Genomic DNA, 288,358 nt, shown 5'->3' with positions numbered 1-288,358 from the left:
CGAAAACAAACAAAGAAAATTCGGGCTATGGACTTAAACAAGAAGCAGGGTCACTCGAAAACAAACGAAGAAAATTCAGCAAGAAAATAAATGGAAAGAAAGATCGAAAACGAAAGCAACGTTATCTCAACCACCCAGAAATAAGTGAAAGAATGTTAATTGCTCTTTAGTGCTGTTCCTTAGTCGCACGATGTAAACACAGATCAGACCACAACAATCGTGTGATGATCAGGAGTCTTCCCACCCACCCAGCCAAGTAAAAACAAAACCGAAAGTTCTAAATAAAGACAAGATTTATGAGCCCATGTGCCGGGATCTGACTGGGGCTGTTAAGCCCTGGAGAAAAACAAGCCCGGCGAAGCGTGGCGCGCGCGCGCTTGGGGGCGGGGGAGCGGACCCTTTGAAGTGCTCCCAAAAGGCGGATTGCATGGCGGCACGATGCGCGTGATTGTGCGCGTGCCCAGCAATGCAATCCGCTTTTTGGGAGCACTTTTCAAACCCGCTTTCTATAGTCTCGCTTTGCGATCGCTTACGCGATAGCAAGGTCGAGACCTAAAAAGGGAGGTTAGCATCATTTCCTGCTCATTATGAAAGGATGACGCTACTTTAGGAATGAAACTAGGTCCTAAATATAGAACATTTCTGTCTGGAAAAACAGGCAAATAAGGGGCTTTCATTGACTAAGTCAGTTCTCCAAGCCTGTGAGGTGATGTAATGCCTACTAAAAAGGTCTTTAAAGTCAGAAGTATAAGGTCCACTTGCCCTAAAGGTTTAAACGATGGAAGTTGAAGGGCTTTAAGCACTAAGGGCAAGTCCCGGGATGATACCACCTATTTAAAAGAAGACTCCTAAAAGATGGGAGCCAAACTCAGTCATATCAAAACACGTCTCCTAGGGGCGCAAACAGCTTTAACTGCTGCTCGCTGAACTCTAAAGGGTAGACACTGCTAGGCCTAAAGGAAACCCACCCACGAGGAACTGCAATGCTCAATGGGACTCACAAGTACATCGATTTAAAGAGCAAGCCTAGCGTAGAGAATGTCAAAAATATCCAGTGTTCATTATAAAACCTACAAGTAGGACGCCAGCAAGATTTCTAAGCTGAGTGTGCCAAAAAATGGAAACGCTTCTGTTTTGGCGATCCTCTTTTCAGCCTCCAAACAGTAAGATTAGGCCTGTGACATGACAGAAGAGACAGGAGCAGACTCAGTAATAAACAATAATCCACTCTGGGGACTGAGGTACAAGTCTCAGAAGGGTAAACTAAACAACCATGGCCAAAAGAGAATCACTTTTAAAAAAAAATTCTCAGACATTTTAGGAATATGGCTATCATAGAAAAAGAAATATACGGGATAAAGTAGCCACGCTCTGCGACAACCCTGCCTGATAATTACTGTGCTGTGAAGACCTGTGGGTGCCCCATGGTGAATTGACCCCCGGTGCACACGAAGAGTGCACGAAGAATCACAGGGCCTGGTGCAGTTGAAGATCTTGCTGTTCCACACCTGACCATCGCTTTCCCCCCGAGGCTGCTCTGGACTAATAAAACTACCCTCGTTGAGCTCAACCTGCCGTATAAATTAGCCAACACCCTGAAGACTGGTGGAGAGTGTCTCTTGCTTCCCCACCCCTTACCCCCTCTCCGTCAGCAGTACTCCGAGAAGGTACGGCCTGAATCCAGTGGTAGCACTATCATTCGCGTAGTCGGAACTGAGCGCCTGTACGGACCTCACTATGTCTGGCACGAAGGGCGTAAAGTCAACCCAGCAGAGTAGGCTGGACCGCTACACTTGCCCGAAAGTGGACTTACCCGAGCGTAAGGTGGCAGGGGACAAACAGCAAGGAGGGGCGGAACATTACTCTTCAGACGTCACACTCAAAGACGTAATGAAGGCCATAAATGGGGTGCGCACCTCCATGGAGCAGCAGATGGATACTCTTTCTTCGGAAATGATGCTTATCAGAGCTGACCTTACCAAACACAGGGAAAAAGTTAAACAACTGGAACTTACCACGACCAGCCTTGTGGAAGATACATCGCAGTTGCAGACTGAAATTCGTGAACTACAAGTGTTCCGTAAGTTCACGGAAGACAAGCTGGATGACTATGAGGGGCACACAAGGTGCAATAATGTACGCATCCTTGGGGTGCCGGAGAAAACGGAAGGACCCGCCACAGACTTATTTGTGGAAACCATAATCACTACACATCTGCAACCAAAGGGCCTGTCCAACCTGTTTGTGATTGAAAGAGCTCACAGGGTGCCCGGGAGTCTCCCCAGACCTGGCCCCCCCCACCTGATACTGGCCAGATTGCTAAATTACAGGGACAGGGACGTAATCCTACAAGCCGCCAGAGTCGCCCCTCCAATCAAACTAGACAACTCGGAAATCACTTTCTTTCCTGACTTTACTCAAGTTGTGCAAAGACAACGACGCTCATTTCTAGACGTCAAAAGAAGACTACGCGACAAGGGCCTCAAATACGCCATGCTTTTCCTGGCTCATCTTCGAGTTGAGGCTGAGGGAAAGACTTGATTCTTTGATCTACCAGAGGCTGCATTCAACTGGCTGGACGGGTGAAGGACATCGGCAGAGGGGGGCTCCAGTGACCTTTGAGGCTGACAGCCAGACTCATCAGTAAGACTCCAAGTGGCTCCTAACGACCTGCGTACCCTGTGGTTTGATTGTCACTGGCAGGTTAATGGTGCATGTAAAATTAGTCTACAGTATTGCGCACTAGCGTACTTTGAAGTAAAATGCATAATGTAATTTTGGCCCATATGGGCCCGGAGCACCTGGAATTTGAAACGGTAGGGAGGTGAGATGATGAAGCGCTTAAGCCTCCCCCCAGTATCTTCGTTTAGTAAGTTGTTGGGCAACAGGCACTCTGCATTTGGTAAATATGGGCAGTTCCGAGCCCAGAGTGCAGGGGAGCAGGGAGGGGGGTTGTTGGGAGGGGATGTTTTCATTTGTTTGCTGTTATTTGGTTGGTTTCAACAGTACAGTCAGTAATTATTGTAGACGATATTACACCCTATTTTGCCGTCAATATGTGCACAGTGGAACAAGGATATTCAAATCTTAAGTTGGAAGGTCAACAGGCTTGGGGACAAAATTAAGCAATGTGTCATTTTGCAATATATCAAGAGACTGGCACCAGACATTGTGCTACTCCAAGAAACTCATCTGGTCGGTAACACATGCAGGGCAATGCGTAGGTGGGGTTACTCGATGGTCGCACACACAGGTTTCACGACTAACTCTAGGTGTGTGGCATCATGCAAAAAAGATAATTTCCCCTGTCGCTCATGTCCACGTGGACTGATGACCGGGGCAGGTATGTCGGGAACAAAGGCACATGTGAAGGTCGAACCATCACATTCTTGTCCATATATGCACCGCCAGGCCTACAATCCACAACGTTTACCGATCTAAGCGCCATACTACTAGCATTGCCAGCTGGTGCTTGGTGGAGCTGGCTCATTGGACAGGCACCCCCTTCGTGCACTGCCTCACTCTTCACACTCTTTCTCCAGCTTCCTGGAGGCCATGGGGCTTGTGGATGGGTGGAGAACATACAACCCGGACAAAATCCAACACACCTTTCATTCCGGGGCACATAATAGCCTCTCCCGCCTGGATTACATAATAGTTCCCGCCCCACAGGTCACGAATATTCACGAGATCAGACATCTAGCCAGGGGCATTTCTGGCCACTCACCACTATGGGTTCACATAGTTCTGGATTGAACACAAGTGGGAAGAGTTGCCCCCATCAACCCGTGGTACCTAAGAAACCCAAAAATACGCAAAGACCTAGTCAAGTCCATACACAACTACTTTTTGGAAAACATAGATTCCGTGAACTCTCCATAAACTCTGTGGGAGGCCTTTAAAACGGTTCTCCGAGGTCAGGCCCTCTCCTTGATAGTGGGATTCAAAAAGACAAACTCAAAGACATCTCTGACGCAGACCAAGAGGTGTATCGTCTTGAACAGGACATGGGTTCAGATATCACACCTGAAACCCTTCACACACTCCGTCTCTGCCAAGACAAGTACAGGGCATTAGTGAGTGACCAAGCCAAGACACTGGGGCAGGACAGGATGGGTCGGAATTATGACTGGGGGGACAAGACTGGTAAGCTGATCGCTTGGCTTGATAAAAAGGAGTATGCTAGCAGACTTGTCCCAGAGGTTAAAGACGCTGACATGTCCCCCATACCAGACCCCCAAGACATAGTCAATCATTTTTCAGATCATTTCCGCACTGTATACGCTTCAGTGGCACCGCACACCGAAGGCGAATCCTCAGACATCCTCCGGGACATCTCCCTCCCCACACTCTCAGGCGAGGACCGAGCATTCATGGACAGCGACCTCTCCATTGACGAAATAGCGCTCGCGATACGAGCGCTACATCCTGGCAAGGCCCTTGGACCAAACGGCATCCCTATAGAACTCTACAAGCTCCGACCAGATAAACTGGCCCCGCATTTAAAGGTTTTGTACGAAGAAAGCCTTGAAATAGGGTTGCTGCCTAAGAACCAGAGAATCTCAACTATTGTCACAATCCATAAGGAAGGGAAAACCAAGACAGACTGTGGCTCCTATCGCCCTATTTCACTGTTGAATGCACAACCCAAAATCCTTGCTAAATTACTCGCTAATAGATTGATCAAAGTCATAGGGGATCTAGTACACCCTGACCAATCAGGATTCATGCCACGTAGGAATACTGTGTTAAACCTGCGCAGGGTCCACGGGGTTCTGGGTAGGGCACCTACCATACGAGAACAGGTGATCATAGTTTCCCTGGATGCCACAATGGCTTTCGATACATTGAGTGGCCTTACCTAATTGCCGTACTCACAAAGTTGGGATTTGGGCCAGGATTTATTCGATGGGTGCGTTTGCTATATTGCGAACCTATGGATCAAGTAGTCGTAAAAAATCGGAGGCCTTCACACTCAGCCGAGGGACCAGACAGGGATGTCCCCTGTCCCCCTTACTGTTCGCACTGGCCCTGGAACCCCTTGCAGCATGGATCCAGAGAGACCCAGTCATTCGTGGAATGCGATGGTCACCGGACTGGGGGGACAGTATTTCTTTATATGCTGACGATGTCCTACTCTATCTCACATCCCCCAAGAAATCCCTTATCACTGTTTTCGACATCCTAGCCATTTTTGGCAGATATTCCGGGTTTGGTATCAAGTGGCAGAAATCTCTCCTGTGGGGGTCCTCCTCCGCTATCGCCAAATTGCCTGATACAAATAGTCACGGAGAGGTTTCATATACCTGAGAATATTTGTCTCTCTCGATCACTCACTCCGATATGCCCATAACCTCGTCCCCCCATTGCAAAGGCTTAGACGACACATCACGAACTGGAAGTCACTCCCACTTTCCCTGTTGGGCAAGGCGGCCCTTTTTAAAATTATGTCCTTACCCCATTTCTTGTATGCATTACAAAACTCGGCTGACCCTGTCCCAAACCTGTAATTCAAAGAAATAGAAGGGCTCCAACGGGAACTTCTATGGGATGGGAAATCACGTATCACCCTACACAAACTCACGCTTAACTGGTATGATGGAGGGATCGGATTGCCGGATATTAAAAAATACTACTGGGCTGCACACCTTGCAGCCATAAATCATGGTACCTACGGCCGCTTTGACGACCCGGGGTTCATCGCATATCAAAGATCTCTGGGATGCAGGTGACGTGAAACCCTTTGACGCTCTCCAGCACCAATATGAGTTGGCAGATTCAGAACAATTCCAATATCTGCAGGTCCGACATGCGATGCGATCAGTCTTGCCCTGAGACTCCTCCCTTCCCGACTCATCCCCACTAGAGGACAGAATACTAGATGGACATTTGCCTGAGAAAACCATTTCCCTCATATATAGAAACCTCATAAACAATATGGAGGATCCTTTGCACCCACTGTGGGGAAAATGGGTAAGAGATGGTATCGAAATTGATAACGAAGATTGGCAGTTGGCGGTCTCCTCCCCCAAAACTGTCACAATCCCAGCACGTCGCCGTTTAGTTCAACTGAAGATACTGCACAGAATCTACATTACGGGTCTCCAATTGCTACACATGGGAGGGCCAACTGATGGGTCTTGCAGGCGGGGATGTAACCAACTGGCCACATTCATGCACATAATATGGCACTGTGAACCTATCCAAGAACATTGGCAGAAGATACACAAGGTGATGGGTGAAGCTTTGGGGGTTCTTCTTCGCCCGGAGGCACATAGATGCCTCCTTAATATCTGGGAGCCTACTGACCTCACCACTCACACTACACAATGGGTCACACATGGTCTCATGGTTGCCAAAAGGAACATTGCTCAGCTCTGTGGAGCCTCACATGCACCTAAAGTCACAGACTGGAAGAAAGATCTCGACTGGTGTATGTTTAGGGAAAAGACGGTGTACATGGCCCGTGGCTGCTCCCGGAAATGGTCCAAGATCTGGGACCCCTGGAATGTCTATCGTGGTAATATTTGTGTTCCACCCCATAATATTGATTGCGAGGATGCCCCTTCTCGGTGATCTCCAATGAATTATCCTACTGTATCTCTATAGGTAATTATCTCCACTGTAACTTCAATTGTCACGTTTGCTGTACTGTACTTTTATGTCGATTTTTGTTAATAAAAAGATATTTTTAAAAAAAAGACTGATATCCTGAAACTGGTCATTTTGCCCAAGGTCTGTAACCTTAGGCTGAACAAGAGTCAGGGGTTAGTTCTTCCTCCCCCTTGCCTCTCCATCTGCATTTATGTACAATCCATTTGGGAGTGGTACCTCCAGAAAACTGAACTGTCAGGGCACCTGTAGTGGGCACCCCTCCCAGTTCTACAGACACTGGGCCAACTCATTTCCCAGGATGGAGTTTATGGGCATCGGGGGACTAATTATTTGCCTCCTTTGCACCCCCACCACACTTTAGGGATACCAGGGCCATAGAGCAGTGGGTCATTTCTTTGGACAGACAGAGTCCCCCTGCTTGTGTTCTAGTTGAAAACAATCAAAGCAGCAGGGTTGAAGATGGGGCGCCCTGGGCTACTGCCCACCAGAACCTCCCTCTTTCTTCTATGAAGGGACATGGGAACCCTTTTCTTCCCCCTTACTTTGAGACTTTTCTGGGTCTCCCTGGACCACCCCTTCACTCCGTTGGGGATAACCTGAGCCACCCTTCTTGGAGTCACCCCCAGGTTCCTTCTTGGACACTCTGGTGCAGACCTGTATGTCCACTCCTCAGCAAGCTTCCTCAGGTCACTCAACTTGCCATCAACCAGGTGTTGGTGCAGCACTATAAAACAAATATCCAGCATTTGCTCCCTCAAAATGAGGTTGCATAGCCCAGTAAAATTGCCTACCTTGCTGCCCCTCACCCAGCCCTTCCGTGCCTTGCTGGAATAGTCAAGGAAGTCTACCCATGTCTGTGAGCGATCTTGTGGCTGTCCCTAAACCTCTGCCTATATTGCTCAGGAGTCAGACCAAATTTACTGATTAAATGGCTTCATTGCAGTGTAGTGTGTCTGTTCCTCTACCCCCAGTCTTAACAGTGTGTCCCACTCCACTGATGCATGTACTTCCACAAGCTACCCCCCAGGACTCCTCCGTGACCTTGGGTATCCTTAAGGCCACTTCATATGCTGCAAACCACCTATCTATGTCATCTCCCACCACATAACTTGGCCACAAGTCCTTTGGTATGCGGACCCTTAACAGTGTTAGGTACGCTACAACAATTACTGCTGGACTCCACTTGCTTGGCTGTAATGTACAGCTCTCTGAGGGTTAGCTCATGGGCCATCTTCCTCTCCTTAGTGGCGAGCCTTCCTGTCTCTAGAGCTTGCTCCTTCTTCAATTTTGCAAGCTCCAGTTTAAATTTCCCCTCCTTTTTCCTATCCTCCAGCTCCTCTGGGGACAAGATCCTGCACGATACACTGCTCCAAGCACTGGCTGTAACCACTGCTACCGGTAGGATGTTGGTCACCTGTCCCACAGGCAGTCCCAGACTCTCAAGTGAGCCCTGGTCCTGCTCCTCATCATCCAATTCCTCATCATTCTCCTCTAGCATTACAATTACTCCATCATGAGCTTCTGCCCAGGACCTCAGCACCTATTGCAGCTCCATCTTTTTGGTGAAGACCTTAGTAGAAAGCTCAAGCCCTTTGCAGAAATCCTTGAGCTGGGCCACAGTGTAAGCTGATCAGCTCAAAATCAATTTTTGCAGGTGCAGGTATCACCCCTCCAGTCAGAGACATGATTTTGGGGAAAAATTAAAAATTACAATCAGGAAGAATTGAAAAGGGGTACAGTTACATACACCTCCATAAGCAGCTTTTACGCAATAGAACCCCTACCATACTATCTAGCGCCACCAAATGAAATGCAAGTAAACCGAATTACCCTACAGGGGAAGACAAGTAAAGAACACATAATACTTGTAAACCTCTATCTGCACCCACGCGATAAAAACAAAGGGAGTCAACAACTAAAGGAGGAGTTGGTGAAAATAATAACAGAAGAGAAGACAAATAATTGGATAATCACAGGAGATTTCAACTTAAACATGCTGAGGAGACGAGCTAATGATATCAACTTAGAGGAGGATCCATTTGCTTGGGGGGAAATGCCCCAAGACATTAGTACAGACGGAAGACTCACAAACATCACGAAAAAACTATTTTCGTTCTTAGAGCAACTGGGCGTACGTGCATTAAACGGCAGATTCCCGGGAGATCGCCCGCAAACAGCAACATTTAATAACACTGTAACAAGGTCAACAATTGACTACACATTCTGCTCTCGCTGCATGTTCACAAAAGTAAAAAACTATTGCATTGGGAGCGAAGATTTTAGTGACCATTTACCCCAGGAAATCACGGTAGAAGAGCCATCATTATATAAACTGCCCCCAGCAAATACATTCTGCTCAGAATATACCAACGAGAGAAGAGTAAAATGCAGCACCAACGATCCTGAAGGACTACTCTCTCGAGCAAAACAACTCTTGGAAGAAGGGAAAGCAGCTATCCTCGTCACAATTGGAGGCTGGGAGGCATTCACAAACGCCCTACGTAACAGCTATGGAGATATAAAGGGCAACTCTCTAAACGGGAGAATAAAGTATCAGCAAAATCCACGGCCAGGCTCCAATATACGGAATAACACCAAATTAAAAAAGCTAAAAACACGGATAAACCTCACACTGCGGAGACTGAAGAAAGATCCCTCGGCATTGCAAGAGCTGAGGCAGTTAAAAGCTACTCACAAAAAACGTATCTGGTAAAACAAAAAGGAAGCCAAAGAAACTCTTTGGGCCAGACTCCTGTACGATTTCAAGAACAACAATAGCGCGCAATTTTGGAAGAAAATTAATGCCCTATCTAACCCTCAAGGTCAGCGCATCAGCTCCAATGTCATAGAAGAAGCATGGATAACTTACCTTGAACCTCTCTTTAACAAAGATCAGACCCCCCAATTTGGCCTAAATACTCCTGCGCCCAGTATGGAAATTCAACCGCTCCAGCTGAATTTGAATGCAGAAAATGGACAGAATTTTACAATTACAATCACAAATACACAAGTTCACAAAAGAATCTTGAAAGGTAGACGCGAAGGAGCTCCTGGCCCAAATGGGATTCCGCCCATATTATTCAAACAAGACCCTGAATTTTGGGCTACAGCCCTAAAACCAGCCTTTGACAATATCCTGCAGACGTCAATATTACCATCATCGTGGAGAGGCTCAATAATCTCTCCCATTTACAAAAAAGGCAACAGGAACGATCCAAAGAGCTATCGATTGGTAGCTCTTTTGGACAACGACGCCAAATATTATGCCGGGGTACTCCTTCAAGAATTAACAACATGGGCTACAGAAATCAAAGCAAAACCCTATAATCAAACCGGCTTCTGTAGAGACATGGGTACTGCCACTAACATCTCCGCCCTCTCACTAATGATAGATGCTGCACTCTTAATCAAACAGCCTTTGTACATCTGCTTTATCGACTACAGTTCAGCATTTGACCACATAAACAGAAATATTCTGTGGCAAAAACTAAAAAAGCTAGGTATTCCACCACTGCTCTTAAGACAACTAATCCTTCTGCACAGTAACACCTGGGTACAAGTAAAGTTGGGGGCAGGAGACCATCTATCGAAAAAGATGAATACAACCTCAGGATTAAAACAAGGGTGTGTATTAGCCCCGACACTATTCAATTTATTTATGGCCGAGCTCTCAGTCCAACTTAATGGAAGCAATGCGCATGCCCCGAAGCTGGGAGGTCGCCAGCTATCTAACCTCCTATACGCAGACGATTTAGTACTCATCAGTCGGACATCCATAGGATTACAACGCCTGCTGGACATCACATCTCAATACTCAGAAAGCAACAAACTAAGTATCAACCAAGACAAAACAAAAGTCATGTGTGTAAATTACCGGAAAATAAAAACAAAATACAACTGGCACCTGGCAAAATACAAGCTTGAAGTCGTACAAGACTACAAATATCTGGGGGTTATGATCGACAGCAAAGGCAGTTACAAAGCACAGTTTGAGGCAATAAAAAAGAGGGGGTTAACAACAGAAGTAGCTTTTAAGAAACCTGAAGAATATAACCACTGGCCCAAGCTATCTCCCTCTGACCAAGGTGATTCAGGCCAAACTGATACCATCAATCACCTATGGAAGTGAAGCCATGAGAGGGAGGGATGCGGAAATATTAAATGGCACCATCACAAGAGCGCTGAGAATAATTTATGGGTTGCCTGGATATACATCTCCGGCGCAAATGAGGCTGGAATTTGGGATACAAGGACAGGAGCTAGCCAGAAAAGGAGCCTTTGTTAAAACCTGGTTCAAGATAAAAAAAGGGCAGCCAGAAACGTTGAACTTCTACTTGTGGAGAGAAGTAGAAACAATAGACACATGCCCAGCCAGATATATCTTGGACACTGCACTGGACCAGTTGGGGTTACGGCAACTCTGGGCAATGTCAGGGACCATGGCAAGCTTCAAGATAATCGTAAACAACATTGTCTAAAAAGAGTCTATTTTACAAGACAAAGCAGCCTTGATAAAACGTTCACATGGCTGGCTCACGATACAAACCTACAGAAAAGCGACTCCTCAAGGTTACCTCCTTTCTAACTTCTCCAGAACCATTAAAGAAAAGTTCTTGAAATTTCGATTAGGTCTATTACCGACGGTATGCCATCTGCCCCCTTGGCTGCGCCCTCCAAAGCCAGCAATGTGCCGTCTTTGCGGGGAAGGAGAGGAGGACATAGTCCACATCATAACTATGTGCCGTGAGCTGACGCAAGAGCGCCGGTTACTACTTAGACCTACTTTTAACAAAAAACAAATATGGTCGTGTAGACAAGCGGTGCTTGCAAGCTTCTGTGGCGAAGACACTCAACTAAGCTGTTGTCTAGTAAAGGTTTTATCTGCAGCTGACCTTCGTTTTAAAAATAAGTGCACATAACTTCAACAGTGTTTTAAGCACATAACTTCAAGCGTTTTTTGCACATGTAAATGCCCCAAGGAAATCATTAATAGGCTAACTATATGGCCATCTTTGTTTTTTTGAGGTGGCACTATGCACTTTAAATCTGCACCCCTCGGCCTGATATCACTCTGCAGTCAAGCCTCTGATCGGGGGGTAATTCTACCTCACGAACTGCCGCTAATATTTGCCAACAGAAATGAAGAAACAAGATTATGGGTCACCAAGGCCGGGGGAGTGGATATTCTCCGCAATTTTAAACGTGTGCTTTTAACTATGGCTATCAGTATTATTATTTTTTTAAAATTGAGTTTTTATTGCTAATAAGAGATGGTCAATTTTTGTAATGGTTTTAATTAACTGCACAATCAACATATTTACTTACTTAGTCAGGGTAAGTCAGATCCACACCACAAATTAACCTGTGCTTACCCTCTGGTAGCTTGACACATAGTAGGCAGGGTTAACTTAAGGGGCAATGTGTTAAGTATTTTACAATACAACAAATAGTAAAACAGTAAAGACACTGCAGAAAGACTCCACACCATTTTTGAAAAATTGATTATGATTTTAGAAATAAAACAAGACCAAAATGACAAAAATACAATACGTAGATGTTGAGATATACATTTTTAAAGATTGAATGCAAAAATAGTGCTCAGAAGCAAATAGCGCTTAAACAGTTATTTGGTCATGCTGGACCAGGACAAAGTCAAAAGCTCAGGCTGACCGCGATGGGGTGTGGGCCGGATACAGGACCCATGCAGGGCATGCTGAGCAAAGTTCCTTAATCCTGGTTGCAACACAAGGTGCGTTGATTTTCCTAACACAAGGATGGAGATGTCTTGGTTCAGAAGACGAATTGCCAGGTCAGAGATGCATTGGTTTTATATCTGATGCATCAGGTTTCCCGACACAGACTAAGGAATGCATTGATCGTTCTACAGCAGTGGTGGCAGTTCCAATGGCGATGAGCTGGTTTCAAGCGTGATGCACTGGTTCTGTTACTGTAACAGCCACAATGATCTGGTTCTGCTCATTGCAGCAGAAGATGCATCGTTTCGACTGGAGCAAGCACCTAGGTTCACTTCAAATGAACTGGGCTCAGGAGCAGGGTTAAGGACTTTGAAGTTTCTCAGTCTTTGAAGAACAGGAGGCTAGTCAATTATCCCTGGAGTCACTCAGGGTCAGGTGATATGGGTCCAGTCAGAGGGAGCAGCAGGCAGCAGAGAGTACAGCAAGGCAGCAGTCTTAAAGAGCAGCAGTCCAGCAGTGTAGCAGTCTTCAGCAAAGTCATCCATCTTCTTGGCAACCTGGTTTCAGATCCAGAAGTGCACTGAGTTGGTAGGGTCAGAGGTCCAGTACTTATACCCTGTTTTGCCTTTGAAGTGGGGGTGATTTCAAAGAGGGGCTTTGAAGTGCACAGAGGTTCCCCCTTCCCAGACTTGGCTCCAGACTCACCACTGGGGTGTAATTGACCCTTTGTGTGGAGAATGGACGCAGCCTTTTCAGGTGTAAGTCTCAGCTCTTCCCTCTCATCCTACCCAGAATGACCCATCAGGATGCAGATGGCCACTCCTAACCTTCCTTTGTGTGTGGCTGTCTAGATGGAACGCACAAAGCCCAGCTGTCACCCACATCTGACCTGTAATGGAGACAGGCTGCAGGCACAAAGAGCTTAAAGCGCAGAGAAAAGTGATCTTTCCAAAAGTGAAATTTCTAAAATAGTAATGTTAAATCCAACATTGCCAGCAAAGAAGATTTATCATTACCATTCCAATGATATAAAACATGACAGAACTACTACTTCTCAATCAGGAATTACAGCTTAAGGGTGAAGTAAGGAATTCCTAATGACCTTATGACAGGGGAATACCTCACAGTAGTAAAAACAAATTTAGGTGCTTTTCACAACTAGGATAAGCACAACTTAAAAGTACATGTCCTACCTTTAATTTACACAGCACATTGCCCTTTGGGCTACCCAAGGCCTACCTTAGGGGTGACTTATTTGTCATGAAAGGGGAGTTTAACGCTTGGCAACTGTTTTTAAATGGCAAGTTGACATGGCAGTGTAAACTGCATGCACAGGTTCTGCACTAGCTGGCGTGAGACATGGTTAAAGGGATACTTAAGGGGGTGGCACAGTCAGTGCTGCGGGATCATTAGTAGCATTTAATTTAGAGGCCCTAGCAATTCACTAGGCACTTAGTACATAAGTTATGCCAATTGGGTGTGAAACAATGTTACCTTGTTTAGAGGAGACAGCACATGCACTTTAGCACTGGATAGCAGTGGTAACGTGCTTAGAGTCTTAAAGCCAACAAAAATGAGGTCAGAAAAAAAAAGAAAGAGTAGGAGGCAGGCAAAAGGTTTGGGGTGACCTTTCAGAGAAGGCTATTTTACAACAGTATGGAACGCAGATTCTGGTTATGGAAAGAATCCCTTACAAGCACATATGAGGGTAGAGTCTAGTAGGATTGTAAGGGAGGAGGAGAAACTTTGCTTTCTTGATTCATGTAGTAACTGTGTGGAGGAGTAACATATGTCCAATTCAAAGCTTTGGGACAAGATAAAATTACGAAGTTAATGAGAGATATGCAGATCTAGTATATTAGCTATTGTGTTTGCCAATGTTACTCTGTTATATGTGAGAGCAAAGAAACATATTTCTTAGCATCCTGAAGTCCCACCTATATTGTAAGGATACATTGTTGCAGAGTCAGGGCGGGTGAAGCAAAATGTTGCCTTAGCAAAGTTGGGATTCTGTAACCTTTCTTGTGAACGGTCAAATGACCCACCTTGACCTAGCTAATTGGGAGAAGGTCTTCACTTTGCTTATTATTTGTACATTTCAATTGATTTTAGATATGTATGTCCTTATTACCAAACCAGACACATGATCCCTTCCTCTTCAATTGTACACCTTCATTAGTAGCATCAGAAACCAGCAAGACCATGCATCAAATAATATAAAAATGCACTCTCTTCAGGACAGGCACAATGTATTTTGTGACAGTTAAACTACCTGCACTTTGAGGAGCTTATGAGTACCTACTGTTGGAAGTTGCTTCTACTTTCCTGAATCCTCAGTGTCACTTCTGATTGGATGCCCTCTGTGGGCTTACTAACTGTGCACAACTCCCTATGGCACACTACGTGCCTCTGATGAGCATACTTGCACAGGCACATTAGCAAAATGGTTGTGATACATATTCAAAGGCCTTCTTCATTAACATTGGATAGTAATCCAAGACATTGAGGCAATGCCCTCTTGACATGTCTACCCACACATTTTTACAGAAGGGGCAGCACAAACATTGATCACCCTTTCTGTAATTCATAAGTGGAGGAAGATGGCTCTCTATATGATATATAAAAATGGGGTATATTGTGCATAGAGTCCAGATTTTCCTCACGAGTGAACAAGGCTTGTTCTAGCAATCCCAAAGTGCTCTTTTAGGGGGTAGTGTGGTCGAGCAGCCTTAGGCTTATTAGAGAGGAGTGTTATACATCTGCAAAATACACACACCACAAATAAATGATGCACATGACTCAATAAGGAGATCCACACCACTTTATATCTTTATATAAATATATTTAGGCACCAGAATCAATGCAAAAAGGTAAGTACGTTTTGCAAGAGAAATACTTTTGGTTTTAAAAAGTCAACACAGGGCAATTTTCAGCGGCTTCAATGTTATCCTATGGGAGGAAAAACAAGTACAGAACACTGGTAGAGTACAGTGACTTACAAGATCAATCTCCTGGACTTAAGGTGAGTTGGGGCAAGGTCCAAGGCAGCATCAGCAGGTTACCTCTAGCAGCACTAGGGCAGCTTTGTGTCGTGGTGGAATACAGCGTCGGGTGTCCAATGTAAGTCTGTGGGGATCGGTCAGAGGGAAAGGAGGCTGCAGGTTTGGGCTGAGAGGCCAATCAGGCTGAACCAGCAGGAGGGTTCAGGCCACACTACACTATGCTCAGGGACATGGAGACACCTTTTGTCACCTTTTCCACAGTCCAGGGGCGATGGGTGCCGAGGTGTTCTTAGGCATCAGGTTTTTGTCACCCGGAGCGGTCAATGTAGAGAGGGTCTGCAAACAGAGGCTGATAGTGGTGGCATGACGTCCTCAGCAGGGAAACCCAAGATGAGCTTCAGGTCTGGGGGTCTCTGGACCATGTTGGCACCACTGGCGAATTTCATCTCAGGTTAGGCAGCAGTTGCGCTTTCTGGCATCAAGTTTTCATGGTCTTGGATCCCCTCAGTTCTTTCTTGGTACCTATAAGGTGCAGGGAAGCAGCTCCGCTCCTCCATGGGAGTTGTTGGTTTCTGCGAGAAATGCTGGCACATCTCCCAGGCTTTGGAGACACAGCAGCTGCAGGAGACGTTGTCTTTTGGTGCAATTTTCAAAGTCAGCAGACAGTCCGGCAGGGCTGGCACTAAGTCAGTTGCTGGTTCTTCTGCTCTTTTTTTTTTTATATAAAACAATTTTTATTGAACATTTTGCATAGTATTCAGTTGACAGTGTATTTTGCATGGCATACAGACACAAATCCAGTGTCATTCTTACGTGTCTCAAAGACAAGGCCCCGCATTTCCATTCCCTGTGCCCATGTGCATCTCAAAAATACGTGTTATATTAAGGAACTATTCATCATAGATTGTTCATGTACTAGTATCAGATTCAGATTTCTCCAGTTGGGGGGTTCACATATATTGCCCCGATAGGTGTTCCAGCCTCCCCAGACCTTCCCCAACTTTTTCAGACACCCTCGATGTATATATACTGACTTTTCTGCCATCATCGCCATGTCCATGTCTTTGCACCATTGATTGAGAGTGGGGCTAACCCTGGATCCCCAGCATTGTGCAATGTTTCTTTTTGCTACCGTCATGCCGAAAGTACCCCAGTCCTGAGCAATCGTATTTAAATCTGTTGGTTCCCATATATTGAGTAGGCAGCACCTCGGGTCTGGCAGTATGGTAACATGTGTGACCTGGGAGAGTGTTCGCATCACCGCCATAGTAGTGTACTATCTTGGGGAATAGCCAAATTGTATGGTAGAAAGTGCCTGTCCCTCCGCATTGTCTGAGACAGAGCGGTGTGTCTGCACGATGTATTTTATGCAGGAGTGACCTAGTGTAGTACGTGCGGTCTAAAATTTTTAATTGCACTTATCTAAGTCTTGATGGAATTGAGGCCTCCCTGGGGGACGCGAGCACCTCCTGCCAGTCAGCCTCGTCAATGTCTCCCAACTCACGCTCCCACGTGGCCTTCAGTGTCACTGTGGGGTCTGAGCAATTATTAACTATTTTCCGGTAGGTCAGTGAGATTGCCTTTTTGTGTAGGTGGTCCGTTAAAAGCCTATCTTCCAACGGGGAGGATTCTTCGGGTCTTGTATCTGGTGGTAGTAGGGACTGAAGTGCATGTCTGACCTGCATGTACCGAAACAGCTGTCTGGGCTAGGCCATAAGTGGCCTGTAGATGGGCAAAGGTAACCACTCCTCCCTTCTGCCACAAATCCCCAACTTTTGATATACCTATTAAGTCCCAACTGTGAAAGCCCTTGGTATTGCGCAGCATCCCAAGTTGCTTTGCATCCCATAGAGGCATTGCTTGTGTGACCACCCCTTCCCAGCCTAGTGTTCATTGTGCCTCAAACCAGATGCGTATCGCGTGCAGCGTTGGACCTGTAATATTGTGTCGTTTCTTTTTGTTGTATAGGGCACCTATGATCCCTGATGGGGCTAGGAGGTGCCTATCTAACCGGAATGCTGGGTCCTCTTGGGGAACATGAAGCCATTGGTTAATAGCCACTAGCTGGGAAGCCCAATAGTATACTTTGATGTCGGGAAGAGCGATCCCTCCATCATACCAGCTTCTGGCGAGTTTGTGCAGTGCTATACGGGGTGTTTTCCCATCCCAAAGCAATGTCGTCACTTCTGCATTGACCACTGTGAAGTATGTAGAGGGGACAGGGAATGGTGTGTTCTGTAACGCGTTTAGAAACCTGGGGAGTGCCATCATTTTAAAGAGGGCAGCTTCCCAGGAGCGTCAAAGGTAGCGTGTACCAATGTTTGACGTCTTTTTTTAATCTTGTCAGGGGTTGGGTCATGTTTTTGTCGGTGAATTGTGCATGATCATGTGTTACGAATATCCCAAGGTACTTAAATCTGTCCGTGACTATTTGAAGTGTGCACCCACGTGGAAGCCGCGGTGGGGGGCCATGTAGGACATAGAGTAGAGATTTTCCCAATTGATGGTGTATCCTGACATCCGCCTATAGGCTGCACAGATATCTAAGAGACAATTGATGGATCGTGCTGGTGACGTTAAATATAATAAAATATCATCCGCATAAAGTGAAATACGATCCTCCAAGCCACCGGCCCATCTCAGCCCCTGTATCGTAAGGTCTTGCCTAATCCATGCCGCCAGAGGCTCAAGCACTATTGCAAATAGAAGTGGCGATAACGGATAGCCTTTCTTGTCCCTCTACCCAGCGGGAATTCAACCAATAAATGGCCGTTTACTACTACCTATGCCATTGGTCGTGTATACAGTAGTTGGATCCATATTCAGAATTTTGGTCCAAATCCCATATGTTTAAGGACTGCGAAAAGGAAAGGCCACTCCACTAAGTCGAACGTCATTCGCGCATCTAGCGAGAGTATGACTGCGTCATCTGCTATAGTCGATCTACGCTTCATTACGCCATGCAGTCTTCTAAGATTAAGTGCTGTGTTGCGGTGTGGCATAAATCCGGACTAATCCGGATGGATTACCGCTGATAGGTGTGGTTGCAGCCTAGTTGCCAACGTCTTGGCAAGTATTTTTGCCTCTGCATTGAGGAGGGAGATCGGTCTGTAGGATGTACACTCTTGTGCCAGCTTACCGGGCTTATGTATTGCAACTATGATGGCAAGACGTTGGTCTCTGGGTAGGATCCCTTTGTCTAGACTCTCAGCGTACATGGCCAAGAGGTGTGGTACTAGTTGAGGGGCTGCTTGTTTAAAAAATTCAACAAGAATCCCATTTGGCCCTAACGCCTTTTCCGTGTGCAGCGCCCTAATTGCTTGTGTAAGTTCCTCTGGTGTGATGTCCTCATCTAGGGCTGTTATGGCATCTTTACCAAGAGTAGGTATGTGTATATCGTGTATGAATGCGAGGTTCTCTTCCACCGCTGCAGTGGCAACTGGTGTATATATTGTCATGTAATGTTGCGCTAGCGCTTCAGTGATTTGCTGCGGCGTAGTGACTAAGTCTCCGTCGTTTGACCTTATCTGAGTTATCCAGTTATTCGCTCTTTCTTTCTTTCCCAACCAGGCCAACAATCGGCCTGCTTTATCTCCCTGTTCATAGATCATGTGTTGTGTCTTGGTCAGTCTACTGGAGGTCTCTTCACGCGTGAATGCTCTATATTCCTGTTGTGTCAAGTGTGTCTGTGTGTCATCTCTTCAGTAGCATCTGCTGCCTGGGTTGCCTCCGCTAATGCGATTGCAAATTCTAGTCAACCAATGTGTTTTTGGCGTTCTCTCTTGTGCCCCGCAATTAGGGAGATGGCGTGCCCACGGAGTACTGTCTTATATGCCTCCCAGAGGGTTGTAGGAGAGGGAACTGAGTGCTGATTTTCTTCCAAATAGCATTTTGTCACCTTAATGAGGTCTTTTCTTATTTCACGATTGGTAAGATACCCTGGTCGGATTGGGAACAGTCTTCGGTTTTGTGGGGTAAATTGTGAATAAGCAACAAGGACTGGAGAGTGGTCCGATATACCTCTGGGTAGTTGTCTAATCTCTGTCATGCCTAGCATTCCTGTGGCTAAGGTAAAGATGTAGTCAAGCCTGGAGAGGCTTTTATGTACCCCAGAATAGAATGTGTATTGTCTTCCCTCCGGATATCTGCTCCTCCACACATCTAGCAGTCCAAGCACGTCTACAAATTCATGCAACCTATGGGTAGGTCCACATGGGTCTCTAGGGGGCTGTCGGTCTACAGTTGCATTCATGGTGGCATTGAAGTCTCCACCAATAATTAGCTCTCCACAGGGAAGTGTGAGCAGGAATTTCCCAAGGTCTGAAAAGGCGATCTGGTGTAACGCCGGAGGTATGTACACTGACACAATATTGTATAGTCTGCCATCCCATTGGCCTGTGATTGACGCAAATCTCCTCCGATCGTCTTGGTGTGTCCTGGTTACTATCAAAGGAAAGCGCTTGTTTATGAGGATCCCAACCCCTCTGGACCCAGAGGTAAATTCTGAGTAGACTTCCATTCGAAAGCCCCACCGGTCCAGGGCTTTAACAGTCGTCCCCTGTAGGTGTGACTCCTGGAGGAGCGCTACCACCGGATTCTTCAGTCTAAGGTAGTGCAACACCAACCCACATTTAATTTTGTCCCCTAACCCATTCACGTTCCACGAGATCACAGTCAGTGGGAGGCCTTGCCGCTGGGTGTCTTGTGTTGTAGTGAAGACTGCTATTTATATACGTACAATGCTAAGGTAGCACAACAGCGTTAGATGTTAGAATGCCATCTTGCCACTTTTGCTGCTTTTGCACGCGACACTGTAGTTACATGTTATTAATTGAGAAATGCTTGCTCGCCTTTGCTTCACATGAGAACTGTCTGTTGTTCACATCTGTAACAGTGAGCAGCGACCTTGGTCTGAACATTGTGTAAAGAAACAGTCTGGGTCGCTAGACAGTGCATGTTGTTGGGTTTAGGTTGATCGGCCCACTATTTAGCCATAACACGCACGCAGCTGCAAATACCTGAAAATCGAGTGCTTTTAATATTGCAGGCTGCATGCTTTAGACACATTCGGAAGAAGAGCTTTCCCAGGAGCAGAGTCTAGCTGATCCTGTGATGTGATTCCACTAAGCTGATCTTTACGGTATGGGGTTCCCCATTCAAGCCTAGAGACCTTTTAGTAGTCTAATAATAATAATATTAGTTTACTAGCGAAAGGAAGGTGGTTGTCATCCACTGTCATTTTATTATGATTACTCCTTTCACTTTCTATGGTAACTATGATGATGGTTTTGATCTTAATCATTTGTCTGCTTATGTTAGCCAAAGTACTGCATCTTAGGACACAAGGTTTATAAAATAAACTCTTTAAACTTTATCGTGTCTCTGTTTATTCTGTTGTGGACTGATATGAGAATAATTACGAACAGGTATTTCTGATTCCCACCATTCCTGAGAATACCCTAAGTCGCTTGTTCTGGGTTGTCTATACATTGGGACCGCCGAGATAAAACTCGGATAACGAATGGGACACTGATGCTGGTCGGATAAGGGGTTCTGGGTTCTGAGGTGAGTTTTTGGTACACCACGATTCACTGAGGTCCTGGTTTCCTGTGCATAGTTCTGTGCATAAGTAGAATCCATGCAACATGGCGCACCTAACGTTTGGTCGATTGATTTGAAACGCCTTAGTAGTGCTTATATTAGTCCACAACACCCTCACTCTTGTTTCCGGTTAACGGGAGTGACGGGTTTAACCTACCTGCGTTTCGACTAATAGGTTCTTTCAAGCTTGATCATTAAAAATGTTATTTTTACTGAACCCTTGTGCTACAGTTGATATCGTTGATACTCTTTAGTGTGTCCTTATGGTTGACATAGCCGCACATAGTCGTGCACCTATGCACCGTCATTTGATGACGTATGGGGTGCCGGATGATGGGATGGCTGTTATTTTTGTGGTGAGCGCTGATGCTTCTTACCCATGTGAGTTGTTTTACTCTTGGGTGACTTTTCCGGCGGTGGATGCAGACGATGATACGTTTCATTCCTATACTCCCACGCAGCTACCTGCGATCTATACGCCGTAAAGGACACAAGAAATTCCTATTTTTGCCTGGCAGCATACCATTTGGTTTAATGGCGCCCTTCCTCATGCGGTTGCACCAGCTAGAATGGGCCCGTTTTCTATTGCAGGGGCTACATGGTCGGTGCCAGACGGATTTATGCCTCATCCCCGCTATCTCACGGTGGCGGTGGCTGAGTTGCGGGTACTACACACAGCCCTGATTACAGTTCATAGGGCTTTAGTGCAGTACGCGTCACGCAACGTGCAGGTGGGGGCACCTGCTGTTGCGGGACAACCAACGGACCACCACGCGGTGGTTATTAGTCCTGTTATGGTTAATTCGGTAATGGGCAAGCGCCCCCAAAATAAGGATGATTTACCTTATTGGCGTGCTGAGAAATTTGACCAACCGGAGGCGTTTTTTCCGCATACCTCTCCTGTGGAGAAACACAGGATTCTCACCATTAGTTTGCCGAAAGACTTGGTCCCAGATATGGCCGATTGTACAAACTGGGGCAAGGTCTTTGCCGCGACCTACTCGAAGTGCTTCGGCACTCCGTCTATGTCTGTACTACCCTCCTTCATTAAACGTGTTCAAGAGAATCACGGGGTGGAGGCTGCTGTTGAATTGGGAATGAGGCTTGTCGGAGTGTTCGATGTGGTTGCTTCCATGGTAATGGGCAACCTCAAAGGCGATGCCATGCAGTTCCAAGTAGCTAATAAGCTGGCCCACTTGGACGAACTCGACAGGCCTAAGGAGTTCGCTAAAATAATTGCGGAAGTCTATAGGACCATAGGCCGCAGTACCTTAGCTGTTAAACCTACTGTGATAATTCCTGATATAGTACAGCAAACTAAGGTGAGCTCCTCTACTAAAGACGAACGCCCTAATTTTCCTAAACAAAATTGGCGAGCAAAGAAACAGGGGAAGCAGAAACAGGGGTCTCGTCCTGCCTCACCCGTACAGTCGTCTAGTGAACGCACATATGATCTGCGCGATCGATCTAGTATTAAGTCACCTGATAGGTTTCAGGTTTCTGAACAACGCTCTCCTCGTTCTTCACAGGAAACATCGGCTTCACAATCCGGTGGCGGAGACCGTGGGAAAGGACGGGGTGCCCAAAGTAGTGAGCAACCCAGTCAGACTGACGGCAAAGGCAAGCAGGATGAGTCTGCATGTCAATGACCCCTGTTTCAGAAGAAGAAAGTTGATGCGCTAACAGCGAGGTATGCCACAGATAGTGCGGACGCAGCTTCAGAACCTGACATGGGCACTAACGCTGCTCGAGAGCGCGGCGGAAGTTACAGTAGTGCGACAAGCACTGCGTCCATATCTGGTGGCGACAGCAACTGATACGTTCATAACTGTAGAAACTGCTGACACTAGAGTGGCTCCCCCTGACAGACTGTATAATATTAATATTGTCCTCTTGATTGAAGGGGACACACAACGCATGATTCAAGGGATAGTTTGGCATAATCTAACCTCTTCGTATGATATTCTATTGGCAGAGGCAGATTGGCCCCCGGCTTTCATTTTAAATGCTCCTAGAGGGGAGGAGATGATCCTCTCGTCCTTTGCGCACACAGTGCCAAAGGACCAAGCTAAGAAGTTCGCAGAGGAGTGGGCTCTGGTGCTTGCACCTGCTTTGTATCGTAATCAGGTAGGCTGGGATAAATTGTCCCCCAGCCATGAGAATCCGTTACGGTCCACGCCCCAGCCACAACCCCAATATCCCATGCGTCGCGAAGCAAGACCTCACGTCGCGGCTATCCTTGAACAATTGGAATATCAAGGTGTAATTGAAACATGTGTGTCACCTATGAATAATCCTTTATTCACTGTGACGAAGCCTGATGGGTCGTACCGCCCGGTTTTGGATTACCGGCATTTAAACTCTCATTGCCGGACATGCGCAGTACAGAATACCCACAGTTCGGCTCTCGTCGATAGTCTCGTGAGAAAACGGTTTAAAACCACACTTGACATTTCCAACGGCTTTTACGGCCATAACCTGTGCTCTCTTAGTAGTGAATGGACAGCATTTACCTCGGGCGGCAAACAAAAACATTTCAAAAGATTACCGATGGGCTATAAGAACAGCCCTGGTGTCTTTGCCGCTCGTGTAGTCTCTCTGTTAGAGAGCATAGACCCTGATGCGTACTCGTATGTGGATGATATTTATCTCACAGATGACGAGTTGTGGCCGCATCTGTGTCACTTTGTTTTGTTTGCAGACTTCGGTTACAAATTCAACTTTGCGAAGTCTCACATTGCGGAATATACAGTGTTGTTTTTGGGATACGAACTCAACAATGAAGGTCGAGGTTTGGCTCCGCACTTCCTAGAGAAATGCGCATGCCTGCGTGCTCCTACGACACTGAAGAAATTACAATCTTTGCTGGGCTTTCTGAATTTCGGTCGAACGTACATTCCTGATTATACCCAGCGTATCAAGTCGCTTTATGCCTTGGTACAACCTACTTTTTCCAAATCATGCTGGCTGCCGTAGCATTCAGCTATATTGTAATCTTTGCAAGCTGACCTTCTTGCTTCAAAATACTTACTGACGCGTGATAACCACACTAACCTGGTCATAAGAATAGTGCCGGGCGCAGTGGATTTCACGTACTTAACGTTCAATGAGGACGACACCGTCCCCATTGCCTATAAATCACACCTGTACACTTCAGCTGAATTGCGATTTTTCGCTGTCAAGAAAGTTCTGACGGCAGTATAGATGGCGATTCTGAAAGAACGAGCGCTATCGCAAGGTAAACGCATGTTGGTGTTAACACCATATACTGCCCGTGAGGCGGTGACGAAAGCAAGTGTACCAAATTCTAAGGCTTTGGATCCACGGTGGATACTATGGGCCACTTCCTTGACATCGCCCGACGTCACATATATCTTTGACGCGGCTCTACAGACCCAGGAGTTCTTACAGTATGAATTCATTCATCCAGCTTCTCTGTCCTTGCGCCCGCTCGAGGATTACCATTGTGTCATTTACACTTACGGTTCTGCGCAACCGGCTACTGGATCGAAGCATGCCTATTCAGCGACCTGCGCAATTGTGGTCGGTACTTTCGTGAATGGTGAATTCCAATCCGATGTCGTGCATACGCAGTCATTGGGTGATTTACCGCACAGTTGGCGGAGCTTCGTGCTCTGGTGCTTGCACTGGAGTTTGCTGATCCTCGAGTCACTACACTTATAGTGAGTGACTCGTTCTATTGTGTTCAATCTTACAATGACAATCTACATTTTTGGTCTCAAAATGACAACCGTGATTCCAAAGGTAGCACAATTAAGCATAAAACGCTTTGGGTTCGAGTGGCAGAACTTAAAGAACATCTGCCTCTCGTGAATGTTATTCACACTCTTGGTCACCAACGAGTTGGTGTCCATGCTGTCGGCAACAGCCTAGCTGACGAGGCAGCAAACACAGCAGTGGCGACCTACTTAGTAGCAGCAGTTACAAGATCACAAAGTAAGATCGATGATGACATTTTGGCAGCTATTGCTGCTACGGAGAAGGGAACAAAATATCCGAGAGGTTTCCCTTCTCGTTACCATTATCGCTTAAGTCCTGATAACGTCCCGTTAGTGAGGATTAACGACGTTGGTGACAGATTGATTTCCAACACAGACTGCAGACCATCTTTAATATTAGCGGCTCACGAGGGCATGGTGTCTGCTCATGCCGGCGTTGCAGCTACTGTATCTCTGTTACAACAACGTTACTGGTGGTGCGGTTTATATAAACAAGCTCGTGCTTATGTTCTTAATTGTGACATTTGCCAGCAGATAAAAACTTCAACTGCGGCGCACCCACCACAAACTCAGTTGTACATATCTAATAAACCACTGGGTTGTGTTTATTTAGATCATTGCGGTCCATTCACCTCTGATACTGCGTACAAATACATCTTGGTTGCAGTGGATTCGTGCACACGTTTTCTGTGGGTGTGGCACAAAGGAGTGCTGATGCCCATACTGTCATCAAGGATTTGCGTGTCTTTGTTGGAAGTTTTGCATGTGGTACCTTTCATTCTGATCAGGGCCCTGCGTTCACCTCTAAGGCGTACAAAGAAGCCATGAGAAATTTGGGGATCCAAGTAAAAATTTCGTCTCCATACCGACCTGAGGGTAATAGTGTGGTGGAGCAAATGAACCGTGACTTAAAGCAATCTTTGACAGCCAGGGTTTTAGGTACTGGACGGAACTGGCTAGCCCACTTGTATGACGTAGAACGTGCACTTAATAATCTCCCTAGAAGGTCTCTGGGTGGGCGGACCCCATACATGATGCTCTTTGGCATACAAATGTTTGTCCCGGACCTTGATGGTCTAGATATGGCGGCGTCGGCCGCACTCTTTGACGTAGATGATCACTGTGCTGTATTGCAGAATCTACAAGAAGCCAGAGACAGTCTAGCGAAGGAACATGTGCGCTCCACATCTGATGCTGCGCTTCAGATTCCGGTAGTCGGCTGGCTACCTCGAGTTGGTGACCTGGTCCGTGAGAAGGTGGAGAACAAGAAGGAGTTCGGCCCCTCTTATCGTGCACCAGTTCCGGTGCTTGGAGTACAGGGTACACGTACAGTCATTTTACCTCCACTTCCTGGTCGCAAGGATAACAGGTACATCTCTATTGACAATGTCAAGCTACAGCGAGTGGCCGATTCTTCTTAGTATGACTCCAGCGGTTTCTTGCCCTGTGATGCTGAAAAATTCTGTTGCGGCCCCTGCTTCTAACACCTTGCCTGATGTTGCCGTCGAGATGCATACAGTTACTGGTCCTTTATTGCCACCGACACCTGGTGGTCTACCTGAAGATATTGAATATGCTTATCCTGCGGATGTCCCGTTGCCTGTTTTACAATCCACCACAGTTACCCAGTTGCGCTACTCCTTTGACACTAATTCAATGACTTCCATTGCTCCATCAAAAGTTTCAATTTTTGTTGCCTGGTTTAAAAGACATTTTTTAATTCCCCCTTGGACTTACATTTGGCTGGTGCTCATATGTATTTTTCTGTTTATGTCCATTGGATTTGTGGTAGTGTTTTTTAGACTTATAAATGGACACTACCTGAAATAGAGATCTACAATTAGACTAATTGATGGAACTTTGGCCCCCCACTCCTCATCACATATCATGAAAAAGGACCAGACTTTTGTGAACATTACTGCCTGGCCTGTACTGGATGGGATCGCGTGGGATGCTGTTAAATTTCAAATTCATGGTCCCACTGAAGTAATCAATGTGCCAAATGTATTTCGTGTTTCTATGGGTGATGTAGTTAAGCAAAACATCCACTCGGATGATTGGGATGTACAAGCAATAGAAGCACTGTTTTCTGATTTGAAATATTATGCTGCATTTGATGATAAGGATTTGTATTTAGATACTGCTAATTATGATGAGCAATTCTGCTATCAACATTATGGCACGCATTTCCTACACAAAGCAAATACGTTTAGAAATTTAGTAAATTATACGCAATGGGAACACTGTCCAGCCCCTAGGCTGGGCAGCTCCACCACGTTAGTGGACAAATTCGCATATTTTTCTGATTTCAGTGTGTCGAATCCGGCCTCCTTTTATTTTAAGGTTGCGGCTGAGTCTGCTTCTAAAGTTAGACTGACACACACCAAATTGTTGTATTCCAAGTCCTTTATGGACGAGTTGGCAATCGGAGGCTATGATCTGTGGAAAGCTACTATCGATCTTAAATCGGTTTGGGGTTCTAAACCGTGGCAGGTACAGGGAACAGAAGCTTTGCATCGTGCCTGCCTCATCCCGAACCACATGTTATTTTTGAATTCGTCAATTTTTCAGACCACCTGTTTTGGATTGGCTACTTCTAAAAAATTAAATTCGCCCTCCACTCCGGGTCTGGGTGCTTATCCTAATTGGGATAATCATACGGATCTGTCCCTTGCTATGCTGCAGTCATACGTTTCCAACACATCCTTCAATATTTCTGAATTTAATCCGGAAGGGTGGTTAATATGGCAAACGAGCTCAGATTCCTGTCAACATCGGTTTCTGGATTTGGCACCGGGGTATACACAAGTTCGTGTAGACCCCCGTTTTGAATCTTCTCACACTGTAACTACCTACTCAGTAGGGAAGTTATGCCAGTCTTGGCTGCAACATTCCACCTTAGCATCCGTTAAACTTCATTTATCACGATTAAACGACAAAATAGATTTGAATGATTTTGTTAAGGGTCCTGCGGTTGGCAGGTCCAAACGATGGGTATATGCTGTTTACAACGAAGTTTGGAAGCTATCACAGATGGAAGCTGCATCCAGATTACGAGCTATTGATCAAGCCAATATGGAGAAAGTATTGGCTGTAATAGATAATAGCATTAACACCCTGTCTTCCAGAATGTATAACTTAGATAATATTGTGTCATCTGTGGTAGATATTGTGCAGGATGATTTGTCTGTTTTGTATCATGGTCAAAATCAATTGCGTTCCATTATGCAGTTTGCATGGACGTTGCAAACGTTAAAGGCTGGGAAAGTCCCTTGGGATTACATGAATACTTCATCTTTGTTCCTCCCTTTTTAATTTAACTGCGAAACAACAGTTCATGTCCATGAAAGATGCAACATACTCATTGCTGCACATTGAAAAGTTAGAACCTTTACCTTTCTCTGTTGCTGAATTAAACTCCGCTGTGTGGCTTATCCACGGTTTGATCACATTACCATTCCCCCTGTTTAAGTTCAGTTCGTGCATGAAGCATTATGCCCTTGGCAGATATGAAAAACTGGGTACTGCCTTCCTGCACGAAGTTTGGTCACTCCCATTCACGTACAGATGCGTGAGGGATGGAAAAGAGGTTTACTTAAAAGTTGAAGAGTGCACTTCCACTCCAGATCATTCTGTAGTGTGTAGGCACATTCAATTGCATGGTGCATGTAATGTGCACGCTCCTAATTTAGCTTGTGTCCTGAAAGGGATCCCGGTGCCAGTTATAACACCGTCTTTTATGCTGCTTGCTAACGGTAGTTATTTGCTATTAAATAATGAAGCTTGCTGTGGGATGTTAGTGGGAATTCCCTACATAGTGACTGTATCACAGAGAGTAGTCTGCTGTAATAATGTCCTTTTCCCACCCCCGCATGGACTGCTCGATGTATCCATCTGGCCTTCCATTCTAACCTTGAAAGCAGAGTTCAACAAGATGAGCAGAATAAGGGCTCTATTGTCTCAAAAAGAAGTCGCGTTGACTTCATCCCGGGAAACATTTGTCCTTCACGTAGCAAACACGCGCACAGAGGTGCAAGTGCTTTTGAATACTGATCTCCCACTTCATTTTGGGGCCCTGATTCAGACTATCTTTAATGCCTCGTCAACAAGTGGCCTGGCACATTTTTTCAAAATTGTGGGCTCCGGCCTCGTGACCTCCTTTCAAACTATTTTTGGTGTGATCCCGGCATTTCTTCATTCTATTTTTTCCAGCGTCTTCGGAGGTCTCCCTTTGATTCTCGCCCTCGTAGCTGGGGTACTTTTGTTGATCTGCGTACTACGCTATGGATGCACAACTTGCGTCACACGACAGCATGTCCCGGCTGCTCCGTCTTCGTAACCGGATGCTTGAATACTATGGAACTTTACCACTGGCAACTCTAAGCATAGCCTATGGATTGTCCTTCCGGTTTCCCTACTTTACTTGCGTGCAGCCTGTCTTTCATTGCCTAGAGTGTCCATTCCAATGGGCTCTGGATTTGTGCTTGTCGACCTCGGTGTCTCCTGCCCCGGATTATGATCGGCTAATGAGCCCCTTAGTGGCTCATGAGTTGGACTGTTCTGGCGTCAGGATTATGGCCTGTGGAGCAGCACATGGAGTCCTAGGGAATTGGGACATTGGAACGGCTGCAGCTGAACTCTTAGAGAGAAGTTATCTTGAAGAACACACCAGTTGTCCTCTGATGGTACTAGAGGCTCCGGTTGTCGAGGAACATGTGTGTTCCTTCCCCTGCTGAATTGGATGGCAGATAATTTTGCAGAACGTTCCAATGATTTCCTCTTGGAAGCTGTTGCAACTTATTGTGCTTATACCTTGATGGATTAACTTGGAGGTCATCCAGAATTCCTGTGGAATGCCTTTTTTTTTCTATCTCTTTCTTCCCCCTTCATTTCGTTGAACTTCCATCGATGATATTTTTTTTCCCCTTTAAATGGTTTTTTTTCTCTCTTTTTTCTCCTTCGAACTTTTCACTTACCTTATATGGACTCACAATTTATGCCCTTGGTTCCGTTATATCGAACTTGAACTCTGCGTTCTTGAAAATGCGCCCCTACTGGTTAGTGGTCCAATCAAGGGGGGGTGTAATGAAGACTGCTATTTATATACATACAATGCTAAGTTAGCACAACCGCGTTAGATGTTAGAATGCCATCTTGCCACTTTTGCTGCTTTTGCACGCAACACTGTAGCTACATGTTATAAATTGAGAAATGCTTGCTCGCCTTTGCTTCACGTGAGAACTGTCTGTTGTTCACATCTCTAACAGTGAGCAGCGACCTTGGTCTGAACATTGTGTAAAGAAACAGTCTGGGTCGCTAGACGGTGCATGTTGTTGGGTTTAGGTTGAACGGCCCACTATTTAGCCATAACACGCACGCAGCTGCAAATACCTGAAAATCGAGTGCTTTTAATATTGCAGGCTGCATGCTTTAGACACATTCGGAAGAGCTTTCCCAGGAGAAGAGTCTATCTGATCCTGTGATGTGATTCCACTAAGCTGATCTTTACGGTATGGGGTTCCCCATTCAAGCCTAGAGACCTTTTATTAGTCTAATAATAATTATATTAGTTTACTAGCGAAAGGAAGGTGGCTGTCATCCACTGTCATTTTATTATGATTACTTCTTTCATTCTCTATGGAATTGTAACTATGCTGATGGTTTTGATCTTAATCATTTGTCTGCTTATGTTAGCCAAAGTACTGCATCTTAGGACACGAGGTTTATAAAATAAACTCTTTAAACTTTACCGTGTCTCTGTTTATTCTGTTGTGGACTGATATGAGAATAATTACGAACAGGTATTTCTGATTCCCACCATTCCTGAGAATACCCTAAGTCGCTTGTTCTGGGTTGTCTATACATTGGGACCGCCGAGATAAAACTCAGATAACGAATGGGACACTGATGCTGGTCGGATAAGGGGTTCTAGGTTCTGAGGTGAGTTTTTGGTACACCACAATTCATTGAGGTCCTGGTTTCCGGTGCATAGTTCTGTGCATAAGCAGAATCCCTGCAACAGTGTCTGTGAGACACTAACCTTATCGTCTTGGTTTGTGTGTGTCATAGTTATTTTTAATAGTCAATCTGCCCTGGCCTGCTCCAAATCTGTCTGCCATGTAGTGTTCTATGATGTTCTTTGCTGTAACTTTACAAAAAAAGGCTTCAGTCAGAACTGAGAAACCTAACATTAACTGATCCCATCCCTTCACCCCCCTTCCTGCCTCCCTGCCTATCGGATTTAAAACTACCCGCTTCCCCAACTCAGCAGAGTGCTTAAGTCCCATAACTGTGTACTTGCGTGTGGGGGGGAGAGTCGCTCCATGACCCCCGCGCACCCCGAAAGCGTCTTTGCAGTCTGAGATGTGCGATCCACACCTAGGTTCCTTCCCATCTGGGATGCAGTGTTTATACGTCGCCACACAAAATCTATTGCAATCTTCGTCTTGCAACCTGTAGGTGCAGCGATCCTTCCACCGCTTAGCTGTCTGCCTGTAGGTCGGTAGTTGGGCCCTGACAAGATGCAGGGGTGTATCCGAGTGTAGCAGCATTGCTCAGGTCACGTCTCATGTCCTTGAAGTAGTTCTTTCACATTGTCATTCTATGTCACTCTCGTTCACTGCACCCGCATTCAGACCTGGCGTTCCTTCCATCCCGGCATGCCTGGCAGTTTGCGAGGGTTGTCGCCGTCCTCTCGCTGCCTGCCTGTTGCTTCCTTTAGCTGGTCGCAAGCCCTCCAGCCAGTCTTGCGTCTCTTCCGGCAACGCTAAGAACCAGCTTCTGCCTGCTGCTTTGACTCTTAGCTTTGCTGAATAGAGCATTGTATAATTAAGTTTTCTGTTACGGAGCTCTCATTTAAAATCTGTAAAATTCTGCCGTTGTTTAGTGACTGCAGCTGTGTAGTCCGGGTAGAGGGTTACCTCGCTGTTGTCAATCCAGAGGGGTGGTCCTACTTGAGCCACTTGCAGGATCGCATCTCTATCTCTGAAGTTAAATATTCGTGCTAAGGTAGGACGCGGGGGGGCTCCCGGTGTGGGTCGTCCGCCCGGTACTCGGTGGGCTCTTTCCACCAAAAAGAATTTGGAGAGTCCACGAGGTTGTAATTGTGTTTGGACCAACTCCTCCACAAAGAGATCCAGCGCTGGCCCCTTGACACTTTCCGGCACACCTACCAAGCGGACTTTATTGCGCCATGAGTGCCCTTCCTGATCGTCCAGTTTCTCCGCCATCTGCTTGGTCATGAGTTCTAGGTGGCGTTCCTGCTGCTGCAGGGTTGCTGTGTCTGTTGAGAGGGCTGTCGTGGTGGCTTCGACCTCCGCCATTTTCATGCTCATTTTGGGAATGTCCGCTCTGAGCAGCGTTATGTCACAAGAGATAGTACCAATGGAAGTTTGCATTTGCTGAAGAGTAGTCATCACGTCATGTAGGGTAATCTCTTTTAGTTGTTCTGCCTGTTGACTGTTTGTAGCTCTTGGCGTCGTGGTGGGCGCTTCTTGTTGTTCTTTAGCGATTACATATTTGTCTATGCAATTGCTCTGCACCGATCTTGGTCCCCTGACACTCATGGTGCTTCAAGTTTGAGGCGAGTGATCCTGTTCAGACGTGTAGGACAGGCGGCGCCAGTCAATTACAGTTAGTACTGGACCAGTATTGGGGGTAGGTGCCTGTAGCTTCTCGTCAGTGGTACCTGGCTGTGGTCCTGGATAGATGGGATTTGGCGTTGCGGTTATATAGCGTGGTGTTCCATAGTCCAGAGTTTGCTTCTGTCTTGCTGGGGAGCAATCCGCATGGGCTAAAGGGGAGTTATTCGTTTTAGGCGGGCTGGTGCTGAGTGGTATCGCAGCGTCTAATTTCTCCCCAACCAGGTGGTTGTCACTCACCGCCAGTGATTATCTTTTGTGGCAACTGATGGCCCCACCGCTGCTTCCTCTGGCGATTGTTGTGTAGCCGGGGCGTCTACGCCGCACCTCTGTCTTATATCGCTGCCACTTCTGCTCCACTTCACCGCCTATGCGGCGCCTCAACTACACCATGCATTAGTTTTTCCTGGTCAGCGTGATTCCCATCAGTCGTCTTTCCTGTGTGGAGTGTCGGTCATATGGGGCTGCTTCCCTCCGCTATTCTCCGCTAATGCCCCGCTTTGTCCGAGTAAGGTAGGCCCTCACAGGGCACTCCTGCTATTTTGCTGCACCACAGTTCTTGTCACGGGCCTGTCCTGACGTGGGCCCTTGCCTACGTCTCACCTTTGCTCTGTTGGTGGTCCGGTCGGTCCCGCTTTTAATCTAGCTGCCGTCTGGATTGTGTGTGCATAGTCCGCCCTGGACCGGCTCGCGAGCTGCTGATTGCATTCTTGCTGTGGGTGGCTCCAGTGATCACTTTAGTCCCCGGCTTCACCGCAGGGTCTAGGCCGCAGCTCTGCCCCTCGATCTCCGGTGGCTTCGGTAGCGCGTTTTCTTCCCAAACTTCGGCAGTGGCTGCCGGAGGTGCTACGGAGTCTCCGTCTACTATTTTGATGGTACAGATAGCAGGATAAATGCCAGGATTGTCGGGGCACACTCAGTGGTCTCTGGAGCTCTCTTAGGCTGCGGCTATCTTCATCGGTCGCAAGCCACGCCCCCGGTTCTTCTGTTCTTGCAACTCTGCACATCTGTCTTCTTCTTTCAGGTTGGCAGGATCTGAATTCATGGTGCCAGGGGCTCCCCTAAATACTGAGTTTATTGGCGTTAGGGTAGGGTAGGGTAGTAGCCAACGGGCTACCTACCCCTGAGGTCACTACTCTCCCTATATGACCCCTTCCTGTGGGAAGTAGACATTACCCTATCTTGGAGTTTCTAAATTTGCCGTCACAAATGTGACAGACTCTGAAATTTCATCTACACTTTAGGTAGCCCATCTTAGGGGTGGAACTAGCTTGAATGTGAACATGTCTATCTGACTACTAATTTTCCCACCTTGTCCAGGCACCAGATGGGCCCTGGTCAAGGGGGGATCGGCATCCATTCCTGTGATGGAAGCCAGAATCGCATACTAAAAGCGGTGTTTTTTTTTAAGCACCCTGCCTTAGTATGTTAATTTGCTGGTCATCCTATGAGAGGAAGTGCCCAAGCAGGCTTTGTTCCTGGCCTCCTGAGAGCAAAGGCCCTCACCCTTGTGGGTATGAAATGCAGGAGACCAGTTAAAGAACACACTAGTAGCTGGTAGGTTTTCAGGGGACACATCTAAGATGCCCTCTGAGTGCACCATGCAATGTGGTACATGCGTGACATAAACCTCTAAGTCAGGTTTATGAAGCCATACAAAGCCACTCTGCTCGGCTTAAAATGGCTTCATAAATCTGGAGTAAGGCAATGCAGTGCAGATCGCTGTGTTGCTTTGCTCTGTGCCACGGTAGCATTCCATGTGTGCTGCGTTGATGTTCCCACGCAACTCTCATGGCTTTTGACACATTTCCAGACTTAACAAACTTTGCAAACCTAGGAATGCACCAAAAAGATATGCCTCCCCAGCAGACACGCAACGAGGTGAAATATGTTTATGTCTCCTCATTATTTCCTCCTTTTATGAGTGCTGCATTCTGCAGCACACAGGTGTAAAGCACTCCAATATATTAGGGTAAAGTTTACACTATATAAAACTGCAAAAGTGGTCATTACAAGTTAGGAACAATAACCGCATTTTGAATGTCACCATTATACCAATTAAATCAATAATATTATTTAAATGCAATTATTATCATTAGTAAAAACATTGCAATTTTTGTCAATAGTCACTGTTAACCCCTTCGCCGCGGCACGAATTTTGCCGCGGCGCTGGGGGGGTTCGGTGTGAGCGCGGCGCCGCCATGCTCGTGACGGAACCACTCCGTCGTGAGCCACGGGCGCGCTGTGCTCATGACGGATGGGTTCCGTCATGACTCCGCCCACTTGCATTGTTTGCCCGCACCGGCGGGGAAACAGCGCCGCGTGGGGGCGGAGCGGCCGCAATGGCCGCAGCATGACGGAACCACTCCGTCATGAGCACACGGCGCCCGTGGCTCATGACGGAGTGGTTCCGTCATGAGTAGGCAAGGGGTTAAGGAAACATTTCGAAAACGTTCACTAACGTGTAAAAGATTTTCTTCATCACTTCAGATCACATAAGGTAGCCACAGGACTAACCTCTAGGGGTCCCAGCACGTCAAAGCTAAATCTCCAGCCATAGACTGCTTCAAAATGATGTAAACACCTCCTAGGGTCAGGCTTTCTAAGCCCCAGGAGTGTTAGGATTATAAGACATTAAATGATCCAGAGGGGCTGTTTCGATTAGAGCAGCCACTCACAAGAGGTTGCTTTAACATTGTTGTTGCCCCTGTCTATGTTGTGGCCCCACATATACAAGAATAATATTCAAATGAGCACGAGCAGGTCATTTGGGGCACTCCTCAACCCGACTTTATGAAAATATTATGAGCGGGCAAGCTACTTCGATCTCCGGGTTATCGTGGCCTCGTGATGAGGACTCTTTTGGTTTTGGGCTCCCCAGTCCCACCAGGGGCACCCACAGTCTTTGCTTTCACTAGGTTCCTTTTTATGTTATGGGTTTTGTTTGGTTAGATCAGCATGGGGGCCCATACCTACATTGCCTGGCCAGTCTCTTTCCTACACATACTCCTCCTCAGCTGGCAAGGTCAACCTGGATCTCTCTAACCTGCCCAGGTGGAGCATCAGTGGGGCACGGTTTGCTCCTGACCCTCCACACCCCCAGAAATAGGAAAAGGGAGGTCGAAGAGGTCTACACATCACTGCCAGGCTCTGGCAACCCCAGGAGCAGAATGGCGTGACTGCACTCCAATTGAGAGCCTTCTTTATCCTAGGGAATGAGGTCTCCAGGGCAAAAATACTTGTGCTGGGCCAGGGTGATTGGGTTCCTTGGACAAAAGTGAGTCTGGGGAGAGGTCCACATGCACGCCCCCTCCCTGGGAAAATAAAATTACAGGATTATGGTGTATTGCTGACCCCCAGATCCTGCCCCACCCTGGGAGTATTTTTGAAATTAGTGGCTGAGCCCTGACTGTTTTGCGTGCCATGGCAGGGGTCAAAGTTCAAATCTTTACCCTAGCATAACTCAAGCCCCCTTGGGCTGATTTTTGTGGTCATTAGCTCACTTTGCTCCTGGTGGCAAGGTCTAGCCAACAGAAGCTTTTTCTATGGGCCTCCTGGCTTCTAGTTGAGCACACTTTGCAGGGTTTTACTGGCTCCCTCCTTCAGCCTTCTGCTCGTCTGGCTTCTGGTGCTCCTCACCACATGGTTGGGGCCTTTTGCCCCTCTGCTACCAGCCAGTGAAGCCCGCTCTTGGCCGCACTCCAAACTCCAGAGCCTCGTGGCTGTCTGGCAGTGCACTTGGGGTGGCAGTGGAGACCAGATATTCCCTCAAATGGTCCTCAGAGGGCATAATGGGGACAGAGTCACTGGTCCTAGGGAAACCAATCTGGTCCCAGGGGTTAGCTGGAGAAGAGTCCTTAGCAGGGCACCAGGTGGCTTCTCCTTCCAGCTCTCCATGATTCGGATGTTGTCCATGGTCTTGCTCACAGTCTCTCCCTTCTGCAGGGTTGTTTAGGTGTGTGTGGAAAATTCTAGATGCCAGGCGCCCAGTGGCGGCTGGTGAAGTTGAAAAGTGGAGAGGTGTAAGACCAATAAATGGAATTCGGTGAGTGAGCATAGCAAACGAGCTGGGCTTGTCCACTGGGGTTTTGGGAGGTTCTCTTCTTGAGAAAGTTTTATACATTTGTGTGCAATGGTGCATTTTCCAGCGCAATGTTTAAAAATATCTATCTAGTAGCTGAATAAGATAGCATTAAAGGAAAAATTCTGTCATCAATCCTGTCCTTCCCTGACCAAATTTGTGTGATCCTAGGCAATTGCCATATTTCACTATGACTATGTGTCCTTTATCATAACACTGTGTGATCCTAGGCAATTAACTTACTTACCAAATGTGATGAAAAAGGACAAAGAGGCAAAGTGAAATAAAGGAAATTGCCTAGAATCACACAATTTGGTAAAGTGGGAAGCCAGGACTGATAGAGCATCTTAAAACACTTCAGGATGGGTTCGATGCTGAAACCTAATAGACTTGTTCCATCTAGCATCGCAACCTAGGCCACATGTAGCTTGCACATGATAACTAACTTGTCTTTACATATTTATTGGCAGGTTCATCAGGTTGGTGGGGTTAGGGGCAAAAATGGTTCATGTTTGGTGTCTACCAGTTCTAATAAATGCCCCTTAAAGTATACAATCTAATGCACTAAACTGAAATGCTTTTCATAATTAAGAAATGCAGTATATCTTTATCATGAAGACATGTTTCATTTTAGTGCAATATCTTGTTACTTGGAAGCGGCAGCATCCACACATCTTTGGTATGATAAAGAAATACTGCATTCCTTTAAAATGCAAACGTGTTCCGAGTTCATGCATTAAATTGTTAAGCTGGCAGGGGCATCAGTGTAATAATTTAATGAACTAAAATGAAACAATACCACATGTTAAAGAAGGAAGGGCTTACCTTTGGACAGGGTGCACACATAAGCCCGGTGCTCACATCCATGCTGTATCATGTGCAGTGAGGCAAAGTTAACTGCACGTGACTACGACGTCAGAGGCAGCGATGATTGGCATGCAGCCCCGGCAGGGTCAGGGCTTTAGCCCATAGCGACTGGGGCTGCCTTTTAAAACCACACTTCTGTGCGTCATAACGGGGAGGCTCTGAAGATCCTCCAAGACGGCAGGCCTGGGCCGGAAGAATGTAAGCCCTTATACCACTGTAAATGCTGCACTTGTAAACAAGCATATGCTCACTTGCATATGTGCTTCATAAACAGTGCCTGGCTACCTGGCCCTCGCTTAAGCGAGGGTCAGAGAATGATAGCCAGGAAATATTCAATTGCTTCATTGTATTGCCAACTTTAATATTAATTTTACAAATAATAATTTTACACAATTAGAGATTGAAATGGCCATACAATACATTGTGCGATAATTCAGAAAAAAACAAGGGTGGAGCCCCAACACTTAAAGAAGTAGCTGCTAATGCAGGCACCTGCGCCCAATCCTACGATGCCACTTGCTCCCTCTACCCATTTCCCAACCAACCTGCACAGCATTCTGGACAATACAAAATGGCGCCATCACTTTTCCTCTGTGAAGACCTTTTCTGAACGCCTTAGCACTACCCATAACTGACATAACTACCAGATAGTTTCCCACCAAAACTTCAAAGGGCAACCCCTCCTGTGTTGGCTTCAGATGTCTGGGCCTCCTCCTTTGTTCAGTGGGCATGGGCTGGCCCAGCCCAGGTGCAGTTAAATAACAGTGTGGGGAGGCCTTTGTTCGCTCTACTGGGAAGAGTAGTAAATAACTTGGCCCAGCAGGGGAACGGAAGGCCTGAAATCTGATTATAAGCTAAGCCAAAGAAATATGACAATTCTTGGCTACCCATTATATGTGCACATATGTTATTGAGACCGGCATATTCAAACTCAGCATGCATGTTTTATCCCAGTTTAATACCTCACTGGACTGGTAGGCCTATGTGGAGCAGAACTGCATGCTAAGGCAGATTTCATTCATGTGTTTAATTTAGTGAAGCATTACCCTGCTGACCTATCTTTAAATCCCTTCTAATATTATAAGGCCTACCCCAGAACAGCGCCAATCTTGGCAGAGTTTCTGCTGCTCCAGGCTACCTGTGAGCTATTACCGGGCTGTGCTCATCAGTAGTCTCACTGGCGCAGCCCACTCATGTGTGCATATACATGTGCACATGTGTTCACATGTAACCAGCTTTGGGCTCCTTACCTTAGGTGTGCCACAGCAGCGCTATCTTATACGGCGGACACTGGTGGTAAACACGTTCAGTCCAATTATTGTGAAATTAGTATGAGTGAGACTCATATAGTGACACTTACCCACAGAAAGGGTCCACAAACTGGGTGATCAAAAGCAAAAAAAAATCAGTGTGAGCTAAAATTGGGAGAACCCATTTTGCTACAGCAAAATTGAAAAGTTGTGAAATAAAAAAAATTAAAAAGCAGTTTCTGTTGCCCTTGCTGTAGTGGGAGACTGTTCCCCTAGCCGCAAAGTGTTCTGCAGTGTAGCTGGTAAACTATCCAGCCCCGTGTTCTAGATGCCTTCTTTCAGGAAAAGGCATGGGTTCTTATATCTTGAACTGTCTCTTTGTGATAGCATATGCTTACCTTCCGACCAAGTAAGAAACCTTCACACGCCATCACGAGTAAAAGGATCCCAACGTTGCCTTACTTCAATGATGCAGATAAAATCCAACTTCATTCTTGGCATCCATGTGTTCTCTTAAACAGTACCAGTCTGGCCCTTGGGATGAGACCTGGTTACTTAGCAGCCCGTCTTTCTTACTAAAGTGAGAGCAGCAGGTTCTCATTGCTAAAATATACTATTGCTGTAAACGTTTTAAACCCAACCATTAATGTTTTAAAAATTACCATATTATCAATTTACTTGAAGGTGTGCATTATAACCCTGGGGCGGAGGCCCGCTTCACAATTAGGGAGCCTTTTAAAGCCCCCTGCTGTGCTCTAATGTTTCTGCTGAGTTTTCAAACAACTATTTAAAGTGTACTTCCTGCAAATTAGCACTAGCAAAGACAATTTTGATTTTAAGGCCCCACCCATTAGGTTTGTTGATGTTTGTGTGCTCCTAAGGAAGCCTCAGGGTGTTCCTAACAGTAACAGTAGCTTGGCAGTGGGGTAGGAGAGATGCTGAGTGTGCTTAAAGAATCAGCCACAACCCGATGCAGGTGAGAAAAACTACCAGGGACAATCATGGTATGAGCATCATTTAGTGAAATAGAAAAAATAAATACCCGCAGGGATTAAAGCCAAGCCACTTGTGTACATAAAGAGAAGAGCAGACTGGTGTCAGAGGAAAGGACCATTAAATATTGGCTGTGTGAACAGCAACAGTATTTTTTAGAGAAATTATTGAAGGTGATGATTGGCCACACCTTTCAGATGGAAAATAGTCCCTCGTGTGTTCACATTGGGGTTGAAGAATACTGCTAAACAGCTATTATAAAGAGGGTGAGACAAAAATAGTCCTGTAGGCTGATGCAATATGTGATTGACAATGACTGACTAGCACTTAAGAAAATAAACCTTTGGCTGAAGGAGCCTGACCCAAAGCACAGTACATGAGGCTATTATGTATATGTCACATAAACATAATGTCTTGGCTTAAGCCAGACCTAATAAATAAGAAAGATGTATCTATTCCAAGTTAAGTCCTGTTGGAGAAGATGCTTTCAGAAGCACAAAAACATTTGTGCATGAGAGCAAAAACACAGGACCCGAGATGTTTCATAGACAGGCAATTCAGAATATAGTAGCTAATTTATATGACAAGTATAAAAATGCAGTTGTTTCTTTTGATTTGCAAGCAACAGTGTATTACCACAATACAACACATGAATGCATCACACTATTTACAGTGTCTGTTGTTGACAACCATCCCAGGAATCACAGGGTAACAGCTTGACAATACATATTTGATGGCATAAAGACTTGTATATTTTATATTTTATTTTATTCCTGACCAGTTCTCTCTAAAGTGTGTCATGTGTTCCAGATTGGTGTAAATCACAATAAATCTCAATTTTTAGAGGTATAGTGCCTCCTCCATTTTCAGTTTGGCCATCTTCAGCCTGAACTCCCTTTCTGCTTTCCTCTCATCTAGCTCCTCTGGTGACAGGTTGTGGAAAGATATTCTGCTGCTTGCTCTGTTCTGACAGGGGATCTCTCAACTGTAGGCCTTCCTTTCTCCTCTTTGGCCACAATCGAGGGGTTATCTTCCACCTATTCCATTTGCACCTCCTGCTCCTCCTGAAGGCCCATCTCCTCATCCTCCTGCGCAGTAAACTGTAACTGTAGGTCCTTGTCCCAGGCCAGCCAACTGAGCCATGGAGCCACTCTGGCTGTCCTGGGTTCAAGGAGATGGCCTCCCTCTCCTTCAATCAGCAAAGCAGGCCTCATGCGGCATGGCAGTCCTCTGACAAACAAGACAGGCCTCAAGCAGCAGGACAGTTCTCTGAGAAACAAGGTAGTCCCCTGAAGTAAAAGGCAGTGCTTCTAAAGACTTCCACAGTTCTGTAAGTGTACTGGTGAGTGGCTCAGAAGTTCAATATTTATACATGGCGACATCCTTGAGACAAACGTCTTTTCCACCACTAAATCAGGTTCTGGAAACTTCCTTTCTTACCCTTGCTTCCCCTGTCCATGCTACAAAGTGCCTGTGGTGACAAAAGATTGGTATCAAGTTTATTTGTGAGTATGCTGGAGGCAGCCCTTTGAAAGGTAAGTGGAGCAGGGATCAACTCCACCCCTCCCATCCTGGCCGGATGCCCCTATCCCAAGTATACCCGGATCCAATTGTTTACTGTCTGGGCCTAATAGGCATTCCTGATGTGGACGCAATTAACAGTCCCTTGGTAGGTGGAAGTTCCTGGAAGTCCTAAGACTACTACTGTCTAAAATTGGCATTTTCAAATATGTAATCTAAAATCCACCTTTACCATTAAAGAGGATTTTAAATTACAATTTGTTAAAGTCCAAACATGGCATTCCTACCTGCTCCCAATCAAAAGTTAGCTGAGGCTTATTTTGCAGATATATGGTTGTATTGCACTCTTTCACTCAGTATTTAAACAATATAAAGACTTTACTAAATATTTAACATATTCAAAAACTGTGCGTGCATGCCATAAGTGGTCTCAGCTCCAGCCCTGTGACAAATGATATGAGAATAGCTAGAACAAATGATGTCAACATTTGTGAACTATTTTTGGAAACTCATCTGGACTTTTATTTAAGACTGAGTACCTTTGAATAGTGGAAACCTGTGGGCACAGCAGTGCATGCCAGCTGTAGGACATTTGTTCTAGCCATTATAGTATCATAAGGTTTCTTTTGCCAGGTCAAATTGGCAGTTTAAGGCTGCTCTATGGACTGCAATGGAATGCCTGAGACATGTTTTAAAGTGCTAATTTAGTGGGTGGCACAATGAGTACTGCAGGCCTACCAGTAGCATTTCATATACAAGCCCTTGCTACATGTAGTACCACTTTACTATGAACTTTTAAGTAAATGAAATGTGATAATTGGATATGTCATTTTTACCTTATTTAAAATAGAGAGTACAAGCACTTAAGCGCTGGTTAGCAGTGGTAAAGGGACAAAGTCCTAAAAGCCAACCAAATTGGGTTCAGAAAACAGGAGGGGTTAAGGCAGAAAGTTTGGTGGTGCCACTGCAGAGAGGGCCAAGTCCAGCACATGGTGAGCAAAATATCGATGGACTGGCATTCTTCCCAAGTAATTACCAGTCTCTTGGATTACTTCAAGCATTCCATCCATCACTTTATTATATAGCTTAGTATGTCACCTTAAGTGGGACGGGTATGTCTAGACGTGAGTCCTATGCACACTATGTCATTGGCGCCAAGCCATACTTGTCTCAAGAGCCCTAATTAGGTTAAAACGGTCCTGAATTGCTTATGTTCTGGTTTGGAGAAGTCCTGGCCTGGCAGTTGAGGCTGGACTGCTCCCAATGGAGCAAGGTCAAGACAAATTTGCATATGGCTGAGTCCAAACTGAGGTGACTTGGTGTGCAAACTAATGATGGACTGGAATGTGTCCTGAGAAATTTCCAGTGCCTGAGATTAATTTAACCATTCAATAATCACTTTTTTGAATACCTTAGTGTGTCTTTCTAATAGGGACAGGCATGCTCATCCTGTGTACACTGTATCACCGACGCCAAGGTACACCTGGCTGATGAGCCCTAACAAAAGTGAAACATGTACTGGATTGCTTGAGTTCTGGTTCAGAGAGAACCTGGCCTGGCAGTTCACTCTGCACTGTTCCCGTTGAAGCAGGGTCATGATTGATTTGCATATGTCTTGGTCCAAAGTGGGGTGACATGGTGTGCAAAATAACTATCGCCAGGAATGCAGCCCAGAGTAATTACCAGTGACTGAGATTAATTCAAGTATTTCATCCATCTCTTTTCTTTTTTTCATACCACTGAGGGTTCAGAGTCACGTTAAAAGCAATGAACGTGGATGCCATTGCGAAACAGGTAAAGCCAAATGTCAAAAGAAACAGCGTGTGAGGAATTAGATACATGCTGTTAGCCTGATCGCATGTGTGCATTGGAGGAGGACTTGTTATTTGTGCTTTTTTGTCTATTTTTTCTTGTCTTATTTGGCAATGCAGTGATGGCATATTATTATTGCATTGTTTCTTTTGACAGCTATTATGCCTGACAAGAGGTCAGAGAGACCAAAAATGTATTGGGGACAAAACATAATCCTTATACTGAAATGAATTGCTCTGCTTTAAATGAAATATATTGGATTTGCAATGTTGACTTTTCTTGGCTCTTCACATATTATTGTGTATACATGAATTTCCTCTATCATGTTATTTGAACATGTTCTAGCCTCATAAAGAATGAATTATAAATCATTTATGTTGGAATAAAGTTTTGAGTGCTATGATTGAAATATTTCAAGCCTTGTGTAGCTCTCATAATTCACTGTGTGCATCAGGACTATTTTTACGGGTGTGGGAGTAGCAATACAGTTCTTCAAACATTGTGTTGCACAACTGAGAACACCATGGCAGCATTTACATATTTGCATCAAAACCTTTGTTATTTCAGATTAAGATTGGAGTGCAAATAAGGAACCATTTATAATGTTTTGACAAATCTATTTTTCTAGAACAATATAGAAGTTTGTGGAAAACATTGTGAAGACCATAATTGTACCTTGGAATTGGTTCTGGGGAGGTTGATGGATGCTAGTCTCACGTTAAGGAAAGAAAAATAAAAAATTTGTATGAATGCTGTGACCTATTTAGGTCATACCATCTCTGTGGAGTGCATAAATTGAAAATTAGAATTGTTTAGGTCTATAATGAACGCTCCAGTACCTTGTGATAAGAATTAAGTGAGATTGTTCCTTAGACTACTGGAGCTTTACTCAAAGTTCATGTGTTTAAGAAAGGAGTGAAGTTTGAGAGGAATGATGAGTGTGATGTTGATTTTTTGTCTTTTAAAACAAGTATAAATAACATGTCAACTCTTTATCATGTCATCCTTCTTAAGAAGACTTACTGGAAGTAGATGCCAGTCTTAGAGGAATGGGTGCTGTCTTGTCATAGTTCGTTAATGGACAAGAGAAAGTTGATGCATGTGCTTCCCACTCCCTCAAAGGGCCTTAAAGAACTGTATTCAATCATAGAGAAAGGGAGGTCTTAGCATGTGACTGGGTTATGTAAAATTTCAATTTTTATTTGTGGGATGGCTCTTGTTGCAAGAATAGGCCATAGACCTCTGATCCAAATCTTTTCCACTAGAAGTAATGAATACATTGTTTCAAGATTGGGGAGAGGAGGCAGCCTTACGGCTAGAGCGGTTGGCCTCGAAGTTGGGGAACCGGGTTTTAATCTCGGCAACGACGCTCAAAAACCTGTGATTCTGGGCAGATCACTTTATCACCCCGCGCCTAACAAAAAAAAATGAATGTATCCATCTGTAACAAAACTGGTGCTCATGTAATATGCTCTGATACCCGATGTCTTGGGTCTAGTTCGCGTTATATAAAACAAAAAATCAAAAACAGGATAAAAAGGTGAATAGGAGGATTAAGTGAATTCAATTTACAAGTGTAAAACTTTCAAGTGCTAGCAATAAAGTAACTGACATCGCCATATTTGTCAGTTGATTGCAGTTCTGATGTGCTTGAATCATGTTAAATAAATTGGATGTGACAATTGCATTGATATATGATGGAGACAAGCAAAAAATAATGCTGGGACTGCACAGTATCGGAGATTTTGTAATCAAGAGATGGCCAGATTTCAAGGACATTCCTGAGACAATGAAGGGCTTGTGGAATGTACGTGAGAAATTGATCTGGTCAAGAAGTGAATATTTGACGGGCTCAAAGATTGCGCCTCTAGCTGGCCAAAAGGAGAAGGTAATCAGCTTGGCTTATCAAGGACTGTAGAAGGGAATCTCGCCACAACCTGAAAGAGATTACATCGTTTGTGCTAGAAATAATACGATCAAAGTGGCAAAAAATGCTTTATTATCTCCTATAGACATTCCCAAGGAACCATGGAAGAATTTGGGTCTTGATTTTATGGGTTCTTTTGGATTATTCACTCCAAGTGAACACTATGTGATGTTATTAATGAATTATTGTTCAACGTTAGTGATGAAGTAGTGGAGTAGTGTGGCTCACTGGTTAGAGGCGGCAGACCCAGAAGCAGAGGACGGCCTGGGACCAGGGTTCAATTCCCGACGCGGCAGGGTTGTGGACCAGGGCCAGCGGACTCGATAATTCTCACCTTGGTGCCCACTCTAACCAGGGATCACACTCGGCAGCTCTGGGCATTAGCTTGCCTCATCTCCACAACAGCCCCCCACATTTGCCGGGGATGCCTGGTTTCACCTTGGAGATACCCTGGAGGGACCATCTCACAGGGATAGCCAGGACGGGTTCCCCAGCGGTCTACAGCACCACGATGCCTTGGCAGCAGTGCGCTTTACAAAAACACATACATTTACATGAATTCAATTAACACTAAAGTATTGATAGAGGTCTTATTGAATGAATTTGCTCCAGAAGGTATTCCCAGTTATTTAGTTACAGACAAGAGAGTTACATTGATTTCCTTAGAAATGCAAGAGTTCCTGAAGAATTTGTTTGTAATCCATCTGAAACCTTTTCTTTATATCCTCAAGCTGATGGCCTTTGTGAATGAATTCATGGAGATGTAAAGACATGTTAATAGAGATGTTAATGAACATCATAACACAGTGTGACTCTGAAATCCCCATTCCTTTACTTAAGGGGAATGATTGGTAATGCAAAAAAATGAATCCTGCTTGTTTGGATGCATATGTGTGTGAAGAGAGAAGTTGTGCTGGAGGAAAATGAACTTAAAGAGGGAGAATTACCAGAGAAAATATGAGCTATGTTATCTTAACAATTGTGTTAAATACATGCACTGGAACATACAGGGTGTTGTGCTGGTGCATAGATCTGATTTAGTGAGTAAAGGAAAATCAAGATTCTCTAGGCCTAATATTATTCATGAGGTAAGGAAGAATATGGGTGTACTTGACACCAGTGCAGTGTGGAGTATGTCCAGACTTATGAAGTGGGACTATAGCATGAATTCTGATGAGACCACTGTCTTGCAGGGATCCTATGTTTGATTGCATGCAGTGGAGGTCAAAAATAGGTTAAGATCCTGACTGTATGGGAATTTTTCTGGCTTATTATTCTGGTGTGATATTAAATAGCCCCCACCACGGGTTGTATGATCCTTTGTTTGTTCATGAAGAGAGTCTAAAAGGAGCAATCATTTACATCAATCCTTCATTTTCAACAATTTCTTCAACATTTGTAAAGTCAATAAAGAGAATTTGTGTAAGTTAAAGGGTTTTATTAATAATTCTAATAAATGTAAAATATTTTATTCAGAAAGTAATACTCTTCAGTCATTGTTATTACAAATTCAAATAGTCTATTAGTCGGTATTTGAAAACAAGGTAAAACACAATAGTAGTATAAATTATAGTCAAAATAGAGGCAATGCAACAAGCATGTGCCATAAAGGAATTTCCCTAATCGAAATTAAATTAAGAATGGAATAAGTTGTCTGTTCAGAAACCTAATAAAGAGTTCTACTTCACAGCAAACTACACATAGTTAGGTTGCCCTTAACCCGGACGACATATGCCCCCAGCATAACAGTCAACAGCAACCTACTACTGCCGCTGTTCATAAAGCAACTGTTCTATTGCACATTTACCTCTCCACTGAGAACTGTGTATCTGTTTTATCAAATTTTAATCTTCTAGATTTTTACTTTCCTCCTAAAAATGCTCAGGAACTGAAAAAGGACAGTATTAACAAATCACTTGGCAATCCGTCAACATACTGAGAAGTTAAACCACTTATCAATGTACTGTATTAGACAACAATTATTGATAACTGCATCATTGATGTTAGTATAATGAACGGATATTTTATGAAATGTTATTTATTAATTAGTCCTAAACCATAAACTTTGCTGCTGTAACTTTTGTTCCTTCTTTTTTAATGAGAAATTGTAAAGGTTTTAATTGACCGGACAATAAACTATTACTTACCATTACTTAATAAAGAGTTCTGGTGAAAGCAGAAACATAAATTCACAGCACTTCACATGATAGAGAAATTATTAAGTTGGAAAGTATTCTCAGCTGTAAATCTGCAGGCATTTGTTGCAAAATCTTAGAGTTCAAAGGAAAGTCTCTAATGAAGAGAGATATGGTATCAAGAAACCCAGGTAAGGATCTCCAGAATGCGTCGACCTACTCTAGAAACACATGCTAATATAAATATACAAAAATACACAATGAAACATCTGTTACATTCACCATTCTTGATGTCCAAAAGAATTTCAGAAAACCTTGAGAGCAGGTAAACTCCCTAGTTTCTCAAGGTTCCCCAATAGACAACAGAAATAAGTCTTTAAAAAGCCACTTAGTCTACATATTGCAGTTCAGACAGTGCTTCCCATGAGTTATGCTTCCTGTCATCTCCACTCCTCCTGGTAAGAACAACACTATCAGTTAACTAATATAAAACAAATGCCTTTTTACTAGCCAACAGATGGCTTCTGTAACATTATAGCATCTGCAGTGAATGAGAAAAAACATCTTTACAAAACAACAGTTCAACACAACAAACAGTCCTTTCAATGCAAATGTACACATTTCTGTTACTATGGCAAAAGAAGTCAAGCTGACTTAAATAAATCTTTGCGTTATTCCACTTATGTGTTTACAATGAAAGTACGACTACCAACTTCAAATTTGCATAATTTTATTTGTGCATTACTTTGCATGAACATTTGTACTTTTCAGTGAAATTCATTTTTATTTTCAGAATGAGGAAATTTACTTCAGCAATACCCATGTGATGGAAAAACTATGTAATGTCTTAATTTGTATATACATATGTTCACCCATAGCTTAGACTGTTGTGTATCTTGTTTTATCCTTTTTTATAAAGTACTTTGTTCTTCTCCTGTTTTTCTACTTTTGTTGTCTATGTTCCTGTTGTGAATAGTTTAGCCACTTTAATTCCAGAGACAGGAGGGTGTGATGTGGTTATCCCTTCTCTCTTTAAGTGGAACTTGGAGAATCAGTGCTTCCAGAAGCAGCTTTAAAATGTTTGGGATCTCATCTAGAAATGCTGTGGGGTGGAGATTTCACTGAGTCCCATCTGGACTTGGGAGCTTCCCGGTGCTTGTTCATGGTTGTAGTTGTCTTAATAAGCATTAATGGTACCTATCTGAAATTGCTGCATCAGCTTTCAAGAGTAGATGTAACAGTGCTCTTCCTTTCTATGTTCTTCTATCCTATATGAGGTGCTGTTCTCATCTCCTCAGGAGCTTTATAGATCAGGGCAACTGACTTGCTGCAGATTTCTCTCATGCTCCACAGCATGACTGCCTCAAATTGTATGGGCTCAAACCAGGGAGGGCTCTGATCAGAGACTTTGATTTGAAATACCTGCCCTTGCATCACCAAAATCCTACTTTGTACAGAGGAGACCCCCTTCAAAGGTCTATGATGTTTTCCCTTATACGCATCATAATTGTGCTGAGCTCTTCCTGGAAGATATGCAACTAACTCCACATGCCTCAATTCAATTGGTCTTGATTCTTTATCCCCGAAGCATGTACTGGAGGATATATATTTAAAATAATTACTTTGGTGCAAGTTTTTCTAGCCCATGCCAGCCGCATTGACTCTTGAAATGTGCCTTCGACTGGCAGTGGAAGCCATGACCTCTTATTATTCTGTTAGGTCTCTGGGTGTTTGTGCTGAACTCCCATTGGGCAACAGCAGAACCTGCTTCTGCAGCAGAAGATTACTGACAGAGAATGCCATTCAGCATAATTTGCTTTGAAGCTTTGCAACACGTGGTTGTTGGGCTTCAGAGCAGAATTTCCAGTCCTGGCGCTTCATTTGGCTTTCTGGATAATTGTTCACTTTTTAACTGTGTCCTTTGTAAAGAAGAGGCATTTTGTCATTCCTCTAATGAGTCTTATTGCCAGATGCTGCCTGTCTGGATCTTACAGCCCCTGTAGGCTTTGTGGCCAGGTGCATTTGAAAGTAGGAGGCAGTGTTGGTGGCGCTGGGCAGCCAACTGCGGTTGTACAGATCTCCTGAAGGTATATGATTTCTCATAGTAACTGTTTGAGATGTTTATACACTGGTTGTTAGAAAGTTGCTCTGTATTTGCCTTAAGTGTGCAGATATGATTGATGCTTCTCTTTTTAGCAGGTGCCTCCATATTTGAGATTGCCTGTCTTTAGATAGATGTTGTGGTTGCAGGAATATTCCCTTCTTGTGTGGTTTACTTTTATGATTTGGTTATGAGATGCAACTGTTTATGCAGGAGGGGACCTCAAGATTGTGTTCACATGAATTGCAATGAATGTGCAGTGGACCTCCCACATAGGTGTTGTCTTCTGCATCATGCTGGAGGTGACATCGAGATTGTGTTCACATGAATTGCAATGAATGCGCAGTGGAAATTCCACCTAGGTGCTGCCTGATGCATTGGGAGAGAAAACGCATAGAGTGGATGATTCTGCACTTCAGTTGTGGCAGTTAGAATATTTTCTTATCATAGTACTTTGTCCTGATAGTAGGTCTGGATTCTGCAGTGGTCAGGGTGTTTTTTTTTTTCATAGAGCTTATGTTGCACTTCAGGGCATCATTGATGATTCACAGGAGAGTGACAATTGTTATTAATAACACCTTGCAGTGGGACTGTAAGGTATATACCTGAAGTGTGTATTGATTTGTCTAGATGGTGGTGGTAAATGTGTGCTTCTTACTTCCCCACCAATATGTTTGCATGTATCTTCTTGGTGGTTGTGTTTCCTTTGCCATGTAAGTTTCTGTACCTTGTCAGTCAGTTCTGTTCAATTTGTAAACTTTATTTGGTTGCAGAAAGGATACAACCATAAAATTACATAGCTAAAACGCATATAAATACAAAAGATAAAATCCACAGTACTTCATCCAAACCTCCTGGTTATTAGTATATAAAACACAGTGAATACAATAAAATATCCAGCCCAGATTCTAATATAGCGATATTGTATAAAAGAGTACGGTTAAAACACGTCTAAAAATAATATGTATATTTAATCTTACAGTTCGATACTACAGTCAGTAATGTAAATATATCAACGTCTGGTAGTTTGAAAAATGATCAAATATATGGTACTTAATCTATTAACTGTTCTGATATGCTTCCCTTATTTTGATAGCATTCATTATAAATAATGCATCATTGTAGCACACATAGGGACTACCTAGTGACACCAAAAAGTGCAGTGCGCTTTATGGGTTCGGATATTCTGGATAACAAACGTAGGTTTCAAATAAAGAAGCCTCAGATTCTAGTACAGTTTACAGAAGAATAGAAAGTGCAGGGTGCTTGATTTGCTATGACCATCACAGAAACACAGAATTGCATCAGAGGGGCAGGACCTCATATGAGACAAAGCAACTAGGTGGTGCACAATACCACATCTCAGCTTTGTCAGAACAAAACAGTGTTGCATAATGTTTACATATGTCTCATAATGGTTATCCCCCTCTTCCTTATCCAAGGACTTATAGAATATTACTAACAATCTTTTCCCCTCATCCAACTCGCGTTTGTACAACTTGGCTTGGAATTTCTTTATTATCCTATTCTTGGTGAGTGATGTCAACTGGGTGATATCAGACCAGACAGTCAGATTGAACAATTTACCAAGAAGAGAGTTGATGTATAATAGCCAAGGTATATTTAAGGCTTTATCCAAGGTTAAACAGTCAAGAATTATTTTTCTAGTAAAGCTGGTTTCTTCCTTGGCCCAAAGTGATGTCCATAATAACAAGGGTCTCACCAGAAGGAGATCTTCTAAAAATTGCATATCAACATCATTGTGAACTATCATGTTTGCTGCACACGGTGGCAAACATAGAAGCCATTTTAGAAAAGTATCCATGAGCCATTGCCCGCAAACAGTATCCCCAGATAGCAGAAATTGAGACAATTGAGGTACTATCAATAAAAAAGCTTCTGCAGGGATTCCGTGTTTGGCCGCAGACCATGGTGAATGTTTTGGTTTTGTTAATAGCCATTTTGTTGGAAGCCATATATTCACCAAATGCATTCATAAGTCTCTGCAGACCCCCCGGTGTTCTATCTAGGAGTACAGCGTCATCTGCATAAAGCAGAACTGGTATTGGATATCCTGCAGCCTTTTGGGCAGCGGTCTGCAAGGACCTAAGATGGCTTTCCACCCCATCAATAGAAAGTTTAAAAAGTAATGGTGCCAATGCACACCCTTGACGAATACCACACCCTACTTTAAATGTTGGCGAGCATTCTGCTTGAGGGCCGAACAATACTTTATCAGATAGCTTCTCATAGAGACATGAGAGGAACCCCACAATTGGTCTGGGTGCGCCTAGGGAGATCAGCAATACCCATAATAGGTTATGGTCGACTAAATCAAAAGCGTTGCTCAGATCTGCATTTGGCCCTGGTATATTTTCTGATTAAGAGCTCCAGGTTAATGCTTTGTTCAAAACCATACTGCTTCCTAAAATCATACTGAACCAGGGACAGGATCAATTGTTCATGTGCCCATTGTTCCAACCTAACCATTAGTACTCTACTTATGACTTTCATTGAGGAGTCTAGAAGTGAAATCGGCAATAGTTTTTGGTGTCTGCTTTATCCCCCTTCTTGTAAATAGGTTTGATGATCGATGTCTCCCAGGAGGATGGAATGCTATTCGTCGATGCTGCATTAAAGACCTTGATCAAAATAGGCCCCCAAAGGTCAGGAGCAGATATAAATACACCCCATCTGGACCAGGAGCTCGTCCCCTGCACTAGTTTTAATGGCCAGCTTGACTTCTTCAAGGGAAATTTCTAAGTTTGCTGATCCCCATTCCCATCCAGACCTCCATGTAGGCCTTACTACATCCTCGGTGTTCTCTTTAGAGACATCGAAAGAATGTTCCACCCAACTATCACAGGACACAAAGTAGCTGAACTTGGGAGTGTCATCATTTTCTGAGAATGGTGCATTCACGGTGTCCCAGAATAACATACTCTTTTTATTCTCTGCCGCAAGGGTAAGAATATCCCATGCTTCATTCTGAAGTGTTTTTATCCTTATATCCTGTGCCTCTTTGTATTGGATGCACAGGACCTTAATAGTCAAATTATCCTGCGGTGATTTACTCAAGGCACGTTTCAGTGACCGAAGTGCTTTAGTGCAGGCGGTGTCAAACCATCCTCTATTGTTATTCCCTGCTCTGGTGGGATAGCGTGTAAGTGGTAGCTATATGGAGCTAATGATTTGTCTAAAATGTTTAACTATTAAATTTGGTACAATATCCTCCTGAAGACAGTAATCAATTTCCATGATATTTTCCTCAACCATTATTTGCAGCATTATGGTAGGGTCGACGCCTTCCCATTTAATTCATACACCTTTTGGACTACTTACAGTGATGTTATTTGTTACAGGGAATTTGTGATGCCTCTAACCCCAAAAATAAAATGGCAATGAAATCTGATTGTGGCCGCTTAGGGCTGCCATTACTGTGGTGGGTGTGCCACACAAAACATTTGCTGATGCTGATATGGAATGGTCAATGATAGAGATTGAATTCCTACCGGTAAATGTTGGGACTTGCTCACCATTGATATCACAGTCACACCTCAAGAGCTCAAGATCGTATTTGGCAATAATGAGACTCAAAACTTCACCATAATTGTCATAGCAGAAATGGCAATTTCCCATCACATCCTAGTTAGTACAGCCACATCACCTAAAGCAGAGGCTTGTATGTTAAAATCTCCAGCCCATAATAAAATATAGTGTATAACACTTAGGAAGGATTCCAAATAATGATATAATGCTGTTGCTACCTTACTGCGTTTTAGATCAAAAACATTATTATAATAGCTTATTATAACAAAGTCTTTCTCTCCATTTTCTTCAGCCACAGTAGTTGAAAGTGTGGGTCTGGGGTTAGGATTTTCTTGACATTAAATAGATTTTATTAGAAATAAGGGGCAAAAGCCCCCCTTTTGCCCTCCCTGCATATGATGCTATTGCATCTAGGGAGTATGAAGATTACCCATCCACATATGTAGTTAACACCTTGTTTCTTGCAAACAGATTATTTCATATTTAGATATAAAATGATGCCAGTTAGGGTTCCCTATTTTATTTATGAGCCTGTTCACATTCCATGTAGCAAAACGATATTTTCAACCCACCGATCCTAAATTGGATTCATGGTTGTAGTTGTAGTTGCAGTTGCTGCTATACTGGGGTGAAACTATTGGCATGGTTAATTTTTTCAGGTGTAGTCAGCTCCCTTCTCTGATTAATGGCCATATCATGGCCACAATTATTAACATTGAGGGACAAATTACACTCCTGTACCTTAAAAACCTCCTCACTATGATACGTACTTTGTCATCTACCCCATATTCATTGCAACTTAGTCAATCATTGCCTTCCATGGTACTTGGGAACAGGGATAAGCCGACCTTGGTGCTTGTACACTTTGAAGGTAAGCATGGGGTGGTTATGGTTTATTAGGTGACAATAGAAAAACCCTAGTGGTAAAACGGCCATGCTGCGACCGGCCGGAGATGATAATGCTGCCTTCGAATAGATATCACCAGCTATGCTGGGATTTTGAAAATTAATGATAATGCAATCCCTCTCAAAGCTTTTCGTTTGTGGGCTAATCCATCTTCCCCTTTGTGTGAATAGAATCTGTCCTCTGTTCGTTGGTGAAAACAGGCATTTAGTAGTAAGCCAGTGAACCACTTTGTTCTTTAGGCCTTCTGCAGTTTCTCTGGTACCATTTTTTAATGAGGGAACATTTACCAAAATTGCCACATATGGGTAGCATGCTAGGGGGAGGTTGATGGGTACTTGCTCTTTGGAGTTTTTATGGGGGTAATTACAGTTATTGGGTGTATAATTTACAATCTAGGTTACATGACCTTGGTTTTCTATAGATGTCTGACTATGAATTGTTTTAATGGGCCCTATCCCTAGGTTGGCAATAGGGTATGGCCGGGAATGACTAGGGGTTGAACTCGTGCCAGGTTGATCACCAGTCCCCGCCATTGTATCGGCATTGCTTATTTTAGGGTTTTTAGCTCGCACCTCCTTGTCCCCAGAGACTGTATACTCGAAATACAGGGCAAGTTATTACAGCAGGTGATACCAGTTTCCAATCCTCCCTATAGTTTATCCATTTTCTTTTTAAGTGGTAACTCATTCACAGTAGCTGTTATTTTATCCCAGAGCGGTTTCCAGATGGGATTATCAATATCATTAAAGGGATCAATAAGATCCTGAACCTTTATCGGGTCCATTTGTAGGTAGAATGTTCTTTGACTTTCTTTTGCATTTTGCTGCAGGCATAGTGGTTGGTTTCAGCGGTGTTGAATGTATTGCTGGCAGAAGCTCCATTCCCCCGTGATTGGACTGTGGCTGAATAGCAGGCAAGACCCCTCGGCCCTCTACAGGTTTATCACTCTGACACTCCTTGTCTTTTGGTGACCCCAGAGCTTGGTCCACAATAGGTACCATCACTTCACCTTCCCCCATTGATCCAGGTGCACACAGTGATAAGCACCATTCAGCCTGGTCTATCTCCTTAGTTAGATCACCCACCGCTCCAAAAAGGAGTCTATGGTAGTCCCCCTGGTCCACTTGGTCTCAACCCTTGGCTCAGCAGAAGCCTTAGTACCACCAGCCTTGTGTTTAACCATTTTCACCCCAGATCCACCAGCACCTGGGACTAGGTCAGTAGCAATGTCAATTAATTAAATGCAGAGAAGCTACTCCGTGATCAGCGACGCTCAGCTCCTCAGTTAAATTTAAAACCAAGAGGGTAGGCCCAGCCCAGCCTCTTTCTGCCGCTGACAGTCGCAGACAGGCCCACTCTTTGCCCACTCTTCACTTAGGCACATGTCCCGCACTGCCAGAGCCCTGCTCTGGTTTTAAGAGAGCCTCTGGGGGTGAGAATGGCCACGTTGCAGGGTGGGGATTGTGGTCTGCCCCACTGTTGTCTGTGATGGACCCTGCACTGTAGGAGCCCTGCTCTGGTCTTAAAAGCATCTCTGGGTGTGAGAATGGCAGTGTTGCATTGTGGGGCTTGTGGTCTACCCGCTTGTCTGTGATGGAATCCCATGCTGCGGGAGCCCTGCTCCTGTTTTAAGAGTGTCTCTGGGTGTGATAAATGCCGCGTTGCAGGGTGGGGCTTGTGGTCTGCCCCCATGTTGTCTGTGATGTACTCCCACGCTGAAGCTGCGTCGCGCTGGCGAGCGACTCCAGCAATGCGTCACCTTTACGGCAGCAGATGCATCACGCATCTGTCTATTCTTGCCCCATGGTGCGCCGCATTGTGAATGCTGCGCATCCATGGTGGCGCAAGAGGTGTCTGCCGTGATGCAAAATAACTGGCGCATCCCTGCTGATATGCAGGGATGCAGCAGGTATTGTAAATCTGCCCCACAATATTTTCGAGGGACTATAATTATGCCACAATATTCTGATTCCATTACTTCTCAGGAGAAAAACTCCTACCATTTCCAAGGTGGAAAGGGGTTGAAGAGGATTTGGAGATTATCCAGAGTTGTAAACTTTTCTAAGGAAACCCCTTCTTCGAAAACCCATTCCCCACTCCTTAAGTGTAATTTACTACTGAACAATATTACTCCATTGTATGGTACTACTGTGAGTGAGAAAAAAAGAGTTCCAAAAAAACTAATATTTTGCGTGCTCTGCGCCCTTAAATTTAAATATTTGGTCGCATAAGCCTGACACACATAAGGTTTTGTAAACTAGACCTATTGTTTTCTTTACATTATGTTATGTTATGTTATGTTAACGGGTCTTGTAAAGCGCCTGGTTACACTAGAACAGTGTGTCCCCGCGCTGCGGTGGGGCTGCAAGGGCAGAACCCGGTAGATTAGTGGGGGAACAGGAGAGTCTTGAGCTTCTTCCTGAAAATACCTTCAGCTGGGTCAAGTCGGAGACACACAGGTAGTTTGTTCCAGGACTGAGCTGCCAAGAGACGGAAAGAGCGGCCCCCCATCCTGGCTCTTTTTATCATAGGGACACAAAGTAGGCCCAGTCCCTCAGACCTGAGGCTACGGGTGGGAGTGTAGGGAGTGATGAGGTTACGCAGGTAGGTGGGAGCGGTCCCCTGCATAATGCGGTGACACACACATAGTGCCTTAAAACGGGCTCGTTCCCGGATAGGGAGCCAATGTAAAGAGGCTAGAGCCGGTTTAGAAGGAGCTCTCCTAGGGTGCTTTAGGATGAGACGAGCCGCTGCGTTCTGGACGCATTGGAGTCTCTGAGTACACCTATCAGTAGCCCCTAGAAGGAGGACGTTCCCATAATCAAGGCGGGAAGTTACAAGTGCGTGGACCATAGTCTTTCTGGCCGCAGTGGGCAAAATGTCAAGGGTTTTCCTAAGTCTTTTTAGAACCCCGTAGCATGTGCCAGCAACCCGCCTGGTATGATAATCATACGAGAGGTGGGTGTCGATCCAGATTCCGAGGTTCTTCGCTTGGTCACAGGGTATAGGGGTAGGGCCCAAATCTTACGGCCACCACGCAGATGACCATACAGAAGGGGCTTTCCCCACTATAAGTACCTCAGTCTTATTACCGTTGAGTTTTAGGCAGTTTACATCCATCCAGGCTGCAAGTTCTCGGAGGCATGCCACCAGGTTCGGTGCTGCTGAGAATTGGTCTTGAGACAGGGACACCACCAACTGGGTGTCATCGGCATAGGACACCACACCGATCCCAAAGCCTTCAGCAATCTCGGCCAAGGGAGCCACGTAAAGATTAAACAAGGTGGGGCTCAAGATTGAGCCCTGGGGTACTCCCTGCTGCAGTGCCATCACTTTGGAGTAGAATTTCCCCTGCCTCACCTGGAAGCTACGGTTGTTCAAAAAAGAGATGAGATTATAGTTCATTTTTAGGTCTGCTTCCAGCCAGCCTTGTTTGTCTGGATTACATCATGTTACCAAGTCTTACAAACAGTCCAATTAGAAGACACAAATGAGACAGGGTGTGGGTGTGTGTTCTACTTCCTTCAGACACTGGCTTTCATGTGTTTTTCATGGTTTGCTGTGGCCCAGTTGGGCTGTCCACCAAGACCATGGCTTTTCGATTATGGTTAGAGTGGTCTGTTAGTTTTACGTTTTGGTAGTCTGTAGTCACTCAAAATGTTGGGACTTTCTCAAGTAAGTGACAAAGACTGTCATTGGCAGTTTGCTCAATTTCGATTGGAGGATTCCTTTGCCACACTCAAAGCAGAAAACTGCGGAAAAATGTATACAAATACAAATTTGCAATACCTAATCGTTTTTCGCATGATTTATTTCCTGAAGTTTATGAAGTGTTTTATAAGGTTTTTTGTGTGAGAATAAGAGCGGTGTATCTATGTAGGGATTCGAATTTTGAATAGGATCTCCACAGGACCAGCCACGTATGTCAAGTAAAATGAGAACAGCTACACAACCACATTTCCTCTGAAATTATTTTGTCAGCTGGGAATACACAGATTCTTTTCCTTCCATATGACATTTTGTCCTGCTATGGGCGCTTTTATTTTACTTTATCTCCTCTTCCTTTAACACAGATACCTGAACACAGATACTTACATGGGGCGTTGAGAACAGTGAACTATAAACATGTAAATACAAATCCGTACACTTCAGTAAAAACAGCAATATCTATTTTTGATGTATTACTTTGGGCATTTTCATTTAATTCTAAATACATTTAAGCACACAATGTACTGTGATTTCCAAGAATTCAAACGTTTCAAGCTTTGGCAAGGGAAGCAAAATGCCATCTGTGCTGAAGTGCATGTAGGAATTAAAAAATCAGCAATACACGGAGAACAGCTGCTGATAATGTACGTGATATTCATGACATGCAAAATGCGACATTTCAAAAGTTGTGAAGGGTGTAGTGATGATATAAGACAAATGAGACTTGGCTCGGTAATTTAGTAAATTACTTTTGTTAATTTTAGCTTTCAAGGCTTACCTTTACAATTCTGATGATATGATGTAATTGGAAAATACGGGTGTGTATTGATTGAATTCGAGTAAGTTTATTGTGAATACACTTGGTTGTCTCTGCCCTGGTTAAATCTGATGGCCTCATTTACAGGGCAGTGGTAGTGTTTAAAGGGACAGACAACACAGTAGGTTCGGGCAAAGGGGGGCGGGAGAGACGGATGACCGAATGACTCTACCTAAGCTAAGTTTGAGGCCCAGTTATAGAAGGGGGGTTACTCCAACAGTCTCAGCGGGGACTGAAACATAAAGAAACTTTGTGGGATATTCTCAAGAACGTGTGATAATCATTGCAAAATTAGCTTAACGCAACTTTGCATATCGCACTCTATCGCAGGAAAACAACGCCGTGTTAACGTAGTATTCTCAACCTGGCAGCACCATGCAATAGTCCCATGATAATGCGGAAAATGACAGCATTAAAATCGACGCGATGCCGCAAAAATGCGAAACACAAATGCGAAAAAAGTTGCAATGAGGCCAATCGTGATACAAAAATCAGTGATAACCAGCAACAGGCCTGCAATTCCCACGCATCATGCAGGAAAATGGACTATAAAAGCAGAATAAGAAAAACACACCAAAAACAAAATAAACAGCGTAGCAACATGGATGCACCCGGACCAAGTGCCCAGGTCAACGCGAACCCCACAAGCCCCACAGACCACCAGCAAGGAACCTCGGGGTCGGGGAAGGCCAAGGAGAAGAGGAAGAAGCGGTTGAGTCCGCAAGACAACCGGATAGTCGTCACGGAGGTGACAGAACACCATCTACAACTGTCAGTCACTTCCACCGTGTCATTGGCAACACAGACGAAAAAATGGCATTCCATCGTGAATGCATACGGAGTGTCGAGGAGACCAAGATGCACTGGCATGATTTGAAAAGCCAAACTAAGCAGAAACCCGCTGCCAACAGGAAGGCAGCAATGGCGAATGGAGGTGGGAGTCCTGCGCCACAGGAGGAGCTGGAGCAAATGGTGGCCACAGTCATCAGTGGGTAGACGGTGCAAGGAGTCGGGAGTCCAGACACTGCTTGACATGACCTGACACAACATCAACAGGGTGAGTAGGGGGAGCCCTTGTTTTTGAAACCTAAACTGCTACTTTCGCCCAGGTCCCTGACAGCCGACCCTGTGGGAGGAGCCACGAGCGCAGGAGCGGTTCAAAAGACGCGGGTGTTCCCGCTGTGCGGGACACGCGTGGGGATGCCGAGCGGGTGAAGACCGGGCCAAGACGGGCCCGTCTGAGCCCGTCCAAGGCCGTTGGAGGACGGGCCGGGCCCACCCTCTATGAATGTTAAGCTTCCTCAGGATTGTATTCCCTTGAGTCCGCTAGTCGCTGCTCATTGCTGCTCATTGCGGGCTTGTTGAGGGCGGGCTTTATCTTGAGCCCCACACAGAGCCCTCCGTGGTGTCTTGCGGCTGTTTTCCGCCTTGGAGAGGCATGCGGAGCCGTATAGGCTAAGCAGCGGGAGTGAGAGCGGGAGGAGGAGCATGAGCAAGTCGGAGCGAGTTGGAGGTGAGAGGTGAGAGGGGTGTTCGGCATTGGAGGATCGATCTCAGCTGCCTTCTGGCGGCTCCGTACTTTGGCTTTTGCCGACTTTTGCGACGCAGTCTGAGCTGCAGTGTGGGAGACCTTTGTCAGCTTTGAGGAGGTAGCTTGAATAGACAGATCAGGTGGAGTCTATGATCTCGTGTGCCCGCCTCTCTTGCCTTCTCTGCTGCATTGCCTTGCCTGTCACTTCCTCCTACCATCAGTTGCTGCCAGCAATTTGTCTGTAACTCTCCGGCGATTTTCTGGCCGGACAAGTCACTCATCTTTGAGGGGAGTCCTTCTATTGTATTCTATTCTGAGTGCTGAGCCTTACCTGCCTTACCTGCCCACTGCCATCAGAGTTGGTGGGGGAAATTTGTTGTGCTGGTTCCGACGGTTCCGGGCTTGAGCAGGATTACAGCTCCTAGCACCCTAGCGGCGAGGCAGGAGGCCCTCCCAGCGTGAGGCGCTTTAAAAAGAAAAAACACCGCAGGGTTCCCGCAGCGCAGCCTGACGCAGATTGCAGAAGGCCGGGCCCACCCCCTGAATATTGGTGCTCGGTGTTCTGGACATCTTAGTAATATTTATTAACAGTTTGGGTTATCTCATCTTAAGTGTATATACTTGTTATACCTGCTATACCTGTTATTGTTTTGGATACATGTTTACATAGTGTAAGATTGGGGCACTTTAAGTACATGTAGTTAGAGAAGATGACGTCACGTGCTGGGAAAGGGAGGAAAATAGCCAAAATAGCGAAAGGTGGGGGGGTTACTGGGACTTTGGACCAGTTCATAACTAGGGCCGCAACTGTATTGGAACATGAAATAGCCATTGCTGAACGCCGCCTGTCATTAGAACCTCTTTTCGATAAACGCTCTTCCCTGGGCCCCACAGCGACAGCTATTAGTCCAGTAATACTTGGAAAAGAAATATCTCATGCTGACGCAAATAGGGGGAATAGTAATGACCGATCATTAGAGGTGTTGTCCAATATAAACGTAATAAGGGAGGTCAGTAGTATTATTGACACAAGTATTGAATCAGTCTTAGATCCTACATCTAACAAGCCTACACCGCATCCTCCTACAAGGTCTATAGCTAAAAATAATTTGTCAAAAACAGATTATGGGCAAGGTCCCGTACTAAAAAGAAAATGCAGAGGGAGTAAACAGAGGGGAACATGTCCTAAGACCGTCAAAATAGCAAAAACATCTAAAACAGTTGTTACAGAGATGCAACCTGTACCAACCATAACATCTGCATTGACCAATACACCCTCACCAGCTGCAACAGCGTTAAGTCAGGCAGAGTCCCCATCTTTTTCACCCCAATTTATGGAAGGATTTATGGAAAAAGTAGTACATCTAATGAAATCTATGATGACCCCACTTTCGGAAAGGGTTAAACGGATCAGTGAAAAATTAGAGGCTTTAGAACAAGTAACAACATCTAGTTCTGATACATTAAGGCAACTAGTAGACAGTATACAAAACCTGACCATAGTAATACAAAATCTAGAGACCCAACTAGGGATCATAACGCTACGATCGCATTATCCTTACCCTCCAAGATCCCAACTGTCCCATTATTAAATGGCCAGGCTGATACATTTTCTAGGTATGGGACTATGATGGCTGAAAAGGGGGGTATGTATGCTGGGGAGAGTGAGGTGGATAAGGTGGATAAGGTTCCGGGACATGTGGGACAGATCAACAAGGCTGTTTACCCAGTTAAGGAATAATTTACATCTGTAAAACCTAAGAGAATGTTCACACATATTGACTTACCCCCAGAATCATCCCATATACAGTAGTGTTCTCTGGTGTCCGGGAGTTAAATCTCGCAAAAACAGAATCTTATTCTGAATTAAAAAATAAGGCTACATACTGGCTGAATAGGAATAGACCCCTCCCGTTAAACATGTACGGAGAAATCTTATTTGTCAAAAGATTAAGCTGGGTGGGGTCTAGAGTAAGGGATATACAGGGGGACTGTATTATTGTTAACTTCAGTGATAGAAGGGTGGTTAGTCACATCTGTGATTGGTTTCACCAGAATGGTGAAGGTGGTATATATACCCGTGATCTAAGTTATTTTTATCCCCCATCTCCCTCTCTGCTATTAAACAAGCATCAAGCGGGGTCCCTGCACAAAGGTATGATGGAGGGGCATAGAACCAGATTTAATTTTCCTACGTTTAATCAATTTGATAGGCTTTCAGAGTTAGAGGGGGTGGATTGACTCGGTACTGAGGGCACAATTGATAGTGTGATCCCTAATCTGGTGATTGTGATTTCTTCCCCTAAACGGCCTAAAACTGTCACCACCAATACTCCTGAAACTTACACTTCGATTGAGAATTCTCAAAATCTATTAGTTATTTCGGGTTCAGCCGACAGAAACAACCGAGTAATTCCGGTCAGTAAAATCCAGCGTAATCTTTTAGAGGAGAATCCAAGTACAGGCCAAGTTCATGCTAGCTCTTGGGGCAACTCTAACATGAGTATACTTTACTGGAACACTGCAGGTCTGCGTTCAAAAGTGGCAAATGATATTTGGCTTAGTTTTGTCCACAAGTTTAGTATACAAGAAACAGGGGCTAAATCTGAGATACATTTAGAGGGCTATAAAACATATTTTTCCCCAGCATTACCATCACCCTCTGGTAGAGCAAAAGGTGGTCTGATTATATTTGTTTCTAATCTTGTGCAGATGAAGAAAATAGTCCCAATTAAATTGGAATCGAATTTCCAAATATTAATCGTGTACTTGAATAAAATTGACATTTTTATATTGGTCAATTTTTATAACAATCTTCACCCAGGAGAGTTAATAAGAGTGATAAAAGAAATTTTTCTTTCTCTCCAGGATATAATTAACAAGGCCACCAAAGATGTGGTAATTATTTGGGGCGGCGATTTTAACCAAACGTTGTGTAGGATTAGTGATTATTCACTTTGCGGTATTAAGGATGAGAACGAAAACCCGATAACTCACTTTCCCCATACTACAATAGGGGATTGCCTGAATGAAATCTTATGTGGCTTAGATATAGCATTGGCAAATGACATGGTGAATCCCTCAATTCCGCTTACTCCTACTTTTAACGGTAGAGGAAGGTTAAGCATAATAGATTTTATTGTTATTTCCTCCAAATCTGGATTTCGAGTCCTGAATTTTAAGACCATGATATCACTATTAGTGATCATTATCCAAACAGCATTACCCTAAATCTTCTGCAGAAGCTAGATAGGCACAACACTATGAGGACCCTTGGGCAAAACACCTTGATTCTAGATAGGCTTAACGGCTATTCACTTAAGTGGGAAAAAGTGGACCCATTGGACATCACCACGAGTGTGGTTAAAAATTCATGAAAAGCGATCGAAAAATGTCTTGATCTTGCCACCTCTAATGAGGATGTTATGACCAACTTCGCGATCGTAACAAAATCAATAAAAGAAGCCCTTCAAGTTTAATTGAAAAACAGCAAGCCTAAAACCACAGGATGGTTTGATAGCAGTTGTACCAATGCATATAGAAAATTAAAAGCAGCATTACATAAAACAAAAAGGGATACTCAGGAAATTGTCACTCTTAGAAGGGAATACAATCAGGTTATAAAACTTAGGAAAATAGAACTGAAAAAGGGTCTATGGGCTCAACTCCATAAATCTTGAACCTTAAGAGATAGTGCAGCTTTTTGGGCAGTTATAAAGTCACGGTTTTTGTCAGATTCTAGAGACAAGCCCAAAATTGATATCGCAATAGATGAACAACTATGGGTTGAGCATTTTCAGCTGACTTTTGGCACCCCCCATAATGGTCAAGAAACACATAACGTACAGGTCCCAACCATTACTGAGTTTAAAATAACTCCATTTCCGATTGCTCTTGATATAACGCATGAAGAAGTGGAGCTTGCAGTGATGGCTAGCAAAAATGGAAAGGCCCCAGGTCCCGATGGGGTCCCAATAGATCTTTTTAAATTCAACATGGACTTTGAACTCATCGAGATATTTAAAGCTAAATGCGTAGCCATTGCAACATACGGGGCCGGCGTGTGGGGGTACAGGAAGGTTGAAGCCCTAAAAAAGGTTGAAAACAGTTTTTTAAGGTTTCTTCTCGCTGTCCTACAGGGTACTGCGATCTATTCGTCCCATTTGGAACTGGGTCTCTCCTATTTGACAGACCTAGTTAAAATCCTTACCTCTTCTCTTATGGCACCGTATTTGGTCATCAGATAAAACTATCTTCTGCCAAGGGTTTATTCAGGACTGTATTTCCCTAGAGAATGCTCATAAGATTGGATGGATAGCCTACATTAAAAACTTTTTGTTTGATTTGGATATGGCGCATTATTATCATACTCCTAGCCTAATCTCAGAACTCTCTAGAAAAGCCTTCAAAAAACACTGCTTGACGCACTTAGAAAACTGCGGCTGACCAATGAGGCCAGCAAAATAACAGTCCAACATATGTTATTAATTCAAAGAACCTTGTCCATCCAACCTTATTTAAATTTTAATCTTTCCAGCTATGAAAGATTTTTGTTAACTCGGTTTAGGTTGGATATTTTCCACCATCTGGTCACTTTTCCAATGACTAACGACTGGGGAAAGAATTTACAAACATGTCCCTGTGACGATGTCTCTGCCCAATCTACAATCCACACAATCTTAATTTGTAAATCTTACTGTGAATCAAGGAAACGTTGGCTTATACCAATCTTAAAAACTATGGGTCTTCGAAGGTGTCGCATCGCATTTCTCTTCCTCCAATATTTGGATAAAGAATGTTCTGCTAAAGCCATAGCTAAATTTTTGAAGTCTGTCATCAGACAAAGGCCAAATTTAGACTAAGCTGAGAAATTTATTCGTCAGTATTATACTTACTTTTACAAGCTGTATAGCTTAAGATGTTTTTTAATCGGTTTTATTTTTGTACTCTATTAATTGTGAAAATCGTGATAGCTGTAGATGAATTTTTTCATGTGTGTTTTACTAGAACATATTTTTACATTTCAAATTATTTCATTTGTGTAAATTCTTTCTTTTAAATGTACTTTTATGTTTTTTTTTTCAGATATATAAAAACCGAATAAAGGACAAATTGAATTGAATTGAGTAACGAACAGGGACTGGGGGGACGGGGGTTGATGGGCACAATGGCACACATGCACAACGACGTGTAGCACACCGCACACCCACAATGACCCAGGGTCATGTCCCTGATCCCTGTGGCACACTGCAGCACACATACAAACATCAAGTAGGCCCCTGTCCACCATGTGCCCAAAGGGGTTCGACCCCACACATCGCTAATTCCACAACACACACATGCACCACTGCGAAACACAGCAAAGATGCGTATTTGTGAGCCACACTGACAATGCAAGTGACATTACATGACGAGCAGCATGGCTGGAGTACAATCACCATGACATTGTGCATGCCACGACACTGAGGTGGCTGAGTGTGGACCACATCCGTAAAGGAGCAGGTCACACTCTGACACATCCACGTGCACAATGAACTACTGATGTCAACAATACATCTGCAGACAAACAATGCACAAGAGTACAAAGACCGTCCAAAAGCACTAATGATCCAAGTCGCCAACATCACAGCACCTTGAAAGCGGAAAAGTCAAAGGCACACCGCCTCCAAGGGATAAAGGGCAGAAAATCATAGCTGCAGGAGCGACTTTCCCACAATGCAACACACACACATAGCAATCATAGCACATCCACATGGACGACAATGATGTACACAGTGCAACACTTACACTGCATAACAGAGGACACAACTGGGTCTGCTTGTGTGTTTAAAATGGCCAATCACATCTGACATAGCAGGAAACTGTGAGATGAAAATGTACGTGTACAACCTCACCTGTGACATGTAGACCAAATGTCCACTGTCCCACATCAAATAGTCCGCTCCTCCTAAACAGTCACAATGTACATTGTCATGCAGTCTATATGTAAACTTGAACAATGCGTCAGCATACATGCCAACACAATGTCAACAAGCATCTCCCCATCACAATGCAGAGGGACAAACAACACCTCCAGCAGAGCAGACCAGACAACTCTACAGTGATGCTGACGAGGTCCTCCATGCTTTCGACACAGACGCCCCACAACAGTTCATGGACATCTTAGGCAATCGACCTCCAGGAACAGGGCAGCCCAGCTGCATCGAGGATACCCCACCCCCTGCACAGACCACACAGGTGGATGCACCCATCACCACGGCTGGCTCCCAGCAGCCCACCGGAGCACACATCGCATTTCAAGGCCAGGTGTCAGACAGCCTGAAGGGGGTGGCCAAACAGGTGCGGGTGGGGTTCTACCTCATGGAAGCCAAACTAGATCACATAAATAGATGTCTAAGTACCATCAGGGACCACCTACACTCCCCAACGGGGGCCACATTGCGACAGAGACACATGCCTTTGCACATTTCCAGCACTGAACCACACCCAGAGCCATGGGATAATCATCCACACCCCCACGCTGGACTGGTGTACGCCGGCCCAGTTTACTCCTCTGACGTATTGAGTGTGGGACGACAAAGCTACATGTGCAAGGTCTCACCTGCTGCCTGCGGTGACATAGCTGTGTCCGCTGTACACGGCACAAGGTAATGTTGTAGGCTCAGGGCCCTAATGCATACATCATGAGCACACGGACACACTCAGATAGTTCATTGAACTGGCTACGGGCACCTGCGCTTGACACCATTAGTGCCAGGGTCACATGTACAGTGATGCCTCTGCTGGATGTGTGTGGGGTGAGTGTAAGCCAGCCCTCATGGAGTCGTTGGCGCTGGCATCAACTTGAACAGTGATCACAATTAAAGAGGAAACAGAAAACACAAGAGAAACATCAACAACTGTGAAACATCATGGTGGTAGCCGGAGAAAGTACAGTGTTTACCCAATATGCAACCAGAATGGTCCATGAGTTAAGGTGCACTGAGTTAGTGATGATGGCGCCCACGACAGATGTGAGCAACGCTGATAGACTGGCAGTAAGACACCTCCGACTCTGGCACCTGTTGTTTGGAGTTGATCCTGGCGGTGGTGGCGTGTGCATTCTGTGGTGACGCGACGTCCGGGCAGGTCAGGACTCGATTTGATGTGTGAGCCCAGGTGGACTGCTGTTGAGGGCGGAGGCAGCAGACAGCGCAGGGCCACAGACACATGGCGTTGATGACCCCCAGTCCATCAAGCCAGAGCCCATCCAATATTCTATCAGACAGGGTCCATGACTTGAACTGCACAGAGTTAGTGGCCCCAGATGCACTGCGGCCGGCACAGGTACACCGCCACGGGACTGTGACTTGCGGTGCAGTGAGATAGGGCCACGCGAGCTGAGCGGTTCCTCGTCGATGTCGAAGGTGAATGTAGCGGAGGGTTGCGGGGGACAGTGGAAAGTGTCCTCCAGGGCATGATGCAGAGGGAAGAAGCCGTACGGAAGCGGCAAATGGAGGAGTGGAATGCTACAGCCTTGTTTTTGCCACAAATTCAGTATCAGCGACATGATGATGAAGACAATCCCCAGTCCATAGACTCAGTGGCCACCAAAGTTCAAACAGAAAGTGTCCATAGATGTCGGGGAACAGACTTAGTGGCACCGGAGCTGAAAGGGGATGCAGTCTGTGATGAGGCCTGTACAATGATATAAAATATGTCATAAATAAATCAAGACTGAGTTCCCAATGTGTGATCTACTCAACCGCCGTGTAGGCCCGAGGCAGCGGTCAGCAGGGGCCCACAGCCATGTGTCATTGGCTTGCGATGCACAGAGTTAGTGACACGAGAGCAGTTGTTGGCAGTGTTCGATCACCTCCGTAATGATGATCCTTTTTTCCTCCAGACCCAAACTCGTCTTCCACTTACACTTCTCCTTGCGTGCAATAATATGAACTCTGCCACACACAAATCAAGACTCAGTTCCACATGTGTGACATACTTGACCGCTGTGTAGGCCGGAGGCAGCAGTCAGCGCGGGCCAACTGCTGTTCAGCAAGCTCCTCCTGGAACTCTAACACACGACGTTGAAATGCCATGTGTGGTTGACGGAGGTAGAAGCACCAGACCTGAGCGGGTGTTCAACCAGCGACGATGACGTGTCCTGCCTGGTACGGACTGGATTGGATTGGTGTGAGGCCTGCTGGACCGCAGTGTAGGCTGAAGGCATAGTCATCAAGGGCCCACAGACACGTGTGGTTGGGATTCTATGCACAGACTTGGTGTCACCACATCAATGGGAGTATAGTGATTTAAGCTCTGCATTGATATGTGTACTCGACCATTGTATAATCAAGACTCAGTTCCAAATGTGTGACCTACTTGACCGTAGTGGAGGCCGGAGGCAGCGGTAGAGTACGTCAACTAGAAAGGAGTACAGCGGGCCTGTGTCGCGGAGGCCGGGATGGTCTGAGGAAGCTGCCAAGGTCATGGGCCTCAGGCTTGGAGCTTGCGCCGGCACGTGGTGGGCCCTCTTTGACACTCGCCAGTGTCGGCAGGTGAGCAGTGAGGCCTGGCTGCGCAGGGGCGGGCAAGACGGGTTCGGGGACCAGTGGCCCGGGGTGTAGCAGGCACACAGGATCACAGGCAACACTGCTCATGGCATCGGCCTCGTGGTGGGGTGGGAGGTTCCACCCTGGGAGACACGTTGGGCATTCTGGAAGAGAACCATGCCCAGAGCTACGTGCTTTTCATTCACACCCCTATGCTGGCCTGGCGTACGCCGGGCCAGCCCACTCCACACACACTTACACTCACAAGCTATATTTCCACGATCTTCCCCACTGGCTGGGGTGACATGGTTGATTCCACTGTCCACAACACTACCACCACCAGCAGTATATGTCGCCATGGATATGTCTGTGGTCTGCATACTGCAGTCTGTCCAGCACATCTCCGCCACACTTGGCATTGTGTACATTCTCATTCATGTGTCACTTGTCTCCTTCGCACATGCCTGCTTCCCACCTCTCCCCACATTCCGCTATTGTGTGGCTGAGGTGCCATGCTGTTGAAGGCTCATGTGCATGGCTAGCCCAGGTTGCGACAGTAAGTTGTGCTGTCGTGTCTGTTGGGTGGGCATGTTGTTTGGCATGTTGTATGTGATTTTGTAACATGTGCATTGCCAGAGTTGTGAGTTGCAGGATTGTGGAGTTGAGGTGTGTGGTGTGTTCAGTTGGTACTTACCAAGGCGCAGTGCATTCCCATAGGTGCCATCCTGGAAGCGCTGGTTGTTGATGGACTGTCAGAAGATGAAGGAATCATGCACACTGCCTGGGTAGTTGGCGACGATATGGGTGAAGAGTCCCCGGTGGTCCACTATTGTCTACACATTGATGGAATGCGTGTGCTTTCTGTTGTGGTGACTGTGTGCAGTGTCTCTCCAGGGGGCACAAGACGAACATGTGTGCTGTTGATTGCCCCCAACACGTGCAGGAATCCAGCTATGGCGTATAGTCCTTGCATGGTCTCCAGCTGTTCCTGCGCATTGTGGGGGACGTATAGGTACTGGGGTACCAAGCTGATCATGGAATCCAGGACAGGTGTGAGGAACTTGGATGGGACTGGCTGTGAGACTTATCCGACTCTGGCGGTTGTTGATTGGGAGGTACCTGAGGCCAACAGGTGCATCACAGCCAGCAGCTTTATCTAAGGTGGGATGTTGGTTGTCCACTGTGTTGGTACCGTCAGCCTGTGGGCAATGATGGTCAGGATGCGTAGGATGGTTGTCCTTTTGAGCCTGTAGTGGGCAATGACATTGTCTGGTGTTAGGTCTGCGATGCTGGTGCGTTTCCTGAAGGTCCACTGTCTTTGTCCGCGATGCCTCTGTGCTGGTCCGGGGGGGTGTCGGTGGGGTCCGGGGGGGGCGGTCCTGGAGGTGGTGGTGGTGAGTGTGTTGTGGCCCTGTTGGGGCTCCGAGCTGCATGATCGTTGGCTCCATGGCATATGTTGTTCTTCAGGTGTGGCTCTTGGCTGGGCTCCCTTTTCTGGTGCCGGTTGTCGTCCGACTTTGCACCAGGTCAGAGCAGGTGTTAATTTCCTGCTGCTAATGCACCTTATCAGAAGTTTTGTGGTCTTATCGCCGATCTGGCTGGTCGTTGAGAATGCTGAGGTGTGGTGTTGTCACGGCTTTTTGCTCAGGAACACCTACTCTGCATCTCATTAGCGATAGTTGCCGGGGTCATCTGTGGCGATGTTTTGTGCAGATGCTATAGCAGGTAAACTGGTGATATGGGCTGTTAGCACCAGCTTGTGAATGGGGAGATACATTTATTGCGAATTTGGCTGTGATAAAGTGCCGATAACTCGGTGATGGATCCTTGAGAATATGCCTCTTTATGTATAGGCTCTGTGCGCGTGCATGCACATGCCGTCACTAAAAACACAATAGTCATTCTAGCACCTACCCCATGGCATGGTCAAACATGCCTCTCAAGGATAACATTAAGCACTTCCTGCAACACCTCCAGTCTTTCACCTTGCACTACTAACACTATGTCCATCTCCAGCCAAGTGTTTTTCACCCCCTTCTACAGTTCCGTACTTCCGCGCTGATTTCTCTCTCTGGTCCCTTTTTATCACTAGCTTTGATTAATAGTACAGAGAATTTGTTATTTATTTTTTTAATGAATCGGTTTTTATTGATTTTATATTAAACATCGAAGCATACAGTGCAATAACAGGTATCATAGAAATCATTAGCTGAGTACATCTCAGTAGAACAGGATTGCACAATTAAAAGGAAACAGGAGTTGTCCTCGTAATTTAAATAAAGGAGGAGAGAAGCCCCAAACAGAGTATGTCATGTGGTGTGTATGCGCATGTATACCCACATGTAAACCCATCTAACAACAAGCAAACAAGTGGCAAACTGGGCAAAAGAGGGACAGGCAGGGCCTGGAGGCACCCCGGGGGACACATCAGAGCTCGTGAAGCGCTCTAATAGTGCTTAATGTGGTAAATAATCAGCACAAAAATATAAGTATCAGCTATGTCCCTTTTTTGCTGGAAAATGAAATACTAGTTCGAAAATCTCAGCAAAATGTTGTGTAAATGTTATTTGCACCCATTAGTACAAGGCAAACGGGCTTCTGTTCCCCAATAGACAGTAAAAAGAGCCATAATTCGGCTACGGGGTCACACAATGATCCTGTGTCCTGGTGCCAATGCATTTATTTAACCAGACAAGAACCCTAGCACAAAAATAAAAAAAATCATGCGAGGACTGTGCAATTCAGGTGGCTAATGCAGCTGATTTTTGCCCAAAGATCTTGCAGTTAGATGATCTTATTGGTCACTAAAATGATTATTATATTGGTTCTTACTCAGGGCCAAAATGCAGTCCCTGTTAAAGCTGTTGTGGGCTGCAGTTTTGAATGAAGTGCGTTACAGTACATTGGAAAGTCATACATCCTTGCCATCAATAGCTTGAAATTCGAAAGGATCAAGGACCGAAATGTGTATTTAATGAGTCTACATTGTACACAAAGTGAAAGATCTATCAAGGTAGATATGAATTGATTGATTTACATAGGTGTAACTCTCCACTGTTTTGCTGTTTTGCAACCCCTCCAATGACAGGGTGAAGCCCCATAAAACAGAATTTATGAGTGAGCAGTTACTCTGAGTAACTTTTCACTTGTAGGGAGAACAGGTCCGCTATCGAGGTGAAGAGTAGTGTAGTAGTAGAGAGGTGTGGCTCACTGGTTAGAGGCGGCAGACCCGTAAGCAGAGAATTGGCCAGGGACCAGGGTTCAATTCCCGACGCGGCTCGATAATTCTCGCCTCGGTACCTGCTCTAACCAGGAACACACTCAGCAACTCTGGGCATTAAGCTTGCCTCATCTCTACAACGGCCCCCCACAGACGCTGGGGATGCCTGGTTTCACCTTGGAGATACCCAGTAAGGGACCATCTCACAGGGATAGCCAGGACGGGTTCCCCAGCGGTCTATAGCGCTGGGACACCTCCTCGTGAGGTAGCTGTTCGCGCTTTACAAATATCAGTATTATTATTATTATTATAAGATCGCACTATGGGAAATCATAGGGAAATGTACTGTTTTTTTTTTTTTTTAAAGCCAATTAAGAAAGTATTTTAAAGTCAAATATAAATGTAAAATATTACAAATTCAACTCGTCAAATAAATGTATCAAATAAAGAAATATTTAAATATATTATTTTAATATATAAACACTATTTTCGAAACTATTATTTATAAATAGAGCAACCCTCCAAACATTTGTATTTTTATTCATTTTTAATAACCTTGTTGAAATCATCAGATACATAATTTATTTTAAAGTCTTGGATTCAAAAATGCAAATAACGTTTTTTTAAATATTATTTAATGTTTTAATGAATGAAAAACGAAATACTCATTCAGAAGGATTTAGCATTGAAATATAGGTAGATAGATAGATAGATAGATAGATAGATAGATAGATAGATAGACAGACAGACAGATAGATAGATAGATAGATAGATAGATAGATAGATAGATAGATAGATAGATAGATAGATAGATAGATAGATAGATAGATAGATAGATAGATAGATAGATAGATAGATAGATAGATAGATAGATAGATAGATAGATAGATATTACACTGTGGTGGTTACAGTTAGGACCGAGCTAGGATTGACGGGAGGTTAGGAGCTTGCAGGGGTTGGCTACAGGGTCTGGCCACAACCCAGGATTTCGTTTTGGTCGGGCTGAAACCCATGGCAAAATACTTTGTGAAATTGGCTTTAAGGCCCAAACTGTACATAAATGAGATACACATGCCTAGCAAGTGCTGCAGACCATTGGCCATGCATTCAATGAGGACAGTATCATCAGCATGGCTGATATATTTCTGTCCACCACCCTCAGGACTTCCTTACATAAATCTGCAAGGAATGAGTCAAGCTGATAAGTATAAAAAAAAAAAGCATGGGAGCTAAACTGCAACCCTGACATACCCCCCTGGCTTGCTAAAAGTGCATTCTCTGTTGTGGCCGAATCGTACAGACACATCAAGGCTGGGGCTTGTCATGTTTGGGCCCACTAGACCACCAGGGATTTGTTTGTGGGGAGTGGCCCCTTGGGCAAGGGTCGCTCCCCTTTATGGGAGGATGATTGTGGCCATTTCTGTCCTCTTTGGGTGACAGATCAGCATTATGTTTTTAGGCCCATCTGACCACAAGGGGGGCAGAAGCCACTAGACAACAGGGTTTTATTAAATTTTTGAATTGGGGAGTGGCCTCAAGGACAAGGGTTGCTCCCCTTTTACAATATTTTATTTATACTCTTAGGCCCACCTACCCCTTAGCTTAGCTGGTGGATTGTGTGTGGACTGGTGCATTATTTGAATATGTGATTGTAATGGTTTAGTTGCTCCTTTTTATTCTAGTGTAAAGCTTTTGATTCCTGTTTGCGGTTTCGGCAGTGGTTGTTCTGCAGTTTTGCGTAATTGCATTTATTTGGTAAGAAAAACATTTTTGTTGTGTTTACTCCAAATGAGTATTATTGTCATGCCTGAATGAATTTTTTTGTAAGTGGTGTCATAATGCTAGCATATTTGTTAGTGTTCAGAGCATGACATTCTTTGTGATGTGTTTTGCATTGTCTTATATGTAATTTTTCTTTTTCTTTTTTAGTGGAATATTGTTGATCCTTACTGTGTCTGTGCAGAGTAGGTGGTGGTGAGTCTAGCTGCTTCTGTCAAGTGAGTGGTATAGTGTTGGAGTATATAGGTCTTTGTGATAAAGCTACATTTTGTTTATTTCTTTTTTTACAAAGGGTTTGTTGTTGTTGACTTGTTTGACAACTTACCTTTATTAGGAAGTATTATGGCTAGCCGTAGAATGACTGCTCAGCAGGTGGTTGGTATGCTTCTTGAATCTTCCTCTGAGCAGGATTATGAGACAGTGCGTCTGATGGAGAGGAGGGAGGGGAAGATTCAGGCAGTGAGTTTTCTCTCCACATGGAATCATCGGATGATGAAGGTACTCTCGGTGTGGATGAAGCTACTCTCAGTGCAGATGAAGTGCCTGTCTTAGAGGAGGACACTGCTGTGCCGATGTTGGAAGAGGCATCTGGATTGCAGCCCGAGGCTGCTAGGCTTCCTACTGGAAGTGCTGGACTCTGGGTTGATCCAAACACGGTGCAGCCTGTGTTGCCTGCCTTTAGTGGTGATGCAGGGTGTAGAGTGGATTGTGAAATTTTTTTGCCTATACAGTTTTTTCAGTTGTTTATGGATGATGTATTTTTGGGTGAGATTGTTGAGCAGACTAATTTGTACGCTGAACAGTTTTTGAGGGACACCAATGCCAGACTTACGCCCCACTCTAGAGCTACCCAGTAGACTCCCAAAAATCTGGAAAAGTTGAAGAAGTTTTTGGGTTTGACTTTATTGATGGATTTGATAAGGAAGCCATCCATGGCTTCATATTGGTATACCAGTCCCTTGATGGCAATGGCCATATTTCCTGCAATTATGACTCGTGATTTGTATTTACTTTTGCTTCGGATGCTGCATTTTGTTGATAATGCTTTGGCGTTGCCACAAGATCACCCTGACTGTGACCGTCTTTTAAAGATTTGGCCTGTTCTTGATCACTTTGTAGATCAATTTTCAGAGATCTATACTCCAGGGAAAGAAATATCTATTGATGAGTCTTTGGTCCTGTTCAAGTTTTTAGGCAGTACATTCCTAGCAAGAGGGCAAGTTATGGAAATAAGCTGTATATGTTGTCTGAGAGTAGGACAGGATATGTTTTTAATTTCCGTGTGTACACTGGTAGGGATTCCGCTATTGACCCCCCTGGTTGTCCGTCCACTTTTGGAGTTTCAGAGAAAATTGTGTGGGATCTTGCTAGAGGACTGTTTAACAGAGGCCACCATTTGTACCTTGATAACATCTACACTGCTGTGCAATTGTTTAAGGAATTGTTCAAAGTGGACACTTTTGCTTGTGGCACAATCTGCTCTAACCGTAAAGGTTATCCAAAAGAGATTGTTTGCAAAAAACTTCAGAGGGGACAGTGCAGTGCCTTGCGTGCCTTGCGTAGTGAGGAATGGCAAGCTGTGAAATACGTGGACAGGAGGGATGTGTACATACTGACTACCATTCATGATGAGAGTACTTCAGATGTGGCTGTTTGGGGTCAGATTGCTGAAGTGCACAAACCTGTGTGCATTTTAGACTACAATAAGCACATGGGTGGTGTTGATAGAGTAGATCAGAGGTTGGAACCTTACACTGCTATTCGTAAGGCTTACATTTGGTATAAGAAGTTGGCCATCCATCTCTTCAATTTAGCAACTTTCAATGCTTTTGTTGTGTTCAAGGAGTGTTCTCCCGCATCAAATTTGACTTTTGTTCAGTTTCAGGAGTCTGTGATAGGCAGCCTTGTTGTTGTGGAACAGGCAAGTGTTCCTAAAGTTGGAGTGGTGGAGGATGTGGCTAGATTGAAAGATCGCCACTTTCCTGATTTAATTCCTCCCACGCCCCAAAAAAACAATCCCTGTAAGAGATGTAGAGTCTTCTTGCGAAGATGTGTGCGAAAGGAGAGTCGTACGCACTGTGCCGATTGTCCTTCTAATCCTGGGCTGTGTGTGCCCACATGCTTCAGATTGTATCACACTCAAAAGAGTTTTTGGGAGCAACCATGAGTCTAATAGTGTACTGCCTGGTCTGTATGGTTTTATATAGTTGTTCAGTTTAACGTTTGGCAATAGAATGATGTCTTTAGTTACTGCTGTTGTTTTTGTAGTTATAGTTTTGTATTTAGTTGCAATTTGTTTGTGTTTTCTTTCTTGTTTTAAAAAAAATTTATGACGGAGTGCGTGGACTGGTGCTTGGCTGGCACTGTGCGTGGACTGGAGCTTGGCTGGTGGTATGAGTGGACCATCAGTTGACTGGTGGTGAGTGGACTGGAGCTTGGCTGGTGGTGAGTGGACTGGCGCTTGGCTGGCGGTGTGCGTGGATTGGCGCTTGGCGGGCGGTGTGCGTGGATTGGCTCTTGACTGGTGGTGCGCTTGGCTGGCAGTGTGCGTGGATTGGCGCTTGGCGGGCAGTGTGCGTGGATTGGCTCTTGACTGGTGGTGTGCATGGATTGGCGCTTGGCTGGTGGTGTGCATGGACTGGTGCTTGGCTAGCGGTGAGTGGACTGGTGCTTGGCTGGCGGTGTGCGTGGATTGGCGCTTGGCTGGTGTTGTGTGTGGATTGGTGGTGTGCATGGACGGGCGCTTAGCTGGCGGTGTGTGTGGACGGGCGCTTGGCTGGTGGTGTGCGTGGACTGGCACTTGGCTGGCGGTGTGTGAGTAGTAACTTGTCGCTGGTCCCTACAACACTGTTAGCTAAACACCACTCCACGCAATCTTTGATCTGGTGTGGTTGCTGTGTCAGGAATGTGGGCGTGTGAAAGTGATGGGCCCTTGAATGGCGCTGTCTGCTAGTGTGAGTGTTGTAATGTGCTTGGCACGCGGCTGGCGGTGTGAATAGTTTTGTATGTGTCATACGTATGAAAGGTGTATGAATGGCCTGTAAAGCGGTTGGTGCATGGTCATGGCTTTACAGCTCACAAGCTGTGAGTCAATGGATCCGTTTCTCGTCCTTTCAATTATTAACAGTGCATTTCATTTTTGTGAATTCTCTGGTTAATACAACTGTAGATACTGAACCATCACTCACCCTCGTGCCAAATCCAACCAGTATGTCTGCGCGCTTGAAGAATAGGTGGTTGTGCAGAAGTATTTGTCTTTTCTGTCTTTCTCAAGCAGGGTGTACCTTGTCCCTTTTTGTGAGTGTTGTAATGTGTTGGTTTCGTGCCTGGAGGTGTGAATGGTCTTGTGTGTATCACATATTAAAGGTGTGTGAATGGCCTGTAAAGCGGTTGGTGCCTTGCAGTGGCTTTACATGTCACGTGCTGCGAGTATCTGGTTCAGTTTTTTGTCCTTTTAATTATTGACAGTGCATTTCATTTTTGTGAACTCTCTTGTTAATAAAATTTTATATACTGAACCATCACTATATACTGGCCCTCGTGCCAAATCCAACCAGTATGTGTGTGTGCTTGAGGAATAGATGGCTTTGCAGTAATCTTTGTCTTTTTAGTCTCTCTGCCAAGGTGTACATTCCATCTAAGAATAACCTGCCAACTGTAGATATTGACGTAAATTAAACACCCATGGAAGTACATCGTGCTGTCTCTCTTGTGGATACCAACTCGTTATCTTACTCACAATGTCTGCAAACCTCAAAATGTCTGTCACATTTTCCTTGAATTATTGTGCCAAAATGTTCACGCTGCAGAAAGAAACAAAAAATGTCCTACCCCCGCCTTTCTCCAAGTATCCCAATAGAAATGGTACCTCACTCGCATGGGAGGCCCAAGTACCCGCAATATGCAAGGGCCCAAAACGTAGGCGACATCAAAATTGCCCATCACAAAACAACCTGGTTTTGCAAGGGGCGGGGTCACCTGGGTTTTGGCCCCGTGCTCGGCAGCCAGCTAGGGAAACCTACCAAACCCACACATTTCTGAAACCTAGACACCCCGGGAATTTCAGGGAGGTGTGGCTTTGTGGATCCCCCAACATTTTCTTACACAGAATCCCCTGCAAATCTCAAATTTAGCAGAAAAAAATCACTTTTTCCACACATTTTTGTGACATCACCAGGCTGACACAAATTTCCTACCACCCAGCGTTCCCCCAGATCTCCCAATAAAAATGGTGCCTCATTGGTGTGGGAGGCCCAAGTACCCGTGATAGGCAAGGGCCCAAAACGAATAGAGGCAACATCAAAGTTGCTTATCACAAAATGTTTTGGGGCCTCCCACACTAGTAAGGCACCATTTTTATCGGGAGACCCGGGGGAATGCTGGGTGGTAGGAAATTTGTGTCAGACCAGTGATGCCACAACTTTCCCACACAAAAGTGTGTGAAAAAAAGTGATTTTTTCAGCTAAAATTGAGGTTTGCATGGTATCCTGGGTAAGGAAACGTTGGGGATCCACGCAAGCCATACCTCCCTAGAATCCTCCAGGTGTCTAGTTTTCAGAAATGTGTGGGTTTGGTAGGTTTCCCTAGATGGCCGCCGAGCAGGAGGCCAAAAACCCAGGTGACCCCCCTTGCGAAACCAGGTTGTTTTGTGATAGGCAATTTTGATGTCGCCTCAATACGTTTTGGGCCCTTGCCTGTCGCGGGTACTTTGGCCTCCCACACAAGTGAGGCACCATTTTTATCAGAAGATCCGGGGGAACACTGGGTGGTAGGAAATTTGTGTCAGCCCAGTGATGCCATAACATTCCCACACAAAACATGTGTGAAAAAAAGTGATTTTTTCAGCTAAAGTTGAGGTTTGCAGGGGATTCTGGGTAAGGAAATGTTGGGGGATCCACGCAAGTCATACCTCCCTGGAGTCCCCCGGGTGTCGGGATTTAAAAAATGTATAGGTTTGCTAGGTTTGCCTAGGTGCCTGCAGAGCTAGGGATAAAAAAAATGACAGCTAGGCACTTTGCCAAAAAAGGGTCATTTTTCACTGTGAAATTGTGGTTGTGCCCTGAATCGAACAAAGACACAGATAGTTGTTAATAAAATGATAACCTGGGTAGATGAAAGAATTACTAAGAAAGCAAAAAATCTTGGGGTTGATATTGTTTCAGACCTGGACACTTTAGTGAATGAAAACTTGACCCCTCTGGCCACTAATATGAGAAAATCACTCAGGAAAATTGACAATTTACATTTAACTATACTTGGAAGATGCAACGTTTTAAAAAGGACTTATTTTCCAAAATTACTTTATTTTTTTCGTACAACTCCGCTTATTTTTAATAGACGTATACTTCTAGTTTTTGAACAAATTTTCTCTCAATTTATCTGGTCATACACGAGACCGAGAAGGGCTTTTAACCTTCTCTCTTTATCTAGCGAGAGGGGAGGCTTGGCTCTTCCTAATTTAAAATTATATTACTGGGCTGCTTCTTTACAACAATGCTGTGAATTGATGCATGAGGAATATATTTTTTCTCCTTCAGGCCTGCCCTCTCCCTATGTTTTGCTGATGGGGGAAAATGTAAAGGGGTGTCTCTGGCGCCAGTTGGAATATAGCTACTACAAGCGAGTGAAATTTAAGACAATGATCTGTGCCTACCAGATCTTTCGTAACATCCGTAAAATATTTGGAATTAACAGGCTAAGCTACTACACTCCGATTAGAAATAATGATAACCTCCCACTAATATTTAAAAATACATATCTCCGGCAATGGCACCGCGCTGGTGATTGTAGATTAGGAGATTTATATAGGGCTGGTCGCTTTCTGTCATTTGAGGAATTGGAAAATAGTTTCAATTTAAGCAATGACCAGATATTTCAGTATCACGCAATTATAAATTACCTAGTAAAGAATATTGAGGGGTCTGTTAGGCTTGTAGCTCTAGATTTTATAGACAAATTACTTGGCTTTAAAATACCCAGGATTGGAGATATCTATCGCACTTTGAATGAACAAAGACCAGATGATTTGAGTAAAATAGAGGCTAAATGGCAGTTGAAGCTGAATATCTCTTCTAATGTTTTTTGCTCTGCATTCAGCCTAGCACGAACATACCTCTTATCCCCTAAACTGCAAGTACAATTCTATAATACCGGATACTTTATGTATATAACTCCTAATAAGGTTGCGAAATGGGCAATTGGTTCTGGAACTACCTGTCCTCGTTGTACAGAGTATGGTGCGGATTCTGTGCATATGTTCGCTACATGCCCAAAACTCGCGCCACTTTTGAAAGAGGTACAATTGTTTTTTAACAGAATCCTTTCTCTAGATATTCAACTTATGCCAATTACCATTATGCTAGGGTTATAAGATTTGCTTAATGTTAAAGAAGGTGGTGCTTTGTTGTTCGTTGCTATGACTATTTTGCGGATATGTATTGCTATGCAGTGGAAAGATCTGAACCCCCCTTCTTTTGGCCAATGGCAAGCTAGATTTCTTGCTACGTATAGGCTGGCAAGAGCTGTCTATGCTAAGAAGGGAAGAAGAGCAAGAGAAAAGGGTCTAGTGGTTTGGGACCCTTTGACTAGATGGCTTGATACTCTGAGCCCCCATAATGCATAATATATATGTAGAATATTTTTCTGTATATTTGTGATTCATTTTTCCCTCCCTGTCTCTCTTTACCGATCCCCTGCTCTTATTCGGACCTATTTTTCTTTTTCAAGCTTGCTCTCTTTTCTGTTTTTCTGGCGTAGACAGCTACTTTTTGTTTTTGCATATATTTCCAATGACTGTGTCTTAGTTTCGATAAGTATATATTGTCCCTTTTTTTTGTTCCTTCTCTGTTTTTTCTGTATTTTTTTATTTTTATTGCTTTCATCCTTGGTTACTTCTTGGACCCGGGGTGGGGGGGTGGGAAGGCACGATGTCGTTAAAGATGATTTAACTTGATTTGTATATGTTGGTAAGGAACAATAAAAAAAATTATTAAAAAAAAAAAAAAGAAATTGTGGTGTGTCCGCGTTGCGTTTCGCACTGTTTCCTGTTGCGGGCACTAGGCCTACCCACACAAGTGAGGTACCATTTTTCTCAGAAGACTTTGGCGAACGTGGGGTGGGTGGAAATTTGTGGATCCATGCAAATTCCAGAACTTTCCACCACAGAAATGTGAGGAAAATTTATTTTTTTGGACAATTTTTAAGGTTTCAAGGGATTCTGGGTAACAGAACCTTGTGAGAGGCAGTCGAGTCACCCCGTCCTGGATTCCCCTGGGTGTCTAGTTTTCCATAATGTGTAGGTTTGCTAGGTTTCCCTAGGTGCCGGCAGAGCTAGGTGTAAAAAGCTACAGCTTGGCACTTTGCCAAAAAAGGGTCATTTTTCACTGTGAAATTGTGGTGTGTCCACGTTGCGTTTCGCACTGTTTTCTGCTGCGGGCACTAGGCCTACTCACACAAGTGAGGTACCATTTTTCTCGGAAGACTTTGGGGAACGCGGGGTGGGTGGAAATTTGTGGATCCACGCAGATTCCAGAACTTTCCCCCACAGAAATGTGAGGAAAATGTGGGTTTTTTTACAACTATTTAGGTTTGCATGGGATTCTGGGTAACAGAACCTGGTGAGAGGCCATCAAGTCACCCCATCCTGGATTCCCTTGGGTGTCTAGTTTTCAAAAATGTATAGGTTTGCTAGGTTTTCCTAGGTGCCGGCAGAGCTAGGGTTCAAAACTACAGCTAGGCAGTTTGCCAAAAAAGGGTAATTTTTCACTGTGAAATTGTGGTGTGTCCACGTTGCGTTTCGCACTGTTTTCTGCTGCGGGCACTAGGCCTACTCACACAAGTGAGGTACCATTTTTCTCGGAAGACTTTGGGGAATGCGGGGTTGGTGGAAATTTGTGGATCCACGCAGATTCCAGAACTTTGCACCACAGAAATGTGAGGAAAATGTGTTTTTTGACAATTATTTGGGTTTGCAAGGGATTCTGGGTAACAGAACCTGGTGAGAGGCAGTCGAGTCACCCCATCCTGGATCCCCCTGGGTGTCTAGTTTTCCAAAATGTATAGGTTTGCTAGGTTTCCCTAGGTGCCGACAGAGTTAGGGGGTGGGGGCTGGGGCATGGGCATGCCTGTTTTGGGCAGCCCCCACCCTAATTCAAATATGCACCAAAAAAATCCCTGGCGACTAGTAGGCTTTCTGCCCCCCGGGGGTGCAAAAAGGCTGTAATGGGGGTGGGGGTGGGGGTGGGGGCATTGGCGTGCCCATTTCGGGGAGTCCCCACTCTAATTCTAATTTGCCCCAAAAAATCCCTGGTGTAAAGTGGGTTTTCTGCCCCCTGAAGGGGCAGATTAGGGGCCGATGCCCCCATCTGCCCCCCAGTGTTGGCAAAAAGGCTGTAATGGGGGTGGGGGCATTGGCGTGCCCATTTCGGGCAGCCCCCACCCTAAAAATAATTGCACAAAAAAAAAATCCTGGCGTCAAGTCGGCTTTCTGCCCCCCAGGGGGGCGGAAAGGCTGTAATGGTGGTGGGGGTGGGGGCATTGGCGTGGCCATTTTGGGCAGCCCCCACCCTAAAGAAAATTGTGCAAAAAAATCCCTGGCGTTTAGTGGGCTTTTTTCACCTCCGGGGGGCAGATTGGGGGCTACTGCCCCCATCTGCCCCCAGGGGGGGCAGAAAGGCTTTAAGGGTGGAAGGGGGGTGGGGGCATTGATGTGCCCATTTCGGGCAGCCCCACCCTAAAACAATGCACCAAAAAAAATCCCTGGTGTTTAGTGGGCTTTCTGCCCCCCGGGGGGGCAGACAAACTGAACTGTGCCCATTAATTTATGGGGGGAGTGAATGCCCTTGCCCAAGGGGCCGCTCCGCCCGCCCTGGTATCTAGGGGGTGGATCCCTGCTTGGGAATCGCCCTCCTGGGGCGATCCCCAAGCAGGGATCCAGTGGGGATTCAATGTCATGAATGAAGTAATATGTGACATCATCAGCAGTGCATTGCGGGGGCGCAAATTATAGTTAGCTGAACTAACTATAACGGGGGAATTTCTATGGTTTTGTACAAGTGAAATGTCCAACTAACTATAACGTGCCTGAAGCCCATGTTTTTTTCAGTGAATTTCTAAGGTTTTTTAAATGCTATTTTGTAACTATAATGTGCCTGAAACCTATGTTTTTTTCTGTGAATTTCAATAGTTTTTTAGAATACAGTGAAAACACCTACATACACTAGGGAATACTATGTGTTGGGCTACCCCTGTGATTAGCATGACCTCCTCTGTATTTGGCATGAGTTAGTGCCTGGGTCATTGCATGAGTACATGGGTACTGAGTGGATGATTAGAGTACTGCAAGGAGAGTGCATGGGGAATTTATAAGTGCTTGTGTTTTGGCAGAGTGATTGGATAAGTACATGGTGTGCGCAGGGTGACTGAAGGAGTGCATGGGTAGTGACAGGGCCATGGCTGGACTGCATGGGCACTGATCAGGTTATTGTAGCAGTGCATGAGTTAGTGCATGGGTCATTGCATGATTGCATGGGTAGTGACTGGATGATTAGAGTGCTACAAGGAGAATGCATGGTGAATGTATAGGTTCTTGAGTTTTGGCAGAGTGATTGCATAAGTACACACATGTCACATCAGGCCCCTCCCTTCACCACTGTTCAAACATGCCCCCTGGCAGGTTTTAAGTTGGGGATTAATTCCCCTTGAATCGTGAGGGTCCCTGGGGCCAACTAGCCCACCATGTACCTCCAGCAAGCGCCACAGAGCTGCGTTGCAGAGAGGTGGTCCGAGGCCATGCCTCTTTTTTACACCTCTCTGCAACGCAACTCTATAGCGTTTACTGGAGGTAGCTGGTGGGCTAGTTGGCCCTCAGGGACCCTCAGGATTCAAGGGGACTTAATTCCCCAACTTAAAATGCCCCACAGGGCGCGTTTGCACACTTGTCACATCAGGCCACGCCCCCTCCCTGCACCACTGTGCAAATACACCCCCTGAAGCATTGTAAATTGGGGGATTAAATCTCCTTCAATCAATCAATCAATCAGAGTACTTGTAAAGCGTGCTACATACCTGTGAGGGTCTCAAGGTGCTGAGGGGGTGTGCCGCTACTGCTCATAGAGCCAGGACTTGAGGAGTCTTCTGAAGGCGAGTAGGTCTTGGTTCTGCCGTAGGTGGGTAGGGAGGGTGTTCCAGGTTTTGGCGGCGAGGCAGGAGAAGGATCTGCTGCTAGAGGTTGTTCGTTGGATGCGGGGTACAGCGGCGAGGGCGAGGCTGGCAGAGCGGAGCTGGCGGGTGGGGGTGTAGAAGCTGAGTCTGGTGTTCAGGTAGGCTGGTCCGGTATTGTTGTTCAGGTAGGCTGGTCCGGTACAGTGGAGTCTGGTTTGGTTGGGGCGGTCGTGGTGTTGAAGCTGTTGTGGATGTCAGCGATCTTGCGGTGGAAGAAGATTGCGAGTGAGTCACACAGTTCTTGTGAGGACGGGATGCTGTTGGCGTTGGCGCTGGGGTTGGAGAGTTCCTTTACAATGCTGAAGAGCTCTTTGCTGTCATGTGCGTTGAAAGAGGATCTCTTGGCTAATCTGATGAGGTGGTGATGTCTGCGGGTGGCGTCCTTGTGGGCTGCGTGGTTTTCCGGTGTGCGTTCGTGGAGCCGTATCTTCTCCAGTTTCCGGCATGTGCGTATGGAGGTCTGGAGCTCATCGGTGAACCAGGTGGCTCTCTTGCTGGCGTGGCTGTTGGAGGGCTTCTTGAACAGGGCGAGGGTGTTGGCGCAGTCGTCGATCCACTGTCTGAGGTTGCAGGCTGCGGGGTCTGGGTTGGTGGGGTCGGTGGGTGGGTTCTGGGTGAGGGTGGCGATCAGCTGGTCTTCGGTGACTTTGCTCCAGCAGCGGCGAGCCAGATGTTGGGTGCGGTGGTGTGCGGTTGGTTTCTTGAAGGTGAAATGGATGCAGCGGTGGTCGGTCCAGTGGAGTTTGGTGGTGTGGTCGAGGTGACGTGGGTGCCTGTGGAGAAGACGGGGTCCAGCGTGTGGCCGGCGGAATGGGTGGGTGCGGTGACGAGATGTCTGAGGCTGGCGAGGTTGTCGATCAGGGTGGCGGAGTTGGCGTCGTTGTTGTTCTCGAGGTGGAAGTTCAGGTCCCCGAGGAGGATATAGTCCATGGAGGTGAGTGCGTGGGAGCTGGTGAGGTCGGCGATGGAGTCGCTGAAATGAGCCTAGGGTCCGGGGGGTCTGTAGATGAGTGTTCCTCTGAGGGTGGTGTTGGGGTCGGTGTGGATCTGGAAGTGCAGGTGTTCAGCGGTGTTGAGGGTGTCGTCTGCATGGGGGGCGACCTTGAGGGTGGACTTGTGGACGATGGCTATTCCTCCTCCGATTCCGTTGGTGCGATCCCTGTGGGTGATCTTGTAGCCGTCCAGAATGGCTATGGCGATGTCGGGTGCCGAGGAGTTGTTCCACCAGGTCTCGGTCAAGAAGGCCATGTCTGGGGCAGAGGTGTCGAGCAGGTCCCAGAGCACGACGGCATGTTTGTGTGTGGAGCAGGTGTTGAGAAGTATGCAGCGGAGGTGGTTGTGTCCAGTCCTTGGAGGTTTGGTGGCTCTGTCGCAGGTGAAGCTGCAGGTGCGGCAGGAGAAGGGTCCATGGGTCCGTTTCGGTGCGGCCTGGAAGCAGGTGTGGTTTCGGCCGGCATTGAGTGCGTGGAGAGTGCTGGCATCGTAGCGGAGTCTGGTGTTGTGGCGTTTGCGGGGTCCAGGGGTTCTGGCGCTGGGTGTGCTCCAGGTGCGGACGGGCGCAGCCGGGCGCAGACAGGCTTGCCTTAGGCGTGCCTGTGGTGCGGCCGCGCAGTATCTGGCATATATGGGGAGGCGGGAGGGAGGAGCAGCTGGGAGGCGGGATCAGCGAGAGGGAAACGGTGGTACAGAAGGCAAAAGTGGGCGGAGAGAAAAGGGGGAAACGAGAGGTACAGAAGCGAAATGGGGCACACAAAAAAGGGGGAGAACGAGTGGCACAGAGCAGGAGCGGGGCCCAAGGAGGGGGAACAGAGCACAGAGGCAACGGAGGGCACTTATCAGCGGCAGTGGCTGCGGCAGCAGGGGCACACAGTCGGCGCTGCGTAGAGGGGGAGCGACCTACCAGGAGGGTCAGGGGTCACTCACCTCACCGAACAGCGTCCAGCAGATATGGGGAGGTGGGAGGGAGGAGCAGCTGGGAGGCGGGATCAGCGAGTGGGCAGCAGGGTGCGGGCCGCGGGGGCACATCGGCGGGGAAATGGTGGTACAGAAGGCAAAGTGGGTGGAGAGAAAAGGGGGGAAACGAGTGGTACAGAAGCGAAATGGGGCACAAAAAAGGGGGGAGAACGAGTGGCACAGAGCAGGAGCGGGGCCCAGCATCTGGCATATATGGGGAGGCGGGAGGGAGGAGCAGCTGGGAGGCGGGATCAGCGAGAAGGGGAGCGACCTACCAGGAGGGTCAGGGGTCGCTCCTTGTGTCCTGAGGGTCTCTAGGGGCCAACTAGCCCACCAGCTACCTCCAGTAAGCGCCACAGAGCTGCGTTGGGATCCAATAAACTGACCATGAGGGCATAGACATTCTATAATTGGAGCCAATTTCGTATTGTTTGAATTTCATGGGGAACTCAAGCACACTACATGGACACCTAAGCCTGACACAGGGTCCCTGTAACATATGTGTCAGTCCTGACCCTATTTCTCTGCCTTGTATAAGGAGGAATGAAAAGTCCTAATTTTTAGTCTTTTCTTTGTGAAAAATTCAAATTCCCTAGACTTCCTGAAATATATTGGTATGCTTGAAGCACCTTTTCATAGAGATGCACCAATATTATCTATTTGAAGTAGGTGTGTGCTTAGAAGTGACATTTTTGAGAATACTAACAAATTTCGACTTTGTGGCTTATCGACATATCTACAATGTAAACTTCTGCGGAAATCCTTAGGATCAATTCCCTGTCACCCTTATTCTTACAACAATAGAGCAATTGGCAACACAGCACATTTTCCACAGCCAGATGCATCACTTGTGAATGTGATTGGAAAATGCAGCAGATCATGATCTTCTCAATCAGGAGCTATGATTTCCAGGCTCAGAAGCCATGCTTTGTGAAAGTAAGGATGGTTTACATGGGCTAACTATTTTGTGAATATTTCATTGTACAACCACCTTCCTTCCCCCAGGACCTTCGACCATGAAACATGTAATGACTTTGCTATGTATTATTGGATCCTGTTGCTTGGAAACAATCATACAGAAGATGAGGAAAATGTTTTAGAAAGAAAAGATTACAAATATACGCCATTTCAAATAATCACATTGAAAAACATATTCAGAGTGGCTATGCAGTTATGAACCAATGTCCAGTAAGTGATACCATTCAATACATCAATCTGCATCACTTGTGGTGCTCTATTGAAAACCATACAATTCTGTCTCTAATGAATATACATATTATTACAAAATGTAGATAAGGGATGTACCAATTTTTAATTAACAGACAAGCAAGCGTTATATATCAAAGGCCTCTTTTGGGGGCTGCATAACTGTGATATCTATGAAAAAAGGCAGTGGTAGTAAACCACGAGCAACATGGCAGCTAAATTTAGTTGCATTTCTGCAGCATGTTTGTTGAAGTTGTTTCATACACTACATAGGTAACAGTATAGTGATGTAAACCTCTACACCTAAAAACAAACAAACAAGCAGATAGGCGGAATTGTTGATAGGACAGACTTTTCAGTGTCAGAGCATTTCTTGTTATACCAATAACTTTGGCTCCTTTTAATGAATTTAATGAATTTTCACGAAACTTCACAACAAAAAGTTCATCAACCTCAGCTTCTTCCTGGAAATTTAGTGGTAATACAAGAAAATAGAGGGTGGGTCCCAAAATGCAATGCTCCGGGCAATTTGCATACAGAATTGTGAAGAGTGCTATGGCCCAAACAACTGAACAGAAGTACACCATATTTTTCAGAAAGCTAGATCTTAATGTAATTATATTCAGTAGTTGTTGGACCTAGCCCTTTTTAGAGGGTATTCCCAGAACTTTTTGCCTTCCCCCTGTATTTTTTCGGACCTGTTTTTGTTGGTTTTATGACTCCGGGCACTTTACCACTGCTGATTAGTGCTAAGGGGCATGTGCACTCTCTTGTAAACTTGGTAAGATTTGTTTACACCTGTTTGGCATATTTAATTTTCCTGTAAGTCCCTTGGACAGTGGTATCTCAAATACCTAGGGCCTTTAAATTAAATGTTACTAGTGGGTTTGCAGCGCTGCTTACATCCCCACCGAAGTAGCCTTTCAAACCTGTCTCAGCCGTTTGCCGCTGCAAGGCCTGCATGTGCAGTCCTGCGGCAGTGACGTGGCACTTAAAGTGGTTGCCACATCTGAAACTCCCCTTTTACTAAATATAAGACCCCCTTATGGTAGGCCCTAGCTAGTCCTTTGGGCACAGTGCCGTGTAGGTAAAAGGTAGGACATGAGCCTAAGCTGTGAGGCATGTCCTGGTAGTGACAAACTGCCTATTTGGTTTCTCACTGCTGTGAGCCTGCCCTCTCATAGGTTTGCATTTGGAATTCACTGATATGTGTTGCAGTGGTAATTTCTTATATGAAAGAGGTAGCCTGGCCATGTTTGGTATGTTTGGAATAGTAGTAATAAAGCATGCTTATTAGTGAAAGCAGATTTGTTATTACTATTTTAGAAATGGCACTTTTAGAAGTAGGAATTTCTGTGTGTTTATGACTCCTTATGCCCTGCCTGGATGTGTATTCATGGTCTGGTTTAGATTGACAGGAGATGTGCATTCACTCTAGACAGTCACAAGGGGAGGTGAGGTGTGTCCTGAGTTCCCTGAGTGACTCAACACTGGGCTGAATAGACCTTGGCTGAATTTAGAGTGGTAGGAGGAGTTTCCCTTGTACCTGAATAGGACTGGTCAGAATCTAGAGTGGTGGGAGGAGTTGCTCCTGAACCTGAATAGGGCTTTGACTGACTTTCACAATGCTGTCTCTGCCCGCCTGTAGTGGGTCTAGGGCCTGGGCTTGGGATGTGAATAGGGGTGTTGTGCACTTTTGAAAAGTGTTTGAAGTGCCCCCAGAACAAAGGGTTTTGCACTATAATTAAAGGGGCTGTGACCCTATGATTTTAGACACCGCGTGGACTTTAAACCAGATGCTGCTGGCTCTACAGACTGCACCTTGCCAGAAGAAACTGTTCTGCTGTCAGGAGGAACCACAATTGAACTCCCTTGTCTGTTTTGCTGACCTGTGCCCTGCTACAAGAAGGACTGTCTGCTTCCCTACAAGGACTCTCTGTGCTGGCCTTCTGCACTCGTTCCTGCTCTGGGCCCCCAGTGATCTCCCAGGGCTTTGTGGCTTGCCCTGTGTGTTTTGAAATATCAAGTTGTGTCCTTCATCCTGTTATTTTGAAGTGTGTGTGTGGAGCGCTGTTCAGGATTGGGAGAGCTCTTTGCCCTTAAGTCACCTTGTGCAAGTAGGTAAGCGTGTGGTGAGCACTTTGGGTATTGGAGCCTGAGAGGTTCACTGAATTTGCATGTGGCTGCTTGCAAGCTGAGTAAGCGCTGGAGGAGAACCAAGAGTTGCCTGGCAACCAACACTGAAACCACCAAGTTTCGAGAAGCACCAGGCAGAGGAACCTAAGCTTAATGCGGCCCCATCCTGAGCGAAACGCAGCATCAATTGTCCCAACCGCCTCTTCAGCAGAGGTAACACTGCAAGATAAAGCGTGACACTGCCAACGAAAAGGGGAGCCGGAGCCTCGCAGTCGCACCGGGTCAGTGTGCTGCAGTCCCGTGTAAGGGAAATCCCTCTTGTCTCTCACCCTGCACAGTCAGCACTGAAAGTTGCCAGTTGGTCCCTACCGGGGACAAAGAGAGAATGCATGAGGTCTTTCTTGTTCCCTCACCTCTGGGAAAGCATTGGAGTGCTGCCCCTTCCATTCCCTGACACGCGCCCTCATGTTGGTGCCTACCTTGGGGGGGATGCACTTGGTTGCCGTGGTGAAGGCGGCACCGAATCTTGAGAGTAAGGATGGGATGAGACCTCGCAGAGGCCCCCAATTCATGAATTGGAAGGATTCCCCAGATATTACTGCATTCTCTGTTGTAGGCGGGCAGGTAGCCCAGAAGCCTACCAGAAGGGAAAAGAGTACTGTCTAACCTATAATAAAGGCGCAGGAGCCACTCTTGGTGCTGTTTATTGTTATGCATGGTAATGTGACTATACGGGGAGAAAGTCTTATGTGTTATGCCTCACTCTAACTGCTTCATATTCCTGCCTGATGTGATATGCATTGCTTATGCCATAATATATCAGGATACCGAGTATTACTCCGGGAATTTGCCTTTATATGCACAGTGATGATATTTTTTGTGATGAGTGCAATCTACTAGTATTTACTGAATTGTACTGCCTTGTAATGTTATGTCAATTGCCCTGTGGAAAAGTGATTTTATGGTCTAAGTGGTGTCATGACAAGTGCCTAGTGGCGCAGCAATTTATGTGATTGTTGTCTAATGTATTGTTATGTATAATACAAAGGATATTTTATATAACCTTGTATGGAGTCTCTTTTTGTGGTGCATCTAGTGTGTCACTGATGTGTGTGTTGTGCGACCGCTTTACACATTGCCTCTGCGATAAGCCAATTGCTCTGCCAAGCTACCAATGGTGTGTGCAGGGGTTATCTTGGATGTGTAACTCCCTGGGCATACCCTAGCCAACTAGAAACCCAATTTTTGAGAAATAAAGGTTCAAACTTTATAGATCTCTAGATGATTTTTTTGGGCAGTAGTTTTATATAGTGCAAACTCGACTCAAAGGTATCAGAGCTCTTTACATGACCACCAGTTGCGTTACAGACAGACATGTTCCTTTTTGTTAGTCACGAGGATGTTGAGTGTCCCTGTTGAAACTCAAACCCGGTTCCCCAACTTCAAGGTCAACTGCTCTAGCTGTTAGGCCACATTGGGTCTGCGTGACGTCTGTTGGAGTCCATTGGCATGCAACTTTAAACAATAGAGTGATCTAATTGCCCGATTGGGCTTTTTTTCCCATCAACAGCCTTGCTCCCTCCTCTTGGAACTCAGGTTCAGATTGGCTAGCTGCAGCATGTTGACAAATGTTGCGTCCACCATTACAGAACTCTGGGACTTGTCACCCATGTTCTAAAAATAGAAGTAAATGCAGGTATTGGGGGTACAGCATGAACCCCCCAGCCCTTGTGTGGGGGCCCCACAGTGACACCTCCCTCTCCCCTGGGGTATAAAAAAAGAATTGGAGTAGGTATTTGCGATCCCGCAGGGCACTCAAGGGAGCCAGTGTGAGACATTTGCTACTGCGGGCAATGGCTTAATGATACCTTTAAGGGGCCCTCTCCAAGGCACTGGGGGGAGAACTAAACATAAAACCATTGGTGAAAAGCTATTGTTTGTAAGAAAATTCATTATTTTCCTTTCACTTTGATATGACCTTTGCTGTGAATTTTAAGACAACATTGTAAATGTTTACGGGGACCCTTTTGTATGCTGCTTCTTAGATAAACAAGCATTTACAATGCAATAGGTCTCGCATTTGCAAGAGTTTAAGCTATTGGCATTGAAAATGACAATGCCTTTTATATATGTTTTAAACAACAAAACATAAATAAAATGAATTGTCATTTACAATGCCAATAGCTCAAACTCGCAAAACGCGAGACCTATTGCATTGCAAATGCTTGTTTAAGTAATCTGAGCACGGGCTTTAACAATCCTGTCTTGGTGTGGACATTTACTTTTAGCCAGACACCTTTTTCAGGACCACACAGATAGAGAAAGCTTCACAAGGTGAACATGGGGGGTGGGAGGGGAGGGCTCATCTGTAGCTGTCCAAACTGTAAAAGTGCTGATTCTACGCAAATTACCTAATCTCCAAAAATGAACGTGTTCTTGTATAATGTAACTGGTGCTCATGTAAAGCACTTCAATATCTTTGGGTCGAGTTGGCGCTACATAAAACTGCAAAAAAAAGAAAAATATTCTATGGGTAGGTCCAAAGATATATACCATGACCCAATGGGAAATGTAAGTACTACATATAAAAAAATATATAAAAGAACCCTATTTGTACCTCATATGTAGGAATAAATAAATTTTTAAACAGAAAACAATATACTGTGCTGGCAATTATTTTTTCTGCAGAATCAGTCTGTTACAGAGCTGATCACCGAGCCTCACGTGCAATCATTAACCTCAGTTACATGAATGAATGTATGTGGCACAAAACTGGTCACTCAATGGCTGACAAGGCAGAGAAGCCACTGTACTATTCTTGGAACTCTCTCCCCGTTGAAATGCGGAGTCCTGAAATGTTTCCGCAGCCCACTCGGAAGGCGGTCAAGAGGTTTTGATCTGTAAACATGGGATTACACTTGACAGAGAACAGTGATGTTGCTGCTCAAACTGTGGTAACATGGAAAGCTGCTCAGATGCATAGCCCAGGGTAAGAGGATCTACAGGTAAACAACGTCAAGTACAGAGGGCATTGTTTCTCAAGAGCGAATCACACTGTCCCTGCTAGGGCCCCTTTAAAAACACCATTGCATGCATGTCTCACAAATACATTTATACACCGCCAGTATTTTGTATAGCGCCGACATGTTGTCTTGCCGCTAGCTCTTGGTTACAAGGGCGATTCTATCCCGCAGATGACGTCATCGGTGATAATGAAGAATTGCGGGCACCGTGGCGTGTTAAAAAAAAAGACGAATGCATGTTTTTTTAGTAATCTGAGCACAGGCTTTAACAATCCTGTCTGCGCTCGTCACCTATGACAACGCACACCATGAAGCGGGCGCCGTGGCGATAAACAAAAAAATATGGGAAGCATCTGTTTTTAAAAGCGCCACGGCCCATGAAGCGGGTGCCATGGCAATAAAAAAAAACAAGTGTTAGCACTCCGCCTGGTGGTACTAGTTTAGTGTACTTCATGAGTATACAGGCAGTGTGTGCCTTATGGAAAGTCGAGTCTGTGACGTTGGCCCCGAGTTTTCTAAGTGAGCCGTCTAACTTGTTAATAAATGTATTTAGGACGTTACAAAGTTTCAAACGAGCCTCGCCATTGAACCACATTAGGGAAACAAACGTATGATCGAGACCATCCTGCTTTCGCCAGACATGTAATAGAAAGCAATCACCCTGAAAGTGCTTAGTGAGGGGGCGGAAGTGTCGGTTAGAGCTGGTGATTCTTTGAATGGCTTGTGAGGGGGCGCGTGAATTGTGTCCGGGGCTCAAGCCGAGCTGCACCTTTTAATATGCAAATGTGCGCAGCTGTCAGAAGCAGCGTGATTCCTCCCACACTCTCCTGCGACTTCCCACTCGGCGGCGAATGCCTCATGATAAACATTAACTGGGTAAAGCAGTTCTACATTACAGACTTTCAAGGTTGTATTTCATTGCGTTTAAAAGAAGAAGAAAAAAGCGGCGAAAGTGAAAGTAATCAAGCAGAGCATCAAAGGGCTGGGTGAGAAGGGAGGGGGGAATGCAAGGGTCAAAGCGGCTAAAGTGAAAGTAATCGAGCAGAGCATCAAAGGGCTGGGTGAGAAGGGAGGGGGGAATGCAAGGAGCAGCTGTGCACGTGCACGCCATTGTGCACTCAAGCCCTAGGCCAGCAAAACCATGTAGGTAGCACTTTTGAAAGCCCACTTACAAAATGTTTCAAAGAGACAGCTTTCGCTGTCTCAGCGAGACCTAAAAAGGACAATGCAGTTGTGGTAAATATGTAAGTGGCTCCATAAAGTTCTTAGCTAAGAGCATGCTCAGAATGTGGAGTTTAAACTTATAATGTTTAAAATAAAACTTCAAAATAACCCCATGATGCATGTTAGTGCTGACAAAAGCAGCAGGAGTTGCTGGATATTGCACATAGCATGTGGCAACTTGGCAGCACTGTTACAGAAGTGAATGTGGTTTTCATTTTTGATAATGCTAACAAAATATAAATTATTTATTTATTTTTTCCTATAACATCAAAGTCTGTGGTTTACTAGTGCTACAAAAAATACAAACCCAGCCGTAAGTGATCTGTACCTCTGTCTCCCAAAATTAAGCTAAATGAAAATAGTGAAGCAGCTCTTTCTTCAACCAAATCACTGGCTGCAGTATGCCATTACATTTCTGACCTGAGCTCCACTGAGTGGACTTAAGCAGACCCCCTACAGCCCAAACAGAATGTAGATTTTGATTCTGCAGGTCTGCTGCCATGATCCATCACCAGGTTTGTGATGATGTGGACATAGGAAACAAATGCATTCATATAACATGTAGGTCCTTTGATCTGGGCATAGCGCTGATTACTAGCGACGTCTACCTGTTGTTTGTTTTAAAAATATTGAATGTTCCACTGCCTTAATGAAATGAATAGCGATCTTTGCTGCTAAAACTGAATTGCACTTTTTAAAACTACACTTAGCTGCTAACCTTCTCAGTAGTTGATCGGGGAATATGCGCTCACTACTAGCGTCGTCTGCCTATTGTTTGTTTTAGAAATACTGTATGCTTTGCTGCCTAAGGAAACGAAAAAGATCTTTGCAGCTATAACTGAATTACGCTATTTTAAAAATACTTATTGCTGCTAACCATTTAAGTTATTGAACGCTAGCACTCACTGTTGCTGCCATTGTCCCGCAAACCACGTGGCCCGACTGTTTAGAGCGGACCCGTGTAGCGGTTGCCGTTCTAGTTGTTCATTTCGCACCCCCTTCTGCCTACAAAATACCGGATGCTGCGACCGCGCAGTGGGCGCGCGAGCCGAAGGCGCGCCAAAGGTAAGCCCGTCTGTGCCCGTCGGCGCCCGGAGCGCGACCAGCGCCAGAACGCCTGTTCAAATTTCCAGGTCGGCTTACACACGTGATGAGCTTTTGTCCCTCAACCCCGGTGACTGCCCTGCTCCGAGAGTGAATATAGATCTTAACATCCTCCTCCAGATGCATTGCGGTAGGTGTAGAGCCAAGCCAAACACCCCAATCACGCTCAGGCCTAGGCCAGACTCCCAGCAGAATAATATCAGGGTGTCTAACCCTGCACAGGACGGGCCGCCCTTGTACCCCATTGCTCCAAATAATAATTCGACCACGAAACGCGCTACAACCATTAACTGCGTTCTGATCAATACCAGGTCATTAATGAAACACAAAAACAACCTTTAGTGTCTTATTCAACTTGATAACCCAGACCTGATCTTTCTAACTGAAACGTGGGCTAACGGTGCAAGCAACCCTGACTGGAATCATGTAGTGCCCTCCGACAATTAAGTCACCAATATGGACAGGACAGGGGCCAAGGGGGGGCGGGATCGCCCTAATTTAACGAGCACACCCTGGACGGCATTTTTACAAACAGTACCCACATAGAAGTAGTTAGCTCACTGCCCCTACTTTAGTCCGATCACTATGCTGTCAACTTCATCATTAATATCATCATTAATAATCGGTCCCGTAGAATAAGACCCCCTCTGAGTAAAGTTCGTGCATGGAAAAAGATATCTCAGCAAAAGCTGACCGCGGCCTTAAAAGACAATCCTACTTTCCGGGCAGATCCTAATCAGGCAGCCTTGGATTTTAGCAACTGGATTACCCAGGCCAGAAATCCATTGGCCCCTGAAGTCTCTAAGCCAGCCAAGAAAAGGCTTGTATCGTCTCCGTGGTACTCAGCAGACCTAAAAACTCTAAAAATAAAATGTAGACTCAAGGAACGCATTTGGCGTTCCTCTTATAGCCCTGCGCATAAGACAGACTATGGCGCCGCCTTAAAAGAATACAAGGGAGCAATAATTTCAGCGAAGACAGTTTATTTCACCTCTAAAATTATAGAATCTTCAAACTCTTCTAAAGAATTATTCAAAACAGTCACTGCACTTTCCTGACGGCCGAGGGACTCTGGGCCCGATTCACAGAACAAACTTAAGACTAAATCCTAAACTTACTACCATTTTCGTATTCACAGAATGCACCTACTACTACTGGTATTCACAGAGTGAACTTACTACTTTTGCTATTCACAAAATGAACTTAGGACTTTAGCTATTCACAGAATCCATTTACGACCACTAAACTTACGTCCGCACTATGGCCGGAATTTCCGCACCCGGAGCGGAATTTCCGGGCCTGGAGCGGAAAGTCCGCTCGCGGGCCGGAAAGTCCGCTCCCGGGCCGGAAAATCAGAATTGGGACCAGACTACATTAACTGTTGCCATTGATCATTTGAGCCAAGAGGAAACACCTGTTCAAGTCCCTACCATCCCCCACCATGCATCAGCTGACGCACTCCAGCCAATCCCAGCCAACAGCTCCAGTTAGCCATCATGTTGCTAGTGCCTACCATCCCCCACCATGATCCAGCTGAAGCCAATTAACACTGATTGACCAGCAGCAAAAAACATTTAAAAGCAGCACACAGTGAAGGAACAGGTTTGGCCACACACAGTTTGTATTTGCAAGCAGAGACCGGCTAAGAAAAATGGACCTCCTGAAGAGAAAGAGGAACTACACAGCAGAGGAGACCACCATGCTTGTGGAGTTCATTGTCAGGCACCACAAACGCCTCTATGGACTCCCACCCTACTGCACCAGTGGGACACAGAAGGCAGCCCTGTGGCAGCAATTATCCACTGCTGTCACAGCATTGGGGGAGGAGAGGCGCACTGTCCAGGACCTAAAAAAAAAATGGCAGGATGAGAGGCTGAGGGTAAAGGAGAAATACTCCAGGATTGAATTACAACGGATCATCCCAGCCGCATAATCTGGACCACGCATCCGCCTCACCCCACTGGAGGAGGATATCCTGACAACCATACACCCCCACTTGGTCCATGGGCTGCCTGTCAGTGACGTCCGCTACGTGGTACCAGGTAAGTGGGATGAAAAGATAAAGTGCATGAATAGAATGTCTGTGTTGCACTGTCAGTGTGAATAAGGAAGTAGTCCAAAGTGTATAAATTAATCCGTCAGTCAGAGACTCCTGTGTCACCCTCTGTATGTAGCACTACAAGTCCCACAATCCTTAGCGATGGAAATGGCAAATCCCTCCCCCACTTCAGAAAACATGGCCACTGTCCAGTTGCAGTAATACACCAGCCCGCTAAGTAGCAATTGACAAATAACAGCAGAGATGCGCCAGTAACAATGCCACACCCAATCCAACTCTTGTGCAACCGCGGATGTGTCACATTTACAATACGGTGCACTGTGGCGCTGGGATAGACAGATGGGTGTCGCAACTGATGGCATTAGGGAGATGCTCTGCTGGAGTAGTGTCGCAAGTGTGACGCAACTCCAACAATGTCCATGGACCGCCTACACCTAACGTTCAGGGCAACTCATTACATGTGCCTCAAGCTGGTTTAAGTTTTCATGGCACCACCCTATGAAAAGTGACTACGTGAAATGCCGTCGATTACAATGCATCACTTGTACGAGGCATAACCAAATAAACACACACCCTGCCTACATCACAGCTGATGCATGTTTAATGTTGCGCAGGACCGCACACCGTGAGGCATCCCCATAGATGCATAACATTGTGAATAAGTCTAAATGTGTCACCTGTATTACCCCACCGCTGTGTCACAGAAGTGACGCAACTGCGGTGTAAATGTATTACAAGGGGCGTGGAAACATGCCACTAAATCTCAAAGAAGTAAATCACCCCGTGCAAGCTTAAAGCACAAAGCAGAAGGTGAGAGAATCATCTGATCCAAAAGTCAGACACCTATTCTGTTGTAATTTTCCCACCCTGCCACGCCATTACGGCCCCAATGCACCACTGCTCCTACCTGCCCAGTCAGCGGCAGTACTGCATAACACTGTTAGCATGCAGAAGAAATGGGGAAATCACAGAAATGTTCCACAAGCACATATTCCAGATGTTTAGTTTTCTCTCTTCTCACCCATTGACACATTCAGCCAGAGCACAGACAACTGCCGCAGCAGAGGTCCCTGCATCGACTGGGAGGAATCGCCACCGTACACCCTCACCGACTGGTAAGTCAAAGTGGCCAGGAGATGGTCAAAATGCATACATTGTCAGGAAGACCGAGGGACATGTAGTGCCCACATATGAAAGTCAACCAGAGATGAACAAATAGCTGCATTACTATTGGAGTAGTCAATGGACATCCACCTTTAGCTAATTATAATTGTGAACAGCTGAAGACAATATATTACATGTCTTGGCTCATCAAACCTTCGTAATTGCGGAACATGACATGTTTTACAGCAACAGGCCCAGACCTGGGAATCCAATCCATGTTATCGAGTGCCACAACTACTCAAAAGGGTGCCCCCACTATGTTGTAATGGTGTCTGTAGACGTAATCAATCAAAGTAATTGACTGAAATATGGCAATGATGAACAAGTGAGATCCCAGGGTCATTAGTATTGACAATGCCTACACTGTCCAACTTTGAATGTTTCCAATATAGATCAAATTCCCAGTCCACACAGCTGGTCATGTACCACTTACATTGTCTGGCGTTTGTGTTGCCCATCAACAAAACACGATAGTGGACCTCACATCAGGATCCGTAGACATGTCATTGTGATATTGGTTGCATCCAGGTAGTGGGCCCATTCGAAGTCATGTGGGAGCAATCATGAAATTACGTATAACACACTTCAGCGACGCTTGTGCCCACAACTGCTTGTGCTCATCCTTTGTGCCAGAAATCTAGTGCATCACATGTGGCTGCCGGAAGGTTAAGTAGCAAAACACACTTATCATTGTAGGTACAACGAGGTCCTCCCAGAATCAAAGACACACACTGACTTCTGCTACAAGGTTGGCTGTGACATCTGTTCAGGGCCCACACACTGTTCCCGTGCTGGGCCAAGGGAGGGGAACCCAAGAATATATCAGGCTGACTGCTCATGAAATGTGCCTTTCACGTCCGCCGTATGTTGTATGTGTATTACAACACTGTTGTTCTGCATCACAATATGCTCACATATGGCATTTGAACCCATGCAAGATCAGACCCTGGTGGCTAATGAAAGGATGACACAAAATGTATGCCAAGTGAGTGCAGAATGGACATTCAATAGTACCATGAGTCATATGAAGTGACCAAAACACAACCGGCTTGCAATTCAATGATAGGAAACACCATGATGAAAATAGCATGGCTGAGGCCAACACTGATGCCAGTAGTGTACCTTTGAGATGAATGTAGGGGCTGCTAAGGTGAATCTTCATGCAGTTACACCTGCTAAATGACTAGGCAGAAGAGCAACACGCTAATCCAGTGCAGGCAGAAGGCATCAAAGCCTCTCAGCCTATCCGCAATGTGTGAGTATAAACCAAATGTTACATTCTGCTTGCCTCCTCTCCTACTGTATTCACATGTATAGGTGAGTGTTTGACAAATGAGGTTTGGATGTCTGCTGTACAAGACACCAATCGTCGTCAGCTAAGTAGTACCATGATCTGGGAAATAGAGTACGCAAAGAGAGGACACTCAAAGGATGGACAGAAGACATCTGTGTTCTCTCATACAAATATGTGTGACTTCATGCGTGGGGAAGCACAAATGAGCAACATCATGTCCATGACTATTGCAAATCTCACACATGAAACCCTTTCTGACTTGACAACAAACAACATGAGACTCTGGAAATATGTAAGTCTGAATGGCAAAGGTGATAGCAGTGTAATGGGGAGGAATCCGGGTCATTTATCCCTTCCTATCAGTAATCTTCTCATACATGTGTGTCTGTTGATGTGTCATCTCATTGATGTCACTGCTGTGTGGAAGGAACGGCTGGCAACTGCTGCATGTGAGCAGGTGCCCAAATGGAAAGTTCAGGAGCTAAACATGCTGCACATAGTTCTGGATTACCCACAAATGGTCATTGAGAATGACATGTTGGCTCAGAGCTACCATCTGTTGTTGCAAAATATAGACCTGTATAGCTTATCACAGCTGCTGACCGGATTACACCCCAGCAGCGTGCACCATCCCGGGGACTGAATGACATCCTGGCTGCAGCTGTGCAACCCTCGCGCAGCCGTCCTTCAGGTAATTCTAGCATGAGGTGTCTGTTGATGTGTCATCTGATTGATGTCACTGCTGTGTGGAGGGAACGGCTGGCAACTGCTGCATGTGAGCAGGTGCCCAAATGTAAAGTTCAGGAGCTAAACATGCTGCACATAGTTCTGGATTACCCACAAATGGTCATTGAGAATGACATGTTGGCTCAGAGCTACCATCTGTTGTTGCAAAATATAGACCTGTATGTCTTATCACAGCTGCTGACCGGATTACACCCCAGCAGCGTGCACCATCCCGGGGACTGAATGACATCCTGGCTGCAGCTGTTCAACCCTCGCGCAGCCGTCCTTCAGGTAATTCTAGCATGAGGTGTCTGTTGATGTGTCATCTGATTGATGTCACTGCTGTGTGAAGGGAACGGCTGGCAACTGCTGCATGTGAGCAGGTGCCCAAATGTAAAGTTCAGGAGCTAAACATGCTGCACATAGTTCTGGATTACCCACAAATGGTCATTGAGAATGACATGTTGGCTCAGAGCTACCATCTGTTGTTGCAAAATATAGACCTGTATGTCTTATCACAGCTGCTGACCGGATTACACCCCAGCAGCGTGCACCATCCCGGGGACTGAATGACATCCTGGCTGCAGCTGTTCAACCCTCGTGCAGCCGACCTTCAGGTAATTCTAGCATGAGGTGTCTGTTGATGTGTCATCTGATTGATGTCACTGCTGTGTGGAGGGAACGGCTGGCAACTGCTGCATGTGAGCAGGTGCCCAAATGTAAAGTTCAGGAGCTAAACATGCTGCACATAGTTCTGGAATACCCACAAATGGTCATTGAGAATGACATGTTGGCTCAGAGCTACCATCTGTTGTTGCAAAATCTAGACCTGTATGTCTTATCACAGCTGCTGACCGGATTACACCCCATCAGCGTGCACCATCCCGGGGACTGAATGACATCCTGGCTGCAGCTGTTCAACCCTCGCGCACCCATCCTTCAGGTAATTCTGGCATGAGGTGTGTCACTGGCTTCGACTCCAAAGCCATGACAGAGATCCTGATTCCCCTCTGCATGTAATCAGCAGTCGTTGTGTACTAAGTGAAATACAAATCAGGAGTGTCATGTGCCTCTCTGACAATTGGTGATGCAGATAATTGAGAATGTTGTCACTTTCCTCCACAGCTGCTGGTTCAGGGACAGCTAGGCCTACGAAAGCCGTGAGGAGACAGGTCCAGCAGGTGACACTAGGGGGGAACACCAAGGGACAGAGAGTTGTGGCTGGAGCTGGTGAGTTTGCCTGTATCTGTGTAACACCTCAGTGCTATGGTGTGAGCTGTCATTTGTGGTGGTACCCTACACAGGTCACATGATCCTCATCTGTTGATGCAAAGTACAGTTAATACAAACCCTTGTGTTGCACCACATGTTATACCAGGTCAATCCCTAATACGGTTGCAACCTCTGTTCCAGGGGATGCTGATGACGAGGATGACAGGCCTATGACCAGTGCGGGCCGACGGGGAATCAGAGGGGAGAATCCCCTGATCCTCCAAGCTGTGATGTCGGCTGCAAGCACTGCTCAGGAGGAGGAGGAGGATTTTCCTGAGGACGTCTACTTGGTGGATGATGAGGACTACATGTCTGATGACGATGAAGATGCCAATGCACGCTATCGTGCCAGATTGGCTAAATCGGTCAGGGCATCAACTCCTCTGCCAAGCAACGTCTGTCAGCCTCCTCCCAGGCATACCATGGCCTGTCCCCAGACTCGAGCAAACCAGCCACAGCACCCATGCATCACAACACAGACATCACTCCCTCACAGTCCTCACGTCCAGGACCAACATGGTGGTTCCCCTACCCACTCTTCCCTAGACAGTGTATCCCTGCCATCTTCTCCACCATCTGGGGGTGGTACCAGCCCTGTTGTGCTGCCGGAATCCCCTGGGCACCATTCACCTGCCCACAGGCTCCCACCTGCCACCCCCCCTGCTGTAGGACCTGCTCGTCCCATCCATGGCAGACAGCTGCAGAGAGGGCCTGCACCTGGCTGTGATGACCAGTGGGAGCAGGACTTCTACCAACAGCAGAGCGATGTGAGGCAGGACATTAGTGCCATAGGGGCTACCCTGTCCGACATGTCGGACTCCCTGCAGGACATGGTCCACTTCCCTCAGGCGGTGGAGAGGCTGAGCCAAGTGTTGGATAGGATGGATAGGACTTGGCAGGACATGTCCAGAAATATGCGAGATATGCTATCCATCCAGAGGGAAGAAAGTGCAAGACACCATGCCTTGGCCATGAAGATGATGGAGGGCATATTGAGAGTGAGCCAACCTTTCCCTTCACGGTCAACGCAGGGAGGGGAGCCATCATATCTGCCCACAGGACAGCACATCCCCACACCTGTACCAACTGCACACCAACACAGCAAAGGGAGACATCCACACCAGCGGCCTGAACTGGCACTCCCAACACCAACCCCTGTTCAGGCACTCCCGCCACCTGCACAACCACCACCAACCCCTGTACAGGCACTGCCCCCACCTGCACAACCACCAACAACCCCTGTACAGGCACTCCCACCACCTGCACAACCAAAACCACCCCCTGTACAGGCACTCCCACCACCTGCACAACCACCAACAACCCCTGTACAGGCACTCCCGCCACCTGCACAACCACCACCACCTGTACAGTCACTCCCGCCACCTGCCCAACCACCACCACCTGTACAGTCACTCCCGCCACCTGCACAACCACCACCACCACCTGTACAGGCACTCCCACCACGTGCACAACCACCAGCAACCCCTGTACAGGCACTCCCGCCACCTGCCCAACCAGCACCACCACCACCTGTACAGGAACTCCCACCACGTGCACAACCTGCCCTTGTCCAGGCACAACCATCAAGTGTGCATACACCATCTGCCCCAGCACATGTGGATGACCCTGGACAGTCCCTTGGACAGTACCCACCTCCACGTAGGCGGCGAGCCAGACCTGAGCACTCCGAGCGGTCATCCCCCCCCAAATTGCGGCGTCGCACTCACCAGTGACAGGAACCCAGGACAATGTGATCACGTGATTGTGTGTGCACCAAATAAACACCTACCAAAAATAAAATTCTGTTGTGTATCATGTCCTGTGTAACGATGTAGGTGGCCTCGAGATGTGAGAAGGTATGTGTGTGTGTGACACAGTTACAAGTGTAACCCATCATTGCAACCAGCCATTATGTGCATAGCAGATGACTCACCAAATATGTGTCCATATTCAGAACCAGACATTCATAATGAAGTCAAACAAGTGAAAGTTATTAGTATTCCTAATTGTATTTTAAGAAGGTACAAAAGAACAACCGTCCGTTTGGAAGGGAGAAAGGAAAACAAATGATGATCTTAATGCAGAGGGAGATGGGAACCTGGATTGGGGTGGGGCAACAAAAATATAACACGCCAGGGAGCGTCAGGGAAAACAGTCTATTTACAAGGGGAAAATGAAATAATTGTTCACGTCAAAAGTCAAGTGTCCTTCTGGTCATTCTCTAGGACCACAATGTCCAGATCCTCAGAGTCCGATGCAGGCACATGTCTGGCGGGTGCAGGAACAGGCACCACTTGGGTTCGTGCCACACGAGGAGTACGGGGGGAAACAGTGTGGGCCAACAGACAGGGGGAGACATTGACGGTGGTATGGGAAGGGATTGGGGAGACAACAGACGACATGGCTGCGGTCAGTGAATTGATGCTGGTGGTGAGGGTGGCCATTGTTCGGAGCATGTCCTCTCGCATCATGCGTACCTCAATACACACTTGTAGCATGATGCAAGCGGACATGTCTGGCTGACCCTCACACATCCACATCAAGTCCACTGGCACAGCCACAGGAGGAACAACACGGGGAGGGGCCTGGGGGGGACAGGAGGGATGTGGTGCCTGAGGCCCGGAGCCAATGATGTTGGGGAGCTGGCAGCTACGATGAGGGGGACTGGTTGCAGGGGATGCAGCTGGGTCCCCCGATGGAATGGGGAACTCTAGAGGTAGGGAGGGGCTGATGGCAGGCCCAGATTGTTTGTTGGCCTGCCCCGAGGACACCTTTTCAGGGACCACAGGTGAAGAGTCCTGAGGAGAGTAGCTCTCCAACACCTCATGGTCCGAGGTGTCGTGTTCACCCCCCCCCCATTCAATGTCTGCAGCCTCCACCCGGGATGTGGCACCAGCATCAGGGTGTCCCTTGTCAGTCCGGGTGGGCGCAATCCCCTTGGCTCGTGATGTTGAGGGTCCCTCCTCATCCTCCTCTTCCTCGCTGGTGGAAAGAGGGTGTAGCCGCCGCCGCACTGGTGGCCTCGCGCTCCGGACCTGGTCCTGCTGCTCTTCTGTTTCGCCAGCTGTGCCTGCTGAAATGTAAGCAAAATCCGAATGTTATGTTTGTGTCATGCAGGACGAGACACATTCATAGGAGCCAAGGTCAGACTTATTTTCCTCTGATCACACTCAATAGTTGTCAGTGTCTATGAGCTGACATTACGTGTATGTTCACCGTCATTTACTGGATTGAGTTTGATATGGCCATCTCACGTGGATGTGTGTGGCTTACACAACTGTATTGGCCAACCCTCAACCTGGCATTCTGGTGATCTGTGTGTCCTGCCACAGCTACATGTGCAGGTTCCAAAAGCAGTCCACCAATGGAGAACATGAAGTCCAGAATCTCAGATTATGGCCATTCATAGGGAGTCGCAGCTATTTAAGGTCTGGACAAGTGTCATGTGCTTTGTAGCATTGTATGGGACACGACAAGTGGCGAATGTGGGTCACACATGCACTGAGGCTCTGGCCTATTTCTGTAGCTAAAGTGTGAGTCTAGCCTTTGGCTGTCCCCACACATGTTCTGACAATCCAGTGGCACATATTGGCTTTGGTGACTGATATGGTAATGCATTACACCGCTGAACACTGGGGGAATTTAGTGACAGCTACCTGTACATGCGAAATGTGAAACAGGCCACTGAGGCTGAGACGTCTGTCAGTGGACACCCCTTGCAAATTTAGAAGCGCTTAAGAGTGATGCAAGGATGTCAAAGTCTGTCTTGACTCCATGGCACATGATGTTTTGTCACAATTGGAGCCCAAACTCTAAAAATGCAATGCAAGTCATAGCATCCAATACCCTTTGGCCTGCCATGCGCACACTGGACAGTGTCTGTACCATTGCTCATCCAATGCACACATGATTTCCTAGTGCCAATTGTAGTGGTGTGGGAAGAGCAGATTTCAGTACAAATGCACAATTATGGCTCATTTAGCCAGTTGTCATGACGAGACTCCAACACCCAAAATGCACTCTGCCCTGTACAGTCCATATGCCACAGTGTGCCTTTTTAAGCTTGGTGACTACTGCATGGACACGGAATCTGTGAATGGAGGCATCAGACACACAATGGTACAGCACTGTTTCACTCACATCATACTCCCAGACACATTTAGCATATGATGCACTTACCATGTCCCTGCTGCTCATGCTCCTCCAGCTGAGCATGGAGGGTCGGCCAAGCTGATCGCAGGACCCTCCTGTACAGTGGGGATAGGCGAGGATGATGCACATGGTGCTGGGAAGACTGGCCCACCAGCTCCTCAGCCTTGTGCCGGGCCCGCCGTTTTAGGTCCTCCCAGCGCTTGCGGCATGCCCTCGCACTCCTGGTGTGGACTCCTACTGCACTGCAGCGCTCGGCGATGTTGGCCCACAGCCTGGCCCAGGCTGCATTGCTCAGCTGGTGTTCAGGGTCCCCATATAGCTGAGAAAAATTGGCCAGCACCCCCTCAGCCAAGATGTTCAACTCACTTTCAGTGAAAGGGGGTGCCTTCTCTTCGTAACCCTCAGCCATTATGGGGATAATAAGAAGGATGAGAGCAGCAGGATGTCAGAGGATCTCTATCTGTGATAGAGGATGACTCAGAACGAACACAAAATGGCTGCCAACTATTTCCTGTGATGTATTTCCTGCCTCCCACTTCCTGTAAAACATTCCCTGAATGAAATTATGTGTTCCGGGTCATTTTCGTAGTTTACGGCCCGTAAGCGCAGTTTCCGGTTCCGGAGCGGGGGGTCCGCACACGGGCCGTACGCTCCGTAATCGGAGCGTCCGCACACGGGCCGTACGCTCCGTAATCGGAGCTTCCGCTTTATGGCCGTAAACTCCGAAAAAGACCCGGAACATATAATTCCATACAGGAAATGTTTGACAGGGAGTGGGAGGCAGGAAATACATCACAGGAAATAGTTGGCAGCCATTTTGTATTCATCCAGATCCATCCACAATCAGGAATCAAATCTACTGCCATCCTGCTGTTCTGTTGTGGATAAAAAAGAAAATACAGTGCATGTGAGAATTATTTAAATGTGACAAGAGGGTGAAGAGACCATTTCAAGACATTTCTGCAGTTTCAGTTTCAGTTTCTCATGCTTTGCATTATGGTACATGTAGTCCATATTAGGTGCTCATTTGCAGAGTTGTGTGATGTGTTACGGAACATTGTGTTGGAGAAGTGTGGATATATCACAGACACATGGGGGCAGATTTACGGCTTCTGGCGCATCTCTGCTAATCAGCAGAGATGCGTCAGAAGAGTTGCGATGCATCTGCCCACCTGTGCGCCAACACAGATGCGCCGCATTGACAATGCGGTGCACCGTGGTGCTCGGATGTGCAGATGCATGACGCATCCCCCGTTGGAAAGGCGGCGCATTGCTGGAGTTGCGTCGCAAGCGCAACGCAGCTCCAGCAAGGCTCGGGGGTGCCCTATCCCTATGATGCTGCGTCAATCCTTACGCCTGCTTCAAGCAGGCGCAGGGTTTTGACGCAGCATGGCCTTAAAAGTGACTGAGTGAAATATTGTAGATTTCAGCCAGCCACTTTTATGAGGCGTTCCTGCGCCGGAAGGCCCCCCCCGCGCCAGAACGCCTACATGTGGCGCAGGCCTTTACAACGTGACGCATCTCCCAGATGCGTCATATAGTACATACCCCGCAGCATGGCGCTGGCTTTGCACCGCCGCTGCATCACAAAAGTGACGCAGCGGCGGCGTGAAAGGGGCGCAAGTCCCACATTAATCTGCCCCATGGTGTCTGATTGACCCATTGCATCACTCACGTCGTGGGCGCATCATTTGTGGGGGAGTCACATCTGTTGATGGCACAGGGCCGACAATGCTATGGTTATGGCCTTTTCTGATTAAGAGACCCATCCTCATGAGGTCCGGCAAGGTCTCTCAGTACATGTATCATCTTCCATCTGCGGCTATAGATTCTTTAGGGACATCCACTACACTGATCGCTGACATGGGCACATGTGCTGAAGCAGGCTCAGCCTTTTGACTACTGTCAAGAGCTGTGATTAACATGCAGTTAGTGTGGCTTGCAAAGTTGCCTCAGGAAGGAATTTATTGACACAGTCGTGTATATCCAAGTTTCATCATTGGCAACAGACAGCAATCCACATTTAGTCCATTCCACTACAGGTTGCTCATGTGAAAAACGTGGCAACAAGCTGCTCACGGACTTGCATGCCCTGACCTCGGTTATGTGCCATGGCCTGGTTTCCCAGATTCATAGGGAGCCGAGGTTCCAGCGGTATCTGTAAGCCATGCGTTAAGGCAATGTTGTGCAAGACACAACAGGCTAAAATGATCTTGCACACTACTTCTGGGGAGTACTGCAGCACCCCCCTTGTACGGTCGAGACATCTGAATCGCGGCTTCAACAGACCAAAAGTGCGCTCTATGATGGCTCGAGTCCGTATGTGTGCCCTATTGTACCTACGCTGTGGTACAGTGTCTGCACGCCTGTAAGGGGTGAGGAGATGTGGGGTGAGTGCATACCCAGTGTCACCTGAGTAGAGGGGAAAGGGCAGTTGGTTACATTTCCCTCTTTGAATTGCACAGGACATGATCTATACTGTATTACATGCATTGTCCGGTGGGCCCTGTATCTAGCTTTATGATTCTTATAGTACAATGGTTAATGTTGGGGGGCATTCAGACATTTCAAAACCACATATTCCTCCTTTCTAACGCTTGGTACTTACCCAGTAGCCACATGTTGCCAAATTCTCCCGCAGCCATCCGCCGGGCAAGAGGTGACATGCGGAATATGAAGCTGTCATGGGTACTGCCGGGGAACACCGCATGCACATCAATGAACCTCCCTCTGGCATCACAGACAGCTTGTACGTTGATGGAATGCCATCGGTGTCTGTTGCAGAAGATGTGTGCAATGTGGCGGGGTGGCTGAAGGGCCACATGGGTACAGTCAATTGCACCCAGCACACGTGGAAATTGTGCAATGAGAAAGACATCTCGTGCTGCCCTTTGTCTCAGGGCCAGTGTCGGTGGCATATGTATGTGGTGGGGGGATCTTGCAGTGATGCATCGCAGTACCTGATGCAGGCACCGCAACTGGCTCGCCTGGGATATGCCCACATGGTCACCGGAGACCCTTTGGAATGAGCCAGTGGCAAAGAAATGGAGCGCAGATAGGATCTTTAGGTATGCTGGTATTGCATGTGAGCAGCAGGTCACGGAGTCAAGTTCCTGCTCCCACTCACATACCATATCCAAGATGATTTCTGTAGGGAAACGGTACCTGGCCCTTACATCTTGACTGGACATTCCAAATAAGTTGATCCTCTGTCTGAAGATCCTCTCTGCTCTGGCTCTCCTCCTCCTCCTCCTCAAGTCGTTTTGCCGCATGGCAAGGGGCAGTGCAACAAACACATTCAGTGACATGTTGAAAGGGTTTGTGTGTGTCTGCTCTGCAGTTATAGATGCTGCCGAGCTAGGATTGGCTGGAGTGTGTCAGCTGATGCATGGTGGGGGATGGTAGGGACTTGGACAGGTGTTCACCCTTGGCTCACATGATCAATGGCCACCAAATTGGAAATTCCGGCCCGCAATCGGAACTTCCGGCCCGTAGCCGGACTTTCCGGCCGTAGGCGGTATTTCCGGCCCGTAAGCGGGACTTCCGGCCCGTAAGCGGACTTTCAGCCCCATAAGCGGACTTTCCGCTCCGGGTGTGGAAATTCCGGCCCGGGTGCGGAAATTCCGGCCCGGGTGCGGACGTAAGTTTAGTAGTCGGAAATCCATTCTGTGAATAGCTAAAGTCCTAAGTTCATTCTGTGAATAGCAAAAGTTGTAAGTTCATTCTGTGAATACCAGAAGTACTAGGTGCATTCTGTGAATACCAGAATGGTACTAAGTTTAGGATTTAGTCTTACGTTTGTTCTGTGAATCGGGCCCTACGTCTTTCTCCCTAACCAAACCTTTGTTGATAACCTAGCGGTTTTATTTCAGACCAAGGTCAATATGGTCTATGAGGAACTTCTGAATTTACCCCAGGTCAATAGTACTAACCTCCTAGAGACTTGGGACAGACATTCCTGCCATGGTAGTCTAACCCATTTTACCAGTCTGGATGAAAAGCAAGTGGTTGATCTACTTTCTCTAACTAAGTCAGGATCCCCCTTGACCCGTGTCCCCCATACATTCTACATCTAGCCGCGAAAGAGGTTGGCGCAGCACTGACTCCTCTGCTTAATATAGTTATTGAAACAGGGACCTTTCCGGCAGGATGGAAATTGGCATGTATTAGGCCTATATTAAAAAAACCTTCTCTTGAACCTTTGGAGGTTCAAAACTATCACCCCATCTCATGTTTGCCTCTGACCTCCAAGATCCTGGCGAAAGCTATTAATCAGGGTTTGACTACCCACCTCGAGAAAAAAAACCTGCTGGATTCCACCCAGCATGGGTTCAGAGCTCAACATTCCACCGAATCTGCCCTGATCATGGCAACAGAAGAGATTCGAAGGGTGTTGGATGACGGTGGCAGGGCTGCCCTTATATTGCTAGACCTCACGGCAGCGTTTGACACTGTAAACCATGCAGTGCTACTAAAGAGGCTGCAGTCCGTGGGAGTCAGCGGTAATGCCCTGTAGCTTCTCACCTTCTTCTTCGACTCCAGGGAACAATTATTTCACTGGGAAGGTCTGAAATCGGAACGGTTCTCCCTCCCGGGCGGAGTCCCACAGGGTTCGGCACTTTCGCCCACCCTCTTTAACATCTACGTAACACCTCTGGCCAGATTGATCAAGAGTCATGGACTAGTGCTCATGTCCTATGCCGACGATACACAATTGTTGGTGTCGGTTACACAAAATGACAGTATGTCAGCCGAGCGGTTCTGTGACTGTCTTTCCTCCGTAATGTCATGGATGAGGGCCAACTTCTTAAAGCTTAACACCGAAAAAAGTGAGATCCTCGAGTATGGTGAGAAACCTTCTATCTGGAACCAATGTTGGTGGCCTCCTGAAGCCGGTACCTGTCCATCGCCGGTCACCAAGGCCAGAAATCTCAGTTTTCTTATCAATAAGGGGCTCACCTGTGCCCCCCAAATCAACCAAGTGGTCTCTGCCTGCTTTTTCACACTCAAGATATTGCGCAAAATTCTCCCATTCATCCCGCTTTCCCTCAGGAAAACAGTGGTTGGTGCCCTTATTCTGTCATGGATAGACTATTGCAACGTACTCTATTTGGGCGCGGGGGTGAAACAGCTTAACAAACTCCAGTCACTTCAAAATGCTGCAGCCCGAGTTTTGTATGGTCTACCTAAACATCACCCCACCTCAGCCAGCATTAAACTACTTCACTGGCTTCCAGTGAGATGACGGGTGGAGTTCAAGGCCCTTTGCCTTGTACACAAAGCCCTCTACGGAGGCGGGGCTGAAGATGTTCAATCATTATTCCCCCGCTACATCCCGTCGGGCTGTCTACGGTCTTTTGACGCCGGGCTGGTCCTTCCTCCCAAGACGAAGAGGGTTAGTTGGGGAGGCAAACGCTTTTCTTTCTTGGCGGCTAAACTATGAAACTCCCTTCCTGTCTCGCTCCGACTTCTGCCATCACAATCCATCTTCAGGAAGGCTATAAAAACCAGGCTCTACACACAAGGCTAACCTCGGTGCAACCCCCAGATCTTGCAACCTAGCACCAAGACGCCTTGGCATAAGTGCGCTCTACAAATACCCTCAGTCAGTCAGTCAGTCAGTCCGGTCATGCACTTGTCACATCGGGGGCCCTATAACTCATAAGGCACCCTTTCCTAGTTTGCACCATGGCGTACCTTAAAGCAGGTGCACCAGGCTCAAACAGAGAATGTGTGCCCTAATATGGCAAATTCTCTGGCCTCAGGGCAGCTGCACACTTGTGTTGCTCTGAAATTTAGAGCGCCTGCTTCAAAGTCACTCCATGTTTCACAGTGCTGGAGACAACCCACCTCCACATCAGGAGAGTAGAGATATCCCCTTGCAGGTGGGTGTAGTGAGTGAAGGTGAACTAAAAGCATGTTTTCTTCTGGGCCCACATCCATAATATGGCGATGGTGCTGAGGCAAATGAGGGAACACCCTCTAATGATAGTGCTCCAGCACTATCTGTATTACAGAAGGGGCTGCACGAGCATCTGTAGCCGCTTCTGTAATACCAAAGTACCCCATGTAGCACACAAAAGGGGCAGTCAGCCAGCAGGGTGTGTGGGGGGCCCAATGAAATGTGATGTTTGGAGGCCCACCACACTACAGGGACTGTGGGGCCTTCCATTATGACCCGGCTAGCGGAAGTCCTTTGTGAGTTAGAATGGATACCCATGTGCGCCTGGGAGAGTCCCGTGGGATTGAAAGATTGAAAAATAATGTGGCAAGTGTGACTCTGGGGGTTACCAATCTTCAAGGATGAGTGCATGGCATGGGTGCTGGCTTGGACCTACGGCCAATCCCACATTGCTCATGGTAAAAGCCCATGTGCTGCAGGGGTGTTGGCCACCCCTTCGGGTTCTATGCAGCCAGACCTTACAGCCTTATCCAGGCCACGACTGACTGAAAGCTGTGCATGGCAGGAGGCTAGCCACCCATGGAGGCGGTGATTGAAAATGGGGTTGATAAATATAGTGATCTGGATGGTCCCTCTGGACTCCAGCAGGAGTCATGCGGTACTGAAAAATTAAAATATCAGGTTCTTTGGTTGGTCAAGATACCTTGGTCTCCTGCTGGTCTTTTTGTACCACCTGATCTTCTTGTACATTCGCTACTTGGAATAAATTGTTATAGGGGCCATTACAGGGTTCTGGGACTCAGTCACCTTTTCCTGTAATTTCTTGCGTATTTCAGGCTGCAGCTACCCTGATACTTGTGCAGGACCCACCGTGGCCCTCTTATGAAGTACCACAGTACTCCCATGGGAGCAGCCGCACAAGCTTTACTTGGTGACACTTCCATAGTACCAAGGTGAAGCTTGTGGGCCGGTAGTGTGGGAGTACCACACTACTGGTAAAAAAAATGAAGAAAATATACCAAATGTGTGTTGGGTGTCGGCATGGAGATGGGCGCCTATGGTAGCATAGCTCACAGGGACTATCCTTTAGCTGTACACAGCAAGGTGTAGGCCCTCAGTGTAGTTTTGGGAGCAGGGCCTGGTTGGAGTCCAGATCCTACATCCAACCACCCCATGCACATGAGTGAAGGCTGTGTGCAGTGAGGGTTTTGCCATTCAGGCCAGGCCCGTTGATCAACTCCCCGCTGTTCAATTGTGTATACAGTGGGTAGTTGGTTTAGTATTAAAAAACTCTAGACATTTACCGAAAATAAAAAGTTTTTAAAGAGATGCTATAATTAGGTATAGTAATATGATCTTACTTTAAAAAAAAAATTTAAATTGTTGAAAAAATCTAAGTTTAAAGTGACATTATATTTGGTTATGGTAATAGAATTTAAGCGTACGTTAAAAAAAACATTGAAATTGACAAAAAAAAAGTTGATGTAACTCTATAGTCATGAGTTAAAATGACCAAATGAAGCTTGCATGGTATCCGAGTAACATAGGGGTGGCCTTTGTGCATTGGTACCTCTGGAGTACCCCAGTAACTGTGAAAAATGAAAAAATAATTTAAACCAAATGTGAGTTGGCTGTTAATGGGGAATGGACTGCCACAGTGGGGAAACTGCAGGTCTTGGTCGGATTCCATGCGCAGAAAGCTGTTGGCCACCCATGGTGAGCATGAGTGCAGGGCCTGGCAGGAGTCCAGTTCCTGCGACCAACCCTGCACTGCACTCTGATCAAGACTGTACGCAGCACATGTCCTTGGCAGAGGCCGGCTCTGCACCGACCCCCAACTGTGCATGCCAAAGGTTGTGCACAACAGAGTATTTTGCTTAGCATGATCAAAAGACCTCTGAAATTCACTGTAAAAAACACAAAGGTGAAAGATACTTTATAGTTAGGTGCCATAATAATAGCTTCCCTAACATAAAAAAACTGATATTTTCTAAAAACTACATAGGTTAAAGTGACGTTATAGTTAGGTTATGGTAATAAGATCCAAGCTTACGTTTAAAAAAAAGTAGAAATTCACAAAAAAAACAAAGGTTAAATTCACATGCTGTAATGAGATAAAAACTAGTATTTAAAAAAATGTGAAATTCAACAGTTATAGTTTACTGAACTAACCATAACTTGTTCCCTCTCATGCACTGCTAAGACCTCACATATTACATCACTCGTGACATTTTAAAGGACATCTTTGATAGTAACACTAATGACATGTTACATAACATCATTGATGACATTATTGATGGAATCTCAAATGTCAGAATATTTTACTGAAACAGATGAGGAAGATATTTGAGAAATCATATAAAATATGACCTTTTGCACCGAGTCAGGAGCATTGTAGTACCTCAAATGCATGTATGTAGAACACGCTGTCTGGTGAATCAGCACAGTAGCTAAAACACCAACACAACAAGCGGCCACCTTTGCCTAAACGCCTTTGCCTGAAAGTAATTTTATGTGCACAGTATCAATGTTTTGTACTTTGTCATCATGTAACAATTTACATTTCTGTAGTATTTTTGGAAAATAACAGGGCATATTGTCAAGACAGGCGATAAAATTTTTGCCGCTTTAGCCGCAGAAAACTGCCGCTAAAACGGCGATAATGGGCTTGATAATATGCTCTATGGAATTCCAATTGAAGCGCAGGTTAGATGTCCTTCACATCTAACATGGGCTTCAATTGGAATTCCATAGAGCATATTATCAAGCCCATTATAGCTGTTTTAGCGGCAGTTTTCTGCCGCTAAAGCGGTGATAATTTTATCGCCTGTCTTGATAATATGCCCCAACATTGGTAACATTGAAGAGTAAAAAACTTGCTGCGCGAGTGAGAACTAAAACTAATAAATATGTTAATCCATTTCTTCGGCATATAAGCATTACATGTTCTATTCAATTCCTATAATATTTTAGTGCATTGTGTATTTTGTATATCCCGGTTTCCAAAAGTAAATTTGAAGGACATGCTAAACAAATCTATTTGTTGTGTTTTGTGTATAATTGTAATATTTATTCGGAGTTCAACTTATATGGATTATTGGTTGCCGTAAACTTATTGACACTGGAAAGATGTTAACATCGTTTTAGACAATTTGATGACATTGAATGGTTATTGAGATTTTGGAATGAGCAACATTTATTAAAGTCCTCAAGTCGAGGTGACAGGGTAATGGCATCAGGACATCATATTTCACTACAGCCACTATTAAGGAAATTGGACTATAATAGATGCACCAGTTTTAAAGTCTGTTTAGAGAAATGCTTCGGTCAGCACTAAGGTGTGACATTTTAGATGAGCTATTCTGCAATAAATAAGATGCTTGCATCTCGCTTCCGCACCTGTGTACCAGCTCTATGCAGTCTCTGTTCAGCATTGTGGTACAACCCCTGCAAAGCTCTCACAGGTACCATTCTGGAGGTCACGTGTGTCCTCTTCCCATAATTAGCCTGCCAAGATTTCTTAGGAATGGCTCTCAAAATGCCTGGCACTACTTTAGCCCGGTGATGAGGAAATTGGGTTCATCAAACTAAATACGCCATTATAAAAATGATAGGAACTAGTACCGAGATTTGGAAAGTGCACTTTACAATGTTTCAATCCAGATGTCATCGCCGTTTGGATTTTGATACCAGTATGAAACAGCCTGAGCTACTGCAGGCCAAGAGGGACAATGGTTCCTTTTGAAAACCGCGTGTGTTTCCAGTCCACTTGACTGCACAGTTTGCATTTGTGTTGACAAGTCTGTTGCAATGATGGATACAAGCATTTAGAGCCCAATGGAGCAAAGCCGTAATCGCAAAAATTGTGATTGCCGAATTGCCGCTCTAGAAACTGTTCCAAAATCCAGGGTAATTGCACATGTAAGTCACAAACATTTGAGCAAACAGAACCATTGCTGAGTGCACAATCTTCACCAAGGAAAGCTAATATTAACAAGAAAAGCATATGTAATGAAAGTGAAAAATGCGTCCAGACTTTGACAAAATATGTATATCACAGTAATAGCATGTTTTACAAACGGGCCCACTAAAGAAGTAATTCTTGCTCCGTGATTCACAATTAAAAGAGGCCAACAGACACAGTAATACATGTAGAGTAAAAATTATTATGATCAGAATTCTAAATAGGGCATGAGTAAACACTTTAAGCAAGGGAGCACGCCCATCATGAGATGAATATGTGCATTAATGCTTACACTTTTAAATATAACACCCATCACCGGCTACATTACGGACTCAAACACCTCTAAAAATACAACTGCAGGCCCTTTAGATGGACAGACGGATGTGAACCGTCTCGACTCCCGCTCCACGCTGGCGACTTGAGTGCGTGTTGATCTGCTAGAATTCGCCAAGCTCGCTTCTACCATGCTATATTGACTCCAGAGCTAATAGCAGCACCGCATTTAAGCTACGGTGAGCCTGTTTAGAGTCCGCCGGCCCGGACTGCAAGATTCCTCAAAATGGGGGCCGCCTGAAGAAGCCAGCAGCAGCGTCGAGCCGCGAGTGCTCCACCGCGGGAGACCAGCGATTGACCAACACCCCCCCGTCCGCGAGTCTGGGGACATCTTGCGCCCTCCATTTTTGGCAGCGGCGAGATCACACTGAGGGAATTAACCGCTAACGATGCCTGGTGAGCCCCGCAAGCGCCGCTGGGGGGAAGCACTGCCGCAGCGCCAGTGTACGCCAGTGCCTAAGCGCCGCAGCAGAGGGACAGAAAGGGAAGCCCCAGGGACGATACCCACAGGGGCAGTGACTTCTGAAGCCCCAAGGTGACATATTACTGCTCACCAGCCCCACGCCGGATCCCGCCTCACTTTAAGATGACGTCCCATCTCTGACCAGGCAGCTCAGAAACGGAGGGTGCAATTGACTGATGGTTCCTTGCAGCAAATCCAAATAGGCTGTGTCCACCAAGAGCAGGGACTCATACCTGCTGACACCCTCTGGGAACATAGGCAGAGGCAGACTGCGAGGAGCGGAGGTCGGATTCAGACCGGAAGGTGAGGCGAGGCACCCCGCTACGAGACCTGGGACCGCATCTGTCAGCCGCCTTGCATAGAGCTCTGAGCTCTGTGGGTGGGGTCCGGATGAGCGACGCGAGAACAGAGGTGAGCCCCTGCAGGGATACCTACTTGATGGGCCCCCTGCATTGAAAAGGAGGCACCGGGGGCACATGTGATATCTGCGAGGCGGTGAGGAGACTACCTCCAGCCACGCCTGACTCTAAAATGACAGCGATCGAGCCCCAGTTTGCATTAGTCTAAGAGGGGGCTTGCATGGTCAGTGGTGGTGACATAAAAAGAGCTGGTGCGGTGCCTAACAAGCATACAGAAAGACATGGTCACTGAAAACAGTCCATATCACTGACAGCAGGAGCATCAAACAATTGCCTGACCCTAAGATGGCCGCCAATAAGATAATTTATTATGAGGAGCCTGTCAAGCTACCTAGGTGAAGGGCCCATCAAATACCAGCAGAGTCATAGAGACTCCCAAGCAGTAAAGCTTAGAGGCGGGGCTGGAGTACAGTAGATTGGGGCTTTGGTACACAGACAAGGCGAAGAAGCGTGAGCCTGCTGCTGTTACCCCTGACCGGAGCAGTCCAAAGAACTGTAGTGCCTTACTTGAGTGGCTGTTGACGACCGGGGCACCTTGGGAGATCCCGAGTAGCCTTTGGAGTGAACACTGATTCCCCCCACCTGGAGTAAGCACCAATCCCAAGACCAGGGTAGTGACCAAGGTACCTTGACTGACCTTGACGATCAGCAATTCTATGTGGCCTCATGACGACTGAGGAGATTTGAGTCTACAATGCCTGACTTTACAAAAAGGAGCCAAACCGCGCATTATTGCGATTATCCTCTCTCGACTACTGGAATCTGTACCCCCTTCTTCCTCTTACACCGCTCTTTCTTTAGTCCTATCTTGTTGAATCAGTCCTGTTCTGAAGTAACAACCTGTTCCTAATCGCCGCACTTCCCTGTCTGCACATTAATTCGGGTATCTTCACCCGACTTCTGGAATATCTGCCCCCAACTTGTCCTTATACTTCTCCTCACCCCCGCTACCCTAGTAACACTCTTCTCTTATCCCCACCACCTTCCTCCTCCTCATTTTCCCAACATGGCCACCACTCGAGTTAAATCTGGAATTAATTGCTACAAAATCATTTATCCTCCTAACCTGACTAAAGCTTCAGCAAAACGATTCAAGCATAACACCATTGAATGTTTCCCTGATTCCCCTTTTGTTGATCAATTCTACAAACGGCTCCCTCACTATCTCACTCTATAACAATGGTACTGTCATGATCCAAGCCAAAGACTCCTGTCTCTCTCTCTTTGACCACCTCTTCCCTTCCCTACTTCGCTCCTCTACGACAGGTTCTCCCTTGACTCTTCATCTAGCTCCACCCATTACTCACTATCTCCTCCCCTGACCCCCCCACACTCCAATAGGCTGCACCCTCGGGAGGCACAGGTCAACCCTCTTCCCCCCTCCCCTGTGCCTTCCTCTCCCATTCTTCCCCCGTCACAGTATGCCCCTCTTCATCACTTTAGCCTTACCTCTAGCTAATACGCTCCTCATCCAATCTGCACCGTCCCGGTACTCCAATCTTATCTCCTCCCCCCTATCCTTATCTGCCACCCCCCTATTTAGTCCACCTCTCCTCCAACCTTCTCCCCTAGTTAACTTTCCTTACGTTCCCCCTATTCCCTCCTCGTCTCCTCTTTTCTACCCCTCCTCCCCTCGCTATGTACCCCGATTTCTTCACAAACCCATTGCATCTCTCTTCTTCCCCCCACTCCTCCAGTAATGCTGTGCTACCCCCTTTCCCCCCTTGGTAACCCTTTCCCTCCCTCGGGCCTAGCAGAAACACTTTATCTCTTCAACTTCCCTATCTCCCAGCCCCCCTCACTCTGCCAGGTGCCCGTTCTTGCACATCCACCTCACCTAGCTGACAGGACCTCTCCAACCCCCTCTCATCTCTTCCACCCAAACCTCCTTCCTTCCTGTGACTCCACACATTCTCCCCTCTCTTTCCTCCCCACCGCCTCGCTCCTCACCCATCTCCCCCTTATTTTGTCATTAATTCCTATCCTTCTTGCAACGTCAACAAAGGCAACTCTCCTTTCACCTCTGATGCACCAATGCCCGCTCTCAACCACCACCTTTCCCCACCTCTGAACCCTGTACCCCAACTTCCCTCCCGTACCCCCACCTCTCCCTGCCTTCCACTGCCAATTGCACCCCCTCCTGTTTCCATCGAGCCACCCAACATGCCGTGATCTGCCCTACTCTCTCTGGAAAATAAGCTAGGTTCTCTCATCACCTCCATCTCCCAACTTGAAGCTACCATTTCACTTTTAAGCTCCAAGATTTCCACCTTTCCATACACCGCAATTCCTTTGGAAAACACTCACCATCCCACGAGATGCACCTCGCCCCCCACACCCCAAAATAGCCAAACATCACTTGTCGGCTGCAAACATCGCGAACTCAAACAAGTCCTCGAACGCCATCCTTCTTTCACTTTCCTCTCCAAGTAACCCTACTATCTACACTATTCTGACCATCTCTTCTGTCAGAACCACTCGTCCACATAAACCCTCCCGAGCACCCTCGTATAAGTACAATATCCCTATCACCCCTCATAGCCGAAGTGCCCTCGTCACCAAAACAGTCTCGACAGAGCTGCGCTTTCTGCTCCACAACTGCAGATCTGCAATAAAACACAAACTTGAAATCTACGATACCATCATCCTTTACAATATTGACATGCTCTTCCTCACAGAGACCTGGTTCAATGATACCTCTCACTCTATGTTTGATCTCCTAATACCCACAGGCTACTCTATATTTAGAAATTACAGAATAGACAAAGTTGGGGAAGGTGTTGCAGTCATCTTTAGAAACTCCCTTCAACTTAAGGCTTTTCCTAACAGCTCCTTCCGCACTTTTGAATGCCTATCTCTTGAGCTTCAATTGCCCCACCGCTCAGATTCCATGCCATTTACCGCCCGCCTGGTAGCGGCCCTTCGTTTATGGAGGAACTCACTGACTTCATCAGCGACCAATACTCGCAAAGTGAAAATCAGATCTTTGTGGGTAACTTCAATCTCCACTGGGGCTCGCTTCAAGACTCTTCTGCGAATTTGCAGGCCACCTTCCTCTGCAAATGATCTTATCCAACACTGCACAGTAACAACACACTCTAAGGGCTCAATCCTGGACCTTGTTATTTCAAATGCAGGCATGCTTACTATCGCTATCCCTATTCATGTAGACTGGTCTGACCACCTCCTCATCCCCTTCTCTCTTCACCTATCACACTCTATAACTCTCGGCCAACCTAAGAGGGCTACTTCCTGGTTCTGGGACACTAAAAATATTGACCTCGGTACCCTCTGTGATTCAGCTTTCCTATCACTTCCAAGACTAGACCCGAACCTGGATGTTAACGAACTTACCTCCCAATGCCTCACAGTCCTTGCAGTCAAAATCAATAACTTCGCTCCTCTTCAAAGCAAAAAGAAAATGCCTACTCCCTCAGCACCTTGGTTCAACAAATCCCTTTATGAAGAAAGGAAGTACCTAAGAATCCTGGAGAAACAATGGAGACAAGCGCCCTCCACCGATAATTTGGCCACACTTCGTTCAGCAAGATCCAAGTACCACAAGCACATCTTCCTTGGAAAAGCATTGCACTTCAGAACCCTCCTCGACTCAGCCAAAAATAGACCCAAAAAACTATTCAATCTCATCAAGAATCCAAACTGCTCTCCCCAACTTCCAAGTTGGAGGATTCTACAAAGAAAGCAGCGTAATTCGCTATATTCTTTAACGAAAAAGTGAAATCACTTGTGGATCAAGCCATTCATCCTACCCCTCCAGAGGAGCGCAAATCCTTAGCCATTTGGCAGAACTGTGAAGATGCCCTCCTCAAATGCATCCTCGAAACAAAGCCCTCCAACCATTCTCTTGACGCCATCCCTAGCGCCATTGCCATCGACTTCTATACCTATTCTCTTTCCTATTGGACCACTCTGGTTAACCTCTCCCTCTGTCAAGGCTCCCTTCCTGTTTCCTTCAAAACTGGGCAGGTTACCCCTCTGCTTAAAAAACCCACCACTGATGCGAACGACCTCAACAACTTCCGCCCCATCACTAATCTACCTTTTCTTGTGAAAATCACAGAAAGATGTGTAAAGAAAACAACTCTCCCGTCATATCAAGGACAATAATCTTCTTGACAATTTCCAGTCTGGCTTCATTCTAAACTGCAGCACTGAAACAGCCCTGCTGCAAGTGATTGATGTCGCGTTGCGGATACTCGATTCGGGGGAGTCTTGTCTTATAATTCTCCTTGACCTTTCTGCAGCCTTTGACACTGTCAATCACAACACTCTCCTTAACACTCTTCAGCAGAGAATGGGCATGGAGGGCACTTGGCTTAAATGGTTTGCTTCCTTCCTCTCTGATAGATCCCAAATGATCAAAATAGCGAACAGTCTTTCATCTCCTTTGACGGTAGGTCAAGGTGTTCCTCAAGGCTCTATACTTTCACCCACTCTGTTCAACCTTTATCTGGAACCATTGGGAAATCTCCTAAGTAAATCCGGGATCCTCTATCATCTCTATGCGGATGACGCTCAAATCTACCTCAAGGAGGCCTCCACTCACGATCTCTCCATCCTAAACTCTACTCTCGACTCCATTCAAAACTAGATGTTAACTCATCAACTAATTCTGAATCCCTCTAAAACTGAATTCCTCCTCCTCTCCTCCTCACTTTCTCCTTCTCCGGTTCAATCATGGATGAATCAGATGAATCTACTTAACAATAAACCCATCATTGTCGACAGCGCAAAATCCCTTGGTGTCCTTCTCGACAAAAAACTCAATCTACTCTCCCACATCAATTCCATTGCAAAGTCTGCTCGATACCAACTGCGCCTTCTTTGGGGGATTCGTCGCTTCTTCCCGGAGCAAGACCTTAAAATCCTGGTCCAATCGCTGGTTCTCTCTAGATTGGACTACTGCAATTCTCTTCTTACTGGCCTCCCCAAATCTCACCTGTCCCCCCTTAAATCTGTTCTCCATTCAGCAGCTCGTTTCATATATGGGGCCAAAAGAAGCGACCACATCACACCCATTTTATCCACCCTTCGTTGGCTTCCCATCGAGGCAAGATCTATCTACAAGACTGCCTGCATCATCCACAAAGCCTTGCCCTCCTCCTCTCCTCACTACCTGCAATTAAACTGAAACTCTCTGGAGGCTCTAGACCATCACGTAATGCGGAAAATGTATTGCTTGAACCTCCCACTTTCAAAAAGGAAAGATCCATGGCCCAATCCTTTTCAGGCAACGCGTGAGAATCTGGAACTCACTTCCGCCTCAGCTCCTGACCACCACCTCTTCCCGGTCCTTCAAAACTGATCTCAAAGTTCTCCTTCAAAGACACTTCCAAATCTAATTCACGCCCTCTCTATTCCCTGAAGGAAGTTCTTCCACTATAGAAAAGTATGCACTCCATGCCTATAGAAGTGCCTTCCCAGTGTGTTCTTGTGTTTTGAGTGTCTGCCATTTATTGCAGTTTTATACCTCAACTTGTATCTTGTACGCTTATGTAACTTGCACACATGTCACTTTTTCCTCTTGTAATGTATTGTTTGCTACCTCTTCTTGTATTTTGTTTGCTTTTGATACATGCATAATTGTAACTTTTGCCTCATGTAATGTAACGTTTGCTTTTGTAACATGCCCACTTGTAATTTTCTCCTCATGTAACGCTGCTGTTCCTATTGTGAAGTGCTCTGACACCTTCGGGTAAAGTCCGCGCTGTATAAAAACGCATAAAATAAATTAAAAAATATAAAGACACTAAAAACACATACTTGCATCACCAACCTCCACCCCATAAGCTATAACCTTTATCGATGATGAGCAAGTTTCAACATTCATTGACAAAGCTAATAGGTCTTGGCCTTGAAACCTTTTGGTTTTGAATTCAAAAGTGGCTGCCATGGATGCACGTTCAACCATAGTAGCCATCTTTGAAAGCATCTTATTTTTACAAATCACATTCAAAGATGGCCGCCATGGAAGCACGCACAACATCAATAGCCATCTTTGCAGTACAATTGTAAGATTAGGAAAAAAATAGAATGCTACCAGCTGTGCACAAGTGTGCATGCCTTCAAGTGGGCAGACATCTTGAACCCGTTATAAAGTATTTTAAAGATGTCCGCATGCCAATAGCACAGCATGGAGACAATAATTAGAACGGGGTCTGAGAGGACAGGGAAATAGGGTGATGGGTAAGGGGTAGGAAATGGTAGCGGGGTCTATAAGAGAGTGAAGGGGGAGAAGGGAGAGATTAAGGGAAAAGATAGTCCCTCACATACACTGCAAATCAATGCCTAAGTCAGCAGTGGATGGACACATCAATTGATCAAAACACTGAGGGGCATATTCTCAAGGACTTAGCGCTGAATTAGAGGCACTTAATCGCACCAAAGTGATGATAAATGTATTGCCCTATTCACAAGCTGGTGTTAACAGCAGTTTTCCTGCGATAGCAGCCGCAAAAAACATCGCCACGGATGACACCGGCAACTAATGCTAATGAGAGGCAGAGTAGGCGTTCCTGCGCAAAAAGCCGCGAAAACACCACTGTGCAGCATTCTCAACGACCAGCCAGATCGGCGATAAGATCACAAAACATGCGATAAGGCACATTAGCAGCAGGGATTTAACACTTGCTCCTACCTGGTGTTAAGTCGGACGACTACCTGCAGTATGAAAGGGAGCCCAGCCCAGAGTCACACCTGAAGAACAACAGATGCCATGGAGTACTGATCATGCAGCTCGGACACCCAAGAGGGCCACAACACCCACCGCCACCCCCCCCAGAGACCCCCCCCGGTCCCCCCAGGACAAAGACATTACACCTCAAATCTACGAAATCATGAACAAAATAATTCGCCTCATGTCGCACAATTACAACAATTAACATTCATGTGTGGTCAGAAAAGGGAGAATCGTTCATTCATCTTTGAATTTCCAAACAAATCTTTATTCAAATTAAACTCAAACCAACTACTTGGAAGAGTCATGGCGGGTCTTCTCTGGACAATCTGTAAGTCACAGCCTGCAAGACAAAATTCAAGGTAAAAAGGTGTGTCATGTGCTCAATAAAGGGCAGAGAGAGAGAGAGAGAGAGAGAGAGAAAGAGAAAGAAAGGGAGAGAGAGAGAGAGAGAGAGAAAGGAAGAGAGGGAGAGAGAGAGAGAGAGAGAGAGGGAGAGAGAGACAGTGAAAGGAAGAGAGGAAGAGAGAGAGAGAAAGAGAGGGAGGGAGAGAGTGAGACAGGGAAAGGAAGAGCGGGGGAGAAAGGAAGAGAGGGAGAGAGAGGCGGAGAGAGAGGGAGAGAGAGAGGGAGAGAGAGGGAGAGAGAGAGAGGGAGAGAGAGAGAGAGAGAGACAGTGAAAGGAAGAGATGGGAAGGGAGAGGGAGAGAGAGTTCCGAAACTGCGCACCCAGGCCTCACTGCTCACCTGCTACCACCGATGTGTCTCCAACCACGTGCCGGTATACACTACAGTCCACCAGGTTCCTTATCTGAAACAGAGTCCAGATTTATGAATGGCAGAGTTTATATCATTGCACACGCCATCATCACTTGCGCGCCCATGCGCACACAGGCTGCTGCACCCCAGCCCCTCCCGCCGCCCAGCAGTGATTGCCCGCCCCTGCGCACCCAGGCCTCACTGCTCACATTCCACCACCGGCGTGTCTCCAAGAGGGCCCACCACGGTCCGGTGCAAGCTCCAAGCCCAGGGCCGTGACCTTGGCTGCCTCAACATCCTGCAGCCCCGCACCGCGGGCCACAAGGTCACACACGTGATTCTGGGTCTTGATTTCGCAATGGCAGAGATCATATCAGTGCACACGGCATCATCGCAGGCTGCACACCTGCCCAGCTCTTTAGGTGCCACTAACTCTGTGGACCCAGAGGCAACGCCACGGGTGGTAGGCCCACGCTGCCTGCTGCCTCAGGCCTACACTGCGGTCCAGCAGGGCTCACACAAATCCTCACCATTCCGGGCCGCCCGGACGGCGCATCATCGAAGGCTGCACACCAGCTCATCACTCAAGGTGCCCATACCTCAGTGCACCGAAAGTCACCATCCCGTGGCGGTAGGCCCGTGATGGCCGCAGTGTACCCAGTGCCACCAAGTCTGTGCAACGAAAGTCATGGACCCTCTATGATTGAGTCTCGTGATATGCCAGGCAGACGCTGCCAGCTCCGGCAGCAGGGAAGAACTGGGATACGTGGTGTCGCCGTCCCCCCTTTTATACTTAAGCCAAGTGGGCTGGCTCGGCGTATGCCAGGTCAGCGTAGGGGTGTGACTGATTATCCCTCGGCCATGGGCTTGGTTCATTTCTGGGCTGGACAGGAAACCAACTGATGGGTATGTCCCTTTCGCAGTGTCAGCGCCACATGGCCCGCAATCGACAATGTTGCAATGTTGCATGCAAACGGAGGGTGGCCGAGTACGAAGGGACTGTACAAGGAGCGCAAGACTGCTCAGACTCTTGCTCATACATGTCAACTGTTGTGTGTTTATCGCTATTGGTGCGCCATAAGCCTAAGACCTAGCCTCAGTTGCAGATCGAAAGCCACATCACATTTCCAGAAGGCAAGCAGTAGTCAGACTAACATTAGGGATTAAAGCACCTTTGTCTCAATACACAAGGCGGAAGGACATCTGCACCTCCGACCTTGGTCTTGCATGCGGCAGGCCCCCCCTGAGAGAGATACAATGGCAGATGATGACGACTCCCACACTATGCACAGTGCTAATGAAAGGCCAACGTATCCACACCCCACACACAGATGTCCTTGCTCGAGACACTCTTGCATGGAATGCCGTTGACACTTATGTACACAACAACCCATATGTACAGACGTTGCACACTCATACGACACATTGCGCCGAGCTGTGGCATATTATCCACATAACTGCCGCAGGTCAGAAGAACGCCGGTTCTACGTGACCTACCAATATAAGGGCAGAACATCCCAGGCACATGCACAACGTCTGTCACGTGGAACTGTACCATGTCCAAATGCTGCCAGTCAGTGTCTGATGCATTGGTCTGCATGTTGTGGCCCTTGTCTTGCCCGTACCGATACGCACATGCTAATTATGTCTACGCAGCTTCACTAGTGTTCAACTGTGATGAGTGTTAATTAGAATGACAAATTGTGTGCCACAATGAGCATTGTCCGTACACAGTGAGGGACTGACTGACGCATGTCACTTAGGGGTGAGTCCCTATTACCACCTCCCTCCACCTCTGTGAGCCTGACATTGTGGTTGGGATAATTGTTGATTGACCTGTGCTCTTACGTGTCTTCAGCAATGTGAGTATGGTGTCCAACTTCTTTCCATGTGGATCAATGTGATCCATCACTACAGGCTTTGTCCACCTAGTTGAGTGTGAGTAGGTATGCGAAGAGATGTTCTGTTGTCAAATGTGATGGGGGGCACGACTGTAGGCCTGCCAACTACTTTGATATTTCATACACAGCACTATTTCTAACATTGCGTGGGGCAAAGTTGTGAAATGGCGCGATTGTTGTATCAGAGCAATGAGGCCACAGCTAGTGCACACATTCCGAGTCATCTCACTGCCACTGTGTGTCACGCTCACACATGCGCACTGCTTTCATTTCCCAGGGTGTACCTTTTTTTGCAACAAATGTCCTTACATTCAACTTTACTTTCATACTTGATCGATTATGGACATGACACATCTGGGTGATTTTGAATGATACACATTCGGTGGTGTGTCGAAGCTGTAGCAGTACATGGCCTTGCAAACCCCACATTACATTGTAGCCCAGTGGAGGGCCAGCCAGAGTCATTTAGGGATTGACAGGTACATCTGAAGAGGAGGAGTACAGTCCGCAGTCTGATTGCTGTGTCATTGTTAAGCAGACAAAATATGGCAATCCATGTCTAGGTCCAAGGTGAGTGTCGCAAAGTGTTTCGGGGGACAGTGGGAGGTGTTGTTACAGGGCATCCGCAGATGTGTTGTTGCCGCCAGAGGTTGTTTGTGCACGTGGATGTGACAGAGTGTGACCTACTCCTTTCCAGATGAGTTCCATGCTCAGCCACCTCAGTGTAGTGGCATGCACCATGTCATGATAATTGGACTGCAGCCATGCTATTCATCATGCAGTGTCACTTGCATTGTCAGTGTGGCTCACAGACACGCAGCTTTGCAGGATTTAACACGTGTGCATGGGTTGGTTGTGAGATTAGTGCTGTGTAGGGTGGGACCTCTTTGGGCCCATGGTGGATGGGGGCCTACTTGCTGTTTGCACGTGTGCTGCAGTGTGCTAAGGGGATGAGGGACATGATCCAGAGTCATTGTGGGTGTGCGGTGTGCTCTACTTGATTGTGCATGTGTGCCATTGTGCCCCTCTCCCCCTGTGCCCCCAGGCCCTGTTCGGTACTCACCCTGGTGCTGTTGTGTCAGGTCATGTCGAGCAGTGTCTGGACCCACAACTCCTGCCACCGTCTCCCCACTGATGACTGTGGACACCATTTCCTACATCTCATCCAGCTCCTGGTGTTCCGCTGGACTGCCACCTCCAGTCTGCATTGCTGCCTGATGGTTCTCAGCTAGTTTCTTCTTGATTTTGCGCTTCCTGTCATTCCAGTGCCTCTTTACCTCTCCAATTGTCCTCCTCCTCACTCTGACTGCATTTACCTTGTCCAGGATGTCCTGCCATGTTGCATTTTTATATGCCAATGACACATTGGATGTGACAAATGGTTATTGGTGGTGTTCTATCACCTCCGTGATGATGATACTGTTTTCCTGCAGACTGAACCTCGTCTTCTTCTCCTAGCCCTTCCGTGACCCCGAGGTCCCAGGGTGCTCCTCCTGGGGGCTTGTGGGTTTCTGGTCGTCCTCTGTACTTGCTCTGGCTTCCTCCATTGTGCCAGGCAGTTTAAATTATTTTGTTTGTGTTTTTCGGTGCTTTTATAGTGCATTTTCCCGCATGACGTGTGGGAATTGCAGGCCTGTTGCTGGTTATCGCTGATTTTTGTATCACGATTGGCCACATTGCAAGTTTTTTCGCGTTCGTGTTTCGCTTTTTTGGCCTCGCGTTAATTTTAACGCAGTGATTTGACTCGTTATCACACATTCTTCAGAATATCCCCCTGAGAGTTCAAAACACCCTTCGGTAGGACAAGCAAATGAATACCCTTGGGTAGGACAAGCAAATGAATACAGAGGGCAGCTATCGAATCAGGAGCATGAAAGACAAATAGACAACAAAGCCATCCAATCATAAGCAAGGGGCTAACCCAAAATCCACTCTACCTATAAGTAATGTACTGCAACAATACGTCTGGACAAGAGACAGCTAAAGCCATCTGTAGACTTCAGAAGAGCGTTACCTCATAAACATGTATTTGCATTTGGCAAACATTTGCATGCAAAACCTTGGGAGAAGAGGGAAAGCACAAAAGAAAAGAAGATTCCTGCAAAGGTCAAGGGACTGAGACCACACTGCCTCAAATATCTATTGAGATTCAGACTCTGTAAGTACATCTTCAACATCTTCCACCCTCATTATTGCACCTCACACAGTATGAGAAGTTATTGGAGTATGCACTACAGTTTTATAATACGTGTTCTCTGAATTACCACTGACTAATATTAAATGGGAAAGGATGAACAGTTTTCTAATGAGCTTAAAGTAATTATGAAGCAATTAAGATTTCTCATAATTATCTGGCAGAAACACCTGTCCTCTACTAATTAAGAATCTCAAAAAGAATTACAGGCAACTGCATAAACAAATCATCTTGTAGAAGAAAAAGGTTCTATGAATTGGACATTGCGGATGCAAGCAACTCTACAAGAGAAATCTTGAAGACCATAAAACTGCTAGCAAAACCCAGGAATTCCAATGCCATCAGAATTTTAACCTACAATTGTACTAACACCCAAAAACACTTCAGAAGCAAGGTAGTTAATGTCAGAGTAACAGAGTAAAAGTTCAGTGTTCTAGCTATTTTCCACTCAACTGTTTTAGGGGTTCCCATCAGTAGAATGTTGACTTTTTCAGTCATTCTCCTCCAGGAATTGGGGAAGGGAACTTACCTGGTTTTTCTGTAATGCTTGAGTTGTCTTATTTTACACAATATTTTCTCTGCTTTCTTCTTCTTCTTCCCTTCTTGGAACCTGGTGCCACAATGTTTGAACTGGTGGTTTGGCAGAGGGAATATTAATTGATTGACTGATTTGAAGGCCTGTATTTTTTAGGTCTAGATCATGGAAAGGCTGGTCTGGTTATGTTGTTGGACTTGTCGGAAGCGTTAATCACTCTTGACCATGCTACTTTTTTTTAGAGATTAGAAAGGTGGTTGGTAAATTTGAGAAAACATAAAGGTAATTTAAATTGTTTCTTCCGGGTGATGCTGCGTCTACTCTGAAAGGGTTACTTGCGGGGTGATTCAAGGATCATGTTTTTTACTGATGTTTTTTTAACATCAGTATAGAATTCCTGCAAGGCTTATAGTTGCAACAGGTATGGAATTCTAGAACTATTTTGATGAGGTCTAGGTGGTGTTTGCACTTTTTGAGAAAGAAGAATCTGCGGACGTAGAATTTGAAAATAGGAAAACAATGTATTCAGGTTTCTCAAAACATGTATTAAGTGAAAAGGACTTCATCCTTAAATGCAACATCTGCCGGCAGATGAAGGGTTCCACTGTGGCGCATCCACCAGAGACAGCTCTACTAATTTCAAACAAGCCTCTGGCTTATGTTTATTTGGACCACTGTGGTCCTTTGCCATCAGATGAGGATTACAAATACATCTTGGTAGCAGTGGATTCCTGCTCTCATTTCCTATGTGTGTGGCCACAGCGGGTGGTTGATGATCCAGCACCAATCAGGGATCGATAATCGATATCAATACACAGGCCCATACAACACTTACCCAACAGACATCTGCTGAAATGATGCTGGGATGAGTTTCAATGACAAATGAACACTCAATTCAGTTGTTCATTATACAGACTGATATCTCAATCTAATTGCATAACAGAGTCTGCATATCAACTTCTTTCCTCTGGTCGATGGACCTAAAGTTGAGAAGATGATGGTAATAATGATATCTATCTATCTATCTATCTATCTATCTATCTATCTATCTATCTATCTATCTATCTATCTATCTATCTATCTATCTATCTATCTATCTATCTATCTATCTATCTATCTATCTATCTATCTATCTATCTATCTATCTATCTATCTATCTATCTATCTATCTATCTATCTATCTTTCTATCCCTATTACTAAATAACCACAAACTCGATGTAAAGTTAATAAAGTTTATCACAAAATAATGCAGTAAATAAAAGCTCAACATGTACAGATTCACAAGGCAAACACCGCATTAATCACAGAGTGAGAGAGAGAGAGAGAGAAACATTTATCAAAATGCAAACAGTGTCAATCTCACATTAAATGAACAAAAATGCATATGAAGGAGTGGATAGGCGTAGAGACAAAGGTTTTAGAAAAAAAATACATTTGCAAATATTTATGCAAAGTACAGATCATTTAGCTAATACTAACCTAAGGAAATAGGAAATACCATCCCCTGCCCACAGAGATAGTAGGAGGTCCCCTGAGATAGAGTCAGGGAGCAAATGTTACAGGATAATGATGCAGGACAGGAACAGGTAACAAGTAGGCCTCAGCAAACCGACGGACAGCAACGATCTCCCTCTAAGCTTTTCCCAACGCTTCCTCACCACACCCCCCAAAGCACCTCAATTAAACGCAAAAAACCTACATGTCCAACCCACAATAGTTGAAACATTTGCGAAAACTCAGTCTCTCATTGGCTGATTCAGGGGGTGTTCTACCATAGTCACGATCATATTTTCTTAACATTCTTTGTTATTCACTCCACTAGCCACGTCTAATGACTTCATATTTCCTCTAGAAAATAACATATTTCAAAATACTACACATTCATTGTTATTTGCAGTCCCTTTCTGCAGAAGAAGTTTGTACATTCTCTTGCTTCTCATGACCATCCTTCCGTAACTTGGCAGACATACAAAAAGCCTCATGAAGGTTATTTCCTTCAGCCACTGCGACTTCTCTCTCAGAGCTCGATTTTCAATCTATTAAATGTTTTCTCCTCGTTTAACTCGTTATGGACATGCAGAAATGTAGACCCATGCGTTTCTCTATACTGAATAGAACACAGACTGAGCGCAGTGAGACCCTCACGAGTGATTAGTGCGCTCTACAAATAAGGGATTGATTGAATTTCATTAAATCTATTTCTCACTGTTACCACCCACCGTTGCACTATCCCATGTTAAGTCCCTAGCAAAAGCATTCATGTGCAAAAGCAACATTATTTTATTTTACTTTAGAAGCAGAAAGCAAAATGCGGCCTAGTCTGGCATGCATTAGTCTCGTATTATTGTACGCATACGCAAAGCATTGTCCCATTGTGTTCGTGTTGGTGCACATTAATGACACAGCACACTATTAGCAAATGTTACTGGGGCGTTAATTCGAGCAGGTTTAATTTTCTCAAAACCCTGCTCCATCACTGACACATGAGCTGTTATAAAGGATCTGCGAGGCTTCATCAGAGCATGCGCAGTAGGCACATTATATTTCAAACAGAGTCCAGCGTTTAGCTCTTAAGGCTTACAAAGAAGCCATGGTTAGTTTGGTTGTGACCCTGTATTTCTCCTCACCATACCATCCTGAGTGAAATTCAGTTGTGGAGATGAAAAACCTTGACTTAAAGCAGTATCTAACAGCGAAGGTATTCGGCTCAGGTCATAGTTGGGTCCATCACTTATATGGGGTCCAGAGGGCACTCAACAACATGCCTAGAAAATCACTGGGTGGTCGGGCTCCCTTTGAATTCCTGTTTGGGGTAAAGATGTGGGTCCCAAACCTCAATAATTCCAGCACAGTGGTGGCAGAAATACCATTAGCTATCACTGAACATTAAGCTGTTTTACATGAACGAAATGACTTCCAAGGCGAACTTAGCAGTGTCCAAGTAAAACACACCACCAAGGAGGAATTGAAGGAAATGCCGGCAAGACCTGGCTGGGTTCTGAATGTTGGGGATCTGGCTATTGTGGACAAAAATAGTTTGGTCCATCCTACCTGTACCTGTAACTGTACTTGTCCTGGCTGTAGAAGGTACCAGAACTGTACTTCTTCCACATCTTGCTAGCTGCAAAGGTAAAAGATGCATCTTTATTTTTCTAATCAAACCACACTATGCAGCTGATTCTCAACAGTGAGCCACATGGGCTCTTGGTTAGCTACCTGCCTCCTCTTGCTACCGTACAAGTTCAGATGGAGGTTTTAATAACTATTGAAGCATCCTTTATTCAATGAGAGACAACAATGAACAACAACAAAGTATGCCTTCTACCTGTTGCTACAACCACAACAACTGTACAGTCAAATAGTACAAAAACACAGATTTCAATTTGGAAACCTGAAAAGAACACAGTCTACGTCAATGTACCACAGATCTAGTCATCTCTTAGTTCTACAAAACCTGCTGAGCTGCCAAAAAAAGATTTAACTGCCTCTGGCTACTTCATCAACTTTGACGACTTCTCTTCAGATTCGTCTGACCCACCACCAACACCGCCACCTCTACCATTCAAGCTAGAATTGATTGCATGTCTTCTATCTTTGGCTGCAAAGGACATGTTTTTTTTCTCCATGGCTACATGTTGGATCACAATTTTGCTAATTTTCCTGATCCTTTGGATTGGTTTTGTGACAGTCTTTTTCCTACTTCTGAATGGACACTATCTACCAGAATGCTCTGTAGTACAACTGGTGAAATTGGTTCTTAAACCATATTTGTAATCACACAGAGAACAAAGAGACCCTTCCCCTGTGAGCATTTTAGCTGTTCCTAATAGGATTGTTTTGGATAGGGTATTTGATGATGTGTAAGGCCCCACTGAACATTTACAAACTCCATTAACACTAGTACTGTTCCTGATGACTGGGACATTGATACAGTGCATGAAATGATAGAAGATCTAGAGCGTTCTACTGTGTTTTCTTCAAATTAATTGTATGATGGTACATCTAATTATGATGAAATGTTTTGTTTTCAACATTGCGGGCATGTTTATCTGCATAAAGCAAATATTCCACATGTTGTTTACAATTACACTTAACAAGATTAATGGGAACATTACCATACACCACCAAGAGTTTGTTCAAAAACATTTGCACACAAGTTTGCTTATTTTTATTGGCATGATACATCTGACACTGCCTCTTATTACTATAGGATTGCACCATCACCTGCAAAGAAAAATATGCTTACAGACACCAAGCCCATATACTCTGCTTCTTTTTTTTCCCAGCTATCTGAACAGAGTTTTTACTTTGGGAGGGACACTTTTGATGTAAAATCAATTTGTGGGGACAGAAGAATGGCAGGTTCAGGGAACTGAGGCCTTGTTCAGAGCATGCCTAATACCACAATAAATGATTTTCCTGCACAAAACTGTGCAACAAACAACAGGGCATATTTACAAGCCCCTATCGCCAAAGGAATATCACTTTTTATGATGTTCCTGTGGTGATAGGGGCTTCGCCTTATTTACAAGGCAGTGTTAAGCCACTTAACGTGGCTTAACACTACCTTGTAAATAAGGCCCCCTTTCACGCTATGATTAGCGTGAAAGGGGAGGGCAATAGGTGTTGCTGTGGCCATTCCACCGCAACACCCATTGATTCTGATGCTGCCCCTTATTTACCAGGGAGACATAAATAGGAGGCAGCACAAGTATTGAGACCAGAGAAAACCTGGTCCTACCCTTGCGCAGAGAGGAGAAATGTTTCATTTCTCCTCGTTTTTGCTGTTTTTGTGTGTGCTGCATTGTGCAGCACACATGGAAACAGCAAAAGGCCAATGATTATTTATGTACAGGAAGGTCCCCCTTCCTGCACATAAACAATCGTTTGCAAAAAAAAATGCAGTTTTGTAATTTCTATGTGTGCTGCATTAAGCAGCACACATAGAAGTTACAAAAAGGCATTGAAAGATTGTTTATGTGGAGAAAGGAGGATCTTCCTGCACATAAACAATCTTCCCCTGCACGTAGACACCCTTGCACTATGGTGCAAGGGGCCTGCATTGCTGCTAGACTGCTAAAGGTAACACCAGTGCAGGGGGAAATGCAGGGCTGCACCATATTCTTGTAAATATGGTGCAGCCCTGTGTTTTTGAAGTGGAGGAGTGAGGCATTAAGCCAGGAAGGCTAACGCCTCACTCCATCACTTATCTTGTAACTATGCCCCAACATGTCTTGATTAGCTAAGTTGAAAGATTTGAACACACCGCAAATTCCCACGTTCACACGTTTTAAAAACTGGCAGCAGTTTACAAAATACAGTGAGGATAAATTGAATACCATGCTACTTAATGGAACAGAAAATTCATCAGACCCCAATAGGAAAGGACGGTTCATTTGGACACTAGACATGAATGGATGTCAGGCATGATTTTTAAATGGCATCGAGGGATTTAAGACAAGCAGGACTGACGTGGTACGCTCAGCCTGAAAACTAGTGGGTGGTGACAACTTACAGAGTTGGGAAGTTGTGCCTTGATTGACTAAGAACTCAATGCTGTCTCAGGTGAAACAAAACATGTCCCTTTTATCTGATGACCTGAAACTCAGGGACCTTTCATTAGATCCTCAAAAACCACATCAAAAACGCTTCTTGTATGCAATATACATTGAGATATGGAAAGTTTCTCAGCAGGAAGCAGCTGAAAGACTGCATGAAATTGACAGGACCTATTTAGAAAAGGCTCTAACATTCATTGACAATGGTATGACCACCTTGCCCTCTAGAAAATACTGTTCGGGAAACATAATGTGCAGATACGAAACGTTGGGGGGAAGGGTTTGTACTTGAGTATTGGGAGCTACATTTCGGATTTCAGCATCAAAATGGGAAAACAAAAGTTTTTCTCAGTGTTTCACACTGTGAGACTACTTTAAGTGGATCCTTAGTGTGCAACAATGTTTCACTCCACGGGGCCTGTAATGCTTCAATGGAAAACTTATCTTGCTACTTGAAAGGTTCGCCAGTGGCCTTGAATTGTGTGGCTTTCAGATTGCTCTTTAATGGGAATTTCCTGATGCTGGACAGTCAAGGTTGCTGTGGAATGAAGCCAGGGGTTGCCTATCTGGTGATGGTTTTCTTCCATTGTCACTTGTTGTACACAAGTACTGTTTCTACCTGCCCATACAGTTAGGAAGGCAATGCTTTGGCCTTCTGTAAATCTTACCAAAGTGCACTTTGATAACCTGAGCAAACTGAAAGCTGTGCTATTTCTGAAAGATGTGGCCTTAATATCTGCAAAGCAGGCGTTTGAACTTCAAGTTGCAGGGTCCTCTTTAAAAATACAAGTGCTACTCTGCACTAACTTCCCATGACATTTTGGAGATCTGGTGCACCATATTTGCAACAAGTCTAGTACACCAGTAAAAGCACACATTTTTAAAATTATAGGCTCTTGGTTTTTTAGCACTGTAAGGATGGGCAAGGAGAGATGGACACAGGAGAATGATGTAGAGCTGGTATTATTTTTCTATACGCTCTTTTAGTACAGCACGCCAGGCTACGTTTACAGGGAAATGCCTTTTATCCTTCTTTCCCTTTCTTTTGTATGCGAAAGTGTAGCAGCCCAGTCCAGATAATACTTCTTATACCGTCTTCTTGGGACCAACACAATCGGTATCTCCTTTCTTGTCCTTGGTTCTTCTAGGTCATCTACTCTTAAGGGCTCCGCGTGTGTGGAGAGAAGAGATAAGGAGACTGTCAGTCTATTGTTTTACAGTGCTCCGAGTGAAAGGGAAGGGAGTGGGGGGACCACCGGTGCTCAATCTCGCAACTAGTGAACGTTAAGTGAAGGGGACTCAAGACCCATGCGGAGTATTGGGAGCTGCTTATTTAACAGGCTTCCTCCCCACCCAGCCCGTGACCCGGTCCCGTACCTTGTATAACCACGCTCCTCCGGGAACGTGGCTGGGTGTAGCACCGTCTCGGAGACCACCTGCTCGGTACCACGTTCGCGGTTTTACTCAACAGCAGGCTCTCTTCTGTCGGTTCCTCCGGCTCCTCCGGCTCCTTCGGCTCCTCCAGTTCCTCGCATCTCCAAACGCTTCTTTTGCTTCCGGCTTCCCCCTTGTTGGTGTTCCGCGCTCCTCTAATGGCCAGCTGCAGTACACGTCATCATGACGTTCCGCGTCTCCCAGCCCTCTGTTCTGTTTAAAGGGACCGCTCCTCGTACCTGTCTCCTGTGGGAATCTGCCGCATTCGCTGTAGTCTCCAGGCTGAGGAAAGAAAAGGGGGCGGGTTGGGTGAGAGACACCTTCCACAGTTTGCTGCTCCCTCTGAGGGTCCCAAGGGGAGGCGAAATCATTACACACCCTCACCCCAGGATTCTCCAGTTCGGGGAGAGGCAGGACTCACGACAAAAAGTCTGCATTGCCATTGGAGATACCCCTTCTATGTTTCACCACAAAGACATAAGGCTGAAGGGATAAGAACCACCGCAATATGCGAGGGTTGTGTCCTTTGTTACGGCACATCCACTGGAGAGGGGTATGGTCCGTGAAAAGAGTGAAGGGGCTACCATCCAAGTAATATTTCAGTTTTTCGATGGCCCATTTTATCACCAGGCACTCCTTTTCTATAGTCGGTATTTCTCTTCTCGGGGAAAAAGCCTTCTACTGATAAAGAGCAGGGGGTGTTCTATCCCTGTTGGGGAGAGTTGTGAAAGGACTGCTCCTATCCCTAAGTCTGAGGCATCGGTATGTAGGAGAAAGGGCTTATCAAAATCAGGGGAGGCGAGAACGGGACTAGTGGTGATAGCTTCTTTTAGTAGAGAAAAGGCCTTTTTTATCTCTCTGGATGGCTGCAACAGGGTCTGGGATTTCACATTTTCACGGAGTGCATCCGTAAGGGGGGGCCGCTATTTCGGAGTAGTGGTGTATAAACCACCAATAATACCCTAATAGCCCCAGAAACGCTCTGACCTCCCTCTTGCTGGTGGGAAAAAGGGTGTCCTGGATGGCTCTGATCTTTTCTCTCTGAGGTGCAATAACCCCCTCACCCAAGACATACCCAAGGTAGTTGACAGAGTGAAACCCCACCCAGGACTAACAATTGGGGTTCGCTATATTTATCGGCATTTCGATATAACAGGTCCTTATGTGTGATAAATTGAGGAAACGGCCTACTGGATGCACCATCGTTTCCCTGAGTGGATTGCCAAGCCTGTTGGAGGGTCGAATCGTTGACCTGCGCAAATTTGAATTTCTGGTCCGAGAGCCAAGGTTCGGCTGTTATAAGGGCAGGAATTTGGGTCCCTGAGGGTCTGTTCTCTTCTAACTTCCCCTTGGTTTGTACTGTTGTTAGAAACATGCCAAGAAAATCGGGGTTATCTGTACCAATAATAAGCTCCTCCAGCAGATTCGGCAAAACCCCCACCCTGACTTGGTGTGAAATGCCCCCGTCTGGAGTGATGGTGACTGTGGCAATGTGGTAAGGTTTTACATCCCCGTGTACACATCGTATGTGGACCAGTTTATCCCTATGTATGTGGAGGGGATCTGCCATGTCCTGTTGTATAACTGATTGCCTACAGCCAGAATCGAGTAATGCTTTCACTCGTTTCCCATCCACCACCACACTTATGTAGAAGGCTGTCCCCATCTCTGCCGTAAAAAGAACTGACCGTGGAATGTACCCAACTTCCATGGGCTCTTCCTGGGGCCTTTTCCGGGGGCACACCCTGGCGATATGGCCCCACTCCCGCACTCAAAGCACTGTGGGCCCTTAGAGGCCAGAGTCTCGGATTTTGTGACCCGGGGTCTATGGAACTCAGATGTGGTCTTGTTGGCTTTTTCCATCTTTCCTGCTGGGTGGCGCTGTGGCCCTTCAGGTTCCCATAGCAACATCCGTGGCTGTGCGTGAGAAAGAGTGGTGGCCATCTCGACGGCTTGGCTGGTGGTTAGATGCGAATGTTGCGTCAGCCATCTTTGAGTGTTATAGGGGAGTGCTTCCAGATACTGTTCTAAATAAATTTTGTCCAGCCATGATCTCCTCTTTGCTGCTTTCGTGGGGTCTCAACCATTTGTCAGCAGCAGCCTTTAACCGAAAGAAAAGGGTCTTCGGGTTCTCACCGGGGTGCCCCTTCTCCTTCCGGAAACGAACTCTGAAAGCCTCTGCATCGAGTCCCAAGTGGTCGAGTATTATGGCTTTAATTTCATCATAGAGGGTGTTTCCACTCCTGTTTGCCACTTGATAGGCCGCCTGGGCCTACCCTGTGAGCAAAGGGGCCAAAAAGAAAGGCCATTTTTCTATGGGCCATGCACAGGCCCTGGCTGCCCGTTCAAAGTTAAGCAGGAAAGCGTCTGGATCCTCCCCCGTACATACTTCTGCAGAGCTACCCCCGAGGGGTTAGTCGTGACAGGAGACCTCACCTCCTTCGCTCTGAGTCAGGACTGCTCAGCGGCCAATCTCTGTACTTCCTCCAACTGGGCAGCCATATTCTCCTTAAACAGGTCTCTGTCGGCCTGGGCCGACTTCATCTGCCGTTCTACGGCCCATCCTAATTTATCCTGTCCGGATATCAGGTGTTGTATTAGGTTCTCCATTACTCCTGTTTCAATGGAGGGGTTGCCTGCATTCTCCACCAACTGTAAGGATGGGCAAGGAGAGACGGACACAGGAGAATGATGTAGAGCGGGATTTATTTTTCTATACGCTCTTTTAGTATAGCACGCCAGGCTACGTTTCCAGGGAAATGCCTTTTATCCTTTTTTCCCTTTGTTTTGTATGCGAAAGTGTAGCAGCCCAGTCCGGATAATACTTCTTATACCGTCTTCTTGGGACCAACACAATCGGTATCTCCTTTCTCGTTCTTGGTTCTTCTAGGTCGTCACCTCTTAAGGGCTAGTGAACGTTAAGTGAAGGGGACTCGAGACCCATGCGGGGCGATGGGAGCTGCTTATTTAACAGGCTTCCTCTCCACCCAGCCTATGACCCAGTCCCGTACCCTGTATAGCCACGCTCCTCCGGGAACGTGGTTGGGCGTAGCACCGTCTCGGAGACCTCCTGGCTCACTGCTCGGTACTACGTTCGCGGGTTTACTCAACAGCAGACTCTCTTCCGTCGGTTCCTCCGGCTCCTTTGACTCCTCCGGTTCCTCGCATCTCCAAACGCTTCTTTCGCTTCCGGCTTCCCCCTGGTTGGTGTTCCGCGCTCCCTCTAATGGCCAGCTGCAGTATACGTCATCATGACGTTCCGCGTCTCCCAGCCCTCTGTTCTGTTTAAAGGGACCACTCCTCGTACCTGTCTCCTGTGGGAATCTGCCACATTCGCTGTAGTCTCCAGGCTGAGGGAAAAAGGGGGCGGGTTGGGTGAGAGACACGTTCCACAGCTTGCTGCTCCCTCTGAGGGCCCCAAGGGGAGGAGAATTCGTGACAAGCACCTTCCAGACAGTTTTCTGAGTCATTCCATCCTTCATGCACTCTGTGCACTGAAGCATTTTTGGAAGTCTTCCACTGGTTATTTTCCTGATTGTCGAGACTGTGATTTTAACTTTTCTGCTCTACAATTGTTGTCCCATTTCAAGAACAAATGGAGCAGGCACTACCTCGTGTGCTACTGTGCCATGAATGCATGGTACATTGCTTTGGTGCACCTTTGCTTCAGAACTAAATGAGAATTGGTTCTTATCATTTCAGCATGTTTGGCTTCACTGCATGCAGTCCGTATTTCACTGTCTGCTGTGCACTTTTAAGTGTGCATTGAGTTTGTGCTTGGGAATGCAGTTGGTTGAGCTTTCGAACATAAATGTACTGGTGGACCCCTTAAAGGTCCATTTGTATCTCTGTCCGCTGCACATTCCATTGCTCCTGGCTGCATTCTACGAGCCTTCCTGGGATGCTTCTGCTCTTGGTGAGTTGTATGTTGGCTCTAGTTTGGTGGAACCTCCATTCCCTCAGCAGCTGCTGTGGGGCCTGGATGGGAATACATTTGCTACATAGACCTGCTCCGAGGTGTGCTTCTGGGATCATCGTCTGCGGTTGCAGGAAACAAATGTTTTGTCTACCATTCATTGCGCATAAACATTTGGCTATTTCATTTGGTGGGAACATTTAATTCGGCCTGTTTTTACCATCTTAAATTGTTTTTCAATGTTTTATTTTGCTTTTCCATTTTTAATGGCTTTCTTTGTGCTTTGGCTTTCAAATTGTATGATTGCCTTTTTATATATATATTTTTAAATAGATTTTTAAATCATTTTTATATACCCATGCTGTAGAATTAATAGACAGCGCATTCTTCCTATTTAGATAGCTTATTAGTCGATTTATGTTCGCGGAGTGGGTTTTATGTGTCTCAGTTAGGTCCAGTGAGAAACACTGTCATTTTACAAGAACAGATTTTACTAAGATGCCTTCTTTCTCACCCGATGACTTCTAACTCACCTTTGCATGCATGACCGTGTAGGATTAGTGTCCACGAAACTACATTTGCTTACAAATTCCTCTTTATAAGAACACTATCATCATGGCACCTTGAAAATTCCGTACAGGGTCTGAACATAGATTGTGGAGAAGATGCAGCTATCTAGAGATCATAAACAATGGCGACCTGACTAAGGTCTCGGCTCAGAGCAAAGATGCTTTTTGCTTTATATAAACAAGCATTTCAAGGTTTAGTCAGGGGAGCACTTGCTGTTATTCCGAGGTCACTACACGCTGAAACCTCAGCCCACTGTTTGCTGATCCCTCTGCGAGGAGGGATATCCAACTTGTGACCAAGATGGGGACCTACATTCTTTTCCTTCAAAAGGGGATTCTTGGCAGAACACACACCCTAGACACCTAGGTTAGGGAACGCATAGCAGGAGTACGCAATCTATATACTGTTTTGTGTGCTCGCATGTATATATAAATACATTGTTTAGCAAGATGGTGGGACTGTTCGTTCTGTTCACTATCCTTATACTGCTAATAACGCTTATCTGCTTCTGTCTATTGATCATTGCAGTGTATATATTCTATATAAGAATCACGATGGTTCAAAAAATATTCAAAATACCCCCCTGTGTATTCTCTGTATATTCTTTTGAGAGAAAGAGAGCATGAGTGACTCTTCAAAAGGATTCTAGATCTGTTACCATGATTTCTGGGAGGAAAAAGAGTTGTCATGTTCTCTGGTTGCCAAAACCAGTTGCTATCTGTCTAGGTTTAGGGGTGCTGATGGTGGCACTGTGAGCTAGCTGGCCTCTAGGACAACATATCCTGAGTGGGTGCTTGGAATCGGTCGGGCACAATCCCAAAGTTTATGGTACCCAAAAAACGCACAGTTACTACTGGAAAGGGGAAACTACATGACATAGCGCCAAGAAACTGCCTGGTGTATGTGCGCTTAACAAATCAATTTTGACATAACATTTTTAACATAACACAGCCAATAGGTTTCAGCTCAAATGCAGTAGCTATTGACTTTGCCAATGCTTTTTTCATTGACCTATGAACACGTGCGTCAAGGCACATGCACATTAAACACACATATTTGTCAATCTTAGAATGGATTTCATGCTAAAGAACACACATTTCACAATGGATACCGCGCATTACGATGCATGTGCATTAATATGTCATGTTGCATGCATGCTTATGAGTTATGACATGTGGTTATGTGAGCATAAGCGTGGTGCATGTAAACCCATGTGTCATGAAGCATGTTTTTTCATGCATCATGATGAGACTCCGTTTTTTTAATTACCTTTCCAAGAAGGAAGATGCCCATATAAAAGCAATAAATAAAAAAAATTAAAAATTAACATTTTAAGAAAGTAGTACCAGGCAGCAATTTACAGCTTCTGGGCCCACTAATCGACTAATTTAAAAAATAAATAAATAAACACAACAGGTGCATTGTGGTACGGGGAGGAGCAGGGAAGCACTGGCAGAACTGATGGGGGAATTTGAGGAAGTAAGCAACATACAGGAGAGAGAAAGAAAACACACAAATTCTCATGGACAGCTGAAAGGAAAATAAAAGGAGTCCCCCGAACGAATCATTCGGAAGAATATAACCCATCAAATCAAAACAGTGTGATACTGCAATGTTCCAGGATATGACAAATACAATAATATGGAGGAAAGCCATTGAATAAGGAGCAGGGAAGTGAGATTGACAATAAAGCCATCCAATCATGAACAAGGGCCAGAGCCCACTCTACGTATATTCGAAACAATAGGTCTGGCCAGCACAGAGCTAATGCTGTCTGTAGCTGAGACCTAATAAAAGCAGCATTATCATGATTTTCAAGACATATGTGAGGTAAAGATGCAAGGTAAGCATTATGGAAGATGCAAACCCTAAAAAGAGGACGGATGGCATGAGCAACAAAAGTGAATCTACACAGTTAGCAGAACATCCTAGTTTGCAAAAATCTTTCTCTTCCTAAGTACAGCTAGCAAATTAGAAATATCTACTTCTTTGATCTTGTCCAATCAAATTTTACAATTTACAGAATAGAAATGTATCATAGTTGAGGCTGAGCATGACTAAGAGTGATTGTTGCCTTTATATTTGGTACATGCACACACTGGCTTCCAAGATCTGTTACAGTTATGCTCTAAGAATCCTTTGTTTACTAGGTACACTTATTAATTAGGTTCACCCATTGGTTATCTCTGTTACTACTGCATTTAGGCATAATAGTAGAAGTTTGCGGTTTTCTGGCCTGAGCTTGCACGTGCCAAAACAAAACCTTTAAAGGAAATTCCCTTTACTCCCATAATCCTTTTTTTCTCTGAACAAGGTGGTTTTTTTTCAAGTAATACCTATAGAAATCTGCATTCATTTATTTGCATTTTCCAGGTAAAAGTCTCAATTTACACCAGCTTAGACCAGGAGTTCTTAACTAATTAGTAATGCAACATTAAGTATTGTGATTTTGTTTGTCAAGGGCTTCCCACATGACTCATCATGCTCTCTCCATACATAGACGACCCAACACTATATAATGCCTGCTCGATACCAAACTCTGTGTCAGGTCTTAATTTCTGTCATATCTACAGCCTGGTTTCTCCTCCAACTTCAATGTCTTGCCCCAAATTTAGTCATATCTTCTCACAGTACTCCCACAGGAAACATCACTTGTATGCAGGAAACATGCATCACCAAGTGGAGACAGTCTGCTTGTTCCTTCATTATATTACCATCTGTCCATCTGACAGTCACCATAGTTAGCACTAATGGTCCTACTTGCCACATTTACCATGTTCACCTACTATATTTCATGTATGAGTTGCCATAAGCAAAACACCTAACAAACCAATATATATCTTTTACCTACTGTGACTGGCAGGACAAGAAGAAACATTGGGGGATATTCTCAAGAACGGGTGATAATTACCGCCAACCTAGGTTAACGCAACTTTACATAATGCCATCTAGCGTGGGAAACTAACACTGTGTTAACAGCGTACTCTCAACATGCCAGCAACAGGCGATAGTTCCCCAATAACGCGTCAAATGGCTGCGTTAAAATTACCGGACGCTGATAAAAAAGGAAACCCGAACGTGAAAAAAGTTGTGATGGGCCCAACCGCGATAAAAATATCAGCGATAAGCAGCACCAGGCTTGCTATTCCCACGTCAGGTGGGAAAATTCACCATAAAAGCTGCAAAGAACAAGAAATAAAAACAAAACCCAAACAACTGGGAAGCACCATGGAGGAAGCTGGAGCATCTACAGAGGACAACCAGAACCCCCAAAACCCCCCGGAGGACCAGCCAGGGACCTCAGGGAAAGAGAAGGGCAAGGAGAAGAAGAAGAGGAACCCGCGATTCAGTCCGTAGGAAAACAAGAACCTGATTATGGAGGTGATAGAACACCACCAACAACTGTTCATCACCTCCACTGTGTCACTGGCAACTAAAAATGCAATATGGCAATCCATCTTGTCCAAGATGAATGCAGTCGGAGTGAAGTGCCAAGAAGTGCTGGAATGATGTGAAGCGCAAAACCAAGCTGAAACTCGCTAACAACCGGAAAGCAGCAATGCAGACTGGAGGTGGGAGTCCAGCACCAGAGCAGGAGCTGGATGAGATGGAGGAAATGGTGTCCACAGTCATCAGTGGGGAGACGGTGGCAGGAGTTGAGGGACCGGACACTGCTCAACATGACCTGACCCAACAGCAACAGGGTGAGTAACGACCAGGGACTGGGGTGACCAGGGGAAATGGGCACAATGGCACACATGCACAATTAAGTATAGCACAGTGCACACCCACAATGACTCTGGACCATGTCCCGGATCTGCTTGCCATACTGTGGCACACATAGAAACAGCAAGATGAGCCCCGTCGACAATGTGCATAGAGGGGCCCCTCCTCACACATCACTAATCTCACAACAAACCCATGCACATGTGCTGAACCCAGCAGAGCTGCGGGTCCATAGGCCACACTGACAATGCAAGTGACACTGCATGACGACTAGCATGGCTGCAGTCCAATATCATGACATGGTGCACGCCACGACACTGAGGTGACTGAGTGTGGACCACATCCGTAAAGGAGCAGGTCACACTCTGACAAATCCACGTGCACAAACAACCCCTGACATCATCACCCTTACTTCCATGTTGCTCATGTTGTGGGACTTGAGTCACAGGGTGCATCACTGCATCAGGGTGGTTCATATTTGACCCCAAATGACACCCGAAATTTCATATCTGACCCCCAAATGACACCCTGTTGTCTTTTTTTGCACACCAATGACAGCCTTCATGTCATGGTTTTGTACACATGTGATACGCTGATGAGTGGGATTACCTACTCCATTTGACACCCCGAAATGGCATTTAGAATATGTGACACCCTAAACATTATTGAACCGCTATTGAATTGAGGGAGGTCACGCTGACACCCATTGCCTGCTTGCCTACCTGACAACCTTGAAGCGGAGCAGCCTAAGTGTCCTGCAGCTGTGGTCGCACCCGCCGCCGTACCCTTTCATCGCGCAGCCGCGGTGGTGCGGACTACGAATCCCAGTTTGCCCAGTGACTCCGCCCACTGCCTGCTTCCCGCGCCGGAGGAGGTGAAAAGAGGACAGCCCCCACCGGGGAGCGGGGGAGCATTATTGAACCGCTATTGAATTGAGGGAGGTCACGCTGACACCCATTGCCTGCTCGCCTACCTGACAACCTTGAAGCGGAGCAGCCTAAGTGTCCTGCAGCTGTGGTCGCACCCGCCGCCGTACCCTTTCATCGCGCGGCCGCGGTGGTGCGGACTACGAATCCCAGTTTGCCCAGTGACTCCGCCCACTGCCTGCTTCCCGCGCCGGAGGAGGTGAAAAGAGGACAGCCCCCACCGGGGAGCGGGGGAGCATTATTGAACCGCTATTGAATTGAGGGAGGTCACGCTGACACCCATTGCCTGCTCGCCTACCTGACAACCTTGAAGCGGAGCAGCCTAAGTGTCCTGCAGCTGTGGTCGCACCCGCCGCCGTACCCTTTCATCGCGCGGCCGCGGTGGTGCGGACTATGAATCCCAGTTTGCCCAGTGACTCCGCCCACTGCCTGCTTCCCGCGCCGGAGGAGGTGAAAAGAGGACAGCCCCCACCGGGGAGCGGGGGAGCATTATTGAACCGCTATTGAATTGAGGGAGGTCACGCTGACACCCATTGCCTGCTCGCCTACCTGACAACCTTGAAGCGGAGCTGCCTAAGTGTCCTGCAGCTGTGGTCACACCCGCCGCCGTACCCTTTCATCGCGCGGCCGTGGTGGTGCGGACTACGAATCCCAGTTTGCCCAGTGACTCCGCCCACTGCCTGCTTCCCGCGCCGGAGGAGGTGAAAAGAGGACAGTCCCCTCCGCCTCGCGGACGCGCGCGGGCGACGCCGGGCTGAGCCCGGGCAGAGGGCGGGCCGTCTGTGGCCGGAGGAGGCCGGGCAGGGCTACCCCCCTAAGTTGTCAATATCCGGACATCGCTAAAGACACCGAAGTAATCAGGGTGACTTTTATTTCCGTGGCCTAACGACACCTTGCTGTATGCTGTGGATTTTGAGGTGTTGTTCTACGCCATTCAGGTCTGTGCCCGCGTATGTTATATACGTGTTCCTGTGGTGTCTAGTTGGCCTTCGTACCCTGCACATAAAGGTCTTAGGAATATAGTATCAGCTAATAAGCATTTAAATCTAAGGTGTTTTTACTATGGTATATAACAATTTTTAATTTGTATCCAATGTCTATATTGGTGGTATCATTTCATAGTAAGTGCTATTTTAAACGGTAGTTATTGTTTTATAAAGTTTATTTTATTACTTTGATTTTTATCTTAGGGCAGCATGTCTAAAATGACTGGGACCCCTCGTTCAACTGTGTCTACACTTGATAATTATTTAGTCAAAGTTGTAGACAAAATCAACAAGGAACGCAGACTATCCCTAGGTCTGACTAGCAACTGTGGCCCTGAGATTACAAGCCAATTAGTTTCCGTTGAGATCCATTCATCTGATGATAGCCAAGCATCGGCTTCTACAGTTTCCCCAGCGAGGGTGGGTGTCTGTGTAACTGAGTCCACTCCGGTTCCCCTGCCCGATACTGATTTGCTTATGGATTCTGATATTAGCAAGTCTCCCAATGTTACTGTAGTTTCAACCCCTGTACTCCCCAAAACACATAGAGTGCTAAGATCAGGTTTACACCTTAACAGATATGTTCCACCCAAAAAGGGGGGCCGCAAAAGCAAAAAGAATACGGTCTCTAATGCTGGCTCCCCTGAGCATACCTGCCTAAATAATGGAGATAACCCTACCCAAATGATATTAGCACCAGATCAGCTCGACATGTTAATCGGTATGATTGATAGCAAGTTAGATAAAATTATCATACCGCTCTTAGATAAACTTGAGGCTGTATCCAGGGAAGTGAACAGACTGGGTGAACTGGTGCAATCTGGACTTAAATCCCATAATAGCTCCCTACCGATTGCTGTGGTGGGGGAGACTGGGGATTTATTGGGCCAACATGTGCTACAACCCAAAGACTTATTAATTACTGGACAAACATGCGTGGGCTCTATTTCTCCCTCTCAGCCAACTAGAAGGATTAATCCTACTAACGACCGGCGGGGGTTCACTGGTAACTTAACACAACGCGCTCTTGGGGATATATCTAGTGCTACTCCAGCAAATGGTACCCCTACTAATATAGTTACTCATGACACGGGGAACATTAATAGGACTTCAAGAAGAGGGAGGTTTAATGATAGTCGCCTCCCCAACCTAATCTGCCACCTGATTGCGCACCTTATGTGGCAGTTTTGCCCAACGTGCCAGCTATTAGAGAGGACGGGCCCAATCGTTTTGTGGAATCACATGATTCCCTCAAAAATAAAACCGTGGCATGGCTCAACCGTGAATGCGGCTTTCCTGTGGCTATGGCGGACCAGATTCTGGTTACCACCAGAACCAATTGGATTGGAATGTCCCCCAAAAACATTCCCGGTGATTGTGTTATTATTAATTTTAGTAACCCCCACCTAGCAACGACAGCTCTGATTCGTGCTACGTCCCGTCCCAGCACTGACCAGGGTATCGTACTCCGTCCCCTTGGCTTTTTCTATAGGCAACATATTGAGCACCTTCCATTGCATCGGGGGGGGAGGGAGAATGCGGGGAGACGAGGGGTCTAGTTTGACAAACACCGAGGTAGCTACTGTTAATCGTTATCAATGCCTGAGTGGGTTAGACCAAAATGATTGACAGGAGATGGGTGCCGTCTTAGGTCCAACAGAAGATCCCATATCAATGGTTAGGACGGGCTCCCCCGTCGTCAGTACGGAACCCTCTGGGAACCAAGACTTGTTGTCAAGTGGCCTTAATATTTGCGTACCAGGGTTGGAGGCGGAAATCCCTGTAGTCTGTCTGCCCCCAGCTGAGGTGGTAGATACATCGGGTAACCCCGTGTTAGATGAGGAGACTTTAAATGTTGTCCCTTCTCAACAGGGTAGAAATGGTATAAATTTGGGGACAGGTACCCACGCCTCATTTGATTGTTACATTGTAAGTTGGAATATTGCTGGGATTCGATCAAAAACAGATAGTCTGGGGTGGTTGGAATTCTTGGATCTTTTTGACATTATTTGTTTACCGGAAACTTGGTGTACTGATTTTAAAGGCTACAGTGGTTTTAACTCATACCAGCTTCCTGCTATTGGCTCCGTATCAGGTAGAGCCAAGGGAGGTCTACTTGTTTTGATCTCAGTTAAAGCCCCTTTATCAGTTATTAAATATGTACAAGTTGGGGCTTACTCCCAGATTTTATGGCTGCATATAAGAGGAGGTAGGAACATTCTTTTAATTAATTTTTACAATAATCGTTTTATTGACTTCAGGGATCAGCCGGTTAAAGATCTTTCTAAAGCACTGGAAGAGTTTTTCAAGGACTCTAATGAAGTCTTTGATATGATCTTTGCAGGGGATTTTAATATTACCACTTGCCCTTTCCCTGAGGCCAACGTTTGCGGATTGGTGGACGCTCACGAGGACGGGATTCTCCATTTCCAACACAATTATTATGGAGATGCCCTAAATAAATTCCTCGCCTCATATAATATGTATATCATGGATAATGAGAAAAACGCCAAGGGGGATACTTGTCCTACCTTTGTAGGCCGGGGAACGAATTCTGTAATAGATTTTATTTGCATTTCCCCGGGCCTTGAGGTTTTGCTTACGGCTCCAAAAGTAATAGATATTCAACTAAGTGACCATAACTGCCTGGTAGTAAAGGCTAAGTTGTGGGAAAAGGATGATGTTAGTATCCCGGGCCGTACTATTAATAGTATAGAGGCTGAGCGCCCCAACGGTACTAGACTCAGATGGAAGGGGGATAAGGCAGATATCACGTCTGATTCTATCATAACTAGTTCCCTGGTACATATTACCGCGATTCTTGAAGATAATTTAGGTACTTCTTGCTCTATTGAACATTTTATTAGTATTAATGCGGCCATTAACCTAAAACTCACAGGTACCTGCAAACATAAAGAGGATCAACCGCGGGGTTGGTTTAACTCAGCTTGCACCTCGGCCCTGAGGGAGCTGAAATCTGCTCTATCAGTTAAACCCAGAGATAAGGGACTGGTCATAGATCTAAGAGCCAGATACAACGAAACCCTTAAAAATAGGAAAATGGAACTTCGGCAAGAGGCCTGGGACAACTTGACCAAGGCAGCTGAATTGAATAATGGTTCCTTGTTCTGGAAAACTGTCAACTCCCCATTTCTTAAAGATGACAAAATTCCAGAACTAACTTCCTATGTCATGCAGGCAGAATGGATCACGCATTTTTCTAAAATTTTCCAGTCAGATGGTGGACCACAAGTTTCAGGGAAACAATGGCCGCACATCCCATTAAATTTTTTGGTTCAAGAGGTTTTAGACAGTATACGGGACAGTAAAGGGGGGAAAGCACAAGGCCCAGATGGGGTCCCAATTGATGTGTATAAATTGGTCCCAGAAATTTGGGGGCATCTGCTTACTAATATTTTTTAATGCAGCTGTCAGAAATGAGATGCCCCCGACATGGGAAGAATCCATTTTAATTACAATATTCAAGAAAGGCAATCGTGGGGAAGCCAAGAATTATCGACCAATCTCCCTGTTGGACTCTTCTGTTAAAGTTATGAGTCGAGTGCTCTTGGTGAGATTGGAGGAATGGGCTGAAGAAAATGGCATCTTAGCCGAGAGCCAGTTTGGCTTTAGGAAGGGTCGTGGAACGATAGAGCAATGTTTAAATTTAGAACTGCTCGTTGGTAAATATACTCTGGCAAAGACTGGCACTATTTACCTCTGCTTTGCGGATCTAAGTAGTGCCTTTGATCTGGTGGACCACGGCATTCTCTGGGAAAAGTTGTTAGAAATGGGGGCCCCAGAGGGCATCGTCTTCTTTTTAGCCCGCCTATACACTAAATTAAGAGCTTGTGTCCGTTTTGGGTCACAAGGCGAATGTACACCCGTGTTTAAGATTGGGCGTGGAATACGTCAGGGTTGTGTGCTAGCCCCATTGCTTTTTATTCTTTTCATCAATGAGATTGAATCCTTTCTTAAATCTTTGGCAGTGGATGCTCCCAAAATCAATAATGAATATGTTCCCGTGTTACTTTACGCGGATGATGCGGTTTTAATCTCACGTACACCATACGGTCTTCAACAGCTGCTGGATGGTTTTATGCAATTCATTAAAAGCAGAAAGCTAGTTTTAAATAAATCCAAAACCTATGTTATGGAAAGTGGCCAAAGGATTGGAAAGAAACAACCCTCCTTTTTTATAGAGGGTCAAAAGGTTCAGGTTGTTGATAACTTTTCATATTTGGGGGTTACTTTTTCAAATAAAAACACCTGGGCAAATGAACTCAAGAATGTACGGTCTAAAATGGCCAGGAGTGCCTTTGGTATTTTTACTATGGCTACCAAATTGGGAGACAGGCGGATAAGCGACATGCTGAAAATTTATCAGTCACGGTGTGTCTCAATTGCTCTGTACGGAGCTGGTATATGGGGCTACGCCCCGGCAGGTTCTCTTCAGGTTAAGGAGAACGTATTTTTGAAAAAACTTCTGTGCCTGCCAAGCTCTGTCTCCAATACCTTAGTGCATAATGAATTGGGTATTTACCATCTCTCCGATTTGATTCTCCTTAGACCCTTGCTCCTATGGCGCTCCATTTGGATTAAAGAAGAGACTTCTTTGTGTAGAGCTATCATTTCTGACTGTCTTACTATGGACCACTTTACAAGGATCCCATGGTTGAAGTACGTTATTGATAACTTTCGGGTGGTCTTTAACATCGACATCCTAGTGGATCATCACGGGGCAGATATGTTGTCTAAATCTGATTTTAAGCAGTGTTTTTTTTACAACAGGCTGCCATTGAGAGACATCAGAATAGCTCCAATCTTTCATCTTATACCTTTTATCATGACTTAAATGAAGTTGGGGGCTTTCAATCTTATCTGTCTCAAGTAACTTGGAAGGCACATCGGTTTGTGTTGACTAGATTTAGAATGGGAGTTGTCCACAACCTTGTTGCCTTCCCCTCTCTGAATTTACATCCTGTTGGTCCATGTCCATGTGATAACTCTACTTCTCAAAGCACTGTGCACTTTCTTCTGCTTTGTCAATTGTATAAACATCTCCGGATAGCTTATCTGAAACCCCTGTTTTTAAAATTTGAAGTCAGAACAATACGTGACTGTATGTGTTTACTTTTTAATTTACATCATCCGGTAGTATGTTTTTATACGGCTACTTTTCTTCTTAAATCCATTAATGCTAGGAAAAGTATGCTTTTTAAAATGTTTTATCTTGATGAATTTTTCTGCCTCTGTATTTATAACAAATTTTGTTGTATTGTGTGCTTTTATGAACTTGCTTAATGTTCGAATAAAGCCTTATGAAAGGAAATGAAATGACACCCTAAACAGCCTCTCTGCACAGAGGCGACATCCCACCATCTATTTGCTATTTGTGAGATTGTTAGCACTTAATGTTGCACTTACACTTGTCAGAGTGATGTGCTAATGCAGAGGACTGACATGCACACAGGGAATGTGTGCTGCAATGAATTTACTAGCACATGCTGTTCATGTGGTCATTTTGTACTGTTCACTGATTGCTAAGGAGAGTCACAATGTGACGTGCTCATGCAAAGAAATTGTTAATGATTATGTTCCTTTGGGCTATTCCTGCTGCAGCTGCAGTGGGGTGTGGTCCACGCCTCATCCTCCTCATCAACGTCCGGTGCATCTGGCACTTTGATCCATGGAGCATTGGTGCGTACACATATGTTGTGCAATACACAACATGCAATAACGATCATCTTGCACACTATTTCTGGGCTGTACAGGAGTCTTCCACCTGTGATGTCCAGGCACCTGAAACATGACTTTAACACGCCAAATGTGTGCTCAACAATGGCCCTGGTGCGTTTATGAGCCACATTGTACTGTCTCTGGGCCATGGTGTTCGGGGCTCAGAGGGGTGTCATCATCCATGAGCAGAGTGCATATCCTTGAGCACCTGTGAGAGGTAAGTGAGATTAGTGTAAATTGGTGGTTCTGCCTGCTGTGTAGGCAGACTCACAAGTTGTGTGGCGTGTGATTTGTGTGACTTTGGGATTCATGTTTGCCATGTATTGCTCCTGGCAAATGTGCGGGATCAAGGTGTATTATGTAGCCTCACAGCTGCTCCTCCCTCCCCCGAGCCTATTTACTTGTGTACACTGTGCGGTTGCATCACTTGCACTCCTACGGCACACCATTGTCATGCCTGTCTGCGGATGTCGCAAGCCTGACAACAACACTGTAATGTGGACCGTTGAAGGTGGGCAGCCACGTGTGTAGGCCTATGGTCAGGATATGGCGGACACAGAGACACACGCAGTAGTTACTTTGGTGGCCGTCCCGAAAATGAACCACACCCAGAGTCCTGGGCTATTTATTCACACTCCTATGCTGGACTGGCGTACGCCGACCCAGCCCACTATGTTTACACTTACAGGGGGGGGTGACATAGCTACATGTCCAAGGTCTTCCCCTCTGCCTGTGGTAACAAGGTTGCGTCCACTGTCCACAACACTATAAACACCAGCGGTATATGTCCACATGGACATGTCTGTGCTCTGCATACTCAAGACTGTCCAGCACATCGCCGCCACACTTGGCATTGTGTACATTCTTTTTCATGGGTCACTTGCCTCCTTCGCACATTCGTGGTTCCCATCTCTCCCTACATTCTGCAATTGTGTGTCAGAGGGGCTATGCCTTTGTGGATGATTTGTCTACATGTCTGGCCCCTGCTATCACAGTTACTTGTGTTGTCGTGTCTGATAGGTGGGCATGTTATATGTGATTTTGTTACGTGTGGATTCCCACAGTTGTGAGTTGTATGATTGTGGAGTTGAGGTGTGTTGTGTGTTCCGTTGGTACTTACCAATGAGCAGTCCATTTCCATAGGTGCCATCCTGGAAGCGCTGGTTGATGATGGACCGACGGAAGATGTAGGAATCATGCACCCTGCCTGGGAAGTTGGAGACGATATTGGTGAATAGTCCCCGGTGCTCCACTTTTGACCTGCACATTGAAGGAATGCATGTGTTTTCTGTTGCGGTAATTGTGTGCAGTGTCGGCAGGGGGCACAAGTAGGACATGTGTGCAGTCAATTGCCCCCAACAAGTGCGGGAAGCCAGCTATGGCGTAGAAGCCTTGCTTTGTCTCCAGCTGTTCCTGCGCAGTGTGGGGGAAGAGAAGGTGCTGGGGTATCAAGCTGATGATGGCATCCAAGACAGGTGTGAGGAACTTTGACAGGGCTGGATATGAGACTCCTCCGACTCTGGCAGTTGTTGGTTAGAAGGTACAAGAGACCAACAAGTGCAGCACAGCCAGCAGCTTTGTCTGCTGAGGCATGTTGGTTGTCTGCTGTGTTGGTACTGTCAGCCTGTGGGAAATGTGAGTCAGGATGTGGAGGATGGTTGTCCTTTTGAGCCTGTAGTGGGCAATGACATCCTCTGGCATTAAGTCTCTGAGGCTGGTGCATTTTCGGAAAGTCCGCTGTCTTGTTCTGCGCTGCCTAGGTGGTAGTCCGGGGGAAGGGTGGTCCTGGGGGTGGTGGCGGTGGGTGTTGCGGCCCTCTTGGGTTTCTGAGCTGCATGATTAGTAGATTCATGGCATCTGTTGGTCTTCAGATGTGGCTCTGGGCTGGGCTCCCTTTCTACTGCAGGTTTTCGTCCTACTTAAGACCAGAAAAAAGCAGGTCTTAAGTTCCTGCTGCTAACGTGCCTTATTGGCCCGATCTGGCTGGTCGTTGAGAATATCGCAAAGTGGTGTTATCATGAGTTTTTGAACGGGAACGCCTACTCTGCATATGATTAGCGTTAGTTGTCGCTGTCAGTCTTCGCGATGTTTTTAGCAGCAGCTATCGCAGTTAAGCTGACGATGTCGGCTGTTAGCGCAGGCTTGTGAATAGGGCGATAAATCTATTGCCACTTTCGTAGCGGAAAAGTGCAACTAAATTGTCAATGAGTCCTTGAGAATATGCCCCATATTTTACCAAAACAAGCACACCATAAGAGCTGCTACCCAAAGAGACTGTTCTTAGGGTCATCTTACAACTGAAGGTTCAAACTAACAGAACTCTCTTTGAAATGCAACTCTCAGTCACTGAATTATTTGTTTGAACAGCACCTCCATCGTGTTCCTACTGACTGGAATTATAGGCTTGTGTAGCAATGGAAGGTTTCAAATGCAAATTCATTATTACATATGAACCTGATGGACTTTCTTTTGTTCAAAGGGGGCCAAGAATGAAGAATAAGCTTCAATCACATAACTTGAACGTAAGATTCACTTGCAAGGGATGACATCAAAGAGTATTTGTATTACAGTAATGGTAACTTTAAAACTTTCTTGTGAATGAGGTTCCGTATACTTGATTTACTATGTTAACAGAAGAAGGGAACTTGTTCAGATAAAATATTCACAATATATGAAATATGAAAAGAATTTGGTTTCCATACATTCTGGTCCAGACACAAAAGCGAAACATTAAAATACTGAGAGACAGAATGCGAGCATATAGCACACTTTTGACATCGGAGAAGAGATAAAGAAACTCAAATCTTATATCTGTTACCAAGAATCAAACTTTTCAGCCTAAAAAATACAAATTGATTTTGATTGACTCAATTTATTATCTGAATAAACAGGCTGTCTTTTGAGTACTACAAATATTACAAAGTTGTGAGGGTGGCCAGAAGTGACTCCAGTATCGACATGTTTAATACCCCTAATTCTCTTATTCTTCTGGTCAAATAATAGAAGGTTTTGTTGTTAAGGTAACTGCAAGGCCCATCATAGAGATTTGCAGTGTGAGAGCCCAGTCTGCGAATTGATACATGTGACACATATAGGAACACAATAGCGCAATTCGTGTTTTCATATGAAATCATGAACTGTTAGAAATAGATGTTAATCTTTATAACTGGAAAGAACTGGAAGAATTCTCTCTTCCAGTGCCATGTTATTGTTGTCACCAAGGCATGATTTAGAAAGATTCCAAGGAAACAGTAACGTAAAGTCAGGTGCTCCCCCTATTTATTATTAAATGCAGCTCGCCCACTCTTAGGTGTACTTGGGTGCAGCACTCATGAGGTGGAAAGAAGATGTGTGGAAACTCAGACATGGGCGGTTAACAGAGCATCCAAAAGACACAAGCAGCTTAAAAACAGTCTTCAGAGAGCTCTAAAGGCCCCATTTAGTGACATAGTATCCTACCACTGGCGCAGCTTGCATTTGTGAGAGTAGGCATGTCTGGCTATGCTCCGGCTCTGGCTCATCCGTTGTGCCATGGACCTCTTTTCACAGATGACTATGCAGAGCAGTATAAGATTTCCTAAACCTGCATGCCTACCTTGGAGCTCTTTCCTTTCCTCAATGACAGACCACCTGATGTTCAGGCGAGGGCTGGCCTTAACTATCATTGAAGCTGTATATACGGCTATGAGCATTTAAAAAAGAACACGTGTTAATACAACACATATGACAACACACAAAGCGTATAAAATATGACATATTTCACAGAACACATAAGACAACACACCACACATAGGATAAGAGTCCCAAGATATAAGCGTCACGCCTATCACCAGAAGCAAGTATGGCCAAATGTCAAACACACTGTTTTATCTATGTTATCTGGACCGATGCAGTAAAAACTTCGCCCTGCTCAGGAGCAATTTATTTATTCCACCCCAGAGCATTTGATGCAAGCCTGCTTCTTAGTTACAGACTGACGAAGTTTCCTCCGATTTTTCAAAGTCAACCTGAGGTGTTAGGAATACATGCATAATGACACACTATGTTTTGAGCGTAGTTTGAATGACAGTACATTGTCAAAAATATTTTTTCGGGAAATACTTTTCACCCGAAAATCAGACTGCTTCTCAGAACTTTCGAGCATGAATTTATTATTAACATAGAGATCATTGTCAATGACAAGCTGGCTGTACCTGAACGGTTCATCTTGAACACTCTTAATATCTTGCTCCAGGCATTGGCTGATTAGGTTTAATTAAAATTGCATTAAGACGCACAATTATGCTCTTAAGAACATCATGAATACGGGATCAAATCACTGTAAGTACTTATCACAGTAAGTGCTGCATCTAATATTAGGGCTCATGAAGTGTTGACAGATGTTATTTTTTCTTTTGTAGTTATTCTTACTGACACAAAATATCACTGTAGCGCGATGAAAGGCGAACCTCCAAGACGGAAGTGGAAGGAAACTAATGTATTGCGGTGCAAAATCCCACAACTGAAGAGCAGGGCCACCGACCACCAGAAGTCAACCAAACAACTAATGTGAGCAGAATATTGTTACAAGACTCTAGGATAGTGGGCAAGGGCCGCGCCCCCAATGTGTGGGAAACAAGTCAATAAAAGTAATAGAAAGTACAGAGTGTACGCAGAAATACCAGTTTGGCATATTAAGCCATTTTCCCCTTTAGCAAAAAAAAAAACAGAAACCAAACCAAAACCATTCAATATGATTGAAAATACTTAAGTCTTGAAGGCACTCTGGAAGTCCAAATACTCCATGTTCTCACAACACTAGGGGTGGCAGATATCGGAGACTGTGCTTCGACGACATACACAGCAGCATTTTCAAGAACTAAAGAATGAGGGGGCATATTATCAAGGACGGCGTTAAAAATTATCGCCGGTTTAGCAGCAGAAAACTGCAGCTAAAGCCGCTATAATGGGCTTGATAATATGCCCTTGAGAATTCCAATAGAAGTTCATGTTCTGGTGTCAACATGGGCTTCTATTGGAGTTTTCAAGGGCATATTATCAGCCCATTATCGCCGCTTTAGCAGCAGTTTTCTGCCGCTAAACCAGCGATAATTTTAACGCTGTCCTTGACAATATGCCCCATGGTACTGCTACATTCCTAGCCAGTAGCTCCTTTGCAGAACCATCAGCAGAGTTAGGGAGATATGCAGTCACAACTAGAACCACATCCTTAAGATGCCTAGCCCAAATCCAAGCCATCACCATGAGCAACATATGATCTCTGCCTGGTCTTGAGTCCAACGTACCACGCTCCTCCTGTTCCTCCAAACTCTACCTTGTAAGAATACCTTAGCATTGGTTGCCTTGAGCACCGTAACCAGGGCAGTGAATGTAGATTCAGCTGTGTGCGCTCTGAGGCTTTTTTTATCAAAACCCAATCAACCCCATGCAAATCCACCATTTTTGCACCAGTCCTAGTATCAAAGCAGCTCTTAGACACTGTTCTTTAGTCACTCTTTAACAGTCTTTTCATCCATCCATCTGGCACTGCTGGTCCCTGATACATACTGTAACCATTTGGGATTCTGCCTAGGCCTCGGTTCTCTGCCTCTTAATAGCATAAAGGGAACACATCTGTAGTGCTACGTGGTTAGTGATGTAACACAACAACTTTTGCTTTAAATAGATTTCAACATCCAGGACAGCTGTCAGTACTGTTGCAAAACAGTGTACCCTTTACACAGCCAAGTTAAGGAAGGACTAAACAATAGAATCAGAATTAAATTTAGTACCAGTATCAGTGACAATGTTTCTTGGCAAATCCTCGGTGGCAGAAATAAAACCCACAAACGTAATAGCGTCTGTGTTGGCTGATTCCACAGATTTAAAATACATACATTTAGAGAAGTAATCTATAAACACTATCATTTATCTAGTATGTAACGGAAGAAGCTTAAAAAGTCCAGAAAGCTCTACTGCCAACATATCCCATGGTCCACCTTGACACAGTTCAGGCTACAATGGCTTCTGAGTGGTGTTCCAATGCCTATCAGACAACAAGCATGTCAATCATTTGCTACCCAACCTTTCCCATCCATAGATAGCCACCAGTCGTATTCTTTTAGTCTTCTGGTGGTTGCAATTATACCCAAAGGGACTTCATGTGCTAAACTGAGCAGCTCGTGTCAGAATCTGACAGATAGATGATACAATCATGCCTCCTGGCCATACCATATGCCAATGTTAGTTCTGAATTCCCCTTAGCATACCCTCATAGTACTGCAGTTCTCTGTCTCTGGTCCAGCCATTAACTATTATTGTGTTTAACTTGTTACAACATAGGATCCTCTTTACATGCAGCACTCCATTCATCCTCTATAAACACACAATTGCACTCCTCCACAGCATCCAGAGCGGTTACAACACATTCATGTCCCTCCAGTGCTTCTCCTTTTGACTCAGTGTCTGACAAAGCCATGGGGAACATACAGTCTGCCATAATAATGCTCCACCTGGCATATATCAAAATTGTATTCCTCTAATCGTTGAAGAAGCCTTACTTCATCTGCTCCCATTAACCATAAAGAACAGAAGCCACCAGCCTGTATACACTCCAAGTTGTAAACTCTAATTGTAAGTCTTACATTTTTAGACTGCTCAAAAACAAGCCAGTGCCCTGCCTTTGAATGTACTACAGTGAATTTAAGTCACTGTCAATGCTCTAGAAGTAAATTTGACTGTTCGTTCGTTGCAACGCATCCACTCAACAAGAACCGCGCCCAACCCTCACAAACTGGCATCAACTGTTGTTAGACCTGTCAGCCCTTTGGGTGGTCCCTCCTCATCATTATTTATTTTGTCCCACTTTTGCCTCAAACCCTGTTTGAATTTTTCCTTTTTGGGAACCATCAGACTTTTTAGTGTTGCTGCAGATTCAGGGAGCCATTTTAGCTACCCCTGAAACTTCTGTCTGAGGGCCTGGAGCACAAAATGGTGGCCACCTGTGACATCACCAGCATCCACTGGAACCTGCTAGCACCTTCCAGAACATTCCAGAACCCTGTGACAGTTGGAGGCGGTTTAGAATGTTGGGAAGCTAAGACAGAGAGTTGGCAGTTGGAGCTGGCAGTTGGCACCTGACTGGTGAAGAGAGAGCAGCAAAAACTTGAAGGAGGAAGGAGTGAAGCAGCAGGGGTGGAAACTTGTGCCTGGAGTGGGGTCCATAAACCCACCCTTGATACTAGTCCCTACTGACTGAGCCCAGCCTGGAGCCCTGTGTGGGAAGAAGCAAGAAAAACCATCCTAAGGACCTGGACAGCAGGAACAGGCCTTAGAAACAGAGAACAGCAAGATCCTGACCTGGAAACTGGTTTCCCTGGAGTCCGAAGTCGAGTAGCCTGAGACCGGGAGCCCGAGGTGGAGAAGCGGCGCCGACTGGAAAGCGGACGTCGTACCCGGAGCCGCCAGAGGTCGAGAGAGGGCGCCGTCAGAGGTCGTGAGGAGTACCAGAGGTCGAGGAGGAAGTCACCCGAGGTCGAGTGAGCGGCGTCATCGGAGGAGTGAAGTCCGCCCTCCGGAGTCGTCGGAGACCGAGGTGAGGTGTGCCGGAGGTCGGGAGTGAGGATCGCACTCCGGAGTCGCCGGAACCTGTGAGAATCGTGCCGGAGGTCGGGAGTGGAGGTCGCACTCCGGAGTCGCCGGAAACCTAAGGAGAGGAGCACCGGAGGTCGGGAGTGAGGATCGCACTCCGGAGCCGCCGGAAGTCGACATCGAGTCAAGGCCGGCCGACGTCATCGAAGTTGAGGTCGCCATCGGACCGGAGCCGCCCGAAGTCGACATCGAGTAAAGACTGCCCGACGCCATCGAATCGGAGGTCGAGATCGAGCCGAGACCGCCGACATCGAACCGGAACCGCCTACCGGCGTCGTCAGGAACTGACATTGTGCCGAGGCCGCCGACATCGAACCGGAACCGCCTCACGGCGTCGACACGACTCCAGCGGCGTCGGAGCATCAGAAAAAGGGCAGTAAGTGGAGTAGAGGGCGCCTAAGGCCCTGTGGAGACCTGAGAGACTGCTCTAAGGGGCTAGGGAGGTGCTGGAACCAACCTGACTGTGCCAGGGGGTGAGCTGAGACTAATTTAGAGGGGTTGTGTGGAGGGAGAGAGCCAGGTCTCTGGTATTCCCCCCTTGATCTACCTCAGTTTAGGCCTCAGCCTTGTCGAAGCCAGGGAGTAGACACCCTCAAGCCTTCCACATCCCCACAAGCTGTGCCTGGGCCAAATCAGCCCTTAGGAATTCAAATGTGATCTGATTCTATGAGTGTCACTGTCAGCTTTTAAGTATTTATTAGGGGCACTGTATTTATTGTATTTAACCTATGTATTGCTTCACTGTATTTATTGGTCCACAGTATTTATTGATGCACAATATTTATTGGTTTACAGTATTTATTGCCTCAGAATATTTAATTGCCTGTATGTATTGCACTTATATTTATGCCTTCATTATTTATGATCACCCCTATTTATTGAATCATTAAGCCAGTATTTATTTGACCTGCACTATTTAAAAAGTTTGTATATTGTGATTGTTATTTATTTATCCAATCAGCAACTAAGAGAAAAAGAAGATAAAGAAAGATATTTTCATAATTTTTACGGTGTAGAGTCGTTTTTGGAACGGATGCACGCATGGTTATTGTTTGGGTATGTCGTATGCTTAGCACGGAGCCTGATTCCTGACCACTCGAGCCAAGCTACCACAGTGTGTCTGGGAGAACACCACCACCCTTCCAGTGTGGGAGTGGTTTTCCAACATAATTGGTGTTCAGTGGTGGGATAGAGCTGTGCCTACGTATACTCAACAATAACTGTGGGTAGTCCATAGGCCTACACCGGGAGTTTTCTCAAAGCGGCCTTCCTAATTGTGGGTTTTTGTTTTTTCCAAATTTACTCTGGTGGTGGGAGGAGGTATTATTAAAGGTACCCCCCTGCATAGTTGCTGCACAAAACCTGTCCTCTAACCTGAGTGGGCGAGATGGAGTTTGTACTAGAAAATCTAGAAACGTACACTGTGGCCCAACTCAAGGAGTTTTGCCAGCGGGAGGGGGTGTACTGTCCCCCAGGAGCAAAGAAGGGTGCACTCCAAACCAGCTTAAGGGCTTGGGGGGAGGCACGACGGGAAAGCAAGGCTGAGGAGGAAGACAGGGATGGAGAGCCTGACCCCGAGGGGGCTGAGATGTACCAACCTGAGGTGGGGAACCTGTCAGCGGGGCCCAGAACCATTTCCAGGAAGGGCAGCAGTGCCTCTAGCGGTGGCTTGTCCGAAGTGGAGTTAACAGACCGGAGGGAGAAAAGACAGCTCACATGGGACTTAGCAAGGCTGGAGAAGGAGAAGGAGGAGCAGAGGATGGCCCATGAATTACGACTGAAAGAAATAGATCTTCAGATCCTGAGAATCGGGGCACAACCTGTTCCTAATGGTGGCAGCCAAACCCAAGAAAGAGAGTTCACCAGGGAACCCAAACCCTACCTGCCAAAGCACATAGTAGCTAGCTATGGGGCGGGTGACGATATCGCCAAGTGGCTAGCGGCCTATGAGGTCTCATTGAGGGCCCATGGGGTTCCAGAGAAGTACTGGGGAGGGGGATTGTACAAGTACATGCCTCCAGCTGGTAGGGATGCTTTATTGGCCCTCGAAGAGGATGAGCAGACCCACTACCCCACCATGAAACTGGCGCTCATAAGGAAGTTTGGACTAACACCCGAAAAGTACAGACAGAAGTTCAGGGGTAGTCACAAACTGGGCACACAGAATTGGGTGGACTTCCTGGACTATGCAAAGAAGGCACTGGAGGGTTGGATTCAGGGCAGTGAAGTGAGGAACTACGAGGGGTTGTTTGACCTAGTACTGAAGGAACACCTGCTCGAGAAATGTTTCCCTGAACTGCGGCAACACCTGGTGGATAGCAAGCTGACCAGTCCCCGGAAGCTTGCTGAGGAGGCGGACATTTGGGCTAGTACCCGGGTGTCCACAAGGGGGACTGGAGGGGATACTCAAAAGGCCGGACAGGGCGCCCCCCAGAAGAAAGAGGGAGGGGAAAAGAAGAAGGAGTTCTCCAAAGGCCCCCAAAATAACTTCCAAGGGAAGGGAACAGGATTCACCCCTAGGGCTAACCCACCCAGAAACCCTAATCCTGGCCAGAGTCAGCAGCCAAGGGTTGTCCATTGCTACGAGTGCGGTGGCGTTGGACACTATAAAGGAGATCCGAAGTGTCTGAAACGACCACCCCCTCCCATTGGAGGAAAGACCCCCGGAGTAGCTAGTGTAGTGCTCGGGGAGGAGATGCCCTTAACTAAGGGAAGGGAGTGGGCGGGTGTCACTTTAGTGTCCCTGGGAGAACGGGAGATGGTGCCTAAGATCCAGGTGCCCGCAAATACCGCAAAGTATGGGCAGTGGGTCACCATCAACGGCCAAAGAGGGGAGGCTCTGAGAGACACAGGAGCCAGTATGACTATGGTGCGTAGCCAACTGGTGTCTCCAGAGCAGGTAATTCCCGATGTACTCCACCCAGCCGCGATGGCTGACGGCAGAACAGGCCACTATCCAGTGGCCGAGGTTCCCTTTGAATGGGGGGGTTGCAGGTTCACTTCGAGTTGCCGTAAGCCCTGCCGTGCCAGTCGATTGTCTGCTGGGGAATGACATGGAGCACAACGCTTGGAAGGAGGTGGAATACCGGACTCACACCGAGATGCTGGGTACACCTGACTGGGCCTGTGTTAGCACGAGGTCCACGACTACCCGAAGAGGGAGTTCATTTCGGCTGGAGCCTGGAACAAAGGCCCAGCCAGCTGCCAGTCAAGGGAAGAACCGAGGACAGGAGGAGCCTGCCTCAGCGTCCCCACCCCGTAGGACGGATAGGCCACCGGAGGTGGTGGACCAGGAGTCTGCGGTGGGGGACGTTACCAAACTGGAGGACCTACCCATCCCGGCCGAGTGGCACGTGGAGGGAGGCCCGTCCAGGGAGGAATTCTGCCAGGGCCAGAGGGAGTGCCCTACCCTTGAGGGGCTGAGGCGACAGGCCGAAGCCCAGGCAGCAGGGAAGGTTGAAGGGAACTACAGTGTTTACTGGGAGGATGGCCTCCTCTACAGTGAACCCAAGGCACCCCTACACGGATCGTCACGAGCCTTGGTAGTCCCTCAACGTTATCGAGCCTTCCTTCTGGAGTTGGCTCACGAGATACCATTGGCAGGACACCTGGGGCAAGACAAGACCTTCGCCCGTCTTGTCCCACACTTTTATTGGCCTCAGATGAAAGTGTCGTCCGATACCTACTGCCGGACATGTGTGTCTTGCCAAGCCAGTGGGAAAACAGGGGTGAAGCTGAAAGCTCCCCTGGAACCACTTCCTGTCGTTAGCACCCCCTTTGAAAGGGTGGGCATCGACATTGTGGGTCCGTTAGATCCGCCAACGACAGCTGGTCACAGGTTTATCCTGGTCCTGGTGGATCATGCCACACGGTACCCAGAGGCAATACCTCTGAGGACCATAACAGCACCTGTTGTGGCTAGGGCCCTGATGGGAATCTTTACCCGAGTGGGTTTTCCCAAGGAAGTTGTGTCCGACAGGGGGACCAACTTCATGTCAGCGTACATGCGGGCCATGTGGAAGGAGTGTGGAGTGACATACCGGTTCACCACTCCTTACCACCCCCAGACAAATGGTCTGGTGGAGAGGTTTAACAAAACCTTGAAGGGCATGATCAGAAGTCTGCCTGAAAGCCTGCGGAGGAAATGGGACGTCCTCCTACCCTGTTTACTCTTTTCCTACAGGGAAGTGCCACAGAAGGGAGTGGGCTTCAGCCCCTTCGAGCTTCTGTATGGGCACCCTGTACGTGGACCTCTCAACCTGGTGAGAGACAGATGGGAAAGAACTCCCAGAAAGCTTCCCCAGGACGTGGTGAGCTACATGCTGGCCTTCCGGAGCCAAATGGCTAAGTTGTGGAAGCAAGCTTCTGACAACTTGGAAGCCAGCCAAGCAGTGATGAAGGCGTGGTATGACCACAACGCTCACCCAGTGGAGTTGGAGCCTGGCCAGAAGGTGTGGGTGATCGAACCAGGAGAGCTTAGTGCCCTCCAGGATCGCTGGTCAGGACCCTTTGAGGTGTTGGAGAAGAAGGGTAAGGCTACCTACTTGGTGGACCTGAAGACCCCTCGTCAGCCCCTACGGGTGCTGCACGCCAACCGCCTCAAACCCCACCACGAGAGGCCCGAAGTCATCTTGATGATGGTGACTGACGGAGCAGAGGACGCGGAAAGCGAGCCTCTCCCCGATTTGTTTGCGTCTCAAGAGAAGGATGGGTCGGTGGAGGGAGTGATTCTCTCCCCATCTCTAACTCCTGAACAGCAGGAGGACTGCCGCCAGGTCCTGGGGCAGTACTCTTCGTTGTTCTCCCTTGTCCCGGGTAGGACTCACCTGTGCGTCCATGACGTGGACACAGGAGACAGCCCACCTGTGAAGTCCAAGATCTACCGGATGTCAGACAAGGTGAAGGCCAGCATTCATAGTGAAGTCACTAAGATGCTGGAGCTAGGAGTGATCGAACCTTCTAGCAGCCCCTGGTCCAGTCCGGTGGTACTAGTACCAAAAGCTGCACCACCGGGTGCCCAACCAGAACTGAGGTTCTGTGTGGACTATCGGGGACTGAATTCAGTGACCAAAACTGATGCTCATCCGATCCCTAGGGCGGATGAATTGATTGACCGGCTGGGAGCTGCCCAATATCTAAGTACCTTTGACCTTACTTCAGGGTACTGGCAGATCTCTTTGACTGATGGAGCAAGGGAAAGGTCAGCCTTCTCCACGCCCAATGGCCACTACCAGTTCTGTGTGATGCCCTTTGGGCTCAAGAACGCACCTGCCACGTTTCAGCGCCTGGTAAACCAGATCCTCACCGGAATGGAGAGTTTCTCTGCTGCTTATCTGGATGACATAGCCGTCTTCAGTAACAGCTGGGAGGATCACTTGCGTCACCTGCAGGCTGTTCTCCAGGCCCTGAGACAAGCTGGATTGACGATCAAGGCCAGCAAGTGCCAGATCGGGCAGGGGTCGGTAGTGTACCTTGGACACTTGGTGGGTAGGGGAGCGGTGCAACCCCTCCAGGCGAAGATCGAGGCCATCATGGCCTGGGAACCCCCCAAGACACAGACTGAGGTCCGAGCTTTTTTGGGCCTCACGGGATACTACCGCCGCTTCGTGAAGGGATACGGTACCATCGTAGCCCCCCTCACGGAGCTCACGTCCAAGAAACAACCTCGACGGGTAGTCTGGACGGAGGCTTGTCAGCAAGCCTTTGAGAGATTGAAGAAAGCCATGTGCGAGGCCCCGGTCTTAAGGGCCCCAGACTTTTCCAAGGAGTTCATTGTCCAGACAGATGCATCAGAACATGGCATTGGGGCAGTGTTATCGCAACTCAACGAAGAGGGTCTGGATCAACCCGTGGTCTTCCTATCCCGGAGACTACTTCCCAGGGAACAGAAGTGGAGTGCAATAGAGCGTGAAGCCTTTGCAGTGGTATGGGCTCTGAAGAAGTTGCGGCCATACCTGTTTGGCTTGCACTTCCTGGTTCAGACCGACCACAGACCCCTTCGTTGGCTGATGCAAATGAAGGGGGAGAATCCCAAGTTGTTGAGGTGGTCTATTTCCCTACAGGGAATGGACTTTCAGGTGGAACATCGGCCTGGAGTGGACCACGCCAATGCAGACGGTCTCTCAAGGTATTTCCGCCTTAGTGATGAGAACTCCCAAGGGGTTGGGTAGCTCTCCCCACTTTCAGCTGGGGGGGACGCGTGTTAGACCTGTCAGCCCTTTGGGTGGTCCCTCCTCATCATTATTTATTTTGTCCCACTTTTGCCTCAAACCCTGTTTGAATTTTTCCTTTTTGGGAACCATCAGACTTTTTAGTGTTGCTGCAGATTCAGGGAGCCATTTTAGCTACCCCTGAAACTTCTGTCTGAGGGCCTGGAGCACAAAATGGTGGCCACCTGTGACATCACCAGCATCCACTGGAACCTGCTAGCACCTTCCAGAACATTCCAGAACCCTGTGACAGTTGGAGGCGGTTTAGAATGTTGGGAAGCTAAGACAGAGAGTTGGCAGTTGGAGCTGGCAGTTGGCACCTGACTGGTGAAGAGAGAGCAGCAAAAACTTGAAGGAGGAAGGAGTGAAGCAGCAGGGGTGGAAACTTGTGCCTGGAGTGGGGTCCATAAACCCACCCTTGATACTAGTCCCTACTGACTGAGCCCAGCCTGGAGCCCTGTGTGGGAAGAAGCAAGAAAAACCATCCTAAGGACCTGGACAGCAGGAACAGGCCTTAGAAACAGAGAACAGCAAGATCCTGACCTGGAAACTGGTTTCCCTGGAGTCCGACGTCAAGTAGCCTGAGACCGGGAGCCCGGGGTGGAGAAGCGGCGCTGACTGGAAAGCGGACGTCGTACCCGGAGCCGCCAGAGGTCGAGAGAGGGCGCCGTCAGAGGTCGTGAGGAGTACCAGAGGTCGAGGAGGAAGTCACCCGAGGTCGAGTGAGCGGCGTCATCGGAGGAGTGAAGTCCGCCCTCCGGAGTCGTCGGAGACCGAGGTGAGGTGTGCCGGAGGTCGGGAGTGAGGATCGCACTCCGGAGTCGCCGGAACCTGTGAGAATCGTGCCGGAGGTCGGGAGTGGAGGTCGCACTCCGGAGTCGCCGGAAACCTAAGGAGAGGAGCACCGGAGGTCGGGAGTGAGGATCGCACTCCGGAGCCGCCGGAAGTCGACATCGAGTCAAGGCCGGCCGACGTCATCGAAGTTGAGGTCAGCATCGGACCGGAGCCGCCCGAAGTCGACATCGAGTAAAGACTGCCCGACGCCATCGAATAGGTGGTCGAGATCGAGCCGAGGCCGCCGACATCGAACCGGAACCGCCTACCGGCGTCGTCAGGAACTGACATTGTGCCGAGGCCGCCGACATCGAACCGGAACCGCCTCACGGCGTCGACACGACTCCAGCGGCATCGGAGCATCAGAAAAAGGGCAGTAAGTGGAGTAGAGGGCGCCTAAGGCCCTGTGGAGACCTGAGAGACTGCTCTAAGGGGCTAGGGAGGTGCTGGAACCAACCTGACTGCGCCAGGGGGTGAGCTGAGACTAATTTAGAGGGGTTGTGTGGAGGGAGAGAGCCAGGTCTCTGGTATTCCCCCCCTTGATCTACCTCAGTTTAGGCCTCAGCCTTGTCCAAGCCAGGGAGTAGACACCCTCAAGCCTTCCACATCCCCACAAGCTGTGCCTGGGCCAAATCAGCCCTTAGGAATTCAAATGTGATCTGATTCTATGAGTGTCACTGTCAGCTTTTAAGTATTTATTAGGGGCACTGTATTTATTGTATTTAACCTATGTATTGCTTCACTGTATTTATTGGTCCACAGTATTTATTGATGCACAATATTTATTGGTTTACAGTATTTATTGCCTCAGAATATTTAATTGCCTGTATGTATTGCACTTATATTTATGCCTTCATTATTTATGATCACCCCTATTTATTGAATCATTAAGCCAGTATTTATTTGACCTGCACTATTTAAAAAGTTTGTATATTGTGATTGTTATTTATTTATCCAATCAGCAACTAAGAGAAAAAGAAGATCAAGAAAGATATTTTCATAATTTTTACGGTGTAGAGTCGTTTTTGGAACGGATGCACGCATGGTTATTGTTTGGGTATGTCGTATGCTTAGCACGGAGCCTGATTCCTGACCACTCGAGCCAAGCTACCACAGTGTGTCTGGGAGAACACCACCATCCTTCCAGTGTGGGAGTGGTTTTCCAACAACTGTAATGAAAACATTTCTCACCAGACACAAACAGTTTCAGAGCAAGTATATTCAAGATTAATTCCTTGACAGTCTCACAACATTGATTGATTGCATCTGTCCACTCAAACCTTGTATTCTTTATCAAAAATTGCACCAAAGGCTGTGCCGCCAAAGTTTATCCTCTATGACGCAGAGTGAGTGTTCACTCTATTCCAAGAAAGAACACAAGGCCTTATAAACATGTTTCAGTGCTATCTTTACAGCTTGTACAAGACTAAACTTTGGCCTGATATTTGAGGCAGCGATGGTGTTTCCCATGTTGTCCACAATCTTAGAAAAATATTTACACCTTTTGCAGCTCTCATTCTCATGTCCCTTAAGATGAATAAAACCTAATTGAGAATGGCATTATGGTCAACAGATGTCTCCGCATAGATCAGGGTATCAGCTCAAAATGTCTTGTCAAATAAAATGCACACCATCTTCTGAAAAACGCTAAAATCCGAAGCAAGACCAAAGGGAAGATATAAATACTGACACACACCAAATCACGTCACAAAGGTCATCAGGTCTTGAGAATTCTCTGACGGTGGTATCTGGTGGTAAGCTGACCATACATCAATGATGGAAACCACTTTGCCTTACCTAGTTTAACTAACATGCCATGTATGCTAGCTACATGGTGGCCTTCCACCATGCTACATAGGGAGCGCTGCTAGCAAAGGAGTTGTTTTGGGCTTAATGATGCAACAATCCTCAACAATATGTAGTGTGATGAAAGGAGGCACCACTGAGACATGAAGTAATAAATAAATAAAACATGAAAAAATATGAGGGAAATGTAAATGTTCCCAGCGTTCATTACCATAAACACGAGTGTTCCTCCATTAATCAGAACTGTACAGAATATAAAGTTACACGCGTTAATTATATTATTTCTAGGCCCTTCCTCCCTTTGAGCTGAAGCTGCTATTATTACATCAGGGGCCTTTGCATCCCAATTATGGCTACCCAGCATGGACAGGATATCATTTTTAATGTGTTCATGATGGCCCTTGGCCCCCCTCCTACGCCACTGTACGGCCTGGTCTGGCCTGGCCTTTGAGTCAGCATGCAAGATGACAATAAATAGATTACCATACTCGCTAAAAAGAGTTGCCATTGTTCGTGTACCCGAGGTGTGGTCTTCCACATTTAAAGTATTCACCTACTAAATTAGCATTCTCCTGACAGTTGCCCCAAGCAAACAAATATGTATCATTTATCTGCAAAACTTGGGAGGACACAAAGAAACATGTTTTAAAATGTTTGATTTTTTTGAGATGTGGAATAGAAGTTTCTTCTTATGTGTCTCTTTGATCTTGTTTTGCTCTATTGCAAGCCACGTATGGTTTTTCTGGCACAAACTGAGCATATCTAGTCCCCACTAAAAAGACATGAATCCAACTATTATTAAGTGCACATTCTTTCAAACTGAATTTCATAAGGTTTGGTCTTATATAGTTTCTTATAAACATAAATGCCTTCCATTGAACAGAAACGGTTGTTTTTATGTTCTCCCAGTCCGTTCTTACTAAATATTTTAGTCCTACTAAGTGGTTGTAGTCGCCAGAGGCACTAAGCTGGCACGTGGGAGCGGTCGAGGTGGTGAGACTGGAACACTAGAGTAGGAGGTGAGAAGGGCAGGGATATGAAACAGGGTAGATGTGAAGTGAGGAGTCAAAGATACGTGCAAACAGAGTTTTACATAACATAAAACAAGTGTTTAAGTATATCGTCTATGTAAACCATGCCTACACTCCTGGGACAAAATAACAGTCTGATTTGAAAATTAGAAATTCCTAGCAGAACAACCTATGCCATACTTCATCATTTTTGGAGAAATACAATATTATGGTAACTAATTTACCAGCTATAAATATTTTCTGAACTAAACAGTCCAATGAATTTAATTGAAGGATGGTTCCTGTTATACCTATACATCGAGTTGCTGGGCCAAATGCTTCATTGTCAATAGGGCTATAATTTACTTTGAAAAAACATATCATCATGACCATGTGAAAAGAGCAGATGATCAAGGGCCAGATGTACAATTATTTATGTCGCATAAACCTGGTGCAATTCGCAACCAATATTTTTGCAACCATTGTCGAATTTTGTAAGCTGATCTATGTAGTAATAGATCAGTTTATAATATTCTGAATTTGAGTGAGTCGCAATATGACCTATTTTATTAATATTTATGTGTTAAGTTGCAAATTGTGACTCATTATGATTGGCCACAATCAAAGGGATGGCGGCCTGCAAAAGTCAGCAGACCACAATGTCTGTGATTTCAATAAAGTATGCTTTTCAAGCAGCCCGCTTTGCTTGAGGGAATAGGCCTGCTTTTGAAGAAAAAAATACATAATTTATTTTTTACATATTGTTTGAGCAGGCAGTGGTCCCTTGGAGCATTACATACTTCCCATGAAACTTCTAAATTTTCAAAGGTGAAGTGGTCCAACTTTGAGGGTCTGTAACTTGTCAATAGTTTGCGGCCACAATTGCAGCCACAAGCCATTGATACATTAGAAACTAATTCAGTATTTGGAAGGGTTGTCCAGAACACGCCCTTCCAAATACTAAGTCGGTATCCATTCATAATCACATTTTAGGAGTCCATAAAACTTTACTAACTCCTAAATTGAGATTTGTACATAGGAAAAGCCTCTTGTGCGGTCGGAAGTGCCCTTATTTTGTGACTACAAAACAGGTTGTTGCATTTGCCTCATGTAGGGGCTTTCTGAGATGTAGTAAGATTTGTAATAGACTTGATTTATTGCCCTCTAGGTTGTAATGATAATTGTTCCAGACAGCCCCATTCTTGTCTTAAACAGATGACCTCACTTTCTCTTCCAGGTCTCTGCCACTACCAAATTCCCTAGTAGTTGGCATCTGCTACTTCACATCAGCCCACACCAAGAGAATCCCCAGCTTCTTGAGAAAGGCATAGGTAAGTGTTACTAAGAAAGAATGGAGTGAAAGTTTGAAATAACATTTACCTTCTCTCATTTTCAAACATATTATGGATTACCTCTTGGCCCACTAGAAATTCCATATTTAACCTCTCATGAGGTTTTGGTATACTTCTTCCCATTTCTGGCATGTAACCTTATAAAATAGTTCCTCTCTGTCACTGGTTTTAACAAATTCCCTGGTTTATTTGGAGTAAACTTTTCACATTGTGTCCATAGTCCTCGTGAAGCACTTTAAACATAATTAAGCTTTTTTTATGGGTGAGATTTTCAGAATAGCTTTCAATCTTTCACAAACAAAACAAAACAATGCCATCCAAAATGATCAATTTCTTTTGGAAAACTGCTCTCCAGATTCACCTAAGGCTTTAAGGCATGTCTCCAGTGTCTTTCTTCACTTTCTTCTCTTTTCTGGCTCACAATTGTTGACATTTAGTTCTGCCTTCTCTCTGGACTTTCACTCACTGGTTCTTTATCTTCTTAGTCCCTAATACTTGCCAATCCTGTGAGCCTACTCGCTGGTTGTGATCTTGGCTGGGTTAGCATTCATCTGACCTGCTGTGTAGGGGTCCTTCTCCTCATCCGCTCCATCTTCATCTCTATCCTAGTCTAAAGTTCCCTCAGCACTGTGGCCTGAGACAACCTGCTCCCTAGGTTCCTCTTCGTCCACCCGCTGGGTTTTCTCTCTGTTCTAGGATATACCTTCAGGCCAGACTGTGTCTTTGTTATTGCAGACATCCATTGGCTGGCTCTTCTCTTCTCTCAGCATCAGTCTCCATAGCAGCAGTAAGTTTGAAGCCTGAACTCCCTTCTCTTGCACATGGACTTGGGTTGAAGCTTCTAGGTGGAGTATCTGGGCAACTTCCACTTCTAGGTGGTGCCCTTTTTGACGACTCCTCTCAATGGGCCTAAAGATGTCTTCCTCACTTCTTTTTTAAGTCAGCAAGGGTAAGTGAGTAATCCATTCACACACCTAAGTGAGTTACCAATTCACATACTCTTTTCTTATAATTCTGCCAGTTTGACAGAGCAGAAGAGGTGAATACAGAATTGAATGCATTTCCTTGGGATCTTTCAACTTTATGCAGTTTCATAGAATGCAGTTTGTTCCTATGTGTTGAGATGAACGGGTTAATGATGCATGATCAGTGAATAGCATAAATGAGCAGTCTTCTAGATAACACTGATGAGTTGCCAATAATTGCATTTCCATGGTGGAATATTGTGTTTCCATTGGGTATAGTCCTCTGTTTTTGTAGTAGACTGGCTGATCTATTGCCTGAACATTGTGGTGCAAGAGTCCTGCTCCTTATCATATTTGTGAACCATTCGTTTTGCGATGAAACATTTTTAAGAACTCTGGACATTCCAATGCAGGTTCACGGTTATGGACTAAATAGATGAGTGATCACAGGGCTGTGCTAGTATAAAAAGTTCCTTTGGACCAGGACTGACAGGACTGACAGGTTGGCTCCAAGGGAAAGGTTGGCATCAACCAGTATGGGGAGTTCTATAACCGGACTCCGTGGGTTGTTCTACCAACCGCCAGAGGGATTCTTATATTTCCGATGATTGCACAGCACCTGAGAGCTCAAGTACATAAGCCTAGCATTGGAACAGCCTGTATGTCACTGCGGGAATCAACCAGCTCCCGAGCTGTGTGACCCATTGAGAGCTTCTTTGATGCATCTTTGCATGAGGTTGATGTATCTGCCAAATTTCTCCAGTTCCTTCGGTTCTTTTAGTTTAAACACCAAGCTTTTGACCTCATTACATGTTCTTATTCCATTGGCAAGAAAGAATAAGTGGTTTTAGTACTGTGCGGCATGGATTCTAGATAGCCAAGCAGCAGCATAAAATGTGGTTAAAGATTCGTACTTGTAGGCACAAAGTCTGCATTTGGAGGATTTGGCAAAAGAGTGCCACTTGGGGTTTGCTTCTCTTGTTTGTAGTCCCATATGTCTTGCTACCATTATTTGTTTCTGGCACACTTTTGGAATGGCACAACTGAGGTAGGGTTGTGGTCTTAGACCAACTGCTTGAGCATTAGCATACAATTGCCCCATTGCTTTGAGGTTATCCATGTCACTTGCCTTGGACAATTAATGTTATTAATTCATTTAATTTGCAGAGTTTTATATAGCGCGAACATGACCCTTCAGAGTGTCAGAGCGCTGTACAACTAGCAGTCAGGTCATATATATAAGAGAAAACACAAGAGGGACAAAGCAGGGTACAAACCCCATATACATACAGAGCATTATTTAAAGCAGTACCCATCCCAGCATTGTAGAAATTGAAGAGCAGGGGCATTAACATGCAACCCTGCTTGAAGCCATTATCTGTCTGAATTTTCCTGATCATTGCTGTGGGTGTTCGCTTGACCTGTACCCTAGTAGAGGTGTAAACAGAAATGATGGCCTGGGGCAAGTTGTTGGGTATGCCACAGTCTCTGAGCTTTCTCCACAGGGTGTTTCTGTCAACCAGGTCGAAGGTAGATGAGTAGTCCACAAAACAGACAAAAAGAGGGAGTTGTTTCTTGCGTGTTGCCCAGTGGATTAGGTAAAATAGGGCAAATACATTGCCTAGAGTAGAGGAATTAGCTCTAAATCCTGTTTGACTAAGTGGTATTATTGCATTACATTCTGCCCAGCGTTCCAGATCTTGCAGTAGGACTGAGGCATAACCCTTAGCTTCAATGTCCAGGAGATCAATGAGGCAATAGTTGGATTGCTTCTGACACCCTTCTTATAAATTGGGTTTGGGACAGAGCCAGTCCATTTCTCCAGGACTTGCTTGGTCACTAGACATCGTTGAGAAAGCGAGGTTAGGATGGCAGACCACAGGCTGCCCTTGAAGACCTTGGTGGGTATCCCATTTGGGACTAACGCTCCTGTTGCTCTTGTCTTCTCCAGGATTTTAGCGATAGAATTGTTTGTGATCTCCACTCCTAAATGTTGTACCTCCTGGGAGGTGTTTGGGGCCTCCAATTCTGTATAGGGGAAGGTTTTTGGTGCATATAGATTGTGCACATGCAGATCCTACTGCTGTTTAGTGGTAGCATTGATTCTGGCAGTTGATGCAGTCATTTTATCCATGAAGTACCTCCATAACTTGACTTGCTCCATCAGTGTGTGTAATCGGATTAATTATGTTTCAAGCTGCTTGAATTTTGCTGCCCATACCATTTGTTTGTGCGGTTTGTTCAGGGTCCGCAATTGAGCTTTAAGTTCTTCCTTTGTTGTTTTTTCCCGTTCTTTTTGACAGGCTTTTCATAAGTCTGTGTCTCTTCAGTTTACTGACAATTATATGTAGATGTTATATGATCTTTGAAGAGTTGGCAGGCGTTCTGTGAGAGACAGCATTATTTCCAAGCACTTTATGTATTTTATTGAGTATTAGAGCCCACTCTGGCAATAGGAGTTCGCCATTCAGGGTCTTGATATGAGGGTCTCTGGAGAATTGACAACATTAATGATAGAATGCACACCAAAATAACATTTATCATAAATTTGACAATGCCCAAATTTAATATGTAAAGCATGCCACGCTGAGACATGTTCCGCCCATGCACGTATGTATGAATGCCAATAGCAACTGGAGCATCGTCAGGTTCCCCAGATCAGGGTGCACAGCTGAATGAATACAAATCATCCCAACCAATTTCAGACGTTAAACCCACATATTTTAATCCAATGTTTTCACAGCTAATCCAGTTTTAAACCGTACATCATTATCTCTCAGTTTCTCCACAGTTCAACAATGCCCATAGACTTTACTCCAATACGCTGCAGGTTCTTGATCCCATATAGTAAAATATTTGGATGGCACTCCCAATGCATTTCGGGCAAGTGTGCCCTTCTTCAGAGGCTACTATAATTTGAGGAGAATCACATAAGTGCCATATAACGTCTAGTTGAAGACAAATGACAACCCCTCCAAGGGTGTGTTTAGGGAAATGAGCAGCCCCCTTCTCCCCAACTGTACCAAACTGGTACTGGGACCAGCTCCCCCTCCCACTGAGCTGATTCCCATTCAGCTACAGAGGGTCTAAAGATCAAAGGGTTCATCCCCCCAGACTTCCCTGTACACTTGACTATGAATGGCCAGATCTCACCCTTATCCCTTTGAGGTAAATTAATATCCTGAACCCTCCCAGCTGCTCATCCTCCACATATAGGTGTCAAATACCCCCCCCCCCCTTTCAATCCTATCACCAGGCCTAAGCCATTGTCTCTGCTCTGGGTGCAGTTTTCAAACCGCATTAAGGTCATACACTGGCAGTGACAACTGTTGGCAGCCTATTTCAAATTAGCCTCCAGGACATTCAGGCAGAGAAAAGATAACTTTATAAAATGTATTTTTCCTAAATATTTCTCAAGATTGAACCAAATCGGATTAGGCAATATTATTATATTAATCTGCATTATAGTTTTCTTCATAGGACAGCTAGAGCCTTCTACAGTAAAATAGCTTTAGGGGTCGTGTCACTATAGGGACATGCTAATATAAAATTTCTACATATCCCACTTTTAAATACTAGACATCCTACCTTGTGGCCATCAGGCCAACTTAGGGCTTTCATTATTATTTAAAAGAAAGGTTTTTCCCCTTTCAAAAGGTTTATTTTGTCATGTCAGACCTCAGATTTAAACTGCAGTGGTCAGCCCATATTGATATGCTTGAAGCCACGTTTTCCTTGCTATATACTATGGCTTTACAGGGACAGTTAAATATGCCAATCGGGGATTAGTCAGGTTGCACACGTTTTAGGGTTCAAAGCTTCTACAGTGTTCAAAGTCTAAAACCAGGAATAAAATGCAGCGAAAAAGTCGGGTTTATCAAAAGAAAAGAGTCATGTTCTCCACTGGTTTAATTATAATTTGAAGTGGAATTGGGGTAGTGCAGTTGGCACTTCCACAAAGAAACAGGGAAAGGCTTATAACATACTATTTATGTCATCATTCTTTTCTTGAGTCAGATCAGCTCCTCTTGAGATTGGAGTTGCAGGATTTCTAACACGTTTATTCAGGTCTGATGAATTCTAAACCATGCTTTGCTGCTGTGAAGAAGTATCTTGCCAATATTTCAACCAAAGTACATTGTGGATTTCTGTGTGTTTTTCTAACAATTCTGTTTGGTATGCTACATCATTTTAATAGTTTCTTGTGGCCCTGCATTTTCCTTCCCATGGTTGGTAACAACAATAATGCCCAATTATCAAGTTGGAAAACTTTCAATTTAATTCCCTGATCATAATAGCATTTTTGTTTATTTTGGGCTTTTCCAAATATGTAAGATTTATTTGAATGGTTTTATTATATATGTTCATCTAATTGATACGCATACTCTAAAAGGGAGTTTTCGGTTTTATACTGCTCCTCGCATTGTTCCCTTGCAATATCTAATAGGGTTTGCAACCAAATAATAATTTAAAAGCAAAATATCCTATGGAGGCCTGTACTTGACATCTTAAAGTAAATACAGGCTGAGGAAGTATTCTATGCACATTTAACCACCTTCATTTACAGGTAGTACCATTGCATTGCGTTCTACCAACCCATCCATCTGATGGTGTTAGGCTGAAGTTCTGTGTTTGTGTATTCTCAGTTGTTTACATATGTGCTTCATTAGTGTTGAATAAAATTGGGCACTCCAACCTGTCAGGCTTTCTGTGGAAAATCTTGTACAGAAAAAAGATCCATCACAGGTAGAGGTAGTGCTGGAGCGGGTAGTACAAAATGTTGTATACCCCCCCATTCTGCATGTTTATATTAATCTGAATAATCTATTAATTGTAATATTATTAATTTGTTTGAAGTGATAACTCACCAATTATATTAACAAAAGAATTACACGTGGGATTTGCATTTTGCATGGCTAAACTAATTGTATACTAATATATGTACGCATACTAATGGTAGAAAATTAGAATATTGCATGATATATGTTGCTTTGGTGACGTAATTGTAAATTGCACCAGATGACATCACTGGGTGAATATAAACGCTTTAAATGTTGCTATTATGCTAGATAATTACTTACACATAGGGGAATTAGTGAGGGTTTAACATTTTATTAGTCATTTCAATGTTTTAATTACGTTTTGTGTTTGTTTTACTTAAGTTGACCATTTGGGCCTAAGAAAAGACTGAGACACACAACGTGACTGTTATCGTTTCACGAGGTTTTGGGTGAAGTGCGCCTGCGCCACCGCCAGCAACAGTGGCCTCGTCATGACCCCAGGCAAGATGTACCAACCAAGGTCGTACTGGGAGAGTTGCCAGGACCACAAAACAATGGACTGTCTTGAAAACTGGAACCAGCAAGTGTGATGACTTAATCTAACAGACTATGTGAGAACTTTACCGAATGACCCCAAACCAGCCAATCAGGGCTGTCTAAAACTGATTTTTGTTACATTTTGATGTTAGTTTCATTATAAAAGTGGGTAGACAAAGCGAATTAGAGAGTCCTTCTTTTGAGCGAACTTTCCTTTTCCTGACGTTATGCTGACGGAGAGGACGGTGATACTGCTGGACAGCTGTTATCCTGAATCTTTGAGAGACTGAATTGCGGCCTGACTTTGATAAATTTAAAGATTTTTTTTCCACGACTTGACTGACTTAGAGGACGACTAATAGCCAGATTAGGCAAATATGATGTTCTGCAATTTGGTTGATGATTTTCAAAAATATGCAATTAATTAGATTAACGATGCTTTGATTAATAGACAAATGTGTTGAGTTGTTTTTTTGAAGAAATTAGATTAACCCCTTCAGCGCTGCGCGGATTCCCCCGCGGTGCTGAAGGGTTCGAGCGCGGGCGGGGCCATGACGGAACGGTTCCGTCATGAGCACAGCTCAACCGATGCTCATGACGGAACCGTTCCGTCATGAGCATGGAAGGGGTTAAGAGAAGAGCATAAATAAAATAATTGAATTACCAAATTACAATCCAACTAACTGATTCATCGCCAAATGAGGGGAATATCACTAGGTTTGAAGTTAATAAAGGTATCCAATGTATATTAGGGTTTAGTGAAAAGATATTCCTTTCATGTCAGCGTATGGAAACTTATCTCTCCCGGGAAAGCAGATCAATGAAGTGTGAGTGTTGGTGTTATGGGCCCCACCAATGAATGTATTGAGTGAATGTGTTATTGCGATATTTGGTCTGTGACGAAGGGAGGATTTGACATTCCACGCTGCATCAGTTTTTCTGGTAGCAGAATGATGGTTGTTATTGTTTTGGTTTGGTGATTATTGCTTGTACATTGCTTATCGATTATTGATGATTGATTGATATTGGTTTATGTATTAACACTCTATGTTGAGTTGCGTCGAGTTCTATGTTGTTTGCACGGCTTCTGGGATGTAGGAAGTCGGAAGTTTGTAACGGTTCCGTAGTAGAGCAGAGGTAAGCGCTGCTCTCGGGAAAGACGGAATTGTTGTTGCCCTGTAGGTACACAGGGAGAAACGTGTAACGATTGAAGTTGCACAGCGCATTTTCTGGGTTCAATTCGGTGACATCGTCGTGTGTTGCCATTAGAGACGTTTTCTGTGTGAGAGAAGTGTGTATGATAGCGAAGGTCACCTGTGAAAATTTGGTCTTAGGTACCAGGATTCCAAATGGCATTTGGATAACGCTTATCACTGGAAAGGTAACAGGTGTTCTCTGAGCTTGCTAGAAGGATAAAGTAGAGGGAAGTGCTACTTTGTTAATGTAAGTCATAATTCTGTAATAGGACAGACTGTTCGCTGTTCTCGGGAAAGACAGGATTCTGTGTGAATGTACTTCATTTTCTTGTGTGAAAGTGCGTGAATGTGAAGGCATTCTGGTTAATTGTGAAACTCTAGTTTTATTTCTCAGGAACATTGGGTCTCCAACCATGTGTCTTAACTCTGGAGAAACGGTTAGCTAATGCTTGTTAGAAGGGTAAGGTAGAGGGATGTGCTACTTTATCAACGGAAGTAACGATTCCATAGTAGGGCAGAGGTAAGCGCTGCTCTCGGGAAAGACGGAATTCTCGTGAGAAAGGTCTATTGCTAATCCTTGGTTAGCGAAGCGGACAATGGTGGTGTTTTTGTGTTGTTACTAACAGAATTGTAAATTTGAAACAAAACTTACCGAGTGGACTTTGTAAAGGAGGGGTAGACAGGAGTAGGAACTGCGGCAGCGGCTGCTGACGTCAGATCGACCGCGCTGGGATTGGCCAGTCAGTCGGAAATGTAGAACGCTCCGGATTGGTGTGTTAGTGTACGCCGCGCTAGGAGTGGAGAAGCACAGGGTGACGTAGACACTCCGGATTGGTGCGTTAGTGTGAGTCGCACTGGGGTTGGAGAATTGCAAAGGTGACGTAAACGCTCCGGATTGGTGCGTTAGTGTGAGTTGCGCTACGATTGGACAGAATAGCGGTACAGTTGTAAGGAGAGACTAGCGATACACGGAAGACAGGAAAATGTATTACGATCCACCAGAAAAGGAGAAAAAGTCCTGGTTCGGTAGAATTAAAAAGTGGTTTAAGAAGGACAAACCGATTGTAACTAGGGAAGGACAATTACTTCCTCCACCGAAAACCGCCGCATCCTTTATGGTTGCGAAATATGGATATCACACCTGTATTTGGTTAGACAATTGGGTCAAGTATACTGAGAATGACGGAGTTTTGGCTTTTCCAGAATATGGTTCATTTAATTTGACAGTTTTGAGAAATTTAAGAAAGAAAATGATGAATTTAGAACCAAGACCTAGACCGACACAATTTGACGCATTGTCAGAATGGGAAGATGAGATGCACAACCGAGAAAGACAGAGAAGTGGCGGTAGGTATAGGTACATGTTTGGTAGGTCATACGGACATGAGAATCATGATGATCGAATACGAACAGGTTATTGCGTTTCTGAAAAACAAAGTACCTCCCAAAGAGACAGATTGGGTAAAAATTGACAGTACACATCAGGAAAGCAAAGAGTCAGTACATGCATATTATGAGAGGTTAATTTTGGCCTTTAAACAATTTAGTGGAGACGAATATCTGAGTGAAAAGGATCTAAGTCATTTTGTATACAGGTTTGTATATGGTCTTGGTCCAGAAATTAGTGAGATGATAAAACAGCATACTGTAGACTGGCAAAATAAGAAAATAGACAAAGTACTGAGACATGCTAAATATTTCAGTGATGAGATTGAAGCAAAACAGCGAAAATTGAAAGAAAAGGCTATGTGGGCACAAGTAAAGGTAGCTGAGAGACAGGAAGCTCAGTTACCAGAACAAGCAAATAATACAGGATCAAGACAAAAATTTAGTCCTGGGAAAGGTAAAGGAAATATAGAGGAAGCTAAGAAGAAATTTCCGTGTCATAATTGCGGTAGGATAGGGCATTGGAAATCCCAGTGTAAATTTCCCCCGAGTACTAACGATGAAAATGCATCATTGAATCCACAGGTGCAGAATGAGGTGAGTGGTCAACCGCAGCAACAGCAGCAGGTTGTAACACAACAGAATCAGGTGCCAAAACCACCTTTTCCACAGAGCAAAAATTCCCAGAAGTATAGTAATGAAACGGGATTCTACAACGGAGAACAGGTAAATAAACCGCCGCGCGCTAGCGCTGCTTCGCAGTATTGGCTGCAACGCGATGAGAGTGATTCAGAAGAGGGTTATTGATGGTGCCGAAGGGAGGAAGAAGAGTGCGTACTTGGCGCAACTTTAGAAGTAGACCAGACAGGCCCATTTGTAGATGGAAAAGTTAATAATGAAAATATTACTTTCCTAGTTGATACTGGTGCTACTCGATCAACTGTTAGATCAGCTGACACCAGTCCTGTGAATTTTTTAGGTAGAGATTTGTTGTGCAAGATGAACTGCACTATATTTTGTACCCCAGATGGAATAGCATTTGAAACCCCAGATGATGATGTGTTGTATAAAATGACAATGGCAAACGGGGAGAAGGAGGTTACTGAAACCTATGCTGTATTTAACCCTGACAAATTACCTAAAGGATTAAAACAATCTGTTAAAGCAGAAGTTTGGGATTTCACCGGAGAAGACGTAGGATTAATGAGAAATGTAGATCCAGTAAAAATAACAGTAAAAGAAGGAGTAAGTTATCCAAATGTCCCTCAATATAAATTGACACCTGAAATAATCGAAGGAGTGACTCCTGTGATTGAAAACATGATAAAACAAGGTATTTTGAGAGGAATAATGAGTAGTCCATGGAATTCACCAATAATGGGACTGAAAAAGCCTAGTGGGAAGTTCAGGATAGTACAAGATCTGAGAAAGATAAACAAAATTGTTGTGTCATGCTGTCCCATTGTACCGAATCCATCTGTGATTTTATATCAGATTCCCCATGATGCAGAATGGTGTACAGTGATTGATCTATGCCATGCTTTCTTTTCCATCCCATTGCACCATGACAGTCAGCAAATCTTTGCATTTCGTTTCGGTGAGCGTATTTTGGCTTGGTGCCGAATTCCACAGGGGTATACAGAAAGCCCCTCAATATTTAATCAGCTATCGAAGAAGTCCTTGGAAAGTCTACAAATGCCAGAAAATTCAATGTTAGTTCAATACATCGATGACCTACTTGTGGCATTGAAAACCCGTGAAGCTTGTGAGGTAGACACAATAGCCTTGCTAAATCATTTGGCAGATGGAGGACTAAAATTGTAACCATCGAAATTACAATTTTGTAAGAAGGAAGTACAATATTTCGGACATAACATTGAAAAAGGACTGAGAAGAATAACAATAGACAGAATCAGGATCATAAAAAGAATGAGTCCACCTATGACCCAAAGAGAAGTGAGAATGTTTCTGGGAATGGTTGGATATTGTCGTCAATGGATCAGCAATTTTTCGTTGATCGCAAAACCTTTGGTACGACTGACAAGAAGCGATGTGAAAGATCCCATTGATTTGAACAAAGAGGAATTGGCAGCATTCAAAAGATTGAGAGATGGGTTGTGTGAAGCACCTACATTGGGTATGCCTGACTACGAGAAAGAGTTTGAGTTGTATTGCAGTGAAAGAAATGGATGTGCACTCTCTGTTCTAATACAGAAGCATGGAAACTGAGGAGACCAATTGCATATTTTTCATCAATGTTAGACCCAGTGTTTGAAAGCAGTAGCTGCTACATGCTGGAGTTTGGAACAGAGTGAGGGAATTGTGATGGGATATCCTGTGAAAGTGTTTGTACCTCATGATGTGGCGATCCTTTTAACAAGGAGTCGTACTCAGTATATGACACATAGTCGGCTGACTAAGTATGAAAAGGTCATATTAGGTGCAACAAATGTAAGTCTTGTGAGATGCTTGAATGTGAATCCTTCAACATTGTTGCCTGATGCTGAGAATGTGGAAGTAAGAGATGAAGTAGATCATTACTGTCTGGATGTACTTGATTTCTGTACAAAACAACGACCTGACATAAAAGATGAACCTTTACCAGAAAGTGATTTTGTTATGTTTGTTGATGGGTCTTGTTTGAGGACAGATGATGGAGTGTTAAGTGCAGCATATGCGGTATGTACAGTTGCAGCAGTAGTGGAAGCATCCTATTTGAAAGGAGTAAAATCAGCCCAAGTAGCTGAACTTGTTGCTTTGACGAGAGCATGCAAGATTGGGAAAAGTGTGAGAGTGACTGTGATAACTGATAGCCAGTATGGCTATGGAGTTGTCCACAACTTCGGCCAGATATGACTGCAGAGAGGATTCTTAACATCAAGTGGAACTCCCATTAAGAATGCTGAAGTGGTTGGAAAGTTGCTTGAGGCTTGTTGACTGGTATAAACACGTGGCGCATGGCTCGTCCCATGATGATTTCATGGGGGCTTAGCCCTGTAGTTCTGTCTGGAATTGATCTAATAGTCATGAGTACTAGATCTAGGAATAAATTCCCTCAAAAGTAATTTTGCCACTGTCATCCCATCATTTCTTCTTGTTGGAAATGCCTCTACCCATCTGGAAAACAGACAGACCATAACCAAAACATACCTCAGCCTGTTACAGGGAGGCATCATAATGAAATCTACTTGCATTCTGGTAAAAAGCCCTCCTTCTCGACCTATTGTCCCTAGACTCACTACTGCCTTTCTTCCTGGATTGTATTGCTGACATATTAGGCATCTCTGACAAAGACTTTCTGTTACAAGTCTGAATTTTGCATTATACCAGGTTTGTTTAAAGGACCTGACCATAGCATCTCTCCCTATGTGTCCCTGTCCATTATACATCCGTGCCATGGCAGACATCATGCTATCAGGCATGACTGGTCTTCCATCTCGATAGACCCACACATGATCTTTCTCTCTGGGTGCACATCCTGCTTTTACCCACTGCTTCATTTCCTCCTCTCCTGCTTCTTCCTGCAATTGTCTTACTTCTTCCCATGTTCCCACAGACTTAGTAAACATCAAAGACCAAGAAATCACCTATTTTTCCTTAGCCCTGATTTCGTGCACAGAATTGTGCCATGTCATTCGCAAATTTATTTCCAGTGGCGATATAATCACCACTGCGACTATGGGCAGCACACTTTACAACAGCCAATTGCCTGGGCAGCTGTACCGCCTCAATTATATCTGCTTTTATAGATGTTTCTACTTCCATCAATGTATCCCCAAGACCTGTTAATGAGAGTGTTTCTTTAAATAACAGCCTTCTGAGTCAGGCCTCTTCTTCCTAAATTGGCTTGTTTTAAGTATATATGAAAGTTAGTCGCTGCTGGGTTGGCTACCGGGTAGGCAGCAAGTGTTTTTTTTCTGCAAATAAGGGTGAAATGCATTTTCCCCATCTTTCAGTTGGTCAGGCTGCCTCCTATGCAACGCTTTCAAAGTTAGTGGAGAAATAAGTGGGATCTTACACCCATGTACGTTTTACAATTCTGCATCCAGTCTGTCAGAGATGTCATTTGGACGATGCCAGGAGTCAAGCTGCAACCTCTGGACTTAAGCTTGTGACCCCTGGTTTGTTGCTTTTGACCTCTGTCTTCATGATGAAAAAAATAGTTTTTTGTTGGGTGACACATTTTAGAAAGGTACCACATTTGTGGCACGTGCTACGTTAATTGAAAGATTAGTATATATCAGGGCTGCCAACACAGGCCCAGGAAGGCTGCATTCATATACGATTTTTAATATAGCCACTTAAAATACATTTATTTTTTTGTTTGATCTGTTTATTAAAAGTTTTGTACATAAAAAACATTCAACAAACATATATATTACCATTTGGAACCAGTAGGCAATCTGCGTGGTAGAGTATGTGAATCAGCATCACAGTGGCTTTAAGATATCACTGTTGTTAGTTCTACCTGGTTAACAACAAATGGCATATCCCCTCTGTGAGAAGTTGGCCTGGTATATGATGTCCATTAATTAAAGTGGGCACCTTGCACCAGTCCCAACAACCCTTATGGTGATTTAAGAGGTCAAAGATTACCTTAGAAAGCTATCCAAGTGGTAGTTGTGGCGAGCAGCCTTCAGGCTTAGTCTTGAAGGAATGTTAAGCAGCTTCTTTTACCAGAATGCAATCTTATTTTGTTGGTTAAATGAAATGAGAATCACACAGTAGTTATAAAAATATGCATTTATTATTATAACACTCCTTAAATACCTCACAGTATCTGCTACACGTAGTTAAACACAAAGCACACAATACTATAGCACAGAAACATACTTAAGTAGCACTAATACACAGTGGGCTCCAGGGGGAATGAATGAATGAATATCTTTATTTGCGTGGTTACTCAAAACCATTGCAATAAAAAAAGAAAAGAGGAAAGCACTACATTTAAAGAAAACAGTAGAATTAAAATCTAGAAGTCTGAAATCCAAAGTCTAAAAAGTAACTAGATCTATGTATACAGCATTTGGTAAAAGTTTTACATGCTTCAATTAAGCGAGTCAGGTAATAAGAGATGATAGGCAGCCTCCACGCGAGTGCCTGCCTGATTGCTTAATTGGGAGTGTCCATCAACTTTGTACGGATATGTTGTACAAATTTGCCAAACGTAGCCATATGCTTCACTGTGCTCTATGTGTAAAGGCGATTAACTGCCTCCTTTGCAGTACGAGTGCCAAATTGTAGTAAAATAGGCCTGAGGTAGATTCTGCGGGCTAAGCGCAGAGCCGGGCAGCAAAGTAAGATATGGACCAAAGACTCATGTTTATATTTGCAAAGCCGGCACTCCATAATCACTGCTCTTGCTGACCCCATAGGGTATAATTCTTTAAGGGGGAGAGGATGTAATCTGGCTGCTAAGATCCTGTGTAGGGCTTGTCTCCCCACAGCCTGCGTGAGATGAGGTTTGAGGTTATGCTCTGTATGTGGGAGGCTTTGAGACTCGTGGAATCCTCTTGTTGACAGGGATTCCATGTCCAAGGTACGAGAGCATAAGCGAACTTGTTTTTTTATTGTGCTTTTGATAGCAGCATACTTGACTATCCTGGGGTCCCAGTTATCTATTGCAAGTTGCAAATGATGTTTGGCGGATGTGAGACCGACTGGCCAGGGATTGCCGGATTCTAAGAAAATACTTTTTATAGCCGCCTTCATTGTGTTCTCCGGTGCCGCCGTTGTTAGGTAGAAGTATTTGCTTAGAGAAGCCATCTCTTCCAGTTTTTGTTGGTTGAGGTTGAATTCCAGCCGAATCAAATTATTCCTGGTGCAAGCAGGTAGATGAAATAACTTTTTTTACGCTGAACAATGGATTTTTTCTAGATCTTTTGCAAATTTCCGTGGGAATGCCTGTTGTGCATAATTAAGAGATGGTATTAATTTCGCCCTCAGAACTCTTTGAATGGCCGTTGTTGTGGGACTGTGTAAAGTAGCATATAGTTTACAGAGGGCGTAGATAATGCTTTTCCCTTTCATCTGTATTTTGTTGAGATGGACTCCTGGGCGGCCTGTTGTACTAAACCAAACCCCCAGATAGTTATAGTGATGTATGCAGTCCAAAGTCAGCTGACCCAGCCTCCATTTTGCCAGTTTGTTTTAGGGTAGTGCCCAAAAATCACTGTTTTGGACTTTGTTGGGTTGGCAACCAGCTTGTTTTTAGCATTATAAGTTGCGAGGGCCGTATGTGCTTTTTGTAAGCCAATTTTGGTGTGATCTAAGAGCACCAGGTCGTCAGCATATTGCATGAGTTGGATCTTGGTACACCCAATCCTGGGTGTGGCTAGTGTTGCTCCAGTCAAGGCTTGGTCCATGTCTGCGGTGTATAAGTTAAAAAGCATCGGGGCGAGGACACAGCCTTGCTTTAGCCCGCGGTCCGTGTCAATTTTCTCTGTAGCAAATTCGCTCGAGAGTTTGATTCTTACCCAAGTTCTTGAGTACAACGAACGGATTGCTTGTAGTAAGGATGGATCGATATTCCAGCGTGCCAGCTTCTGCCAAAGGATGGTGCGGTCTACCCCGTCAAAAGCTGCAGAGTAGTTGATAAAACAGGCGAAGAGCGGCAGGCTTTGGTGAGTCACGGCTTGTTGGGCTAGATATGAGAGGGCAATTATGTTGTCCACCGTCAATGCCCCAGGTCTGAACCCTGTTTGAAAAAAGGGCAGAAGGCCCTCGATGTTAGCCCAGTCTGATAGTTCCGCCAGAAGGGTGCTTGCATAGGCCTTGCATTCAGCATATAGCTGGGTCAAGTTGTCCGTCCAGAAGTCTGTGTCTGCCCTGAAAAGGGAGCCAGGCCGGCCATTGGGACCCGGTGCACTATTATGTCGAATCTTTTTTAAGATTGTGCGAACTAAGGTTTTACCTGGAGGAGCCGGGTCTTCCGATGTTTTTGATGCGGCTGTAGTTCTGTCTGTTCCTTCCCTTGCAATAAGGGACTTATTTAAAGAAATTGTACTTTGATCATCTTTATACAAAGTTTTCACGTGGGCAACCCAGGTGCCTGCATCGAGTGAGTTCTCTCTGATAGTAACGCCTTGGGTTAAATTGTTTAAGTATCGCCAGAACTCTTGGGATTTGCATTGACTCAGCAAATTGAAGATCTTCAGCCATTTCGCCTCTATGCATTCGCGTTTTGCGGACCAGATCTGCTTCGAATGGCTTTTTGCAGCTTCTTTGAGTAGCCTTTTGGCAGATGCTGATCCAGTTTTCCGATGAGCCCTGCGTTTGGCATTCAATTGTTTGGCACTTTCCCTGATTGCTGGGACAAGTCCTATTGCATATGATGGAATTAAGGGGGTTCTACGTGTTGTATTCCCCCGAAGCAGTGAGGCTAATTTGTTGGCAAACTGATCCCATTCATCTATTGCACCCCTGTTGTTTGCACCGAATTGCCAACCTGCCCATGTTTTTTTCCATTTATCGAACTTGTTAATTGGCGGTGGCCCCCATTTAATTCTTCTTAATAGTTTATACAGTTCTTCTCCGTTGGATGCCCCAATGCAGCGTAGAAAGTGGGGTATATCTGCTGTGAGATTTAACTGAATCAATAGAGCAGCGTGGTCGCTTTCGCTTCGTGGGTGCACTGTATAATTTATCATGAGTTTTTATATTCTCTTGTTTAATAGAATGTAGTCTATTGTCGTTTGATTGTTGTATGTAGGAGCGAAGAATGCCCCTGGCTTGTTCCTTAAAAATAGGGATTGTGCTGTTGTCAGATTATAAGCCAGCATTAGGGCGTTAAAAATTCCTGTGGGGCCGGAGCGGTGGCTCTTTGGTGCAATATCCCCTATATTGTGTGTATTAATATCCCCAAGGATAATATGTTCCATAGATGCAAACTGTAAGAGCAGAGTTTCTATCTGATTTATCAGCTCAGTCAATTTATCATTCGCACCCGGCCCATGGGAATTATAGTAAACGTTGATTAGGAGGATTGAGAGTGGGCCATCAACCGTGGAAAGGCCTTTCAAGGTACCCGCCAGAAACATATTTGATGGGCTTTTTATTTCTGTAAAGTGTATTTTCAGAGAGTGCTTAATGGATATGGAGATACCACCTGAAGGTCTTCCAAATATGTTGCTTCTGATGGCTGGCTTACAGTATTCCACGTATCTTCTTATTGATACAGGTTTAGTTGCCCATGTCTCCTGAGTGCAGATTAAGTCGGCGCCTTCAATGGATTTTGCGCGAGCTTTGAAATCCCTGCGACATTCCAGGACATAATATTTAATCTTTGAGTGTTGTCCAAAGGGTCTCTGTACTTGGCTAAGCCGTTTTTCAGAGGGTGCCGAACCTTAGGTGACACGGTCTCCTTGCTTATGGGGGAGCTGGTATTAGGGGCTAGGATTTAAGGCCCGTGGGAGCCAAGACCAGTCCTTGCTGATATTCCCCCTAATCAAACAGGTGCGGGTGCCCCCTCCCAGACACGTTGTTATTTTAATTAGGCTATCATTGGTAAAATTTATTTTTGGGCCACTTTTGGTACCAAGGAGGATGGACTCGGCTGGAAGTGCTGAGCGAATCGAGTCAGTCATAGGTGGCTTTTTCTGGTTAGTCTGTTTTTGGGGGCCTGGCAGTTCCTTCAGGTCTCTATTTTTCAGGATCGTGGGATACTTTATCTCAGGCTGGGTCATGATTTTTATGCCCCAGTTCTCCAGCTGCTTGTTGTTTCCTTTCAGGGCCTCGTCCATGGCCAGATTAGTGAAGATTAGCTCTGTTGTCTCATTGATCTCATTTAATCCAGGGGCCAGAAAGGAAACACTCTCAATGTTGGTTGTTTTTATCTTTTCTAAACCCGGAATATTTGCACAGAGTTTCAGGAGATTACTGCGATTGAGAATATCCCATTTCCCCAGTGAGATGTATTCAGGATACAGCAGTATTTTTAGTTCATCATGGTCTTTAAATGGCAGATTTTGTTGGAGGATTGCCTCCTGTGTATCGTGGGCCTCTATAGCGTTTGAAGATGACGTTGCCTGGGTGTCTGAAAAGTCCCCTGCCGAATTTAAATTAGCCACTGTCTGCTCAGCTTTGCTCTTGATCGTTGGTCGAGTTTGAATAGGTTTTGTCTCTTTATTATCGGTAGATTCGGTTTTGCCTTGGGATGCCCTGTTGCCTAGTGCTAGCGTGGTGGTGTATTTACTTGTTTCGAGTGTTCCTTGGTTCATGCTGTTCAAGGTTTTATTAGCCGGTGTGGTTAGTGGGGGACTCTTTAGGTTGGATTCCAGATCTTTATATAGTTCATAGTTTCCTTCCCCAGTTTGTTGTCCTTGTGAGTTGTTAAGACAACAGCTTTGTTTTTGTTCCCTCATAACCGCGGGCTTTAACAAATTGTCTGTAGGGTATTCCGCGATATTGTCGGGGATAGTTTCAGTATTGATTTTATTTTGTGCTTGTGAGCCTGCAGTGTTTTTATTTGGGCTCTGACTGTGGGGCGAGATATTAATCTCATATTGATCTTTAATATGGACCTCAGTGTCCTGTTTTTCGGGCAGCAACCACTGCCGAATGGAGCCTTTATTATTAGATTTGGTTTTTTTCAGTTTATTTAATTTTTTTAATTTTTTCTTGTTTTTTCGAGATAGATAATGGAGGTCTGAAGTTGCCAGCCTTGGCTTATTTTCCATTCCGTGTTGTCTGGGTCGTGGGTTGATCTTATTACAATTTCTTCTGTCCTATTCTGATAGTCAGCCATGGCCCCTGTCATTTCTTGCGGAAATTCTTTGTCATTGGTTTGTGAGTCTTTCGTGTTTGTGAACTCCTTTGTATTTTGTAGGGAGTGTGAGATGTTCGGTTGCCTACTGACTTCTTTCTTAAGATCCTCGACTAGCGTGTTCATTATCTCTGGAAGCTTTTCTAGGTTGTGCAATATTGGGCTACAACCGCAGGCCTCTTGTTTGACTGTTAAAGCTGTGTTAGCCTGGGCTCTGTGTATCAGTGAATTCAAATGTTCCAGTTTAGAGTCTATCCCCGAAATCAAACCGGCAACTGTTTGTAGTATATTTATTTGAGTGTCCAATGTATCTGCATGCATTATTGCAGCGTTTGCCCTTGAAATCAGAGTATCATTGATCAGTGCTAAATGGTTTTCAAATGTAGGGGGCTTCTGGTCTTTTTCCGCACCCCTTCTGGGGGGACTAAGAATCCAAAGATAGTTTTCTTGTAGGGAACAGCTAGAGTTTAAAGGATTAAGGTGCCTTTTAAGTATAGGGTGTTGGCTCATAGACTAGGCTGATGCTGAAAGTGAATCAGTTATCTCTGAAATGGATTTTGTCGGAGTTCTAAGTGGCCCCATGTTCTGTCTTAATGCTGAAGAAGAGGCCCCATACAAATCCAGGTTTAGGGGACAGAAAGGCGCGTTTGGTTGATTATATAGTGCTCTACTATCACTGCTGACTCCCATTTGGTTGTTATCCGATACTCTGTCGGGTCGGCAGGCGTCAGGGGGAGTACGGCCATCATGTTATGTCTCTGTTAGGTAAACCAAATGGGCCTGATTGATTTCGTTTGTGGCCTCGTTTTTACAATTTGTCCGTGTTGTCGTGGCAGTTCGTCTGGTTTGTCCTAGCAGTGAATCACAGTTACGCACCAAGGGAGCTGACATAGTTGGATGGTCAATTAATTGACTATTTATTATTAGACCCCCTTGGGCTAACGGGGGAGTCGGGTTTGGAAGGTGGCGTTCGATTTGTCCGCTAGTAATGTCCTCCTTAGGTTCTGATGTTTCGCTTATTATGAAAGCATTGGCCCCATTAACTCCATTGGCCACGTAGCCCGTTTTTGTGTTTCCTAAGTTTCGACTTGCTGGGTTGTTGGGGCTCTTGAAGCTAGGCACGCCAGATGTCGTTTTTGTTTCCAATGCTCTGCCCCCCCAAGTGATAATTGTTTCTGGTGAGAGTGGAATAGCTATATGCTTCAGTGAATGGGGTCTTAACCTTCTGTCCACATAATCACTAGCATCACTGGCATCTCCTAGAGTTCTGGCAGTTCTGGCAGTTTTTCCAGAGCATGGTGAATACGCTGCTCCTCCAGAGTCGCCAGGTTCACCAAGTTTGTCGTCTGGAATTGTATGGTACAGGAACGCTCTTATGTCTCAGTTGCCGTTTGTGATGGTCGTTTTCTTTGTGGTACTGAGGCTATTCCTGGTAGCTGTGGGCTTATTTGGGTTTAGGGCCCTTCCCAATGAAGTTGCAGACACTGTTAATAACTCAGCTGTTTGCGGCCCCTCCCTGGGACTTGATCTCAATTTAAAACTGCCTGGACGGTAAAGCAGCTTTGACTTTTGCCGCCTTGCTGATTTATGGGGACGATGTTTTTCTTGGTGTTGGACCAGGTTTGAATTTCTTGTCCTCATTTTTTTTTTTTTCCTTTACGCTAAGTTAAGGAGAGTAAATGTCCTAAGGGGATTGAATAGGAACCCTCCTATTAAACTGTTGGACTGTTAAACTGCTGAGCTGTTGAGCTGTTGAGCTATCAGGCTGTTGCAATTGTGGTTAAGTTAGGCTATTGAGCTATGAGCTGTAGGGCTACTGGACAGCTGCGCTGGTCAGATATCTCGGTATCACACTCGGTATCACTACTGGCTTAAGTTGGGCTGTTAGAGGTTCGTTGCGGCTTCTTTATGATTTACAGGCCTCAAGCTTTCCGTAGTGATAAGAGTGTTATTGAAGAAGCTGCAGTATTTTAAAATGCATTTAAAACCTTTAAGATGAAAAACTGCGATATTCGTTGCTGCTCACACCACGCGCCTTAGCTACTGAGTTGTTGCTCTGGGCGCCTCTGATGTCTATATGGATCAAGCAGCCAATCCGCCCGACCACTGCAGAGCTGAATGATTAGGGGGACACAACACTTTTTCTCTGTGCAAAGGGGCGCCAGTTTGCAGTTTGCAGTTTTCTTTTTCACACTCACACCATTGGGCACCACTGTGTGCTCCTGCTGCCCCCAACTGCCTTTCAGTGCCCCCCCCCCCGTCGCTCACCTCTGGATGCGTGAAGAGGGATGAGGAGCAAAGTAAGGGGCTGCACCGCCGCTGTCACTGGAGTGGTCACTAGGGCTGATGCTACAGTTTGTAGCCGCAGTTTGTAGTTGTAGAGTGCCGGTGCTGGCCGTCTTGGAACCCGTAGCTTCAAACTGGAGGGATGAGGGTGAAAAACAAAAAAACAAAAAAAAACGAACCTTGGTGCCGCTGGTGCAGCTGATGCCGCTACCGCTGGTCCCCCTGATGGTCCCGATGTGGTGGCGGCAACAGGATTCAAATGCGGCTTCTTTTTTTGCGGTTCTTGTGGCGGCCGGCCAGCGGCTCTCCCGAAAGTGCCAAAAAATGCTAAATGCCGGCAAAAGAAACGGAGAAGAGAGCTGCTTGGAGAACGGCGGGAAGGACGGCTGTGCAACCACCGCCACCGCCGCGTCTTCTCCGTTTGCTGCCTGTTTCCGGCCTTGCGAAATCACAGACTGGAACACGGACTCTCACGGACCATCAATCCTCCTGAAAAGGGCTCCAGGTGGAGACCGAGCCATATACTAAAATAGTGGTATAAGAACCACGACTCAAGTCAAGACAGTGTCTAGGGGGTGCAGAATCAGTAGGACCCCAAGGAACCACCCAAGGTGAGTAAGGAGGGACCCCACGGAGGATGGGTGCAGTGTGAGAATACGACAACGTGCTATGTACAATTCAATGGGATAGTCGCGGGTGCAGTTTTAGTGTTTAAGGACCCTTCCCAGTGGATTACGAGGAAACCCTTTGGAACATAGAAGGTTGGAGCGCCACCCCACCCGTGGATACTGAAGTATAAGAGTTACCTATCCCAGGGAATCCGGGTGCATAGAGCTGAAGTGGCCTCGGAAACCGTAGTTGATCTCAATGGAAGTCTTCAAAGAAATGCCACTGCTGGAAAGAAGAGAAGTGTCCTGTGAAACCCACAGGTGGATTCTTGAAGGAAGGAACTTGAAAGCAGAGGGTACAGAGACTGGGTCACTCAGAAGTGACCGGGGGCTCCGTAGATGAATGCCCACCGATGTCGGTTGCTTCAGGTGTGAAGATGGAGACTTGACTCTGCAGCCACGGGGACCAGGAGGCGTTGAGGATGACCAGGAGCTGGATGTGAGTTGTCCCACAAAGGATGTCGACTGCTGAGAAGGTCGGTGTCCGGCGGGAGCACCAACAAGCCTTTGCAATGGCAACCCAAGAAGAAGGTCGAGGTAGGTCACGGTCTGGCCCAGCAAGGACCTGGAGACTTACCGCATCAAGGGGAGTCAGGGCAGGCCTGGAGCAACCGGGGAGCCCAAGAAAATCAGTTTTGTCCCTCAAATAGAGCCACAGGCTGACGGCACAGGAGTCGCTAGGGGACCTCTAGCATTTCACAAAACAACAGCTTCCAGGGCACAGAGTGAGAGGAGGCCAAAGTCCTTCATACAAAATGTGCGCACAGGTTGGGGCTATCAAGAGCCTAATACACTTAGTTGGAGAACGCCAACAAGCTTATGCACTTGCAAATGTAAGTGGTGCACAGGGGTTAAGGTTATGCAGTCCCCATGAGGGATACTGGCTTCAAACTCAGTGAGAGGGCACCTCGACTTCAAGGAACGTAGGAACCCACCTCCGGTGTTGCTGGAGCCTTCAGAGTCTGCAAGAGCTCAGGATCAGCAGACCGGTAAGTTGTGTTACGGTGCCTGCGAATGCAAGGGAGTTACTCTTTCACCCCAAGGGAGATACTTCAGTTGTCCTTGAAGCCTGTATGGTGCATGGGCACAGACAATGCTTCGGACGGAGGGGGAGACAAAGTCGGGCCCAGTCAAAGTCCAGCAAAGTCCAGAGTGTCCAGATGGTCGAAGGTCAGTGGTTTCTTGATCAGAATCTTGTCCACATCAAATATAGGGTCCTACAGCCAGGTAAGCCCTTTTGTACCCAGGGAGAGGGTTGGACAGATTCAGGGGACCCTCCTGGAGGAGGGTCAGGACAGTGGGGAGGATGCTCCCATGTCCTTTGTCCAGTTTCATGCCAGAGCAGGAGCCAACGGCTCCCAGGACTGGTTTGAACTGGACTATGCACAGGGACACCAAGTGTGCCCCAGAAGCAGACTTTCAGGCACTTTAAAAGTGCACCCACCCAGCCCCAATACACTAAATCCTGTCTGGGAGATGGTCAGACCTCCCTGTGATAGGATGCCTATTGTCCTGCCTTCCCCTGCTCGAGCTTGGCTCAGCAGCAGGAGTGCAGAAATGCATCTCTGGTCGGAAGCAACCATTTTGTGCTGCCCGGGTCGAGAAGGCTGGTACCGGGAAGACCAGTGATCCCACGAAGCTTGCCTCAGAAGGGTGGAATCATACGGAGGTATGCTTCCAAGGTGTTTGACACCAAACACAACATGTTTTGTTGCAGCCATTTTCGAGATAGCATTTTACTCGAGCATATAATGCACCTCTACCTATATGTCTGGCTGCGTCACCGACAACCCGGGAGAATGATCTCCGAAGGCTGCAGAGGGGCTCTGCTCATGCAGGCACTCCCTCTCACATAAAACCCAGCACCCTGCCTTCAGGATTGTCAAGGCCTGCTAGAGGGGTTACCGATAGGTTTTAAGTGTAGTGACCTATAGATATAGTAAACCTATATCTAAAGTAAGGGATGCATGCACCATCTTACACAGGCTGCAATGGCAGGCCTGTAGTTCCATTTTGCATGGCCTCTCATGGGTGGCATAATACATGCTTCAGCCCATGGGAGGCCTCTGGGGTACCTATGCCCTGGGTACATGAGTACCATTTACTAGGAACTGACAAGGGTACCGCAGTATCCAATCTGGAGTGTACCCAAGTACATGAATAACATTTTCTAAGGAGAAAGCAGATAGACTGGGGTCCTGATTAGCAGGATCCCAGTCAGACTAATCAAAACAGTGTAACATCAAGCAAAAAGTGGGGGCAACCAAAAGAAGCAGATCCTACTTTCCTACACCCTCTTTCACGTAACCTTAAAGCTCCATCAGCTTGGCTGTCCCTCCATGTTATGATACAGTATGACTATACTTTACGTATACATATTAATTACATATATACAAATCTATGTGTAGATTGATAAGGAGAGCCTGCACACATGTACCTATGAAGGTCAGCCTCCGTTTAATGATTATCATCTTCTGGAACAGCACTGATGATATGGGTTTATGCCTGAGAATATATAGGTTTTACCTTCATATGTGGCGATTTTGCTGGATCTTCTGAGGCTGTGCTTGATCATTTGATGCGGTCTGGGTATGTTGTGCCAGACAAATTATGGTTATGGATAGAAGATGATGACTATGCCTGTACATTTGAGACTGTGACATTTAAAATGATGTTTAGAAACACGATGACAGTTGTTGGCCAATTATGTATTTTCCTCTGGTCTATGATGCCTGTGCTCCTGGTTAAACCCCTGGCATATAATGAAATCCACATTTAAAATGTATGTGTGCATCCAGGAAGGTTTCCTTGCCACTCCTGTATTTACACCTCTACCCGAAGGACGGTGGAATGTACTCTGAGCTGTATAAAAAGCCAATGGCCCGGAACTCCTTACTGAGCTTTACCAGTTTTCATCCTCATGCACTCAGACATAACCTTCCGGTATGTCAGTCTCTGCGGTTGCGGAGGCACTGCACAGAGGTCATGAAATTTAAAGAACATGAAAACAAACTAAGCTCAGACTTTCTCTATCGTCGATACCCTACTGAATTAGTACAAAGAGCATGCAAAAGGGCAAGGAATAGCAACCGAGAATCTTGACTTGACACATACACATGGAGCTCTATGGATAGCTTTGTTTGCATAAGCACTTACAGTCACCTAACTGATATAGTGAAGAAGTCTATCAATAGGAATTGGGTGATCTTGAACATTGATACATTGATGAGAACCATTTACCTAGACCTCTCTTTGCCTTGAAGTGCAGTAGGAGTATTAGGGATATGTTGTTCCATACCCGTCCATTTATTCCAACAACTCGGACAGATCAAAACACCTTGTGGTCCTTGACACGAGCCAAGGGGCATCACCCCTGCGGAACATGCTCTGTCTGCCCTTTCACCTCAGCCTCAAAATCTATTGAGTTAGGTGTTAATACACCCTGGAAAATACAAAATCTGATTAATTACAACACGGAAGGAGTTATCTACATGCTACGCTGCCCGTGTGATCTGGATAGTCGAACATCGGAGTTCCATACGATGTGAGAAAGACAACCCTAAACCTACACGGCACTTCCTTAATATGGGTCACACAGAGAATGACATCCCATGGATTGTCATTGATGAGCCACACTATGTGAGAACAATAGGCTCTTTGCAATCAGTACTGTTTCAACAAGAGCAGATGTGGATTTTCAGACTCTGCTGCGACACCCAAGGACTTAATGATGACATTCCTTGGACCAGCCTGGGCAGATCATTTGACTATGGGTGGCTCTATTTAAGCTCACGAATGACACCATCCCAGCCTTCCATCTTTCTTGTCTTGTCTGTATATACATTCTTCCTCTATACAGTCACTCCCTTTTCAACATTCCTGGCTTTTAGTAGACAGTAGATTGTTTTGATTTTCACTACTAAGACAGTAATGCTGTTATGATATGGGCCTTTGGCAAATCTGTTGCCAGAGCGACACAGTAAGGAGGCTGTTATTTTGGTGCGAAACGCCTTCTGTGCTTTTGCGATTTTGTTCTACAAGAGTGGTATTCATAACATAAGGATTTTGCACTAGAATCCTCATTTGACATCTCCATTATGGTGATGAGTACACACCAATGACCTGTCTTGATTCCCGCATAATAGTCTGAGAATGCTACATGAGGGCAGAGAGAGGGAGACTTGGTATGCTCATACGTGTGCAGGAGAGAAAACTACATTTCCCATGTTTCCCAACTGCACGTTACGCAAAACATCGAAGTCACTTCCTAAATTTTCCATTTTCAGGGGTGAGTGTCTGTGTTCCACTGCCTCTCACCGGGACCCTGCCAATTTGAAGGCCGGACCACTGCTCTGGTGAGTTATAAAGAATTGTTAAATACACGCCTTCCTGTTTCTGCCTCTTTGACATTTTAAAATTTTTGGGGGGATTATCCCTAGGGGTGCCCGCACAGTCTGGCATATAGCGAAAAAAGATTGGAGCTTATGTAGTCTGTTGGAATGTTTGGATACTACGCTTGTTTGGTGATTCACGATACGGCCCTGTCAAACTAGAGCCTGGGCTGCTATCCAAGTTACTTAGATTAATTTAACACATGCATCCTTATTTCTGCCTCTTGAAGACTATCTGGAACATTTTCTAGTGGTGTCCACGCATTCTGAAGCATGGTGTAAAAGATTGAAGACTCACATAGTCTGTCGGATTGTCTGGGCACTACGCTTTCTCGGCGCTGTTAGTGACATACTTTAGGGCCTCTGTGATCTTTAGGCTGGCTTGGCGGTTGGACGCGTAGGTGTAAGAGTGCAGGCACCTGCTATCTACACAACCTGACACGATGCGGGCGTCTAATCGCCAACAGCCACTGAAGCGAGTTTTGCTCATTGAGAGATCATGTTCAGGAGCAGTACAATTGGCCCGCCCTGACATATATTGTGGGTATTTATATATATTTGTTTAAATTTTAAATTTACGTACACACTCATGTGCATTTCACCACTTTCTGCACTTTTTTGGTCCTGATGAAGCGCCAACGACTTTAGCGGCGATAGAGGCGCGAAACATGTTGACCGTTTTAATGCCACCGAGGCACAGTGTGTCTTTGGGGACCATACTCTAAATTAGAGTTTTTTATTGTTGGCAGGAGGGTTCCTAAATCAATATAACCCCAACCATCTTTTAATTCACTTTGCACACATTCTAGCTACCCTCATTGAAAACCCACACACCCTCATACACCATCCGCATTCCTCAAAAAGATCTCTGAGAAAGTGACCCTTCGGGGGACCCGTTGGGAATTGCAGCGCCGGCCCAACGAGGAGCATAGCCCGATGATGAAGCATGACACCCCTTGGGGTGTGTGAGGGAAACAAGAGGCAAGACTTGTGCTTTCCCCCTTGTGGTGGGTCCATTTAACCTGGGATTTTGTTTCCCCTCCTTTTTCTTTTGTCTTTCTATAAAGACATATGGGTCAATCTCTGGACCCTATCTTTGGAACAGTGCCCATCCTTTTTTGTGGTAATCTTTAGACTATGGCCACACAGTGAATTTTGTCCTCTGAACCCGTGGTGGGGTAACAATGACTGTCACATGGACACATCCTGAGGTGATATGAACTTACTAGCTACATCCCTGTTTCTAACCCTAAGCACAGGAAACATTCACGTGAGTGATATAGTAAAGTGCGTATTTAGAGTAATTGCACTTAGTGTTATGAAGGTGGGTGAGCTACCCCAATGATTGTGATCAATGAGAGAGTAACATGAGGATGAGGTACATGGATTTGTGATACACTGACTGTTTTTAAATTATGCTGTCACTGCCATGTTTCTTTAGACTCTCTCTTTTAGCCGAGCACTTATGGGGTACCCTTTGGCGGAAGAGAGGTAATCAAACACCTTACCGGGGAATCTCTAAAATAATTTTTTTCAGACACCTGGGATTACTGGTGTTTGGGGATCTTTCTCCTTTTCTCATTTTCCTGATATTTCAAGATTGTTTGTGCATACGGCTACCAATCTTTGACGGCCAGTATAAACGTCTGTTTCCTGTGTACACAATATTTATGTTCTTTATGTAGAGTGACTAATTGCTATTCTGGTCCTGACAAATGCCCATTGAACCCCATTGGGGGTCAAACAGAGGGCAGGAACATGTTGACCCAATAATATTGGTATTTTTGTTGCTAATCCCTAGTCCTCTTAGTTTTTAATCCTGCCCCAGGACAACACACAATAAATTCATTTGCTTTCCTGGAGACAGTTTTAACATTTTTCACACAGTTACTTTTTCATTTTTGCACTCTGCCCCTCACTCACCATTTTTTGACCCCCTCTTACAAAGAAACAAATAAAAACACCTGAGTTCCTCTTTCATCCTTTTGGAACCCTATGATGAAGCATGTCACCTTCGGGTGAGTGAGGGTTCTCGTCCTTAAAAAAGGATCCCCCTACTTTGCACAACACTCTGGGGTCATATTCTCAAGGACCTATCGCCAAGTTAGTGGTACTTGATCGCAGCCAAAGTGGTGATAAATTCATCGCATCATTCACAAGCTGGTGCTAACAGATGATATCACCAATTTACCTGCGATAGTAGCCACAAAAAACAACGCCACGGATGACACCGACAACTAACGCTAATGAGATGCAGAGTAGGCGTTCCCATACAAAAAGGCGCGACAACACCACTTCGCAATATTCTCAACGACCAGCCAGATTGGTGATAAGATCACAAGACATGAGATAAGGCGCGTTAGCAGCAGGAATTTAACACCTGCTCTTACCTGGTGTTAAGTCGGACGACAACCTGCACCATGAGAGGGAGCCCAGCACACAGCCATACCTGAAGAACAACAGATACAATGGAGCCACTGATCAGGCTGCTCGGACACCCAAGAGGGCCACAACACCCACCGCCACCACCCCCAGGAACCTCCCCCCTCCCTGGGCCCTACTCCGCCCCCCCAGAAGAAGATAGTTCACATCAGCAATTCCCACCTGCCTTTCCATGGCAAAAGCCTGAACCACCAGGCATCATAATATGTATGTGCCTCATGGGAACAGTCTAGACCGAACTGCCAGGCCATGTCCTCCCTGGACCGGAAACATGCATTAAGTCCCGTGCTTTCCATGCCACTGGAATCAACCTATCCTGGCTGAAGAGGGGTGAAACCCCGAAACCGGTCCTAGGATGCTTGTTTCCAGTCCAGAGAGGACCTGGCTTGGCAGTTCGGGCTGGACTGTTCCCATGAGGCACAGGGTCAAGACTGATTTGCATATGGCTGGGTTCAAACTGGAATGGCATGGTGAGCAAAAAAACGATGGATTCAGGCCCAGATCTCTGTACTGGGGTGAATGTATGACATTGTTCTGCATTCTGTCCATCAACCGTTTTTGCATTTGTCACCCAGAGTGGAACGGGTATGCCCAGACGTGGGTCCTGTGCTCTCCATGCCACTGGAATCAAGTTATCCTGGCTGAAGAGGGGTGAAACCCTGAAATCAAGGTATCCTGGCTGAAGAGGGTTGAAACCCTGAAACCGGCTCAAGGATGCTCGTTTGGTGGTGTTCCTAGAAAGTGATTAAGTCAGGCATATGTTTTGTGGCTTGACAAATAGTAGGTGCAGTCTGTTCAGCTGAAATACAATCTGCTACAAATGTCTGCCACTCCAACCTCCTTCACCCATCTTATTCTCCCTGCTGTGAGAGGACCTAAAGTCCCACATCACTTCACCAATCTGCCATGTTCATTATCCATTACGATCTTGTGGTCTCCCCCAGTAAATATCTTTCTGTCTGATGTCTGGAGGATGTACATAACTGCTTGAGTTAGAAAAGTGTCTTATCCTGTGTTGGGGTGTATGAGTAAGATACAGTAAAGCCCTCACCTCCCACTCTAAAGCCAAGCACCAAGACTCTCCCTCAATGCTCATGTATATTAGCCACCATCTCTCCAGCAAATATGTTGGAGATTAGTATTCGGGAAACAATGTTTACATTGCGGATTTTACACCACGTGCAAACACAACGCGGTCGTTACAACGACCGCGTTGTTACAACGCACTGCCATTACTACGCAAGTCGTTACAACGACTTGCGCTAGATGGCACTCTAGACCAAGGAATAGTATTATTTACTATTCCAACACTTTCCCTAGTGTTGCACACACTGGAGTTGGAATAGTAAATCATACTATTCTTAAGTCCAGCGCGCCATCGACCGCAAGTCGTTGTAACAACTTGCATTGTAATGGCAGTGGGTTGTGATAACGCGGTCGTTGTAATGACCACGTTGTGAATGCATCACGGAGTCAAATCCATGATGTAAAGAGTCATATTCTTAGTATTCCCACCCCTTCCTTTTTCATGGGTCCTCAGGAGAGGTATTGCCTGTGAATACTTTTGGATCTGAGTCTTTACCCGTCCTTGACTAGTGGATGTGTCACATAGAAAGTACTGCTAGGTGTTTCCTAAGGTTGTTTAGCCCTCTAGCATTAAAGTTGAATATTTTGATGTGCACCATGATCAACAACGTTGGTGATTGACATGTATTTGAATAGTATGCTGCAACCAGAGTGTACAACCCTGTATGGTCCTGAGTCTCATCAGAATATTGTGTTTATGTGCCCTTCTGTGATTTTCCCTGTGCTCCAAAGTATTGAGCAATAAAACAAAAATGCTAAATTAAATGTAAACCACTTTTAGCATGGAGTACAGTGCCAGAAGATAGTGGCAGCATCCCTGGAAAATAGAGATCTTGAAAGGAGGCTTTGCGGTTGTGTTTTTACACTCTTTTCCCAGTCCCTCTCCTTTCTTGGCAGTTCTTCAGCAACAAGTTCTTGTCTCAATTTCTCAGCTCTCTTCAAGTTGACATTCAAGTATCTGGTAGGGTATGTTGTAGCAGTAAGCTTTCTAGAACAGCTTTCCTTTCTTGGGCCATAGCAGAGGGATAGAGCTTCATAATTATTGGAGGCTGGCTTATCCTTGGACAATTGAAGCTCTGCCAGCTTTGAGACTCAGTTTGTGAGTGCAGCTGTTGTGAGGAATCCTCCTCTGAAAGGTCTATAATTGTACTTGCTTCTGAAAGTGAATACAGTTAATACAGGCGATCCATCTAGCTGAAGACTATCTGAAAAAGGGTGCCCCATCCAAATTTGACATTTTGTGTTTTAAGAACCCTGCATCTTTGATATTGTCGAAAGATTTTGGCAGAGGGAAATCTTGTATGCTAGTAATTTGATGGGTCACGTCTCTTGTGCCACCCGAAGGATGTTTTCGATTTCAATGAAGTGATGTACACTTACTAGGATGTCCGAAACTCTAGCCCCGATGATGGGGCTTTCCCAACTCTGTGTACTATATCAATCTCAATCTTCTTGTTATCTGAAGACTGGATATGCAGGAAGACTTTTTACAAATAATGTAGGCTGTTTGGGCCTTTTGCGTATTTTGCAACCCCTTGTATTCTTCTGTTTTACCTCCTTGAGCAATTTTCCAGGTCCTGAGCATGGGCTTTGAGATCCAGGTGCTGAGCTTTATGGAGGAGTATCTCTTGCTTCAGCTTTTCTACTTCTTCTTCCCATGATGTTCCAGTGTCCTCTAGTGTCGAGACAAGGTGCCTATATCTATAATGTCCTGTTTCACCGCTCTGAGCTCCTGAGCAACTTTGTGGTATCTTGCTTCACCACATCTAGGATTCCATCAGGATCCCATAAACTTTTTTGTGAGGGGTTCCATGTTCCCCAAGGGTTGTGGAGGGTGCATCTCATTTTGTGCATTGTGTTGGAGGCTGTCCTTGGAGACAGTGTCCAATTTTGGTTACGCCGACCTGGTCAGCCTGTCTCTGACCTTGGTGTCATTCTTGCTTTTTTCAGATGCTCCTGCTCTTCTGCCTTTCTGCATTTTTTATTTTGCATGGGCACACAGCATCCATTTAGCCCCATGGCAGCTACAAAGGGCCTGATGTAGAACCATTTTTCGAGGTCTCAAATGAGAAACCAGCCTGTTTGAAACAGCTAAAAAGGGTTGTAGCATGTACCAAACCTATTTTGCGAGTTGGTAACCTGTTATCAACTTGCAAAATAGATTTACGTGTTACTATTAGGAAGGGGCGTGTTTAGGGCGTCCCCACCTAATAGCGAGTCGCAGGTGGATGTAAGATTGTTTTGTAACTGCAAATGTGGTCGCAAAACAATTGCATTTAACACCAATGTCAAATTGGTTGTAAGACAGTCACAAATGTAAAGGGGTCCCCCCTTTGTTAATGGTAGCGAAAATATTTTTTTAACAGCAGGCAGTAGCCCCACGGACCACTGCATACCCTTAAAAAAGGAATAATAAATGTTTCATTGTTCTTTTCTAAATGCATCCTGTTTTCCTTTAAGGCAAATGGGCCACATTTATTTAAAAAGTTGCTTTATTTGAAAGCAAACACAGACACGTTGGTCGGATTTCCCCAGCAGGTGTCCATCCCTGTGTTATTATCCATTCCCAGTGAGTCGCAAATTGCGACCTGACTCATGAATATTGATGAGGCAGGTCAATTGAGATCCCATTGGGAATCGCTAATGTGTCTGAGACTTTTCATTTTGCGAGTTTCTAATTGCCAGTCGCAAATCATCACAATTAGAGACTTACAAAATGAAATGATTGTACATCTGGCCCCAAGACTCCTGCAGGTCTCAGTATGACCAGCAATATGGGGGATGGGGTCCCTTTTTCAGCTGTTACGCCAGAGTGGGGTTCAAAAGGATTTTGCTTACTCTGCTCTGCTATGGCCCACTCATTCCTCCTCAGGAGATGTTGCTGAAGAGCCTTTGACAGGTTCATAGACCAGAGCCCTACCTCTCATTCTGTTTTCCCATGTGAAGCAGACAGAGATGCCCCTACTTCAGTTTCTCTATTTTGGCGCATGGGCAGTTCCCTGGCTATTGGGCACTTTTGAAGAGATTGCTTTTGCTCTGCGCTCACTCAGTACACCCTCTGTCACGTGCTTGCATGCATCTACAGTGCAGAGCTCAGGCTCACTTGGCTGCCACCCTCTTGTGTGCCTGGGCAACCACTTCCCCGTAGCTTCCATGTTCAGTCTGAAGTCACCAGTCCTAGCTCTGCATACTGGGTACTTGCTATCCCCTTCTGCTGCCTAGATCTCTGTTTTGGTGGCTACTCTGTTTCGATAGCAGTGACGGGCAGTAGCGCTGGAAGCTACCCGTCTGCAGTCCTGCCAAGTACCAAGCATCAAGCGTTAGACTAACGCATTTCAGTGTGGTACTCTGCATTACCGCACTGGAATGCATTATCATGCATATCTGTTGTGCCTCTGTCACTGAGTGAAAGCGCCTCAAGAGAGCAGCTGGCAGTGCGCTGCCGGTGGCGTGAACTGCGCGTGCTGTGCTCCCGCAGGCTCTGGGGCTCGCACTGTGAGTTAAGGCAGTGCTGGCAGGCTCACACTCAACTGCAGATCAGTGCTATAAGTGTATCATTCATAATTGTGATCATTCTTCGCGCCGCACTCTGACTGACAGCCTGTCGGTGACATCATCATCGGGTAGTGTTTAATGACTAATACCGAGATAGCCGGTCCAATCAGATGCCCGGCGCTGCGGGGGATGTAACATCCTGCTGCCCGGGGCGGAGAGGTCAGTTTGAGGCATACATCTCTGGGATGGCTGGTTAACGGGCGTCGCCACCGTGTAGCTCACTCAGCTGTTATTAATTTTATTCCTCGCGGCTCCTGAATTATTAAAGCCGACTCGAGTGAGACCAACTAAGTAAGAGACCCGGGTTGCAGGGCCGAGTGGCTGCCAGGGCAGTCTCACTGGACGGCCCACCCGGGAACTGGAGTCAGCCAGGACAACGCAATCATTAGGCACCAGAGGAGTATGTTTTTGGGACCTCACTCATCATGTTTGGGTCGTGTTCCACATGGCAGAGAGGCCCTGGATGGGGTGATGCTCTAAGCAGCATTATTAATTATGAGGGAGGATCTAGGGGGCCCAGTTCAAGTCGCCAAAAGCTGAAAGGCAGGATTCTGCCAGCTTGCCCAGCAACACAGATGTCCAGGCAGGTCCATGATGATTTCCTGCCTCAGTTGGGCCTCACACATCCTGTTTGGGATGGGTCCCATGTTATTTATATGTTTACCTCGTCTTCATTCCTTGATTTTGCTCGTGAGAAAGTGTCACTCATAGTCGTTGAAATGTCACTCATAATTACACTGAAATTATGAAAATGTCACACAGCAATTTGAAACCTTGGCAGCTATGCGTCCGCAGTCTTGGTCACACCTCATCACATGACACTTTATGGTGGGCTCATGCTCAACCACTACATGTTGGAAATTACAGAATTGATGCTCGCTGCGCCCCTTAAGGTGAAGTGTGTTTGCAGTTTCTATGCATGACACTCACGCTTAATATGTGTTAAACTTTAAAAGGGCATCAGACCGGAGCATTTAAACTGCTCGCTGCAGAGAGGATCTGTTGAGGCTGGCCGTGTACTATCATTTATCTTCCCCTCCGCTCTTGAGTCTCATTAATTTACTGCTAAAGCAAATTCACATCCAAATTAATTTAGATTTAGAGAAGGCCCTTGATTCCAGCTTTGAGAGTGCCAAACCCAACTCAGCTCATGATAGGGTTTAATCAATTAATTGAAAGTCACAAGATATACCAGCTAAGTATTTGGGGGGCTTAATGAATGAGTCTATTAACTTGAGACGATTTAGTAATTAGACCTTCCCTAACATTGATTTCCACTAAATCCTACCTTGGAAAAAATAAATTGTTATTAAAGCCCTTTTTTATCTCCAGTGCCACAGTTTAAGTTCATTCATTGTTTGCATGGTTGTTTAGAAGTTATCTAAAAGTACCAGATGGAAATGTGAAATACATTATGTTTAAAAAGTTATTCATGTGTTGATAGGAAGGATGTCATGGAGGCTAAACTTCGCTTTACAGTCAATCTTTTATTTTCTATGCGAATACGCATAGGTTACAACCTGACGCTATGTCAAAATCGATGTCTGTATTTTGTGTTTTCCATAGTTAAAATACTAAAATACTTTTGTTGCCGCCTAAAAATCTGACAACTGGAAAAAATGTACCAATGGAAATGCAATACCTGAACATGTACTATAGAGATAAATTGGAAATAAGAAATTTATGTCGTTTTGCTCCATGTTTTATTTATTTTTTGCCAGGAAGATAGCTCATCCAGGTAAGCACTGACATTAAGTGTGACCTACGTGATTCAAAAACAAACCCAGGCAAAGCCCAGTGCCCACGGCGTTTTTCAGCCCTCCGATGATAATTAGTGAACTATTACATTAGGTAGGAGTAAGTCTTGATATCTACAGCTCCCAGAAACGACTAACACGCTGAATTAGTTGCTATGAAAAAGAAACCTTATTAATTACATACTACATTTTAGGAGTTGTAGTCTTTGTACACTTAAGTTGAACTCATTGGGCAAGAATATTCATTTACAATGTTTATAATCAGATGCCCTGCGGATTGCTTACTAAAGAATGTTTAAATTCATTTTTGTGTGATGACAGGTCATTTAGCATTACTCAGCAGGTTACAGATGGATGATTCCCAACTGTCCAATGACGTTGCTTCTTAGCTAGGTCCACACTGTAGAAATGTAAAAACAAATGTAGATACGCCCATACATGCGTGAATTACCAGATGAAGGACCAGAGATCTGATGATGTTCAACACTGACCCTTCGACAATCGTAGTGAATTCAGCATTTGCGCCTGATTTATAGATTGGCAGATGGGATACTCTGTCGCAAACCTGACAAAGATCTCAGCCACCATACTACAAGTGCAATAGGATATAATGCACATGTAATACGGTAGATGGAGTAGCCGTCATGTTTTTTCAATGTATTCCATCCACCAAACTATAAATCAGGCCTTAGAATCACTCAGGACAGTAGTGTAGCCAGTGTCATGGGCTCTAGTGCCAGGGAAAAACGGACCCAGACACTGGTTGAACCAAAAATACAGCAATAATCAGGGTTCAGTAGGACCATCAGACCTCTGAGCCTAGGGGCCACTGCACCTGCTGCGCCAATGGAACTAGCAGTAAAGGAATTAGAACATGTGCGTAAATGCACAGGAGCCCTTACAGTTTGGCGATCCTTGAATACAGCCCATACACAACTTTGCCGACTAGATCAAGACAGAGCCGAGTATGTACTAGTTCAATTGAAAAATCAATACTACTTGGGTGGAAACAAAGCAGGAAGGCTCATAGCACAAAAAACCAGAGGGAAGATAAACAAAGATAGAGTTAAACCCTTTAAAAATTCAATAAAAACTGAGCATACCTTTGGAGAAGGTTACTCAGTAGCAGCAGTATTCAAAGAATTCTGTAAAAATATCTATTCAGCACAAGACTTACCAAGCAACCACATAAGCCCCTATCTCGCTCAGGCCAATCTACCTAAACAAATGGTTTCCCAAGCCGAAATCCTAGACACACCCATTACAATAGAACAAGTTACATCTGCATTACGAAATTAAAACACAATAAGACACCTGGACCAGGCGGCTGCTCTCCATATTTCTACAAACTATTTTGTCACACATTAGCGCCCATTCTCACTGATCTTTTTAAGTTCTTTCTAGATGGAGGTTCCCTGGCCATCTTTATACTTCAAGCTGCATTAGCTCTACTTTCCAAAACATGTAAAGATACCTGCCACCGTGGCTCCTACAAACCCATTTCACAAACCAGCATAGATGCCAGACTGTTCACTAGCATCCTAGCAACATGACTCAGCCCCTACATGCAAGGTGTGATTTACCCAGATCAATCGGGCTTCATCCTTGAAAGACGGTGCTCAGACAATACCGCTAAAATCCTTTGTCTAATAGATAAGGTCTACAGATCTGAAACTAATGCTCTCCTATTAGCCAGTGACTCTGAAAACGCATTTGATAGGGTCCACTGGCCATATCTCATGGCAACCCTCCAGGAATTTGGATTTGGAGACAGGTTTTACAATGGGTTCAGTGTGGGTACTCCTCCCCAGAAGTCAAATAAGGGTAAACAGAGGTCTATCAGCCCCTTTCTGTCTTCAACAAGGTACGTGCAAGAGGTGCCCTTTGTCACCCCTCCATTGTGCCTTATGTATGGAGACACTATCTAAAAGAGTCAGTGCGCACAATTCATTCAGAATCCTCCCATTTGGACAAGAGATGCATAAGATTAGTCTCTACGCCGATTACATAATCATCACGCAGGATGGTCCCGATTGTTTGCTCCAGAATGTGGTAGAGGAGATGTGGAGCTTTGGTGAGATTTCTGACATTAAATAAATTATCAGAAATCCCAGATATTAAACCTCAAGATTCTGTACAAACAAGAAGGGACCCTTCATATCCTTTATCCAATTCTATGGGCCCCCAAATACATTAAAAACTTGGGGATGCAATTGGTCAGCACCTACAAGCCACAGTGGTTAATTATTACGAATGGCTCAGACAAGTTCTGGGAGCCCTGAGTCATGGGCGACACTGGGAATCTCTTGGATATGCCAAATGCCTTCAAGATAATGGCCCTCAATAGCTATTGTTCCAAACACTTCTATTGCAACCTTCTCATTATGGGCTCCAAGCACTGCAACAAGTAAAAAATACATTTGTTTCGTCAGGTAAATGCTTTGCATGCTGCTGGTGCTGTCATATCAGCACCGGAGGAAGAGAGGCCTGGGAATCGTCAACATTACACACTACTACAGGGCAGTTTGTCTCTGCCCCACAATGGAATGGGTCAGAGAATAAAGAGAATAGAGAACAAATGAAGTACAAATAGAAAAGAGAACAAATGGAGAAGCATTGGTGCTTCATGGACCAGAGACTAGCGGGGATCCACATCTGCAGGCCTGCAAGCCCCAGTGGTTACACAGACATTACAGGCCATGGAGCCTTTACTCCTCACCATATACAAGATTCACAATGCTGGCGTGGTACTCTGTAGCAGCAAAACATGGCTTACACCCATTCCTTCCCCACTCATACTGATTAATAACCCAGGTTTCCAACAGACAATGACAGGAAACAATTTCAGAGAGTGGCAGCTAGTGGGGTCTAAACACATAGGGGACCTGGTGGATGAGGAGGGTATGAACACATTCGAGCAACTCAACACAGACTGGGGCCTCTCGGAATCGGAAAGCTTACACTATGCACAAATCAGATATTGGGTATCCAACAGAGTCCTAAAAGAGGTGGTGGTGAGCAGGCCTCTAACATATTTTAAGAGGAGTCTATTAGCTAAAACCAACAACAAACATATGCTCTCAGAGTTATATTCCCTTTTACAGGTGACCTCCCCAAGGATTTAAACCACAAACCAAAGAAGATGGTTAATGGAACTGGGATGCATGCTAACAGACAAAGAATGGGACTATTTCATAGGATGGTACACTCCATGGACAGTAGGGGAAACAATGACAAAGATAGTATCATATTGGTATTACACTCTCATCAGAATACACAAGTGGGCCTCCCAAAGATCAGATCTTTGTTGTAGGAAATGTGGGAACTCAGGCATGCTCATTCATTTGCTTTGGCACTGCCCCAAACTGACATGATACTGGGGTGAAGTACCAGATGACCTGCATGAAATCGCAGGTTTAGATTTCCCAGCATAAATTATACTCTGGGCCTAATTAGGAGGTTGGTTGGAGTTTCCTCTGAACGACATCCCTGCAGTTTCAAGATCTACTGACCTCGGGTCAGTGGTATGAAACCACAATTACAATGCGACCACACATGGTGAAGTTGCAGAGTCCCAAATCCCTATGGGAGCTTGTACAGCGGTGGGAAACTGGGCGCAGCACAAGCTCCCATTGAGAAATGGGGGTCAATGTAAATCCCTGCAACGTGTGGCAGGCACCTCACGCTGCCCCCTCACCCCCTAACTGGAGGCCGTAGAGAGGGGAGGGCCTGCTAGGGGCCACCAAAGGTGCTTTCCGACAGACTTTCCATGTCAGAAATCCCAACATGGAAAGCCTGTTCAAAACTGACATCATAATCCTGACTGCGGAAATGCAGTCCACATGGGATTATGTGTGGTTTACGGCTGGCCGACGGGCTCCATGAGCCCATTGGAAGCCAGCCGGAATGAACGACCAGTTTAAATTCTGACCACCGTAATCCTAATACAGGGTTTGGAATTCAAACTATGGACATCGGTCAGAAAGCCTATGACCTGCAGTCGGAGGCTTTCCGACCGACATCCTAATTAGCCCCTAGGTCTCCCAAAAAACAGTCATATCGACTTCACTCTCTTAAATGTAGGCAATTTGTACTAGCACTATGGCATACACATCAAGTCATTTTAAAACACTAGGGGGCATATTCTCAAGGAACTATCGTAGAGTTATCGGCACTTTTACGCAGCCAATTCTGCGATGAAAGTATCGCCCCATTCACAAGTTGGTGCTAACAGCCAATACCACCAGTTTACCTGTGAAAGCGTCCGCAAGAAACATCATCACAGATGACCCCGGCAACTATCGCTAATGAGATGCAGAGTAGGCGTTCCCGAGAAAAAAGCTGTGACAACACCACACCGCAACATTCTCAACGACCAGCCAGATCAGTGATAATACCACCAAATAGGCGATAAGGCGCGTTAGCAGCAGGAAATTAACACCTGCTCTGACCTGGTGCAATGTCGGACTACAACCGGCACCAGAAAAGGGAGCCCAGCCCAGAGCCACACCTGAAGACCAACAGATGCCATGGAGCCACTGATCATGCAGCTCGGAGCCCCAACAGGGCCACAACACCCACCGCCACCACACTTAGGACCGGCACCCCCCCCCCTTCCCCGGACACCCTCCCCCGGACCACCACAGAGGCAGCGCAGACAAAGACAGCAGACCCTCAGGAAACGCACCAGCCTCACAGACCTAACACCAGACAATGGCATTGCCCACTACAGGCTCAAAAGGGCAACCATCATACGCATCCTGACCATCATCGCACAACAGGCTGACGGCACCAACACAGCGGCCGATCAACTTCCCACCGCACACAAAGCTTCTGGCTGTGCTGCACCTGTTACCTCTGGTACCTCCCAACCAACAACCACCAGAGTCGGAGGAGTCTCACAGCCAGCCACATCCAAGTCCCTCACACCTGTCGTGGATGCCATCATCTGCCTGATACCCTGCTCAGCACTCCAGGTGCCACTAACTCAGTGTACCACGACTCATGGACCATTTCTGAATGAGTTGTGTGCTGTGGAGAGCTAACTAAGCAATGTCACCACAGGCAGTGTGGGGGACCTGGGACGATGATGAGGAAAATGATGCAGGAGTAACACACCCCACTGCAGCTGCAGCAGGTATTTTCCGAAGGGACACAATCCTAGACACTTTCTTCACATGAGCACGCTCAGCTCTAGTGCCTCAACCTCGGTGCACTGCAACTCACGGACAGTTCTGTTTGCATATTGGGTGACCTCTGTACTTGCTCCGGCTACCAACATGATGCTCCGCAGTTGTCTCTTTAATGCTGGGGTTTTCTCTTTCCGTTTTCATAGTGTTCACTATTCAAGTTGTTGCCAGCACCAGCCACTCCGTGCGGGCTGGCTTACACTCAGCCATCCAGCACAGGTGTCACTGTACATGTGGCCCTTCCAATAAAGGGTCTGGGCGCACGTGCCCGTAGCCAGTTCCACAAACTATCTCAGTGTGTCCGTGTTGTCATGATCTATGCCTGAGGGTCCCTGGGCCTACAACATTACATTGTGATGTGTACAGCGGAAGCAAACCATGTCACCGCTGGCAGCGGGGAAGACCTTGGACATGTAGCTTTGTTGTCAGCCACTCAATACGTGAGAGGAGTGGACTGGACTGTCGTACGGAGGTCCAGCGTGGGGGTGTGGATGATGATTCCTGGGCTGTGGTTCATTGCAGGAAGTGTGCATATGCATGTGTCTCTGTTGAGGTGTGGGTCTCCTTTGTGGGGTGTGGGTGGTCCCTGGTGGGACTTGAACACCCATGTATGTGATCTAGTTTGGCTTCCATGAGCTCTGCTCCACCCGCACATGTTTGGCCACTTCCTTTTGGCATTCTGACACCTGGAGTTGGAATACGATGTGTGCCGAGGTGGAGTGTTGGGAGCCAGCCGTGGAGGCGGGTGCTTCCTGCTGTGTGGTCTGTGCAGGGGCTGGGGTCTCCTCTATGTGGCTTGGCTGCCCTGCTCCTGGGGGTGGGTAGCCTAAGATGTCCATGGGCTGTTGTAGGGTGTCGGTGTCGTAGGTGTGGTGGTCCTCTCCAGCATCACTAATGAGTAGTCTGGTCTGCTCTACTGGAGATGTTGTTGTAATGTGAAGGTGAGATGCATGTTGACATTGTGTTGACATGTGTGTTATCGCATTGTTCTAGTTTACATGCAGATTGTATGACGATGTACATTGTGACTGTATGGGAGGTGCTGTATTTTTGATGCCGGACAGTGGACATTTGGACTACATGACGGATGTGAGGTTGTACACGTACAGTTCCATCTCGCAGTTTCCTGCTATGTTAGATGTGATTGGCCTGTTTCTGGGCATGAGCGGACCCAGTTGTGTCTTCTGTTCTGCAGTGTCGGTGTTGCGCTTTGTACCACATTGTCGTCGGATGTGCTGTTATTGCTATGTGTGTGTGCTGCAGTGTGCCACGGGTATCAGGGACATGATCCAGGGTCATTGTGGTTGTGCCGTGTGGTACACATTGTCGTGCATGTGTGCCATTGTGCCCATCTCCCCCCGTCCCCCCAGTCTCTGGTCGTTACTCACCCAGTTGATGTTGTGTCAGGTCCTATTGAGCTGTGTCCAGACTCCCAACTCCTTGCACCGTCTCCACCCTGATGACTGTGGCCTCTATTTTCTCCAGCTCCTCCTGTGGCACAGGACTCCCACCTCCTGTCGGCGTTGCTGCCTTCCTGTTGTCAGCGGGTTTGTGCTTGTCTTGGCTCTTCACATCATGTCAGCGCCTCTTGTCCTCCTCCATAGACCTCAGATTGCATTCACGTTTGTCACATTGACGTTCAGTGGATGGTAGTGTTCTGTCACCTCCGTGATCTGGATCTGGTTTTCCTGCAGACTGCGCCCCGTCTGCCTCTTCCTCTTCTCCTTGGCCTTCCCCGACCATGAGGTTCCTTGGTGGGGGTCTGTTGGGCTTGTGGGGTTCGCATTGGCCTCTGCATTTGGTCCGGGAGCATCCATGGTGCTACGCAGTTTCTTTTTTTCTCCCTTATTTTTTTGGGTGCTTTTATGGTGCATTTTCAATCGCACGATGCGTGGGAATTGCAGGCCTGTCGCTGGTTATCGCTGATTTTTGTATCGTGTTTGGCCTCATCGCAACTTTATTCGCATTTGTGTTTCGCATATTTGCGGCGTCGCGTTGATTTTAATGCTGTTATTTGAGGTGTTATCGCGTGACTATCGCATGGTGCCGCCAGGTTGAGAATCCTACGTTAACACGGCGTTGTTTTCCCGTGATAGACTGCGATATGCAAAGTTGCGTTAAGCTAATCTTGCGGTAGTTATCACACGTTCTTGAGAATATACCCCTAGGGGTCCGACAAATTCGCAAAGCATAGACAATGGCTCCACAGTCTATAGAAATAGAGGGGCATGGAGAAGCTGACAATGATGGTAAAAATAGATAAGTAATTCCGAGAGATTTGGGCACCCCTTGCTTAAACTTTTCTCTACAAAGTTGAGAGATCTCATCTCACCCAGGCGTTCAAAAGTACTGAATATCCTAAAGCCTTCATTAACAAACACCCTCCAGCATAAATCACCAATGGTTTTGGCACATGGCTGATCATGACACGAGTGACACCGTGTCACACTAGAGTGGCAACTGATAATCATAAATTTGCATCGGACTATGCATCCTCCTGGAATTTTTGTTTATGAGTGACTTAATGGAGTGGGGGTGGATTTAGGGATGGATTGAAAGTTAGTTAAAGTTTAATATCTTTAGCCAGCCTCCAAGCTGTAGGCTACAAAGCTTTGTATGTGATGTATTTTTGTGTGATATCCAAATAAAGGAAATTAAACCTTAAAGTACCATGTGACTTGCCTTTTTGCTATTTATGGAAATTAATCTTATCATAACCAATATGGAAAAACACAAAATGATTGCATAGTGACTGTGATTTATCCTGGACTAACCAAATTAGATATGCACTCGAGTTTTCTCCATCAGCGGGAATAACACAGGGTCTACAGACTGAAGACCCATGTTAGGAATCTGAATAATGATATCATTTGGATCATCCTGATGTGAAAGATGTCGCATTTCTCCAGTCGATGAGTCTGTTTATGGCAAGATTTGTATGTCAGAGGCATTCTCTTTCTTGCTTCACCCTTGCACCATTCTCCAGTACTACGCATGAAAATAGCACCTTTTACGCGTATAAGTAAAAGTTAAGGGAACAGAGATGATGCATTTCGTATTATTAAAAGGTCTTTTAAATCCACTGCTTGAACATCCACCCTTAGCACTACATTATGTCGGCCTTCAGAAGGAGCCGCCAAGAGGAACTCTTCCCGTTCTAGCTTTTCCCCGGATCTCACCATCCACTCGAATGCCAATAGATCTGGATGGAATGCCAATTGCAGGAGCCTGTCTACTTTTCCCTGTCAAAAAAAATCTTATATCAGTACCCTACACCTCATTGCGGGTTTCCCTGTGAAGACCCTTGCCAGGCCAAGATCTCATTACTGCGTTCTCCTCCATGTGAAAAGTATTTCGGCTGTGAGATAGGTCAACATATTATTGAGTGAGAGGTTGAAACCTCTCTCAGATCACTCCAGGAGCATATGGGAATAAAGCTTCCCACTACACAGTACCTTCTAGGCCTCTGTAATTCAACCAGATAGTGGTATTCCAAACACCTTGGAAGAGACTTAAGAAATTGGAAATTGAGCATGAGTATGTTTCACACTCTCCTGCTTTCCAGGCTCACTAAACCTGTATCTCTTTGCTTCTCACCTCACTTGTCAGTTCCTGATCTTTCTGAGTTGGTGCCTGGATTCAGAGGTTTGGGTAACAGATGACTTCATTCTTGACTGGTCTTGGTTTTCTTTAATCTTTTCTTTACCTCCTTTTGCTTTGCTTTCCTTTCCTTTCCAGGGTGCTTCTCTTTGCAAACCGCTTTCATTTTGAGATGGTACTGATAACCCATGTTTAGCCACCTTAAGGCAGGTTCACTGTAGCTCTTAGAACTGGCCAAAGATTTTTCTCACCTCTTTCTTTTGTTTCAACTCTTTGTTCTAGTTCCAGAAGGCTGACCACATGACTTAATGTTCCAGGGCTATTGTAATCTTCTTGCATGGGGAACCTGCAGGGAACCTTGCAATGGCCAGATCTTTCAGCACTCGCTGAAAACCTGGCACCATCTTCTGGGCATGCCTATAGCTCAGCCTGGGCAGGTGGTCATCTTTGGAGCATGGGACGAAGTTTAGGTCCCTTACTTCCTCTCCTTCCACACACAACACATATCTCTTGTTACTTTTCTGTAAAGGTCTGTCATACATAATTATTTTGTTCTGCAGTTCAGTAATTGGACTTTGCAACTCTATCCCTTTGGGTAAAGATTCTTGTATACTGTCTCATTCATGGAATCCACCTCAGAGGGCCTCCTCTACCTCATTACACATATTCCTGGAAGTCTCCCAGATATGAACTCCTCCATCTCACTTAAAGACATCTTTTTAAAGCATTTTTTTTACCTGTAGTATAGTATGGTCAGTTGCACTGCTTTCTCTCTCTGTTCTATACTTTTCCCATGACTCTGCAATATTTAGCATTTCTGCACACACCACAACAGCATCTCAGTCCATTCTCTATCTTTATTTTACATTCTCTCCTTCCCTCTGTGTTGTCATATGTCTTCAAGAAAACATCTTTCACACTTTCTCTCTTTGTTCTCAATATTTGACAAGACAAGCTTCTTCTCGCCTTTAAGAATCCTTACAAGCCAGCCTATTGCACTACCCTGGCCCATTGGGTGAAGATAACAACAGGGCTGGACTGGGAAATGAAACTGACCCTGGAAAACTGCTCGGCCGCGACCCCTGGGTGGAGGGGGGTGGTACGGCTGAGCTGTTTGTAAGGGGCCGGTTTCGGACGATTTTGTTACAGAGGGCCGATAGTGCCGGGCTCCGGTAACAAAAACGACCCCCAGGGACCCAAAACTAGCCGCCACTCTGGCTGCCCACCGGGGTAATGCCCGGTGCCCTCTACGGCCAGTCCAGCCCTGGATAACAATGGAGGCTGGCAGAGTTGACAAGTCCTCTTTAAGCCACCTTTAGCACCATTCCGAAAATATACCGGACTGAGACCTTTCTGGACTTTATACTTTTGTATTTGTTCTGCCTCATAGTCTCGTGTTAAAATTAGGCTTTTCATAGATTAAGTGAAAATGGAAATCAAAGATTTTATTAAAGACAAAGAGGCAAGTATAATATCTCTCCTACCATTCCCTGGGGTGCCTACCTATGTTTGTTATGTACTTGTGAGATCATCAGTCCTTATAAATCATGAGTTAACAGGTCATATGTGCATTTAGTTGACTATTAATTTTTATTGCTTTCTATTTGATTTCTTGAGACCTTGGCACACCCTCATATTCCTTTCATTCTTGCAGGTTCTTTGTAACTAGAGTGGACCACTATTAGACCTGACATCCTTGGTTTCGTATTCCTCCAAACATGTTTCCTTCTTCACCCCACCACATTGTTGCTGAATTCATTTATGTTGGCTTTAGGGGTTGCTGTATTTGCCCTGCTGACCAGAGGTAAAGCGCTTGGGCTCTATCCCCTAAATATGTTAAAATTGGCATACAACTAATTGCACATTCAATTTACTTATACGTTTCTAGTAAATAGTATTACAGGTAGCCAGGACCCATAAATTAAAAGCTAATTGTGGGTAGCAGCACTAATTATGCCACTCACTAAAGTAACACTATTATAAGCCTGTAGCAGAGTTTTAAACTGCCATTTTGCCCTGCCAAAATAAACCTTTTGCCAGGCCTAAGCCATCTCAGCTAAATTGTCATTTAGTCAAATTCTAGTTGAAGGTGGAGGGTAGGCTGCATCATAAACCCCCGATGCTTCCCAAGGTAAAATCAACCAAAGGAACAGAACTGAGCTATCCTTTTCAAATCCCCGATGCATAGCAATCTAGCATAACATTGGTGTGCTCTTAGCACTTGCACTTTTTCACATTGCCCTGCTTAGGAAATTCTAACCTTCTTGTGGGACAAGTGAGACTGATGTGGTCCATGAAATGTTCCACAAGCTTTAAATTATTCATAATTGTCAATCTTAACTCCTCCCGCACACAGCTTCCACTACGATTTCAAAATAATATCTTTAAAAAATGTTGTAATATGGAAATTTTAACACAGGTTTTAGTATAATGTCTTAGATGATTTTAAAATGCAATAACATGTAATATGTAAACTGTCATTTATTGCTATAGTTTTAAGTAATCTAGCAATTAATCAATAAACTAAACTAAACCTAATGTAGGCCATAAAAGGTCTTAGGGCAGGGTGCATGGTATTTAAAAAGGAGAACATATGTACTTTAGTTTTACGTGTCTTGGTAGTGCAAAACTCCTAAGCTTGTTTTACACTGCAGTAAGGCTATTTATCCCATAGTCTAGGTTACCTTATTACACTTACTAAGTGATAGTTTCAGGTTGGGAACAAATAGAGAGTACTTCTTCAACTTATTTGAATTGTAGTTTGAAATCCTTTTTAATGGCAAAGCTGGATTTTAAGTTACCACTGCCGGTGTCCAGGGTCAGATGACTGAATTGCTCTCTTGTGGGGTGATTTCTTTAAGACATGTGGACAAAAAGGGGTCTAGCTGTGAAGGGAGGGTGTCTTCTGGACAGGATGACTGGGGAGGAGTTGTGCCCTGCCCTGATTACACTTTAAAGTACCATTGCTGCACCCAGGCTTTCCCTTACCTTTTGGAGCCAAACCCAGAGGAAGAGGACGAACTGACGAAAACTAGTTTGGGGATAAGCCAAAGACTTCCCCTTCACACAAAAGCTGGCACTAGGTATAAATGTTGCACTTTCGGAACCTCTCTGCTGAACACTCCTGGACCTGTGAAAGATTCAGAAGTAGAACTGCCCTGCTGTCCGAAAAAGAAAGACTGGGCCTGCTTGCCTTAAACCCAAGATACCCAGGTGTGAAACCAAGGGTGTATTGGATGACCTCCGGTTTGAGCTGCAGGGATACAACAAGCTTCCAGAGGCCTTCCCAAAACTGCCAAGCAGATAAGCACCACCTGGACCTGCCTGAACCCTGCTTCTGGCCTCTGCTGGAGTGAGCGTCCAAGTGATTTTTCCTCCTGCCTCAAAACCAAGCTAAAGTTGAAAACCTATAAGTATGGGGGACTGCAGGCAGATTCCTTGTCTCCACAATGGTCATCGGGTTTCCTGCTAACACGAAGGTCTGATGGCAACCTGCTCTTTGTGCCAATCAGTGACTTCCCTCGTCTCTCATCAACATGAAGCTCAAGCTAAGACTCCCTGAGTGTGTTCATTCTGAAAAGTTTAAACTCTCCACGGACACAAACCTTGTCCCTGTATCGACCTGTGCTGGATTACAGTCAGCCAGAACTTGTGAATTTGGCCCGGTCCAGTATGACAGGATACCCACGAGCATATTGTTTTGTGCTTTTTTGGCACTATTTTCAGCTGAATGTTTAACAAATCATAACTTTGGTCCTACTTATTAAAGTTTTGTTGTTTTGGTGGCATTCTATTCATTAATAGTTACTCTATTAGGATACATTGGTTTGTGAGTTTTCTTGTGTTATCTTTTTACTTTATTACTGTTTGAGTGCTCCATACATTTTACACATTGCATCTAAGTTAAGCCTTACTGTTTTTGTAACAAAACTACCAGAGGGTTTGGCAGAGGTTTGTTTAATGACTTTTCTGGATCACCCTGACAAACACTGTATTTATTATTTGAGTGGATTTTCCACTCCTCTCAGCTAATAATTTATTACAACCGTTGACCAAAGCCGGAGGTATCTCCTGGCTCCTTGTCCTGTGTACTGCTTAAGATTGGATACATTTCTTCAGACCTTCTTTCCCAGCCTCCCTCCTCCGTTACCTATTTTCAGCTGGCTCTTTCCAACTTTGATCTTTTAGATGCCTTTCCGTCAAGCTGATCTTCCTGCTGACCACCTCAATTGTAGTGTTCCTATACTGTCAATAACAGAAGAGATTTGGTGGTGTGGCTGCTGCTTTATATCAGTGGTTTTATCTTAATGTATTTGCTATTATCATCTCTCTATTGCTGCTATGAGAACATTAATGAAAAACATTTGTTTACTATACTCGCCTCATTGTTTTTAGTAAAATCTTAGATTTTATGTTCATTGAAGTTTGAAAAATACCCATTAAAAATGGTTATTTTCTAGCATTCCAAAACATTTACGGAGACACACATTCATTGTTACGTCCAAATAATGCCCTTTCAGACATGGAGCGCTGAATAAATAATTTTTAAAAAGGAAAGCTCGGTAGTCCCGACATTTTACATGGAGAACAGCTGCTGTACATGAAACACTTCACAACACTAATGTCAAATGTCTGATTTATGGCTGAATATTTAAGCATAGTATAAACCCAATGCCATCCATGGTGAGCTATAAAAATTACAATGCCTTTTGTCATTTTTTGGCAATGTCCTTAAACACAGGGGGCCTGATTCACAAAAGTAATCTGAGACAAAATCCTAACTTTACGACTTTCGGTATTCACAAAGAGCATTTAGGAGTAGTAAAGTTAGGAACCCTAACTTTACTACTCCTAAATGCCGTTTCTGAATACTTAATGTCGTAAAGTTAGAATTTTGTCTCAGATTACTTTTGTGAATCGGGCCCAGGATTAGCAAATGCAAACCACGATGAGCCAAAATATTATAAAGGTATTTTACCAATAGCATTATAGTTTTGGATTGATAAAATCTCATCCAAGCTGACCTGAAATAAGTAAAAAAATGCAACAGTGCTCATGCAGTGCAAAGGTGATATATAAGCTATAAATTAGAACAATAAATTAGGACAATCTTCTATCTGCTCACAGGTGCTACTGAACGCGATGGGGCAAACCGATCCTAAACAGCGCCAATTATCTTTTGATGCTGCGAAGACTCCCCGACGTGAGGGGGCAGAGGGCCCATCTGAAGCTGAGGCCCCACAGATGGACGGCGCCGCCGCCATAATGGCGGAATTGAGGGCTGGTTTCCAGGCTATTGACGCCCGACTAGACTCCCTTACCACTTGATTGGGTGACATCCATGGGCGTCTTGAGGGTCACAGTACCCGCATCGGAGAGCAGGTGTCGACCATGGAGGACTCGCAACCTCATGCTTGCAAGAGACTAGAGAAGACTGAACGTTTGCTCAAAATATTGGCTACCAAGACTGAAGATCTGGAGGCACACTTGCGCCGCAACAATGCCGCATCACTGAGGTGGCCGAATCCACGAATACCGGCCCAATGGCTAAGTTTGTGGAATCTGTCCTGATGGACATCTTTGTCAGGGAGGCTTTTTCCAATGCTTTTGCTGTTGAGAGAGCGCACCGCACTTTAGGACCACGCCCGGTGCCAGGTGCACCCCCAAGACTAATAATCGCTAGACTCCTGAACTATCAGGATCGTGATACAACATTAAGACAGGCCCGGGAGCGGGGCTCCCTTTCTTTTCAGGGGTTTGACCAGGCGCTCTTCCCAAATTTTACACGTGTGGTGCAAGAAGCACGGCGTAAGGATGCTGACATCAAGCGCACCTTGCAAAAAGCGAATATCAAGTATGCGATGCTGTATCCAGCTCGGCTTTGTATCCAAATTGGCAGCAAATTCCAAGTTTTTGACACCCCCAACGACGCGACAAAGTTCTCGAGACACCATCAGAGCACGATGAAAAGCCAAACCCATGGCAACAAAGAGGAACCTGGCTCTTAACGGCACCTAGTAGCCCTTATGTCGAATATCGCCATTGCTGCCTCTGGACTCAGTTGCCAACCATCATGAAGATGTGCAGTAGATGTTGCCGGGTCGATGTAGCGGCGACGCCAATTTGTAAGTTATAATAATGTCACAAATGCCAAGCAGTAGGGAACATTATTAACCGCGTAACTGATTTGTATGAGGCGGTATAAAACTCATTTATCATATATCTTTTTCAAAGACGGCTTCTTGCCTAGCCCCCTTGGAAGGTTTTTCCTGTTGTCTAATGTTTTTTGGGGTTTCTTAATGGGATTCGCCCATGCCTTGTTGCATGTATCCGATGTGGGTGGGGAGTTGCGGGCAATATGTTTGTAGAATGTTTAGATTCCGATACAGAGTGTTACTTCTCTGATTAGTTGATTGCTGGTATGGTACACATCTACAGTGCACTTCTAATCATAGCACCCCAAAATTATGACTCCTCCAAATACACATAGCTAGGGCTTACGTTTAAAGTGTTTATCCTGGAACATTAGAGGGCTCTCGAACCCCAGAAAGGGACGCTAAGTTCTAGGCTACATGAACAGACATGCCATCCAAATAGCTTTCTTACAGGAAACACACTACGCACCACTCCCAACACATCAATTTGCATCGACCTGGGGCACTAACCGCTTTTTCAGCAATTATAGTACATACTCCAATGGTGTGTGCATTCTAGTAACCGTTCACTCCCCTTGCAGGTGAAGGAAGTCATGGTAGATGAGGCAGGCAGATATATTTTGGGATCGGGCACACTGGGCAGTGAACCGCTCCTGTAGGTTAACGTATATGCTCCGAATTTCGATACTACAGATTTCTTGCCCAAACTTGCCACACATATCACAAGACTGGATGCTGAGAACATAATAAAGAGGTAAGATTTCAAGCTAACCCTGGACCCCACAATCGACACAGCAGTACCGGGTCACATTACTAAGCTGCACGCTGTGCAGGATCTTACCTCACGGCTGAGTTCCTCCGTACTGACGGATTCCTGGAGGGCTCATCACCCAGTGGGTTGTGACTACTCCTTTCATTCAGCCCCTCATGGTTCATGGCCGCGAATAGAACATTGGTACATTACTCCCGACTTTTGTTAGCGGTCCAGGCAATTGACTACCTGTCTCGCACATTATCGGACCACTCCCCGGTCCTTCTCACGGTGGAACTGCAATTTTTATGGAGATTTCCTGTGGAAGCATTGCTAGATTCGGTTTTTCATGCTGAAGTTGGAGAGGCCATTCGCGAATATTTTCAACTAAATGAAGGTACGGTGGCACTGCAGTCCACGTTGTGTGATGCTTTTAAAGCCTATATCAGAGGTGTGTGCGTTTCCGAACAGGCAGGAGTGCTGCGTTCAATACAGAGAGAAATAGAGGTGGTAGAGGGAAAGCTCAGAGATCTCGATGCAGCTGCACGTGCGGCTAACCCCCCTGTCACTCCTTGATCGAGCGACACTGCTAACGGAATTAACTGACCTCGCGGCACGCGAAGTAAAATATCTGGAAAATATGCTAGAGCTCGAACATACAGTGAGGTTAAGAGGCCCGGCAGAACACTCGCTAGACTACTTCGCCCCCAGCACCTATCCGCATATATTACGCAACTAGACTTGGGAAACAATGTGACGCTGCAGAAGGGGAATGAAATTACTGCCACCTTTCTAACATATTATACTACACTATACACAACCTGCGAACCCCCACTGGGGCAGGCCCTCATAGACTATCTAGAAGAAATTGTCATGATGTGGTTAGATGGGGACAGCGCGAATTCCTAGCTGTCCCTATTGATGAGGATGAAATCAAATTAGCAATTATAGATCTCACTGTCAACCGAGCCCCCGGCTCGGATGGTTAATGGGTGAATTCTACAAAACCTACCGAAACGTACTTGCCCCCGTTTGTTGGAGGTATTGTTATGTTCCGTATAGGCACCCAATATAGGCTCAGGTAGTTCCCTAACCTTTCACCTATTTTCTCCCTATCATTAGACTACATAACGGTTCTTAGTACTGAACGTTTACCTAGTTACGGTAATGTCCAAAGATGACATGGGGTTTTCTCCGAAAAGCTTAAGCCTCATTCATTATGTATGAGGATTCTTGGAATCACAGCAGGACAGCAGGCCTACCATCTCCTGCATAATAACTATGTATAAGGGTAATTCCTTCCGTCATCCCAGTCCGACATGACACAGCAAGGTATTGTCCCAGGGGGTACCACTTTTGGTATATATACACCATACCTTGTTGAAGTAGAGAGAGGAGTAAGGACTTCCATGCTGACACACTGACACAAGACACTGAGGCTCTTACACACAGATACTCTGGCTCGCAGTGGTCTGACATCCCTTGCGGGGTGTCCATCTTGAGGCCAAGACAGGGTACCACAGTCTCTCACTTCAGATAATGGGGTTGACTTTATCTTAGAGGGATTCTTGGCTTTACACCCACATACATGCTAGGTACACTTAGTAACGTCTAGTTAGGGTTGCATTGTAAGAGTACGCATTTTTACTGTCATGTATTTTATATACTTGCCTGTATTCATTGTTTTAGCACAATGGTAGAAATCTACTATCCTTTTACTCTGTTAGTGCTTATAATCATTTATATCTGTTAATGTCTAATGGTTGTTTCAGCACACCTATTTTAAAATAGCACGACGCTGGTTCAATAAATGCTCATTGAAAAACGTCCCCAACATTTATTCTGTGTATCTCTCTGAGGCGAAGTGAGCACGAGTGACTAAGCGAAAAGTTTCCATGACCCCTGATGGGACAGGGTTGTCATGTTTGATAGTTGCCAAGAACTATTCTCTCCTTGGTAAGAGGGGTTTCTAGTGTCACTGTGAGCTAGCTGTTATACAGGCTAACATACCCCATAGGGGTGTATAGAATCAGTATGACACCAATCCTACAGTGTATGTCTGAACACATGCACTAAAACATTTGCAGTACAGGATGCACATAGTGCCGCATTGATGAATAACATTGTGTGGAAAAAATACAAAACAACACTAGATATCTCAAATGGATTCTTCTGGCAAAATATAGCACCTGAAAGCACGTATTTAATCACATTTTCCGCACTAGGTTTACAGCGTCAATTTTGCAGACTCTCCCAAGGGTATAGAATAGCCCCGGGTTGTTTTCCGCTAGGCTGAAAGGATTAGGTCAAAATTTGGATGTAGAGGCATTGTCCTATGTAGATGATATTTATCTGACGGATGATGATTTACAGGATCAATTGACCAAGGTGAGCACAATGATTTTGGGGTTTGCCTCTGAGGGCTACAAATTAAACTTTAAAAAATCTAAAATAGCCCACCTCAATGTCCTATTTTTAGGATATGAGCTATCAAGTGAAGGAAAAAGCCTGGCAGCTTTCTTTTTAGAAAAGTGCGCGCTGCTATAACCTCCTGAATCTCTGAAAAACTTACAATCCATATTGGGGTTTTTAAACTTTGGCAGAACATACATTTGGGATTACGCAGAAAGAATAAAACCTTTCTACGACTTAATCAGACCTGATTTCTTGGTTAGACATTGGACACAGGAACATACAGATATCCTTCATTAACTACAAGCTGACATGATAGCTTCAAAACACTTGCAGACACGCCTAATATAGTGATCCACGTTATAGCAGGTCAATCTCGGTACACTTACCTAACATTCAATGAAGGAGAAACGGTACCCATAGCAAAGAAATCACATTTGTACACAAACGCTGAAATGTGCTTTGCTTCTACAGAGAAAATCCTGACAGCAGTACAGACTGCTGTCGTGAGAGAAAGAGCACTGACTCAGGGGAAACGAATAATAGTAGTAACTCCGGTACCAGCCTTATAGGCTGCTGCAAAGGCAAGCATTCTAAATGCTAAGGCCTTACATCCAAGATGGATATAATGGGCTGATTCTCTCACTGCAACAGATGTAGAGTATAGATATGACCCAAGGCTAAAAACACAAGCATTCCTGCAATATGAACAAGAATATCGTCTCCCTAATGAAATAATGCCTCTAGATCATTATTTACACTGACGGTTCTGCTCAGCCGCCCATAGGGAGTAAACAGCAATACAGCGCTACATGTGCGATTGTAAAAGGTTGTATGTGGGATTGCATGTTCCATTCAAGCGATACGAAGACACAACCTCTAGGAGACTGCACGGCTCAGCTGGCAGAACTAAAAGCACTTTTACTGGCACTAATAAATATGGATCGGGGGTTCCCCACACTGATTGTGTGCAATTTGTTTTATTTTGTCGAGTCATACAACGAATATCTTACCTACTGGGGTCAAAATGGGTTTAAGGACTCAAAAGGTGGCACAATTAAGCACAAAATGCTATGGGAACAGGTAGATGAGTTGACAAATGAACTACCAAGAGCTCTTGTGATACACACGCTGAGTAATCAACGTGATGGCATTCACGTTGAAGGGAATTCATTGGCTGATGAAGCTGCAAAGGGGGAAGCATGAACTGCTGCCAGAGCTGCAATCACACGTTCAAAAAACAAGAATAGACAGACAGATAATGGTAGCTGTCATTGCTTCAAACAAAAATCAGCACAGCCTTACCGAAATGTTTCTGGATGGGGCTTACAAGTATATCATGGTGGCAGTGGATTCATGGTCCAGATTCCTATGGGTATGGCCTCAGCGCTAGGCTGACGCTCAAACTGTTATAAAAGACTTGCGAGTCTTTATAGGGATATACGCAGTTGGCACATTACATTCTGACCATGGATGTAGCATTGCAGTACTCCTCTCCGTATCATCCCGAGGGAAATTTGGTCGTGGAGAGCAAAAACCTGGACTTAAAGCAATCTTTAACAGCTAGGGTATTAGGTTCGGGTGGTAGTTGGGTCAATCACTTATATGGGATACAGCGAGCCCTTAATAATTTGCCAAGAAGTCGTCTGGGGAGGTTACTCTTTATGAGGTCCTTTTTGGGCCGAGAATGTGGGTACCTGATCTTGATTGTGTAAGCACAGTGGCGGATGAAAAACCATTTCATATCAATAAACGTTTGACTGTTTTACAGGATCTGAACGAATCCAGAGCACTACTAAGCAGCGTGCAAGTAAAACGCACCACCACTAGGGAAGTCAAATCAGTGATAGTAAGACATGTCTGGATCCCTAAAGTCGGGGATCTGGTCAGAGAAAAGATCAAGGACAAAAAAGAATGTAGGCCATCCTATAGAAAGTCTCTACCTGTCCTGGCTGTCGAAAGAACAAGAACAGTACTTCTTCTGCCTCTTGCGGGCAAAAAAGAAAAGAGATTCGCCTTCATTCATCTGATCAAACCACACTATGTGGCTGATACTGAATAGCAGGCCTTGTGGATTCCTGGGTAGCTGACGCTCTCCTCTCGCTACCATACAGGAATTTCAGACAGAAAGACTCATAAAATTAGAAGACTCACCAATTCGAAGTGATGGAATTTCCAACAATGAAATGGAACTCGTTTGGCTGGAAACACAACTTCAAACTACAAATGAAAGACAAATATCAATTCGGTCTACCACCGATGTCTACATCAATAACCCTCAACAAGAGACACCTACCAGTTCAACACAACCTGCTGAGCTACCAAAGATTGATCGAAGTGCATCTGGCTACTTCATCGATTTTGATACTTTCACTCTTGATCCCAGTGAACCTGAGACATCGCCAGCTCCCGTTTCCCAGAAGCAACAAATTTGTCAATTCTGCACTTTTCTGAAAAAGACTTACTTAGTGTCACCTTGGCTCCAGGTCTGGATCATAACTGGGATATTGTTTTTTATGTTTTGGATTGGCCGAGTAACTGTCTTTTGCTAACTGTTAAATGGAAAATATCTCCCACAACGATCTGCAGTATCAAATGGGAACTTGGTCTTGAAACATTATACATCATCTCATCGTAAACAAAGAGACTTGTTTTCCATGAACATTACAACTTTTCCATTTCCTGATGGTATAGTTTAGGACAAGGCTGATTATGATGTATTTGGCTGTACTAAACTTTTGAAAATACCACATCTATTTAAAATATCTCTAAATGATAACATTACCTCCAGTGCATTTTCTGATGATTGGGACTTTGAAACTGTAAATAATATGTTGTCTGATTTAGAAAAACCTGCTGCATTTTCAAACAATGAAATGTTAGAGGACATATCTGACTTTGATAGCATGAACTGTTACCATCATTATGGTCATCACTTTTACACAAATCCAGTTTCCCACGTAATGTTTCACATACCACCAATGGGAACATTTCCCTACACCACCGAAAGTTAGCTCAAAAACCTTTGCACAGAATTTTCATATTTTTCAGGGTTTAACACTTCTGACCCAACCTCATATTAATATAAGGTTGCACCTACACCTGCACAGAAAATATGCTAACCAACACTAAACAGATTTATTATGCATCCTTTATTGCCCAAAATTCTGAACAGGGTTTTGACTTATGTAAGGACAATATAGACTAAACCTGGGCGTAGTTTGCGTAGTTGCGCTACGCGCAGCTACGCGAAGTGCACTTCGCACTACACGAGATACGTGTAGTGCTACGCAAACTGCTTATTGTGCTGTTCGGGATGATTGCACAGTGCCGGATGCTTGTCCGCACTATGCAGTCATTGAAAACGTCTTCTCGCACAGTGCAAGCTATCATTTTCTGCCGCTCGAGTAGATTTTTACTCGAGCGGCAGCTTTCTCAACGCGGACTGGTAGTTTCTCATCGCGAGCGGTCGCAAGCATACGCGACCACTCGCAATGAGAAACCTGACCTCCCCGCGTTGAAAATCTCGCCGGGAGGTTTATTTTCCACGCTCGCGATCGCCAACTTGATGTTGCTGATCGCGAACATGAAAAAAGTCTCAACGGGATGTCATTTTGCTCGCTCGCGGTCGCCAACTTGACGTTGAGGACCGCGAGTGAGCAATAAATGCCTACTACGTTACGCTACGCGTTTTTGCACTGTGCTACGTGCAATTCGCGTAGCGTGCAGTAGCACAAACTGCGCAAACTACATGAGCATAGCGTAGTTGGCTGCCCAGGGTTATTATAGACACAAAATCAGTCTGGGCTTCTAAGAAATGGCAAGTTCAGGTAACAGAAGCACTATTTACAGCAAATCATTGTTTTGAATGAAACTGTGCAACAGACTACTTGTCTTGGATTAGCCAAGAACAAGGATTTGAACACACCTCATATTCCCACACCTTCACACATCAATTTTACATTTTACATCACGTGGAGGGAATACAATAGATGACATCATGCAGTACAATACATCAGACCCCAGTTGGAAAAGAAGGTTAATTTGGCCCACAGACACAAACAGATGTCAATCAAGATTCAGGGGTACAACCGAGGGGTTTAGTATCCATAGGCCAGATCCACAATATGTACAGAGAGAACATCCGGGGGTGGTGACATCAGTGTTGGGAAGTTGTTCCTCGATTGGCTAAAAACCTCGACACTGTCTCAAGTGAAACAGCACTTATCCTTACTCTCAGAAGAGGTGGATCTAAGGGATTTTTTATTAGGTCCCCGAAAGCCACGTCAGAAACACTTCTATTACGCCATCTATAATAAACTCTGGATATTCTCTCAACTAGAAACTGCGGAGAGACTTCATGAAATAGATAGAATTAACCTTGAAAAGACGTTAGCTGTAGCTGACAATGTTACCACTACATTAACATCCAGGATTTATTCACTGGGCAACATTGTATCTTCTGCTATTGATATACTAGAACTGGACTTGTCCATTCTACAACACGGACAGGCCTACCATCTCCTGCATAAAAACTATGTATAAGGGTCATTCCTTCTGTAATCCTCGTCCGACATGACACAGCAAGGTATATCCCCAGGGGGTACCACTTTTGGTATCTATACACCATATCTTGCTGAAGTAGAGAGAGGAGAAAAGGACTTTCATTCTGATACACTGTTGCGAGATGCTGAGGCTCCTGCACGCAGACACGCCAGCTCGCAGTGGTCTGACATCCCTTGTGGGGTTTCCATCTCGAGACCAAGACGTGGTCCCACAGTCTTTCACTTCAGGTAATGGGGTTGACGTTATCCTAGAGGGATTCTTGGCTTCACACCCACATATATGCTAGGTACGTCTAGTTAGGGGCACATCGTAGGAGTACGCATTTTTACTGTCATGTATTTTATATACTTGCCTGTATTCATTGTAGGGGTGGATAGAATCAGTCTGACACCAATCCTACTATGTATGTTGTCTAAACACGCAGATCCTATATAGGTTTATAGGAACTACACAACAGTATATGCTGAAGCTCTACAGATGGGAGTGCTGTCTCCCACTATGCGTGAAGCTTTCATCACGCTCCTACTCAAACCTGGCAAAACAGCCCGTAACTGGACCTCCTATAGACCATTGTCACTTTTAAACCAAGACTTCGAAATCCTAGCGACCTGCCTCTCTTTATTAATCCACAAGATCATATGCCCTTTTCAGGCAGGGTTCGTCCCTAGCCGCTTCACCGCAGTCAATCTGTGGGCTATGTTTGCAGTCATAAATTAATTAGAACCTACCCTTCCTGCGGCAGTGATCTTACTCAATGCCAAGAAGGTTTTCGACTCCCTAGAATGGCCTTTTCTATAAGCAGTGTTACAAAAAATGGGGGTCCCAGTTGAATTTGTCACTCTCATTCGGCTTCTATATGCGGCCCCTGCTACTCGCCTCAAATTAAATGGTGAAATAACTCCCCAGTTCCTTCACACGTGAGGCACCAGACAGGGTTTCACCCTCTCACCTCTGCCATTCATTATAGCCATGGACCCCCTGGCACATTATATCCAAGAGAGACATGTTCATCGTGGGCTGAGGTTTCATAGGAGCCCGCTAGTGGCCTCGTTTTATGCTGATGACGTGATGCTATTTGTGCATGACCCAAGTCCTAACCTATCACCATTGCTGCACGAGGTAGTGCGATTTGGAGTATGTTCGGGTCTAACTTTCAACTGGGCCAAATCAGTGGCCTTCTCGCTGACCCCGGCCACTACTCAGGTCGATATTGAATTCTCGCTGCAGTGGTGTACAGATCCCCCAAAATATCTGGGCATCGTTCTGCATTGCAGTGCACCTGAAGGGATTTGACTAAACTATGGGCCTGCAATAGACAAACTTACAACGCAAGTTGAACTATGGATCAAGCTCCCTCCATAGCTGGCAGGATTGCCATCATGAAAATGGTGGTACTTCCACGTTTTTTATATCTCTTTTTAAGCATGTCCATTGCATTCACCACAAAATATGTTGCTACACTCCTAACCTAACTTACATGACTTATATGGCAGGTAAACAACCGCGCATAGGGTGGAATACTCTAACCATGCCTTATAACCAAGGGTGCTTTAGGGTCCCTGATTTTTACTTAGACTATCTAATCACACAAATTCACTTTATATATTATTGGTACTATATGCACGCTGTCTCCAATATCTAAAGCCAGAATGCTCTCAGAGGTATGCCAACTCATTATCGACCATATTGCCAGATGGCCTTCCACATACTCCCATGGAAATTCAGACATTACCTACTACCTGTTGAGCATGGTCTACGTTACGACGATACCTACAGGTAGATTTCTTGTACTCCGCACACATACCGCGTGCCGATAATCCCTGGATACCCCCCACAACAGAAAATCTCACTAAACACACCATAACCAGATATGGATTAGTACTGTGGGGGATTTTTGTAAAGATTCGCAATTACGCACCATAGAGGAGCTTACTTTGCACAGAGATGCACCGTATATGGATAGATTACTTTTGCATAGGGTTCGTTGTTCCTTGAAGAAGGTGCTCCCAACTGCGACAACAGAACCATCCGATTTCCCCCCACTTACATTAATTATCACTGCCTCCGATGGGGCACACTTGGTATCATGGCTATATCATTCATCCTTGGCTCTTCGCCCGGCTGTCGGTGCTAAAGCACGCCTAGCCTGGGAACAAGACCTAGGCCTCCCATTGACTGACAAAGTGTTGTCTTATCGTTGTGAGCAAATGCGCTTTGGATCAAACAAACACCATCATAAACTGCTACATTTTATATATTTGCATTGGGCATATGTCACACCATATCTGTTAGCTAAAATGGATTCTAGCGCGCCACATACGTGCGCCAGATTTGCTGGGGATTGAGCTGGTTTTACACATCTAGCTTGGAATTGTGGGCCCATACTGGCATGTTGGGGGGAGGTTTTCTGACAACTGGCCCAGATGATTGAACATACATTGCACCCCGTGCCACTAATGGCGTTGCTGGGATATGTCCAACCCTTGCAGAAGGGAGTGCGGTGGTTTACTGCAATTGCCCTACTTATTGCAAAACCGCAGGTCTCCCTACATTGGGGTAGTGGCTAAACCCAAACTTTGAATGCCTGGCATTCCGAGATCTGGTGTATTGTGACACCACAAGTGAAATATACGCCACACTACAACTAGCGGTTTCACGCCCAAAGGACATCTGGCAACTACTGAAGGCTTATTTGCAGGCACGTCCCCTAGAGACTGAATAAAATCTGTACATGGGTATTGCGGTACGGGAGTACTACATCCACCGGAGAGTGAGATGTCGCAGTTCCATAATTTATCCTTTGCTGTTATTGGTGTTAACTGTTGATGAAGAGGGAGGGGGGGTGCATGCATGCCAGTACAAAGTCTACTATTGATTTATGAAGTGGATCTCATGGGAGGGATGTTAGATACCTAGACACACCTTGCAAAACCCATTTTAGGCTGTGTTAATTGCTATATAGAACTGTGCATGAGATGTATATCAAGCATGAGGAGGATGAACGACGAGCAATTTAGACAAGATGCTTTTGCTGAGATAAATCATCATTGACATTGATGGAAGCACTCTGTATCATGTTTTGTTGCTTTTGGTTATTTCATTTTTCTTGATGCACAATTTGAGAATTTTGTAACAGTGTTTCCTGATGTCTATTACACCATACCTATGTGCGTTGCAAAATCTCAATAAAGAAAAGTAAAAAAAAACACAATCAGGACAATTGAAAGCAGAAAGCCACAATCATTTTATATGAAAGCCTGATCAAAATAACATTGTCTATGAGGACACCACACTGTGGTTAAAGTTGTTAGATTTATAAAGACTGAGCCCAATTCTGTCCTATTTGGTCAAGGCAGAAATGGCAAGTGAGTCGAAATTTCGACTGACATGTAAATTGTGTCTGTTGTACAGCAATATGTGCTCTACTTCAGGACAATAAGAAAGAACACCCTGTATTGTAAACAAATCAGTAAGTCAATCTTGTATTTGTGTGTGTATGGATAAAGCCCAGAGATGCAATAAAAATGAGGGAGAAGGGACTCCTGAGGTTAGGTAACTGGCCATAAAGAAATTTAAAATTGTTGTTTTCATCAGGCTTTCATATAAAATGATTTTATGTAAGGACACGGAGGCTAACATTATGCAAATCTCCGTTATTGTCCGCTCACTGCAGCAGCAACTGAAGAATATAGAACTTCAGAAACATTCTAGCAAGGTATTAATCCCATCGAAGGGCTGCCATCTTCATTCTTTGTTAGTACTGCTCACAAGATAAGTACTCTCTGTTTTACTTTCTTATGTTAACTTTATGTCGTACCTTATAAGGCCCCTTCTGTGAAGGGAACACTACTTTGTATTCATTTCACTGTATTATATGTTGCCTGTAGGTTTTTAGGTTGCCTGTAGATTTTTTCAGTTTTGTCTAACTTGTGTACTTCTCGCTCTCTGCCTTGATTTACTCCGCATCCCCAGTAGACAGCGTACCTTTAGAGGCTCCCACCACCTCGTTTTGGGACGCAAATTGTCCCAGTATTCGTCATTGGCTTTCTTTTAAAACCTGTCCTTACCGCCGTTGCCTTGGTAGCGGACACACTGGGTGCCATGTGCTCTCTGCCAGCTCAGCCAAGCTTTGCCATTGCCTTGGTATTGGATGCGCTGGCCCTGTCTTGGCCACCATGCACTCTCTGCCCGCTCGGTCAAGTGTTCACCTCCAGTCAGGGGACTGGAGTAGCGTGTTGCTTTACACGTTAGCCCTGTCGATCCCCCTGCTTCCTGACTTCCCCGGTGCGGCACGCCCATGCGTCCGCACCAACATTTTCTCTTCTCCTCACTATGCACGAAGGGTATTAGCATTAAAAAAAAAAAGAAAAACAAAAGGACTGAAGAGGAAAGTACTTTGGCGGCCGACTATGAATAGAATATGCCTGTCAGTTGCCATTTTAGTAAATTGGGAATACAGTGTAATGGGGTGCCAATTTATGCTATTGGCACCTTTGTGTGTCGCATTCCCGCAGTTGTAGTCCATTTCTTGATGCAGCACAACTGTTTCTCAGCTGCCTCATCCCTTTACCAATTCTAACCACACTAACAGGTTTTGACCTTGTTTCTCAGTACTGCTTGCCGAGCCCCTTGTTAATTTTGGTTTTCCTGACTATTCTGCGCTGTCAGCTTGTCTGAAGAACACTTGAGTGACAGGATGGAGTGTAGGTTAGAGGATATTGGTCAATAGGACCCTCAAGAAAATGATGGGGTTACTAGACAGCCCAATCAACAAGTAAGTTGAAGCCTTCTCTAAGAAGGGTAACATTTTAAAGGGCACATACCAGCCTGAAGGCTCAGAAAGGGCAGCTAACGCCCAAAGAAAAAGGGTGTCAGGTGATAGCCACCTTTAAATCTACCTGTGAAGATTTATTATGTGAAATTGGCGTGGGAAGATCAGTGCCTTGGGCACTATGGACGGAAAGGAGAAAGGCCTAGAAGTTCCCATTTGCATCTAAAGTGATGAGGTTTTTGATCCAAAAATTGCCCTCTCCTGTTCTTTGGATTTTGACTCTAACCACAACGAGATCGAGGTCAGGAGGAAGGGAATGTCAGAGGAGCATCTTAAGCCACAGGATCCAAGATGGGCATTGTTGACCCTTGTGGGGAAGATATATTTGACCCTCTCCTAATTAACCACCCCTTAACCCCCGAATGGACGCCATCTCAGCATGTTCCTCAATACATCGCTTTCTGGCTTAGAAGTTAGATCCCTATGTAGATAAAGTCTCACCTGAGATCTGAATGCCCCCGCCCTTTCTTCCCTGACAAGGTTGCAATGGCCTCGGATCTGATTGCCAAGGTGGTGTTTATTTGTAAAAGTGGCAAAGATCCAAGAAAGGTGCTAGACAAGGGCTTGAAGTTCTGCCAGGATCGTCTGCTCTGACCAAGATGTTTGAGATGGCCGAGGTAGCCTATCTCAATTACACACTAATGACCCCAAGGAGCTGCGCCAGTGGTCCCAAAGGGCCGTATGTCTCTTGGGGAATGTGAACTTTGCTCTTTCCAGTGATAGAAGGAAGAACATTCTCCTTAAAATCGTTCTGAAGCTAATCAAACTCACCAGCAAGGGGGGGGCCCTTCTTATTAGGGACACCTCTGCGCTGGCAACCTTATTAAGGACATGGCCAAATATGTGGGAGTTTTAGCTCTATTCAAAATTCCCAGAAGGACATCAAGAGGGTTTTCCAGGTCAATGTTTTTGGTAGGGCCAGGAGAACGAGATGTCGGTTCCTCTGCCGAGGTCAGGCTTCATCCCGACCCTTCTTGGGGCATGCCAGCAGATTCACCCAGATGAGTTTTGGTACCCACCTGGGCTTCTACCTCCAGAGACAAAGGTTAAGTAAAAGGTCCTCCAGAGGAGATCAAAGGCAGAAAGGATTTTTTTTGCAGGTAAGAGTTCTGAAAGACCATTCAGGTACCCCTATACACGTGGAAGGCAGATTGGCCCAATTTTATGGGAGTTGGAAATTGGTAACTCAGGATCCTGGGTTCTGGACACTGCTGAGGGATACAAGCTTGAGTTTGTAGCCCCCTCCCCAGTTCAAGCAAAGGTACCTCAGGAACTTGTCCTCTCAAGACTGGTGACACAACAGGTAGAAAACGTATTGGCCAAAGGAGCTATTCGGGAAGCATCAGACCCCAAGTTAGGTTTTGTCAGCAATATTTCCCCATAAACATGAAGGATCTAAACAAGTGGGTTGTCCATCACCACTTCAGAATGGAAGAGATTTACCTATTTAGGGATCACCTGAGGAAAGGGGACTGGTTATCGAGCCTAGAACTTAAAGATGCGTATTTGACTATTCCAATTTGGCCTCCCTAACAGAAATGTCTTCAGTTTACCTGGAAGGGCAAGCTGTGGCAGTTTTGCAGTCTTCCGTTTGGCCTCTCTTCAGCAACTTTGTGCTCTACCAAAGTCCTTCATCCAGTAACAGCTTGGCTGAGACAAGAGGAGTAAGGCTAATTATTTACCTGCACTATATTTGAATCATGGATCAGTCCAGAGAGGTGGTCTCCTATCATACAGAACTAACCAATTACTGGAGCACCTGGGCTTTGTAATACACCAAAAGAATTATTGCCAGGTCCCAAGTCAGGTGACAGAGTTTTTAGACTCTATGATTACCACACTTCAGGCGGAATTGAAGCTACCTGGATAGACACTAAGGAAGCTATGCAGGGAGCTAAGAAAGGTGCTAGGAAAAATGGAATTTCATCTAAGGGTTTTGGCAAGGATTTTGGGCCTGTGGTCCTCTACAATCCAGGCAATATTCCCAGGCCCCTTGTATTACTTGGCCCTTCAAAGACTCAAAACGAAAAGCTTACGAACCGTATTCGCAAATGTGGTCCTTTGACTAGGAGTCAAGGAAGGAGCTGATGTGGTTGCTCAGGAATGCCAAAGCATGGAATGGCAGGACCATTTTCGGGGAGGAACTGGCAGTGGTAATATAGTCAGATGCGAGTTTAGAAGGATGGGAGCGAGAAGTGGGAACTCATCAATGGGGGGATATTGGACAGATCAAGAGAGGAAATTGCACATTAACTGCTTGAAACTGTTGGCAGTTTCATTTGCAATTCATTGCTTTACCCAAGGGTTGATTAGATGTTGTGTGATGTTACGTTACATATGGGCAATATGTCGGCTGTGAGGTACATCAACAAGATGAGAGGTCCTCATTCCAGGGCTCATGCAGATTTAGCAAAGGCTTTTTGGAGGTACTGCTTGAGCAAGGGAATTTCTGTTGTGGTGGAACATATTCCTGGATTAAGCAATAGTGTGGCGGACTGGTGTTCTTGGAATTTCAAGGATTCCAGAAACTGGAGGTTGGACAGGAAAATATTCTTGAGTTTTCATGTGAGATGGGGTCCCTTCTGTGTGGATCTCTTTGCGGACAGACTGAACATGCAGCTGACGAGATTCTTCAGCTGGAGTCTGTACCCTCAGGCTTGGGGGGTGGATGCTTTCCTCCAGGACTGGAGGAGTTTGGTGTCCTATGCTTTCCCTGCATTTGCCATGCTGTCTAGACTCCTCTTGCATAGACGCAGGTGCATGAAAACCGCAGTGGTGGTAACACCCCTTTGGATGTCACAGGCCTGGTTTCCAATAATGCTGGAAATGATTGTCGACTTCCCTATCCTAGTACTGACATTCAGGGATGCTATTGTAGATCCAGAAAGAGAGTTTCATGGGATCTATTAGTTCTGATGACCTGGACTCTGTCTGACTCATATCTGAGTCGTGGACATCCGGGACAAGTAAAGCATATTGACTGGCTTTGAAGAAATTGGTTTGTTGGTGTGTTCGGCAGGGTTATGATCCAGTTTCAGCTAATCTAGTGCACTTGATTAACTATTTGTCAGACTTAATTGTCGTAATGTATATCTCACACTGAAGTCTATTGTACACACTACTGAGATCTCTGTATTGTTTTTTTCTTTCAAACATAAATAAAGTGTAAAAAGAAAAAAAACTATTTGTCAGACTTGTTCACCTCAGGTTTGTCTTACAGGACAGTCAATGTCTACAGATTGGCTATAGCAGCGGGTCATTGCTTGGTGGATGGCGTTTCTGTTGGCCAGATGAAGGAAGTCATGTAGAGCATGTGGGTACTGAACATGCCTACAGCAAAATACACCTCCTTATGAGACATCATGGATGTCTTACAAGTCTTAACTGGCTGGGACGAGAAGTCCAGCCTGTCGTTAAAGCATATCTCTTATAAACTTGCAGTTTTACTCTGTCTGGTGTCATTTAGACGGACTTCGAACGTGAGAGCCCTAGATACTAGCAAGGCCTATTTGTCTGAGGGAGTCTCTTTATATATTAAAAGAACAGAGACTCTGTCAACCTCTATTTTTTCTCCTTACTTTGAGTCATGTGGTGAATTGCTTGAAAGAGTTCAAGAAAAGAACAGAAAGTTTGAGACAGAATGTGGCACAGTTGTTGATTTCATACAGGTGGCCTCCTAGGTCTATTTCTGCCGCCACCTTATCGAGATGGGTGAAAGAGATTATGAGTGAAGCTGGTGTGGATATCTCTCATTTTGGGCCTCACTACCTTAGGGGTGCATCAGCTTCAAAAGGTTTTATCTCAGGGGTGGTCTTCAGGATATGCAGATTGGTCCAATGAGAATATGTTCAAAAGTTGCTACTTTAGACCTATTAGAGATGCAATTGATAATGTGTTAACAGCACTTTAAACTTGCATGATGTTAGCCTTTGTGTCCTGACATAAAATGCAGATTTTCACAGCCTGGTGGACAGAAAATCTGAATTTTATTTATGACACGGAGGCTAAGATTATCCCACCATATTTATAACCTTCCTAGTGGAGGAAAGGAATGTTGTCTCAATTTTTCTTTCTCTTTCCCATTGAAAAGATGTCTCTGGTTGTGATTCCGTTTGTAAAGTATTCATTGTTGAAGTTTAGTTCTCTCTTGGAGTTATCTTTTTCTTAGCGTTTGAAGAAGGAAGATGGATGCGTGTTGATGGGCTTTGTACATCACTAGAATATTCTTGAAGTTCTATATTCTTCAGTTGTTGCAGTTGTGAGCGGGCAATAAAGGAAATTTGCATAATGTTATCCGCAGTGTCATTAATAAAATCCAGATTTTCTATCCACCAGGCTTTGAAAACTCTACATTCTGGCTTTTTACTTCGAATTGTCCTGATTTATTGTTCTAATTCATAGTTTATATATCACATTTGCACTGCACGGTAATGTTGCACTTTTTCACAGAGCACCTCAGTCGTAATTATTGTAAAATAATTGGTGCAATGTTTTTTAAAATTGTTATTTGCCCTTCCATTTCTGTGTGTGTGTTTTTGAAGAACTTCCTCTCTGTGAACAACTTTTCTTCTCATTCATATCAAGTGAATCACTATTTGTGATACAGTATTTATGACCCAGGTTATGGGGAATACAGGGTGCCTTCATACTTGGCAGCAGATTAAATAAATTAATGCAAATCCTGACACATGTATTCCAAACTAATTAGAGAGTGTCAGAGAAGAATATTTGTCTCCAGACACAAGGAAACACTCAGTAGAGGTTCATACAGTGCCCTTTCACTGTGTCACTTTTCTAGCATAATCATGTGATTTATGTCTGCCTGTTACTACCTATTCAATTGAGGAAAAGATATCATATTGATTACTGTCAACCAGACTGTTTCCCTGCCTGTGTTTCCCCTGGAGGAGGAGAGAAAACACGCCACAGTCTTTGCAGGGGGGACTATGTTTCCCGTTTCAAAAGGGTGTTGGGACAAATGTTGATTTTTTGTGGATAGTTGTGGAGAAAATTCCAGAGACAGCAGTTGCGATTTTCACATGAAAAAAAGTTTTTAATTGCAATTGCATGAGGTATTGTGACTTTTTTGTGGGCAAGCAACAATAGAAGTGCAGCCAACACGTGTTTCACCCCATTTAGTTGGCCATCCGGCCTGGGGCTTCCTCAGGGCTGTGGTGATACGTGACGAAAGCATGCAAATTCAAAAGTGGTGCATTTGGAGAGAAATACATTTGAGGGGTTGGGCGTGCAGTATAGTACAGTGTAAAACACAGGAATGTATAGCATCATATGTACATATTATACAACAAGAATGGCCCGTCAGAGGTCAAGAACGGTGCAGGAGGTAAAAACAAGAAAGATTAATTATGTGTGGCAGCAGGATATAATAGTTAAGAAAAAATAGAGGTTTTGAAAGAACATTTGAGCAGTAGAGGAGAGGTAGAAATTCAGTAATAAAGTAAAATGGAATAGAAAGGTGGGAAGGCCAGAAAAGGTTGTAGAGCGGTGGGGTTGAGAGCCCCGAACAGATGAAGAGCGAGGAAAACAATTAGAGAAAATAGTAAGAGAGACATCATAATAAAACCCGAAATATCACGTATTTATATGGACATTCGAAAGTATAGGTTTGCATATCACGCATGTTTGGTCAAAGAAAAACATAACAATAGTGAAGACATAATATGATGGAGCAATGTAGTGGAGAAGAAACGTGTATCAAAATACAAAAGGTCAAGTAACATCATATACAGGAAATGGTGTATCGAGAAGTGGTAGAACGTCATGAAGAAATCCGAAATGTGGCGCATAGAGATCAATAATTGAAATGTACCACGTTGTCATATTACGCACGTTAAGTCAAGGTGAACAATTAGAGATAAAGAAGTGATAATTGATGGAGCATGGTGGAAGTTAAGAGGAGTATCAAATGACCATGATTCGTCTCCCGACATACACAGCATTTCAATGTAAATGGCAAGCAAGGGTGTTACAGGAAAGGTAATGCAGCATGCACATATTGTTATGAAAAATACATTATGGGGAAAAAACGTTATCCATTGAATTGTTTTGGGAAAAATTAACGTAATGGATGGATCAGATTCCTGGGTCAGAAAAAGCAGGGAGAAATGACAAAAGATAAGGGAAATTAGAATTCAGAAAAAATCGCCGTTCGGTGATCAAAGTGTCGGGAGGGACCCAGGCGTATAGCCATATCCGAGACTAACTGCTGGGTCTCGAGTGCTATGGGTGACAGTAAGAACGAACTGATGCTAATGGGGCTGCGCTGGAGAGAAGAAGCCGTGGGTGGTTTTATTAGAAAAACAAAATATGTGTAAGGGGATCAATAAGAGGAGCAGAGAGGGTAAAGAGGTCGCGGTAGCGTAACCGGTAAGTAATGCGCTTACCGTATGTGAATGCGTATGGACTCTTAGGTCCTGTCAAGTTATAAGTATGTAAAGAAATCATCCTTAGTATCTGTGGGAAGAAACAGAAGAGAAGGTATCGGTTGGGTTAGGAACCGGGATCGAGAAAGGGGCCTCGGTATGAGGAAAGGAGAGTAACGAGCGCGACCGTATGGATGGCTTACCTATTGAGGCGCGTCGCCTTTGCAGTCAGTCCGGGTCAGTTGGTATTCACTGATGGGCTGTGGCGTGGGGGATATTTAAATTGAAGCATGTGTCGAGCACTTCCTGGTAAGTCCAGGGAAGGGGGTGTGTTTGCCAAACACTTCCGGGTTATGCCAGAAAATGGGGTGTGTTTACCCGGAGAGAATCTAAAAGAGCCGGTATGGTGGTAGATAGCCGGCGCCATCTTGGAAAGGGTTATTAATGGCAGGACAGTGGGCAGTGAAAGAGAATAGCAAGCAAAGGTGAATGCTTGGGCGGAAAAAGGGAGGAAAAGAGGGGGGGGTTGTGGGAAAAGAGCCAAGAAAAGACATATTGAAAAGAAGACAGGTAGTGATGTTGGGATGACGAATAGGAAGCACATGGGGTGTATCAAAATGTCATGGAAAGTGCCCGGTGAAGGTTGAAAAATAAATAAAGTGAGGGGGAAAGAAGATGATAAAAAGATGGAAGGGAAAACAGACCCAGGTGTAAACAACATGGAGGATATGGATTTGGTTATTAATGTAAAAAGGGTTATAAACCACGCTGGTTGGTCATGGTGTCATACTTTCATAGAATGTGGACAAGATGGGGGGTTGAGGTTGGGTACATAGTAATGAGAGACAGTGGAGGAAAGGTGATCATCGTTCATTCACCTAGCCATACATGCATCTCAGCATCTATATTCAGACCAAGTTTCACCATGTAGAAGTGGAGTATAAGTTCACTTTCTCTACTCCTAAGTTTTAGTTCATGGTTACTTCCTCTTTTGGCTGGTCGTACCAGTTCTACACCAAAGAAGGTATAATCTTTTTTGTGTGGATGTTTATTGTGGAAGTGTTCAGTCAGCGGGTGGCCAGAGTTATATTTATGAATGTTCCTGTAATGTTCTTGGATCCGAGTACGTAAGGGTCTGATATTACTCCCAATGTTTTTCTGTTGCAGGGACAAATGATCACACAGATGACAAATTGGCTGGTGCAATCAATCCATTCTTTGATATAAAGTTTTTTACCCTGTGGCATCGGTACTTCAGTTGTTTTGTTGACGCTGAGTTTGCAAATATTGCAATTGCGGCAAATGTGAAAGCCAGCAGGTCTATCCAGAAAGGTTGTTACTTTTTTCCGTCTGTCATTGAATTCAGAGCGGCACGGCATACTTTTGAGGTTAGGTGCTCTGCGGAAAGTCATTTCCGGGTGGTCCTTGAGATGGTCATTCAGACTGGGATTGTGTCTGAGTAAGTGCCAATGTCGTTTCAAGATTTTATGAATGTGTTGATGCCCATTGTGGAAATTGGTGATGAAGCAGATAACTGGGTCTTCCTCTTTTTTATGTTTGGCTTTCAAGGTGCTTGTCCGTTCAATTTTTGAGGCTGTTTTAAGTGTGTTTTCCAAGGTATTATGGTTGTATCCGCGTTGTTCAAGTCTGGATACTATTTCTTTGCCTTTGTCCATGAATACCTCTTCCTTACTACAATTTCTGCGAGTTCGTAGAAGCTCTCCTTTGGGAATGTTCCTGATGTTGTGCATAGGGGGACAGCTATCTGCCGTCAGTATAGAATTGGCCGCTGTTTCCTTTCTATGGAGTTTGCTATGAAGGAAATTGTTTTTGACATATTGTGTTAGGTCTAGGAAATTGATTTCTGTTTTGGAGAAATTAGCAGTGGTTTTGATCTCCCAAGGATTATTGTCCAATTTGTTCAGGAATTCCTGAAGAAGGAGTGTGTCTCCTTGCCAGATACAGAGGATATCATCTATGTATCTACGCCACATAATGAAATGGGCGGTGTAGTTTGAGTATTTGGAATCCCATAGCCAGTATCTTTCCACTTGGCTCATGAAGATGCAGGCATACGGAGGAGCAAATTTGGCTCCCATGGCATTTCCCGTCACCCCCTGCAAGAGGAGAATCGCTCTAAAGTGTGTTGCTTCCTCTTGGCATGGGAAGCGCATGGGGACTCGCCCGGGCCAAGGGTAGGCCCGTCCATGCCCGTCATTGCCCTGGGGAAGAGGCTGGGCTGGTCTTAGCCCCTCCTCTAAATTTTAATCCCTGGAAGGATTGCGACCCAGAAGACAACTGAGTGGCAACTACTGAAATGGGTAAGCACAAAGGGCCATCTCAACAGGCAGGAGACGTAATAGTGAATGCCCTCGACTCTTTCCAGATGATTGCAGTAAATGTCCTGTTGCAGGAGATCGAGCTGACAGAACACCGTTTCTCATTGGAGGAGTGTAGGAGACACACAGATAGCCCCACAGCTGTGACTGAGGTTTCACAAGCAACAGAGGAAAGGGAGGACTTCTGTGGTTTTACAAGCTGCCACTCTGCCAACACACATGATGCTGGCTCTCTGCTGTCATCTGACTCCATAATAGAGCCAGTGGTCAAGAGGAAAATAGGGGGTTGTCAATCAAACTTGAAAGATCCCGAAGGTCCCGAGAACAACTAGATCTATGAAAGAGACAAAGACAATGCCCCTTAGGATGCCTGTTAAAACAATGTCCCTGACGACAAATGATGACCTACATTGTAGATTAGAAAATAAGTTTTCCTAGCTCCTTCAGCTAATAGTGCATAGGCAAGGATTGAAGAAAGAATAGATAGCTTTATAAAAAGTGGGCAATTAGGTGAAATGGGTTCAAGCGCCCACATATACCCTGCACCTGCTCTACTAATTTCCCACAAATTCAAGGGCACCCTGTAGGGGGGAGACTGCCCCCGTTGTACTAATTTCACCTGGATCTCAGCTGGTATTTCCAGCCGTCAGTCAAATCTCCCAAATTCCTTATTCCGCCCCGTGCACTGTTTATCCAGAAATGGCAGTTGCTAGGGGTGGCACAAGGGGCCAGCAGGAGTCTCCTGGCATTGCAAAAACTACTGCAAGTAAGGTGGAAAGGGAGAAGGGGAATGTATTGATGCTAGCAAAAGGAGTGGTAGGGCTTAGCATGAAACCACCTCAAATGTTAGATCTCCCACCAGCTGTCTCCCCATTAGTTGTGGTTCTGGTAAATGTCCCAGAGTTGACTGATAGTCAAAGGGAATTAACAGAACAACTCATGACTAAAATACTCCACTGGTTGTCCACCCATATAAGAGGCCAAGTAATAAGGGGTAGCGATTTGGATAGACACATCATTACGGCTAGAAGGGTGGGTCATTCCACAAAAGAGGAAGCGGGTGACTGTGTAGAAGTGAATTTTAATGATCACAATGTTGTAAAGAATTTATTAAGGGTGTTAACAAATGCTTTTTTATACGATACTCAGATTTTAGTGTCACCATTAGATTACTTTTACAGATTGATTCCCCCCCTCTATTTTAAACTATGAAGGCCGCAATGGTAGGGTCCGTTAGCCACCTTTTTTCAACTTAGGCAACCTAGGCTTGGGCATACCTGCAAATGGAGGAATAAGGCTAGAATACCGTTTCACCCCTTTGACAGATCTGGAGTCTTGCGACGGACTACCCCCAGGGAATCCAAACCATAATTTATGGAATAGTAATGAAAGTGTCTAAAGGGGATAGTGAATCAGGGATAAAACTTGCCACTTGGAATAACGTGGATTTGGGGCGTAGGATAGAACACCCCCTGTGGATGTCCATCTGGCAGGGACTGGATATCCTATGTCTACAGGAGACTTGGACAGTAGACCTGATATTTGTAGACAGGTTTTGATCTTTTCATACTGAAACAATCCCATCCCCGTCATGTAGAGCGAGTGGTGCTCTATTAACTTTAATACCAAACACATACCCCATTAAACTTAAGAAATTTGTAAACCCTTATCCCCACTTTCAACCTTTGCTATTTGAGGGAGTAAATGATCGAGGCTCGCTTCTGATAAACTTTTCTAATAACAATTTTGGTGGAAATATGCAATCAGTGGTAACTACTCTGGAAATAGACATTGGTAAAATAAGTGGATTATCCCCCCAATTTTCTTTAATGCTCTGTGGGTAGGAGACTTTAATGCCCAGCCATGCAAATACTCAATGGATGTAGTATGTGGCCTAGTGGACCCGGTTGGTGATCTAACTTACCATTTTACTCACCATGGTTATGGTAATATTCTAAATAGGATACTAGCCTCTTGGAACATGGAAATTATTAATGAGGTTGATCCAACTTCAGGTTATTTTACACAAACCTTTGTCCGTAGCAAATGCGAGTCCGCTATTGATTTTGTAGTAGCCTCTACTCCCCTCCGTAGTGAATAAAATGTTCCTCTCAACAGAATCTTAACACTTTATCCCAAGTTCACATATGATTTATGTTGATAACATTCTTATTACTGTTCAAATGATTAAGGAACATATTAAAAAACTTAGCTATGCTTTTTCCCAACTTAAAAAGGATGGGCTGTAATGTCCCTCTAGAAGGTTCAGTGGATGAAGAAAAATGTGCAAATGTTTGGATGCACTGGACTCACCATCTCACCAGAAGGGTTTAATCCAAAGATGCAAAAGGTTGAGGAAACTAAATGATTGTAGGAACAAGAAATGCTTTTGGGTTAACTGATTTTCTTGGAAATATACTGAGAATTAGAATGAGGACACTCTTTCTTTGAACAACGTACTAAGGAAACATCAGCGATGGGAATAAGAGGAAGACCAAATAGCTGCTGATAGAAAGTTAAACTGAATATGCCCTAAGCATAGCTTACCCTTAAAAGGTTAATAATTTTTGCATGTAGAAAATGGGAGGAATGCTTAATGCTCCTGAAATGTTTAGTTCCTGTGAGTTAGCATTATAAGCTTATATTTAGGCTTTACAATGATTGAGAAGTAATATTCAGAGAAAGAACAGATTTTTTTTATCTCTTAGCCAACTCTAAATGTTTTCAAATTATATCAGGTCGTTTATCCAATAAGCAAACTGTATCTTAGTTAAGGTTGAATCATTCGTACACCAATGAAGTTTGATATTGTCAGGATAAGACAGATACATTAGCTCACTATCTTTCTCACTCAATGGACTGTACAGAATAACACTCACCTGATAGATGCTAAAGACCCAGATAATAGTGAAGCATGTGAAATCCCCATCCAGTATGCCTATGATAATGAAATTTGTTGAGGGTTGCCCACAGGGTATTTGGACAGATGTTCCTGTCATGAAAAAGAGGTGATGAACACTGCAATCCAACACAGTGTAATATAGTTTGTCAATAATATTTTATTCAGAGCATGCTATATTAAGCCTTTTAGAATATTTGCCAAGTTTGAATTAAAACAATGTGAGGACTTGCAATAAAAAAGCTTCTAATACATTGGGCATTATATATATTACTACTATTTAAGCTTGTAATGGCATAGCTGCACACAGCTGTACATTGGAAGAAAAACGAATGTGATAGAAAAATAGATGACAAGGAAAAAATGGGAGCTTTTGGAATAGACACAATGTCACATTTCTCCTGTGTTAGTATCAACCAGCAGTCATTCATCAATAGCAGGAAAAGTAGGAGGTCAAACAAACAAACAGGTAATGGGGTTTTGATGCTCCAGAGATGGACTTAATTTAAGCATAAACACAAGATCCTATTATAGATTGATAAATTTATTGGAGATGCTGTAAAGAATTCTCTTACAGGTTGGGGAGAATTAGGAAATTAAACCATTGGGATGTTTTTCAGATCAAACAAGTCCCATTCATTTCAGGATTGTCTGCTGGGGAGGGAATTTAAATGTTATTGAAGATTAATAAGATTTATTGTTACATTATTTTTTAAATTTATTATAGGGTATTAAATATTCCAGAATTTAATAGCAAACCTGTAATATTTTTAACATAAATTTAAAGGTATTATATTTTTAAGTATTAAAAATAATACATTTGATGTAACATTATTTCCTATGGGGATTTCCTTTATGTGCCTACCTATTCTATGGGAGGGTGTTGCAGTAACAGTAGTTACCCATGTATGGTGCTGGACTTACTACAAAAATGTAAGTTGTGAATACCAAAAAGCAGTAAACTTGATCAAAAGTGTAAACTTACACAAAAATATATGTTGCCTTTGTGAATGAGGCCATGAGAGTCCAAAATACTTTTTACGAAAGCGTCACCCGGTTTGAGATTAAAAATGGAAAATTTAGCAATAGTTTTGCAACCAATGTTTAGGCCACAATATTAATGCATTTGTTATTGGCATTCTGACCTGTAACCTCTGTTGCAATGAAGAATTAAAATCATTAAAAGCACAGTGTAAACCAAGTGGCTCAAACATCCGAAACCAAAAGATAAGACATACTCTTAGACCCATTAAATAAGCCAAAAAGCTGCTAATCACCAGGCAAAATAGTTCACTTGGCATCTTGCATCAAAAAGGCATCTAATCATTCAAGAGTTCTTCTTAAATTAGTCTCTTTGCTTCCCAAGACTAATCCTCACTCAGCAACATCTTGAAATTATTTTTCTTAAATTGCTTACTAATTAAAAAGTTTCCAGAATCACCCTCAACTTAAATATCAATGGCCATATTCACAAAATGCATTATCATGTGTAGATTTACTGTAGATTTACTCATGTGTAAATTTAATCCTGCACCTTGGTGTAAATCTATATTTTTCCCTATACACTACACCAAAGTGTAGGCTTACATGTCTCCACCTATTAGTTCATGGAGTTTACACATCTAAGACTGAATTTAGAAGTGTGCACCACGTAGGTGGTGATCTGTGCCACCCACAATGGCTGTGATCTCCCTTTGAAAACATATAGAGACATTTAATAAAGTATATTCATTTTAATTAACAAATATACTAATGTGTAAAATGTAAATGTAAACATTTGTCATTTAACTGCATTTAACTCCTGTGGCTAACATATATTGTAGAGCACATTATCTCTTCATAATACATGTTAATTAAATAATTAAATATTTCAAATATATTATTTATTTTAATAGTATTCTTTAAAAAAAAAAACAACACTAGCAATTTTATTTGTAGGAAAATATTTACTAAATTTGATAAAAAGTTGTTTTTAATAAATGTAAATTCATATTTCTTTTTAAATACAAGGTTAAACATTTATTATATTGTTTTTGTAAATAAATGAACTATTACTTGGTAAAACAACATCATATTTAATTATTGATTTTGTATAATTTAAAGGCAAAAACTGTATAAATAAATAGAATTTAAAAGGTGAAATAAGTAATTATTTAAAATAATTTCCTATAGGGTGTAGGAAGTCTTTGCCTCCTTTATTTCTATGTGAATGTGTTGAAATGCCAGTAAGTAGTTATTTGTGGTGCTGGACTTCCTCCAAGACTGGACTGGAGTAAATCTACTACTGTTTTACTGTAGTAATTTCAGAAGGTAAGTATGTGAAAAACGATGGTCTTAATCTTTTGATGGTTGGTATATGTACTAGCTTGCCACTCCCCAAACTCCTCCTTCAATTTTTGAAAATCCCTCCCATTTAGTAGTAAGTATTCCCCATTTTCCTGCCACTCCCCAGTCCCTCTTACACTTAGAACAAAAACGTATACCTATGTGTACAGATACCTTCATCATGTTGGTGGAAAACTCTGCACAGAAAAGATAGGAGAAGCGAAGCGGAGGCCTCTGCACACAGGCTTATGAATAGCTATTGTAGTACATGAGTAGTACTACTGTAACCATACAGTGCATGTTTCAAATTGCAGTTTGTGAACACGCCTCCTAAGTCTGTATCTGATGTTATTCTTGATACTTATTTCACTTATTGTACCAGTTCCCTATATTTTTTCTCAGTAGAACCTATTGATGAGTTAATGTCTCCCAAGCTCTTATTTAACTTCAAGTCCACTGATTCAGTTTTAGACCCTCAGCCTGTTTGGAGTTTGTAAATATATACCTCTCTACTTTGCTCTCTCAAATCATTAATCTGTCCATTACCACATACTCTGTAACAAGCTGTTGGAAATAATAATTGGGTATATATTTATTAACGGGGCAGAATATAGACAGCAACATTTTGAGCTACTGTCACTCTATAACCAACTACTTATTTTAGATTAACTGGTGAAGAAAACAGAAATAGACCATCTTTAAACTCTTCTTGACCAGGATCATTGACTCTCTCCCTTCAACCAGGCTTCAGTGTGAAACACAGGGAAAGAAAACAAAAGTTGGGTTCTGGGCTGACCCCTGATATTTAGTGATGAAGGTCAGGTAGTATTGTTTGACATGTTGGTTTTATATGCAATTTTTAACACTGTTTGTCAATGCTGACTGTTCTGCTCTTAAGTTTGTTGTATCTTTTCTGGCTGGGAAGTCTCACCATGTGAAGCTAGGCTCACCTCTAACTCTGCTACAGTCACATGAGCAGTTTCTCAGGCACCACCTCTATCTCTGACTCAATTCAACATATACCTAGTCCTGTTTATTTACATTATTACTCAGTACGCCAGTTATATGTTGAAGAAACCAAATGTAACATCAGGGTTAGTCATCTAGATGAAGACTCCTATTCTTTATAGTCCTTCCATTTTGAGATCAATACATTTATTTGCAGATTAAGGGGGATAAAACAAAATATTATTATAATTCCCCCTAAAAACCTAACCTTGCCTTAGCAGAATCTAATTCTGTTGCAAGACAAGAGGATCTATTATGCAATCTCTCTTCTTGCCTTATTTTATATAGCACTTAAAAAACAATACAAGTCCCATAATCCTGCTTGCCTGGGCAAGAGGTTATTAACAAAAACAAAGGACATTCCAACTTATAAATAGCAATAGTCCATCACCATTTCCTCTTTTTGTTCTTGATTTAGGGGAATGATAGGAATATATTATATACACACACACACACAAGTATAAAAATTCCAATACATACATTTCAGGTAAGGGCTAGTTTTAAATCTATGTAAGTAGTGAACTGGCCTAGCCTAATACATGGATGAAAAGGTTAACTGCTGTGGGTTCTGCAGAAATAGGTCACAGTGCACATTAGTTTTAGGAAACAGACATAAAAGTTGCATGGTCAATTTAGCTGTGTTGAAACACATAATTAGATTATATTTGTTTGCAGACTCAAACTTGACAGGACATCAACAATTAGGATAGACATCACAAAAAAGGCCACCACACTTCTATCTGTTAAACAACGAGAGGCTGACAGTAGAAACTGTTTTGCACTGCCATTGAGTACACCGTGTTAACAAGGGTGGGTTCTGCCTTAGTGCAACCCTGTTGAGAATATATTAAAGTCAGAGAGGATGGGTTAGGCGCATTGACGTCAAGCAAAAGATTATCACTCGCTATGCAGAACAAAAATGTGTTTCTATGATCATCTCACCCTTATTCTGAGAACTAAAATAAAAACCCACAAGAATGGGCTTCTGCTAATCATGGGCATGTATATTCTTGGAAATACTTACGTGTTTAGGTTATATCTTATCTGCCCAGCTTGCTATTTGCGCATGAAGGAATTTGAAACCTGTGTTTTTGTGTGGCTTTTACAGTATATATACTACTGCTTGTAAATTTAGAACTTTAAATTTCAGACTTTGGGCTCGTTTAGGGACTGGCTGATTTTCCCAATTGATTGATCGTAAAAACAATATTATTATGTAAAATTGTTTTGTCTTATTTTATTAATAGATTTTCCCTCCAACATTCTACTAGAGATAAGTGCTTCCATAAATGCTCTTTGCAGGCATTCTATTGTGATTTACTGTAGATGTATTCATTGTTTGTTTGGAGTTTAAACTGAAGTTTTGATTTCCTTAGGTCACTTTCACACAGGTGCCTGCTTTCAAGGTTCTGTGTAAAATTGTTACTTTGGTTTGAGTCACTTCAATAGTCTTCCTATTGTTGTGAAATTGTTACTTTATGTTAGCCCACTGAATGGCTGGTTTGTTAATTTAAGGTTGGATACACCTGTTTTTTAAGGTTCATGTGTGGATAATTCCATTGTAGCAGAGTAACACGGCTGGGGAGTTTTGCCTGTATTTATTTCGTGATCAGATACATTGTATTATTTGTTGCAAGGCAGATGCTTGCTTGGAATAGTATTTATGCAAGTAGGTGCGTGGATTTATGTGAATGACATTTAAAGACAACCTATTTTCCATTATGCTTGTGTTGATATACTTGATATAACTTGTTCAAAGAAAATTTTGCGTGGGTTCAATTTGTTGTTGTGTGACCGCAGTGTAAATAGTAAGGAGGATGAGGTTTTTAAGAAAAGCCCTTGTGAGTTGTTTGGACTAGTCCGTTTCTAATTCGACTCATAAAGTAGTCTCTTCATCATTTATAAGTGTGGCCACTTATATAGGAAATTCTGTGGTGAATGTCATTACAAGCTCTTTAATTCAGGCAAATAGCAGGCTACATTCTCAGTTTGGGGAATTGTGTAGTCATAGTGGCAAAAGAATGAGGAAGAAGAATGTTGTTTACCTCATGGGTATGAGGGAGATGAATTTGGTAGTGGTTTAATTCAGCAAGGACAAATGATTTTATCCCAATGTAGCATAACTCTATTCTGGGTAATGTTGGAGGCCCAAGTTAAATGTCCTATGATGATGTATGGTCAGTGAGTTTTGATGAAAACTATGACAATGACAATTATTACAATGGTTCTAGTGATGTACTAAGTTTTGTATAAGATGAAAATTGGATAGAAGCCTCATATTTTAATTTTGGATGAGGAAGGTACACTCGTGTTTTAGATCTAAAAGGAGAGAGAAGTGACCAATGACAATAATATCTCAGAAAGCGGTCATTACTCTGGGATTTGATGCTAAAATCTAAGCAAAGTTGGAAAGAACCATTCAAAAGGTGTGGCTATGGTGTGGTCCTATTTTCAATCTAAATTGTTGGATACCATGGATCCTGTTTCCCATATTTTGTGTGCTGCTGAAGAGGCAAAGAAGTCAGGGGGTCAATCGGACACTGAAAAAAATCTGGTGGGGTTTAAAGGGCGAGCTGCTTTCTTGGCGAACCGAATGCAGGGGTTTCATTTGAGAGATGCAATGGACTATTGTTGCACGTTGATTCAAAACCTGGGGAAGCAGCAGGCTCGGACATAGGGGCAGATCCTCAAGGGTCTCTGTTTGTAGATGAATTTTTAAATAGCTTGAGTGTTATATTCAGACCTTTGCCTCTCTGGACAAAGATCAATCATCCCTGGCCTCTGCCAGGGCCCATGGATATATGGGTTGTTTTATTGGCATGGGGGACCTTCTAAAGACCCTTCCACCTCTAGCAATATGGATACTCAAGCCCATCATTCTTCCCACAAGGAAGAAGGGGTGGACAATTTGTCATCAGCAAAGGCCAAGCAAGCGGAGAGGGAATTCAGGGTAAGTGTAGTATCCTCTCTCCTTGTGGTAGTAGGAGGCAAGTTGGCATTTTTGTTTCGCCTTGGATTTAATATCAAATGACCCGTTGGTATTATAAACGGTGAGAATGTTTCAAATAGAATTCTATGCAACCCCAATACAGAGCAGGGGCCGAATTATGGAAAGTTCCCGGGGGCGCAACAGGCATGTGTGCATGCTTTGGGTGCCTCCGAGATACTTTGGTATTACAGAAAGGGTCATTGCCGCTTATACACATATAGCGCTGGCACACATACAGTGCCAGTGCTATCACCAGAGAGTGTTTCCTCATTTGCATAGAGGTGTGACCCCATGCAAATGAGGGAATCCCTTTGCCTCTGCACCTACACCATATTATAGACCCGGTCGCAGAGGCAACTAACCTGTCAGGAGGAGCGCTGTCAGTGTGCCACCTGAAAGCAGCCCTCTAGAGGGGGAAAGGGTGTTCTATGGAACCCCTTGACATCCCCTTGCAGGCAGGTGCAGTCACTCACTGCACCCGCCTGCAAGGGGATCTCTAATCCCCCTTGAAAGTGTAGGCTGGTTGCCACCTGCACAGTGTTACACAGAGCGGCTGCTTCAATGCTGCTTCATATTTCAATTGAATGCGCAGCCCCCAGGGCAGCACAACTTTGAAATGAGATTAAATGAAAAGCGATATTTATAAAGCGCTGACTGCCACTCCGAAATGAGCATCCTGGCGCTGGTATGGAGGTAAGAGTGAGCTCTGAAGTTCTTAGATGAGAGAGAGGCATAGTTCATCTGGCGATCCAAAATGCCAAGTCTTTAGTATCTTCCTATATTGTGTTTCGGATTTTAATGTTCTCAGTTGCAAGGGCAGCAGGTTCCAGGCTCTGGTACCTAATACCGCCATTGTTTTTCCTCCGTTTGTTTTGCATCTAAAGCTGGGAGGTTTGAGTAGGTTGGCTGAGGAGGACTACATGTTGGACTACTTGGAGTCTTGTTAATGTTTGTTTGTTGGCTCCTGCCAGGAGGCTGTTGCAGTAGTCTAGTCGCGAAAGTATCAGGACGACTGCTACTGATTTCCTTGCAGCGAGTGGAAGCAGATTGACAAAAAAATTCAAGGATTTTATCAGGCTGAAGCAGGTCCCTGCTACCGTCACTGCGTGTGGTTGCAGCAGCACATACAATATAATATGGCACACTCTCCTTATGGCCCCAAGTGTCCCTAAGGTAACTATAACTCAAACCCCCGCAATGCACATTTTTCTCAATTATAATTTTACTGCAAATGTTGCAGTGATATTATCAATAATGTCATAAAAGATGTCATGAGTGATGTAATATGTGGGGTAATTAGCAATGTATGATGAGGGCGCGAGTTATAGTTACAGTAGAGCACGAGTTATAGTTGCTTATAGTTATAGTTGCTTGAGCTAACCATAGCTAACATATTTCCCTGGTTTTAAGGGTTTCAAATGTTACGTTGTTACTGAACTTGTTACCTAACTATAACGTTACTTTAACCTTTGTTTTTCTCAGTGAATTTACAGGGATTTGTTTTAACGTAAAGTGATATTTTACCATGCGTAAATTCAACCCCTCGCCAGGCACTGCCTTCAGCCCTGCAGCCAGCCCCCGCATGCAGTTAACTCATGTAAAGGCAGTCTACTTCACACTGCTCAGGGCCTCGGTCGTGCATGACGGGCGGTTGGCCATACCCCGCATCCAGCCAACACCATGCTGCACACTGCCTTCAGCTGTGCGTGGTGGGGGATTGACAACAGAGCCTGGCCTGTGGCCAGGCCCTGTGGCCAACCCAGATAAAGGCAGACAATCCCACACAACCTACAGCCATGCACAGTGGGGGTTGGCCACAGGGCCTGGACCTGGGGACCCCATCTCCCAGGGTCTTTTCTTTAAAGGTGTAGGTGGCCATGGGACATCATCCCCAAACCATTATAGGCCCTGGGGAGCCGACCCCCAGGGCAACAACTTACAAAAAAGGAGAGGGGGCCCTACTTCCCTGAGCCTTGTTAGGGCCACACACACCCCAAGCCTCTTCAGACCCTGGGGCCCCCATTCCCCAGGGCCCTCCATATGTTTTAGGTGGAAGGGGCACATAGCCCCCCTCCACGGGCCAATATTAGCACCGAGGTCCACATCCCCCAGGGCTCAGTGTCATATGTGAGTGAACGTGGGCACATGGCACCCCTTCATGGGCCTATTATGACCCTGTGGACTCTATCCATCGGGCCCTGTACAGTGAAAGGTGTGTGCCCTGGCACCCACCATGCACTCATTGGGGCTGTGGGGGAGTCTCAAAGAGAGGTATGTAATTTGACCTTGTCACAGGATAAATAGGTGGGAGCATCGTCTAAAAGCTTCAACATAACATCACTATGGTACATCAATGCGGGTTCACTGCAAGCTACATACCAGCACATAGTAAAGAAGGCAGATCTTGACCATTCTACTACAAGCATGGCAGTCATAGACGGATTCTTGCTTAAGATCCACACACAGAAAAACTAAAATCACCTCCAAAGAGGGAGGACGGGGGACCCAACAGGGTGAGGGGAAGAAAGGAAAGGGACAATGATCCGTACATGCCTAGCCACTGAAAAAAGTAATGCCACTAAGGGTGAGGGAGCAAAGAGTGTGTCAGTGCTAGGCATGTTGGGGTGTTCCAGGGGTGGTCATGGGCATTTCCGTCTGCAGAGCAGAAGGCAGCCACCCCCACTCAAGAGGATTAGTCAAACAGGTGAAGAGTACAGAGTATGGGTGGTTGGAAGTAAAGGTGCTCCATCTGTGACAGGTAGTCAAGGAGGGGCTGCCATAGCCAGGTGAACTTTTTATCGGTGAAAGAAAGCTTATGTGACAGGTGGTCCATTGCTAGCATATGCCAAAGTCTGGTAAACCAGGAGGCAATGGTAGAGGAAACAGGAGTCTTCCAGGCCAAGGCTATTAATTGTTTGGCTTCCCCTGTCATATGACGAATTAGGTATCAGCATGGGTCATGTTTTCAAGTGGTTTGGCGGTGGCCCAGTATGATCATGCAGTAGTAGGATTGGAAACCCCAGAGTGTGTTCAAAGTGTCCTAGGATTTCATTCTAAAACAGTGTGAGTAGACTATTGGTGCAAGATACTTCTATGTGTCTTCGGGATTTCTCACCACAGCAGCTCCCATTGTTTCTGTGTGATGGCTGTTGTAGCTTCTGACTCCCATTTTGTCTGATATGGGTTGTGCGCCAGGAGACAAGACTGATAGAGGCCAATATAGGTCCGGGAGATCAGACCCATCGAGCACTCGAATTGATGAACTAATTGTGTGAGTGTTCATATCACCCCTTCAACATTGGGGTTGATAAATCACCCATTGTCGAAGCTGGAATTAATAATGCCTACATTTGTCAGGTAGGCCGAAGTCAGATTTGCATTGGTGAAATGGTTTAATCTGTTGTCCCTGAAAGAGATCCTGAAGTACTCTGTATTTGCCTCTCTCCCAAGCAAGGAAGGAGCCCAGACACAACATTGGTGTAAAATCAGGGTTATGCATGATAGAAGATTTGGGTAGGGGAATGAAGTCAAGGTGTACTCTACTGCCACCCTATCCCAGATCTCCAGCACCAATCTAGTAGTGGCCAAAAGTAAGCAAATCAGGGACGGTGGCACTTTGGTAAGCATAACAGGTCCGAAAGAGGCCTACAGGCCATGGCATGATCCATACAAAAACAATGCTTCTCTCTTTCTCTGACCACCCATTCAGAAATAAACCATAAAGGAGCTGCACAATAGTAGTCAATAAGATTGGGACATGCCAGACCCCACTGTTCCTAGGCAGCATGAGGATGGTGTTGGAGATGTGGAGCTGCTTCCCGTTACATATGAAGGCACAGAGGTCGCTTTGCCATGGTGGAGATCTTCTGTTGGAATGGAGGTCAGGAGGGCTTGAAATGGGTAGAGTAAGCGGGATAAAATATTAATTTTAACCACATTCCCAGCCAGGAAACGGTTTTGGCAGATGCAGATCTTTCTAGATGGCCTTACTATAAATTTGCCAGTTAGCACGGTTCTCTGTCTGTAAGAAAACTGTAATATTAAGCCCCAGATATCAAATAGAGTGCTTAGCCCAATGGAAAGTAGCAAGTTCATGAAAAGCTGGGAGATGCTGTGGCTGAATGGTAAGGTTAAGTGCCTGTGATTTTTACATGTTAATCTTATAGCCCGACACTAATTCAAATTCCTGCAGCTTCTGTACAAAAGCAGGGAGAGTGGTGGTTATCTCTGTCAGACTCAACTCTAGATCATCTGCTTAAAGCAAGACCTTATGTTCCCACCCCCAGAGAGAATGCCTGATGCTTGGTGAAGGTGAATAACCAGGGGATGTATGACTAGAGCAAAAACAAGAGTGGATGTTAGACATCCCTGTTGGGTGCCCTGCTGTATTGGGATGACGTCAGTAGATTGACCCAGGCAGGGGACATCGGTGCAGTATAGGAAGCCATGATCTTGCTAACCATGACCAGGCCAAGCCCTGTCTTAATGAGGACATCACACAAAAAATACCAACTGACTCTATCAAACATCTTATCTGTGTCCAAAGATTGTAGAAGAGCAGGGATATTATGCATGTGTGCTTTTTCTATCAAGGGGGCAAGATATCTTTTGTTGTCTGGACCCTGGCGATGTTGTGTAAAGCCCACTTGGTCAAGGTCTATGAGCCCCGGTAAGAGGAGCTCAAGGGTGTTGGCCAACATTTTAGTAAAAAGCTTAGTGTCAGTGTTTAATAGTGCTATGGGCCGAGGAGCAGTGGGTGGGATCGTTACCAGGCTTATGGATATGTCAGCTGTTGAAAAAGTAGGTGTAAGCCCAGTAGTGTGTGTAAACGAATTGAAGAGCTTGAACAATTGGTCCTTCAAGGAGGGGAAGAAAGTCTTAAAAAAGGAAACCGGCAGTCCATCTGGACCTGGGGTCTTTCCCTCTGACATATGTCCCAGAGCATTTTTATTTTTTACCGCAGTGAAGGGTGTCTCCATTTCCCGGTCAAGGTGTGATTCTAGGGGTGTCCATGGACAATACTGAAGATAAGCATGATTGTTTAGAGGATTTCCTCTCCCGCTTGCATAGAGGGCCTGATAATAGTCTTGAAATGCTTTTTGCTCATTCACTTCCCTGACCGCAAAGCACAAGCCTGCTGTGTGAAGTTTAGCAATATGAGAGTGAGCATACTGGTTGTGGAGTGAGTGTGCCAGAAGGGTGCCCACCTTGTACGCTCCTTCATAATATTTTTGCTTGAGGGCCAAGATAAAGCGTTCATCTTCGTTAACTCTGTGTGCACACAATTGCCCTCGAAGTATTGCAAGCTGGTATTTGTCACGGCTTGAGGAGTTGCATTTATCTAGTCCCGCCAGGGTCCTAATCTTGTCATTGAGTTTGGTTTTGAATAGGCGTGCTTCACAGACCCATGCTATTGCTATGAAGGAAATGACGCCCTGTACTGTTGCTTTAAAGCTGTCCCATAGCATATGAGGAGGGGTGTCAGGTAGAACGTTGAGTTTGAAATATTCTTGGATCAGTTCATTGATGGCAGCCTTATCTATTGGATCCCGCAATAGCTGAGGTGGGAGTCACCAGCAGCGGGGGGGGACATCCGAGGTACCCGTCCAGAAGGGCAAGGTCAGCTCTATGTATGGAAATGGAATGATGGAAATCAGTGCTGCCTCGCATCAGGAAATAGATATGGGCCACATAGTCAATACTAATGTACATGTGAATAAAAGGAGTAATCCTAGGCATCGGGGTGCAGGTAGCGCCGGGCATCAGCAAGGCCTAAGTCAGTGATTTCCCTCTTAAACTGAGCCGACATGGCTCCCATGCCTTGAAAGTGAGTGGAACTCCTTTCAAGTGTGGACTCCCACACCAAGTTAAAATCCATCCCCAACACCACCTCCCCCGGGCCTAACAGAGTTGGTTCGTAAGAATCCTGCAGAGGAAGGAGTTCTGCATCTGGTTAGGGGCATACACATTCAAAAAAGAAAGTATCTTGTGCACCCGCTCCACTATCACCCTCAGGTAGGGCCCTCCAGAGCATCTTGCTTTGTCAATGCCTCTAGTAGGTTGTCAATATATTAAAATAGGAATGAATTGTGTGACAACTGCAAGGTCTCCATATTCTTTTTCAGTATTTGATTGAAGATCATAGGGGATTTCTATATATCCCTGTGGGACTCTGCACCATGTCAGAACTTTCTTTTGGAATCAGAAAGTGAAGAGGAATTGGCTAGAAAAAAACACTTGACGCAAATCAATTACTGCAAACCACTCAGATTGATAGGGTATTTGGAAATAACACAGCAGGATTCAGTGCCATGAGACTACATGAAACAACAATAATATTGATGTTTTCGGTGGGTCCTGCATGATTCTCCACTTCTTATTTGGTTTCTACAAACTCACCATAGGTGAATTGCAGGGCTACCTAATATCCCTTAAGAGTAGGGGTGGGCAGAAATTGCGAAATTGACTTTCGCAAATTATCGCGAAATTGCATAACATCTCCACAAGCACGCGGAACTTTCGCGAAGATGCAGAAATTGCTTTTCCTGCCCGTTCACAATGTGTTTTTGCGTGCTCGCGGGGAAATATATCTCCAACTTGCCCATGCGGTCACTAATGGGTGCGGCCATCTTGCTTGCGATGCTTATTTTCTGTTCCGGGTCGAATGACGTGTTCGCGATCGCAATGATGTGTTCGCGATCGCAAACTCTCGCGGGATAGCACGACCGGCTACCAACTATCCAACATCTCGTGGCGCACGCAAACGGATAGGAAAACTCGTCGGCGAATGCAGGGACCCGGTAAGTCGCGACCGCGCACGCGAGAACGCATTTTTAAAGAAAAACACTTCCGTTTTGCGGCAGATTGTGAACGTTTTGACATTTTCGCGCTCTCTGCGGAACGCGAAAATGTCAAAATATCGCAAATTCCGCGAGCTGAACGAAATTTACCTCCCAGGCCTACTTAAGAGGCCCTGTTCTAGCATGGACTCAATTACGGACTTAATTCCAGCTACCGCTTCTGGTGATAGGTTGCAGTGGGGCTTTTGGGTATAGTCTGCAGTAGGCTTAGTTGTTATTCTACAGGATCAACTTCTTTAGTTAATCCAACTTGCTTGCCTACAAAAAACCCAGAACTTCTCCTTTATGGAATCCTTTAAGTCAGGGGTTAAGTATTCCTTTGTCAAAACCAGGAATATTCTAATATCTGACTTCTGCATACTCAGTTTAACATCTACATCCTCATTATGAGCCTTAAGCTGAACACCATCTGGTGTACAGGAGATCACACAATTGAGCTTGCAGAGTAAATCCCTGTCCAATAAATTTACCTGACTAAAATCAGATATTAGAAACTAATGGTCATCTTCAAAGGGACCTATCTTCACAGGGCCTTTAGCTAAAACAGCATTCACAATCTGTTTATTACAAATGCCTACAATGTAGACTTATGTTCCTTAGAGGGGTAGGGGTGGGACTTCTACCATTCTTACAATAGTGGGAAACGCCAGTATCAATCAAAATCAACATGATTTATACGCTTAGAGCGTCTCAAAAAACAGGAACTCTCACGCTGGTGGGATGCCACCATTCTACAAAGATATCTAGATATTAAACAGGTACCGAGAGGACTAAGAGTGGTGATATTTCCCTCCTTTGATGATCTGGGGGCGGATCTATTACAGGAATGGGAACACCTTATTACGTCCTCCTCAGTTGGAATGATAGGGATTTTAATCAGAAATACCAATATCAAACGAGAGCGACTACTGTTGGAAATCAAGGTCTTAGAGGAGGAGATCAAGTCTACTAACCTGCCTGAAGTGATAGAGAAGAACTATAAAATTCTTAAAGGGGTTTTACAAAACCACCAGTTATACATTAAAGACAAAAAGATGCGCAAATTGAAGCGCGATGATAATGATTACCGGTCTGGCCGAGTATTTACATATGCTAGCAAATTTGACAACTTGAATACAAATATCCAACAAGAGAGAACTAGTAGACCTGAGAATGAAACTTTGAACAAAGGTACATCCAGTGATACCGACCTTTCCGGTATCACGAGCATTACGAGTGAGGAGTCCAACTGCTCAGAAGGACCATCAACCAGTATGAATAAGGGTCAATCCAATTCCTTTTTTTTAGAGATGGAGAGATTCAGGAAAGGGAACAGACAGAGAGTACAAAATGTGGGCTCAAACTCAAAAAGACAAGAAGAGGGCAAAAAAGAGGACAAAGGGGGAATCAAGGGCAAAGAAAGAATGACGACAAGATCTGCGTCCAGAACAGTACAGAAATAAATGTTATACAGGATGATGGCAGTAACAATGTCAATGTGATTAACCTTTCTGATCATGTGTTAAATGACAATGAAATAAAAATCTTGAGCAGAGGTTTGGGTTTTTGTCCTGCTTCCCTACCTGATTTTACCAAATATCATATTGGTTTATATAGATTTGTTAGTAATTTGAAACTCAAAAAGTTCTTTGCTAACAAAAATGAAAATGTGATAGAACAACATCATGTCAACACACCATGTGAAATAACGGTAGGGGATGCAAAAAATATACAACTACTCCTTTCCTTAGAACAAATGGAGACACCTGACCCTACTATTAGAGAGATACTAGTGGATCTGGAGTTAAACACACAAACTGAGGTAAATAGTGGACTCAAACATAGATCACGTTTCACACCACATCTATCGCCAGACAATGTAATCGACATCTTTTCTGATAAAGTCACTCATGAACTATACAAGTTAGAAGATGATTATCAGAAAAAACTGAAAAATGTAAAACATAACATAAGTAAAGAAGAGAGGGAGGCTCTAAATGGAATCGCACAAAACTCTAATTTAGTGATTAAGGAAGCTGATAAGGGCGGAAATATAGTCCTTATGAACAGACGTGATTACATTACTGAAATTGATAGACAACTGCTTGATCATATGGCTTATGAGGAGGTCTTCTCTAATCCAATGAGCATGGTAACCAACTTGATTGAAAGTAAACTACAGTTTTGGAATACTGAGGGACAATTGTCGGACATAGAACAAAAATATCTGTTTAATCCTTCACCCACTGCAGCCTGCCTATACATACTACCCAAAGTACACAAAGGGGGAAGTTTTCCCCCAGGAAGACCCATCATAGCCGGCGTTGGGTCTCCTACGGAAAAGTTGTCGGAATTTATTGATATTTTTCTGCAGCCTCTGGTACAGAACTTACCCGCTTTCCTAAAAGATATGAAAGATTTGTTATGTAAAGTGGAGGACTTTGATTGGACAAGTGGTAATTTTTTGGTCACCTTGGATGTCAGCTCTTTATATACATGTATACCTAGAGGCAAGGGCCTAGAAGCAATCCAATATTTCCTTGATACAAGAGCTGCCACTCTATATGAGCACAACAACATGCTTATGGATTTAATATCCTTGGTTCTAGATAACAATTTTTTCTTGCACGAGACTAAATGGTACAGACAAAAGATGGGTGTGGCAATGGGTGCAAAATTTTCACCCTCTTTTGCAAATCTATATATGGGTCTTTATGAACTCATACATGTTTGGAGGGAATGCCCTAATAAGTACAGTGACAACATCATCCTTTGGACCAGATATATAGACGATGTTCTATTGTTCTGGTCTGGAACTGAAATATGTCTATTAGATTTCATTACGTATTTAAATGACAACACATTTAATATACGGTTTACGTATCATTACAATACTAAGAGTATCAATTATTTGGACACCACACTATATGTAACAGGACATAAAATCAGATCTAAGATTTTCCGAAAAGAGACAGCTTGCAATGCTGTACTGCACGCGACCAGCGCACACCCACCAGCACAGATAAAATCAATCCCCTATGGGGAGATGATTAGAACAAGAAGAAATTGTAGCATGGACAATGTTTTCTTGGATGAACTTGACAAGTTGGAAAGGAGGTTTAAAGACCGGGGTTATTCTAACCAGGTTTTGGCCGCAGCGAAGGATAAACTAGCTAAGGTTAAGAGATCCAACCTACTAGTCAACACCCAACAGAAACAACAAAAAAAGAAAAAGGAAAAATGGGGCAGAGGACCAGCATTGGTAGTCCCTTATAGTGCGGCTACACCGGATGTTTATCGCATCCTCAATAAGCACTGGCACATCCTTAAGATGGATAGTACCATAAAAGAAACTATTTCCCAAAAAGCTACCATCATTCACAGCAGGGGAAGGACATTAAAACAAACGCTTTGCCACAGCTACCTTAAACCAATAACTACCACCACTTGGTTACCAGCACCGCCCAACGGATTCCACAGATGTGGACAGTGCAGCATTTGCCACTTAGCCAAAAATAAATTGGTATCCTTTAAATACAACTCTTTAAAGACATACAAAATTCGGGACTTCATGACCTGCAATTCCAAGTATGTTGTGTATTGTATTGAATGCTGCTGCGGTAGAATTTATATAGGCAGCACCATACGCCCCTTGAAGGAACGCATTCAGGAACATGTTCGAGCGATTAGAAATAAGAACTGGGACTATCCACTGGCGGTGCATTACAATCAGACCCACACACTGGAGGGAAAAATCAATATTCAGTTTCATGGCATCGAAAGTTTAAAAACGTCAAAACGAGGTGGAAACCATACACTATTACTAAGACAGCTGGAGAGTAAATGGTTAATTAGACTAAGAGCTACTGAGTTGGGATTAAACATCGATAAGGAACTATATACCTTTCTGTAGCCAAACGAACCAAGAAGTAAGATGGCAGGGCCTTTGTCGTTTGATATATGGGAATAACATTGGAGGAGTAGTAAGGACAGTATGTTTCTCACAGCTGATCCATTCTCCACCTTTATGTAATGAGCATTGGAGATTCATGGCCAAACATGCCAACTAAACCTGACCATGTGTATAATAGGATGAGGTAAAACTTCCTTTTAGGGATTTACGTTTTAACATGCCCAGAAAATATCACCTTTATTCATTATTGGCATCAAGCACAATTCATTGAACAAATAGATCGCCATAGAGTACATACTGATGTTCGTGGATGGGGGGATAGTTTTCATTTGCTGTTCCTCTATCTATGTAAACTGATTTATGTTGTCCCTAATTAGTGCGCATTAGTGAATACTCAATAAATAGTACACATGTGGGAAATGATGTAATAACATAAACGAAATTCGAAACGAGTCCAAAGAAAAGAGGATATCTAGGTCGCATTATTGATGATTATAGACTGTGTAACCTTTCCAAAATGGCGCGACCTCTAACACTAAGTGCAGACGGTAGTGTCCGCTTTCGTCTTCCATGACTAATCACGTTACCACGCCGGTACGTGTCTCAATAAAAACAGTGGGACAGAAGTTAAGCCAAGTATCGGTACGAGCTTGAGGAAGTGCGGACGCGGTTACTGACCCCGCTGTCAGGTATGTGTATACTGCTTCAATTGTGGCAACGATTGCTGTTATATCGCAAAGTAGGGTAAAGGCTAGTTAATGTGGGTGGCTTAAACAGGTGTCAGTTGAGATTGGGCATTTTACCGAGATTGGGTGTTGAACTGGAATAAAACCAGCTTATTGAAGGAATAGAGTACCTTGTTGAAATGAGAACATATGTAACACTGATTTTAAAATGAGGGTCGATTAATTTTGGGCCAGTGCAACACTACTTTCACCTGTTAAAAGTATTGCTGTGTTAAGGGTGACATCGTAGTGTGCAAAAATATTTTGATTAATTCTAAAGAGGCCGATGTAACTATAAATAGACACAAAAGGTATCATAGTTTGGAAAATGTCACGTTATACAAATAATGAAACCACTACAAATACTAATTGTGATGACCCTCAGGGCATGCTCACTAGATATGGGACCCAAGGGGAAAAATAGAGAAAAACTTCTCAAGGTAGGATGATCAGGCTAATAACCCTGTTACTAAATGAATCATTGTTTTATGGAAGAGGTGAATAAATATTCAAGACAATTTAGATTTGGGGTAGCCTAATAAACAAAAATGTTCATATGATGATTGTTGAAGATAGGAGTTCTTGTGGACATATTTAAGGATCCATATGATTTGTACCAAAATAGCAATAGGGCTGATAATAACTTGTTGCTATGGTGGATACCAATGTGTGAGTATTTGTAACTAGATACTTCTTAGTGACCTTGATCCATTGCTTACAGCCATTAGAATTACAACATGAAAACTAGCGGAAAATGGGTAGTTGGCGTATGCAGTGACCCCATGCTTATAACCATTTAGCATTTGTACCAACAATGTTGTCTGGGCCAATTCTATGGCCATTAATAAGAGAGGGAGAGAATGTTTTTTATTCTTGTCTTACGCCATGGGTCTTTCGATACACAGGTGTATTATTACCTGCTGAAAAAGGTGATATTCTGGCCGTTAAATAATCAACTACGACTGGGAGAATTGTACAGCTTATAGGAACGATATCCATTAGAGATGGGTTGCGGACGTATCTAACAATACGAATCCACCAGTGAGAACAGAAGTGACAATACTTCGTATCAAACTAACACGTGAAGAAACACTGTTGTTTCAACAAGGTCAGTTGTGGATGTTGACCATATGAACACTTGGTGGCCCTATTTATATATGCAATATACTTGAATCCCAACAAGATCAAGATGTTTCATTTGGTGGTGGCTCTGTATTTTTTAATGCCAAAACTGGGCATCAGATATATAATCTTTTTTAAACGAATAGGATGACACTAGCCCCTCATGACAATCGAGTGTCAAGACTGAATAAATTGATTAAATATAATTTCATGTCGATCAGTCTTCTGGAAAGAGATTTTTAATGTTGTATGTTTATTTTTAATCATTAAATAATATATAATAAGTACATGTATGTGTTTTGTAATTGGTATGTTTGTATCCATTTGTTCACAGCCTTGAAAAAGTCCGGATGGACGAAACACGTGTCGGCTGTTATGTCTATGTAATGATATTTGGAAAATACAAGAAAGAAAAATAAATAATGAAAACCGAATTACATCTTGGATCTGTTTGTGGACTTTTGAGTTTATATCTACTGTGACTCTGTGAATATATGTGTAACGAATACCTATGTCTGCCTCAACCGATTTGTGATTAATGTTGTGACCTTAGATGAATACCTTCTGGTTTTCTCGACGGGTCAATTGTTCCTCCTAAAAGCAGAGGGGATACTTTGGTTTGAGAGCACTATAAGATCCTTTTCCTAAGAATTGTTAATATGTGGATGTGCATGTAATTTCTAGCCTACTGCTGCTTAGGTGCATGTGCGTAAAGATTCAATTGATCAGTTTGATAGTTTTTGCACTCCATACCCGACTGGGGATCTCACTACATTGTTAAAAAACTTTTCATTTCGTTTTTGTAGTAGTTTTTTTACTAAACTTGATAGTGAAAACAAGTCCGCAAATATGGCGAGTTTTGATGACAATAGAGATAATTTACTAGAGGAATTATTCAGTATGAAGACTGATACTAAACATGTGCAGGACAGTAGCTCAGGACAAGAAGGGCTAAAGATGAAATTTATACGCTTAGAGCGTCACAAAAAACAGGAACTCTCACGCTGGTGGGATGCCACCATTCTACAAAGATATCTAGATATTAAACAGGTACAGAGAGGACTAAGAGTGGTGATATTTCCCTCCTTTGATGATCTGGGGTCGGATCTATTACAGGAATGGGAACACCTTATTACGTCCTCCTCAGTTGGAATGATAGGGATTTTAATCAGAGATGCCAATATCAAACGAGAGCGACTACTGTTGGAAATCAAGGTCTTAGAGGAGGAGATCAAGTCTACTAACCTGCCTGAAGTGATAGAGAAGAACTATAAAATTCTTAAAGGGGTTTTACAAAACCACCAGTTATACATTAAAGACAAAAAGATGCGCAAATTGAAGCGCGATGATAATGATTACCGGTCTGGCCGAGTATTTACATATGCTAGCAAATTTGACAACTTGAATACAAATATCCAACAAGAGAGAACTAGTAGACCTGAGAATGAAACTTTGAACAAAGGTACATCCAGTGATACCGACCTTTCCAGTATCACAAGCATTACGAGTGAGGAGTCCAACTGCTCAGAAGGACCATCAACCAGTATGAATAAGGGTCAATCCAATTCCTTTTTTTTAGAGATGGAGAGATTCAGGAAAGGGAACAGACAGAGAGTACAAAATGTGGGCTCAAACTCAAAAAGACAAGAAGAGGGCAAAAAAGAGGACAAAGGGGGAATCAAGGGCAAAGAAAGAATGACGACAAGATCTGCGTCCAGAACAGTACAGAAATAAATGTTATACACGATGATGGCAGTAACAATGTCAATGTGATTAACCTTTCTGATCATGTGTTAAATGACAATGAAATAAAAATCTTGAGCAGAGGTTTGGGTTTTTGTCCTGCTTCCCTACCTGATTTTACCAAATATCATATTGGTTTATATAGATTTGTTAGAAATTTGAAACTCAAAAAGTTCTTTGCTAACAAAAATGAAAATGTGATAGAACAACATCATGTCAACACACCATGTGAAATAACGGTAGGGGATGCAAAAAATATACAACTACTCCTTTCCTTAGAACAAATGGAGACACGTGACCCTACTATTAGAGAGATACTAGTAGATCTGGAGTTAAACACACAAACTGAGGTAAATAGTGGACTCAAACATAGATCACGTTTCACACCACATCTATCGCCAGACAATGTAATCGACATCTTTTCTGATAAAGTCACACATGAACTATACAAGTTAGAAGATGATTATCAGAAAAAACTGAAAAATGTAAAACATAACATAAGTAAAGAAGAGAGGGAGGCTCTAAATGGAATCGCACAAAACTCTCAACAGAATCTTAACACTTTATCCCAAGTTCACATATGATTTATGTTGATAACATTCTTATTACTGTTCAAATGATTAAGGAACATATTAAAAAACTTAGCTATGCTTTTTCCCAACTTAAAAAGGATGGGCTGTAATGTCCCTCTAGAAGGTTCAGTGGATGAAGAAAAATGTGCAAATGTTTGGATGCACTGGACTCACCATCTCACCAGAAGGGTTTAATCCAAAGATGCAAAAGGTTGAGGAAACTAAATGATTGTAGGAACAAGAAATGCTTTTGGGTTAACTGATTTTCTTGGAAATATACTGAGAATTAGAATGAGGACACTCTTTCTTTGAACAACGTACTAAGGAAACATCAGCAATGGGAATAAGAGGAAGACCAAATAGCTGCTGATAGAAAGTTAAACTGAATATGCCCTAAGCATAGCTTACCCTTAAAAGGTTAATAATTTTTGCATGTAGAAAATGGGAGGAATGCTTAATGCTCCTGAAATGTTTAGTTCCTGTGAGTTAGCATTATAAGCTTATATTTAGGCTTTACAATGATTGAGAAGTAATATTCAGAGAAAGAACAGATTTTTTTTATCTCTTCGCCAACTCTAAATGTTTTCAAATTATATCAGGTCGTTTATCCAATAAGCAAACTGTATCTTAGTTAAGGTTGAATCATTCGTACACCAATGAAGTTTGATATTGTCAGGATAAGACAGATACATTAGCTCACTATCTTTCTCACTCAATGGACTGTACAGAATAACACTCACCTGATAGATGCTGAAGACCCAGATAATAGTGAAGCATGTGAAATCCCCATCCAGTATGCCTATTATAATGAAATTTGTTGAGGGTTGCCCACAGGGTATTTGGACAGATGTTCCTGTCATGAAAAAGAGGTGATGAACACTGCAATCCAACACAGTGTAATATAGTTTGTCAATAATATTTTATTCAGAGCATGCTATATTAAGCCTTTTAGAATATTTGCCAAGTTTGAATTAAAACAATGTGAGGACTTGCAATAAAAAAGCTTCTAATACATTGGGCATTATATATATTACTACTATTTAAGCTTGTAATGGCATAGCTGCACACAGCTGTACATTGGAAGAAAAACGAATGTGATAGAAAAATGGATGACAAGGAAAAAATGGGAGCTTTTGAAATGGACACAATGTCACATTTCTCCTGTGTTAGTATCAACCAGCAGTCATTCATCAATAGCAGGAAAAGTAGGAGGTCAAACAAACAAACAGGTAATGGGGTTTTGATGCTCCAGAGATGGACTTAATTTAAGCATAAACACAAGATCCTATTATAGATTGATAAATTTATTGGAGATGCTGTAAAGAATTCTCTTACAGGTTGGGGAGAATTAGGAAATTAAACCATTGGGATGTTTTTCAGATCAAACAAGTCCCATTCATTTCAGGATTGTCTGCTGGGGAGGGAATTTAAATGTTATTGAAGATTAATAAGATTTATTGTTACATTATTTTTTAAATTTATTATAGGGTATTAAATATTCCAGAATTTAATAGCAAACCTGTAATATTTTTAACATAAATTTAAAGGTATTATATTTTTAAGTATTAAAAATAATACATTTGATGTAACATTATTTCCTATGGGGATTTCCTTTATGTGCCTAGCTATTCTATGGGAGGGTGTTGCAGTAACAGTAGTTACCCATGTATGGTGCTGGACTTACTACAAAAATGTAAGTTGTGAATACCAAAAAGCAGTAAACTTGATCAAAAGTGTAAACTTACACAAAAATATATGTTGCCTTTGTGAATGAGGCCATGAGAGTCCAAAATACTTTTTACGAAAGCGTCACCCGGTTTGAGATTAAAAATGGAAAATTTAGCAATAGTTTTGCAACCAATGTTTAGGCCACAATATTAATGCATTTGTTATTGGCATTCTGACCTGTAACCTCTGTTGCAATGAAGAATTAAAATCATTAAAAGCACAGTGTAAACCAAGTGGCTCAAACATCCGAAACCAAAAGATAAGACATACTCTTAGACCCATTAAATAAGCCGAAAAGCTGCTAATCACCAGGCAAAATAGTTCACTTGGCATCTTGCATCAAAAAGGCATCTAATCATTCAAGAGTTCTTCTTAAATTAGTCTCTTTGCTTCCCAAGACTAATCCTCACTCAGCAACATCTTGAAATTATTTTTCTTAAATTGCTTACTAATTAAAAAGTTTCCAGAATCACCCTCAACTTAAATATCAATGGCCATATTCACAAAATGCATTATCATGTGTAGATTTACTGTAGATTTACTCATGTGTAAATTTAATCCTGCACCTTGGTGTAAATCTATATTTTTCCCTATACACTACACCAAAGTGTAGGCTTACATGTCTCCACCTATTAGTTCATGGAGTTTACACATCTAAGACTGAATTTAGAAGTGTGCACCACGTAGGTGGTGATCTGTGCCACCCACAATGGCTGTGATCTCCCTTTGAAAACATATAGAGACATTTAATAAAGTATATTCATTTTAATTAACAAATATACTAATGTGTAAAATGTAAATGTAAACATTTGTCATTTAACTGCATTTAACTCCTGTGGCTAACATATATTGTAGAGCACATTATCTCTTCATAATACATGTTAATTAAATAATTAAATATTTCAAATATATTATTTATTTTAATAGTATTCTTTAAAAAAAAAAACCAACACTAGCAATTTTATTTGTAGGAAAATATTTACTAAATTTGATAAAAAGTTGTTTTTAATAAATGTAAATTCATATTTCTTTTTAAATACAAGGTTAAACATTTATTATATTGTTTTTGTAAATAAATGAACTATTACTTGGTAAAACAACATCATATTTAATTATTGATTTTGTATAATTTAAAGGCAAACACTGTATAAATAAATAGAATTTAAAAGGTGAAATAAGTAATTATTTAAAATAATTTCCTATAGGGTGTAGGAAGTCTTTGCCTCCTTTATTTCTATGTGAATGTGTTGAAATGCCAGTAAGTAGTTATTTGTGGTGCTGGACTTCCTCCAAGACTGGACTGGAGTAAATCTACTACTGTTTTACTGTAGTAATTTCAGAAGGTAAGTATGTGAAAAACGATGGTCTTAATCTTTTGATGGTTGGTATATGTACTAGCTTGCCACTCCCCAAACTCCTCCTTCAATTTTTGAAAATCCCTCCCATTTAGTAGTAAGTATTCCCCATTTTCCTGCCACTCCCCAGTCCCTCTTACACTTAGAACAAAAACGTATACCTATGTGTACAGATACCTTCATCATGTTGGTGGAAAACTCTGCACAGAAAAGATAGGAGAAGCGAAGCGGAGGCCTCTGCACACAGGCTTATGAATAGCTATTGTAGTACATGAGTAGTACTACTGTAACCATACAGTGCATGTTTCAAATTGCAGTTTGTGAACACGCCTCCTAAGTCTGTATCTGATGTTATTCTTGATACTTATTTCACTTATTGTACCAGTTCCCTATATTTTTTCTCAGTAGAACCTATTGATGAGTTAATGTCTCCCAAGCTCTTATTTAACTTCAAGTCCACTGATTCAGTTTTAGACCCTCAGCCTGTTTGGAGTTTGTAAATATATACCTCTCTACTTTGCTCTCTCAAATCATTAATCTGTCCATTACCACATACTCTGTAACAAGCTGTTGGAAATAATAATTGGGTATATATTTATTAACGGGGCAGAATATAGACAGCAACATTTTGAGCTACTGTCACTCTATAACCAACTACTTATTTTAGATTAACTGGTGAAGAAAACAGAAATAGACCATCTTTAAACTCTTCTTGACCAGGATCATTGACTCTCTCCCTTCAACCAGGCTTCAGTGTGAAACACAGGGAAAGAAAACAAAAGTTGGGTTCTGGGCTGACCCCTGATATTTAGTGATGAAGGTCAGGTAGTATTGTTTGACATGTTGGTTTTATATGCAATTTTTAACACTGTTTGTCAATGCTGACTGTTCTGCTCTTAAGTTTGTTGTATCTTTTCTGGCTGGGAAGTCTCACCATGTGAAGCTAGGCTCACCTCTAACTCTGCTACAGTCACATGAGCAGTTTCTCAGGCACCACCTCTATCTCTGACTCAATTCAACATATACCTAGTCCTGTTTATTTACATTATTACTCAGTACGCCAGTTATATGTTGAAAAAACCAAATGTAACATCAGGGTTAGTCATCTAGATGAAGACTCCTATTCTTTATAGTCCTTCCATTTTGAGATCAATACATTTATTTGCAGATTAAGGGGGATAAAACAAAATATTATTATAATTCCCCCTAAAAACCTAACCTTGCCTTAGCAGAATCTAATTCTGTTGCAAGACAAGAGGATCTATTATGCAATCTCTCTTCTTGCCTTATTTTATATAGCACTTAAAAAACAATACAAGTCCCATAATCCTGCTTGCCTGGGCAAGAGGTTATTAACAAAAACAAAGGACATTCCAACTTATAAATAGCAATAGTCCATCACCATTTCCTCTTTTTGTTCTTGATTTAGGGGAATGATAGGAATATATTATATACACACACACACACACAAGTATAAAAATTCCAATACATACATTTCAGGTAAGGGCTAGTTTTAAATCTATGTAAGTAGTGAACTGGCCTAGCCTAATACATGGATGAAAAGGTTAACTGCTGTGGGTTCTGCAGAAATAGGTCACAGTGCACATTAGTTTTAGGAAACAGACATAAAAGTTGCATGGTCAATTTAGCTGTGTTGAAACACATAATTAGATTATATTTGTTTGCAGACTCAAACTTGACAGGACATCAACAATTAGGATAGACATCACAAAAAAGGCCACCACACTTCTATCTGTTAAACAACGAGAGGCTGACAGTAGAAACTGTTTTGCACTGCCACTGAGTACACCGTGTTAACAAGGGTGGGTTCTGCCTTAGTGCAACCCTGTTGAGAATATATTAAAGTCAGAGAGGATGGGTTAGGCGCATTGACGTCAAGCAAAAGATTATCACTCGCTATGCAGAACAAAAATGTGTTTCTATGATCATCTCACCCTTATTCTGAGAACTAAAATAAAAACCCACAAGAATGGGCTTCTGCTAATCATGGGCATGTATATTCTTGGAAATACTTACGTGTTTAGGTTATATCTTATCTGCCCAGCTTGCTATTTGCGCATGAAGGAATTTGAAACCTGTGTTTTTGTGTGGCTTTTACAGTATATATACTACTGCTTGTAAATTTAGAACTTTAAATTTCAGACTTTGGGCTCGTTTAGGGACTGGCTGATTTTCCCAATTGATTGATCGTAAAAACAATATTATTATGTAAAATTGTTTTGTCTTATTTTATTAATAGATTTTCCCTCCAACATTCTACTAGAGATAAGTGCTTCCATAAATGCTCTTTGCAGGCATTCTATTGTGATTTACTGTAGATGTATTCATTGTTTGTTTGGAGTTTAAACTGAAGTTTTGATTTCCTTAGGTCACTTTCACACAGGTGCCTGCTTTCAAGGTTCTGTGTAAAATTGTTACTTTGGTTTGAGTCACTTCAATAGTCTTCCTATTGTTGTGAAATTGTTACTTTATGTTAGCCCACTGAATGGCTGGTTTGTTAATTTAAGGTTGGATACACCTGTTTTTTAAGGTTCATGTGTGGATAATTCCATTGTAGCAGAGTAACACGGCTGGGGAGTTTTGCCTGTATTTATTTCGTGATCAGATACATTGTATTATTTGTTGCAAGGCAGATGCTTGCTTGGAATAGTATTTATGCAAGTAGGTGCGTGGATTTATGTGAATGACATTTAAAGACAACCTATTTTTCATTATGCTTGTGTTGATATACTTGATATAACTTGTTCAAAGAAAATTTTGCGTGGGTTCAATTTGTTGTTGTGTGACCGCAGTGTAAATAGTAAGGAGGATGAGGTTTTTAAGAAAAGCCCTTGTGAGTTGTTTGGACTAGTCCGTTTCTAATTCGACTCAAAGTAGTCTCTTCATCATTTATAAGTGTGGCCACTTATATAGGAAATTCTGTGGTGAATGTCATTACAAGCTCTTTAATTCAGGCAAATAGCAGGCTACATTCTCAGTTTGGGGAATTGTGTAGTCATAGTGGCAAAAGAATGAGGAAGAAGAATGTTGTTTACCTCATGGGTATGAGGGAGATGAATTTGGTAGTGGTTTAATTCAGCAAGGACAAATGATTTTATCCCAATGTAGCATAACTCTATTCTGGGTAATGTTGGAGGCCCAAGTTAAATGTCCTATGATGATGTATGGTCAGTGAGTTTTGATGAAAACTATGACAATGACAATTATTACAATGGTTCTAGTGATGTACTAAGTTTTGTATAAGATGAAAATTGGATAGAAGCCTCATATTTTAATTTTGGATGAGGAAGGTACACTCGTGTTTTAGATCTAAAAGGAGAGAGAAGTGACCAATGACAATAATATCTCAGAAAGCGGTCATTACTCTGGGATTTGATGCTAAAATCTAAGCAAAGTTGGAAAGAACCATTCAAAAGGTGTGGCTATGGTGTGGTCCTATTTTCAATCTAAATTGTTGGATACCATGGATCCTGTTTCCCATATTTTGTGTGCTGCTGAAGAGGCAAAGAAGTCAGGGGGTCAATCGGACACTGAAAAAAATCTGGTGGGGTTTAAAGGGCGAGCTGCTTTCTTGGCGAACCGAATGCAGGGGTTTCATTTGAGAGATGCAATGGACTATTGTTGCACGTTGATTCAAAACCTGGGGAAGCAGCAGGCTCGGACATAGGGGCAGATCCTCAAGGGTCTCTGTTTGTAGATGAATTTTTAAATAGCTTGAGTGTTATATTCAGACCTTTGCCTCTCTGGACAAAGATCAATCATCCCTGGCCTCTGCCAGGGCCCATGGATATATGGGTTGTTTTATTGGCATGGGGGACCTTCTAAAGACCCTTCCACCTCTATCAATATGGATACTCAAGCCCATCATTCTTCCCACAAGGAAGAAGGGGTGGACAATTTGTCATCAGCAAAGGCCAAGCAAGCGGAGAGGGAATTCAGGGTAAGTGAAGTATCCTATCTCCTTGTGGTAGTAGGAGGCAAGTTGGCATTTTTGTTTCGCCTTGGATTTAATATCAAATGACCCGTTGGTATTATAAACGGTGAGAATGTTTCAAATAGAATTCTATGCAACCCCAATACAGAGCAGGGGCCGAATTATGGAAAGTTCCCGGGGGCGCAACAGGCATGTGTGCATGCTTTGGGTGCCTCCGAGATACTTTGGTATTACAGAAAGGGTCATTGCCGCTTATACACATATAGCGCTGGCACACATACAGTGCCAGTGCTATCACCAGAGAGTGTTTCCTCATTTGCATAGAGGTGTGACCCCATGCAAATGAGGGAATCCCTTTGCCTCTGCACCTACACCATATTATAGACCCGGTCGCAGAGGCAACTAACCTGTCAGGAGGAGCGCTGTCAGTGTGCCACCTGAAAGCAGCCCTCTAGAGGGGGAAAGGGTGTTCTATGGAACCCCTTGACATCCCCTTGCAGGCAGGTGCAGTCACTCACTGCACCCGCCTGCAAGGGGATCTCTAATCCCCCTTGAAAGTGTAGGCTGGTTGCCACCTGCACAGTGTTACACAGAGCGGCTGCTTCAATGCTGCTTCATATTTCAATTGAATGCGCAGCCCCCAGGGCAGCACAACTTTGAAATGAGATTAAATGAAAAGCGATATTTATAAAGCGCTGACTGCCACTCCGAAATGAGCATCCTGGCGCTGGTATGGAGGTAAGAGTGAGCTCTGAAGTTCTTAGATGAGAGAGAGGCATAGTTCATCTGGCGATCCAAAATGCCAAGTCTTTAGTATCTTCCTATATTGTGTTTCGGATTTTAATGTTCTCAGTTGCAAGGGCAGCAGGTTCCAGGCTCTGGTACCTAATACCGCCATTGTTTTTCCTCCGTTTGTTTTGCATCTAAAGCTGGGAGGTTTGAGTAGGTTGGCTGAGGAGGACTACATGTTGGACTACTTGGAGTCTTGTTATTGTTTGTTTGTTGGCTCCTGCCAGGAGGCTGTTGCAGTAGTCTAGTCGCGAAAGTATCAGGACGACTGCTACTGATTTCCTTGCAGCGAGTGGAAGCAGATTGACAAAAAAATTCAAGGATTTTATCAGGCTGAAGCAGGTCCCTGCTACCGTCACTGCGTGTGGTTGCAGCAGCACATACAATATAATATGGCACACTCTCCTTATGGCCCCAAGTGTCCCTAAGGTAACTATAACTCAAACCCCCGCAATGCACATTTTTCTCAATTATAATTTTACTGCAAATGTTGCAGTGATATTATCAATAATGTCATAAAAGATGTCATGAGTGATGTAATATGTGGGGTAATTAGCAATGTATGATGAGGGCGCGAGTTATAGTTACAGTAGAGCACGAGTTATAGTTGCTTATAGTTATAGTTGCTTGAGCTAACCATAGCTAACATATTTCCCTGGTTTTAAGGGTTTCAAATGTTACGTTCTTACTGAACTTGTTACCTAACTATAACGTTACTTTAACCTTTGTTTTTCTCAGTGAATTTACAGGGATTTGTTTTAACGTAAAGTGATATTTTACCATGCGTAAATTCAACCCCTCGCCAGGCACTGCCTTCAGCCCTGCAGCCAGCCCCCGCATGCAGTTAACTCATGTAAAGGCAGTCTACTTCACACTGCTCAGGGCCTCGGTCATGCATGACGGGCGGTTGGCCATACCCCGCATCCAGCCAACACCATGCTGCACACTGCCTTCAGCTGTGCGTGGTGGGGGATTGACAACAGAGCCTGGCCTGTGGCCAGGCCCTGTGGCCAACCCAGATAAAGGCAGACAATCCCACACAACCTACAGCCATGCACAGTGGGGGTTGGCCACAGGGCCTGGACCTGGGGACCCCATCTCCCAGGGTCTTTTCTTTAAAGGTGTAGGTGGCCATGGGACATCATCCCCAAACCATTATAGGCCCTGGGGAGCCGACCCCCAGGGCAACAACTTACAAAAAAGGAGAGGGGGCCCTACTTCCCTGAGCCTTGTTAGGGCCACACACACCCCAAGCCTCTTCAGACCCTGGGGCCCCCATTCCCCAGGGCCCTCCATATGTTTTAGGGGGAAGGGGCACATAGCCCCCCTCCACGGGCCAATATTAGCACCGTGGTCCACATCCCCCAGGGCTCAGTGTCATATGTGAGTGAACGTGGGCACATGGCACCCCTTCATGGGCCTATTATGACCCTGTGGACTCTATCCATCGGGCCCTGTACAGTGAAAGGTGTGTGCCCTGGCACCCACCATGCACTCATTGGGGCTGTGGGGGAGTCTCAAAGAGAGGTATGTAATTTGACCTTGTCACAGGATAAATAGGCGGGAGCATCGTCTAAAAGCTTCAACATAACATCACTATGGTACATCAATGCGGGTTCACTGCAAGCTACATACCAGCACATAGTAAAGAAGGCAGATCTTGACCATTCTACTACAAGCATGGCAGTCATAGACGGATTCTTGCTTAAGATCCACACACAGAAAAACTAAAATCACCTCCAAAGAGGGAGGACGGGGGACCCAACAGGGTGAGGGGAAGAAAGGAAAGGGACAATGATCCGTACATGCCTAGCCACTGAAAAAAGTAATGCCACTAAGGGTGAGGGAGCAAAGAGTGTGTCAGTGCTAGGCATGTTGGGGTGTTCCAGGGGTGGTCATGGGCATTTCCGTCTGCAGAGCAGAAGGCAGCCACCCCCACTCAAGAGGATTAGTCAAACAGGTGAAGAGTACAGAGTATGGGTGGTTGGAAGTAAAGGTGCTCCATCTGTGACAGGTAGTCAAGGAGGGGCTGCCATAGCCGGGTGAACTTTTTATCGGTGAAAGAAAGCTTATGTGACAGGTGGTCCATTGCTAGCATATGCCAAAGTCTGGTAAACCAGGAGGCAATGGGAGAGGAAACAGGAGTCTTCCAGGCCAAGGCTATTAATTGTTTGGCTTCCCCTGTCATATGACGAATTAGGTATCAGCATGGGTCATGTTTTCAAGTGGTTTGGCGGTGGCCCAGTATGATCATGCAGTAGTAGGATTGGAAACCCCAGAGTGTGTTCAAAGTGTCCTAGGATTTCATTCTAAAACAGTGTGAGTAGACTATTGGTGCAAGATACTTCTATGTGTCTTCGGGATTTCTCGCCACAGCAGCTCCCATTGTTTCTGTGTGATGGCTGTTGTAGCTTCTGACTCCCATTTTGTCTGATATGGGTTGTGCGCCAGGAGACAAGACTGATAGAGGCCAATATAGGTCCGGGAGATCAGACCCATCGAGCACTCGAATTGATGAACTAATTGTGTGAGTGTTCATATCACCCCTTCAACATTGGGGTTGATAAATCACCCATTGTCGAAGCTGGAATTAATAATGCCTACATTTGTCAGGTAGGCCGAAGTCAGATTTGCATTGGTGAAATGGTTTAATCTGTTGTCCCTGAAAGAGATCCTGAAGTACTCTGTATTTGCCTCTCTCCCAAGCAAGGAAGGAGCCCAGACACAACATTGGTGTAAAATCAGGGTTATGCATGATAGAAGATTTGGGTAGGGGAATGAAGTCAAGGTGTACTCTACTGCCACCCTATCCCAGATCTCCAGCACCAATCTAGTAGGGGCCAAAAGTAAGCAAATCAGGGACGGTGGCACTTTGGTAAGCATAACAGGTCCGAAAGAGGCCTACAGGCCATGGCATGATCCATACAAAAACAATGCTTCTCTCTTTCTCTGACCACCCATTCAGAAATAAACCATAAAGGAGCTGCGCAATAGTAGTCAATAAGATTGGGACATGCCAGACCCCACTGTTCCTAGGCAGCATGAGGATGGTGTTGGAGATGTGGAGCTGCTTCCCGTTACATATGAAGGCACAGAGGTCGCTTTGCCATGGTGGAGATCTTCTGTTGGAATGGAGGTCAGGAGGGCTTGAAATGGGTAGAGTAAGCGGGATAAAATATTAATTTTAACCACATTCCCAGCCAGGAAACGGTTTTGGCAGATGCAGATCTTTCTAGATGGCCTTACTATAAATTTGCCAGTTAGCACGGTTCTCTGTCTGTAAGAAAACTGTAATATTAAGCCCCAGATATCAAATAGAGTGCTTAGCCCAATGGAAAGTAGCAAGTTCATGAAAAGCTGGGAGATGCTGTGGCTGAATGGTAAGGTTAAGTGCCTGTGATTTTTACATGTTAATCTTATAGCCCGACACTAATTCAAATTCCTGCAGCTTCTGTACAAAAGCAGGGAGAGTGGTGGTTATCTCTGTCAGACTCAACTCTAGATCATCTGCTTAAAGCAAGACCTTATGTTCCCACCCCCAGAGAGAATGCCTGATGCTTGGTGAAGGTGAATAACCAGGGGATGTATGACTAGAGCAAAAACAAGAGTGGATGTTAGACATCCCTGTTGGGTGCCCTGCTGTATTGGGATGACGTCAGTAGATTGACCCAGGCAGGGGACATCGGTGCAGTATAGGAAGCCATGATCTTGCTAACCATGACCAGGCCAAGCCCTGTCTTAATGAGGACATCACACAAAAAATACCAACTGACTCTATCAAACATCTTATCTGTGTCCAAAGATTGTAGAAGAGCAGGGATATTATGCATGTGTGCTTTTTCTATCAAGGGGGCAAGATATCTTTTGTTGTCTGGACCCTGGCGATGTTGTGTAAAGCCCACTTGGTCAAGGTCTATGAGCTCCGGTAAGAGGAGCTCAAGGGTGTTGGCCAACATTTTAGTAAAAAGCTTAGTGTCAGTGTTTAATAGTGCTATGGGCCGAGGAGCAGTGGGTGGGATCGTTACCAGGCTTATGGATATGTCAGCTGTTGAAAAAGTAGGTGTAAGCCCAGTAGTGTGTGTAAACGAATTGAAGAGCTTGAACAATTGGTCCTTCAAGGAGGGGAAGAAAGTCTTAAAAAAGGAAACCGGCAGTCCATCTGGACCTGGGGTCTTTCCCTCTGACATATGTCCCAGAGCATTTTTATTTTTTACCGCAGTGAAGGGTGTCTCCATTTCCCGGTCAAGGTGTGATTCTAGGGGTGTCCATGGACAATACTGAAGATAAGCATGATTGTTTAGAGGATTTCCTCTCCCGCTTGCATAGAGGGCCTGATAATAGTCTTGAAATGCTTTTTGCTCATTCACTTCCCTGACCGCAAAGCACAAGCCTGCTGTGTGAAGTTTAGCAATATGAGAGTGAGCATACTGGTTGTGGAGTGAGTGTGCCAGAAGGGTGCCCACCTTGTACGCTCCTTCATAATATTTTTGCTTGAGGGCCAAGATAAAGCGTTCATCTTCGTTAACTCTGTGTGCACACAATTGCCCTCGAAGTATTGCAAGCTGGTATTTGTCACGGCTTGAGGAGTTGCATTTATCTAGTCCCGCCAGGGTCCTAATCTTGTCATTGAGTTTGGTTTTGAATAGGCGTGCTTCACAGACCCATGCTATTGCTATGAAGGAAATGACGCCCTGTACTGTTGCTTTAAAGCTGTCCCATAGCATATGAGGAGGGGTGTCAGGTAGAACGTTGAGTTTGAAATATTCTTGGATCAGTTCATTGATGGCAGCCTTATCTATTGGATCCCGCAATAGCTGAGGTGGGAGTCACCAGCAGCGGAGGGGACATCCGAGGTACCCGTCCAGAAGGGCAAGGTCAGCTCTATGTATGGAAATGGAATGATGGAAATCAGTGCTGCCTCGCATCAGGAAATAGATATGGGCCACATAGTCAATACTAATGTACATGTGAATAAAAGGAGTAATCCTAGGCATCGGGGTGCAGGTAGCGCCGGGCATCAGCAAGGCCTAAGTCAGTGATTTCCCTCTTAAACTGAGCCGACATGGCTCCCATGCCTTGAAAGTGAGTGGAACTCCTTTCAAGTGTGGACTCCCACACCAAGTTAAAATCCATCCCCAACACCACCTCCCCCGGGCCTAACAGAGTTGGTTCTTAAGAATCCTGCAGAGGAAGGAGTTCTGCATCTGGTTAGGGGCATACACATTCAAAAAAGAAAGTATCTTGTGCACCCGCTCCACTATCACCCTTAGGTAGGGCCCTCCGGAGAATCTTGCTTTGTCAATGCCTCTAGTAGGTTGTCAATATATTAAAATAGGAATGAATTGTGTGACAACTGCAAGGTCTCCATATTCTTTTTCAGTATTTGATTGAAGATCATAGGTGATTTCTATATATCCCTGTGGGACTCTGCACCATGTCAGAACTTTCTTTTGGAATCAGAAAGTGAAGAGGAATTGGCTAGAAAAAAACACTTGACGCAAATCAATTACTGCAAACCACTCAGATTGATAGGGTATTTGGAAATAACACAGCAGGATTCAGTGCCATGAGACTACATGAAACAACAATAATATTGATGTTTCGGTGGGTCCTGCATGATTCTCCACTTCTTATTTGGTTTCTACAAACTCACCATAGGTGAATTGCAGGGCTACCTAATATCCCTTAAGAGTAGGGGTGGGCAGAAATTGCGAAATTGACTTTCGCAAATTATCGCGAAATTGCATAACATCTCCACAAGCACGCGGAACTTTCGCGAAGATGCAGAAATTGCTTTTCCTGCCCGTTCACAATGTGTTTTTGCGTGCTCGCGGGGAAATATATCTCCAACTTGCCCATGCGGTCACTAATGGGTGCGGCCATCTTGCTTGCGATGCTTATTTTCTGTTCCGGGTCGAATGACGTGTTTGCGATCGCAATGATGTGTTCGCGATCGCAAACTCTCGCGGGATAGCACGACCGGCTACCAACTATCCAACATCTCGTGGCGCACGCAAACGGATAGGAAAACTCGTCGGCGAATGCAGGGACCCGGTAAGTCGCGACCGCGCACGCGAGAACGCATTTTTAAAGCGCGAACAAGAAAAACACTTCCGTTTTGCGGCAGATTGTGAACGTTTTGACATTTTCGCGCTCTCTGCGGAACGCGAAAATGTCAAAATATCGCAAATTCCGCGAGCTGAACGAAATTTACCTCCCAGGCCTACTTAAGAGGCCCTGTTCTAGCATGGACTCAATTACGGACTTAATTCCAGCTACCGCTTCTGGTGATAGGTTGCAGTGGGGCTTTTGGGTATAGTCTGCAGTAGGCTTAGTTGTTATTCTACAGGATCAACTTCTTTAGTTAATCCAACTTGCTTGCCTACAAAAAACCCAGATCTTCTCCTTTATGGAATCCTTTAAGTCAGGGGTTAAGTATTCCTTTGTCAAAACCAGGAATATTCTAATATCTGACTTCTGCATACTCAGTTTAACATCTACATCCTCATTATGAGCCTTAAGCTGAACACCATCTGGTGTACAGGAGATCACACAATTGAGCTTGCAGAGTAAATCCCTGTCCAATAAATTTACCTGACTAAAATCAGATATTAGAAACTAATGGTCATCTTCAAAGGGACCTATCTTCACAGGGCCTTTAGCTAAAACAGCATTCACAATCTGTTTATTACAAATGCCTACAATGTAGACTTATGTTCCTTAGAGGGGTAGGGGTGGGACTTCTACCATTCTTACAATAGTGGGAAACGCCAGTATCAATCAAAATCAACATGATTTATACGCTTAGAGCGTCTCAAAAAACAGGAACTCTCACGCTGGTGGGATGCCACCATTCTACAAAGATATCTAGATATTAAACAGGTACCGAGAGGACTAAGAGTGGTGATATTTCCCTCCTTTGATGATCTGGGGGCGGATCTATTACAGGAATGGGAACACCTTATTACGTCCTCCTCAGTTGGAATGATAGGGATTTTAATCAGAGATGCCAATATCAAACGAGAGCGACTACTGTTGGAAATCAAGGTCTTAGAGGAGGAGATCAAGTCTACTAACCTGCCTGAAGTGATAGAGAAGAACTATAAAATTCTTAAAGGGGTTTTACAAAACCACCAGTTATACATTAAAGACAAAAAGATGCGCAAATTGAAGCGCGATGATAATGATTACCGGTCTGGCCGAGTATTTACATATGCTAGCAAATTTGACAACTTGAATACAAATATCCAACAAGAGAGAACTAGTAGACCTGAGAATGAAACTTTGAACAAAGGTACATCCAGTGATACCGACCTTTCCAGTATCACGAGCATTACGAGTGAGGAGTCCAACTGCTCAGACGGACCATCAACCAGTATGAATAAGGGTCAATCCAATTCCTTTTTTTTAGAGATGGAGAGATTCAGGAAAGAGAACAGACAGAGAGTACAAAATGTGGGCTCAAACTCAAAAAGACAAGAAGAGGGCAAAAAAGAGGACAAAGGGGGAATCAAGGGCAAAGAAAGAATGACGACAAGATCTGCGTCCAGAACAGTACAGAAATAAATGTTATACAGGATGATGGCAGTAACAATGTCAATGTGATTAACCTTTCTGATCATGTGTTAAATGACAATGAAATAAAAATCTTGAGCAGAGGTTTGGGTTTTTGTCCTGCTTCCCTACCTGATTTTACCAAATATCATATTGGTTTATATAGATTTGTTAGAAATTTGAAACTCAAAAAGTTCTTTGCTAACAAAAATGAAAATGTGATAGAACAACATCATGTCAACACACCATGTGAAATAACGGTAGGGGATGCAAAAAATATACAACTACTCCTTTCCTTAGAACAAATGGAGACACCTGACCCTACTATTAGAGAGATACTAGTGGATCTGGAGTTAAACACACAAACTGAGGTAAATAGTGGACTCAAACATAGATCACGTTTCACACCACATCTATCGCCAGACAATGTAATCGACATCTTTTCTGATAAAGTCACTCATGAACTATACAAGTTAGAAGATGATTATCAGAAAAAACTGAAAAATGTAAAACATAACATAAGTAAAGAAGAGAGGGAGGCTCTAAATGGAATCGCACAAAACTCTAATTTAGTGATTAAGGAAGCTGATAAGGGCGGAAATATAGTCCTTATGAACAGACGTGATTACATTACTGAAATTGATAGACAACTGCTTGATCATATGGCTTATGAGGAGGTCTTCTCTAATCCAATGAGCATGGTAACCAACTTGATTGAAAGTAAACTACAGTTTTGGAATACTGAGGGACAATTGTCGGACATAGAACAAAAATATCTGTTTAATCCTTCACCCACTGCAGCCTGCCTATACATACTACCCAAAGTACACAAAGGGGGAAGTTTTCCCCCAGGAAGACCCATCATAGCCGGCGTTGGGTCTCCTACAGAAAAGTTGTCGGAATTTATTGATATTTTTCTGCAGCCTCTGGTACAGAACTTACCCGCTTTCCTAAAAGATACGAAAGATTTGTTATGTAAAGTGGAGGACTTTGATTGGACAAGTGGTAATTTTTTGGTCACCTTGGATGTCAGCTCTTTATATACATGTATACCTAGAGGCAAGGGCCTAGAAGCAATCCAATATTTCCTTGATACAAGAGCTGCCACTCTATATGAGCACAACAACATGCTTATGGATTTAATATCCTTGGTTCTAGATAACAATTTTTTCTTGCACGAGACTAAATGGTACAGACAAAAGATGGGTGTGGCAATGGGTGCAAAATTTTCACCCTCTTTTGCAAATCTATATATGGGTCTTTATGAACTCATACATGTTTGGAGGGAATGCCCTAATAAGTACAGTGACAACATCATCCTTTGGACCAGATATATAGACGATGTTCTATTGTTCTGGTCTGGAACTGAAATATGTCTATTAGATTTCATTACGTATTTAAATGACAACACATTTAATATACGGTTTACGTATCATTACAATACTAATAGTATCAATTATTTGGACACCACACTATATGTAACAGGACAAAAAATCAGATCTAAGATTTTCCGAAAAGAGACAGCTTGCAATGCTGTACTGCACGCGACCAGCGCACACCCACCAGCACAGATAAAATCAATCCCCTATGGGGAGATGATTAGAACAAGAAGAAATTGTAGCATGGACAATGTTTTCTTGAAAGAACTTGACAAGTTGGAAAGGAGGTTTAAAGACCGGGGTTATTCTAACCAGGTTTTGGCCGCAGCGAAAGATAAACTAGCTAAGGTTAAGAGATCCAACCTACTAGTCAACACCCAACAGAAACAACAAAAAAAGAAAAAGGAAAAATGGGGCAGAGGACCAGCATTGGTAGTCCCTTATAGTGCGGCTACACCGGATGTTTATGGCATCCTCAATAAGCACTGGCACATCCTTAAGATGGATAGTACCATAAAAGAAACTATTTCCCAAAAAGCTACCATCATTCACAGCAGGGGAAGGACATTAAAACAAACGCTTTGCCACAGCTACCTTAAACCAATAACTACCACCACTTGGTTACCAGCACCGCCCAACGGATTCCACAGATGTAGACAGTGCAGCATTTGCCACTTAGCCAAAAATAAATTGATATCCTTTAAATACAACACTTTAAAGACATACAAAATTCGGGACTTCATGACCTGCAATTCCAAGTATGTTGTGTATTGTATTGAATGCTGCTGCGGTAGAATTTATATAGGCAGCACCATACGCCCCTTGAAGGAACGCATTCAGGAACATGTTCGAGCGATTAGAAATAAGAACTGGGACTATCCACTGGCGGTACATTACAATCAGACCCACACACTGGAGGGAAAAATCAATATTCCGTTTCATGGCATCGAAAGTTTAAAAACGTCAAAACGAGGTGGAAACCATACACTATTACTAAAACAGCTGGAGAGTAAATGGTTAATTAGACTAAGAGCTACTGAGTTGGGATTAAACATCGATAAGGAACTATATACCTTTCTGTAGCCAAACGAACCTAGAAGTAAGATGGCAGGGCCTTTGTCGTTTGAGATATGAGAATAACATTGGAGGAGTAGTAAGGACAGTATGTTTCTCACAGCTGATCCATTCTCCACCTTTATGTAATGAGCATTGGAGATTCATGGCCAAACATGCCAACTAAACCTGACCATGTGTATAATAGGATGAGGTAAAACTTCCTTTTAGGGATTTACGTTTTAACATGCCCAGAAAATATCACCTTTATTCATTAATGGCATCAAGCACAATTCATTGAACAAATAGATCGCCATAGAGGACATACTGATGTTCGTGGATGGGGGGATAGTTTTCATTTGCTGTTCCTCTATCTATGTAAACTGATTTATGTTGTCCCTAATGTAATAACATAAACGAAATTCGAAACGAGTCCAAAGAAAAGAGGATATCTAGGTCGCATTATTGATGATTATAGACTGTGTAACCTTTCCAAAATGGCGCGACCTCTAACACTAAGTGCAGACGGTAGTGTCCGCTTTCGTCTTCCATGACTAATCACGTTACCACGCCAGTACGTGTCTCAATAAAAACAGTGGGACAGAAGTTAAGCCAAGTATCGGTACGAGCTTGAGGAAGTGCGGACGCGGTTACTGACCCCGCTGTCAGGTATGTGTATACTGCTTCAATTGTGGCAACAATTGCTGTTATATCGCAAAGTAGGGTAAAGGCTAGTTAATGTGGGTGGCTTAAACAGGTGTCAGTTGAGATTGGGCATTTTACAGAGATTGGGTGTTGAACTGGAATAAAACCAGCTTATTGAAGGAATAGAGTACCTTGTTGAAATGAGAACATATGTAACACTGATTTTAAAATGAGGGTCGATTAATTTTGGGCCAGTGCAACACTACTTTCACCTGTTAAAAGTATTGCTGTGTTAAGGGTGACATCGTAGTGTGCAAAAATATTTTGATTAATTCTAAAGAGGCCGATGAAACTATAAATAGACACAAAAGGTATCATAGTTTGGAAAATGTCACGTTATACAAATAATGAAACCACTACAAATACTAATTGTGATGACCCTCAGGGCATGCTCACTAGATATGGGACCCAAGGGGAAAAACAGAGAAAAACTTCTCAAGGTAGGATGATCTGGCTAATAACCCTGTTACTAAATGAATCATTGTTTTATGGAAGAGGTGAATAAATATTCAAGACAATTTAGATTTGGGGTAGCCTAATAAACAAAAATGTTCATATGATGATTGTTGAAGATAGGAGTTCTTGTGGACATATTTAAGGATCCATATGATTTGTACCAAAATAGCAATAGGGCTGATAATAACTTGTTGCTATGGTGGATACCAATGTGTGAGTATTTGTAACTAGATACTTCTTAGTGACCTTGATCCATTGCTTACAGCCATTAGAATTACAACATGAAAACTAGCGGAAAATGGGTAGTTGGCGTATGCAGTGACCCCATGCTTATAACCATTTAGCAATTGTACCAACAATGTTGTCTGGTCCAATTCTATGGCCATTAATAAGAGAGGGAGAGAATGTTTTTTATTCTTGTCTTACGCCATGGGTCTTTCGATACACAGGTGTATTATTACCTGCTGAAAACGGTGATATTCTGGCCGTTAAATAATCAACTACGACTGGGAGAATTGTACAGCTTATAGGAACGATATCCATTAGAGATGGGTTGCGGACGTATCTAACAATACGAATCCACCAGTGAGAACAGAAGTGACAATACTTCGTATCAAACTAACACGTGAAGAAACACTGTTGTTTCAACAAGGTCAGTTGTGGATGTTGACCATATGAACACTTGGTGGCCCTATTTATATATGCAATATACTTGAATCCCAACAAGATCAAGATGTTTCATTTGGTGGTGGCTCTGTATTTTTTAATGCCAAAACCGGGCATCAGAGATATAATCTTTTTTAAACGCATAGGATGACACTAGCCCCTCATGACAATCGAGTGTCAAGACTGAATAAATTGATTAAATATAATTTCATGTCGATCAGTCTTCTGGAAAGAGATTTTTAATGTTGTATGTTTATTTTTAATCATTAAATAATATATAATAAGTACATGTATGTGTTTTGTAATTGGTATGTTTGTATCCATTTGTTCACAGCCTTGAAAAAGTCCGGATGGACGAAACACGTGTCGGCTGTTATGTCTATGTAATGATATTTGGAAAATACAAGAAAGAAAAATAAATAATGAAAACCGAATTACATCTTGGATCTGTTTGTGGACTTTTGAGTTTATATCTACTGTGACTCTGTGAATATATGTGTAACGAATACCTATGTCTGCCTCAACCGATTTGTGATTAATGTTGTGACCTTAGATGAATACCTTCTGGTTTTCTCGACGGGTCAATTGTTCCTCCTAAAAGCAGAGGGGGTACTTTGGTTTGAGAGCACTATAGGATCCTTTTCCTAAGAATTGTTAATATGTGGATGTGCATGTAATTTCTAGCCTGCTGCTGCTTAGGTGCATGTGCGTAAAGATTCAATTTATCAGTTTGATAGTTTTTGCACTCCATACCCGACTGGGGATCTCACTACATTGTTAAAAAACTTTTCATTTCGTTTTTGTAGTAGTTTTTTTACTAAACTTGATAGTGAAAACAAGTCCGCAAATATGGCGAGTTTTGATGACAATAGAGATAATTTACTAGAGGAATTATTCAGTATGAAGACTGATACTAAACATGTGCAGGACAGTAGCTCAGGACAAGTAGGGCTAAAGATGAAATGTATACGCTTAGAGCGTCTCAAAAAACAGGAACTCTCACGCTGGTGGGATGCCACCATTCTACAAAGATATCTAGATATTAAACAGGTACCGAGAGGACTAAGAGTGGTGATATTTCCCTCCTTTGATGATCTGGGGGCGGATCTATTACAGGAATGGGAACACCTTATTACGTCCTCCTCAGTTGGAATGATAGGGATTTTAATCAGAGATGCCAATATCAAACGAGAGCGACTACTGTTGGAAATCAAGGTCTTAGAGGAGGAGATCAAGTCTAATAACCTGCCTGAAGTGATAGAGAAGAACTATAAAATTCTTAAAGGGGTTTACAAAACCACCAGTTATACATTAAAGACAAAAAGATGCGCAAATTGAAGCGCGATGATAATGATTACCGGTCTGGCCGAGTATTTACATATGCTAGCAAATTTGACAACTTGAATACAAATATCCAACAAGAGAGAACTAGTAGACCTGAGAATGAAACTTTGAACAAAGGTACATCCAGTGATACCGACCTTTCCAGTATCACGAGCATTACGAGTGAGGAGTCCAACTGCTCAGAAGGACCATCAACCAGTATGAATAAGGGTCAATCCAATTCCTTTTTTTTAGAGATGGAGAGATTCAGGAAAGGGAACAGACAGAGAGTACAAAATGTGGGCTCAAACTCAAAAAGACAAGAAGAGGGCAAAAAAGAGGACAAAGGGGGAATCAAGGGCAAAGAAAGAATGACGACAAGATCTGCGTCCAGAACAGTACAGAAATAAATGTTATACAGGATGATGGCAGTAACAATGTCAATGTGATTAACCTTTCTGATCATGTGTTAAATGACAATGAAATAAAAATCTTGAGCAGAGGTTTGGGTTTTTGTCCTGCTTCCCTACCTGATTTTACCAAATATCATATTGGTTTATATAGATTTGTTAGAAATTTGAAACTCAAAAAGTTCTTTGCTAACAAAAATGAAAATGTGATAGAACAACATCATGTCAACACACCATGTGAAATAACGGTAGGGGATGCAAAAAATATACAACTACTCCTTTCCTTAGAACAAATGGAGACACCTGACCCTACTATTAGAGAGATACTAGTAGATCTGGAGTTAAACACACAAACTGAGGTAAATAGTGGACTCAAACATAGATCACGTTTCACACCACATCTATCGCCAGACAATGTAATCGACATCTTTTCTGATAAAGTCACACATGAACTATACAAGTTAGAAGATGATTATCAGAAAAAACTGAAAAATGTAAAACATAACATAAGTAAAGAAGAGAGGGAGGCTCTAAATGGAATCGCACAAAACTCTAATTTAGTGATTAAGGAAGCTGATAAGGGCGGAAATATAGTCCTTATGAACAGACGTGATTACATTACTGAAATTGATAGACAACTGCTTGATCATATGGCTTATGAGGAGGTCTTCTCTAATCCAATGAGCATGGTAACCAACTTGATTGAAAGTAAACTACAGTTTTGGAATACTGAGGGACAATTGTCGGACATAGAACAAAAATATCTGTTTAATCCTTCACCCACTGCAGCCTGCCTATACATACTACCCAAAGTACACAAAGGGGGAAGTTTTCCCCCAGGAAGACCCATCATAGCCGGCATTGGGTCTCCTACAGAAAAGCTGTCGGAATTTATTGATATTTTTCTGCAGCCTCTGGTACAGAACTTACCCGCTTTCCTAAAAGATACGAAAGATTTATTATGTAAAGTGGAGGACTTTGATTGGACAAGTGGTAATTTTTTGGTCACCTTGGATGTCAGCTCTTTATATACATGTATACCTAGAGGCAAGGGCCTAGAAGCAATCCAATATTTCCTTGATACAAGAGCTGCCACTCTATATGAGCACAACAACATGCTTATGGATTTAATATCCTTGGTTCTAGATAACAATTTTTTCTTGCACGAGACTAAATGGTACAGACAAAAGATGGGTGCGGCAATGGGTGCAAAATGTTCACCCTCTTTTGCAAATCTATATATGGGTCTTTATGAACTCATACATGTTTGGAGGGAATGCCCTAATAAGCACAGTGACAACATCATCCTTTGGACCAGATATATAGACGATGTTCTATTGTTCTGGTCTGGAACTGAAATATGTCTATTAGATTTCATTACGTATTTAAATGACAACACATTTAATATACGGTTTACGTATCATTACAATACTAATAGTATCAATTATTTGGACACCACACTATATGTAACAGGACAAAAAATCAGATCTAAGATTTTCCGAAAAGAGACAGCTTGCAATGCTGTACTGCACGCGACCAGCGCACACCCACCAGCACAGATAAAATCAATCCCCTATGGGGAGATGATTAGAACAAGAAGAAATTGTAGCATGGACAATGTTTTCTTGGAGGAACTTGACAAGTTGGAAAGGAGGTTTAAAGACCGGGGTTATTCTAACCAGGTTTTGGCCGCAGCGAAGGATAAACTAGCTAAGGTTAAGAGATCCAACCTACTAGTCAACACCCAACAGAAACAACAAAAAAAGAAAAAGGAAAAATGGGGCAGAGGACCAGCATTGGTAGTCCCTTATAGTGCGGCTACACCGGATGTTTATCGCATCCTCAATAAGCACTGGCACATCCTTAAGATGGATAGTACCATAAAAGAAACTATTTCCCAAAAAGCTACCATCATTCACAGCAGGGGAAGGACATTAAAACAAACGCTTTGCCACAGCTACCTTAAATCAATAACTACCACCACTTGGTTACCAGCACCGCCCAACGGATTCCACAGATGTGGACAGTGCAGCATTTGCCACTTAGCCAAAAATAAATTGGTATCCTTTAAATACAACACTTTAAAGACATACAAAATTCGGGACTTCATGACCTGCAATTCCAAGTATGTTGTGTATTGTATTGAATGCTGCTGCGGTAGAATTTATATAGGCAGCACCATACGCCCCTTGAAGGAACGCATTCAGGAACATGTTCGAGCGATTAGAAATAAGAACTGGGACTATCCACTGGCGGTACATTACAATCAGACCCACACACTGGAGGGAAAAATCAATATTCCGTTTCATGGCATCGAAAGTTTAAAAACGTCAAAACGAGGTGGAAACCATACACTATTACTAAGACAGCTGGAGAGTAAATGGTTAATTA

Source organism: Triturus cristatus, chromosome 5_1 (assembly GCF_964204655.1).
Source record: "Triturus cristatus chromosome 5_1, aTriCri1.1, whole genome shotgun sequence".
In the NCBI taxonomy this organism is placed as follows: Eukaryota; Metazoa; Chordata; class Amphibia; order Caudata; family Salamandridae; genus Triturus; species Triturus cristatus.
Note: the sequence above shows the minus strand (reverse complement) of the source record.